Here is a 213,913-nt window from a genome sequence, read left to right as displayed (position 1 = left end):
TGGAGCATAGCTTTAACGCCTTCTATTTGTTTATAGAGCTTCACGTAGTATAGTTATAGGAGAGAAATGAGAAGCTACATAAGGATCACTACACGAAAGTCAAGATTGTATTATATATAATGCATTGCTTGATGGACAATCATCAGACAATTTAGTTCCAATTCTTACATAGTTGGTGATGCTTCTCTCTAGGAATTTTGGTTGGGTGATTCAAAGGATAAAAATAATTTATAACAGGTTTTTATCACATATAGTTGGAAGCGCAATTTGTTTGATAGGATAACCACCACATATGCATTTTCTGTTTTAGCATTTTTTTTTCCGTTCCCTTTTTTATTTTCTAATTTTCTGCGTACCCTGATGGTTGGGTTTGGTGGTCTATTCCGTGTCTAAGCATGTTCTAGGAATATTTGTGATTCGTTTCCTTCTTTTTTGGTCAAATGATTTGTTTCCATTGAATTGACCTCCGGTAGCAAAATAGAGTTTTCTTTTTCTTTTTTGTCTTGCTGGGAGAAAGAGTTTTTTTTTTAATTATTATTTTAAATATATTGGCCTCGTAGTTTAACACGTGCATTCATGTTCGCCAATATTGTCATATAAAAGCTTAAATATGAATATAACATGATGCTCGCTGCTTACTTTTCAATCTGATAATTACTGGGAAGGTGTTTCGGAATTTGTTTGTTGATGCTTTTCGTAATTTTTAAAATTTGAATGAAACCCGTGGAAACTTCAAATGTAATTTCTAGATATGGATCCTTTCCTTTCCTAGAGAGATGGATGCACAAATTTTCTACTATCTAAAAATCCAGTGAAACTCGTTTCTTTTGTCTCTCTCTAATAAATCTGTTCAATTGTTAAGAAACCACATCCATAGTGTCCACCTTTGCTTACCTTATGCAGTGTTGGATGCAGTTATTCCAATGCTCAGGCATTTCGGTTTCAACTTTTTTATTTGGGAATTGGGATAATATTGAGGACTGGCAAAGTGGAATATTAATGATCAACAAGATCTTGAATGTAGAATTAGTTTAGGCCTTTAAGTTTTTCCTTTGATGGAGTGCTAAGGAGTTTTCGTGTGAAACCTGGTCAAGGTTGATTTTGTGGTGGGGTTGCGGGATGGGAGAAATGAAGAAAACAAGGCTAGCAAGTATGCGTTCTTAATCAATGGAGTGAGTTACAACCCCGGCACGCCATCTTATTTTAGATTTACAAGCATCTTATTATCTTTGGAATTGGATTCCACGTCGCTGCTAAGCATGGCTCTCTTTCTTCAAAGGCCATAAAACTGCAATTACGTGTCTAGAACAGTTTCTAAAGTGCAGGTGAATTTTTTCAAGTCCTAAAAATGTATCACAAGTCATACTTTGTTCCATTACTAACGAACCGCATATTTGTTATGAGGCATATATGACACAGGTTAAAAAAACGAAAACCCTCCACAATGACAAGCAAGCATTTAGTCATTTACAGAATTGCTGAACAATTGGTTATTCCTTTCACCCTATAGCTATACTCTCAGCCTAACTTGGTCCCCCCAAAACATACAAAAAAGAAAGAAAAAGCTAAACCCATTATCATTATGGTTCTTGTCTATTTGAATACTGGACAGCCCTCAACCTCAATTCCTGGTGCAGTTGGGCAAGTGGCCAATGGGCAATGGTCCAATTCACTTCCCCACCATTTGAGATTATGGCCAGCATTTTGCAGGGCAAAGAATATTAAAACACCCATAAAAGCTGTGCCTGCATCCAGTGCTGCTGATAGTACATAATTGTACTTCTGCCACCAGCGTTTGTTGTAGCGGAACACAAAGTAATTGAAGATCATTCCAGTCACTAGCCAGCTTGCAATATTGGCTGGAGTTGCTGGTGGCATTCCAGCAAAGCCGTAGGTTATAACTGGTATGTTGATCAGTGGTATCCATTTCTTCTCAGGGAAGATTTTGCTCAACACCCAAATGGGAACTGGCAGCACTGCTCCAATCAGGAATAACCACACAAGGTTCCTGTACAGCCCACCAGGTCCAAATAGCCTCTTTGGTCCAATCAGACCCCATATAACTGATGCATCAAAGGTCACTCTGTACTTAGGGCATGTCCAAGGACTGTCATGGTGAAGTTTATCATCCATGCAGATATCCTTAATGCTATCCAACATCCACCAAGCCACTGCCAGGTTCACTACACCAGCAACTAGAGTTCCCACCAGCTGTTTCGAAATTACAAAACAAAATCAAATAAGTAATGAGAAAATTAAAAAAAAAAAAGACTTGGATTAGGAGAATTGAAGCTGAAATACCTGAGCGGTGTACATGCACCGTGGAGGAATTTTCATGTAGTGGCCTAGCTTGAGATCTGACAAGAAAGAGAGAGCATGGACGGTGCTGATTCTCCCATAAATCTTGAAGAGCAAGTTTGCAATTGGTTTTCCAGGAAGGACATACCCAATCATGAACTGTGCTATAATGTCATATCCAGGTTGCTGCAAGGTGACCACAAAAAAAAAAAAAAGTGTTAAAATGTTAAACCTCTATTGCTTCCCACTTTGCATCAAAATAATAGTGGAGGGGACAGGAATATTGGAGATAGTACCTGGTTGGTAGTTGCTTGAATGACACCAATAGGGAGGGTTACAATAAAAGCCAAACCAAAAGCAAAGAGCATACCCCACCATGGCAGTTGCACATCCATTTTCCACACAAAAGCCATTAGCAGGGATAGCGCCATGCTCCCAAACAATATACTGAGGAACCACCATTCAGGTACTTGCTTATAAGCTTTCATCAGTCTACCATGGATATCCAATTTCGCGTTACTCATTGCCGATCTACTCTGTCTCCAAATGTCTCTGTGGGAAAAGGAAATTATATCAGTGCCAACCGAAAAAAATCCCATTGTACTAGAGCAATTAATTTATAGGAAACTCTATTCTATTTGACTGATTTAACTTCATGCACTTCATGTCTGCTGGTTATAAATATGATCATATATATATCCAAAGTGATTTCATGCAAGCATATAAGAGATAAATTTATGTTAAAAGCTTTGATAGTAACTTTACCTTCCATAAAACAGTGCTACATGAGTGAGGGTTGCCGTAAATCTTGCAAAACCTGATCCAATAGATAATGCAAACAGAGGGCTGAGGTATAACTTGCTGTATTTGTTGTATGCATCAACATTAAGGTCATACTCTGGGGTTAAGATCTTGGTGGTGTCATATTTATGTCCACTGGCCGTGAACAACTGGTTAGAGAATATAGGAAACTTGTGGGCATCAAAAGTGTTGAACTTCCAGTAACACACAGGTACAATGATGTAGATGAACATGATAAATCCAATTCCCACATTAACAATGGAAGACCATGGTGAAACAAGGGGACTGCCATGATAAGCTGAAATCCCTGCCCAATCAAGTGTGAAGGCACCAATCCCGAGTCCATGATAACCTGATCCAATTTGCTGTGCAGTGATGTTATGTGGCCATGCCCAGCAGATCCATGAGAAGAATGTTAAGACCATGAAGAGATAGCCGGGGAGTGCATAATACAAGAAGCTTGCACCCATGGCAATAAGGAAAAACTGCATCCTCGTTAAACCTTTTGATTTCGGCTCCTTTTCATGGAGTGCCCTGTAGCATAAGGTTACTGATGTAATCAAAACAACATTAGAGGGTATAATAATAAACGAGCAAATAAATTAATTGGTTACTGCTGTTGAGTAAGCTCTTTTGGAGAAGATACTGATTATTTGCCTATATGTCAATTCTACAGTATCCAATGAAACATTGATACCATATATTAATATTAATGTTAATATACTATCTTCCGCTTGACCTTTTCACTTTCAAGTTATGCTCTCTTGCAAAGAGAATATTGCAACAATCGGACAAGACCACTCATTATATGATCCTTTCAAAGGTAAAGTGGCATGGTTGCACCATATTTACTTACAACTGTCAATTTGGGTATATTGCTTGGTTGTGCGCCCTGATGTTACCAATTACTAGTCAACGACAAACTTGATTCGCTTTATTTTTGTTGATTTAACTCGGTATAAATTCTTTTGCAGTAAATGCAACACCATAGAAGTAAAATTCCGCATCTTTTATGCCTTCATTTGGTTGAAGTCAGACAATATATATGTATATGCGCAGTAATAGTTCATTGGAAAGTTCCAATTGTTTAATTACCACTAGGTCTAACCAGACAGACAGAAAGAAATAACACTGTATAATTATGCAGAGATACTAAACTTAAATATAAGAATAAAGCATTTTTACACTGACATTTAATTATAAATTCTTAAATAGGATAAATTTGTTAATTTATACAATAATTATTTTAAAAGTCATATTTATTATTTTTCTGTTTGGTTGATTATGTAATTTTTTTATGAAGATAATAATACATAAAATTAAACTCTAAAAGATTACTTTGATTGTTTTCATATCATTTCCTCTTGCTGTTCACTATTGTAAAGTTTTTCCTTTATTAATCGTTTTTCTTGGTTATATGAATTGATGAAAGTTTATTGAAAAAATGTCAATAATTATCAAAGATAATGTAAATAATTTTACACTCTGTTTAATCACACGTAACTGTTTGTATGACGTATGATAATTGAATGAATGATTGTGTAAAGTTATTTTACAATACATCACCATTTTTTCTTACATAATTCAATTTCAAATTAATAAAGCGTAATATTGAAGCAAAAGAGCGAGAATGAACCTAAAGAGCGACACTTGAGCAAGGTTTGCTGGCCACCACATTTCAACGGGATCAACCAGATACCTCCTCAGAATCCCAGCCCATCCATACCCCAGCATCTGCGACTCAATAATTTTGAATGATAAGTTTTAATTTCACGCGCAACTAGTAAGCAGATATTATATGGCAAATTCAACTAATCTTCCACACTTTTTTGTCTTTTAGAAAGAAAAGAATCCATCAAATTAAATATATGTGTAGATAATAACAAACAATAAAACAAAAATCCAGACGAAACGGATTTGAATATTAGAAAAAGAGAGCATAGCATGAGAGAACCTTCAATCTTCACAGATCTCAAAGCTAGGCTTCATTTTGATTTTATATATATATATATATATATATACATGCAGAATTGTTTATTTCCTAGCAACCCCATCTCCCAAAAATCTTTGTCCGAGCACAAATTAACTGTTTGGCAGGCGCTTTTCCTCAAGAGAAAAAAAAAACCATCTTTTAAAAAGTTCCGTTAAGAAATAAATAAAAAATATTACCAACCAAACACTTTCTAAAAGCCTCACCTCGTATATTTTTTTAAGTCATAATTACAAGAAAAAAAAAGTGAAAAAAATATTGCAAGAACCAAAAGGCAACAAAGATGTAAAATTTGAAGCAGAGGAAAGGAAACCTGCGTAGTTAAGACGATGAAGAGGGCACAGAGAAAGCTCAAACTCTGTTTGTAGTAAGCCTTCATGACAGTAATGGCACCAATGGAGTAAGCATCGCCTCCTCCAAAGGAGACACCACAGTTAGCGAAGATGGTGATGATGACATGCTCCTTCATGTTGAAGGGTCCAGGGTTGAAGGTGAAGCGCCACCCGAGAAAGCCGTACTCTTTGGTGGGAAGAGTGGCGGCCATGAACCTTCCTATGGGAAGAACCGCGATTTGCATGAGAATGGCAGAGATGGTGAGTGGCTGAGTCCTGAAGGTGAAGAAAGTGTTGAGGAAAATCAGGAGTACGCATGAGGCTATTCCCAGAAACCATGCTCGGAAAGTCATCACCGGAAGTGATGGGTCGTCGGTCTCAGGCACCACCAGAGCCACCTCCTCCACTGGACACCGCTCCGGCGGAGATTCTCCGTTCGCCGCCTTCTCGGCGTCTGTGCTGCTGCTCTTTGCCGCCGCCGCCATTGGGTGTGGAAAGAGATAAATGAGCTCAGAGAAAGAAAACAGAGTGTTCTGTTTCTCTGAGAGTGAGAGTTGCTCTGTTTTTGTTTGTCTCTCCTGCTTCGTCGCTAACACATGGACAAAATGTCCCTCCGCGGTGCTTATAAAGGAATGTAGGATTTTCTGTGAGATCCCCAAAATGTCCCCTATAGAGAGGCTTTTTATCTACATTTTAATTCAAAAATTCAGTAACCTACATTGATCTCTAAGAAAAAATAAATAATTCTTTAAATTAAAAAAATGTGTGTGACGTAAATAATAATGTTAATATATGTTTTGGATCGAATTGAACTTAAATGATAACTAAAACTATTAGAGACTTATTTTAAAAAATTGAGATTTTAAACTTTTTAATTCCAAAAGGTTAATATAACAGTACATTATACTTTCAAGGGCAAAATAGTAGTTTGCCCTAAAAATATTAAGTTAATAAAATGGTAACACTGTTTATACTTTATACTGTTGAATATATTTAATATTTCTCGAATTGAACTTTTTTACCAGAATTTCTAGAAATGCAGTTTTTATATTTGCGTTTCCCAATTCTGCTTGACCCCTGCAACGCTGCAGATTTCCTTGGCAGGCAAACGATGACTATTTTATCCTCTTATCTTAAAAATAAAGATTAAAACTAGCCCACGAGACTAGGAGTTGTTATTTATTTGTTTTAGTTAAATGTAAAAAATCTATCATAAATTAAATATTTGTGAGTTTAATTATCGTATTACATAAAAAAATTATATTATCAATTAATATGAAATTATTCTTAAGATAATTTTGAAGATACAATAAATATTAATAAACTTAACATAAAAGTACAAATTTTTTAAACAATAATCGTGAATAACGTACGAATTTGGTCAATAAAAGAGTATATTTATTTAATCGTTGTAAAAATATTTTCAAAATTAAAAAGTGCTTTAAAATAAGGAATTTTTGTAATTAAATTGCTGATATTTTTCATAAATAAAAATTATGTTCATGGTTAAACAAAATCTAAGGAATAATTAAAATGTCTTATTGAATACTTAAAAATGTTAACAAGCGGCAAATCAAATTAGTACATGTCTAATTTTAATTTTATGTAAAATCTCAAGTTTAAATTATACGTATGAAAAAAAACTCATGAGATGATTTTTTTTTTAACAAAGTCAGGAGATAACTGATTTCACCATATTGTATATATGCTCAACTCAAATAAAAACATCATAAAAAAATACTTTACATTAATTGCAGAAATAGTGCATATTAATTTTAGAGCATTTATTATTTTTTTTTTTAAGGAATGCATTTATTAATTGTACAAGTAGTGGATATTAATTTTAATAATAGATCTAATATTTTTTTCTAGTTAATTAGAGGGGCTAAATAAATGCATTGATGTAGTAAAGATTTCAACGTGTATGATTTCATGCACGTTCCGGCGTGTGAATGACAGGTGCAGAGAAGAGTGTGACATGCTTACCTTCTAATCCAGGTCAGGCGAGTAGGGCCCACATTTCAACATTGGCGCCAAATCAGACAACAGTTGGAAGTCCACGTTGGCAGAATGGACCTAAGCTCGTGCTGGCCTCATGCTCTGCGCATGAAACGTTAGTGGGTGGAGTTCATGCTATTGTTTTATTTATTAAAGAATTCCCTAAATCAAAGCCTCACTTGAAATATAGTATTATGATCAGCACGTAGGATTTACAAGTACAGATGTTTAAAAGTTTTATTTTCTTTATTATACTGTTCCATTTATATACCCTCACTTTTATCTTTTTTGGGTTATTTTAGCTACTGAGGCATGTTATAATAGTCTAATGATAAGGATTTTGGAACAAAGGACTTTTGCTTAGTTCCTCGTTGCTAATAATTAAAAAATTTCTAGGAGGAAAGTTTTCAAATCGTTGTTTCTTTTTTTTTGCTCGTAACAATTACAAGTGTATGGTGATGAAACATAAAGCAGATCATGTTCCAATCATTTGCGATATATGTGCGCTACTCTCAAATCTCTTGATTTAGTCAAAAAGGTTATAATTATTATAATAAATTAAATTTTATCATATGTAATAATGTAATTTCACGATACATGTCTCTCTAAAAACAATTAAGTTTTTTTTTAGTATGATTATTAGAAGTGTTTGTTAGCTTGCACAAACTCGATGAACTTAATAAACCAAACCCGTACTATTTAACTTAGTTTTTCTGGAAAAAAAAAACATAGTTTTTTCTTTAAAAAAATAGTGTTACTAAATCATATGCGGGACGAATCCAAAAAGAAGAATTGAAATTTATTATTTTTATAATTATTTAAATGTCTAACTTTTAATAAATAATAATTTTAAAAAAACTACTTTTACACATAAAATTGAAATTATTTTTTATATATTAAATGATGATAATCTTAATTATTATCATAATAATAATAAAAACACAATTAATTTTACATTAATTATCATTTTAATCATTATAATAAAACAATAAATATAACTAAATTTACTTTTTTTTTATTAATTAACATTAATCATTATCTTAATAACATATAAAATTAATTTTATATTAATTAAAATATTATATATCTCTGTGTGTCTGGGAAAGTTAATATATATATTAGTTTGAGATCCGGTGACTTGATGGCTTTTTTCTTGATATATTTTAAAAGTTACAGCATTATATTTTATATCAACAATATATAAAATCGTTTGCTTTAAAAATCATATTCACTTTTTTTTTTTATCTCTTTGAATATTTTATGATTTGGTGTTTGCATACATCACTTGATCTTGTATTGTCCTACTTTTAAATTGAATAATGTTTCTCTCGCACTTATTAGTGTGGAGAAAAAATAAATAAAAATAAAATATAAAACATGTGATGTTAACAAAAATAGATAAACAAAATATTATGTATAATAAATACGAAGCGTGTGTGAAAAAATTAAAGTTATTTAAAATTATGAGTTTAATAAGCATGTGCTTTTAGCGTATATTTTTTTTACACGGTCAATTAATAAAAAAAATATCTTTAGTACAACTTTTAAAATACTCATTCCATTGTAAAATAAATGATTTAATGAATGAAACAATTTTACTAAATCATTCTTATTGGTTGTTATAAAGTTATGCAATACTAAAAAATAATCATAATTATTTATTGTAGGTATAATTGGAATAAAAATTTTAATATTTTATTGAATGTTATGTAATATTAATTTTTATTCATTAAAATGTCATTTATTTCAAACAAATAAAAAATTATTAAAAAAATAAATAAAATTATATATATATACATATGATAGTGAATTACTACATTATATATATTAAGATAAATGTTAGCTGCACTATTTCTAATACTTATTGTCTTTTCATCCCAAATGTTCATCTCCATCTTTAGTCTCATTTATTCACTTAATTAATTAGCATGTCATAGCCAAGGCGAATTCACTATGTGAAGGAAGCAGCAAAAATAATTAAATTTGAAAGCACATTAACATATTAACTAGTACAATTTTATGAATATTACTTTAATATTTTTTATATTTAGGCATAATTTTAAAATATAAATTACTATAAATAATTATGAAAATAGATGTTTTAAAGAGGATAAGAATGAAGATTTTACAATTTTTTTATAATTATATTATTGGAACAAATGATTTACCAACTTTATAAATAACTAATCACCGCTGAAAAACTTCACTAATCCCAACCAATTAATGAATCAATATGTATACTCGGCTTAATGATTATTGCAAGAAATTATCGCTAAACTTCCATTCACTTACAATATGTATACTCGGCGTAATGATTATTAAAAGAAATTATTGCTAAACTTCCATTCACTTACTAGAAAAAATAATATATAAATGCTAAATGTAAAAAGTGGATATCAGTCGAAGGTCATCAAAGAATCACTGATTCTGCTTCCAAGGAGTGATATGAAATGGTGTGAGTAATGGTGGAGATAAAGGTACATACAAACTTATTTTCTTGCCTTTAATGAAAGAAATTAAAAAATAATCAATAAAACATTATTTTTAAATAATTAAAAACTTGTAACATGCTATTTGAGTAATTTAGAAGAAATTGATGGCGTAATTAAGAAAGAGAGAAAACGAGTTGATCACGAATTATTGTTTCTTAGATTATTTTTTTTATGTCATTGTAATTTGAAAAAATATCCAACGGCAGCAACAATGATTTCCAATGACAGCAATGGTGGAGATTTGTTTGTAAGGATCAGAAAAATAGTAGAGTCAAATATGAGAAATCAAAATAAATACATATCTCACAGTATTGCATTCAAAGTTTATATTATTTTTTTGTATCTGAACGTCATTCAAAGTTTATACACCTCAACTAATGTATCATTTGATGGAAAATGCAATTACAATTGTAACACACCAACACCTTCACTGTCTTCACAAGTCACAACGTTCAAAGATATGTTAAAAAAAAAACATTAAATGGTTTAAATAGTAGTTGAGAAACAAGTGTCTAATATTCACCGGTATACTTAAAAGGCATGCCATAATATATAAAATACTATATGATAAAATTTAAACTCAATTTGTTAATTAACTATTTTTTATATAATTTCCTAATCTCAATTATAGTTTGACCTGAATAATTTATGCTGACTTTTAATGTAAATTTTATTGTGCAAAGATAAAATGCCATTTTTAATTCAAAAACACTTAAATAACTTACGAAATTGCATGTAATTTTTTTACTAAAATATATTAAGATGTTTAAGTACTTATTTAAAAAATGATGAAAAATGTAATTTGGACGACTATCAAGTATCTAGCGTGTCAGCGTGTGAGTTTCACCTGCTTGAACCTTTATATTATACATGTCATTGCCACGTATGTTAAAAGGCTTGTGTGATGCCCGCAAATCTCACTAAAAATTGTTACTTCTTCATGCTTTGATCAAATACAATAAAATACTACTTATATGTACGTTGTGAGACACTGAGATTGTGGTTGATGATTGCATCATCTTTACATTGTAAGATTTAATTTTGACTTTTTTTTTTGTAAACTTTAATATATAATAATAATTAAATTGAGATGGTGGGTCAATATGTGAAGTAGCAACATCATTTGTACAAGTGAGTGCTACCATAGGAAAAAAAATTGAAAATTGTAACTGAAACACTAATTTTTTAAAATAATTAACAATTGGTAAGTGAATCAAATTGTGTAAATAGTAAATAAATGATAAAACCAAATATAGTATGCACAAGGATATTGTTTGTGTCAAGTAATTCATGTGACCCAAATGTAGAAATGTTGAATGTTTGGCCTACCAAATTAGTTCTTGATGTAACAACAATAATTTTTCACCAATCAATGTTATTCCAACTATTAACTTAACCAATTAATTTACTCTAACAATTATCTCTCATGTAAAAGAGCCTAAATTACTTGATTATACTTCTAATCTCTTAGCAAGTTAAACTAGTTGATTTGATTAAGAGCAAAGGTTTATAAAAGGTCAATCAATATCATTTCATTCCTAGACATAAGTTAACTAGAAATCCTTTTCAGTTCTTAATATAAATACATTTTCTAATGATCATTACACATTACACTACAACATACATGCACATGGATGATCAAATCATAACAAGACAATAAGTATAGAAAGGAAGTAATAATAGTGAGATAACAATAAATATATAGTAAGAATAATTACATCATATAATTTTTGGTATCCAAGTCATCAGCGATGGTAAAGTTAATTTCTCATAGTCATAAGAGGCCCTAAATAAGAAAAGGACAATAGAGAATAAGGAAAAACAAGGGCACCCAATATGTTATTGTTTTGTAAAACCCTCTAAATTCCAAACCCTAAGAAAATTCCTCATTTTTTAAGTTTTTTCCTCCAAAATGTTGCACTATCTTGTTAAGGCTTGCACGTTAAGGGCACACACACAAAAGTAGAACTTAGGTTAAATGATTGTGCGCATCTCATGCTAAGCACACATCAAACTTCATATCTCCTCCATGCAGCCTCTAGATACTTGTCACTATGGCCTCACGTTAAGCTCACTTTGTGTGCTAAGCATGCTTCTTCATCGATCCAAAAATCCTTCCTTATTGGTGCATCAACTAGAATCGATGAATTCACTAAAATTTACTTCAATAATCTGAAAATTTAAAAGAATAGTAAAATATAAATTTTTGAGATCAAACTAAATAATAAATAAAAAAGTTAAGATAATTATTGTGCAAATTAAGTATAAAAATAAAACAGGCACAACAATTATCTGGTGGGTCAATAACCGAAGTAGCATCATCATTTGTACAAGTAAATGCTACCATAAGATAAAAAAGACTGAAAATTGTAATTGAAAGACTTATTTTCTCTAAATAATTAAAATCTTTGCATTGCAAACTTGAGTTTTGAGATTTTGCTTCATTACAAGAAGGGTAATTAACAACATATAGGATTCTTTTTATTCATCAATATTTTTTTATTCACGTAATAGATAAGAGTTTGAAGTCAACAATCAAAATAGTCTTAAAATATTTACAGGTTCGCTGCTAAAAAACAATATTTACAGGGTTTGAAGTAAAAAAAAAATATATTCAAAACTTTTTAATAGATTTTGTTTCACAAATAAAACATTTGCTTACTTTTTTTAGTAATACTGTAAGATTATTTTTCTTAATAATATGTTATAACTAAAAAGGTTAAATATAATTTTGGTCAATATAAAATAAACAAAATTTGATTTTGGTCTTTTAAATATACATTTTTTTCATCTCTCCAAGATTTAAAATTATTTATAGTCCATGTAAAATAAGTAAATTATAATTTTAGTCTTGTTAAGATTTTTTCTTTAGCTTTCATCTCTAATTTCTGAAATCATTATTTTAATCTCTAGTATTCATTTTAGAGCAAATAAATAACATGTATTCTCTGTAAAAAAAACTTGTATTTTATTGCTTAGTTTTTTTAGAGAAATATGTTTGCATGCAATCACATGCACATTATTTGGTGTCTCCTGAGAAAACCGTGTAACTTTTTTTTTTTAACCATGTTTTGGACATGGACGGCTTTATTGATGAATAAATTACTAATAACCGTCTAACCTTTCTTTAAACAAATAACTAATTAAATGATATCATGCAAGAGCAAAAGATATTAATTTTATATTTTAAAAAGATTAGAAAAAACAAATAAAAACTTTTATAAAGATCAAAATCATTTTTTTATAATAAAAACATATTCGACTCAAATTAAAAATATTATCAAATACATACATATGCGCTGTGTATATTATCAAATAAGTTAAGTTGAACATATTTTTTTGTTTATTTCGTCTCCTCACCTTTGGTTATGCAACAAACTAATAATCAATTCATTCTCTGTCATTTTTCACAGGAAAAGATTCATATTAAGTAATAATAATAAGGATGCTATAGATATGCATTTAAAAATAAGCTATGGAGGGATCATTCTTGAATTTTTTGTGGACTAATTATTGGGTCAAGTTGTAGATTATTAATATTAACTGTGAAAATAAAATTTATAATATCTCAATTAATTGATAAATATTAATTATTTAGCTAGGTTTATTATTATATGAATGAGTTTATAATGTGTCAAACAACTTTCGTTTGATATCTAAAACCAGGGATCTGTGTTTTCGTTTGATAGCTATAAAACTATTGTTATAGTTTTATATAACCTAATATTGTGTTAAAAAACAAAGTAGCAAAGAAAGAGAAATTCAGTCATTTCGTTGTTTACGAATATGATAAAAGTGAAAGACATATATAGATTTGGGCTACCATCCAAATATACATTTTTTCTAGCCTAATCATCTATTTTGTCTTTTTTATTTTATTTTTTTTATCTTTTTAAAAATTTAATTTGGTTATTTATTTTATTTGTTTCAGTATGTTATCTTTTTAGTTTGATCTTTCATTTTATTTGAAATTGACATCATTAATTATTTAAAAAAGATTTTTTGTTTAGTTTTATTTCCTTTCCTTTCACTCCATTTTTTTTTTAAAAAAATCATTGTTAAACGATTAACACATCATTTATAAATGGATCGACCAACTGAATAAGAATCAGATAAATAATCAAAATAATTTTTTAAAAATAAAGAATTAAATTGAATAAAAATAACGAACCAAATTAAACTTAATAAAAAATAAGATATATTCAAATATTTCATTTGGCCAAACTTCTAAACTCTATTTTATTGTATTATACTGTATATTGTCATCCTAGCTAGGAGTGGCCATTGAATTGTTGATAGTAACATGATCTACAAGTGATGTGACAATTTCGGAAATTAAGAAAGACGAATTCTAAAGTTGATTTCAAAACATTACAAAATAAATAAGTTCTGTAATTCTACGTAAATTTTCTTCTTGATCGTGAGACCTTTGGCTCGGACATGCAGCAGGCTGCAAGCATGCATTTTCTCTCACTCTTTGTTCTTCTTTGCACAAATCGTTATTTTTCACCAAATTAAAGTGGGTTTGCCGTCAACAGAACTGATGAGGATCGAGGAGCAACGGCGACTTAGTGGAGGACACTGGAGGAGTTTTATAATTAAGAATGAATTTTAATAAAAAAAAAGGAATTGCTTTATCAATTAAAATAATATTTAACGCATAGTCTAAGGATTATTTAGCAAATTACAATCTTATCTATTAGTTTTTTTTTTTATATTTTTTAACTTGGCCCTAAACATAGTGGAGTATAAATATTTCAATTTTCACTCGGAATATAGAAACAAACAACTACGAAGAAAGAGGTATGCTTGTTTATTTTGGAGCAAAAAATTCCATTCCACATTTCCACGTGAAATGACAAAAAAAAATATTTCCGGAAAGACAAAAATACCACATTGGAAAAGTCTTTTCTCATTTGTTTTCTTGGTTTTTACATAAATAAATATGGAGTGGAATGTGGAGAAAGTGATGATATATATTTAATATTCCACTAAATGAACAGAAAGAGAAGACAAAATTTTCAAGAAATAGCTGGGGCTAAAAGAAAAAAATGAAAGGAACGTTTTAGAAAAGGGGGAAATTTGAGGAGAGCTGGCTGAAGGAGACTAAGGACTGCGTTAGAACCGAACGTTGATGTCTTCAATGTGAAGTGGTGGGTCCCAGGAAAGTCCAAACTAGATAGATAGGATAGAGATTGAAGACGCCAAGTGCTTCACCATTTGATTCGGCTTCCTCACCCTACACTTGGCTGGATTGTCTTTTCCATCTTTAAATTAATTAACACATCTCATTTATAACTTTCTCTCTATTTTTTTAAGCATGAAACATAATAAATAATTTCTTACTTTTTCGAAAGATTTTAATTATGAAAATATATTAATTTCAGAAAAAGAAAAAAGAAATACCATAACCTTTAAATTGAAGCTTCTAGGGCAATGGAACCCACTTCCACTCCCTCCATCTCAACTCAAGTTTGAACAACACCCAATAGTGAAGAGATTGCGTTGACATATTCTGATGCCTAGGCCATCCAATGTGGCTAAGGTTTGGAATTGGTCACGCTTCTTCTTGTACCTCCACATAATGCATCCATCGTTTTTGCCTCCAAACCAAATTGGACAGACACCATCCTCTTCCTTTCACAACTAAAACCTATATGTTATTTTTATTATAGTCCGCTTACGTCATTTTCTAATAATATGATGGCATAAATATTAATATTTTTTTTTAAAAACATACCCATTATTAAATCAATAATACCCTGTCACAATATATAAATATAGACTTAATTGCGCCTTCTACCTCCAACATATCACTTATCTACTTTTTTGCAAATTTTGTTCCCAATTATTTTATTTGCGCATTTTGTCCAACTTTTAAAAATGTTGTGAATTTGTCCTTCCGCCATATGTTTGTTAAATCCCAAAAGACGTTAACATTTTTTTTACGCTTTTGAATAGCTACTAAGCGTATGTATTTTAAAAAATTGTTTGACATAATAATCATTTTTAATCGTCACTATTTATAAATTTTATTTTCTTTTTGCTTGTCACATGGACACTTACCTTTACGTTTAGATTTTGAGCAAGAGTTTAATGATCTTTTGATCAGTAAGGTTGTCGTCGACGACTAGGACATGAATCTTGGGAGATTCTTCAGGCAATAGATGATCAAGGAAACGAGGTTTCAATGTTTTTATTAAGTCTAGATTCAATTAGATCAAAATAAATAAATAAATCACGCAAAAATTACAAATTGAATTTAAATTATATATATATATATATATATATATTAAAAAAAGGATTAAGATTGAAAAAAACCAAAATTATGGATTAAAAATTAAAAAATATCAAAATTGTAATTTAACCAAAATAAAAAAATTGTGAAAATGAAACTAGAACACAAGTCCATAATATATATATATATATATATATATATATATATATATATATATATATTTTGTTTGCATTATAATATTTGAATGTAAATAACATATTTTATAGACTAGATTGCATTTTCAATCCCACTATAATTTTCAGCTCACAATTTTTATCTCCCAAACTTTTAATTCCACAATTTTAATCCCCAATTGTGTAAAATTTCTAGTTTTGTTCCAATCATTAAATGCCCGGATATTGACCTGTAAAATTGTAACAGTTCAAATTTGTCTTCAATCACTTTTACCTTCTTTTTTTAAACCATAGATTTTGTTGCAGATTAGCCTTAAATTGTATTAAATACTAATCTTCATGTCATCTACTTAATGACGGGTCGTCATCACTGTTTTGATTTTAATAGTCAACAAAAAAAACATTTAACCATTGAATCAAAAGTGTAATTTAGTGTATCATATATATTGATAGAAGTTGGGTTTTAGTCACATCTCTGTTACTATTTTCTTAATTTTAAATCACATTGTCATGTTAGTACTCTGTCACTAGTTCACATAAGCGCTGAATTATTTATCCACATCAACATTAAAATGCTATGTTAAAGTTAACATTTTATATCTTAATCAACTAACGATCAACATTATTTTGTTCAATACTGGATTATTCATAATACTATTATACCATCTCTATTCATTGTAGGTTTTTTTCAAGACAGGTCTAACTTACATAAAGATTAAAATTGAGAATTTTTCAAAATTAAAGGACTAAAATCTTAAATGAGAAATTATAAGGGAGATAAAAATACAGTTTAGTATGTTATTTTATAATGTCAATAAATATATATGTGCACTTTTTAATCTTTACATATTATCATTGTAATTAAATAATATATTATTTCTATGCATACATGGGAAACACACAAAATAAGACTAGCTTCGGATGTACGGCCGAGAACGGAATCTTCTTCTTATGCTCCTTTTCAACGCAAATAATAATTATTGAGCTACGAACATTAATCTAACGACAAGATATGGAAATAAAAATAAACTACATTAGGGGATTTAGGGCACAACTGTGCAAGTTATTAAATGGAGTTCACTATGTTCCTTCGATGATTTGATACTCACGCTATATAACGTTAATTTCCTAAACCAAGGAAGAAATAAAGGCTAAAATATTTTCCCCAAACGACAGACTCCAATTTAACTCAATTACTGAATCAAATCAAACTATTTAAAAGAGATATCTTAGTATTCGTGAAAGAAGAAATATACTTGTTATCAATTATTTAATGTATATTACTTGAAAAAAAATACTGTCTCATGTGATTGAAGAATTCAAAATTCAATCATTGAAGTCATTATTTGAGTAATTTGTTTTTAGTATTTGTTATTCATTTGTAAATTATAAAAAAAGGTAAAATAAACATAATGTTATTATGTTTTAAATAGTGTCATGTGTTCTCATCTTATCAACAATTTCATGTGTTATTTGTTCTCAAAATACAATAATTCTTCACATATTATTTTTTGTTTTCCACATATTGTTATATGTCCAAAAAACTAATAATTTTTTTTTACAATACTAGTAAGTTACAATAATGCTTGATTTTAGTTACACTTTTAACATTATAATTAATGTGCAATAAATTGATAGGATAAAATAAACAATCTTAACGAAAAGGTGCTATATTGATATCAAAATATATACAAAACAGGTGCTGATAAAAAAACATATAAAAGTTTTTGTAACCCTAAATCCTAATGTTGATCATTATTTTCTTTGAACGAGATTATAAAATTGATTCAATGATAAAGAGAAGAGAAAGGTATCGTGGATTTGAATTTTTCCACCAACAAAAATACTAACCAATCAATAACATTTATTGATAAAAAATTATTTTCTTCCAATGATATTAAAACATGTTTTTCTAATTAGTTTCTCTTATACTCAACATATCAAATGAAACATTGAATTTAATTAAGGGACTTTTATATATGTGCTGAATCTTCTGACAATTCGTTATATAATTAACTTAATTAATTTCTCTTTTGGCAGATATATATAGACAAACATCATGAATTTGTTTTCATTAAAGGAACTTTTTATTCGTTTTAGTAATTTAATGAATCTAAGAGAAGAGTGTCAAATTGAATCACTATCCCATGACTCACGAGTTGACTGGGGGTTGGATTGTTGAAAAAATAGCTTACCTAAGACCTCATATTAACTTAGTTCAACTCACTTACGTGGATTCAAGTCCGTTTATTAAATCAAGGGATTTTTTAAAATAGCTTAAAATAATTTCACTCTCTAACTTTCTTATCACGTGTGAAATAATTTTTTTTAAAACTTCTTAAAAAAAAGTTGAAACAAAAAATCTTTAATTCATTTTTTTCACTTTTATTTTTCTTAATTTTTTGAGTTTGGTGAGCCAACTTGTTTAGCCATTAATTTGAGTGGATTTCCATAGGTTAACTTATTTTATCAGCGAGACAGCGACCAACTCAAATGAATGGTATTGTCTCACTTTGAGAAAATTACCGTCATTATTTGTAACGACTTTTTTTTTATGAGGATTATTTTTAACGAGTTGTAAATATATGCCTTACAAAATTTCATTCTATGTGGGAAAAAAATAAGAGGTCATATTCGATTCTTCTCTACTTTTCTGTCAAGATCAAAGTAATGCCTTCGCAACATAATTAATAGCCAAGTGGGGTTAAAGAAATTTTTTAATTTTCTTTTATACATGTCAAACATTGGAATAGTTTCAACACGTAGAGGACCAATTGATGATGGACATCAATATATCTTCCACAAATTGCACTTCCAATAATTTGATTTGGGTACTTTTGGTTCGCGGGATTTTTTTTGGTAGAATCCGATCTTCGAATTGTTGTCATTAAATAATAATGTTTAATTATTTTTATAAAAAACCTATGAAGTTCTTGTAATGTATTTGACTTAGACAGGATATTCATTAGAATATTTGTCATTTTCCCCCTCCTAGATATCTATATATAGCCAATTTAGTTAGATGGGAAAAGGTTGCGGAGATTAGATTTACATAGCATCTATTAGTGGTGTGATTTGGTAGCAGCACTGATAACAGCAATAACAGTAATGAATATTATTGTGAGCATGAAAATACATTTTTATGAAAACAATTAACATTATAATAAATAAATGATCAAAACTAAATTTAAGTAAATAAGTTACAAATAATACTGAACTTATTATAAAATTCCAAAAATCTAAATTGTTTATCAAGTGCTAAAAGTTTTCCAATAACCAAACGGGTTAAAGGATACATATATTCACCAAAGAAAATGATAAAACGAAGACGAATGTGTGGAACTCGATACTAGTGTAATGTGGCATGTAATTGACTCAAACCTCCCTGGAAATTTGATTGTGTCTCGTATGTGAATTAAGATTCTTAGGCTCAATGATTGAAATGAAAAATTTCCATGGTTTCACACCAATGGCCAAAAACTGTCCTAATCCCGAAAGCATGTGACCTTGCACCAACCATACCAAAGGAGAACTTGTGGGTTCATTCACGGGTTCCCCTTTTAGACTTTTCTAAATTCATTATAATAAGTATGATTGTTATGTGTCCATGAAGTACATGTTACTATTAAATTAATTTTAAATACATCATAAGAAATATTTTAAATTATTTTTTAAATATTTTTTTAACTTGTTATCATATATTTAAGAAATGATAGTAAAAGTTCCGTCGTATTATCGGAGAACAATATAATAATTTAAAGTTGTTTTCAAGTGAAGCAAAACAAAGTTTGTTATTGTTATCTTAGAAGCAAATCTTGGCATACATAGGTAAGATAAATAGATTCGCAAAATTGTATTTTTAGTTTTTCTAATATTCTCTAATTTCAATTTTAGTCTCTTTTTAAATTTATTTACCGATTTAATTCTTTACTCTAATAAATATGATTTTCAAGTTTAAATTTAAATGTTAACGGTTATAAAATGAACATTATCACATGATGTTTACTGTCACGTGTCACGTTTTGATTGGACGTTGACAATAACAATACATTTTCATCATCTAATCAGGACATGAGATCGTCAACGTTCATTTGTAATAGTTAATGTTTAAATCTGAACTTAAAAATCATATTTATAGGATTACACGTAATTAAAAGATTAAATTAATAAATAAATTTAAAAAAGACTAAAATCGAAATTAGATATGAGGCCAAAAATATAATTTTATCCAAATAGATTTCATAAAAAAACCCGTTCCAAAGTAAGTCATGAATGTTACGGATGTGGGTATCCACGCTAAGATGCCTATTCTTTTCAAAATGAAACCTGTGGTTGTTTTGGTGACCTTGCACGTATGGACAGACGCACAACTTACAAGACTAAACAGTTGTTAATTATGTCCAGCTGTTCGACTACATCTTACTCCCCATATATGTGTTTTAAATTCCTCAAGTTGAGTTATTATTCTTTCACTAATGTTGTGACCCTAAAGTGTCAAGTGCTTGAATTAATTGACACAAGCTGTTTTAACTTAATTAGTTGTTTTGATTTTGAACTTACCCAATTCTTTATTGTTTACCGTAATTCTATCTAGTTTGAACAAGATTAATTCTTATAAAAATATCTCTATCAAAAAGTAAAAAATATTACAAATTTACAACTCTAGGGGTCATTTATGAGAGTCACCTATAGTCTACGAGGGACGATGTAGTATTTGCCAAGGGACAAAAGAACAAACTAGTTATTACTAGATGCATTTCCACCAGAATAGATTATTGAAGGTTGAAGGTTGAAGGCCTATTAGGGCATCCTGGCTTTGGCCCATTTCTAAGATACGATCCACAACTTTATGATCAGCACTGGCCTACACTTATAATATTTTTAAAATTTTGGTCTCACATTCACATGGGAAGAGAGATTTTAGAGTTCGCACCTACGAATTGAAGAGACCCACATCTTAAAATCAACACGCAAGCGCAATTCTACATCAGTTTTGCCCCTTCCTTTTCTATTTACTATGCCTGATATCAAGTTGATATTCCTACTATTCTGTTAGTTGTAGAAGTGGGCTCGACAACAAGGGTTACATGCATTAAGAATGAAGCTAAATAACCTTTTTAAGTGCATGGATTCGAAACGTTCTGCAAACACTTTTAGCCACAACAAGCAAAGCTCATGCAAGTATTAGGCTTTGTTTGGTACAAGAAAAATACGGAGGAGGAGGGGGAGAGATTAAAATAAGTTGGTTTGTTTATTAGATATGATGAAGGTGGAAACATTTATAAAAATTGTGTAACTCACCTTTATTATTTCTCATATATTTCCACTCATCTCTACGCCTCTCTCTTTATCTCTTCTCTATTTTTTTTCAACTAAACATTTTTCATTTATACTTTATTTCTCACTTATTTTCCCTCTTCTATTTCATTTTCATCTATCCTATTTATCTCATGTGTACCAAACATGACATTAGTTTTCTATCTAGGAAGTATAAAAACTTCTTTATTTCTCTGTATATCACATCCAAAAAGTGTGTTGGGAAATATGAATCCCAAAAGGAGGCGAGATACACATTCTAAAAATTTTTGTTAGTATTTTTTTCTTCTTTCATTTATTTGTAAAATTTTCAGCAAATTTTAAAGATTTTTGAATCCAAAGTACTGAGATATATTTCATATCATATAAATCTAGTTTTTATTTAAAATATTTTTTGTCTTTTTTGCATAGATAACTAGTTCATTTTCTTTTATTATTCCTATAAATTTATTTATGTATAGGATATGTTGATTTATTTATTTAGAAAAATGAGTACATAATCTAAATATACTATGGAAGTTTTCATGTATTGGCAAAAGACATCATTCATTCATAATGTTTTGAAACTCACTTGGTAGATAAATTTGATAAATTGATCGAACTAAAGTAATATAAGAATTAGCTTAATACAAGGATGCTTGAGAATATTGATTTTTTTTACTATGTTAAAAACTAAATTATATAAAAAAATAATTAAATTTGTTTCTCCAACTATAGTAAAAAAGATAAAGTTCAATTTTGATTTTTCATCCCCCATCTCTTTCTAAACCAACCCCTCCCCCTTCTTGATGAAAGTAATATTGACCTCTGTAGTTTTTGATTGGGCCATCACAATTTTGTTCATAAAAGAAATTTTGATAAAAGAGAAGAGTGTTTATAAATATCTTTAGTCTCAATTTTTAAGCAATGTAAGATTTTTTAGCATAGCAAAACACATAAAAAAAAGTATATAAACATGATAGGATGGATAGATTATCTTGATCTCGGATTACCCCCAATGACCATTGAGCATTTTGATTGATAACTTCTGCACAATGTTGAGTGAGTATACAGAGAGGGAAAAGGATTGCACGTATCATGCAGACAACTGCTTCATTAAAATGTGTGGTTAATGGTTAGATCTAATGAACCCAAATATATGTCATCCCCAGAGCACTAGGAATTGGAAAAGGATTGTGGGGGAATTTCTTTTGGAAAAGGAAAATCTTCAAGTGAGAGAATGCTTCAAGTCGGAACACAAAGTAAAGCCCATTAAGATGTGCATAGCACCTAGTCTGCCTTTGGCATTATTCTGTTCTGTCGCGTTTGGCATTATTCTGTTCTGTCACGGTACCACAACTCCAATATCTGTGATTAGGACCTCAACCGAACCGAACCAGTCTCCTTCACCTTTTTCCTTTTGTATGCCTGTGCTTGTCTCAGACTTCATTGTCTACTGTGTAAAATGTAAATGTAGTTCAACAATTGCCCTGTGGTCCAAGTATACATGTACATGTACTGCCATAACCATTTACCCAAAACCAAGAGATAAGGTTGCATTATTTCCTCTGATGTTATCAGCCTATCTATTCCTTTGTAGGCACTACACAAGGCTCTGCACTGTATCTTAAGTAAGCTAAGCAGTCTAGCATATGAAATCTGAAATGAGGCAGGTCACAAATTGTGATCACAGGATCACCACTTGTACTGAGTACTTAGGTTTAGCTACAGGGGTGGTGTTAGTGTTGCCTATAAGGACTGAAAAAGTCAGTTCCTGAGATTATCTCAATCTAGAGCAGGACTTAAGTTGCTAGGTCAACATGCAAGAACCTCATTTCTTTAGGTGAGATAGTGGATTTGGAATCTCAGGCTACAGACAGAAACAAGGCAAGCCATTTAACATATTGTGTCAAGTCTTAACATGTAATGGTATGAGTTAATGGGCCACAACGAGAAGGGAATGTGATGATTAGGAAATTGGGACTAAGCCAAGCCACATGTTGTAAGCCTACTAAATTCTGCCAATTATGTGTCAACATTTTGAACGTCTATAGCTCAAGTGTCTAGTCAAATCTCACCCAAACCAACTTGGCAGAAGTCAACTTAGAAAATTATGTGAAGAAGCCATGTCTTGCCTTTGGATAGCCTACCTAACCTTCCCTTTTGATCCCCCGTGTGGTCCTTATTTAATGAAGACACAAATCACACAATACCCTTCACTTTGCAATATTCACTAATGAGTGAACCCTATTCAACCAATGAAAGAGTTATTGTGATTGAAAAGAGTTCTGAGATGAGAAGGTGATTCCAATTCCAACGAAGCCTATGATTTGAAGACTGAAATTTTGTATTGTAAACACAGGTACTCGCTAGAGGGAACCATGACTATTTCAGAAAATTCTTAAAGAGAGACCATTGCATGCAAATTTCAACGTCAACATTCATGGGCAAAGAGATTTTAGGCCAAAATTCAGTGAAGCATGTTAACACTTACACAAACTGAAGCAACTCTACCTACCCTTTGGCAACGGATATACACTACTTGAAACCTCAAAAGCACAAGAAATAAGACATCTATCTTTGAGGGACGCTATGGAAAGGAACGAATATACCCTTAACATACTCACACTGCTAGATATAATTAGAAAAGCATTGAAATGAAAACTACTTCAGCTAATTACCGTTCCAACTGAAATACGGAATTACTTGCTGGTTTACATAACAGAGCAGGCATTCGGGTTCTCGTCGCTGAAAATCTCGGGGTCATAAGCATAGTCGATGTAGTTCTTGGATGGCCAGTATTCACTTCGTTTGATTTCAGTTTTGTTATCTTCTTCACCTTCTTTTTTCTCTTCTTCTTTCTCTTCCCTTTTCTCTTCTTCTTTCTTTTCTTCTTCCTTCTTTTCTTCGTCCTTCACAATAGAGGCTTGCTTTTTGGTCCTCTTGTAGACATGATCAACAAGCTTGGCAGGGTCGACAACACCTTTTACTATAACTTGATCATTTGCCAAGTCTGTTTCCACTGATTCTACTCCTGCACATACAATTATTACTACACATAATTTTTTTGGGTGAATCTACACAATATTATTAGTATGACTCGTATTACGTAGCAATGATTGATTTATCATTTACGGATTATGAATGTCAGTTTTTCGAGTGTTAAAAGAGTAGGGCATGGAATGTATTAATCATTAAGTATTTCTAACAAAGTTCAGAAACTTTTCCATGAAGAAGTTATCTTTCAAAAAGAATCCTCTATTCATGGAATCAATCAAGGGTGGAAGGGAAGGGAAGTTATCTTTGAAATACCTCTAACCAGAAGAGTGCTATTCACATGACAACCCAACAAACCATAGAGGCCATCAACCCGGAGAAAGGTGCCAAAATTAAAATACAAGGCAAAATAACTAGCTAGTTGAAAGTTGAAACATTAAAAACAATTTTCTTTCAATTAACATTATATTTGGTAAACTATTTTGTTTTCCCTAGATGAATAATTTAATACCGGGTATGCAATGCACGAATAAAATAAAATAAAATAGTCATAAGATTAATCACGCTTTGATTATGCCTAGCGTCCACCACAGGAACACGTCTTATATAAATGTCCAAAGATGTCTTTTCCCCCCACTTTTTCTAGGATGAAGTACCATATAAGCTGCAAGGGCATTTTAAAATACAATATGCGGCTGAAACCATACCGGTTAAGTACAATGTTTCAGCATCGAGATAGAATACTAGAAAAATGACAATAAACTACAGAGTATATATGTTAATAAATGTTTTCTTTAAGAGAGAAGAAAAAAGTCGAAGAAAAGATAATATATATTACATCAGACAGATAATTTAAAATAAAAAATTATTAAATAAAGTGACACTTATTTGAGAATGGAGGGAATATTAATTTTATGTATAATTTTTTGTGAGCTAAAAATACTAATTTTATATAGTAGTTAAAATATACTAATTCGGCTGAGATTGACATAATTATTGATATCCTGATAATAACAAGATCACGAATTCCTTTTGAATGAGTCAAAAACCTTCTAAGCTTCCTCGTTTGCAAAAGGAACGTGATTAGCGCCACAGGATAAGATTCTTATGCCCTAGGAAAAGAAAAACAGAACATCAGATGCACGTGAACCTATCATTAAAAAAATATTCCGTTTGTGTATCACATCCCTAAGAGGGCTGTAATGGCTTCGATGCAGTTTGAAAACATGCATGAAAAAATATAAATATAAACTAAGCATAAACTTCATAATTATACATAACATCGACAACACTTTTTTTTCAATACTTTATTTTTGGATAAGATTATTGCAGCCTTACTAAATAACGTGGGCTCACTCTGTATTAAGGCAGTATCATGAGATTCTATCAAATAAAAAATAAAGTATCGAAAAGTATATTGTCAGCATTTTCTTGTGATTATAAGATTCCATGGTAAACTTGAGCAGAGAAAAGGTGTAAATCAAATAAAGGGCGATTAAACGCTGTTTTTTGGGATTCTCGTTAGTCATTAGTAATTAGTAGTCATGATAATAAATAATGATTGGAGGACACAAACTCATGTAGGGCCTGGGATTTAGCAGAATTGATCCAAACCGGGTTTGTTGTACTTGTAAGTGCCGGAGTGAAATAGAGAAAGAAGATGAATGGGCGTATGGGATGAATATGTTTAAATTTTATTTTTTTTAAATAAACATTTTTTATATAAGTGTTGTTTTAATGAGCAGATAGTATTTGTTTCTTAAATTAAGCAACAAATTATTTTTTGAAGTAGAAATAATTTAGATAAACAAGCTGAAAAAATAAAAAATTATTTTATTAAAATAAATACTTATTTCAATAAATAAATTTAAACAGACTTACCCTTAATCTTGCGGATTCGCTTCTGGATAACTTGAGCACATGGTTCACAATGCATTCGAACTTTAAGGACAACTGTTACCACAGGAGGAGGCTGACGAGCAGCATTTCAAACAACCACAAGATAGGAATTAGATTACTATCAACATAACTTTGGTTTCAAATTGATTATTTTACTTAATGGTCGAGAATATCTTAAGCAGTGTAAAATTAGAAGCAGGAAAACACAACACAACAAACATCCAGTACAAAAAAATTAATAGATCTTCCCTTGAATTTTATGTCTGAGCCATGTTGTCACACAATAGAATAGACTATGAAAGAGGCACCTGTATGAGCCCACTATCTTATAATTTGTCGATTCAGAAAACGGCCATGGCATGGGGTTTCCCACTTCCATTTCAAGTGTTAATTAAAAAACCTAAAAGCAAATATTAGCAACCTATGGGCTATGTATGGCCATTCTCCCGACCAACCCCAATATGAAAATTCTCGCATAATATTGATCTTGATATATTATTAAGAATGTGTGAATTATTTATTACTTTAATGCACGAGTATTTGAAATTCTTTTCCCACGCCATCACCACTTATTATCATTGGCAGAGTAGTATTAATTGGATCAGACAAGTTAGTGTTACCTTGTGAATCTCATCCATTGTAATAATAAATAATAAATGAAATGAAGAGCGCCTGTAGTTTTAACTTTTAACCTCCTTAGCAAACATGAGTACATCACATGGTTTACCGATGTGTCATGTGTGTGGAAGTGAATGTCATGAAAGTGGGACATGGTAAAACCAGGTGTACTGCACCCGTGACCCCATTTTTGCAGTGTCAAGTTGCAGTTTGCAAATGGGGGTGGGGTCAAACCCCCTCTCATTTGTCACCGCCGTTCCCCTCGTTACGTGTGCCTTTCGGAGGGACATCACTTTGTTTCGTTACTTTCATTTCAGCACTCTCACCCTGAAATTGGATTGCAAAACTGCACCGCACAATACAATACACCAAAATTGCAAAAATCTCTCACCATGGAAATTGGACATTACACTCACTGCAAGCAGGCAACGTGCCTCTTAATCTCCAAGTTAAATTAAATAATTACCCAAACTTTTTTGGTATTTGTAACTTTAAGACTATGTTCTTATTTCTTTGGCCGAGAGGTTTGAAAGTTTTTTTAACGAACGTTAGTCAATGAGAATGATTGACTGCAGTATCTTATCGTGCTTGCTGAATATTCATTGCATCTGCACAGCAACAGATAGAAGCAAGCAAGAAGAGAATGATTTACCTCATCTTTTTTCTCCTCTTTGGGTGGTTCTTCTTTGGTTTCTTCTTTTTTCTCCTCTGGAGGTTTTGGCAAGGGTGAAATTAGCTCCACTTTCTTACCACTTTTCTTTTGTAGCCTCTCACACACCTTTATGGGGTCAGCTGCCTTTCCTTTCACTACCACTTTGCTTGTCCTGCTATCCGCACTCACCTCTTCCACTCCTATTTTACAAAAAGACAGATTAGATTAGAAACATTAATACCTCTTTATCAATCTTTTCCACCTCCTAAACACACACCTTTACCTTATGGATGCAATGATGATCATTTGTCTCTACATGAATAATGGACATCTAAAACAAATTTATTTCATCATTATTGTTTTGTGAAATCCAAAAGCAAGTCATGTGGATAACTAATTGATCCCTCTAACAAGGGGGAAAAAGAGAGGGAAGCTAAAAGTTGTAGTACTAGCTGAAGCTAAACCAGAAAACTAGCTATAGTATCTATCAACATAAGATTTCTCGGATTCATAGTTAGAAATGAAGTAATTAAGAAACAGAATGCATGAAAGGTGACCTTGGAATCCTTTCAATGCTTTTGCAACTTTCCTTGCACAGGCCTCACAATGCATATCAACTTTGAGCACTATCTCCGGTGGTGGCTCCTCCTTCTTCTCTTCTTCCTTCTTTTCCTCCTTGGCTTCTTCTTTGTTTCCTTCGTCTTTCTTTTCCTTTGCAAAAAACATAATATTTAAATAAGAAGAAAACTCAACACAATCATAGAGTACTTAAGAAAGAAAAAAAACTTGGAAGCAGCAGAGTTGAGAAGATGGGCGTAATAGCTGGTAAGAGGGGAGAGAGAGAGAGAAGTCTTACTTCACCCATGCCTGTGACAGTAGACAATGCCCTCTGCTTCAGAGATCTTAGTGGTTAACGCAGATCTTAACTAAAGATGTTTGTGGGAGATAGCAATTGAAACGCTCTTTGTTTTTGTTTTGTTTATGCACACACAACACAACAGAAGGCAACACGCACACACTCCCCCGGAGGAGAAAATTTAACGTGTAGGGATTCTGCAAATCTGACGTGGACACTTTCCTGCACAATCTACCGGAAAGTTTTTTTATAAAAAAAAAACATATTTTTACTTATTAACTCATTTTTCGGTTTGGCCAGGGTGAACTACCATGCAGATGCAGGTAGCGCACCGATAAAACATGATTGAATACATTATACTCACATCATGTATGTTTATTACTGAATTGTGTCCACAAGCTTTGTTTTTTTTTCCATAATCTCATGTGTGTTATTAACTTATGTGTTGCATATAATAACATAAATTAAGACCATTATCTTTAAACGTTCTTGTAAGAGTAGTTTTTTTCATAAAAATTGAATTAAAAAAATTTATAACAACTGGTCATGCATGTCCAATGGATGATGACAAAATGATAGAGATGAGACTAGAACTCAAGTCTTTTTATTTCTCTCCTTCACCCATAGAACCGCTAAAAAAACTACTAACATTAATCGGAAATAGTAAAAAAAACCATCCTTTTTTTATCATATTTATTAAATATAATATACTTTTTGAATTTAATAAATGTAACGATAAGAGATGCATATTAAACGTATATTTTTTAATTGAATTTACATATATTAAGAATTTATTATTAAATAATAAAAGTAATTATAACAAAATTTAATGTGTATATATATAATTTTTTTATTATTTCTTGAAAATTAATTTATAAAACATATTTAAAATAAAAAACTTAAATGTATATATAAATTAGGAATTTGTTTAGATAAACTATTTTTTTTAGTTGAAATACATTATAACTTGATATTATCTTAAAATATACTTACAGTGTAATTTTGCTAACGTAATCAAAATAAAGAAAACAAGTGTATGTGTAGTGTGGTGTGTAAATTAACAAAGCTCGTGAGATTTGTTAACATCATACTTAGAGTACCTTATAGGTTATAACTAAAAAATTATAATTTTATATTTTAATTGTGAAAAATTAAAATACAAAAATTATAATAAGAATAAGTTGAATTTTAATTTTAATGAGAGGAGTGATAACACAAGTATTAAGATAGTATTTTAATTAATTTTATTAGTATAGTGTTTATATAAATGTACTGATATTTTTTTATATAGCATATTGAAATTTTGTAATTTTTTTCCTTCCTTATTCACGAGACTTTTTTAATAAATTTTTACTTAATTCAATTGAAATAAATATATTAAAATTTTTGTAGAAAATGAATCCCAGACCATGTAATTTAAGACATATTCACTAGGAATGCCAGTAACATATTAATTTAAACATACTCTTCTTAATTGATTAAAATTTATTAAAATTAAAAAAATCAAGAGAATATTAAATATAATGTAAGATCCACAAAATTTTATCCTTTTTAACAAATTTTAACTGTGTTCAAAAAGGTGTATAAAAAAAATGTTACTACTTGCTAGCATTTATGATTCTATCATATGACTTACAAAAGTAGTCAATTAGTAGAACTTTAACAAATAATTTGTCTTATATTTTCATACACTACAAAAACTAAAGATACATGTGCTACGGATGGTTCTTTGGGAGTTCTTTTACATATGTTTTTGGTATTGGGTTATAGACTTTACATTGTTGTGTATCTTTTCATATGCACCATTTCGGATGTATACGTTAAGATACATGGAATTCATTTCTTTCTGTTGGTTGGGGTTGAATACCTTCATGTGCATTTGAGGAATTTGAGCTTCTGTTGGTCTTCATGGAAGCTCTACTTGTTTCTTTGTAATTTTCTGCACGTCTTGTGCTTATTTGAATTAAATGTTTTTTCGTTTGTTGATAAAAAAAAAACTAAAAGGTAATTACATCGTTAAATGTAATTTTTGTTTGTTAATAAATGATTGCTTAGCTGAATTTAATTGTATTGTTCGTTTGTTTGTATGGTAATTTCATGCCCACACACCAATTATGGCATTGTTCTAATATCAAATGATATGGTAATGCCTGCAAGCCAAAAAGCATGTTGGGGGCTGCTAAAATGTTTGGCATGGACTCCAAACTATAAAATACCTTGAAGATTTAATTTCAGGTTGACTTCAGTTAAGGATTCAATAAAAGTGTTGAATTGATGTAGACTATAGAGTGAAAGCTTGCAAGGCATGCCAGTGACTGTAAAATGTAAATGCAGAGTTTTTTTTTTTTCTTTAACCTTTTGATTCTTTAGGAAAAATAAGTTTGACTAATTTAAATTTCCATGTGTGAGGATAAAAAATTATTTTTTATTAAAAATGAAACTCAAATATTATCAAACGATTCCACCTTTAACTTTAACGCATTAAATGATTTGCTTTGTAAATGTATAGTATACCCTGCTGTACGTAATGGGTATTTAACTTTCTTCCTTTTGGTCCTCTTTGGACCCATCCTATCTGATTGTGATTTGTGACCAGAGAGAGATAAATATTAGTATTTTGCTGTTAAATCTAACTGTGCACGCTAATAACGCTATTGAGCAACTCAACACTCGGTTGCTAACGGAGTTGCTTAAGTAACTTTTTAATGAGTCATACCAACCAACCACTTCACACTTGAGAACTTTTGGTAGTTTTTTCTCCAACAGTGATAGGTTGCTTAAATGTTAATTTGGTTTTACATTATATATATATATATTTCATCATAATCTAAATGAAACATTAAATTTTTTAATAAACGATTACGCCACTAAACATGTAAAAAAACAAGAAAGATTTAATGTAACATACGCCATACGGAATGGTGCATGTTGAGTTGGTTGTGTATGATTGCGATTTGCTAGTAAGGATTTTTATTAAGAAAGATAATGCAGGGCACAGTTTGAGATGTGAGGTGATGATTTTCCGCGAATGCAAAGGATGCTGACGCTTGCCTTAAGTTAAATATATGATCATGACAAAAGGTTATAGAATGTCGAGTGGCAGCCAATACCATTCACTCAACAGACTCTCCATTAATATCAGTATAGGATTGTTTAGGTAAACTTCTACAGAAACGCAATTAAAATAAAATTAAATGATTTTTTATAAGGTAAAATTAATTCTTTTGTAGATGATTTTTTATTTTTATTTTTTAGAGAAGTTATACTAATTTTTTTATAGATTAATTAATGAAGAATTAATTTTAGTTTAAAGAAAATCTCATTGCATTTTTTTTTATATTTTTTTTCATACAAGTATTTCTAGATAAGCTTGTACCCAAAGAACCCATAAAACTACCTATTGTGGAAAATAAAATCGTTTACATACATGATGAGCTAATGGTATGGCATGGTTATGGTACGAGAAAAATAAAAATAAAGTTTCTGTCCTTAACGTAAACTAGGTGAAGCCCCCTCCTAGTCCCACTTAAAGAATCCGAATGAAGCCATACACGTAGGTACAAAATGAAATATTAATGTACAAATGCACTCGCTGCGCCAATCTATTGTCAGTGTCACTCACGTAGCCACCTTTTATATATACTACCATCTTCTCTTTTGTATTTTTTGATTCGCAAGCATCTGATGACAATCAATGTGACATTATATCCCTATGGCTATGGGAACTCAAGTATTTATCTCTTTCAAATATTAGACATGTATTATATTTGAAAGAGAGAAACATAACTTTAAAGAATAAGATAATTTCTTGTTACTTTTATATGGTATGTGATTTAACTGTTGTTTACATTTCATCTGAGTTAATAATGCATACATATTTTATATTTTTTAAAATATATTTTATTGTTGTTAAATTAAAATACACGTGTAATGCATAAATACTTGATAATTATTGTAAAACTCCTGCTGCATTTCTTCGGTCATGAAAAATCTTCATGCCCAGATGAAGCAAAGTTGGAAACTCATGGGCTCGATTTTCTATTTCGGTCCATTAAAATTGAATTGAGAAGCATATAGGAAATTGCTAAATACACGTCTACTCTTTACTTTTTATGCTCCCAGTTTTTTAAAATTTATTTCAAAAGTACCCTTTTCTTCTTCAATTCTTTTCATCTCTCTAAATATCAGTCATCACGTCACCCTCCCTCCTCTCACGCCTTCACACGCACTCACTTGACAATATATAGTCTTGCCTTCAATACTAATGTCAACACCTATAAATCCTCAGGCTTACAACCAGTGATGGATTTAAAAAATTCTTTTAATGGGGGCATAAAAATGTCTATGATATTCTTACAAACGAAAAATATTATAAAATTTTGTAAAATATACAATTTCATGATAAAAAACTAAAATACTTAAAATTTTACAAATTTAATGAGATAATGCTGGTAAAATTAATATCAAATTATTTTATTTTTTTTTAATTATTTTATTTTTACATTTTTTCTTTTGAAAAATCATTTTATGGGGGCAGCTCTCATTTTTTATGGGCATAAACAATAATTATTTAATATAAACAAGTACAAATATTTTTTCTTTGTGGGGATAATTATTCCCATAGTCACCAATGTGCATCCTCCCCTACTTACAACCTACCCCAATTGATACACCAAGCATTTGAACCCGCACCAATTTAAAATCTTCCATAAAGTCATCACAAATTACAAATGTATGTGTACATATAACCCAATTTACACCCTAATAAATTAATATTAATGAATTCATAAATAATCAAAATCAAACCAGTACCTAATGATCAATATGAACAATCTTCTAGTTCCTTTGCCACAAAAACTCGAAGTTCACTTGTGAATTAGAACCTAATGATCACGACGAACAATACTCCAACCATTTGATCTAACTTGATAAAAATATAGAAAATGGAGTAGTTGAAGGAAGTGATGACTTGACAAGGAAGAACCCAATACATCTTTTTCTAGAAATTTTATACTACTGATTTTTTCCAGAATGTGAACTAAATCTGAAAAAAGGTTTTTAGATAAAAAGATTTAGGAATTAGGGTAGGTATGAAATGAAAATATCCTAATCAATTTGTTGTCGAATAACATCCAAAATGTTTTACACTAATTGTAACGTTTTTAGAAGATGAAGAAAAGGGAGTGTGAGTGAAGGTGTATGAAGGACGAAGGGGGAGTGCATGTTACTGATGTTTAGGAAGAAAAAATAATTTGAAGATGAATAGGGTATTTTTGGAATAATCATGAATAAAAAGGAAAAGGGGAGTGTAAAAAGTCAAGTAGAAAGTGCCAATATTTATCTCTTTTTTGGTTCGGAAATAGATAACCGTACATCTTAGTAGTCATGTTCAGCTTATCCTATCTTGGGTTCACTAAGTGTGAGCCCAATCTAGTCTCGGCTGGCGTGTTGTACAACCAATGAATTGTCTTAAACCAAGCCATCGAATTGATGTAAAAATATACGTTTACCTAAAAACTTGTCTGAAAAAATAAAATTGATGTAAAAAATCAGCACATTTTTTTCGCACTAAACACGAATCCTCTCTAAGAAACAATTTCTATCTTGAAAACCATTCCTTAACCGGTTGTTCTCGTTAGAGACCAAAAAAGAACGGACTACGATAGTCAATAAAGAAAAATCAGCTATCATAGTCCTTTCTTTTTTGTCTCTAACGAGGACAAACGGTTAAGGAATGGTTTCCAAGCTTTCATGGCGAATGAATGAAAAAACACATACACGTTCTCGAGCCCACAGATTTGGACTATTCTCTGTTGCTACGTATGAGATAAATCCATACATATTGTTAGGTCGTGCCCTCGTGGAAGTGATTAATAATCAATCTCATCCGCTAAACTTAAAACAACTTTAAATTTGGTCCATACTCCTGAATGAGAAGTGGAACTTGATCACTTTAATTCTTGTGTAATAATCTTAAAGCAAATTGACCAGATACACTTTCTCTGACGTTTTCATCTCTACCTCAGATCTGAGCTCTCGTATATTCCCCAGCCATGGCCAAAAAGGTACCAGCTAGGATCCGTTGATTCTTAATCATCATATTCTCGTCTCCAAATTAATTCACTTTCATAAATATTTATTTTTTGTGGTCATTATATTATGTGCTGCTGCTTCTATCACATGCAATTGAATTCGATGATCAGTTTGATATATATGCACAATCTTGAAATTTTGATCATCGATCACGTTGATTGATCAGGTCAACATAATGAGGCTCAAGGTTGATCTGGGGTGCCACAAATGCTACAAGAAGGTAAAGAAGATTCTCTGCAAATTCCCACGTGAGTTCTCAATCAATTCTATCTTTTTTCAATTGCAACTTTAGTTTTATCAATTGCTCTGGTGCCGGAAACTTAATTGCATGCGATATATATATAACATATAACTTCACAAAAATTAAACTACTAATATAATATATGTAAGTATAGTGCTAAATGAAAAGAGAATCAAATTGAGTTGATTTTGTTGGGGTGTTGAAATCTTTGTGAACAAGAAAAATCCGAGACCAGGTGTACGACGAGAAGAATAACATCGTGACCATCGCGGTGGTTTGCTGTAACCCTGAGAAGCTCAGGGACAAAATTTGCTGCAAAGGTTACGGTACTATCAAAAGCATTGAAATTTGTTGAACCTCCCAAGCTCAAACCACGTCTGAAGCCCAAGCCGCCGCCGCCGCCACCGGTTTCGGTTCCGATTGGGTTGTGCTGTGTTCCATGCTTTGATGGGTACGGTGCCCTCCCCCCTGTTATGACGCTTATTATGATAGTTACGGCGGTGGGAGCAGGCCTTGTTACGTGAAGAAAACACCTCTGCTTGCACAATTATGTGATCGATCACATCACATTATTAATACCTTCAGTCATCGAATCTATCACTTGTGCCGGCCATGCATGCAAGTTGTGTCAACGGCGCGTTCTTCCATCATCACCCTCAACCTCATCAATTGACCGTGTCTTTAATAATCCAAGGAATAATAGTCTTTGTTTTTTGTGAGTACAAATTAATTACAATGTTTCGTACGTGGAATAATATGATGATATGATGCCAGAAAGTAGCTAAAGCATAAATGTTTTACTATAATGCACGCAACTAATACTATATACCGTGATATCTTACACTTTTCACAAGTTAATAAAGTTTCTTAATTTGTGTACGAATTAGTTACGAGCGACCTCTAACTAATTTTTTGCGCACTGCAATATTTGCTTCTAAGTAAAGTGGATTTGTTTGCTTTGGAGCGGGTGGGGACTTGAAGTGGGCAGTTAGTCCCTATATAACAACGACTCCTCGTTGAATTATTTTGTTGGCAAAACTAATAACTTTTCTAATTAACTTCAATCACACCACCAATTAATATTGTTTAATTAGGTCAGTGTCATGATAAGGACTCCCAATTTTTTGTTTCTACAAAGTTCCTTTCCGTATATGATTACTTGATTTAATTGGGTGTAGAAATTTTGCACTTAATGAATAAAAGATGGATAGACACTAATTTATTCACTTGTAAGTATTTTGCTGAGGGAATTTTCGGTTAGGAAGGTGACAATTAAATGACCCTTATTGCGTACTTTCCTTTGGACAAAGTTGAATATTTGTGTTTGAATAGGCTTCGTTTGAAAAGAAAGATTCGGTTGCTGTCTATCAGAATTCAGAACTGCATATATATATATATGATCGAGTTTTTATTACGTTCATTAATATACATGAAGTTACAAGAGAATATTATAGCCGGAAAGATCCAGCCGACATTCACTTTAATTTTGCCTCTTCAAACAGAGACGAAGAAAAGTAAAACTTGAAGAAATGGTTTCTTATGGCAGAAGTGAAAATGACTTGCCAATCTCCATCCAGAGATAGAAGTTGTTTCATTTGATGATAATGTTTAGTTTTTGTTATTCACTACGTAGTTCATATAATTCAAAGGAAATCAATCGGCATTAAGTTATTAGCTACCAAAATGCATATCATTTCCTTTCCCCGTTCTTCTGTCCTAATTGGTGCCAACTTTCAACGTTTCAAGTAATGTCGTTAGATCAATACATTAGAATATCTTTACAAAATATGATTATTTAGTGTTGAAGGTAAAAGGAAACAAATGTGTTTTTTTCAAATAATTTTATTATTTAAACATCAAATAATTAAACTAGTAGTGGGTGTTTGAATCTAGTAAAAATGGATAGTTTCACACAATGTAACAAACTAACGTTCAAATATCTATCAAGAAAAATGTTTACATTGAAAAATATTTACATTTAATATTCAATAGTACAAGGTTGTTTCTGACAAAAAAAAATATATGAAAGAAACAAAAAAAATTCAAATAATTAAGATCATATACAATACTATATATAAATTTTCTATTACTTATTTTTATGAATTTTATATCCATAAAAGAAACAACTCTAATATCTTATTTTAATGTAGGCAAAAGCCTTTTTTTTTCCTTTCCAAAAGCATTCTTTGTAAGTGAAAGTCTTTTTCCTTTTGTAGTTTTATTTCTCCCTTTTTTAAAACACTGATAAAATATTCCACATAACGATAGCTTTTTGGCTTTTGGACCTTCGCCAAAAAGCAAAGCAGAAGAATTATAAAAGCTTTTTAATTGGTACGGTTTATCCTGTGCAGCATGATTAATAATTTTACACAATTGTGAGGTAACCTGCTCGATCTTCTTCTTCCTTAAGGGTGAAGACTTAACCTCCCTGAAGGAAATAAAATGAAAAAGAAAAGAAAATTTTCAAATTTGAATTGAAAAAAAAAAAGAAAAGTTTAAATTTTTGTCTCTACAAAATATTTTCTCTTCTATTTCTTTTTTTTTTTTCTTCAATCAAATAAAATAAAATATATTGCTACTCTATTTTTTTTCTTTATTTTCTTTCCTTCCATCCAAACTTACCATAAATCTAATAATTTCTCATTAAATTATTAAAGGAGACAGCAAATTGGCAAACGACAAGCATGCACGTGAAATGTGGAGCGCTAGTATTTAGCACAGGCCCAACGGCAATGAAAAAAATATTTTCTTTTATCAATAAGAAAAATAGATATCTTAATTAATTAATGCTACATACCAACAAAATTGATAAAGAGTGTTTTTCGAATATATTTTTTTAAAATTTTAAATAGTAAATAGAGATTTAATTTTTAGTTTCTCATTTAATATATTAAATATTATTTATCAGTATTTTATTTTTACTTGTTAATGCGTATCTTAGAAAACTTATTAACATATTTTAAAAGGTTGTCATTATTTAATTATAAATTATCTAAAATTAATAATAATATCAACTCATTCTGAAAAGAACTAAAAAAAACTCAGTTGATAATATATAATTAATTATTAATGTATGCAGCCGTGGGAAGGAAACGAACCTTATAAGGTGAAGATGATGATGACCACAGCAATGACAGCACAATCATCTTAAAATTATTTGCAATTTACTATGATTCCATTGCAATTTTTGTCACCTTCGTGAACATACACTATAATTATAATTACCTACCATTACCAAAAATCCAAAATGCATGTAATTTTGGTTGTATTTGATAAAAAAGAAAGAAATGATATATTAAATAAAAGTTGTATTTTATTACGTGAGATTTTCATCTCTTAAACTTTATTTTAATTTAATTTTTTTCTTCTAATTTTTCCTTTAAACAAACACATCCTTAATGTCAACTTTGACCTTATCAAGCAATAAGGTCAGATAAATTATAATATCTTTATAAACCTCAATATGAACTTCAAAATCTCATTTCAATCTCAATAACCCAAAATATAATTATTTACGTTAGTGTTGAATGTCAAAGGTAATAAAATGTCCTTTTGCTAAAATAAGTTTATTATTTAAGCACCAAATAATTAACATTTATTAATTTTATCATTTCTATGTAAAAAAAATACTTCATAAGATTAAAAGAAACAACTTATGATCTTATCGTCCTTTTTTGTTTCCCGGATTTATTTTAAAAATTCAATAAATATTATTTGAAACATTTTGTCTGCGATATCTCTGTCCTTTGGATATTTGTTGATGTGCGCGATAAGGCGAGGCTGAGCAGAGAGTGGTAAAGTAAAATGGCTTACAATCTTTGCTCTTCCCCTTCCTCTCTCTTCCATGACCTTCCCTCCATTTCTTCTTCTTCTTCTTCCCGCAAATTCAAACTTCGAAACTTGTCCTCTTCTTCTCTCACTCCTCATTCCAAAACCCTTCTCCATGTCTCCTTGCACGAACACGAACCCATTCCCGAACACCTACCACCCGACGCAAAATCCTCGTCTTCGTCGAAAAGTAATTACATCTGGGTCAACCCCCGAAGCCCCAGGGCCAAACAACTCGAGAGTAGATCCTACGATGCCAGGTACACTTCTCTTGTAAATCTCGCCCACTCCTTGGACTCTTGCAATCCCTCTCAAGAGGACGTCTCTCTAGTTTTGAAGGACTTAGGGGATAGGGTTATAGAGCAAGACGCTGTAATTGTCATCAACAACATGTCCAATTCCCGTGTTGTACCCTTTGTTCTCAATTACTTTCAGCGTAGGATTAGACCCACCAGAGAGGTCATTCTCTACAACGTCACCCTCAAGGTGTTTAGGAAGAGCAAGGATTTGGATGCAATGGAGAAGCTGTTTGATGAAATGCTCCAGAGAGGGGTGAGGCCTGACAATGTCACTTTCTCCACTATAATTAGCTGTGCTAGGATTTGTTCTTTACCCAATAAGGCCGTGGAGTGGTTTGAAAAGATGTCATCATTCGGGTGTGAGCCTGATGATGTTACCTACTCGGCTATGATTGATGCTTATGGCAGGGCTGGTAATATTGACATGGCTTTGCGCCTGTATGATCGTGCCAGGACCGAGAAGTGGCGACTTGATACCGTTACCTTCTCCACCCTGATTAAGATGTATGGTTTGGCGGGTAATTATGATGGATGCTTGAATGTCTACCAAGAGATGAAGGTTCTTGGTGTTAAGCCTAACATGGTTATTTATAACACTCTGTTGGATGCCATGGGGAGAGCTAAGAGGCCCTGGCAGGCCAAGAGCATATATACGGAGATGACTAATAATGGATTTTCACCGAATTGGGTGACTTACGCGTCTCTCTTAAGGGCCTATGGTAGAGGACGCTACAGCGAAGATGCTCTCTTTGTTTATAAGGAAATGAAGGAAAAGGGAATGGAGATGAACACTCATCTTTATAATACTCTTCTGGCCATGTGTGCAGATCTAGGCCTAGCCAATGAAGCATTTGAGATTTTTGAAGACATGAAAACTTCCGCAACTTGCCTCTGTGACAGTTGGACGTTCTCATCCTTGATTACCATATATTCCTGCACTGGGAATGTTTCGGAAGCTGAAAGAATGTTGAATGAAATGATTGAGTCTGGCTCTCAGCCTACTATTTTTGTTCTGACATCACTTGTCCAGTGCTATGGGAAGGTTGGGCGTACTGATGATGTTGTGAAAACATTTAATCAACTCTTGGATTTGGGCATCAGTCCAGACGACCGTTTCTGTGGTTGTCTTCTGAATGTTATGACCCAAACACCAAAAGAAGAGCTTGGTAAGCTAAACGATTGTGTGAAGAAGGCTAATCCAAAGCTTGGGTCCGTGGTAAGATATTTGGTGGAAGGGCTGGAGGAGGGTGGTGGGGAGTTTAAGAAAGAAGCATCTGAACTCTTTAATTCAATTGCTGATGAAGTAAAGAAGCCCTTTTGCAATTCTCTGATTGATCTTTGTGTCAACCTGAATTTGTTGGACAAAGCATGTGAGCTTCTAGACCTGGGGTTGACCCTTGAAATATATACGGATGTACAGTCCAAGTCTCAAACTCAGTGGTCTCTACATCTAAAGAGTCTCTCGCTTGGAGCTTCGCTGACTGCATTACATGCTTGGATAAATGACTTGTCCAAGACTTTGGAATCAGGAGAGGATCTTCCACCGCTGCTTGGAATTAATACTGGTCATGGGAAACACAGGTATTCGGACAAAGGTTTGGCAAGTGTAGTTGAATCACATTTGAACGAACTCAATGCTCCATTCCATGAGGCTCCGGATAAGGCTGGCTGGTTTTTGACTACACAGGTAGCAGCCAAGTCATGGCTGGAGTCTCGGGAATTGGTAACAGCATAATTTCTTATCTCTTTATGGTTTTAGGTATTCCAACAGCTTTTCTCCATTGATAATGTAATTTCAGGGAATGATATGCCATGCAGTTTTTATGCATTTTCCTTTGTCTTTTGAGGATTTTTTTGTAATAGATCATATATATAACTATTTTTTTGGATATCTTATAGAGTAAATGAAGGTTATCTAGTATGTGGCTACTGGCTAGGTTCTTTGTTTGAGTGATGTAGGAAATTGTGAATTTCTTCTAAATATATATATATATGTCCACGACTCTTTCCAAATCTTAACTTTTTAAGGTATGATACAAGCCACATCGGGCGTCCGCTCTTTAGAAGTTGCCGCATGCGTTAGGAAAATAAAGGCTATTGATGGGTTTAACTTTATTATGCAAAATGTGTGAAAGTGAATGTCCACAGAAATGGATAAATGTAAAAAACTTGTTGGCACGGCAGAATTGTCAAATTCCTATTGAAGGCAATTAGAAGCGTTGATTGGGTAAACAGGCAAGTGGAAGTGTCAAATTCTGTGTTCAACTTGGGCAAACTCTTTCTTCTTTTCTTTAGAAAATTGATTTCTATTTTCAAAAACTGTTTTTAGTTTTCAAAATGTAACTAAATAAAGGTCCTTAGATAACTTGTGGAAGATGATGCAAGGCACAAAGTAGAGTGTGGAATTACGGGAGAGGTAGAATAAGATGAAAACAAAAGAAAATGAGAATTTATAAATAAAAAAAGAGAATATTTTTCAGTTGTTTATGTTTTTTGGTTTTTAAAATACTTGTTTTGGAAATAATTTTAAAATTTAATGGATTTTGAATGAGAAATAGATTGCTTTTTTTTTTAGAGAGAAAAAGGACTAAATATATTGCTACGTACTGTGAGATTGTTTTGGAAAACAATTTTTAATATTTATAACCAAAAAATGAGAAGGGAATCAAATAAGCACTAAATCTTTTACTACTTAATGAGGACTATACCACTAGTTTCACAAGTGTTCCTCATGTTTCATGTCCCTGAAGCATGTGACAAACTTGGCTAGTGTGTAAAACTCACATCACAAAACATGTCATTTATCCAAATATAGAGGAAGATGTTGAACACTAATGATTGTACGGAAACTGATTCTCAAACTTCCTTTCCCCAATGGAAATTTATTTCAGGATATTACCTCACCAAATGTTTTGTATTTACAAAGAAAAATCACACAAGATGCCATTGATAAATAAATTGTCTTCAACTATCTCCAAATAAAGAATTCACAGCGCTCTTTCACCGCCATGTAATAAATTTATATCGCCCTGTAGTAATTTTTTATGAAATTGTTACGTTAGTCTTAAAACGGACTGAAGAAACTTGACAATTGACAGTTATTAGCCGCACTACAGAAAGTGAAGCTAAAGAACCTTTTAGAGGAGTTTGCGCTTCTGTTTTTCCTGTTATCATCTGACTTTGTTGATGAAGCCTCCTTCTCTCTAGCAGCTGCCTCTCTTTTCATTTTCTTCCACTCTACTTCCATGGCCTTTGTCAGTACACCGACTTTCTTTATAAGCATCTGAAAAAACAAATTCATCTTTACTTTAATGTGAGAAGGGGTAGGGTAGGGAATAGTTGTTACTTGTTACTATTACCTTAATTTCTTCATCTTTAGCTTGTAAACTACTGTCTTTAATTTCACAAGACTTCCTCAAATTGATGACCTCTTTTTGCAGCTTATCATATAGAAAACCTGAGACCACATCATCCCTGCTTGAACCTTTTGGTTTCTTGCTTTCAGGAGGGTCTTCTTCCACATCAACAATGGTTTTAATTTCTGTTGCTTCACTTTCATCATTGCATCTGTTTAAAGTCATGTCTCTGTTCACCTGCATTTCATTTTCCTTTTCACCATTATCAGCAACTTTACTTCTTGATGCCCATATCCCTTTCGTTAACATATTTTCTGTAGAACCATATTTTTTTGTAGGGCTCCCCAGCTTCAAATTCCCAGCTACGATGTCTCCTCTGTTGTTTTTTATATTTGGTGTCTGGAACAATGAGCTTCCAACCGTACATGCCCTTGGTTGTGATGTGGATCTCTTTCTCAGTCCAGCACTGGTTGTTAGGAAACCTAGTATGTTAGACTTTTCTGCTTTTTGAGATGCATAAGACACATTCGAAGTGATTGGGTTATTGGAGAAATGCTTTAAGCCTTCCTCCAGTGTTTTAAGCCTCAGCTTCAGTTTATCCTGGAATAAACACCAGGTAACATTAGTAATAAGTTAAAAATTGATTTAGATGCTTACACGGAGGACAAAAAAGTAGGATGAATACCTTCAATTGGGACTCTGCCTTAGCTGTTCTCTCTGATATAGCTTGCTTGTCTTTCAACCGTTGAATCTCTGCCTACATATGCAAGGACGTACACTTGATGATAGAAAGTTCTTGCTCAATATTTTAAATAAGTATAAGGAGAGAAAAGGTATTTGAATTGTTTTTGTGAATTTTTCTCACAACAGTAAGGACAAGAGTAATAGCTTCTCTTGATTGGACTCCTAAAATAGGATAAGTATCAGTTTACACCCTCTTAAACTGAGATTTCCTCTTCGAATACATGGTTATTGTAGTTATCTGGTGTAAAACTATATATGACTAATAGAATAGAATAGTAGTATTTTGGGCGTGAAAAAAGGACCATATGATCTCCAAAGATTTTCAAAGGAAGATATACCTGCATAATCCTTCTTTCTTCCAGCCATTGCCTGACAGGCATGACCTTATGATTTTCGTCCTTCCACTCATTAGCCACGGCATTTGCAATTCTGTTGGTTGAAACTTTTACCCTTGCTAGCTCCCTCTCTAATGTCCTCTTCTCTTCCTGAAAAATTATGCAAAATCAGATAACAATAATCAACAAGTCATTATGGATAACAATAACTTCAGAATGCCAATAACTCATTAAGATATGCCTACTTGCAATTCAGAAATCTGTTGCTGATAATCACGAACAGCATTAGCAGTAGCTCCACTAGCTAAGATGACTTCCTCAAGTTCTTGAATGGTTTGACTAAGCTTTTCAACTTCCAAAATCTTTTGACGATGGTTTTTCTCTAAGAGTTTGTTCTCCTCCTGTTTATGGTAGTTGTAAATTGGCTGAACAACTTACACTTCACTATCGAAACCAATTATGAAATAGCAAACATAGAAAGTCATGCCTGGCAGATCTCAATCTGTCTCTTCAAGTCAATGTTCTGATTTCGAACCTCCTCAACAACTAGAGCCCTATCTAGAGCACTTCTCAGAATCCTCTCTGCTTCTAGCAATGCTGACTCTTTCAATTTTGTGAGTCGTTCCAAAGCTTTCTTATCTTCTTGAAGTGCAGTGATCTATGAAGCCAAATTGGAATGTTATTTGTTAGTATTGTCAGTATGCAAAATTCACTTAGATTTTGTTATTTCCTTGTAAATACATCCTTGTTGGAAATCGAACCATTTGTACCTCATTCTTATACATTTTGATCTCAGCTTCAAGAGGAGCAATGGCTCTCTCAATTGGAACAAAATCTTCATCCTTTTGATTTGCATGTACCCTTCTAAGTGTTGCTTCTGCAGCATATTGCGAAGCCAATGCATTTTTCTTTTCATCTGTCAGTTTCTTGATTTCTAGATTCTGCATATGAATAGATTTTTTAAAAAAAGGCATTTAGAGTCAAGCATTGTTGGACATGGTTGCAACTTTCAACTTCTAAGAAATACTAGTACCAGAACAGTGCACCTTTTGTTTAAGATGATCCTCTGTAATTCTAAGTCTTTCGTCCAGTTTACTGACTCCATTTCTCAACTGAAAGTGGAGAAAGAGAATTACAGCTAATGTTAGTACCGACTATGGAGAAATTTATATACTTTGTCATTTAAGGCAACTAAATATATAATTGCATAATTTTCTATGGTGACATGAATGGCAAAATGGTCGTAAGGCATCATCAAGCTTCTTATGATATTATGCCATATGCATTATTTTAGATAATCAGTTTTCCATTTTGAATTCCAAGCACAGTACTAGGTGGGTGGTGTGTATCGTATGAGAAATTACTAATGGTCCAAGACTATATGATTCCTATTAATTTTTATAGGACACCTAGTTGAGTGTTATTAACTTTGTCTCATACATTGAAAAACTTAAATGTGTCACATAGATATTGGTGAGGAACATGAACAAGTGGTAGTCCTGAACTACCTAATGATTTCTCGTATCATAGGGAGAGTTTGTATAACTGCATTCAAAAGAATTACCTCTTCTATGGCCTTATCCTTTAGAGCTTCAGTTGACCTTAAAGCTTTGATTTCACCCTGACAAGTCGCTAGTTCCTTTTCTTTTTCTGCAATGATGATCAAGTTGAGTTATTACAAGGTCTAAAGACGAAGCACTGATATGAAGAATTGAAGATACTAAAATTGGACGCTCTCAAACTGTATTCAACTTATTCATTTTGGTGTGCAAGAAGAAACCTATGGTTTCTTGAGAACGAGGTATTACATGCAAACTATGAAAAAAAAAAACATATCAATATGACACAGAAACAATTGAAATCAAACACGGACACCACCTGTTACAAACTAACCAAAACTTCAAACCACTTGCTAACCAAATATATAGCACAATTCATTTAAGAGGTCCCCACAAAATTTCAGTTTCTATAGAACTAAGAACATCAATGCCATTGGTATAGTGTTTCACACCTGATCAACACTCCGGAAAGAAAGAAAGGAACTAAAAGCCAAGGGAGTAAGATGAGACAGGAACATATAGAAGAACAAAATAGAATAAGAACCTTTTAGTTGGTTTTGCAAACGATTAATCTCCAACACCACCGGGTCTGGTTGGACAAGTGGAAGCTTTTCTCCATATTGGTCTTCACAGCTCACCATTTCTCCTTTGGCGTTGGGAAATGCAAACAGATGGGAGGAGGACCCAGTGGCTTATATCTCTACACGACGCTTTGGAATTGGTTCGGTTCCTTTCCTTTTTAGGTGCTACTACATGACAAAGTAGGATGAGTCCAAAAGCATCAACAACAAATGGAGGCTCTCATGAAAGCATATATAATAATTAGAGAGATATTCAAAGGCAGAGAATGAAAGATTGTATTCGTTTCGTATAAGGAATTGACCCTTCTCCTTTGGTGAAGCAAATGAAATGAAATGCGTAACAGTAACAGGCCCTCTTAGCCGGCTACTCTTTTAAGTTCTACCTTGTACTGGACTAAAACGGTCACTTTCTCCCTGTTATTTTCTTTTTTCCAAAATCTTTAAATTCCAGTCTTAGCTGTTATGATAATGAAATAATGACCTTTGTTTTTTATTAGATTAGATCCTGTAATGTAGGCCGATATAAGGGAAACAGATAAAGGATGTTACGTGCCGTTGAACCCTTATAGGAAACTACTTCCAAACAAATGTCCCAAACTAATGGGACTCACAATGACTTCATTGGTCGGTTAAACCCGTAACCACCCCAGAACTGTTTCCTTCCCTCTCGAGGCAAAACAAACAAAGTATAATTTGTACTTTTTTTTTTTTTTTTTTGAAGAATGCCATAATTTGTACTTGATTTAACACAATAAGGTTAATTTTAAAGTTACTTTAATTTGGTTTCTGAAAACAATAATAACAATAATTTTGCCCTACCTAATACATCTTTCCATTGCGCCGGGGAACAATAAAGTTCAGCATCAATCATATTGCTCTTGCAAAGTAACCAAATAATGCATTACTGCATTAGCTGATGATGACAGAGGTTGCAAAACTTCCTTTGAATCTGTTGACACCGTTTGCTTCAATGTTCAACATTAATCAGTGTTGAGATACACAACATCCTTACTTACCAATCAGGTTTTAGGATAAATGTAAATTGAACATAATTCCAAGGTGATAGGTGCTACTACTGTGCTTTTAGAAACTAAATGATAGGATAATAATTCTCTGATTCATTTCATTCATAATACAGCTGAGGAATATGGCTGCCAATCATTGGCCAGCTGTACATGCACTATATTCAGAGAATAAAAGTAATGGAATTGATAAATAAATCCTAGGTTGTCATAACAAAAATTGCGAACAAGGCATGAGGGAATCTTCAGCAACTCGTGTCCTTATCTTTAGCTTGTGTCACACAAAGTCCTTAAGATGGGTAGGCCTCCCTAGTGTCCTCTTGGGCCTGTTGGGTTAAGGATAGATATCATTTAACTCTTGAAAGGACAAAATTATTATTTACGTTCATGATTTGATGTGATTTTTTTTTTAACAAGCTCACTATTCAGTAATTCATTCATCATTTTTTTTTATGGGGAAACTAAACTATTCACCAACTTTAGTGGCAAATATATCACTTTGGTCTAGTGAATTGCTTAATTGCAATAACAGTTCTGGGATAATTTGTCTTTTTACTTGATGGAAGTCAATCGGATAAGATTGCGACTATAACAAACGAAACAAGTGTCCTCACGATCGTTATCAAATTTGAAAACGACAAACTAAAGTGACTTTGAAGAACAAATAAATTTGGATCAATATTTAGACAACTTATCATCATTGCTTAAAACTTAAAAGTAATATATATATTAAATGTTCATTGTTCAGAGCTCCAGCTGTTTGTGTACACAGCAGAAGGCCAAAGCCAAATGGCAATCCTTGGTATGTAGGCCCTGTTTTTTACCAATTGGAAGGCTTTACCAATGTGCAAAGCCATCAAAAGAGTTTTCCGATGAAGTATGATTAAGCCTGATGATTTCATAATAGAATTTTGCTATTACTAACCGCTGTTTGATAGTGATGTAATGAAAGTGGGATCAAGCTAAGCTTCAGGTGGTCCTCTTTGTGGTCTATATTTTATGTTGGTTCGAGTTGGTAGTTTTTTTTTTTTAAATATAATGTTCCAATCTAACTCAGAAAAGAAAAAGAAAAAAACAGAAATGAAATTATTCATGACATATGAGATACAGTATTTTATAGATGGTGGTGGCGTGAGCCTGGGTCCTCTACGTGTTGGTCAATCAGGAGGTTGAAATGCACGCGTATATAGATCGTATTTATAGAATATATTCTGGCCTAATTGCTTAGACTAATTATTATCAAATACAACAAACACTATTTTATGTATATAATTTATTCTTTTACTAGTACATATATGTATTTTTCTTTCATATATATGTCCATGCGACTACAGATATTTAATGATTATAAAAAAAATCCCTGTAAATGTTTACTTATTTGACGACGTTTCACCCAATTTGATTACAATCTTTCTATATTGCCTTTTAAAATGCGTGTCCAATGTACGATGGACTAAATTAATAAGTAGCGAATTCATAATTTTATGAATGAACATAATAATTTTACATACTCAATACAGAAAAGGATAAGGATGTAATACTATATAACACAACAAAGATAATTTAATAGGATTGATTCAAGATGATAAATAATAGAAGCTTCTTGGTGATGCCTTCTGTCCTTTTACATTAAATGTTATGCCTAGAATACCTTCCACTACCCTATTGTGGTAATATGGTAATTAGTAATAACTACTTCACATTTCCCTTTCAATACTTGTTTATTGTTAGCTAAACTGGCATGTTATTGGTCCAATATCAAGAAAGTGAAACAAAAAAAAAAAAGATGATTTTACAGACTGTTTAGTAAAAAAGAAAAGAAATATAACATTTTTCTTTTGTTTTGTTAATGTGAGGAGAAAGAAAAAAATGAGTATAAAATGACATAAATAATTTAAATAAAAAATACTGGGTGGGTGCATTAATAATTCTCTATATATAGATATATAGTCACGTAAATTACACAAAGGACTGAAAAGTAATTTTTGAAACATTTACGACTTGTTATATGTTGTTCTCAACCTTACTTACCAAGTCTCTGCATCCAGCTGATCGACTCGTGAGGATGGAAATAGATTCCTGTATTAATGCATTCATGAGTTAGAATCATTACATTGAACATATTACTATTTGTCTAGAGTATTAATGCATTCATGAGTTAGAATCATTACATGGAAGCAAATTCCTTTTTTCTCCAACAAACCGTATTTATCTAGAGTAAAACACCTTAATTATGACTACATTGAACATATTACTATTTGGCTTGATTGTATTTTTTTTTATCCACAACTTTTAGTTTTTGGTAAATTTTATTCCTAATAAATTAATTTGACATATTTTATTCTTATTTTTTAAAAAAACTTACAACTTTTACCCATTTTAATCATCCCAACATAATTGTATTTTTTATCCTCGACTTTTTTTGACAAATTTTACATCCAACTTTTTTATTTTTGACAGATTTTGCCTCCACCTTTTGTGTTTATTAATGGACAAATAATGGAGAATAATATTCACAAGTTTTTAAAAAATATAGGGTACAATGCACTAAATTAATTTGTTGAAGGTAAAATTTTCTAAAAATTTAAAAGTTGGAGGTAAAAAATATAATTAAGACTAAAATTTACTCCTTCCATTTCATTATAATTGTTACCCAAGGTTGTTCTACAAATAATAAGAAAAATTAATAAATAGATAAAAAAATTATATTAAATTAATCTAATCACCATTAATTCATTTTTATTTTTTGTTGTCTATCATTAATCTTATAAGAGATATAAACATAAAATAAATAATTCATGTTATATTAAAATAAAAAATATTTTAAGATTTATTTTTTTACACAAGATTATTATGAGAAGGAAATAACATATAAATACTAATGTCAAATGACTGTTTTTCTAAGAACATGGAGCAACAAGACATGGACTTATTATTAAGCCTTGGGCCGACCCTGTTTCTTTCATTAAAAAACGATGTCAAGGCTAGAGTTGGCCACGTGGAGGAAGAAAGTATCCGTGTGTGGTTTAAAGAAACCTTAATTCCAAAGGAAGAATAAGTTTAGCCCATAACAAATCTCAAACGGTCATTGATTAATTCGTGTTTTTCTTGTCTTGTTGATGATACTCATCACCACAAAGAAGAATAAGAATCTGTTCGTTTCCTGTGCATTTAGTCTTCATTCCATATTTCCAATAAGCCGACATTTCCGATTTCAAAATAGCATCACCAATCGACCTTTCAAGGAAGTAGACAAAGAATCTATACCAGAAACTTTATGTCAGTTTGTTTTAATTACTAACATGCTCCTCATCATAGGTGTTAAAAGCTTAATATTGTTATAAGTATCACATTTGAGGTAAATATTGTGGTGGAATTATGGTCATCGAAGGAAGAATTTTTCAATTACACTGGTTCTATATTTAGGTAACTTTGAATGTCTAAAATTATATTCTGTAACTCAAATGTATTTTATTTAAACTGTGCCAAAAATAAATATTTATCATGACCACCTATTTTATCTTGGGGATAAATATCTATGTCTAAAGTTCAATTCATCATGTTATCATTGTTAGTAAAAAATTGTTCATTATTTTATTATCATCTTTATTATTTTATTAAATTGTTAATTTGATAAGTCCTTGATTAAAATTAGAGACTTGTTATCATGATAGAAATTATGATAATGAGAAATAAGTCCTTTATAATTTTAATCTAGATTGTTATTGATTGTAGGATTATTATTGTGGATATGACATCAATAATCAAGATAAATTAATATATATTTATGTCTTTATTGGATAAAGATTAATAAATCTTATTTATTAAGTTGCATATATAGATTATGTATGTTGGACATTTTAGTGTAATTGATATCTTTATTATGTTAAAATAAGAGTGCACGCTTGTTTTAATGTAATAACGAGATGTTCGGTTTAGGCAAAGGTTGGAAGTTACATGGAAGTTACTAAAACTTCCATCAACGGTTGGAAGTTACATGGAAGTTACTAAAACTTCCATCAACGATAATTTTTAAAAATAAATAACTTCCATCAACCGCCAATAACCACCTGTTCTTTGATTATAAATAATCATCCTGGTTCAGAAAGCATAACATGTGAAAAACTCACAAGACCAAAACAAAACTCTTGAATTATAATCTTCTGATTTTATCCGATTGAACAATTTTGGTTGAACCCCGAAATTTGATTCAATCTGAAAGTGTTTATACACGACTTTAGATTTATCCAGGATTATCTCGATTTTCAAATTTAACCAACAAAAGATTGAATCAAATTTTTCGAGATGACGAACGATAGTTCGAAGATGATAAGCAAGTTTGCGAAGTTGGACAAGTTTGAAGGGCAGGATTTCAGAAGATGGCAGAAGAAGATGCACTTTCTCTTGACAACATTGAATGTGGTGTATGTGCTGAGTACACCGATGCCGGTGTATATGGAAGGCGAAACTCTGGATCAAACAAGGAAGCGTTCGAAATGGGAGAACGACGATTACATTTGTCGTGGACACATTCTGAACGGTATGTCTGACTCTCTCTTTGATATTTATCAAAATGTTGAGTCTGCTAAGGAATTATGGGACTCTCTTGAATCCAAGTATATGGCAGAAGATGTCTCAAGTAACAAATTCTTAGTTAGTAATTTCTTTAATTACAAAATGATTGATTCGAGGCCTGTTATGGAGCAATATAATGAACTGCTGCGGATTTTGGGTCAGTTTACTCAACATGATTTGAAAATGGATGAATCCATTGCAGTTTCATCTATAATTGATAAACTGCCTTCTTCTTGGAAAGACTTCAAGCATACCTTGAAACATAAGAAGGAAGAGTTGACTCTGGTTCAACTCGGTAGTAATTTCATGATTGAGGAGTCGCTGAGGGCTCAGGAAATTGACAAAGTCAATGATAAAACCATAGCAGGTTCCTCTTCCGTTAATATGGTAGAGGAAAGTGGAACAGTTAAGCAAAATTACAATGCTAAAGGTAACAAACGAAAATTTCAAGGAAATAAGAACAAAGGTCCAAACAAACAGACAAAATTATCATGTTGGAAGTGTGGGAAACCTGGTCATTTAAAGAGGGATTGCCGGGTGTTCAAAGGAAAGAACAAGGCTGGTCCAAGTGGGTCTAGTGATCCTGAAAAGCAACAAGGTCAGATTGTAGTGAATAATTTTAATTCGAATACGAATTCAAATTATGTATCACTAATATCTGATGCATTCTATGTGCAGGATGATGACGTTGCTTGGTGGTTTGATTCGGGAGCAACAAGCCATGTGTGCAAAGATCGTCGTTGGTTCAAGGAATTTAGACCAATCGATGATGGCTCTATTGTGAAGATGGGCAATGTTGCAACTGAACCAATCCTAGGATTAGGTTGTGTGAATTTAGTTTTTACTTCCGGAAAAAGTTTGTATTTGGATAATGTCTTATTTGTACCTGGTATTCGTAAGAACTTATTGTCTGGTATGGTTTTAAATAATTGTGGTTTCAAGCAAGTACTTGAAAGTGACAAGTACATCTTGTCAAGACATGGTTCGTTTGTTGGATTTGGTTATCGTTGTAATGGAATGTTTAAATTAAACATTGATGTTCCTTTTGTTCATGAATCTGTTTGTATGGCCTCGTGTAGTTCTATAACTAATATGACAAAATCAGAAATTTGGCATGCTAGATTAGGACATGTTCATTACAAAAGATTAAAAGATATGTCAAAAACAAATATGATTCCTCCTTTTGATATGAACATTGAAAAATGCAAAACTTGCATGTTGACCAAGATCACTAGGAAACCTTTTAAGGATGTTAAAAGTGAGACAAAAGTCTTAGACCTTATTCATAGTGATTTGTGTGATTTGCATGCTACTCCATCATTAGGTCATAAAAAATATCTTGTTACTTTTATTGATGATGCATCAAGGTATTGTTATGTATATTTATTAAATACAAAAGATGAAGCTCTTGATAAATTTAAAATTTATAAGAAAGAGGTAGAACTTCATCAAAATGGGCTAATCAAAACTCTTCGTACAGATAGGGGAGGTGAGTATTATGATCCGGTTTATTTTCAATCTACTAGAATAATACATCAAACTACAGCTCCCTATACACCACAACAGAATGGTGTAGCTGAAAGGAAGAATAGAACCTTGAAAGAAATGGTGAATTCCATGTTATCCTATTCGGGTTTAAGTGAAGGATTTTGGGGTGAGGCTATGTTGACAGCCTGTTACTTGTTGAACCGAATTCCTAACAAAAGGAATAAGGTTACCCCATATGAACTTTGGCACAAAAAGACACCAAATTTGAGTTATCTCAAAATTTGGGGATGTAGGGCTGTGAGAACTCAGCATAATTTGGCCGATCATTTAACCAAAGGGTTAAGTAGAGATCTCATGAAAAGGTCGGCTGTGGGATTAGGATTAAAGTCCATCTGAAATCTCTTATGTTAAGATACCCAATTCACATCTAATATGACATTAGGTGCTGAATTCAATGTGGAAAGCTTAACATGTAGAGATTGGAACACATCATCGAAAGTATCCCAAAAGGTATGTGTTCGGTTCTGCAAGTTAAGGAGGTTGAAGTATAACTTCTCAATGGTTCTTTTGAAAAATTGCATTTGCAGGTGCAAGAAAGAAAAGGACTACCTATATAAGCATGAAGTTTAGCCGCTTCAAGAAGCTGGGACTTGGCTTTGATATGCTTATGAAGGATAGGGACACAGGCTAGTAAAACTAGTGTCGAGCAAGAGTAATGTTATAAACTATTGTGCAGATTATCTTCATGTATTCATTATGAATAGAAAGGGTTCAATCCTTAGTGACACCCTGATATTCGAATATTTGAAACGTGTAATTTGCTAAGATGAAATTCAATCGTCACGATATTTCATCTATGCAGTAGTTTGTGGTATGTTATGACTTTGGTGATTTGATCGGTAATTACACTAAAATGGGGGAGGTTTGTTGGACATTTTAGTGTAATTGATCTCTTTATTATGTTAAAATAAGAGTGCACGCTTGTTTTAATGTAATAACGAGATGTTCGGTTTAGGCAAAGGTTGGAAGTTACATGGAAGTTACTAAAACTTCCATCAACGACAATTTTTAAAAATAAATAACTTCCATCAACCGCCAATAACCACCTGTTCTTTGATTATAAATAATCATCCTGGTTCAGAAAGCATAACATGTGAAAAACTCACAAGACCAAAACAAAACTCTTGAATTATAATCTTCTGATTTTATCCGATTGAACAATTTTGGTTGAACCCCGAAATTTGATTCAATCTGAAAGTGTTTATACACGACTTTAGATTTATCCAGGATTATCTCGATTTTCAAATTTAACCAACAATGTATACGTGAATGTCATCATTGAACTGACTTAATTGAGAATTTCTAATGATTAATATTACATTGATATGTAGGAAGCTCTAAAAAGAAATATAATAATTTCCTTTAATTTGAGATTATTATAATAATTAACAAGTTATTTGTTATATTTTAATTTTGAACACCTAATGCATTAAGACAATAGTTGAATGAATATTTGATATGATTAAATATTATCAAGAATGAATCTATCAAACTCTAGGTAATGAGTTCAAGTTCTATGATATAATTAAAAACTTGGCGAGAACAATTAAATGAGAGAAGAAAAGAGTTTCTTAAGTCATTCATTGATTAAATGTGTTAGCTTGTTAGAATTTGATAATAATATTATACTCTAGAGTTAACCTTCCACTATTAAAAAAGGGAGTATTATTTTATAAATGTGTACATAAAATAAGAATAATATTTTATTGTTCGTGATTAATGATCGTAATTAATCATATGATTAATCATGAATTATCTTTGTCTTATGAGATAATTTTTATTTTAACAAAAAAATTATTTTAATAAAATCTTTTTTTTAGAAAAGACCCAAACCATATTATCTTTAATGGTGTAAATAGAAGTATCTACCTTAGACAAACTAGAAAAATAAGTTTAATTTTAGACTTAAAAAGTAGGCAAGAGAATTTATTATTTAGAATTTCACTCATCAAAGAGTTAATAATATATATCTCCATCTTTTTATTCTTAAAGAAAAATCTTGTTGCTTAAACAATGCATATCTGGATACATAAATCTATTTTTTTTTCTACCTATTATTGTTATATAGTTTGAATGTAAAATAGATTCTAATGTATCAGTTGCAAGTGTTGAGAGAACACTTCCATATAATTATCATTTTATTCGTCAGAGGACACTTTAAGAAACATCTTGGCTTTTAGAAGAATAAGTGGCAGATGGGACAAGCAAGCTCTCAGAATCATTTCCCGTAGAGAATCTCTTCAGAATATAAACAGCAAACTCGTTAATGGATTGAAGATATAACCATACTTTTGTTCCCTCTCTCTCTTTCTACCCTGCTTCCTCCATCCCTCAATTCTCTCTCCCTTTGATTCATAGCATTCATTCAAGGGGTCATGGATGTACCAAAAATGCTTGAGCAGTATAGATACCATATCACAATAGCAATGGCATTTTCACTGTCCCTTTCCTTGCTGTTATATGCAGCACCACGAATTATGACCATTCTGACGTATTTTTGGCCTTTGTTAGCTTCCACTACAGTGTTTTTAGTTGCAATAATAGCTTTTGGAGGGGTATCCAAATTCTCTACTGAAGGTCATGGACATGGTGAAAAAGCTGGTGAAGGGCTCTTGGATTATGTAACAGGCATGCCAGAACATACTGAGGAGGCTCGAAACTTCTAAGTGCATGAAGGGTGTTCAAATTTCAAGCTTTGTTTTCATAAGGTAGAATCCTTTTATGTCCAAAACAACGATCAATGATATCTAGATTAATGCCCAAATGACAATTGTATCAATTCTGTATAATGAATCAGCAGTATGAACGTAAATAAAAGTATAAACATCCGGAAATGATTAGTGTCTTTATTTGATATTTATCTGCATATCTTATGCCTGCTTTGGCAGAAATAGTGAAATGTATACGATTATGAACTAAAATTAACTTTGATCAACTTAGAAAACAGCTTCTTGTTGCCCTTAGTTTTTTTTCTTGGAATCTATTATATCGTCATCTTTATTTGTATTTGAAAATGGGAAATGTTGTTTTGCTCGAGGAATTTTCCTTTGAAACGATTTTTGGATTTTAAATTTTTATTCCATTTCAAGTATAAGAAATTCTTTTATTCAAAATGTGGCACTCCGGTGCTTTTTAAGCCGGGCTATATATATCATCACTCTTACAAGATGCACCTTCCAATGCTTTCCTAGATTTTAATTAGGTCATAAATTTCATCCACTTAAGAATTTAAGTTGATATTGATATATAATGACAATTGAGTAATGTAGCCATTCTTTTAGAAACAAGGTATAGCAGGGAAAAAAGTTGTCTGAATTAGTTTTAAGAATTATGAACTTGCAAATTGAATGAATTTTCTTAAACACAAGTTGAGAGAAGAGGCTAATATTAAATACAGCTATATTCTAAGATGAAAATTGAGACAGAGTGGATAGGATAAGTCATAAGACACGGACTTCATAATAGTTACGTGGCTGAGGTTCGTTCCTCTCTCACGCTTTCATCTCTCACGTGATATGCTCCGTAATGTGTGTACGCGGCTAACATCATATATCCTTGTAGCTTACACAGAGTATAGTTCCTACAGGAACACTTTGAAATACCTCAAACAGTGTATAAAAGATGATACAGATGACAAGGTTTAAAATGTATATTGAAAATCATGACGTACTAGGTAAGTTTATGGTTAAGATGGTTCATAATATTTTAGATCAGCTTCTGTCAGGGTTCCTGATTTATCAAAAATCTAGTTTTCTAAAAATATCCATCACAACTAAAATATCTTCTTGGTTCAGTTATCAAATAATGTTGTTGCTATGAAAACATAATCGGGACTCTTTCCTTTTATTGTAATAGCATTCTTTTCTAAATCAAATTACTGGTTACTCTTTCATATCTACTTAGCAATGGAACATTTAGTAATTCTTTCGTGAATATAGTATTTACATGCATAACTGTTCTTTAATTTTGTTATGATTGTAATCTATTTTGGAATTTCCAGTTTCCGTTAAAACACATGAAAATAGTAAAAACTACAAAGATTATGACGTAACTGTACACAAATGACACGTGCGTGATTCCTACTTCATTTCGTAGTTTTTTCTCTCTTTATTTTTATTGAAGAACCAATACAAAATTTACCCGCCTAATTTTGCTTCGTGCACAAACCGCATAGGATTGGTCTTTAAATAAATCATGTTTCTTGTATCTATATTTTATAATAAGAAGTTACTGATCAAAAGAGCAATTGTATTTAGCATGAAAGTTTTAGATACAAATGCATACGAATTCACGGTTCTGATTTTTTAATCCATGAGAAAATTTTGGTTTGGCATTAACAAAACTAGGCATGACAACGGATGGGACGGGTGGGATCAGTTTTTGCCCGCCCCCGAGATTACAGATTTACTCCATGCCCTCTCCCAACATATTTATAAAATTTTGTTAACAATGTAATTTTTCATGACAACATAAACTAAACAGTACTAAGAAAAGATTTAAAAACAAAAACACAAAAACCCCAACCAAATAGGATTGACAAATTGAAGAAATCAATCCAAATCCAAGTGCATAACAAGAATCATCACAACTTAAATTAACAAAATTTGAAAGAAAATACCAACAATCCTACACCCCCAAATTCGAAATCAATCCCAACCCTAAAGAAAAAATAACAGAAGGAGAAACTAAGCTATGAGCGTGAAACGGGAAAAAAATGTGAGATCGAGGCTGACGATGTTCATTGGAGGAGTGAAAAGTACGAGAAGGTTGTTGTTGTTGGTCGTGGAGGTGCGATAATGTTGGCCTGGGAGGTGCGAGAGGGTTCTGGCTTGAGGTCTTGGGGAGTGAGAACGGAGAAGCGGCGGAGTAGTATTGGTGAGTGAGAGTGAAAATTGAGAAATCCGTTTCAGGGCTTCAATATATATGGGTGGATTTGAGAGTGACTCCTGATCGGACTTCGAACACCGTGGGAAAAACCCAAACTCGACCCTTCGGATTTTCTGTTAAAATGGGGACATTGAGCTCCACGGGTTCAAGCCCGTTGCCATGCTTAAACAGCCTAAACAAAACATGTAAAAGAAAGTTTCTAATCCCTACTATTTTGGGTTTTACCGACTAGCCGGAAGCAGTGGAGCAAGCGGTAATAATAAGATGAGAACGTATAAATAAAGGGGTTTATTTTGCATATAATATAATTGGAGGTAGTCTAGTATCCAAAGTCGTAAGAAAATTCAGAAACACCAACCATGGCAGAGAGGACTTGAGAAACAATGAAGATTGAACCCCCGAAAAGAGCAAGGATGAAAATTGCGGAAATGGGATTCTTGAGAAGTTCTGCTATAGGGCGGAAGATGGTGTAAAGGGCACCTGTGCTGACGGTGAGAGCGTAGAGTCCATATCTCCTCACGTTGTCCCAAAACTCTTCCACAAGTGGGCCTTCTGGGCCCAAAGCCAAGGCCTTTTCCTCGCTCAGAACCACCGCCAATATCCCCACCACACACACCGCTCCCATTACCACAATACCGGAATCATGTTTCAGTAATGGCAACCTCGCCGCATGCTCCAAAGTTGTTCTGTGCTCTCTAAGAGTGATTGCAAATTTGGAAGGTGGATTTTTCAAATTTTTCCCATACGATGATGCTACCACTAATTTGATGGGTTTGACACATGATGGAGGGTTTGAAGAACAAATTGGAATGTGAAGCTCTGGTCTCAGGCTCACACTTCTCATCTTCCCACACTCAACTAAGTCTATTCGATGCGATACCAATACGACTCTATATATCTTCATTTTTTGATATTTTGATTTGATACCTTATCTTCCAAGCGTGTGGTGTTTACATGCCCCAGTCCACCGTGGGACCCTCGCAAGTCTCCAACTTTGAATGGTTAAAAAGAAAGAAAATTTGGTAGATTTAACCATTAATATTTGTCAAGTCACAAAGTTGTTTATTTTTTTTTATTAAGATACACGCATACATGATGTTCTTTCTTTCAAATTTTAAAATGTATTTAAGAAAATTTCATTTTTTATTTTTAATATTATTAATTTCTTGCATGGATAAATTAATGACACATATTATTAATAACGACCACACCAATATTTTCTGTCTAACTTTGAATGACCGACTAATATTGGACTAAAATTATTCAATTTTAAAAACATCGAGAACCAATTGAGTAATTGAATTTTTATAAGAACCAAAATTCCATATTTATAAAGTTATAGGAACTAAAAGTAAATTTAAGTATTTTTTAAACTATAATTTTTTTAATTCTTAATTTATGATATTATTTTTTTTCCTGCAATTTTAGTCTTCAGTTCTTAGAAAAATGTATTTTTTTGTCTAATTCTTGATTTCGTATAAGGTTGACATTTTAACTTAACAGTTGATTAATCATGTGCTAGTATTATGATAAGGTAGAAATTAACATTTAATTATTAATCATAATTGAATTAACTAAAACATATAAAAAATAAAAAAACATATATAATGATAAAAATTTGATTAAAATTGTAGACTTTTAAAATTTAGGGACTAAATCACATGAAAAATTTAAAAATAAAATTGCAGATAAGAATTAAAGAGGAGTTAAAATTATAATTTAACCTTTTTTTTCTTCTAAATTACACTTTTGTACTCCTATAATTCACAATTCATACTTTTGATCTTCCAAATTTTAATTTCATGATTTTAGTATTTCAATTGTATAAAATTTGTAATTTAGTTCAAACATTTAATGTTTGTTGCCCGCTAAAATTGTAACTATGATTATCATCTTCCATTAAGTAGATAATGTGATAATTAATATTTAAGCTAAAAGACCTAACTAAAAATTCTCAAATACTTCATGAAACTACAAATTAATTTAACCAAAGTTTTATTGAAGATAGTACCTCTACACCTATATATAAGGACTTAGATTCTCGATCTATATAGTCTGTAGCCCCTGCAGCAGCATCTCAACCCTTCATAATTAAATATTAAGTATATTTTTTATACTCTTAATTTTAATAACCATTAATTTAAATCCAATGGCTGAGATAGTTGTTGCAGAGGCAGCACGACTGCAGAGGATCTATACACCTATAAGCAGAATTTCAACGTCAACATTGTCCTGTATGAGAAAATCATACTTTATTTTCTTTCTATTTCGATTATATTATAATGAACTAATAGCAATTGTAATTTATAACTTACTTTGATATAACATAAGACCAACTCATTATATCATGTTGATGTTGATCAAGTCATCACGTGTTCATTTAAAAAATCGTCATCATAGTGGTTCAGTGTAAGCATTAATTGTCCAACCCACTAGGATTTTGTTTCTAATGTTGAGGTATCTTGGATAGAAAAATTGAAAGCATCTCATTATTATATAATTATTAAGTTTACTGCATGGCAACTTTTTTTTTTTTTTTTAATGTAACTAATCAATTACTTTCCCGATCTTCTTGATCTCTTTTTATATCGATGATATATTCCTGGAAGCTGTGGGAGCAGACTGGAATACAGAAACATGAGTTTCAAACTCTACTCTTTCATTCATACCATGGAACTCAGACCTTCCTTCCTGGTTCTTACTTCATTCCTCTTGTTGCTGCTTTGGCTTGCAAGAATTTACAAGCAGAAAATCAAAGTAAGGAGTGTGGTTCATAAGCTTCCCCCAGGGCCATGGAAGTTGCCTCTAATAGGGAACCTGCATCAACTGGCAGGGGCAGGCACACTTCCACACCACACCCTTCAAAATCTATCACGCAAATATGGGCCTCTGATGCACCTTCAACTTGGTGAAATTTCTGCAGTGGTTGTGTCATCCTCTGACATGGCCAAGGAGATAATGAAGACTCATGATCTTAATTTTGTGCAGAGGCCAGAACTCCTTTGTCCTAAAATCATGGCCTATGATTCAACGGATATTGCCTTTGCTCCATACGGTGATTACTGGAGACAGATGAGGAAAATATGTACGCTAGAGCTTCTCAGTGCCAAGAGGGTTCAGTCTTTCTCCTTCATTCGCGAAGAAGAGGTGGCTAAGCTCATACAATCCATTCAATTATGTGCATGTGCAGGTTCACCAGTCAATGTTTCTAAAAGTGTTTTCTTTTTGCTAAGTACCCTTATTTCAAGGGCGGCCTTTGGTAAAAAATCTGAGTATGAAGATAAACTTTTGGCCTTGCTCAAGAAAGCAGTGGAACTCACCGGAGGGTTTGATCTTGCTGATTTGTTCCCTTCTATGAAACCTATTCATCTCATTACTCGGATGAAAGCTAAATTGGAGGACATGCAAAAAGAGCTGGACAAGATTCTAGAAAACATTATCAACCAGCATCAATCAAACCATGGCAAGGGTGAAGCAGAAGAAAATCTTGTTGATGTTCTTTTGCGAGTGCAAAAAAGTGGAAGCCTCGAGATCCAAGTCACAATAAACAACATCAAAGCCGTGATATGGGTTAGCAAATCACTAAACCTATTATAAAATTCTTAGTTATATCATTATTAATTCTAAAAACACATGGGCATGAACTGTGTTATATACTTATATGATTTATGTGATAAAACTGATAACATATGGTATGACTAGTCATTTATTATAATTTACTACATATATTGCAGGACATATTCGGGGCTGGGACTGATACTTCAGCAACAGTACTAGAATGGGCTATGTCAGAGCTGATGAAAAACCCAAGAGTGATGAAAAAGGCACAGGCCGAAATAAGAGAAGCCTTTAGGGGAAAGAAAACAATTCGGGAGAGTGATGTATATGAACTTAGCTACTTGAAGTCGGTGATCAAAGAAACAATGAGGTTACATCCTCCTGTTCCCTTGTTGCTTCCAAGAGAGTGCAGGGAACCATGCAAAATAGGTGGATATGAAATACCAATCAAGACTAAAGTGATTGTAAATGCATGGGCACTTGGAAGAGATCCCAAGCATTGGTATGATGCGGAGAAGTTTATACCCGAGAGGTTTGATGGCACAAGTAATGATTTTAAAGGGAGTAATTTTGAGTACATTCCTTTTGGGGCAGGGAGGAGAATGTGTCCTGGCATTTTACTTGGCATAGCTAATGTTGAGCTTCCTCTTGTTGCATTGCTCTATCACTTTGACTGGGAACTCCCCAATGGAATGAAACCAGAGGACTTGGATATGACTGAAGGCTTTGGAGCTGCAGTGGGAAGGAAAAACAACCTGTATTTGATGCCTTCTCCATATGATCATTCCCTTAATCATTTCATTGTCAATTGACTCTCTTAATTCTCCTCATTATATCTATCTTCTTTCTTCTTCTTTTTTTATTTTCTTCCAGTCAGTTTGTCGAATTAATAACTCATAATGTAGAAAATGGTGACCCAAAAGGCTCGGCCACATTTGTGCTCAATGAACTCATGGATCTTGCTTGAACAGCTTAATTAGTTGCTCATGGTAAATTTGTAGTAGTGTACACACTCATAACTCATAAGTCGTTTTATGAAAATATCAAATGAATTTATACCCTTATCCACATATATATGTACTGTTTCTGAAGTTTCTATTTATAATTATAAAAATAAAAGTGATTTAAGCATAGATTAAGAACAAAAATTGAAATTGCAGATAAATAATTTAGTTTTATGTCATGGAGATCTACAATATAATTATAAGTTTACATCAAGATTCATTATCGGGTCTTTACTAGTTAGTCTTGAGTGTGCTATTCAGGAACGTACAAGAGATTATTCCTAAATGTATATTATTTGTGGATGATATAGTTTTGATTGGGAACAAGAAAGGAATTAATTAACTCTAAAGTTGAGTTTTAGAAACATTTAAAAATTAAAGTTCTTTTTAGTTTAAGTAAGATTAAGACAAAATATATACGTTGTAATTTTAACAACAAATAAGAGCAAAATGCTTTAGAGTTAAAAATGAGAGAAGGTACCGCAATACAAGTTGTTTGGTTGATGTGGAGAAAGGTATTAAAAGGTTATTTATAACCACAAAGTATTGACCAAACTCTACAAAATGTCTTAGCATAATGCTACATTACCTGTTGTGAATAGTATGACCAAACACCAGGGAGTATTTTGACAGTAAATTTTAGATGTTAAAAGTTGTCACTCTTGATAAAACTTAACTTCATGCACTAATCACTAAAATAACTAATTAATGATGTGGAAATCATTTCACATGTCAATTTTTTTTTAAAATAGATGTTAAAATATTTTTTTAAAAAAATTAAATCCATATTAGAATCTACGTATTTTAATATACTAGAATCACGTGTTATTTTTTAAAAAATATTTTGATATGTTAAATGTTTTATAAGTCGTTGGTTACATATATACATCAGTTTGGCAGCCAAGTAAAAGATGACTAATGTCGATAATTTTGATTGCCAAACCAACAGAAGAAGAAGGACCCCAATTTAACATATAATAAAATTTAAAAACTAAATTACTCAATTAGAAAGTAACCAAACATGAATATAAAAATTATTAGATTAAAATTATATTTAAGTCTAAAAATCGTTATATAAATAATGTAAGTCGTTTTTATTGTTTTCGTTTGTTAACAAACAAAACAAAACTCACCGCAAACAAAACTCACCGCTCCAGTATTTTTTGCCGGTCGGTGAGGATCTTTGTATATACCATTGGTAAGGCAACGTAGTTGAGAAATTCTTAAAATTAAGCCAGCTGTTCGTTGTCTGTGTATAGCTTAATCAACGTAGCACAACAAACACGCATACACACAAATCACAACTATGTATGGTAGAGTCAATGGATTGGTTGAATTGGGTGTGTGTGAGTTATTATAAATTTTTTTATTTCTATGGATAAAAAAAATATTAGTAAATTTTTTTATCGTGTTAGCTAAGTTCGTCCTTATATGGATCGATCGATTCCTTGCACAAGAAAACTGGTTCTGTCAAGCATTGAACAGAGTCAGTTTTCTTTTTGTATTTAATTATATTCAAGTAGATGATGTCAAGAACGAGGGTCGGTTGTATGCCCAAACAATTGGATTTGGATATGCCCTTCACACCATGGAAGCCCAATTTTTCTTGGCAGTCATAAAGTTCTTCCTTTCACTCTTAGTGCTTTTGCTTGCAAAGAACTACAAGCAAAAGGGTCTCCATAAACTGCCACCAGGGCCATGGAAGTTACCTATCATAGGGAACCTGCTTCAAGTAGAAGCAGCAAGTTCACTTCCTCATCGTGCTTTCAGAGAATTAGCCCAAAAATATGGACCCTTGATGCACCTACAACTAGGTGAGATTTCTGCAGTGATTGTATCATCCCCATTGCTATGGAAATAATGAAAACACATGATCTAGCTTTTGCTCAGAGGCCAAAATTTCTTGCTTCTGATATTATTGGCTATGGATTAGTAGACATTTTTGCTCCATATGGTGATTACTAGAGACAAATGAAGAAAATATGTACGTTGGAAGTGCAACGAAGGTTCAGTCTTTTTCCCCCAATAGAGAAGAGGTAGCTAAACTCAGAAAGAATTCAGTCATCTGCAGGTGCACCAATCAATCTCACCGGCATGATTAACTCTTTCATAAGTACTTTTGTTTGTAGAAGTGTTTGGTAACATAACTACTGAAAATTGTGAAGGATTTTTGTCGATTGTAAAGGAAACAATAGAAGTGGCAGATGGCTTCGATCTTGCGGATATGTTTCCTTCTTTCAAACCTATGCATTTCATAACCGGGTTGAAAGCCAAATTGGATAAGATGCATAACAAGGTTGACAAGATCTTAGATAAGATCATAAAGGAGAATCAAGCAAATAAAGGCATGGGAGAAGAAAAGAACGAAAATCTTGTTGAATCCACATGTATTATTCAAACAAGTATGCTAATGGATCAATGTCATTTTTCTGTCCTTGTTATAATGTGAAATATATATGAAACTACATTCAACATTAATTATGCAGGACATATTTGCAGCTGGAACCGATACTTCAGCAAAAGTAATAGAGTGGGCAATGTCAGAAATGATGAGAAATCCAGGAGGAAGGGAGAAGGCACAAGCTGAGATCAGACAAACGTTCTGAGGAAAAGAAGCAATCAGTGAGAGCAACATGGGAGAACTTAACTACCTGAAGGATTAATAAGAGAGACCTTAAGGTTACACCCACCAGCTCCTTTGTTGCTTCCAAGAGAATGCAGAGAAGCATGCAGGATCTATGGATACGATATACCCATCAAGACTAAAGTCATAGTGAACGCATGGGCAATTGGAAGAGATCCTGAGCACTAGCATGATGCAGAGAGTTTTATACCAGAAAGGTTTCATGGTGCATCTATTGATTTCAAAGGAACAGACTTTGAGTACATTCCTTTTGGGGCAGGAAGGAGAATGTGTCCGGGTATTTCATTCGGTATGGCCAGCGTTGAGTTTGCTCTAGCCAAATTGCTCTACCACTGGAAACTCCCCCACAAGGAATGAAACCAGAGGAGCTTGACATGGAGGAAGCATTTGGAGCTGAGGCTGGAAGGAAAAATAACCTTCACTTGATTCCCATTCCTTACAACCCTTCAATTCATCATGATAATTGCAAATGAGGCACCTTCATTTAAATCAGTGCTTGCAAAGTCAGTGCTTTTAATTTCATGTGAGCCCGTATTATTATTATTATTATTATTGAGGAAATGCTTTTCTGCCTTTCGGAGACCGAACGTTTGACATCTTTTTTACTCAACAATTATTATGAAGTTTGCTGGCATTGAGGAGTTTCAATTAAAATATTTGTTGGGTTTTGGATTTTGAAGTGGTATAACCTCTTACCAGATAAATACTTTTGCATCCTTGTTTAAGAAATTCTATACTGAAAGCATATACAGCTAGTTTAATTTTCCACAAATCAGTAAAAGAATCTTGTAAGTACAACAGCGCTTTAGTATCTAGACTTCAGTCAAAGATGGAAAGAAGAAAAGAACTCGGATGGTGAGTTTTAATCTCCAAGTTAATGGATTTTAGCTCTTGCGATCTATAGTTATCCAGAAATTCTGACGGTTGCCAAAACGGAGCAACAGCAATGAATCGTATGAACAAAACCAGATAAAGTTCTGATGCAGCGAAATCAGTAAATGATGGAAGAATAAAACATCAACTTGCGTAAATAACATCAATGATTTGTTCCTTGTTCAAATTTTTTATCTCAGCTAGTTGTTACCATCGCTCAATTTAGCCGCATACCATGCATTAACCACAACAAAGGAAATCAGAGAAATATTTGTTGCTTCATTCAAATTTAAGAGTACATAAATGTAAAGCATACAATTTGTGCTCCGACAACTGCACTGTCACTCTAGTCCTCTCGTCTAATCAGTCACTCACACCAACACGTAATCAAGGAATATTTTATTGAGAACCTAGATCCTAAAAATAATAGAGGACCCGCAGGAACAACAAAGCCGAGGTCCAGATGGTAAATTACAAAATGCATAATTCTTTCTATCTAAATGGGTGCAGATCAAGGATCTATATACATCAAAAAAATCTGTTCAATACCAAAATTGGACGACTCCAATATGCAAACATATCCACAAGGAGCCATAGCAAAAGGATTAAAGTACTCTTCCGCCTAATAGTAATACCACAAAATGACCTTGAGAATAAACAATATGAAAAGTTCAGTTTCAACACCTCACCAATTATGCAACTGAGAAGTAATGCTTTTTTCAACAGGATGATATTGTGTGTGCATGTATCTCCTAGCTTTCACAGAACCAGGCTGTTCAAGCCACTTGTCATATAAGCCTTTAATGATGGGATTGTCAAATGGTGATGCTACCAAAACCTATCATATATAGAAGAAACATAATCAGTCCCTAATTAAAATTTTGATAGCAGAAAAGAGCAAAACAGTACAACAAACTCCACTGACGCTACTCACAAACTAACATGTTTGACGCAAGAAATAATTAATTACTAATACAGTTAAACAGGAAAAAAAGTTTTCAATATTCAAAAGCTGTTCCACAATTAACAAAAAAAAAAGGGTCAAATCACCGATGACAAATTATTTGTAGCGCCTAGAGACAATGAAGCAAATATGGTAGAGCATCAATAGGGATACAGACTAACAATTGTTCGTAATTTTGTCCTACAAGAATCCATGCAATGTTCAGACTTTCGATGCTCCCACTAATGCAGATGCAGACAAACACTTATGCATCCTTATGCAAGTCAAACTTTTAAAGAAGAGTCCAAATTAAAATACTAGCTTCTCTGAGATAATACTACTTACATTTTCCATGTAAACTGATTCTAACAACTGACTTAGTTCTTTAGGAGATTGCCCTGAATTTGGTTTAATTTGACCTCCCCCATTTAAGCAACCTGCACCAATGAACATTCTCTTTCAGTTCAATACCTACCAATTTTATGGGCCTCGTGAAAAAATATTGATAACAAACAAAAACCAACAAATAAATAAAATTTATGATGAAGGAAAAACACGGTACCTGAAGGGCATGCCATAATTTCTAGGAAATGATAATCACATTTCCCATTTTTAAGTTTTCGTACAATGTTCTGCAGGTTCCGGAAACCATAACAGAGAGCAAATTTCAACACTGTTTTTCCCTCCACCTGCACAGACAGATGTAAAACGGTAAGCAAGAGTACTCTTCTAAGTCCTCTTAGCTTTGGCAGGGTACTCTAGAACAGTAAGCAAGAGTACTCCTCCAAGTCCTCTTGGCTTTGGCAGGGTACTCCCTTTAATTAGGATTCACAAACTCTCCAAAGGAAACAAAATATCAAGACTAAGCAAAAAGTGAATAAACTGTTTATACTATGGTTTATTTATAGACCTAACATTGTGATACATCCTAATCAAATAATCCTATTTTGAGCCAGAATGAGATAATCCAAAATAACAAATAACAATAAATAATCCCAAATCAAAAAACCCAATTTGAAAAATAAATCTAGATGACATATCGAAAACTAATAGCCTATTCTATCTACAACATGATATAGCATGGCATTATATCATATATACCCAGATAAACAAGCTCTAGCTATACAAGGCACAACAAACCCCCAAATTATCTTCAAGTTAATACATAATTTTGTCAAAAAGTGATAATTTATGTTGGTTTGTTCCTTGAAGAGGCTCTATACTTGCTAAAAGTCTATCTTACAAAATTGTCAACTTGTAAATAATTTCATCCCTCAGAGAACTAATTTGTGCAAATGAAAACATTCATTCAGGGACCAAAGCAACATAAATTGCAACTGCAGGATGAAAAAATGATAGCAGCAAAGGTTGCTGGTGAAGGAATAATCATGGACTCTTATTATGAAAGAATGATGATATTTCAAAGAAATAATGAGAGAAATTAAATAAAACACATCACAGCCAGAAACTGCGTTGGAAATTTATATCATCAAGAAATGGCTCTTAAAAACTACTTATTGTCCAATTTGTTATAATGCATGAATACTCAATATTTTATAGTTAGATACCGCACACAAAAGATACTGATAACCACCTTCCGGATAACAACCTTCTTCACGAGCATAATAATAATATTATAAAGTTCAAAAGAACTTGCCTCCAGAGTAACTTCCTGAAAATCTGAATTCCTGATGTTTCTGAAGGTCAAAGGGTCATCAATCTGTCTTCCAAAAAGTGTTTTAGCAGCATATCGGAATATTGTTTCCGCATAACCTCCAGAGCTTCCATGGACCCCATAAAGGTATCCTTCTTCATTAATATTTGTTAGTCTGCAAGCACCATACTACATCTGAACACCATTGTTCGATAAACACATGAAATTAAATAATGGAAGCAAAAGTTAGTTTCATACATTTTGTCCAGAGGAGTCTCTTCTAGGCTTTTAAAATCAACTTCTTTTGACTGTAAGATTGAACCAAATGTGCATTAGTATCATAAGTTACGTTAAAAGAAAAAAAAATCACAAAAAAAGATGGAATGCAGCAAATTTATATAACCTGAATCAATTCCAAAACTTCTCCAGTTGTCAATACTGAATCTACCTCTGAAATCATGTTAATTTCACTCTCAAGCCCTTCAACATGGGACTCAAATTGGAAAACAAAGTCATCCCTAGCAGCCTCAAGCTTTTTGTCATAACAAGGCATCACGGTGACATGGTAAACTTCTTCTGGCCTGCTAAAACAATCATTCAAGTGTTTTACTATGCATATAACTCTGGAAATTGCATCATGGCAAAATATGTCATGAGTATATGAATAACGACTGAGGCATCATAATCATCAAAAGATTAAGTGGCCTCCCTCATCTTCAAGGTAAATGCATGTTGCTTTCCATCTCAAATTATAATTTGGAACTAATATGCAACCTGAGTCCTAATTCTTGGCACACATAGTTCTTTATGATAGCTCCAACTGTTTGCTGTGGACTCTTTACTGATGAAATATAAGGTAGAACAAAGGATCCAAGTTGCTTTTCAGCATAGCATATCCAACCTGCACATAGATGTTCATATCAACAACCATTATTATGCACATTGAAAAGTAGTTCTGGCCCACAACCCTATATTTCTAACACAATGAAATAGTATGAGGCAATCACAAGTCACAACAGAAACAAGGAGAAACACAGACCATAGTCAACACAACATCCTTAAATTTCAGCTTACATTTCTACTTCAAAAGTCAGAATTAAAAAACTTCATCTAACATTTTTTCAAGATCTTCTACACAAGTTCATTTAACACGTCATATATAACCCCTAAACATGTGTGCTTATTGACAACTTAATATATTATATAATTTTTAATACACTTAACTTTGTTGTGTTCTTATATTTTGGATTTTGCCGAGTCATTATTCATGTGTCAAGTCATGTCCAGCATCCAAGTCTATGTGCTTCACAGACACAATTTGCCAAATTTGCCAATACTATGATCTTGATATGTTTAACTTCTATACCTGGGCAAGCTGATGCAATCATAGGTAGGCTTGATTTACTCCTCTCATCATCAACCAACTGATTCTGTCTATACCTTGTGATGAACTCCACACAAGATTCGACAAGGGTCAAATCTCTACTACAACTTGTATCAAAAACTGCCTTCACTCCCAAGGATTTAAAAAATCTTGTCAGCTTTTTGAAAGCCTGCAATGGCAAGAGTTTGACTTTCAGCCAGGGGAAACAAGAAGAAAGTTGGATTTTTCTTCCAAGATGTATTTCAAGTGAGAACCTTGTAAAAATATTTTGAAAGGGTTAAATATAATTTTAGTCTCTGTTAAATTAACACATATTGGTTTTGGTCCCTATAATTTCTTTGAAGGTTTTCATCCCTCTCGAATTTGAAATCACCATATTTAGTCCCTACCATTAACAAGATTCTATTAAATGTTGGCATGGCTAATGGAAATCCAGAGACATCCCAATTGGCAATTGGCATGTGTCCACTCACTTTCCACCTCAAATTGACTTTTCCAAAATTTTCCTCAAATCATGAAAACAAATGCATAGACTTTGTAAATTAGCCAGAAAACATTATCTCATCAGACAACGGCCAGTCGGCCAAGATAGAAGGGGAGAATGAGATGGTGACATTGGTTTTTAGGTAATGGCAACAGAGGTGAGACGGTGGCGCAGAGCAGAGACGGTGGCAACTATGGTTAGCATGACACTATAGAAGGTGAGACATGGGGAGGCTTTCTTATGATTAAAACTTGGAGTGCAAATGGAGAAGGAAAGCCCACCGTTGTGTGTGGAATAATTTTTTGGTTCAGAAAAAAATTTGGTGAAGTGGCAAGCGCGTTATATGTGCGCATTACTATATGCCAAGTGAAATGCCTATGTGGACTTCTGTTAGCCACATCAGGGCTTAATATTAGCAACAAGGACTAAATGAGGTGATTTTAGATTTAGGAGGGATTATAAAAAAACACTAATGTACCCCAGTACCAGAAAGCTCCTTGCTATGCAAAGGTATGAGGGAAGGTCACTGTATGCAGCCTTACCCTTGCATATGCAAAGACACTGTTTCTGAATTCGAACCAATGACCAATTAGTCACCAGTGCGCAACTTTACTGCTGCACCAGAGATTGCCCTCTCAATTTTTATTTTTTTCATTTTAGAGGTACCAAAAACAAAAACATATTTAACCCAAAAAATTATAATGAGCAAAGCAACATCTAAAGTGTCACCTGAATTGGAGAAATGCCAAAATGAACAGCAATAGAAGCCCTTGACTGGGGAGAAAGAGACACAATCACGGCCTTTCCTGAATTAATATTGTTCAGAAACTCATCCAAACTTTGCTTCTCCAGCATAACTGTCTCTGCTGATGTGACGCATCCACTGCATTACCAGACAAATAAATTATGATTCCAAATAAAAGTTGCACTTTGACATTATCAACAACACCATAGACTTAAGAAACACAATCAATGTAAAATTTTTAATGTGATGTCATTAAGCATTTACTAAACACAGAAACAAGTACAGCAGCAAAATACATCCGTTGACTTGTTAATAGAGCTTACCCCAAAAACTAGGGGTACTAAGCAGAGAGAGAGAGAGAGAGACTAACCTGCATGCCAAACAATCCTTAAGCGAAATTTTAACAGGTTCAAAGTTGACCTGCTTGTTAGCAATTGATACCTAGAGAGAAATTACATGTGAGCAAGAAGGGTTTGACAAAGATATTGTGATTATTCCGAAGAATAGAAGGAAATGAAAATACCTCCGGTTTATCATTCTTTTTTAATCCTTTGAGGGAGACTATGCATGCCTGCGATGGTGCGATGTAATCGTTGAGATCTCCAATACGAAGTGCTGCCGAGAATTTCTCCGACATCTCTGACTCTCACAATTTAATAGCTAGCAGTAGCAGCAGTACACTAGTAAATGAATGAACAAAGAATCAATCGAAGGATTAATTTAGGGTTTTTGATTGGGGGAAGGGAAGGAAATTAGGCCACAGCCATAGCCACAAATACAAATAGTGTTTGTTCGGTTCCGTCGTTAAGTCAAAGGAAGGAAGAGCACAGAAGAGAGATCAATGAAGCAACAAAACAAACAACGGAAAATGCTACTCTGTGAACAGTGAATCTGTGTTTAGGGTGTATTGCGAATTGCGATTACGAACGGAGGTCGTGTTCTGAATATTTGCCCTGTCTAAATTCTATCTCTTTTTTTTTTGTTGTTGTTGAATTTCCAAAATCTATCTATATTCTACTAGTACTCTCTAGGTCTAGTTCTAGAATAAATTTTATAATTTATTTTTTTAAATTTTTTTTATATATGACAATAAAAAACAGATACAAAGAGATTTACAAACATTCATATATTCATTCTGCTCTAGCTAGACCTCCTCGGTTTATCGACCATATAAAGTATAAAATATGTACTCTCAAAAAAATATGTACTTTGTTTGTCTCTAATATAAAACATTGTTAATTATTCATGCATATTAAGAAAATAATTAATTTAATTATTATTATTAATTTATTTATAATTGTATTTTTTTCAAAACTGCCCCTAAATATTTTATTATGGAGAGAGAATAACAGGAGTAGAATAGTGGAGTTCTAATTTTTAAAACTAAACTCTTTCATTTTTCAATATGAGAAAAATGCAATTCATAGCATTTAATTTTTATTGAATAAAATAATTAAGAATATTTTATCAATACAAAAGACAGTTAAAAAGCAAACTTATAATAAAGGACAAAGAAATTTTAAAACAATGTCTTATTGAAAGGATGAAATGTATAATTTAAATAAGTTAAAATACACTTTTTAGTATTTTTTATTATATTTAATTTGGCAATTCAATTAAATATTTTATATTTTGAAAACTGTCTCATTAGAGTAAATCTAATGAGCAATCGAAAAAAGTCATAAACATGACAAAAATAAGTAAAAAGCAAATCAAACATGTGTAAAAAAATAAAAATTTAATATCAAATTCTTTTTGTTTATTTTTTATACTTATTTTTTACATGATTTTCACTGATAGTCTATTTTTGATTTAAACATCAATTGAGTTTCATGATTGATAATGAATCTGAACAAACAAGTTTCACCTTTTGAATTGGTTTAAAAGGTTCAAAATGGTAGCCCAAAATCAATAATATTTCAAAAAAAATTATTTTGACAGACTTTAAAACCATAAATAATTAAATTGAATTTTTGGATGAACCACATTATTCATCAAATGAAAATTAAAAACTAATCCATCAAGATATTGAAATTTATTTAAAAGTTTGATCTCTTTTCAAAAAAAAATTTCATATGCAGCTAGAAATTTTGATTGAATCTTTCATTATATGCTTAAGTGATAAGATAATGTGCCAATTATATTACACAATGATAGTAAGAAAGAGTATAGGATACCAAATATACATAAAAATATAAATGATTAAAAGTATATTTAAGCTATTTAATTATTGTACCCTAATTTTCACAGTGGACTTTTTATTTTTATTTAATTTGTACAACAAAGTGTATAGCGATATTTTTTTAAAATCCTTTTCCATCATATTAATAATTACATATTGAGATGTAATACATGTATAATAATTTATATAACAATTTTTTATATTATTTATACAACAATTTATATGATATTATTTTTGTGTTTATTGCTTTCTACCCCATCCTTTATCATTTATCATCTATTTATTTATTACATTTCAAAGCCTTTTCTTTTTCGCTTCATTTGATAGAACCGAAACGCCCCAAAAGAGAAATGAAAAGCAAAATAAGAAAAAAAAATGTACAAATTTGATTCATTTGGTAGCTTGGCAATAGTAGATAATTTTTTTTATAAAAAAAAAATACATAATTATGAATATTTTATATAAAATTTATTATTTATATATTTATAAAATAAAATCTATTTATATTTGTTGGCTGCTCCTAAATTTTAACCTTAATTTTGTGTATATCTAACTCAAGTAGTGATCAGTTTGTGAATTATTTTAAATTTCTTAATATCCAAAGTTTGACTCCCTTTAAATTAAAGAAAAGAAAGGAAATAAATCTGATTGTCCAGGAGAAAGGCACGATGTCTCACTATAAAATCTTCTAGTATTTAGTATCTACAAGCATCGAAAAGGTAAATCAGCGACAGTCGAAATTCACATATTGCCATCATAATTCATAATTCACTATAACATTGTTTGATCATTAACAAAAAGCCTTACAAATTAGAAAACTACTATATTGACCAAGAAAGAGTGGTAAGTGGAGTAGGTTGGTCGTTAACTTGAAGAAACCATGGTGATGGTAGCTCCCAATAGTACCTACCAACCTGCATATTTATTTTTGTTGGTGCCATACAAACGGAAGAGACTAAAAGCAGAAATACATGACAGGACCACCATACTAAGGCTAACAACAAAAGCACTAGCTATCCCTTCTCCCATTTGGTTGCAGAATTTCCCATACATGTTGCACACCTTCATCCACTGAAGTTCTGCTTGCCCTGTCCTTCCAAGCACCCCAGATTGCAATGCAGCCACCACTGCAGCCACAGTCACATATGCCATCACCTGTACAAATAGATGGTAGCAACGTTCAACTACACCTGTAGTGTGTTTACATTCACTGTGAAGCACAGTGACACCATGAAAAACTGGAAACAACTCAGTATTGTTTTTCCTTCAACATGAAAAGCCATAATTGACTTTGGTAAAAGTGAAGGCAAACCAAACATGTTATTGTTATCATGTTGTGTAGTAAAAGTACTCCTTATTAAACTTATCAACTATGATTTTTTTTTTTTTTAATGTTTCTTTAGGATCCAGAATTCATTTCTTTAAACTGAAATAAATAAATAAAACTGTCTTTAAGGAAGGTCTGTTTGTGTCCCCCCCAAAGAACAGAAGAAGGTCAATACAAGTTTTTTCCAATAATACTATAACGCGTGGTCCTATAAGTGCTTGGATGATTTCAGACAAAAAATTAATTCTCAACAACTACATATGGGATCCCAAAGGGGATTAAGTAAGAATCTATGATATATGTGGTGAGTGTCTCCCCTGTACGACGGTTTCCATGGGATCCCGCAGTAGTGTACCAGTTTCTCATGCTTCATGGGGCAAAATTGAGATAATTATGAATTGCTATACAAATTTGGCTATTTGAACCCCGACTTCAACAAAACAAAAACCCGACCCCACTCTCAGATTCTGACACAGGTATTTATGTGAAGAGCAAAATGCTTAGGACAGGATCAAATGTTTGAATGGAAAGTCGATGACTCCCTCCTTTGGTGGATTTGCCTAATTAGTTTTATATCCATTCATTGATCAATTTGATGCATTAATTTAAAAAAGTTTGGAACTTGGGATGAACTCATTGAAAAAAAAATGAGAAGTACCACATGGTCGAGGTTCAGCTTTGGGCAGTTGCTAAATTAGCTACCAAGAACAAGAACCCAAAAAGCAAAAAGTATTCATTCTTGGCTTTTGGGCATGGTGCAGTGCCGAGGAAATATATACACTTAGTGTGTACTTGAGTGAACGTTTATGTGTATGGTTTCACGTTGAAACCACAAAAATAAATGTGACAAAGTTAAAGCTATACAGACTTGTTTCATTGATTTTCAAGAGCTGTTCCATTATTAATGTAGAAAAGTGAATCAATTTTCTTTAAACGACAGCACAATTAAACATACTGAATAAAATTGATTATGAATTGAAATTATTTATGCTTATATGCTTTTATCTTGAGAGTAACTTTGATGTAAAACTTTTCAATCTAATGCAAAATCAATTTTACCTCCAATAACGAAACATTTGCATTTTTATGAAGTTTAAGATTACATATGACGGAATAGGCTTACCCAAAAAAAAAATGATGGAATAGAAAATCAATTCTGATACTTTTAGCCGTGAAACCAACCACACACTTATTCTATGGCAGAGAGAAGAGTGAGATTATATAGGTACCTGATCACCAGAGAAAATGAGCCAAGCAAAGGGCTTGTTGAAGAGTACATTTCCTCTAATCATACTCACAACACAGCGCAATCCTTGGATTAAGGAGTACCCAACAGTTAGTCCGTTGGCAACTACCAGGAACCTGCAAAGTTTAGGATTAGGATTAGGATTAGGAGAGAAGAAAACCATTTTCAGACTGAAAGAGAAAAAAGAAGAGCTCACACTAAAGCCTTCATGTCTGTAAATTTAGCTTTCTTCTGAAAGGAGAAAAATTCCTTGACTTGGGAATCAGTCACCACAAGAACAATTGCAACAGCTCCTAGACCAAGGCTCACACACCTTAACACCAGCTCTGTTATCCTCACCCTCCTATCCAACACTTTGAGTTTTGTTCCATGGTACACTGGAACTGTACCAGGACTAACACCCAAACCCAAGTAACTCATTTTCCCCCTTTAAGATCAACACTTAGATAGGACAAAACAGAACAAGAAAGCCTAAAAAACACCAAGAAATATGAGGAAACAAACAAGTGAGAAAAAGAGATGAACAACCCTGAGGTCTCCACTATTATATACAACACAAAATCTGGCCTTAAATTTCCAAAAGAGTGATGATGGAAAGAAAAAAAAAAAAACAAAACAAAACGCAACGTAGCGTAGCGTGCGTGCCAACTGGTCAAAGCTGAGAAGACAGAGAACACGTATTCACAAACACAAAGGAAACTCAGCTATCCTATCATACAAAAGATGGGGTCATTTATTAAGGAGTCTGTCATTTCTAGTTCTTGCATTTATTTATAGACTACTACATGTCAAGAAAAATGTGGTTTTTAGAGCTCTTTTCTCCTTTCTAGAAATGAGCAACAGTTTCTCGTCCCAATATTTGTGTCTGACAAGGTAAGGTAAGGAGTGCCTTTAATTCTGGTCATTTAAGGACCGTATGGTTGAGTTTTATGGTGTCCATTGTCCCATTTCTTTTGCCTAGCCCTTAACAAACACATGGTTAGCGAATACCGAATCAAACATAATTTGTGGACACCACGAATCAATTTAATTTAATACTAGTAAACTAGTAAAAGTAAGGGATAGAAAAGAAAAAAAATGGAAATATAATAATTACTAAGTGATATGATATGATAAAAAAAAATAATGAATGTTAATGAAGTATTTGAAATAGATGAATGTTTATGTATCATTATTGTAATAACATGCCTCCCAATACTTTGTATACTTTAATGAGTTATGTATCATAACTACAATTTAATTTACTTTAAAGTTTGTTTTGGAGGTTGCAAATAATGGTGTCAAGCCAAATATAATTCTCCTTTCGTGGAAATGGCTGAAGTAAAAGTGAGTGAGTGTAAACTTGATTGTTGAAATTTTAAGAGCATAAAAAGGCACGAAGTTGAAGAAACAATCATTAACGATATCTAGATGATTGATTTATTTGTATGTATGTTATGGTGGACCATGTGCTGGCAAGTATGTGTTTGTGGTTTTTTTGAGTTCACATGTTCACATATCACCAAAATTTGTACATTATCATTAGGCTCATAAAATGAGAGTCCACACGCGCATTGCCAAGTGTATTAAAGGAGGATAAATCATGTGTGTCCAATGAGATGACCCACTAGGTAGCAACACTTCATTCCACTAAGCACAGCACTCTCTAGCCTAACTTTTAAAAGTGGTTGGTTTGCTCTCCTATGTGTGAACAGGAGTTATTTCAAGTCTTTTATAATTTCAATCCAAAATGCATAATTTTTCCTCTTATGTTTCTTCTGATGTCAGTCAGTCTATCAGCATGATTTAATCAATATAAGCGATCAAATTATAATTCTTAAGAACTTAATGGCTGGTTCTTTGCCCTAGTACAATGGTATCGGTAGTAATCTCAGATCATGTTTGGTTAAGCTCCATTTTTGTTTTAAGAATAAATTTAGCTATAATGACTAAAAAAAACAGAAGACTCTTTAAGTAACATCTTTTTATAATCTCTTTCACCAAAATTTTCATTATTAAATTTTGTTTACTCAATATCTATCTACCTATGCATTACTCTTATGGGAATTTAAAACATATGAATGATGAGTGTGCCTCTCGGCAGTGGGGTCATACAGCCTTCGGGGATATAATTCATAAAGAGATATTTGTCTGTGAAAAAAAAAAACTTCTTTTGTAAATTGTAACAAAGCAAAGGACCACAGAATTTGACTATTTACCAATTTGCTAATTTGTGTTAAAAAAAAAAAAAAACTGGTTACTCCATCCACTTAGGTCCAACTAATTAAACACAAGTCATTAGTGTTTGAAGTTAAAATTGAATTTATATATAATATCCAAATTCGATCCTCGACGAAAATAACTTTTAATCAAATTTTATTTATTTCTCGATTAAACTCTACTTACTTCTTGATCAAACTCTAGATTAATTGAATCTATTTTCCTTATAAACAAGAAGGTTAAGACAAAACAAAAAATAAAAAAAGAACTTGTAGTAAAGTAACTCGCTGTTGCAAAGTGATTAAAAAAAAAAACCCAAACACAAATAAAATATGGGCAACGATCAAGTAAGAACACTCTTCTAAAAGAAGGTAAGTCTTGACAGATTAGTTAGTTAACTTGACTCATTAGTTAGTTGTTAGTTTCAACATAGCTGTAACTTGACTGTCATTTTTCTGTTATTACAGTTACTTCTCAACATTGTAAATATCTTGTAATAACACCCTTGTACATCATCATGAACAAGTGTGATTTCATTAGTAACAACACTGTTTATCTTTATTATGAGACATAAAATGAGTAAATTTTAATAATTTAATTTTATGTGAATGATGAAAAATGTAAAATTAAAAAAATCTCATTATTATAAAAAGAGAGAAATTATAATTTGATCATTTAAACTACAGAAATAGAAGAATTCAACGTCATTTCGCCACGGTACAGTTTTACTTTGACATCAAGAGATGGAACAATAAGAATTTAAGAAACGTGGACAGAAAAAAGCACCGACTCCTTTACTCCCTCCAAAGTTCAACCGCAAAATATGGTCTTACTGTCTTTGATGTAAGAAAATATGTTACTTCAAACTTTATTCAAGGAACAATCTCATACTTGCATGAGCCATGACCTGCCATTGGACAAAAATACGATAATATCATTTACCATTGGTACTACAAAATGCAAATAAGATTCTGTAAAATCAATTGATATGGTCCAATAATCAAATTCAAGCTACTTATGCCCCATTGGGCATTGGGTATTCAATGTCTTAGTAGTTGTTACTATGAATGAAAGGATAAAGCATTCAGACAATTTTTTTTTTTTGACATTCAGACAATTGTATATACTAAATAACTGTTATATCGACATGAGTTATGAGAGGTTATTTAGAGATCTTACTTGGGTCAAGATCAGTGGTGATTGCAGCAGAATTGAAATAGCAAGAGCCTCCTTTGTTTTTGAACCTTTGATAGTAGTTGTTGAAAGCATAAGAGGCATGGTCCTTCAAGGTATTTGGAAGGTAACAGGGTTGATTCACTTGTATCTTGCTGCAATCTGCTCCACCCTTTCCACAAGCCCACTCCATGGCCCTCTGTAACTCGTCATCTGGGGTCTGCTCATCTGCTATGCACCATTCCTCAAATTGTCCTGAAATTTTCCAATAACTCAATAAGACACTACACTAGTCTTTGGCTTCTAACAAAAAAATAAATTAGTGGTTTTAGTTTAGTTTCCATAACAATGGCCACATATAAGGCACAATGAATTCTTTCCTTTTAATAAGGCAAAAATCAATAAACTTAGCAGAACTCATGTAGAGGTAATGCTGATTTTACCATATGCTTGAAAAGATAGAGACAAAAGGAGCAGAGCCATCAAAATTTTGAGCATTGTTGAAGTCATTGCTCTTCAGGAGCTTCTTATCTAACCTTGATTTATGTTTCATGTAATGGCTGAAAAATATTCTTATAAGTGCTACTCTCTTTATAAAGTTTCATTCTGAAGAGGGAAAGGCTCAGAGTCTCAGAATATAATATAGATACACTCTCTTTCTTCAACGACAGAGACACCAAGCTATATGGTCCTACTTCCATGTCTTCGTTGTCACGATATCTTCAAACTTTTCTTTTCTTTAGAATGTCTCTATCACCGTCATACAAAATTTTCCCTTTTCTTATAGCCGGGATGTTAGATATGGACATTCCAAATATGGTATTTTGATATATTTTAAATCCCCTGATAACTTGCCTTATAAGAGTAGACAAATGTAGATGCTAGAGAAAGTATACTAAGAGGACCTTCACAGCAGTACTTATAGGGATCAATAATTCTGGGGTGTAGGACAAAAATTATCTTATGCAATTCTAGTTTTGGTTAAGATACTGTTCTCAGCTTTCATTGTACAAAATATGAAGAACAAACAGTTCAGTAGGTCCATTCCAAGCATATTTTCTTTTGCAATGAGGAATCTAGATGACCAATTTTCCAAGCAAGCTATCAGGCCATAAAGCAGAAGTCAGGATCCCTAAAGGCATTGTAAATAAAGAACTGGTTTCTTTTCATTATTTATGCCTTCTCAATAGACCCAATAGAGTTCTTACCAAGCCACTCCATCTAGTTCAATTATTTGTCTCATTTCCATCCTGGGACCCTTGTTGCCTAAAGGATTAACAATAACTCCAAAATGATTAGGATTAGGAATAAAGTTCCACGAGGAGGGATTTCTTTTTTGAATAATGCACAAACCGTTGCAGCAAATGTTTGCTCTTGTTTTGTGATAAAATGCCATGGAATTAATGCAATAATAAAATATAATACTAGATGGATAACAGCAAGAAAGAATTTTCAATAGTTGAAACTTGATAATACATCACATAACATGAATATATATTAGCATTCTTCATGTCAGAAAGGATTTTCAATTTCTTAATACCTATTTCAATCCATTATGTTTTAACACAGGAACTTTTTGCTTACCAATATCAACTTTTTGTTAATTACTTCATTTTTATTTTTTGGTTTGAATTTCTTTCGAATTTTTCTGGAGCAGAACTCTGCATTTTTTGCAGTAAATCCTGGCATCAGTATTGGAGATTGGATTAATAGTACACCACATCCTGTCTAAAATAATAAAATGAATTTATATATGTTAATATGCAAAAAAGAAAGACCATCTATCTCATAAGTTAGTATATGCTAATGATAATTATGATACTATACAAACAAATAATCAATTTCATCTCTCAAATATTATTCTTTCTCCTAAGTAGTCCCTAAAATAATAAAATCATAAAACTAGTCTTCAAAGTATTGAATATTCATTAGTTTAGTCTCTGAGTTGACATATTTTATTAATATATGATAGACTAATTTTAAAAAAATCAACATTTAAGTGACTACTTAGCGTGATTTCTCATTTAATATACATATTTACTTTATGAATTATTTAGGAGAAAAGGTAAAGCTTTAAGGATGAATTTCATGGTTTATTCGATTCTGTTATATAGTGTATTCAGTTCAATATCGTGAGTTTGTCTCATACGGTACACAAAGTCACAAACATACAGAAAAGACAATTTCGATTGGTTCAACTTTGAAGTTATCTTCTGTTGTTATAATTTGGTAAACCTGGTTGCATGAAAACCGTTTACTAGTTCAGCGTGATACATTCTTGTATGTATTTATTATATTCACTCACAAGCACTATTTTTCTTCTCGTTCCTTCAGTATTTTCCCGAGGCATGACAAATTCACAATAATCAGCGACTAATTTCCTCCTTTGAGCCAAGTACATGATCATTTAGCTCTAGTGCAAAAATTTCCACTTTCCTGGAGTTAAGCATATTTTTGTTACATTAAACATATATTGATTCCCTGTAAAAAAAGGTTACTAAGCTGATTGATAACACATGTTAAGGACTGATGCTAACTAAAAGGTGCACTAAACTGGATTATAGATATTCAAGGATGCTTCATAGATTGATAACATGTCAATGACCGAATCAAAGAAACCTATAACCAACATAGCAAACGAGACAGATGGTTCATAGATATTCAAGGACTCACTACCAAGTACCATGTTATTTGAAACCTAACCGTGGAATCTACTAGCTAGTCATAGTTAGTGTTGGAATATAAGTGTGAGTTAAAGTATGAATGAAAAGGTTGAGTATCGTATAAGTGAAGACAAGATCCATAAAACTAATTAAGACTTAAAGTTTTGGGTTAATGTATGATGTTAGGTGTACTTATATGTTACTCATGGCTCATTGATATAAATTTATCTGGTATTTATCTCCTTCAGAACAACAATTAAAAATAGTGATAATATGCTTTATTAATTAATAACTAAGTGCCAAGAAAAGAGAAGTATATATATATATATATATGTTAATGTTACAGGTGAAGGGAAGTATCAACAATAGAGTCAGTGCCCGAATCCCAATCATAGATGTTCTTGCATGAAACCTGGTTGTGTGTAGAATCTATGGAGAGCATGTTGTTTGCGACTGGGGCATCAATAGTGCTTTTGGTGTACTCTTGCATGGGCTGTGAAGTAGGCCCTAGAGAAAGAGAAACATGAGGAGGAGATGACCTAGATGGGATGATCAACTCAGGGTGGAAAAACTGCCTCATAGTGGGGTTAGAATTGAAAGGTTTAGGTTCACTAGTAGTGAGCATTTTCAGCAGTTCTTTCTTCTTCCTCATTTCTTTCACTCTATGCAACTGTCTAAATCTCTCTTGTAGCAAAACAATGGAAGAGCGGAACACAGTGGGGTTATGGATTTTCCTTCTCATTATGGGTTGCTATGTAGAAGTATGTGGTTGTGGCAACACTTTTATTCGGCAATAGGAAGGAGCTCTGAAGAGTGAGGAGGAATGAATTGCTTTACGTGTGTACTATTTATAGAGTGATGGCATGGTTAGGATTTTCTAATGCAATAAAAGTATTCAATTTTATTCCCTCAATAAAATTCTTAATGATTAAATAAGAAATGAGAATCGGCAACTAAGCTGCAAAATCCAAAAAGAAGATGTTGATTGGCCAATATAACCGTTTTTGTAGCCTGTGAATGTGCCTAAGTAGGGGAATTGCATAAGCATATCTTTTTCTTCTTTTTGTTTTCAGTACAAAGAGGCAAAAGCATTGGTAAAGCAGAAAATGACTCACAGATAGTCCAAGAGAATGTCGAAACTAGCACATGGAAGGGTGTGTTTGGAGGAATAATAAGTCGGTTGATGCTTTGTCAGTTTGTCAATATGTCCAAAAGCCCTATTCTTCAGGTTTGTGCTTTGGGGTTAGTGGAGTCTTTTTGGTGGGCTTTGTTGGTATATAATGTATATTTTATTTCTTTCTTTGTAATACTCTAGTAACTCTACTAACCTTTTCCTTTTGTTGGGAGAAGGGGAAATTGAACAATTGGGCAATAAGGACAAGGGCTATTAGCTAGGAGGGAGGAATTAATGATCTTGTCTGGTCATAGCATGCTTTGATCAAACAATTGTACATGACAAGGACAAACATACCAACATTCTTCTCTCAACCATCTCTATGCAACTTCTTTGTCTTCAAGTGGTTGGATGCGAATGGCATGCAGAAATGAAAGCTGCAGATGCTACTATTGCTCGGATTGATGCTTCTTTTATGCAGCATAACCCCCCGCCCCGTATCATATTTTTCGTCTTTAAGTCCTTGAAGTTTGAAACATGTATTGGCCAATTGAGATTATATTAGGCTCAAATATACTAGTATTAGGCAAGGCGTGCACTATAAATCCTATTATATTTCTTTGCCCATTAAGTTAAATATAACAGTTTTTGTTTGGAGAAAGGAATCACGCCAAATTAACAACAAACAAGGATAAAAAAGCTATGAGCCATAACGATAACAATAAGTGCTGGCTAGTCAGTACTAGTGTGTTACTGTAACTAGTGCCGCGCTGTGGTCACTGGCCAATAAAGCAAAAGGCACTTGGGTCTCAGTTTGAATGGACGTAACGTAACGGCTTCAGAAGAGGTTAAATGACTTCAAAATTTGTCAGAAAAATGTGATAAGTTTAACAAAAGCATGCTACACTTGCAGTCAAACAACCAGTTATTCAAAGTTTCCACAGCTCATGATGCACATTTTAGTGCATCATTGGAATGTGTCTCTTTTAGTTCATGTCCACACATGCAGTCAAATGTGTTACCGCCAGTTCACTGTTCTGAATCCAATGATTAGTTACATTGTCAGATATGTGTGTTTCATTTCAAATGATAATGATCATAGAAAAGTGTTGTCATTCTTTGCAGCTGTCTTTTTTATTTACATCAATTTTTACATTGTTTTAATTATAGCAGACTCATTTTCATGTCATAAATGCACATTAGTAAATAAAATTTTGCTGTATTTATCACTTGGTGAAACAACCAATACTGACTATTCGAAATAATTAACAAAGAACAAATATTTACTTGACTCAGTTTGATTGTTTCCCACTAGTTTACGAATGTGACCTCGTATACTAGTCTTACAAAATCTTCTCAATACAATCATAATTAAACTATTAAACCTAACACTTCAATGTTCATGGCTTCAATAACATGCCAGATTTTAAAATTATTGATAATGGGATAAATCGCCCAGAGAACTTGCTTGAATGAGTTTTGGTCAAGGTGCCAAACTTTGTCATTTTGATATTAAAGATGGTTTGAGGAAATGGGATGAGTTGTAAAGACATACTTGTGCCAACATAATGTGCAGTCACACAACACAAGCATGAGACCGACATTAAGGGCGTGTTTTTTTTTCATTTCTAAAATTAATTCTTCTCACGTATACATAGATTCAAATACAAAAATTATGACTAAAATTGAGTAGAACTTGAACATTCATTTCAATACAAAATTGATCTTTCTCAACTTTTTCAAAAATTAATTCTATCTATTATATCTGTTAGGAATTAGGAACACAAGCAAACTAGTTTACCTTAGGGACGCGGGGTAGAAGAATATCAGTCTGTTAATAGTGCTTTTAAGTTTCACTAAATGCCAAAGTTTGTTAGTAGTGGTCTTAGCTGTTAGTAGTGGTCTTAGCTGTTAGTAGTGTCACTTGCAATTCTGTTAGTGGTAATGTGTGAAGGTAATAGCCTATATAAGGATGCAACAATAAGGCAATAGGGGAATGAATTTGAGTCTGAATGCTTTAGAGTAGAAGGAGGTCCCTTGTCCTCGAAACAAGACTCACAAGGTCCTTTATTCGTAACAATATCCAACTCTGCTACACCCAAATTCCAACGTGCTTAGGACGAGGATGTGTGCCTAACAACGCATCAAAATGGCAACTACTAAAATTACTGTGTTCATGATGCCAATCGAAATTCATATAATGTATAGTCAGATTTTAATTATTTTATTAGAAAGAGTTAATTAAACTCAATTATATGTCACGTTAATATTGACAGATTATTATTATTATCCTGAACTATATAATAATTTTTCACAAGCTTGGGATACTCCTCGACTTTTATATCAAAATTTGTTTGACATAACAAGTTCCTCCAAGCCAAGCTATTAGGCACGTTAACGTTCATGTCCACCAATCCATTGATCCACTCTATATATACTTGGTAGTTTTTCATTCCCTGCCCGACACGTTCACGCAAATGCTCAAAAGCCACGAGGATCCGTCACCCTTTTCTTCCGTAATGATAACGTTTCGGCCTCTCATTGGTTTTTCAGGCACGCGGGAAAGAGATTTTTGGATTTGGGAAAATGACAGAAAGATACATACCCATGTGCTGATGGTTGAGTTGAGTGTGTTTGAATGTTCAACAGTAGTATGCCTGAGAGAGAATTGTTTTTCTGGGAACACCATTGGTCATGTCATGGCTATATATGAATGATTTATATAAGTACTGCATGTATGCAGCCATATTGGATTTTTGGTTGACATGGGATGCCAATGCTTCGAATGATCATTAATCATATCAATTAGTAGTCTTTATGTTTACGAAGTTACTTCAAAGATTGAACACTACGAGAATATGGTTGACATATTGCCATATTGGCACCAGCAGGGCATCATCAAGAGCTTATTAGGACTATGCCCTTCGCACCGGATGCTCTTACAAGTGAGAAATTATTACATTGTTCATGATTATGTGGTTCGTTCTATCAACCTCCATGTGACATATAACCATATTTTTTAATTTATAAAAAAAAATTTAATAACTGCCACATGTAATAATTTTTAAAAACTAAAAACAGATTTTGAAAATCTTGATACTTCTCTTTGTTGTGTCATTAGCTCATCTAAATTTCCAAGCTCAATTTCACTCTTTGAAAATTCAGAATTATCAATCACATTGGAGGATGCGAACGTTGCAATTTTGGAGGGTACAAAATGAATCCTGTATTCGTGGAGAGGAATGCATCATAGTTCGTTAAGATAAAAGCACTTCTGAATTCTGTTTGTTTAAAAAATACAGTCGCATAAAAAAGAGATCAGTTTTTAGGAAATTTTGATTAAAGAATTCTACAGTTGAGACCTCGTTCAGCTCTGGCCTAGCTTATTGAGGAATGAGGATCTGCTTCTTGCTAGTAAAAGCAATTGATTATTAATTAGCTTCTCTCTCTGCTCATAATGTCTTATGGTATTTTCTAATACCTATAATTGTACCTTTGGTTGGATCTCGCTTCTCTTTTTATCTGACAATGGCATTTGAAAACCATTATAAATTCATTTTTCTGCAATAAGGCTTCTAGCATAATTTTAAGTTGGTTCTGCTGAGTGGTTTATCCTAGTTACCAATGCTCATTTTTTAATGGGTAACTTGACACTTCAGTTACAAATATTTCTCTCTGCAAGTTGAAACATTGTTTGTGTTTAATTTCTCCCCTTTATTTAGGATAGAAGACATGTCTAGTTCAAAATTGTAGCAGGTATTATTGCTTTAGGTTCTATTAGAAGATTGATAAGTGTACTAATTCGTTCAAGTAGTAATTAAAACGGTAAGACCAAGTATCTTATCCACAAGAAATGTTTTGTACTTCAATGATGCATATTCAATTTGTAAACAATGTTTAATGGCAGTAAAGTGAAATGAAGCCACTCATTCATGTCATCAAGTAAATTGTAACAATTTTTCTCAACTTAAGAACAAATGCTAGAAATATACGCTGAGTTGTGAGATGAAACAAATATCAAGGTGAATATGTCGAGGAGTATTCTATTGAACTTTCTCTTGATGTGATTAATGAAGTTTTTCTCTATTTAACATTATCCTAATGTTCTTTGCATTGTCAAATTAACTCTAACTGCAATCCCTCACATGAAAGAGCCTAGCTCTCCTAGTTTCATTCTTGATCCCTCAACAAAATTAGTCTAAGTGAGCCGCATTACGAATTAGATATTATTTCTACTAGATTACTTCACACTATTCCTAGAAATGAAGGCTTCTACCTGCTCTATCAAGTTATAAGGACTAAAAGCATTTCCCAACACTTAAATCCTAACAAAGCATATAAATGGAAGATCAAGCCACAAATATGAAAAATAACCACAGATAAAAGCAGAGAACACTAACAAATAATATTAAATAGATAGTTAGATTTTTTACATCAAGAGTGCTCAGTGGAAAAACTCCCCAACAATGAAGTGTTTAGCCCTCCATTAGCATGGAGAGCTCATTACAAGGCTAGAAACAAGATAGAAATGGAATGATGAAGTGAAAGTATGAAGAAAGCAACTTCCTTTCTTTCCTTCAGCTTTGATGCTCTGTTTTTCTTCTCACCCCCATGCTACATGTCTCTTGGTTTCCCTTTTTCTTCCAACTTTAAAGACTTTTGGGCTTCTCAGATTACGAATGCACACTCAGCGAGCATGTTTCGCTGAGTGAGAGTTAGTGACTGAGCGCTTAGCAGATGTGGATGCACTAAGCGCAAGAAGCAACAAAGGCTTCCCTGGGCGGGTTAGTTGCACGCTTAGCGCGCTGCTCTTTGACTTTACATTCTCTAGGGTTCTTCTCTCGCTGGGGGAGTTGGCTTCCTCGCTAAGCGTATTAGCCTCACTTGGCTAATCTGACTCGCTGAGCGAGCTCTTCAGTAGCACTTCCAAATCTTCCTTTCTTAAACCTGAAAATCCAAATAATAACAATATCAATCATCAAAATGAAGTCTCTACTATGTAAAACTCAAACAAAATCAGTTATTTATAACTCTCACACAAGAAACCATAAAATTAGAGACACATTTCTACTTTTTATCTACTTTTTAATGCATTTTGTACTCTTGAATAGCAATTATCAGGTTCAACATAACATTGACCTGTTTTGGAATGGGATGGTGAGAGTATATCTATAGTTGTGCATTAATTCTCTTAATTATTAGGCTTTCTTCTGTTTGGGGAAATGTCCTTATTAATTCATTAACTACATTTAATATCCAACAAAGAGTTTGTAGAAATCCACTTGAACTGCCACCAATGGATGAACCTCATTATTAGAGATAAAGATTAGTTTAGTTGGTTACAAGTTAATTATTAGTTTAGTTAGTTACAAGTTAGTTTAGTTAGTTACCATTTAGTTTAGTTAGTCACAAGTTTAGCTATATAAGACTCAATGTATTCATGTAAAAATTGATTTGCTCATTTTGAGCATTATCCAAAATAATATTCAATCTCTCTTTTCTCTTCTTTCCATCTCTCTACCTTGAACTTTATCATGGTATCAGAGCAATATCGACCTCCACCCATATCTTTTTTCCGCTGCTTCATTCATTTTTTTTTAACGATGGATCTAATCAAATTGTATCCATAGTTGAACATGGACTTTCCCTTGTGTGAAAGGAGGATTGCTCCTTTGTGTGTTCCCTATCCTTTCAATAAAACATATCCATCTTTTTTTCTATTTTACTTTTCTTTTCTTCCTAAACTGAAGATTCCTACCAGATAGCCTACTTAGAAATTTGTTTCAGGCTTTATTTTGATCTGCTCTACTGCTTTAGAAGGCAGTTAGTGTTGGATGTTAACTTTTGGAGACTTTAAAGCATCCTTGAACTTTATCATGGAAGGTCCAGTTCTCAAAAGCAAAGGTAAAGTTAACAATGCCACTCGGATAGCAGTTTTGACATGGAGATCATTATTAGTTGTGTCAAGGGAATGGAAATATTACTGGCTGCATCTTATTCTTTACATGCTTCTCACACTGTGATTTGGTATTGTATTTTCTGGTATGGGGAATTCTCTGTCTTTTGTTGTGACAAGAGTTGGAGCAATTTTTGTATTTGTATTAGTCTGTTCCCTTCTAAACATTGTCAGGGTGTTTGCACTTATGAAAGAAATCAAAATATATGTCTGTGAAGAATCAAACCAGCACTTCATCACATTAGTTTTTTTTTTACTCGTGCAACACCTATCCAGCATCCCATTTCTTTTTCTCATCTCCATTTCTTTGAGTCTAGTCTTCTACTTCCTTGTTGGGCTGGAAGATCAATTCAACTTGTTAATGTACTTTGTGTTGAATTCTTTCATGACTTTGTTGGTCAATTGGGATTGGAAAATGCTAGGTGGATAGCATTGGTTGGTTCTTACAAATGGTATTGAAGTGCAGCTACAAAGGAATGCTCTTAGCGTGATTGAAGCACCCACCGGTAATAAGGAAGATGATGGCCTTGAATTTGAAAATATGTCATGGAATGGATCAAATACGAATTCTTTCAGTTTTCCTACAAGGTGTTTGATTAAATGTTTATGAAGATTTTGGCTTATGGTTTTTAGCTTTTTAGGCTTGTTTTGATGATTTTAGTTGTGTCATGTGTGATGGTTAAACATTGAATTATTATTTTGTTTCTGTCTTGAGTGGTTAAGCATTGATTTAGTTTCTTCTCTTGATAGTTAAGCCTTGTTGCTTTTGCCAAGTAGTTAAACTTTGAGGTATAGTTTTTGGTTGGTGGTTAAGCTTTGATAATTTTCTAGATTGATGATTTAAGCTTTTGTCAAATGTCCTTGCTGTTGATTTCGTTTGATGGTTAAACTTTGATACTTTCTTTGGATTCTTGGAAAAAGATTGAGAAAGTGGATGATGGTCGAAGATTTCTAGAAGATATGCACTTTGGCCGCACTTACATTTTGATTTGTTTTTAAATTTTTGTTTTGGCCGATGTATTTCCGTCATGTTTAGCTATATTCCAATTTTCCAGACTTTATTTTCATTTTCTTTGATATAGATGTATTGTCTTCTTCAAGCTAAAAATGTTTTTCACACCTTCTAGCTTGCGGGCGTATTAGAGATAAAAATTAATTTAATTGGTTACAAATTAGTTATTAGTTTAGTTAGTTATAAGTTAGTTTAGTTAGTTACCATTTAGTTTAGTTAGATAAAACTCAATGTACTCGTGTAAAAATTGATTTACTTATTTTGAGTATTATCTAAAATAATATTCAATCTCTATTTTCTTTTATTTTCATCTCTCTATCTTAAACTTTATCACTCATCTTACATGAAAGGGTAAAACTAAGGAAATATCGACCCGACTCCTTACATTTTTCAACTATGTATCTATATGCCCGTCTCCCTGGATGAAACTGTAGAATGTAGAAACCACTCTTTCCCCGGGGTGTGGACTCAAGTGGACGACCTCAACAAATACATTATTCTTTCAATTTCATATTCGTATGGTCCAACAATTGCAACTAAAGAGTGATCCATGTGAGGTTTAATTAATTAGTAGCTTGAGTTGCACGATTGACAGCAACAATTTTTCCATTTTAAACTTACTTTATCTATACTATATTTACACGCCATGTCACGAATCCAGAGGATTAATTAATCTCAACTAAAATAAATAAATTTTCAATTTAAATGTATTTTTTCCTTCTTTGGATGATTTAAACTATTGACCGGCCCTTGTAACTTGCAATCCTAAAATGTAAAATGAGAGGAGATCAAAATCAGAACTACAATTCCTTGGCAAATTAATGTAAACAGAAGTAGAATCACATTCATTTTAATTATGTCAAGCTTTTGTACACTCATGACTCATGTCAACGTGCAAGCGACTTGAATTGAGGGATAAAACTAAAATAATTAAATAAAAATGTCCTTCCTTCTCAGCCATTACCGTAACTTCTGCTTTTCCTTTTTGTCTCACACAAGATAGAGAGAATTGCTTAGTGCGTTCTGCTGTTTGAAAACTTTCTGATAAACTACATTCATTTTCACTGGAATCAGTGCGTCTAAGACCTTTCCAATCCAGTCATAAAAAGAGGTTAGTGCGGAATTAAAATAAGAAATCATTTATTGTAAAATTATAATTTTAAAACATTTTTTTAAGTAATTTTACATGATTAACTAATCATAATTTATTATTAATATAAACTTTTAACATAAATATTATAAAAATCAATAGATTTAATTATCATATTATACATAATAATTCATTATCAAATCACCGTCTAAATTCTGAAACTATAAACTTTTAGGACAATACTTCTTGTATCACTATAAACTTTTATTATTAAATGACCGTGTAAATTCAGTACCCAACCATAATTTTACACCGTTACTTTTAGGACAACTCTTCTTGTATCACTATAAACTTTTTCTAATCAACTATATATTCTGAAACAATGTTAAGGTCTTTCACAAAACATTGCATCCCAGTAATTGAGGCAGACAATATGTGAGATTTTTCAGCAATATGATTCAATATTATATTGTGTAACTGCATTGCACAGAAATACAATACGTACACCTCTAATATATACTTTTACACTACTAAATTTATTCGTAGAAAAAATAGTTTTGGTGAGAAAAGCGAATTGAAGAATGTTTCGTAGAAATAGGAAAGAAGAAAGAAAGCAGGGAAGAGATAGCCACACCAATATCAGCTTGTCCGAGTTGGAATTGGAATAGAATGTGTTTCATTCGATGAAAGAAAAAGGGAAAGGTGATTCCACAAAGCACTGAAGGTACAGGGAAAGATCAAAGTCGGTGAAGCCGGAGATTGAGAGTGAGACAAATACTAATATTTTGCAACCACGGGCCCAATAGAAAAGTCTCTTTTGTTTAGTTGGGAAGGATAAGATCACCACAAATCTTTCTTTTTACCACAAATCTTTTTTTATCAATGTATTGTCCCACTCTCTGTCCTTTAATAAATCACTCCCAACTTTTTTTTTTTTTTTATAAATATAGAGTATTTATTTTCTCTTTATATCTTATTTTTATTTTATTTTCATATTTTTTTCTCTTTTATCATGTCACTTATTATAACAATTTTTCTTTCCATTTGACTATACTATATATTTTTCCATGTCTGGTTAACGATCATTATGATTAGGGTAAAAAATGCTACATAAAGAAAGAAATGTTGATTTGGTCTCCCCCACGTGATGTCCCAGTCCTTGCTGACGTTGTTTGGCCCGACCCACCTTTTGTGTGACGTGCGATAATATTTTCTTTTTCTTTTTCTGTTCATTTTAGATTGGTGGATGTAACGTGCAATAGAATCGCACAATTCTACTGCCTACGCTGCTTCTGTTTGATGGTTGTAGCCTGTGTTTGGATCGTCGGTGAGAAAATCCGAAATGGAGGTTGGAAAGACAACAACATTTTAATACTTTTGCAGCCAAGTAGTCTTGGGATTCATGCTGTTGTAATTTGTAAGTAAAAAAAAAAACACACACACACACATACATAATGATATGTAAATGACAGAACGACTTGATCGGTTGGAGTAGTGTTGGTCTAGATTTTTTTTTCATGTAATCTCACTTTTAATGTTCATCTAGATTTAGATATACTATAATCAACTTTTCTTTCATAGAGAACACATGTATTATCCACAACAATTGATTCAATCATTCCATGAGTTTTGTTTTAGTGATAGTAATTACTAATTACTAATTGGGTGGCATTATTAAGGATACATTTATTTTATATTTAAACAAAATCTATTCTAATAAATTTGTATTCAGAATAATATGTATAATTTAAATATATGCTCAAGTTAATTTCAAGGGTAAACTATGTTTGGTTTTTTGTAAAATTTAAAAATTATTAATTTTGTTCATATAAAAAAATTGTGTTAATTTGATCCTATACAAATAAAATAAAGTAAAATATATTTTTATTGGTTATTAGTGGTTATTCTATTAAATAATTTTTTGACATAGCTAAAACTTAATTATTATCTTTCTATATCTTTTTAAGTATACTTAGAAAATATTAAAATTTATTGTTGCCTGATCTTTCTCCAAATCTCACCAAAATGAGAAAATCATATAAAAAGTGACAAAAAATTATAATTTTTTGGGTGAAAATTTTAAATTCATTTTGAAAAATTTTAACCACCACAAATTATTTGATTAATTTATGATCAAAGTCAGTTAACCACTTTAGATTACTGGCTAGTGAAAACAAACAAAGATATATTTTATTTTCACACAAACCAAACAAATTTTATCATAATTTTAATTATAAATTTTATATTATATTATGGGTCATAATATATATAAGAGGAATTATTTAAATTTTTTGTTAAACGAACACTAATTTTCCAAAGAAAAAAAACTAACACTAATTAAGGGGTGATGATGGATTTGATTATTAAAAAAAAAAAAAGTGACATAACTAGTTCTTTCTTGGAAGCATGAAAGAAGGTACCAAGATTCGCTACTTTCCCCACATTCTTTTCATGAACATCCTTGTTAATCTCTGAATCTATATAGTAGTGATTAAGTGGGCCATTGTTTCATTACTATATATTAAAGTTTGCACCTGCAGAGATAAGGTGAGGTGACTAAAAGCAGTTTTATAAATTTATCAATTTTAAAAATTGAATTAGTTATTGGACGGGTGAAATGTTAATTTACGTTTGTTGATTTATAAATAAATTGTAAAATTAACCATAATATGTTTGGGTGAGTCTTATTTTAATGTGATCTCCAATAATGATCAAATAATGTATATCAAGAAAAATAATATGTTCGTTGATAATGTGTTCTTAAGCTTTTCTAAATAGTGTTTATAGTGTAGATAAATAAAGAAAAATAAAATGAAGGAGAAGATTTGAATGAAAATAAAGGTAAAAAATAATGAAAGATTGTAAATGAAAGCTTATAAATGAAAATAATAAAGTAATGTAAAGACATAAAAGACAAAAAGATAAAATATTAAGTAAAATAGATTTGTATTGGACTGATTTATTTAAAATTTAAAATGCAATACTTATTTATAAACTAATAAATCTTATTACATCTTAAAGTTAATGAACATTTTATAAAGTTGTGATACATCCTCCTATCAAATTATGATTTAATCATGATTTTTTTCTTTTAATACTTATGATGTCGTTACTCATTGATATAGACTTTTATCATAATCTTAACCAACTTATTCGCATTTTCTCCATCAAAATATTTTTTTTTATTTCCATTACCAACAAAACCTTATCAAGTTCAAACAAATAATCTTATCAAAATTTTAGATCTTAAGACATAAGTAAACATTTCCCAACCCATTCCACAAACGCCCATCCTTGCTTAGCACAATGTCAGCACCTTTTAAGTCAGCTTAAACAATTTATATAGATTGTTGTTGAATCATTTATGTGGATTGAAGCAATAAAGTGCCATACAAGATAATGTGAAGTTGGAGCACAATTGGTACCACACATGGGTTTGGATTCTCTTGGATTAATGGATTTTCTAGTACAAGAGAGAAACAAACAAAGGACTTTCCCACAAGTTCTTTGTGTTTTTTTCTCTTCTACCGTAAAATTCCAGTAAATGAATAGGAATTTTTTCTGCAACCTCAGAGGTATTTGTAGATAGGTTATACTAGAAAATTGGTGAAAACCTCCCATAGTACTACAATTTTCCAACTTTCAACAGAATCCTCACACCCAATCTCCCCGAGGCATCCCTTAAAACACTAGCACAACTAGCATGTTGCCCTCCATGTCTAATTGAACCATTGCATTTAACCCAATTGTGTGGAGGGAATCTCCATTGCTATTTTTTTTTGTTAATGATACCTTGTTCTTCATGCAATTCCAATTCAATCCGTTTCAAATGGATTGCTATTACATTTCAGATTGGATTGAAGGCTCAGGACACTCTTGACATATCAAAATTGTTGAGAATTAAGATAAATAAATAGTTGAGATCGTTTTATCATTATTTATTAATATTATGTTAATAGGAGTTATAAAATTGATTTGATTATTAAGAAGAAAAAAAATCAATTATATTTTCGGTCCTACAGCTTAACTGAACCATCCTATATCGAGTGGGAATTCAACCAGTATAACTAACTGGTCTGATCCGTTTTTATGTCGGTGAATAAAAGAGATAAATTGAAATTCAAGATTTTTTTAAAATAATAGTAACCTTAAAATGTTTGAGTGCTCGTTTCCCTATTCCTTATATTTGTATTTTTTATTTTATATGTTTTTCTTTTCACTATATTTCTAACCAAACAATTAAAGAATTAGTGAGTAAAGAAAATGCTTTACGTGTCAAAGGCATATTGGTTAAGAGAACCCCTGAGGTGGCAATGAAGGAGTAAATAATAATTTCTGGTTTGTCAGAGGGCACATGGATGAGAGAGAGAGGTTGGTTTAAACTTTAACGGTGGAGAAGAAGATTCTATATGTTGAATTGTACCGTACATTGCACTACTCGGTATTCCCAGCAAAGCTGACTTTCCTAGTTCCTTCCTTAGCAGTGTTCAACTCAACCCGACCGAGTGATAGGATAGTGAATCAATCTACAAACAACGTGTAATTTTCACTTCTTAATAAATACTAGTATTCACTACCCAACTTTTAATTATAAAATCATAACTCAGTGGCTACAAATCCATAGTTTTTTAGGTTAGTTGCTGGCATTGGCAAGCAATCTGGTTTCTCTCTCCTCTCTGCACTGCACCCCACAACTCAAACTGAGCAGTCACAGACACAGGTATGCTCTCGCTGGACACTTCCTAGTTTTCAACTACATGTGTTCATGCCTTGTGGGGAATGCCTCTAATTGCTGTCTCATCTGTTGGATCATTCAGCTCAAACTCCCACTTCTGTCTCATTTTCAATTTTCCGGTTTTATCGACAATCCCCACATAGAATACCCGTTGGCCAACCGACCTCCTTACCATTCAATTTCGTCGGGTTTCAGCAACGACTTCCACTTTTTTTATTAGTTAAGAGAACCCCCCCCCCAAAAAAATGAAGAAAACTACTTTCTTTTTTACGTCTAAGTCTCTCTTCTGTTACTAGTCAGTCTTGTGGTGATCTCAAAGCCTCTAACTTTCCTCAGAGGTTGACGATTTTCGGTTTTGGCACCCAAGGGGTTGAATTTCCTGGCATGTATGGTTGATTTTATTTATTTTTTCCTTCCTCGAGTGTCAGCAGTGGTCTTTCCTTGTGCATTTATTCTTCTTCCCTTGTTGAATCGTTGAGTCAAATGCTTTCTATTTTTACAGAACAGAGCCTTTCGGTTATGTATAATTTGTGTGTATGTTTCCGCAATTTTAAATTACGCGCTACTGCTAGCGTATCCGATCAAAAGTTCTTTTCCTCGGGAACATGACACGAGTAAATATATACTTTTTTTTTCTGTGGTTTCTGGTTGCCTTATTATTGTCAGGATTTCTTCTATGATCTTTTATTATTTGATGAAGTCTCAGTTGGGAAATTTAACTAAATACTAGTGGATGGTAATTTAAAGTGTATTGAATCTATTGATGCCTATCTATAAGTATTGGGAGATTTATTTAAGCTCCTTGATTGATCAGTCAGATTCTAAAAATTAACACCACCTCCTTCCACCTTAAAAGAAATCCTATTTCCATATGAGAGTGAGTTTGCATCTCATGACTCTGGAGAAGGTGTATAGCTCTCAGGATTCGTACTAATCAAATATTTTTAATTACATGGATTCATGCGAGAATCTCTTCAGTAGCCTTTTTTTTTCCTTTGATAGACATTTGAAGTTTGAATTTACTTTTGTTTAGCTCATCTTAATTATTTTTAGATCTTCATCTGTCAACCCGTTTGAACGTATTTCTTTGCTTTGTTTAATCAACGTTAACTGTTCTTAATAATTCTATCTTATTTTAATATGCAGGTTGTGTGTCTTTAAAACATCTATGAACTGTTGTTGGCACTTGGCAGATAATTATTGCATCTAGCAACCCATAAAGACGGTGACTATGAGTAATCTGCAAAATTTTAATGCTATACTCTGTGTCTCTGAATGACCATCAAGTGATCCGGTGCGGTTGGAAAGAACCTTCCGAATTACAAAGATTGACTACTTGTTATTCTCATTGGTGGAGTTAATAGTTATTTTGTAGATGCAAACGTCTCAGAAACACCCAAGTTCAGCTGGTGTCCATTTCTATCACCAGCCTGTGCAAGGCATTTACCAAATGTTGCAAAGCAATCTATGCCATGATAGCAGCAGCCAGGGAACAAGTGTTTCTTTTGAAACCTGCAAGGAGCAATACTTTACTCTAGAATCATGCCCAGCACCCACTACTTGTTTCGTGGATTGTGATGATTCTCCTTCCTATGCCAGTGTATCATCTAAAAGGACTCCATTTTCTCCACAGGGTTCTCAGTCATGCTATTCAGATCACCAGCAGTCCTCTGACAACACCTACGGTTCGCCAATAAGCGGCTTGTCCAGTGTTGATGACGGGCATGAACTGAAGCACAAGCTTAGAGAACTGGAGATTTCATTGTTGGGGCCTGAACAATCAGACAGTTGCGGCTGCTGCGTCGTCAAGGGTGGCCTCCAGGGATCATCTCAGTTGGCTAAACATAACTGGGATCAGATTGCAGAGAACGTTGCACAATTTGACTTGAAAGGAGTCCTCAGGGTATGTGCACAGGCTGTGTCTGATGATGATGTTCCAACAGCAAGAGGCTGGATGGATAATGTATTGGGGAAAATGGTATCAGTCTCTGGTGATCCAATCCAGAGGCTGGGTGCTTACTTATTGGAGGGGCTTAGAGCAAGGTTGGAATCATCAGGGAATCTCATCTACAAATCCTTGAATTGTGAACAACCAACAAGCAAAGAACTAATGAGTTACATGCACATTTTGTACCAGATTTGCCCGTACTGGAAGTTTGCATACATATCTGCAAATGCTGTCATTGAAGAAGCAATGGCAAATGAGTCCAGGATTCACATAATTGATTTCCAAATTGCGCAGGGCACGCAGTGGCATTTACTTATCCAGGCTCTTGCACATAGGCCTGGGGGACCCCCCTCCCTTCGTGTGACAGGTGTTGATGATTCGCAGTCGATTCATGCACGTGGTGGAGGACTTCAGATTGTAGGAGAAAGGCTTTCAGATTTTGCCAGGTCTTGTGGAGTTCCATTTGAATTCCGCAGTGCTGCAATATCTGGCTGTGAGGTTGTACGAGGAAATATTGAAGTTCTACCCGGAGAAGCTCTGGCTGTAAGTTTTCCCTATGTTTTGCACCACATGCCTGATGAGAGTGTGAGCACTGAGAATCACAGAGATAGATTGCTGAGGTTGGTTAAGAGGTTGTCTCCCAAGGTTGTTACCATTGTTGAGCAAGAATCCAACACCAACACGTCCCCATTCTTTCACAGGTTTGTTGAGACCCTGGATTATTATACTGCAATGTTTGAATCTATAGATGTGGCTTGCCCCAGAGATGACAAGAAGCGGATTAGCGCAGAGCAGCATTGCGTGGCACGAGACATCGTCAACATGATAGCTTGTGAGGGGGTTGAGAGGGTGGAGAGGCATGAACTTTTGGGAAAGTGGAGGTCAAGACTTTCCATGGCTGGATTTAAACAGTGTCAATTGAGTTCTTCAGTGATGGTTGCTATACAAAATCTCCTAAAGGAGTTCAGTCAAAATTATAGGCTTGAACATAGAGATGGTGCTCTTTATCTTGGTTGGATGAACAGACATATGGCCACCTCTTCTGCTTGGAGGTGAAACTCACTGATTCGAGAGTTTGCCTCCTTTTTGACCTTTAATTGAGCATAATTCACCATATATCCGTAGTAGTCTCTCCATAGGACTTGAGATTTACCTCTGTTCTAAAATGCTTTCTGTAGAATCTCAAAGCTCGTTGTAAATGCTAATACTGAAACGAAAGAAAAGAAACGTCTGTTATGACTCTAGCATTATTTTCCTGCCCTCTTCCGCTGGCTGTAGTGTTATTTTAACTAATGTGATATGAGTTGGATACTCGTTTAGTTCCTTGTACTGACTCAAATGAGAAACCTTACACTACAGATTTACATTAAGCTCAAGGTTTTGTTGGTCTACTACTCTACTATATATCACCCTGTAGTCATAATAGATACATAATTCTACGCATGCATAATGAATTTACTTCTTCTTGAGTTTATTTGCTTTGTAGAAGTAACATTTACCTGAACGTATTGTGTAAGTCGTGAATTCGAAAGACTGTTCATATAATTAAGCATGAAGTAGTTACAGCGGCAAAGGAAATTGCTTAACTCTAACATAGTTCAAAACTTAGAGTTAATTAATCTCCTTCACCAAGCGACAAGTTTTGAAGTCCTGACTTGTCTATTTAATTTAGTCTCTTGAAATGCGCTTACTTAGATACCCCTAAAGTTGGACTTTAAAGTCACGTAGCAGACACGTTGTTCAACTGTGACAGTGGGAAGAAACCGAAAACACGATTTTATGGATCTGATGGCTGAAATCAACCCTCTCATGCTGACCATTCAATTAAGGCATTTATATTCTGCACCTTCTATTTTACATTCTGTACCTCCCCCAAGACTTCAGCGAACAAAAATACCCCTTTATCAGGCTCCCCCATTAAATGACTGTTTGAGGATAGGATACCCTTCCGAAATAACTATTCCAGAATATAATTTTTCATATTCCAAAATACCTATTCTAGGATAGGTTTTCGAAGTGATTCTATTTTGGAATAACTATTCCATAATAAGATATATTTCTAGAATAGTTCTTTCGGAATATAGTTTTCATATTTTGAAATAACTATTTTTGAATGTAGATTTCCATATTTTAGAATAGTTATTTTGGAAACATATATTCCAGAATAATCGTTCTAGAATAGGCACCAAACCCTCTTTGTCTTTTTCAAACTCGAACTTATGTCGCTAAGTCATTGTGTCATCATGCACTACCTTCTCACATCAACCTGGGGTCGCCACGTGGAATGGTAGGGAAGCCCGATGATGATTTGGCAGCCATTGAGGAGGAGGTGGTTGGTGGAGTACCAACGGTGGGCGAAGGGGAGTTTGAGCCAGTCGCATGTGGCCGCGGTGGTGGGGTAGGGGAAGAAGGTGCAGATTTCCTTTTAGTTGTTGTTGAAGTTGCTGATTTGGATGAGGGTGCCATCAGATACTTGGGCGGCACATGGAAGAGGGAGAGGAAGTGTTAAGGCTTAAGATAATTTTTTACCATTAAGGCTTTTTGGGAGGTGTGGAATTCATATTTGGAAGGTGCAGAATGCAAATGCCTTCTATTAATAAATACAATGTTCCGTTGGCCCAACCAAGTGTCCAAAATCCTAAAAGCTAAAAATCAACACAAACGCTAAAAAAAGCATGCAATACATTATTTATTTTTCTTTCATTTTACTTGGTTTATCTTTTTGTTGTTAACCTCTTTCGTTCTAATGTCCTTATTCAATTCATTTTTTTGTTACAGTGCCAAACTAATAAATCAGAGATTATCTTAAAATATACACGTGAGCAAATATCAAGTGACATTATTTCATTTATTTTTGTTTTGCCAAAATGTAAATGCTTTTATTTATTTATTTTATTAAAATATAAAAAGTTGGTAATTAATTATGATGATCAGTGTGATTTTCAAGATTTGAATATTCAAATTAGTTTAAATTTATAGCAAATTCAAATTAAAAAATCTGGCAATATTTATACTGATTTGATGAATATTCAAATTAGTTTTAAAACTGTATCTGTGGTTACTAGTTAGAATTCCACAAAGGCAACTAGCTATGTGATGCCTTAGCGAGTTAATTGTGTCCCAAACGCAACCAATTAATTATATTTATTAAAGAATGGAAGCGGAGAAAAAATAATGAGTTTTGGGAAGTAAACCCAAGTCAATTCAAGCATCAGCGGTGAGAAGAGGAAACAAAAAACATAATTAACTACATAAGAAAGTTCCGCTTCTCCTCCTTAATTAGTAAGAAATTCAATATCTGATTTCATAACCTTTTTGCTCCTTCTCATCATCATCACATTAGTATTACATACATCATTACACGTATATATATATGAAAGAAGGTAGGTTAATTGCATTCATCTGGTAATGCCTTCATATATATGAAAGTGCAGAGCATAGCAGGAAATGTGATTCATGATTTTTTTACACGTGTTTTCATGAGGACTCTGAATTAGTAAAATTATAGATAAAAGTATTATTTATTTTTCTCTTTGTTTAATTATATTATGTGAGCGTTAATATAAAAGATATTACATTATACGTACATTATAATTAAACTAGCTTAGTTACCCGGTTTTGCAAAAATATTAAATTCAGTTTATAGGAGTAATTTTTTTATATTATTTGAATTTTTAATATATTTTATTCAGTTTAAATTTTAATAAACATGTTAGTAATAGTAGATAGCAAATAAATATTTAAATATATTTTATTCACATACATCTCAGAATTGATTTAAAATTTCACAATTAATTTAAGATTTTATTAGAAATAAAATAAACATAAAATTTAGATTAATTAAATTATTTGAAAAGAATGATTATGAGATATCAGGTGATATCATCTCATAAAATAAAATATTATTTTATATGTATTACCTTAATAAAGTCCTGCAATGATATTAAATTTATAATTTTTATAATATTATACTTTATATTGCATTTTTAATTATTTTTTAATTTAAAAAATATTATTACTATAATTTATACTTTTTTTTAAAACACATTATATGCATTATTATAGTTTTTTGCCTCATTAGAAATAGAAAGAACAAAAGTTATACAGGACTAATTTAATTTGTTTAAACTTACAATTAATTGTGGATTATTTATCTAGAATTTACAAAATCAACCCAAATTCATTCTGTTTTTTTTAATGCTGTTACAATAATAAAATAACAAAACGAATTGTTTGCTGTAAAAAAAAAACAGAATGAATTTTTAATTTATTAGCATGCAATCATAAACATAAATCATAGTAATATATAGCAGTTAATATATATATATATATATATATATATATATATATATATATATATATATATATATATATATTATCAATTAATTTAAGATTTAATGGAATAATTAAATCAACCTAATAAAATAAAATACAATAAATATAAAATATACATTAATTAATTAAATTATTTTAAAAAAATGAATATAGAATTATCACTTAACATCGTCCCGTAGAATCAAACTTTTTTCTTAAGTATATTAATAAGAGTTCGAATTTTTTATAGTGTGTAAAGAAGATTTTGTTGAAAAATACAAAACTTACTTTCCTACTATCTGTGTATTGAGGGTTAGTCCTATCTATAACTTCCGATTATGGAAATACCTTGTTTCTAGTGAAAAAAAGACACAATAGATTAATGTTTTTTTACCTAACATTTTAAAATTAACATGTTCTTAATATCTTAAAAGGAATTATTCTCCCACTATCAATTGAGTGATATCTTTAGTTCACATAAACACAAACAAAAAATATTTAATTTGTGTATATTGTGTAAATATATTTGTTAATTGTTTTAGAAAATATATGAGTATATGACTATAAATATATTGTATCAAATTGATACTTATATATTTGTTTGATAAACTTTAGTTTTTATAATTAGCTTTTTATATAATGTAACTTTAGTTTTGTCCCTGATTGAAAGAAAAAAAAATTATTAAGAAAATAAATATATAAAAATGGTAATTTGAGATAATTGTTATAGGAGTTACAAGCAACCCAACGATGCAGCCTCATAATATAAGCTAATGTTGGGCGTTACATCTTTATACAAAATGGAAAATTATCTCGTAGCTTACAATAGTTTTTCTTAGGGGGGATATTGCAGCTTAGAATATAAACATTGATTGTAAACTCCATTTTGTATAAAGATATTATAAACTAATGTTTATAAATCATGGATGGATTGGATGACATCAATTCAATTTACGCTTACATTTGAAATCTCAATGGATAGAATCTGTGTCTAGTGGAATTAACAGCTGTCACTTATGTCACGTTACTCAATGCAATGCATGCATACATACATTCTGCAACTTACACAACATATTCCTCAATGATAATTTATTTTTCTCAAGCAAAACTGTGGTGAAATCAAACATATAAAAATTGATCTAAAATCATTTTAGATCTAAAATCAATTTTTTAACATAAAATCAAACAACATATTTAATGCATGGTATTAGTAAGCAGGACACCCTCGGTTTTGGTGGAGGTATAGCTGATCTCATTCTTAAGCATGACAGAGTCTTTAGGCGCGGCTGGCACATTCCTCCTCTTTGCTGGCACTCGTAACAATCTTTTTATTAGTGAACCAAAGGCCTTCTGACCTTTCCCATTTAACAAGAAGAATAAGGACGATGACACCAAGTAAGAAGATCAAGAATAGCATTAATGCTACAGGCTTTTTTCTTCTTCTTCAAGAAAAAACATCATTTCTTCTCTTCTTCTCTGCTGCACATAATAAATGAAACTACATTATTATATTTATTTTAATTATATTTTTTATGGTACTGTAAATGGTTTAGTTTCTCTGTTTATGATATTGTGAAATGCCGCTGAAAAAGGAAAAGAAAGTTATTAAGGGAAAAAGAAACCAAAAGGAAATGACCAAAAAAAGGATGAAGAAAAAAATGGAAAGCAAAAGAATGAAAAAGGAAAATAAAAAGAATAGAAAAAAACAAAAGAGAGAAGTGAATTTGTCTATTTTGTTATAAACTTCACTTTTCCATTAATGCTTTAAAATGACATTCTAAATTGTTCGTCCAATAGAAAAGACCTTGTAGGTATTCAATAAATAGTATAAATTATGTTACCTTTCAAGTTTATGGTAAGACGTTTGCTAACAAAAAATTGGGAGTTTCTCAAATTTAACCCTTAAATACTTTGAGAGAAAAGAAAGATGAGTATCTAATTGGTAATGAAATTAATTTTTAAGGGACTTAAATCTCTAATTAGATTAACTGTTATACTAACCCTTGAAATTCACAGCTTGACTATACTTTTGACTAGGATTCACTTCATATTTGAAAATTCTTATTAGATGATTTTTTTCTATCCTTTTCAAATTATTTCTACCTGTGTGCCCCATCTGAAAATCACTCACATTAGAATAATCATTCTTAAGTAATCATGTTTTTAGGGAATTTGCATTTAGGTTGCATTGGTATAATTAATTCATCAACAAAAAATCCTACGTTTTTTTCTAAAATAAAGGTTAAAAAACTTGGTTGAATTTCTTGCTAACACGGTTTATGGCCCAACATTGCACAATAATTATGACTTAAATATTTTCATATTTATCACATCCTTCATTGATCATATATTGTGGTTTGGTAAATTAAGATTATTTGATCGTACTGCTTGGTTGGTTGATTGTGCTGCTTGGCTACTTAATTGTAATGTGTCAAATTAAGATTTTTTTTACAGGACAAATTAAGATTATTTAACAATATCATGATCATGCAATAATTAAATTAGATAAATATTGCCCATTATTCTCTCTTTATTCCATGTAAATAATAATATGTTAAAATTCTTGATATTGATTGCTGTGATCAATAAAAAATAAATATTATGCATAATTGGTTGATCATGCCACGTAAATTGATAAATCTTGGCAAATACTAGATTATTCTAGGACATGATTGATTATCTGTGTTGTTTTCGTATTTAATGAGCATTAGGGAATGCAATAAAATTGCCTTTGCCTTTAAAAAAATGAGCATTAGGGATTGTAATAAAAAAAAACAATTGATTTTTGAGATAAACTATATAAAAAAAAACATAGCAGAGTTCTTGTGTAACTTTAAATGCATTTAATTTACTAAAAATATACTGTGGTGATAAGATAATCACACATCGTATTTGATCAAATCTATATATCATACAATAAAAGTTAAACCAAATTTAAACCGCTGCCCCTCTTTCCTTCTGATCGTGTATATTAAAAAAGAAAAAGAAAAATCAGTTTGAATGTTTAGTAGAAATTTGTTTAATCGCACAGCCTAGTACATGGAAGAAGAGAAAATTCAACCACTAGCTTTTGTAGGTTTCTGTACATCTCAGCAACTCATACTTTTGTGTGAGAGAAAGCACTGTCCCTCACACCAAACAGCTCTTCACCTTTGGATTCAAGAATCAACCTAATGTGTACAAAACCTTTGGTTAATGGTTATGAGTGAACTTAAGATGAGAACACCGACAGCTGATTATTCCAAACTTCAAATTATCCAAATAAACAGAGACACGGAAAATACCTGCTGTGCCAGCTAATTGGCGATTATTAATTTATTATAGGCAACAAGATGATTTGAAAAGGAAGAAAAAATAAAAATGAAGATATTTGAGGAAAATTGGTACCACAGAGATGTAGGAGCCTGTGGCTGTGGGGCACACTGATGCAACTTGATACCGCACATGAAAGCATGAGACCGGCGAGCCGCTTTGCAACAAGGAGAAGCAGCTTCACGGGCCCACACCATCATCACATTTTATTCAAATGAACCAACCCCCTTCTAACTCATCCTAATTCCTATGCACATAAATTCACACCCACCCAACATTCCTCTATATCTGCCATTTTATGCCTTAAGAACAATCTAAACAGCCATTAAACAACTGGGGAAAAATATAAAGATAAATGCATCTTACAAATTACAATGCCTATCTTAATTTAATTTATCGAGATACGTGCTCTACTCTTCTCAGGAAAAAGGTATGGGGGATCAGATCAGTTTTCTAGCATACTGTATCCGTTTGATTTAAAACAATCAAAGAGGTCTCAGTGAACTGAAGTAAAAAAAAAAAGTGAAATATTTGAATTAAAATAAAGTGTAAAGACATAAAACTCACGTATATTTTTTAAGCTTCCATTTTAAATGGACCCAATTATAATTAAACCAAACATTATATTTTAGAAAGAAAAAAAAAATCTTCCAATTTTCTGCTACATCTGATAATTTCTTTGAATATTACCAATGATCACCACCTTGGTCTTTACACAGAATTATCAATGGTATACAATACACATCTATTTTAATAGTGTCTTTGGTTTCCCAAAACTGCGTACTGCTTATCTGTTATGTATAATTTTGCACAAAACTTGAATCCCAAACGAATAACCAACATGCATCAAATCTTAGCAAGAACGGATATTATATCTTTTCCGCAACTTCATTCCAGCCAATAGCATGTCTTAGAAAGAAAAGATACAATATGTACTTTCAGGATTTGCCGGTAAGCAAGCAATATATAAAAAATTCCACGGAAATAACATGTCAATCTTAGAACGAAAAGATACTTCTTTTTTTTAGCTAAGACAATGTACTTTTTAAGATTTGCTGGTAAAGAACAAGAAGTAATCTAAGAATTCTAAGGTACAAAAGTTATGTGAAAGTCATCTCGGTCGACAGTTATGTCCCGGTTGGCGGGTGCTAGACTCCGAAAGGGTATTTCAATGGAAACAGATGAAGTGGTTTAACGGCCTATGGCCAATGCAATACATTTAACAGTATCAAAGTAACCAAATCAAAATTCCAAGACCAAAATAAAAAATTATGACCTAACATATTCCGAGTGGTAGTGCAGTACAACCTCTACTTTCACAGTCACTACAAGAGAGGCAAAACCACAAAAAACTCAGCAAGGCTTTTCTACAAAAACTGGAAGTTTTCAAAACAAATAGATTAAGAGAAAGAAAAAAAAAAAAAAAGACAAATAAACAGAAACTAACACTACAACACAACTCCTGGAAACATAACACATTGAACAAGGAAAAGCAAAATCGCTGAACCTAGCTTAAAAAGACTAATCATCAAGGGTCAGACTACAGCTGTGCTGGCTAGCTTCTAATTTAAAAAATCCACACTGTACAAAGTTACAAACCAAAAAAACACTATATGTACAACAACCAATTACATTATATAATTACCTAGTTAAGTATAAATTACTTATCTAAGGACTTGAACATGATGCTTCATGTCTTGATTCTCTCAAATATCCAAGGAGTGTCTCGGCCTGCAAAACCAACAAGAAACTTCAATAAAAGGTAGTCAACCAAGAAAATACTACAGTGTTTGAGGAAAAAAAACAGCAGAGAATGCAATCTTGTAAACAGCAAATGTTTGAGCTTCCTGGAGTTGCTAGAATTAAAATTGATTTTCCTTAATCCAACAGCATGTCTACTGTCGATGAATGTAAAACCTACATTTGAAGCAAACAAAGGCATCTATAAATAGATAAAAAAAAAACATGTATAATAATGCCTAATAGTCTGTTTATTGTACTTTGTTTTGGGTGAAAATAAAAGGAACGGGAAAAGGACTGCATTCATCATCCCTTGGAAGAGTTGGAAGGTAGGATACATTTTCTGTGGAAAGCACATATTTTGCATGACTCCCTTATAGGAAGTATCGGGAGGGGATAAAATGGTTCATGCGTCCTACATTTCCCCCCAATTTACATACCCATAATGTAAATATTTCAGATAAATCTACTCTACTAGATAAAGGGCAATCAGATCATTTTAATGGTAGATCAAACCAAACAAAAAAAGGGGAGGGAGCGACACTTCTTAAGCAATGCATGTCGCCAAACAAAGGAAGTGATGACTCCCTCAATCCCCTCTTCTTCTTCTTTTTATGACACCAAGCAGCCCCTCCGAAATGTTCTCCTAGACCTTTGCCAATTTGCATTCTAAAAGCATTTAACCATTATGTATATACAACAATAAGCATTGAGATTTAGGAAGCAAGATATATAGATATACCTTGAGCTTAGCTCGAACAGAGGCGTTCTGGGAAAGAGCAACGAGAGGCGGAATCCCTCCCTCCCTGACAAGCAAGGCTCTGTTGGCAACGCTGTGAGCACAGAGCTGAACAAGAGTCAAAACAGCGAACTCCTTCCCCTTCACCGACCCATCCTCAATCGCCTCCAGAAGCGCACCAATCCCACCTTCTTCCACAATGGCCTCCTTCCCCTCCTCAATGCCCGCCAAGCTGTTCAGCACCACCATCGCCTTCTCCGCCATTCCGCTCCCCTCCTCCGCCACCAGCTCCACCAGCGGCCTCACCGCCCCGGCACTCACCGCCCTCTCCTTGTTCTGCCTCACCGAACACAGCTTGTACAGCGTCGTCAGCGCGTCCTTCTTCCCTCTCTGGGACCCACTCAGCAGCAGCGCTACCAGCGGCGGTATTGCCCCGCAAGCCCCGATTGAGCTCTTGTTCTCCTCCACCAACGCCAAACTCATTAGCGCGCACGCCGCGTTCTGCTTTGAAGTCTCTGTGCCTGTTTTCAGCACGTAAATCAGCGCCTTCACCGCACCGGCATTCGTTATAAGCGCCTTGTTCTCTTCCAGAAGAGACAGGTTCAGCAACGCCGTCACCGCGTGTTCTTGCGTCCACGGATCGCTGCACCGGAGCAGCGGAACCAGAGCAGCCACCGCGCCGGACTCGCCGATCAGAGCGCGGTTGTCGGCTCGGTTCTTCGCCAACAGCCTCAGCTTGGCCGCCGCCGATCGCTTCACGGCCACAGACGGCGAGTGCAGTCCGTCGACGCAGATCTTGACCGTCGGCTGAAGATCCTCCGGCGAGATGCTCTCTATGATCTCGGTGGAGAAGCTCTCCCTCTGGAGAAACCCTAGGCAGGGCTCGTGCTCAGGTTGGGGTTGGCCGTCGACGTGAGGAGCAGCAGGAGGAGGTTGGGAGGAGGAAACGGTGGCGAGCCTCTGGAGCTCGCCGGAGATATCGCTACTACAGGCGGAGAAATCGCTCAGAGCTTGAGAGAGCTCGAGGAGTTGCTCCTCCGTAATGGAAGATTTAACGGATTTGTTGTTTCGCGAGGCGAGCTCCATTAGCGAACCGGTTAAGTTGTCGGAGACGCACGCAGCGCGGTCGTGTTGGAATAGTTTGGAGCGCACCGTTCGCATGGACTTCCCGATGATGGTTGGATGAGTATTGGTTGTTTCATTGGAATCTTTCTCCGCAGAAACCATTCTCACGGATGAGAGAGTAGATTTTATGGATGAGCCTCTTTAATACTTGAACTGATATTTGATATGTGCAGGCACGCACGCAGAGAAAGAGAAAGAGGGTGAAGAAGAAGAAGAGCGAATGGTTTTATAGAAGCCAATAATTTAATTCAAAATGAATGAATAAAGTCTGGTTCAGATTTGAGTGAGAGCCACGTGTTGCCGTACCCTATCTATCTCTATTATTTTTTATTATAGAAAGTCAAAATAGCGTTTATGAATCACACAGGTCGAAAATGACCCGTCGTCCACTATCCCGTTACCTTTCTCACCCAAAACATCTACTACATTACTTTGTAGTTGGAGTAGTTCTATTATTTTTAAGGTAATAAGATTTAAAGCGTAATTAATTATGACTAATAATTCTTTTTATAAATTTTCTTCAAGTCAGTAGCACACCATGCATGTGCATCACTGCGTAGCGAGTTCTGTCTATGCAAAACTTAATGCCAAGGAATACTAGTTGAAATAATTGGTTGTAAATTTTAGCGGTTTGCTAGATATTTTTGTTTCATTTCCTATTTAATAAATTTCATACATAGTTCACTTAATTATAAAAAATACAGTAAGTAGAAAGAATGTAGCTTTGCATTAACAGTTAATGGATTATTATTAAGTGCAGTAAGTTTCGAAACGTGCTCAACAAAAGAATGCAGAAATATTAAATTGAATTTGTTGTGTCTGGGTGCTCTTATAGCTAACGGATTTTACTTGGTCGGGTTAGGCGGAGGTTGGTATTTATTATTATATGAAAGTAGTAGGTAGTTTTCTAGACAAACATATTTTACATTAAAAGTCTAAAATAAAAAGGTTGAATCAATTAATCTTCTGGTCTTTATAATATTTATACCATTTTTTTGGTCTTTATAATTAAAAAGTTTAAGTTTTAATTCGTATACGAATAATTTTTTATATTCTGGTGTATGAAACTGCTATAAATTGAAGAAATAATGATAAAAATACAAAATAAATGTTTATGTAAAGAATAAAAGGTAAAAAAATTATACTTGGAAACTAAAACAAGAAATTTACAAAAGATACAAAGACCAAAAGATTAATTAAAAAAAAGGCCATAGAGTACTGCTTTCGCATTACGTAGTTGATCGAGTTACAACGTTGATGATTTGCATGTACAATTAATATATACTACCATCAAAATAAATATATAATAATATTATAGAGTCTAATTTTAGTGGATAAGAAAGATCTTGCACCATATACAAACTTATTTGTAATGTGTAATTGACATTTCTGTTGACTAAAATGCAATAATTTAATTATTATGTTGTGTAACGATATAACAGTCTATAACATTATGAGCTGTACACAGCCCCAACAGCACCGCTATTAGCTATATAATTATATATAGGTCTCTTAAAGATTGGGTATGTTCCTACTTGCATGTATCTTGTCTCTTCTCACTTTTTTTTTAAAAAAAGATTTATATCTATACTCTCTTCTTTTTTTATTGGGTGAATAGATTTATATCTTTACGTTACAGATTAAAGAAATTAATATCTAATTAGATGTCAATTTGAACACAAAAGAATAACATTTGACGAAAAGGAAATTATGATTAAATCAAGTGCGGAGCATTGGGAGTGCGAGACAAGACTAACAACATCTTGTCAAGGAATGCGGTATATGTTCTGTTAATCGGGATGTGCATAGCTGATTCCAGTTTTATCATTAAACCATGTTTAGACTCTAGATTGGATATTTAATTTCAGCTTATTATGGTTTGAATCCCAACCTTTGATAGAGTGTTTAACATTTGGGTTAATCTCAACTCTCAAGTCTAATGCCAATAATTAAGTAAGCAAATCACAACAACAACAACAACGCCTTATTCCACTAGGTGGGGTCGGCTACATGGATCAACTTCCGCCATAATGTTCTATCAAGTACCATACTTCTATCCAAACCATTAATTTCGAGATCCTTTTTGATAACCTCTCTTATAGTCTTTTTGGGTCTTCCTCTGCCTCGAATTGTTTGTCTTCTCTCCATCTGGTCTACTCTCCTTACTACAGAGTCTACCGGTCTTCTCTCTACATGCCCAAACCACCTAAGTCTATTTTCCACCATCTTCTCTACAATAGGCGCTACTCCAACCCTCTCTCTAATAGCTTCGTTTCTAATTTTATCCTGTCGAGTCTTACCACATATCCACCGCAACATCCTCATCTCCGCTACACCTACTTTATTCTCATGTTGGCTCTTGACCGCCCAACATTCTGTTCCGTACAAAATCGTCGGTCTTACCGCAGTCCGATAAAACTTTCCCTTTAGCTTGATCGGTACCTTTGCATCACATAACACCCCCGATGCTTTTCTCCATTTCATCCATCCTGCTTGAATGCGATGATTCACATCCCCTTCAATTTCCCCATCATCCTGTATTACAGACCCAAGATATTTAAACCGTGTGACTTGAGGGATAATATGGTCTCCTATTTTCACCTCTGAGTTAGAAACCCTCCTTCTTTTGTTGAACTTACATTCCATATACTCCGATTTGCTTCTGCTTAGGCGAAAGCCATGTGTTTCTAGAGCTCGTCTCCAAGTTTCCAACCTCTCATTCAACTCCTCCCTCGACTCTCCAAGGAGGACTATGTCATCTGCAAAAAGCATGCATCTCGGCGCTATCTCTTGGATTTGTTCCGTGAGGACATCCAGAATTAAGGTAAAAAGGTATGGGCTAAGGGTTGACCCTTGATGTAAACCAATTGTGATGGAAAAATCGTCTGACTCTCCACCCTGTGTCCTAACACTAGTCGATACCCTATCATACATATCTTGGATAGCTCGAATATATGCAACCCTAACCCCTTTCTTCTCTAGAGCTTTCCACAAAATCTCTCTAGGCACTCTATCATACGCTTTCTCCAAGTCAATAAAAATCAAGTGCAAGTCTTGTTGGGCCATGCGATATTGCTCCATCACCCGCCGTAATAAATAAATCGCTTCCATGGTCGACCTTCCCGGCATGAAACCAAATTGATTCTCAGTAACTTGAGTCTCCTTTCTTAATCTCCGTTCGATCACTCTTTCCCATAATTTCATGGTATGACTCATGAGCTTGATTCCCCTATAATTTGCACAATTTTGTATATCCCCCTTGTTCTTATAGATTGGCACTAACGTGCTTCTCCTCCATTCCTCCGGCATGCGTTTTGACTTCATAATTTCGTTAAAGAGTTCGGTGAGCCACTCAAGACCTCTATCTCCAAGAGTTTTCCACACTTCAATAGGTATGTTGTCTGGCCCCACCGCCTTACCATTACTCATTCTTTTCAACGCTTCCTTTACTTCCTGTTTCTGAATCCGACGATAGTACTTATAGTTCCGGTCCTCTTCTCTTGTGTCTAGATTGCTAGAGTCATATCCATATCCATCATTAAATAAGTTGTGGAAATACGCCTTCCACCTTTCCTTGATATCTTTTTCATGCACTAAGACTTTGCCTTCTTCATCCTTAACACACTTTACTTGATCCAAATCTCTAGTCTTCCTCTCTCTACCCTTAGCAAGCCTATATATAGATCTTTCTCCGTCCCTGGTTCCTAGAGCTTGGTATAGTCCGTCAAAAGCTTGGGTTCTTGCCTCACTCACCGCCTTTTTGGTTTCATTTCTAGCTATCCTATACTTATCCCAAGTTTCAGAATTTCTACACCTAGACCACTCCTTGAAACACTCATTTTTTACTCTAATTTTGCTCTGAACATTTTCATTCCACCACCACGATTCTTTACCCCTAGGTCCAAAACCTCTAGATTCACCCAACGTCTCTTTAGCCACTTTAATAATCTCTTGGGACATCTTGTTCCACATATCATTTGCACTTCCTTGTGATTGTCCACACCAACTCTCCCATATCTTTTGTTGGAAGATTCCTTGTTTCTCACCCTTCAAGTGCCACCATTTGATCCTTGGTGCTACCAGAGGACTTCTTCTCTTTGCCCTATCTCTAATTCTTACATCCATAACCAAAACTCTATGTTGGATAGTCAAGCTCTCTCCCGGGATAACTTTACAGTTCAAGCAATACTTCCTATCAGACTTCCTGATAAGGAAGAAATCTATCTGAGAACATGTCCCTCCACTTTTGTAAGTGATAAGATGTTCCTCTCTTTTCTTAAACCATGTATTGGCTATAGAAAGATCCAAAGCCTCCGAAAACTCCAAGATGGATTTACCCTCCCCATTCATCTCCCCTAGGCCAAAACCCCCATGCACCCCCTCAAAACCTCTAGCCACGCTACCTACATGTCCATTGAGATCCCCTCCTAGGAAAACTTTCTCTCCTTGGGGTATATCCTGAAGTACCCCTTCTAGATCCTCCCAAAATTTTACCTTAAAGTGTTCTGCTAACCCAACCTGAGGTGCGTACCCACTAATAACATTAAAGGTGTCCTGTCCCACTACCAATTTTAAGACTATGATACGATCTCCTACTCTTCTTACATCCACGACATCCTTCTTCCACTCCTTGTCCACAATAATCCCTACCCCATTTCTTGATCTGATTTTTCCCGTATACCACAGCTTAAATCCCGAGTTGTCTAATTCTTTCGCTTTTTCACCTGTCCACTTAGTTTCTTGTAGACACATAAAATTGATCTTCCTCCTCACCATAACATCCACTATTTCCATAGATTTTCCAGTAAGTGTGCCTATATTCCATGTACCAAAGCGAATCCTCCTGTCATGAACTAGCTTCTTTACCCACACCCGTTCACGAAAATGTGGGAACCCTTGCTTACTTTTCACTACATCCGGGCGGCGATGCAGCGGCCCTTACTCTTTTAACACTGTACTCGAGCCATACAGCGCGTTGCTTCCGGGCAACGACCTAGCATTCACATTATTACGTAATTGATCCATGTCATAGAGATTCGACAAAGTTTAACGTTGGCTGTCGAAAGCCTAACACAACCCTCTCCTTTTATCCGGGCTTGGGACCGGCTAAGAATAGCAAAGCTACCCTAGGCAGGATTTAAGTAAGCAAATCACATTTTAGGAAAATCTCCAGGTCGGGCTGTTATGGACCATCTTGAGCTCTTAAGCCATGGATCAGGGTAACATCATGGATGAGAGGAAGCAGAGGAAGAAGTACAAAAAGAGAAATCAATCAAGCTGGACTAAGTTAGGGTCGAGAGTACTACTAGTAAAGTACTAATCATTATACAAAATATAAATACATGGTTTGAAAAACACACACACACGCATCAGAGAGCAAAATTATTTAAAATAAGTCTAACACAAACACAAATATATAACAAATATATATATATATATATATATATATATATATATATATATATATATATATATATATATATATCAGAGAGCAAGATTATTTAAAATAAGTCTAACACAAATTATTTATTACAATATTGACAAAGTCTATAAAAAAGTAATATTTTGTTAATTAATCATTTATTTCATCAGCAATCAATGTTAATTGAGTTTTTATTAAAATGTGTTCTAACCACTTTTCAGGTGGTTTTGATTTGACCGATGTCTTCCTCGCCCTAGTGTAAGCTTATTTTCTTATGGTGAGAGTGAATATCTGAAAAATGACTTTAACGTTCAAGTTAGTGTATATTTTATGAGTTCTAGTGAGATAATGAATGTAACTTACTTGTCTTTGTTGCCATGCACCTATTAATAGTTCAGGACCATTACCAAGTTGATAGTTATCCACATAACCCACTAAGGCCAATATTAGATATTGGTGGTCGATTGCCACGATGACAGTGATGATCGGGGGTCTACTTGTAACTGACTTGTAGTAGGACCTTTACAATACACAAGCCCTTCAAGTACTAAGTCAAAAATGGACAAAAGAGCTTCACATCAAACATAAGTTATGGATAAGCTCTTGAGAGGTGTTCCAATTTGTCTCATTGAAGCGCGTTTTGTTGTAGTTGACTTGATTTTATTACTGATGTGATTTTATAGAAATGAGTGTCATGATCAACTTGTCTTTATGAACAAGGTGTGCGAAAAGTTAGACCTTAGGGTTACGATTTCAATCAATTAATGTAATGCATGTGGTCAGACGAGGTCATTGTTTTTTCCACAAGATGAAATATGACTTTTCATTTAGGTTGTGGGATCCTAAAAAGAAAAATTTGGACAATGCCTCATGGTAAGTCATGTGTGGAGGGAATACACGTGTCTTTTCATGTCTGGTCATAAAACCCCAAAGAGTGGCAGAGTTAAACCCCAAGGGCAATGTTTCGTTCTTCACATCATTTCGGTGTTTGCGACTCTCATGATGGGTTCATAACCTTCAAGGTCATAGCTCATGGTGGGAAATCAATAGATTTTGCTTGGATTTTTCGAGAATTATAAAACCTAGTTGTCTCTTTGTCTTCTCACTTCTTCTACTTGCCTCTCGTTTTTCTTCTTTTTTGAGTTGTTGCAAGATTTAGTGAGGTTGTCCAACTATTATCCATAATTGAAATATAATTTTTGTGAATCAGCTGGTATAACTTATGAAACAAGATTATTTAAAACAAATCTCACACAAAAAATTTGCATCCTATAATATCGACAAAGCCTATAAATAATATTATTTTTAATAAATTATTTTTTAATCAATAGTCAACATTAATTGTTAGTTTTTATTAGAATGTTAATGTGAAATTCTCTCCAACTTTTCCTTTCAACCCTTAGATCTCCTTGACACTTTTGAATCATCAAACAAATCTTATAACTTTTAATTAATCATGTATATATCCCAGTTTTAACAAAACAAAATGAAGTCAGCATTGTCTGTGTACTGATAAAAGAATGCGAAGCTTTCGTTGCTTACACGATCGATTGAAGTAATAAGCCGAAAAGCTTGCTTGTAAGTTGTGAATGTTGTGTTTATCAGACCTCTTTGAAAACTTCATGCAGAGTGCCTCTCATGCCAAGTCTTAGCGTGAACGAGTCCAAATCACAATGGTGTTGCGTTTTTTTTTATCATGCTAATTACTTGTTTTATATTTTTTTTTTAGGATACTTGTTTTCTTTTTATTGACTTAGCCCGTAATGTAAATTGTAACCCATATGCACCTACATATAGGCCCAATAATGTTTTAACAATAAAAATTGTTAATAAATTGAATAGGAAACGTAAATCAAGTTCTTATAAAAGTATAATGCATTTTTCTAAATTGTGGATTGAAACCTCTAGGAAACAAGGATACTGATTAAAACTAAAACTTATATAGGAAAAAGAGGGGAGGGGAATTTATTTATAAAAATAAACAAAATATTGGAATGTTAAATTTATATTGATCTATTATTTTATTTTTATAAGTAAAAGAATAATCAAATTAGTAAATATTAGTTTAAAACAAAAATTCTACCCTTCTTTATCTTTCCCTTACAAAACTCTTTTAACAGAAAAAAACTATTAGTGATTAAAAAAAAGGCCTTGACTGTTTCAAATATGATTAGCAATCGGGCAACAACTATGGAAATGGATAGATGAAGATGTTAGGCGAACCTTGAACCCATACGATACTTTGCAACGGAACACCTGATTTGAAATTCGCAGTTCAAACGAAAAAAAAGAGAGGAGAGTATGAGATTTTTATTTGGGTTTGATATTATTTTATAATTCAAGTTTATATTATATAAACATATTTTAATATATAAATTTAATTTAGGATGGAGATAAAACATGGTACATTCAAAGAAAATAATTAAGAAGATCAAATATGTAGATTTTTTTATGTAGATTTTTTTTTTGGTACAAATCATATATGTAGATAAAAAAGAGTAGTTTGAGGAGAATGAAACAATAACATAAATTTTACTAGTGGTGGAGATAATATGTGATTCGTACTAGAAAGGGGAAAATATTAAAAACATTTGATTAAGAAAGTGAAAATTTAAAAGTATGAAAACCTCACTTTTCAAATTATATATCTAATTATTATTTAAATATATATATATATATATATTTATTATAAATTTTAATTATATAAAAATAAAACTTAAGAAAATGAATTAGTCTTCCATATATTACGATGAATTAAGGTTTAAATTTTTACTAAAAAGAGATTTTCACATTTAATATTCAATAATAACTTGAATAGAATTATCTCGGAATAAAAATACATGTGAAAAAAAAAAACTGGTGACTTGACTGCAACGAGGGCTTTTAATTGTTTGTATTATTTATAAAAGAATATTACTAGTATGCTGTAAGCATATTATTTTAAAAGATTTTCCTCAGACTTGTACTATCCTACCACCAGTGTCGAGCGAGTACAAAACCTTCTTAAGCAGTCAAACTTGTACACTACCCTACATGGCTGCACCTGCCAAAGCCTCAAGTACTAATGGCATGTTTGATTTTGGTTTGTAATTGAAACTATTACAAAGCATATTAAACACAAATCTAATGAATAGAAATAAAATAAAAATAGAAACAAGAATTTTGATTCTTTTATAAAAGTATTTTTTTTTCAAAGGTCATTTTTCACATGATTTTTAAACATATTATAAATTTTTAACCTTTAAATGTGCTACATCAATAAATGTGGGTGATGAGAGTGAGATATCAATTTACACTAATATGTGTGTGATGAAAGATTAATGATTAATCTACAAATATAAAAAATTACAATGCGTTATAACTATTTTTACACTATTGGGTTTTGAGATAAAAATTTGTTCACTGAAGAATTAATAAATAGTGTAAAATTGAATATAACTTAAACTAGCATAATTCGATATTTATTTTTTCTTTGTATAAATCATTGTTTTATTTTAATTTGATCCTTGAAATTGTGACACAATATCTTATATTTTTTCTTCCGCCTTTGATTGTTTTGCAATCCCTTCTATAGCTTGTCCTGTTATCTAGTAGTTTTTAAAATATAAAAAAATGACCAACAAATTCTTAAATCTGAACTTCATTAATAAGTTAGTTTTTGTCGTTAACAATTCACTTTTTCCATTAGCAACTGTATCATATGTCTTGAGCTCTGCAACTTTGGCAGCAACATGGTTGCCCAGTATAAACATGTTTTTTTTATTTTTTATTTTTAAAAAAACAAAACTCCGGTAGACATATTCACAATAATCAAAATGAAGATTTCAGGATGCTTTCACAATGATTTTCGGTAATTGTACCATTGTATTTTTAGGAACCAAAGTAACTGATTCAGTAACCAATTTGCGGACTAAAAATAATGTTAAATTAATAGTCTAATGATGTAAGTATGCAACTTCATCTTTCTCTTCTTGCCATTGCTCTTCCCTCACTTTCTTTTTCTCTCCTCTATCTTTTCTTTCTAAAAACAATATGTTCATAAGTCATGATTTTAATTTTCTTAAAATACACTTCGGTATAAGTTGTTAAAGTAATCTTAAGAAAAAAAAGGGGATATACACTAACAAATTCTGCATAAGTGTGTGCCTGGGAGAGAGAATCAAATGATACTAAGTATCAAACTTAGTAAAATCACACACATTCAATAAATTTTTATTAAAAGGAAGTTTTCTCAATCTATTGAATTCGAAATTGCATGAAACAAATTAAGTTCACAAAATTTCACATAAATAAAAAAATAATCGATATGCTATTATTTCATTTTGTTTAAAAGTATTACATGTGATTTAAAATATAGCTGTTTTTATTCAATTGCATATTTACAAACATTTAAATTATTTTATTGATAAATTTACTTTTAATAAAAAATATTGAAAATACTATTTTACTAAATTTAACATATGATGTTACTTGATCTTGTATATATTAACACGTTATAAATATATAATAAGATTATAAGATGCCCCGTCACATCTTTATTAAACCGTACATTTCTCATTTGGTGTGAATTGTTTTTTTATTTTAAAAAACATAAATATGTTTCTTCTTCATTCTGCATTGCATTTATATTTCTTCAGCATCTCTTTATGAAGGCATTGCATTTTTTCTATTGAAGACCACACCGTGTGTTTACACTTCATATAATAATAAAAAAAATCAATTGAGTTACTATAACTTTTTATTATTACTTGTTTAAAATTCTTATAGTAATTATATTTAAAAATAACACCAGCAAGGAGCATTTTTTTATAATTTTTTTTTGTAAGTTTAGTTATTTTAAGACATATTCACCGATTTATACATATTTGCTGTCATTTTGTTTTCTTTACTAACTAACATGCGTTGTTGTATATTAATATAAATGTAATTCGTGTTGTTGGGATTGGAAATTTGGAATGAGGTGCAATAAATTATATTTTATGATTAATATAATATTTATTTTATACGGTGTTCATCAAATAATAAAAATATATTTAAAAATGTATCAAAACTGTACACCACAAATGACTTCTTCATAATTTAAGCTCACGTGTGAAATATAAGTAGTAATGAAAAAATAAGAAGAAACGGCAGCGTAACGACTGGTGGCGAGTGTGTACCTGGGTCCCACAACGAAAAGATCAACCAGTTTGACTCAGGGTGGATCCTATTCCACACGTACGCCAGCGTGTTTCGAGTTTTGACCCTCTCTTTAACGATTAATAAACATTTCATATAAAATAATGATTTTTAAGAGAAATAATCACTAACTAAACTAACTAATTACTTGAAAATATTTAATCTATATTATTTATAATTAACCGTGATATTTATCAAGAAAGAAATAGAATTTAGCTTCTTTATTTTTATAAAAACGTGATTGAGATCTAGGAGGGTCCTTACTTGAATTTTTCATGTACAACTAATTTATTAGTTCACAAAATAAATTGAGACCGCATTTTTTATTCATAAAAGTAGCTTAATTATTTATAATAATTATTCTAATACATTTGTATTCTCATTCTTCCATTTTTTTGGAGATATTCTTCCATGTTTATTACTTAGAAAACAAAATAATTTACTAACATGTTCCCACACACGTCGCACGCACACCCAACATGCATCAAACACACCTCGTTTCGTCTTTTATTCCTCGTGTTCTTGCATGTTCATCTTAACATTCATTTATATTAGGCATTTGGTCCTCCCAACATCAAACTACCAATATTTCATGCTACTCAAGTCTACCCATTAAAAAAAAAATCATATGTTACTTAAGTTTTGGCAGCAACATAATAACACTAAAATAACAGGAATACAACATGTGGATCAAATAGAAAAATTTTAGGTGTAAGGATGGTATAGCATTGGATGATTCTTGACACTCTCTGAGCGACCAAAATACCAAATTCAAATAGAGTAATATTTTAGGAAAGTTATAAATGTCCACCCCACTTTAGGGTGGGTTAACTTTAAGGTGAATTGGGATAGAGGAATAAAAAAAAAATAGGAAGAAAAAAAAAAGATAGATATAACATGTGACGTGATAAAAAAATATAAAAAAAAATGAGATAGAAGTGAATTACAAGAAAACGAGATGTATGGATATAACTATCCATTTTTTAAAACCATGTAATCATTGGTTATTTGCCATTGTTCCGCAGACTTATTCTTAAGAGATTACTTTTATTGAGGTCCACTTCACTTTTATCGTGGTTGTTCATTTGAAAAATACAAGCATTACCTCCCATAAACTGTATATGATTTGAACTGAGACTTGAAACTGAAGCATAAGCTAATAAGTAATAATGCTCCTACTTTTCAACAAAATAATCATATATATTAGATCACTGATTTTTAACATAAGTGATAAACTTCCACTACCACACCGTATATGACATCAATGATCGAAAGAAAAAATTTCAATCCCTTGGTCTCTAAGCATACCGATACGCGACTGGAGTCTTTTGCATCGGGGTACCTAGCCAGCTATGCTGGCTATATCATAAAGCCAATAACGCATACAATAATTACATCATCTAAAAAAATATAAAATGTATATTTGAAAACTCAAAATAATGATTGAGATATTTATATATCATCTAACAAGCATTTTAGCTTATATATAAGATAAATATTTATTTTATATATAATTAGAATTTATAATATATCAATATTTTTAAATACATAAGTTATGTTATAATTAAATTTCATAATAAATAAATATTCTTAAATATATAAATTATATTTTAAATTTCCAATAAAAAATTTATATTTTGATACAATATTTTTTTAATCATTGCATTTTATTTTAAAAATTATTGAAATTCAATTTATAAAAAAATGAAAAGGTAGATTCAAACATATAAGCAATTGAGAAAATCAAGTATGCCATAAAAATATTACAACAGAGTGGTTTAAGATAATTGAAAAATATTTTTGACTAATTATTAAATCAAATTAAATCTAAAATCAAAATTAATAAATATTTAAAAATAAATAAATAACTAAATGTTCAATATATAAAATTAGGATACAACATGTTGTCGAATACAACAATAATGTTTTAAAAAGAGTTATTCTTACTTTCATTAAATATTGAAACATTATTTAAGAAAGTAAGAATAACTCTTTAAAATGTTGTTGTTTAGGAATAACTAACTAAAATCCACTCATTCAAGAATAATTTCTAAAAATGTTCTTAAGAAAAATGAGTTAATTTAAATTCACAACATAAGACTAAACTTTGAGGAAAACACTACCGAACTTTTCCACGTCATTTTTAGTTTACTTATTCTTGTTAATTGTTCACTAATTATCTTATTTTGCATTAAAACATGTTAACAATTAAATTTATTCCTATATTATAAATCTGGATTCGATCTCATTACTGAATAAGAGAATCTTTAGAATTTATTTTTGAATGAGTGTTAGTAAAATCACAACAAATTATTATTCTTGTGGCAGTTTCAAGCTATCATAAATAATTTCAAGGACCTAACTAAAATATTGTAAAAAATCAATGACTCAATTACAATTTTTTAATTTAAGAACTTAATTTAAAAAGTCAGTGACCTACTAATGTATTAAACCTTTATATTATTGGTGTTTTTATTATTTTTATTTTATTTTTCATTATTTGTCAATTTTTACAAATTTATTTATCCACCATTGCTTTCATTTCCCATTAACCAAAGATAATATGTATTCATTGAACAATACTAACAGTTATCTACTTTTATATTATTGATCAAAAGATTTTTTATTTATGGTTTAAAAAAAATTAGAGGAAGGAAAGGAAGTCCCAGTTTAAAGTAGGAAAAACTCTTGAACTCAAAAAGAGTAATTACAAAATCATAGACCTTATCTCTAATCCACTAAGTTTTCAAAAGTTTTAACTAAGGGGTTGTTTGATACAAGGAAAACATTTATTTTTCCAAAATTTTGATGTTGGGAAATAAAGAGTTTCTCATGCTTTGGTTGCTTTGTAAAAGATAACATTTCCATTAAATAATATTTATTATGAATTTTTTTATCTATTTTTTTACAAAATTATTTTCATGAAAATTTGAGAATTTATCTTTCACGAGTTTGAAAAAAAAAGTTATTATAATAAAATATTACATTATTCTTTTATTAGATTATTGAATGGGATAAATAAGTACTCTTTGACTTCCTAGACTTATCTAAATATCTTGAGAATATTTTTTTCAAACTAAACAGATTTTAGTTATTTCTAAAATATATGAAATGATTTCCAGAAATACAATTTTCAACCATGAAAATTGTAACAAACGTCCCTAAGAGTTGACTATAAGAAGAAAAATTTAATTAAGAGTAGACTATAAGAGGAAAGTTTAATATTTTGCAAGCAAATTTTCTAATGAAATTCAATGAAGAGAAATAAAAGGCATTAATTCGTATTTGTCTTGAGGTTCAGATTATGGAGGCACGTCGTGCACTTTACGCTCAAACGTTTGGGTAAAGCGGCTAAAAACTCTGGTCGTCAAAAGGCTCCACTCATAAAAATCAAGCATGTTAAAATGACGTAAAAGTTGCATAATACTCCATTTACTTTGCCAAATCAATTATTATTTATTTAGAAGCACTGGTTGGTTTTAAAAAATGATAGACAAACGTTGTCAACCAGGGGAAGTAGGAATACAGATTCTCCTTGGAAAAAATCAAACCAAACGGAAGCTTCCGCACGCTGGGCGGGGATAGTTAATTCTTATGATTGGCGTCCAAGATTTCATAACTCATTAAATTTATTAAGTGTTTAATCGGTTAACAACTGATTATATTTTAGCAAAAAAAATTATTTTTTCATTACACTAAGTCATCGATCAAATTAATTATTTATTATTATTTTCTTCCTTTCTCGCACTCACGATGGTTGTTTAATAAACATTTTCTTTGTGAATTAAAAGCTATAAAAAAGAAATTGGAAGAATTTTCTAATCTCATCCTTTCACATCAACAACTCGCCCACCAAAACCCACCAACTCTTATCTTCTTATAAGTAAACTAATCCTCCCTTCTCCGTCCCTCTCAATCCCTCTCATTCCCTCTACCACCTGCTCCATTCTTCAACTAAAAGCTATTGTTTACATCACAAGAAACAAGGCTACGCTAAACTATTCTTTTGAGTTTTGAAATCCCAAGCCAATACAGATTCTCAAGCACAGCAGCAGCAAGGGATATGATGGGCAGCAGCAGCATGTTGAGGGTAGTGTTGGGCTTGTCTGTTTTGAGTTGTGTGCTAGTGACATCCTCAGCTCAAACGTGCAGAAACCAAACATTCTCAAACAGGGTGTTTGCCACATGTCGTGATCTTCCACAGTTGACAGCTTACCTGCACTGGACGTACGACCAGGCGAGTGGCAGGTTGGACATAGCATTCAAACACGCCGGAATCACCTCGACCAACAGGTGGGTTGCATGGGCCATCAATCCCAGAAACACCCTCGACCCAGCCATGATCGGTGCCCAGGCCCTGGTGGCTATTCCTCAGTCAAATGGAAGCCCACGGGCTTATACCTCGTCCATAGCCAGCACCAGCACAACGTTGGAAGAGGGAGCTATCAGTTATCCGGTGTCCGGGTTGAGTGCCACGTTTGAGAGCAACCAGGTCACCATTTTCGCCACTCTCACACTTCCAAACGGGACCTCCTCCTTGGTCCACGTCTGGCAAGATGGTCCTCTCTCTGGCACTACCCCTCAAGAGCATAGCCACGAGACTTCCCACCAAAACTCCAAAGAAATCTTGGACCTTCTCTCTGGTTCCTCCACTCAGGCAACCGGAAATTCACGCCAGAAAAGAAGAAACGTAAGCACCAATTAATCTTTTCTTATGCTTTCCTTCAACGTCAATATCTATAACTATGCCTCTCTTTGCTTCATGCTTTCCATCATAACATACATGGCACCTTTCTGTTTTTTAAATTTTAAAAGTAAACGTCTTCTGGGCACATTCTGTTTTCTAAAATTTTGCTCATGAGCATTTTAACAGAACGCTTAAAGAAATCAGAAGAAGAGGTTGATGAAAGCATCTTTCAATTTTGGAAACAATTTACAATTTGTAATAGATTGTTAGAAAGCACTTTTTTTTGTGCGAGGGAATCAAACAAGCTCCTATAGTATTGTATTTTGTTGTTTAAGTTAAGATTGAAGAGATAGATTGAGTGTGGAGATTATTAATTTCAGACCCATGGAGTGCTAAATGCGGTGAGCTGGGGCATATTGATGCCAACGGGTGCCATAATCGCAAGGTACTTGAAGGTGTTCAAATCTGCAGACCCTGCTTGGTTTTATCTTCACATCACCTGCCAAGCCTCTGCCTACATAGTTGGTGTTTCTGGATTCGGCACCGGTCTCAAACTCGGCAGTGACTCCGAGGGTGTTGAGTATGACACTCACAGAGCACTTGGTATTGTCCTCGTCTGCCTTGGAACTCTTCAGGTACGAGGTTTTCGTGTTTTGTTTAGTTATGCCATTTTCTGTTTTCTTAATTAATGTTATGCTCTACTAGTGTGATGGTACTGACAGAAACCTATGTATGTGATTGGGTTCATTCAGGTGTTTGCGCTGTTCTTGAGGCCCAACAAGGACCACAGATACAGAGTGTACTGGAATGTGTACCACCACTTGGTCGGATACGCCACCATAATCATCAGTGTCGTCAACGTTTTCAAAGGGTTCGACACCATAGAAATTTACGTAGGGGATCGCTACAATAGCTGGAAGCATGCGTACATTGGCATTATTGGAGCATTGGGTGGCATTGCTGTCTTTTTGGAAGCTTTCACATGGATCATTGTCTTCAAGAGGAGGAAGTCAGAGAACAAAATTCCACACGGAGCAAATGGTGTTAATGGCTACGGTTCTAGGCCACAACAGGTGTAGGATATGAATATATGACGTGTAGCCAGATAGATATATTGGTTTCTTTTGTAATTTTATGCATTTTTACTCCTATACGTGTGCATTTTATTGTTGCTCTCCTTTGTATAATGTTGAGGGTATTTAATTTAAGGATACTCCAGCTGCTCAGAGTCTCAGTTTTGAGGCAATTCTTTCTTAGGGAAGTGACTCAGAGTCTGGTTTAATCCATACTGTTACTTCAGGTTCAGGTTATACATTGTATTGGTTTCTGTTTGAAGAATATTTGTATTTATTATTAATTATTTTTTTACTTATATATTACTTTTTCTAGATATCTTGAGTTTCAAATATCTTTTACGTTCTACTAGGGGAACAACCTTTCTCTTTCTTTTTTCAGCTTGTGGCTAAGCAAATGAAGGAAATCTGACCATGAATTTGGTATTAAAGTATTTCTGCAAACTACTAATAAATTGCAGTAATTTAAAATTATTTCCCCCGGAACATGGACTCGAATATTAAAAACTAAGTCAGGGACTCATCAAATCATAAAAACTCAGGCTATAAATTTATTGGTTCAACTCACTTTGATAAAGCGTCAGAAATAACCGAACAACATAATAAGAAATGGCCGAAGCAAAAAATATAAAGATGTAACTAACTGATTGAAACAACTCTTCTGACCCAATTTTACTAAAAGTTGCTTAAGCTTTAAATTTAATTATAGCTGTAAAAAAAAGTTCAAACGTTATAGCATACAGCTCAGATTCCTTGAACATGGCACATTTAGGGGCACAATGATTGACCCATCCTCAATTAGAATAGACTTGGTCAGACTAAAGCAGAGCATTGAGTTCTTTTATCCTATTTCCCCTCCCCGTCCATCAAGAAAACTGGATTTTTGTAATTCTTTCTTCTCTCAACATAATTCTCTTCAAACTTGTCTTTTCTCTGTACCAAACCAATTATTTTGTATTATATAATCATCGGTGTTCATATATTATGAAATTGTAAACCAAACACGGTCCACCGGGAAGCAGACACGCACGCCAACTCCCTTTATAATAGTTTATAATTTATCGCTTGTAATATTCTCATATTTCTGACAATTTTTTTTATTTGTAAGATCATACCAAGTACCAACTACCCAAAAAATACCAACCACAAAAGACTCAGCCATCTAATAATTAAATAACATGAAATTCAAAAAGGAGTTACGGATGAGAATAAACAGAGCATTGACAAGTTGAAGCAGCAGCTCATAGGCTATGCGATGGAATTATTTTAAAGCAAGTTGCATCGTTACCTATGTGAGATTTTTGGAGAAAAAAAATAAAGAATAAATACTAATATTTTGGTAAGGTCACAAGAGAATTAGAAAAATAATTGACGCCATGAATCCCACAATTCAAAGCATTTTAACAAAAGGGAAATGAATTAACATAAGGCTGACTCAATTTCTCCTTGTCATTGATTAATAGTAAGCTTCTCACACGATTTGGTGCAGAACATCAACAAGGGCATCCTTCAAGAAAGGGTTGGAAGCTGCCACCCGCTGAGATGTGATGTCAAAATCTGCACCAGACCTGAAGCAGACGAACAAACATTAGATTTTGACGTATAAATCTTTGAAGCATATGCATAATGAATAAAAAGGACTGCCAATAGGGCATAAATTTCTTCCCACATTGCATGTTTATACAACGATATCTACATAAATGCCCACAAGATGAAGATCCATGCAGGTAAAAAAATAGCATACCTACTACCTAACAATTCAAACACTCTAGAACAGCATAACATATTATCTTGTAGAGCATCTAATTCAAGTCACTTACGGATCAAATATAACACCTCCGGCTTCTCTAACAATGACAGCACCGCCTGCCACATCCCTGATAAAAAGGAAGAGACTGTGTCAAATGTCAATCTAGGAACGTATCATATTATCATAATGCCCACCATTTAGAGGGATGTTAAATTCCTACCAAGGACCTCCAAAGCCAAGTTCAAAGCATACATCCAGCCTTCCACATGCAATTCCGCAAAGGTTTAAAGCACAGGAGCCAGTCATTCGAAGGGATCTCACCTAATCATATTAAAGGCATGGTTATGGCACAACCATATCAAACTTTAGTCCGATTGATTCCAATAGGAAGAAGACCTAGTTTTACCTTGAAAAGCAAGCTATTGATCCTATTTGTACAGGCATCTATTGTTAACTTGTCACGTTTTGTTCCAACCTGCTCTTTCAGAAATTAAAAATGAAAAGCCTTGATGAATTTCAAATCAATCTTTATTTAAAACATTTACAGTGAAACTGACCCAAGTACTCATGAATGTGAATTGATGAGTTTGGGTCATCCCATCTCAAGTTAGTATTCCAGAAAATACAATAGTGCAGGAACAAAAGAGGCAAGTCATTGGGCATGCAATTTTTTATTTATTTTTGTACAATAGGCAGCAATGAAATTTGAATTTAACACATCATGCAAACTACCTGTACCCCTACGCCCATCCCACTAGGCCTACACTAGTGGATTACCGGGGATACAATTTAAAGCAAACTTAGCAATGACATTGGCGTCACAATCTGTTAAGTGATCATATTTGCAATTAAGGTATAATCTGTCTCCCAGAAAAGACAAACTTTAATTCATTTATTACTTTCTTATATTTTCTTCAACATGTCACAGTTATTACCTGAAGAAAAGGAAAATGTTTAGATTTTGTACCTTCTAAGTTTGCACAAGCTCATGAATACAAAGGTTTCAAATATATCAGGCATGTGTTTAGAAGTTGGAATCCTTGAGAGGCAAGTAGCAAAATAAAACATAACCAGAGCATGCTTCCAAAGCATATAAAAAAAAACTGAGCATACAAAATTTATAAATCCAAAATGATCAAGTTACAAATGTACAAGATTTGAGCATCTTTGCCGTGTGAATTTTATGAGTATACTAATTATTTTTTAAATCAGGAACTCTTCACATAGGTCAGAGGGTTGCTACTTCACCATTACATTGATATTTGTCATTGATACTCTGGAGCAACTTATTCTCGCAACTTAATGCTTCACTAATGCACAATAAGAGGAGGGGACATACCTCAGTCACAAGAAGAGCGCTCATTAGTTCAGTTTGTGATGATACTGCAAAATTTCAAGGCATATCCATGAGGTGACCAAACTCAATTAACAATAACAATCAAAAGACAGAGAACAAAAGACCCACCTTTTATAGGGTTCCCATTTAGAAAAGCACCTTTCCCACGAATTCCAGTGAAAAGCTACACATGGCAATCTAAAATTTCAGTTTGCATACTAAGATAAGCAAGGGAGGAAAATAAATCAAAACAATCCACGTCTTCATACCAATATTGCTAATAGAAAATTAAATTATAGACTGTCATAGTCCTAAATTAATTACTTCAATGTCTGTATGTAGTCCTCAACAAACCATTACAAATACTCAAGGTCACTGAAAATAATGTTGATAAAAGAAGAGAATAAATCAATTGACCGCTTTCACAAACAATCTGAATTTGCATGGTAACCAAAAATAATTAAAACGTCAGGGAATTTGGAATAGTTTGGGGGTCACCCAGTCATGCAAAAGGAAAGATTCTCACCTCATTAATTATTGGATTGTAAACAACGCCAACTGTAGGAACTTTCCCAATTGTAAGACCGATGGAGACACAAACAAAGGGGAACCTAAGAAGGCAGACCAATAGTCAATCCATATGATATGAAAATATGAATGTATCAATGAAAACATTAGATGGATATTTGATTTACCCATGCACAAAATTAGTAGTTCCATCGAGAGGATCAACTATCCACGTGGGTTCATCTGTAAGTTCTGCATTGCCACCAGCAGCTGTGGTTTCCTCCCCAATGAACTAAAAAGAAAACCAACATAAAATGACCTTACAATGGCCAACCAACTCAATATTAATTGTGTGTAAAGTTAAGGGAGAGGTGAATGAACCTTATGAGTGGAGTAAAGTTGCTTGAGATGAGTAAATATGAGATCTTCACATGCTTGATCAGTTTCAGTGACCAAATCAACCTGTGCATGTATGTGCATACCAATGAAGGTGAAGAGAGTTATTGGAAAGAAATGAAGCAGAAAAGAGGAGAGAAAGAATGAATGGATACCAGTCCTTTGTGCTGCACGTTCTTGGTCTGATAGAAACCTTTCCGAATAATCTGCAATGAAAAAATATATTTTACGTTCAAAACAAAAGAAAAGAGAGAGAGAGAGAGAGTGGAGTGGGGACACAACCTCACCAGCCTTGCAAGCAGCGTCGACTGCAGATGCGAGGAATTCGGAGAGCGAATCTGTGTTTGTGATCAAAACCAAAAACAAGTAGAATACCATTTAACAATAGCAAAAACATTATTGAAATGAAATGATTGGATCCTACTCCTACCATTATCACCCATTTTCTCCTTTGCAATCAGATTGAGAACTTCAACTTGAAGCGCACCCTGCTCTCACTCTCAAATCAGGGTTCAGAAGTCAACTTATATACCGTGTAACACGAGTTGAATAGAATACAAGTCCTTGGGTTTGTGCATGGAATTGGAATATGCGGAGACAAAGATGCTTGTGCAATGTGCATTACTAGTACAAGTCCTTCCCGAACCCCATTCTCTCTTATGTAATTTCTACTCTACTCCACATTTGGCTGGGTTCGTTCAGGAATAATGCTTCCAGCATATACCAACTTTCTCTCTAACGAAGCTTCCTGTCAGCAACACAACATAAATCAAGAAGGAAATCCCTTTTTTAATTACAAAAATGCCTCCTCAATTAGGAAACAAGAGTTTCGGGGAAATTAGAGACAAATGTTGAAACTCATTTTTCTACATAATAATCAAATGAATACGAGAAAATTGGAAATTTATTTTTCTCCATTTTCTTTTCTTTATCTCTTGCACTAAATAACATAAAAACTACTTACTTTTTTTTTATTTTCTTTCTCATTTTATTGTCCATTACCAGACAAAAACAGTTTTAGTTGAGTGAAAGACTATAAGTTTTTTAAAATAGTTAAAGACAAAAAATGAAATTGCCGCTTTATTTTCTCTCTCAATCCAAATGTTAGTAGAACCGGAAGTCCAAAGCCTACTGTTTCAAACGAACGAAACAAAAAAGTTATCCATTTAGGGGCCCATAGTCAGGAATTCCATCTTAACAAGGGTGTGTAAAAAGAAGATTTGAATTCTGTCAATGTTAGGTAAGAATAAGAAAAGCATGTCACAATAGAAAAACACAAAACTAATTAATTAGAGTTTAATTTCTATATATTATATCATAATTATAAAAAAAATTATACTAACAAAAAATCATCATTAATATATATCTTAATTTAATAATTATAAAAATTAATAAACTTATCATATATAATAATTTGTTATTAAATAACAATGTAAATACTTTTTCATTTTCAGTATATAAATTATTTACTCAACTAATTATAACAAGACTCACTCACTTTTACCAAAAACAAAAAAGACTCACTATTATTTGTATAAGACTCATTAATGTTATTTTTGTATTTTTCTTTTATAGCGTGAAATGTCTGTTTGATTATACGTTGCAAAGGAGAAGAGGCGTGCCACCTTGAAGAATTCTTGTGCAAATTGTAGCGAAGGAGTCTTTATGTATGGGTTCAAAATTAGTCCGTTTTTTTATTTATAATAGTGAAAATAGTAAAAATCAATGTTTTTAAGACCAAATGACCGATCAAGGCAACTGTTCGAAATTCAATAGTTCAGCCGTTTTCGAACCAATAATAATAATAATACATATCATAACTTTGTGATACTAAAAATCATGACTTTGTAACACTAAAAACTAAAAATAAAACATAAGTTTATAAGCTTTTAACATTCAAAGTATTTACACAAGTTTAAATCAAATATCATAATACTTAGGTCTAAGTTTTAATAATACACAACAATATTCATTAACAGTAAAACATTCGTTTTCCTAACAAAAAAAATTCAAAATGACGTATTAAGCGTTTTTCATTGTTTCGCTATAGATTGATATGTTGCCGGTTTTTACCAATTTTCCAGGTCTTTGTCCAGTTCTTCTCCGGGTTGATTATGTGGTTTATTTGAACCGAACATTTGATTAGTTTACTGATTTTCTAGTCCAACTGGCGAATTTAGTTAATTTTTCAGAACACGGGTAAAAATTAAAACACACCAGTCATGTTAGCCATCATGAAGAAGTAATAGAAAAAAAATTGACATACAAATTCTAGACAGTAAGAATATAACATGGCATCGTATAATTTATAAACTAGCTGCTAGGCAAGCAAAGCTTTCTAACACAAGGAAAGCCGAATACTGCCACTGCATGTTATAGCTCTTTTCAGCAATTTATTCATCTGGGAATTACAGAACCGAAATGAAATTTCAGTAAGGAAACATTGGAATTTGTGTTGAAGGTTAGTCTCATTTTGATTAAGACTAAAAGAACTATAACAATAGACAATTAAATAATGTAAAATACCACAATGCAACTTGCTACCTGACAGAGTCTGAAGAAGCTCAAGCGATGTCCCTAGGTTCAAGAGCAGCAATTTCTTTTATAACTTGAGCTTTATCAGCTTCGAACTGTTCATCCTCTGCACGATCCCAACAAAATGAGATCATGGGAACATAATACCAGGAAAAAAAAAAAAAACCAAGTACAAATTCTTAAGAAATAGCATCACCTCCCTACCTTTATCGATTTTTAAGTCACCCAAAAGTCTAAGAAGCTTGCTTCTGTTTGCAACAAATATGCTGATGATATCAGCTGCTTTCTTTTGGTTAGCAGCAAACGGCTGCATGACAAGATAAAATCAATATAAAGAAGCAAAGTTTGGGATGTATAAGGTTAAGAATAACATTTTAAAATGTGGGCCATTATGTAACTATAATACCTCGAAAACATGAAATGCTTCTATCTGTATGCTCTTGCTTGACTCCTGCAGAAAAATATCAGCAATGACCCATCAAATGCTTGTATCAACATAACTCTAACTTCTGAGTTTTCTGTTCAACATTAAAATGTATGCTCATCAGAAACTCAACATTGAACATATCAGTGTTCAGCAATTCCGTATGTTTAAACGGGTGGGGAACAATAACAAGGCGCTTAAGTATTTTAGCAAAGCTAATACATTTTCCAGCACAAAAACAACAACTGAATAGTTCAACATTATCAAAGTTCATATCATTTCCCACCCCCCCTCCCCCCATTTTTAGTTTTTGTGTGGGGGAGGACACGAGAAAGGCAGGTGAGAAAACATGCCATTAAGTTTTACAGAAAGGACCATACTCGTAGAAGATTCATTAAAATCCTTAAGTTGTCTCATGAGCTGACATATTTGTCATTACGGCTGAATTTGAGATCAAGTAACATATCTCCCAGCAACTGTAAAAAAGGGACCAAAAACCACTCAACAAATATGCATGCATTAATTCAACTATAGAACTATAATAAAAGTAGCAATAATAGCGCATGGACATATTATTGCAAAGACTGCTTGGGATGGCTTGTTTATTTTTAAGTCAAATAAATCCAAATCTACTTTAAACAAACAAGCAAAGATTTATGAAAACATTTTCAAGAGGACAATCTCAGAAGCCCAGACTTCTCCATTTTTGCATCATCCAATAATCTTACAGTTAAGATAAATACCAAAACTTAAATCATACCTTGACAGCTTGGCGCCTTGTAATATAGTTGGAAGATTCCAACAGTTTAGAGTTATATTCATCAAAAAACTGAAAAGACAAAGACAATGAGTAATGGATGGTAACCAACTATAATGAGATAAACCCAATAAAAAATAACGTACGACAAGATAAATTGATAGGCTCACTAATAAAATATATGCAACACAAAGTACCCCCCCCCCCCCAAAAAAAAAAAACCGTAAAAAAGCGATTGTCTTAAATGGGTAAACACACTTAGGTTAATAATCACTAAAAAATGTGATTATGCAACTACAGCTGTACTAAACAGAAAATGTGCCCATCCACATTATCCTGGAAAAAAATTTTATTCCACCATATTTTAAGAATTATTTTTTCTAAAATTGAGTTTGGTACAACTTAAATTTGAAGAAATAATCACTTTTTTTCAAAATCCCTCTAAGAAAACTAACAAAAATAAGTCATTATTTCTACAAAATAAGTTGAATCAAACAAGCACTAAGTGCAATGTTTTAATCTATGAAAGCAAAGAAACAAAAAGAGATATATCTATTTATAAAATATCAACTAATAAGAATGGAAACATTAAGCATTATTATCAGGCATAAAGGAAATGAGGTTCTTGAAATTCCGCCACCCCTGATACTATTTTTCCCTGAATGTCACCCCTTATCACCTTTTGCAACTTGAACAGTTTAACCCCTCACCGGCTTCCTTATTAAACTCTGTCACAGCAAAATTCGCGATCTCTATCACGTGGGGATCATTCATTTTAACTTCACCCTGATCAATCGCAAAACCAAATAGAACAAAGACCAGAAGAATGCACTCCAATTTCATTTTGCTTGTAACCACTAATTTACCTCTTTTTTCTTATTCTAACTTGTGACAAGATATGAGTTATGTTTCTATTGTTGGCTTTCAATTTATAGTTTAAGTTGGAGTGAAATTATTTTTTGGATAAAGATGCATAGATACGACATGTTATTTAACCCTTTGAGCAACAAAGGGAGAGAAAAGAGATAATTGCAATACGTAGATATGATAATGTGTTTGTGTATTATTGTTTTTAACTTTTTGAAAAAGGGTCCTAATAAACGAGCTTATGAAAAAAATGGGCCTAAAGCATGCGTAATAGATCGACATTACTAAGTGCTAAAAGGAATAGGTATTAATTAGTTAATCCGTAAGCCTCCTATACAATCCTGCCTAGGGTAGCTTTGCTATTCTTAGCCGGTCCCAAGCCCGGATAAAAGGAGAGGGTTGTGTTAGGCTTTCGACAGCCAACGTTAAACTTTGTCGAATCTCTATGACATGGATCAATTACGTAATAATGTGAATGCTAGGTCGTTGCCCGGAAGCAACGCGCTGTATGGCTCGAGTACAGTGTCAAAAGAGCAAGAGCCGCTGCATCGCCGCCCGGATGTAGTGAAAAGTAAGCAAGGGTTCCCACATTTTCGTGAACGGGTGTGGGTAAAGAAGCTAGTTCATGACAGGAGGATTCGCTTTGGTACATGGAATATAGGCACACTTACTGGAAAATCTATGGAAATAGTGGATGTTATGGTGAGGAGGAAGATCAATTTTATGTGCCTACAAGAAACTAAGTGGACAGGAGAAAATGCGAAAGAATTAGACAACTCGGGATTTAAGCTGTGGTATACGGGAAAAATCAGATCAAGAAATGGGGTAGGGATTATTGTGGACAAGGAGTGGAAGAAGGATGTCGTGGATGTAAGAAGAGTAGGAGATCGTATCATAGTCTTAAAATTGGTAGTGGGACAGGACACCTTTAATGTTATTAGTGGGTACGCACCTCAGGTTGGGTTAGCAGAACACTTTAAGGTAAAATTTTGGGAGGATCTAGAAGGGGTACTTCAGGATATACCCCAAGGAGAGAAAGTTTTCCTAGGAGGGGATCTCAATGGACATGTAGGTAGCGTGGCTAGAGGTTTTGAGGGGGTGCATGAGGGTTTTGGCCTAGGGGAGATGAATGGGGAGGGTAAATCCATCTTGGAGTTTTCGGAGGCTTTGGATCTTTCTATAGCCAATACATGGTTTAAGAAAAGAGAGGAACATCTTATCACTTACAAAAGTGGAGGGACATGTTCTCAGATAGATTTCTTCCTTATCAGGAAGTCTGATAGGAAGTATTGCTTGAACTGTAAAGTTATCCCGGGAGAGAGCTTGACTACCCAACATAGAGTTTTGGTTATGGATGTAAGAATTAGAGATAGGACAAAAAGAAGAAGTCCTCTGGTAGCACCAAGGATCAAATGGTGGCACTTGAAGGGTGAGAAACAAGGAATCTTCCAACAAAAGATATGGGAGGGTTGGTGTGGACAATCACAAGGAAGTGCAAATGATATGTGGAACAAGATGTCCCAAGAGATTATTAAAGTGGCTAAAGAGACGTTGGGTGAATCTAGAGGTTTTGGACCTAGGGGTAAAGAATCGTGGTGGTGGAATGAAAATGTTCAGAGCAAAGTTAGAGTAAAAAAGGAGTGTTTCAAGGAGTGGTCTAGGTGTAGAAATTCTGAAACTTGGGATAAGTATAAGATAGCTAGAAATGAAACCAAAAAGGCGGTGAGTGAGGCAAGAGCCCAAGCTTTTGACGGACTATACCAAGCTCTAGGAACCAGGGACGGAGAAAGATCTATATATAGGCTTGCTAAGGGTAGAGAGAGGAAGACTAGAGATTTGGATCAAGTAAAGTGTGTTAAGGATGAAGAAGGCAAAGTCTTAGTGCATGAAAAAGATATCAAGGAAAGGTGGAAGGCGTATTTCCACAACTTATTTAATGATGGATATGGATATGACTCTAGCAGTCTAGACACAAGAGAAGAGGACCGGAACTATAAGTACTATCGTCGGATTCAGAAACAGGAAGTAAAGGAAGCGTTGAAAAGAATGAGTAATGGTAAGGCGGTGGGGCCAGACAACATACCTATTGAAGTGTGGAAAACTCTTGGAGATAGAGGTCTTGAGTGGCTCACCGAACTCTTTAACGAAATTATGAGGTCAAAACGCATGCCGGAGGAATGGAGGAGAAGCACGTTAGTGCCAATCTATAAGAACAAGGGGGATATACAAAATTGTGCAAATTATAGGGGAATCAAGCTCATGAGTCATACCATGAAATTATGGGAAAGAGTGATCGAACGGAGATTAAGAAAGGAGACTCAAGTTACTGAGAATCAATTTGGTTTCATGCCGGGAAGGTCGACCATGGAAGTGATTTATTTATTACGGCGGGTGATGGAGCAATATCGCATGGCCCAACAAGACTTGCACTTGATTTTTATTGACTTGGAGAAAGCGTATGATAGAGTGCCTAGAGAGATTTTGTGGAAAGCTCTAGAGAAGAAAGGGGTTAGGGTTGCATATATTCGAGCTATCCAAGATATGTATGATAGGGTATCGACTAGTGTTAGGACACAGGATGGAGAGTCAGATGATTTTCCCATCACAATTGGATTACATCAAGGGTCAACCCTTAGCCCCTACCTTTTTACCTTAATTCTGGATGTCCTCACGGAACAAATCCAAGAGATAGTGCCGAGATGCATGCTTTTTGCAGATGACATAGTCCTCCTTGGAGAGTCGAGGGAGGAGTTGAATGAGAGGTTGGAAACTTGGAGACGAGCTCTAGAAACACATGGCTTTCGCCTAAGCAGAAGCAAATCGGAGTATATGGAATGTAAGTTCAACAAAAGAAGGAGGGTTTCTAACTCAGAGGTGAAAATAGGAGACCATATTATCCCTCAAGTCACACGGTTTAAATATCTTGGGTCTGTAATACAGGATGATGGGGAAATTGAAGGGGATGTGAATCATCGCATTCAAGCAGGATGGATGAAATGGAGAAAAGCATCGGGGGTGTTATGTGATGCAAAGGTACCGATCAAGCTAAAGGGAAAGTTTTATCGGACTGCGGTAAGACCGGCGATTTTGTACGGAACAGAATGTTGGGCGGTCAAGAGCCAACATGAGAATAAAGTCGGTGTAGCGGAGATAAGGATGTTGCGGTGGATGTGTGGTAAGACTCGACAGGATAAAATTAGAAACGAAGCTATTAGAGAGAGGGTTGGAGTAGCGCCTATTGTAGAGAAGATGGTGGAAAATAGACTTAGGTGGTTTGGGCATGTAGAGAGAAGACCGGTAGACTCTGTAGTGAGGAGAGTAGACCAGATGGAGAGAAGACAAACAATTCGAGGCAGAGGAAGACCCAAAAAGACTATAAGAGAGGTTATAAAAAAGGATCTCGAAATTAATGGTTTGGATAGAAGTATGGTACTTGATAGAACATTATGGCGGAAGTTGATCCATGTAGCCGACCCCACCTAGTGGGATAAGGCGTTGTTGTTGTTGTTGTTGTTGTTGTAAGCCTCCTATACTTAGGAGTAGAGTCGAATCTATGAAGTTAATTATGTTATAAAATAAATAATATTGTTATATTTAATACTAATTTTTTTAATGTATATTTAATGCTTATGTAAATTTAAATAACAAATTTTGTAATAATTAATTTTAATATAACTCATATGATTACCTAATTCATATGATTTTTTAATTTATTAATTTTTTAATAGTAAATGTTTTTTATTTATAAAAAAAAATATACAAATTAAATAATCCGTATGAGTTATATCAAAATTAATTATTACAAAATTTATTATTTTAATTTACATGTGCATTAAATATATATTAAAAAATTTAGTGTTATATATAGTAACATTATTTATTTTATAACATAATTAACCTATTAACTCATTGGTTAGAGTATCGTGTTAATAACCTAAAAGTCACATGTTTAACTCTTGTTTGGCCATTAATTTTAAATTAATTCATAAAGTATATTTTTGAAAAAAAAAAACACGGATGGAATTGATAAGGACCAAATCTTATGGGAGTTCAAGAATTATATAAGAAAATAAATAAATAAAAGTAACTAAAAATACAATAGAAAAGTCCTAATTTTAAAAAAAATCAAACTTGATTAATCTTTTAACCAGAACTTTGACTGATTCAATGAACAAAAAATTATTTAAACACAATGGTTTGTTATATATACATTTTTATCAATGTATATATAATATTAATATAAAGTAAAATAATTGTATGTTAAAACAAATTTTATAAACAAATTTTTCAAACTATATATATATGGATATTCAGGTATTAAAATTTATAATAATTTCATAAGGTTAACTAAATTTTTAGTTTCTCTTAAACTTTAGATTTTTATTTTTAGTAATTATAAATTTTTTCAATATTTTTAATCCTTCATTTAATTTTATTCATCGATATTAGTTTTTAAGAGATTAAATTTTGTGAACTGATATTGATGGAGAAATAAAAAACTTAAAATAGTCAAAACAGGAACAAAAAGTATAATTAACTCATAAACATACCGCATTATAAAATATTAAGACACGAATTATTGTGTACTTATATATTTATGAATTTATCTATATATAATCTTAAAATAAAATATTTTGAAACATATTTTATATGTCATTTTTAAATTAAAAAATTAATGTATATTTTAATACATATATAAATTTAATTATTAAATTTAATAACAATTAAGTTTATTTAATAATTATTTTAACATATAAAAAACATTAAAAATCAAACATTTAATAATTATATACTGTACTTACTTTAGAAATTAAAATTTCCGCAGTCCACACTCCACACAATAATCGTAAATAATTTGGGATGATAATGCTAATTGACACGCGCACAGTAATACCTTTTTTATTTTATTTTTGTGGTATAAACGTTTTTAATAATTTATTTAGTCTCAAATATCATACTGTATATGATATGACCCTTTTTTAAGATTATTTTTTATAAAATATACAGCTGTACAAGTAGTACAGGTAATGCTTACATTCAAAAAGAGATTGAGTCTGGCCACAGAAATCTCAGGCTAGATACCTTTCAAAAAATGTGAAACAATGAACTATCACTACGAATAAAAGGTTGATCTTTAAAGACAATGTTGTTCCTCCAAAGCCACATACTACCGCAGGCATTTCCATCTACGAGACTTGGTTCCTCTGCGGCAAAACCACCATCCACCTAAAGACATAATACCAGATCTGCGATGTTTTTGACCATGAAAGTCGGGAGTGAGTCTTCATCTGTGAGACCCAGAATGTGGTTTGTTGACCTCCTCTGACTTTCCTTGTTACAAGATCCTCGAACCAGCCGTATCTTGCACTGTAGTAGTTTGAGATATGTTGTATATCTCTCCACCATTGGGATGGGTGACAATACATCTTGACAAGAGACTAATGTTAATGCCAAACCCCCATCATTCCTAGGCAAAGAGCTTTTATGGAAATGAACGGACAAACCAGAACATGGTTCAAAGGAGCCAAAATTTGATTTGACCTTTTGATGCTATCAATTAATTACAAGACTGTTGGTCATTCACTTGCAAAATGGGGTAAATATTTACTCCCAGAAATAAAAACAAAACGAAATTCGCGGCCACTCTCAGAGGTGAAATGCACACGTTACGATGGACAAGAGAAAAAAACAAACAAAAACAAAACCGATTAAATGCATTACGCCTTGTTGCTTATTTGACATCTTCAAGTTTGATCGTTTTCTCGTTCAGTCAATCAACCATCCTTTCTGCCTACTATTGGTACACGCATAATTAATAAAAATAAATTAAGATAAAGAGGCCATTCTCATTCACTTAACCTTTTTATTGGTTAAAATAATACAGTAGAGAAGATAAGACAAAAGAGGTTAAGCATGAAGAGGGGTAAAGGAGGTAAGGTTTCTGTAATGCTCCCGGGCCCACGCCTTCTCATAGACAATTGCTTGGTAATTGTTGGAGTCGCTGGCGGTGAGGCTGAGGCGGTAGTTGAGGCCTGCTACTACCTGAAGGTCGCCTTTGATAACCTTCACCAACTTTAGCTTCTCACCGGATTGCTTATCGTATTCCGTCACGGCGAAATTCGCGATCTCCGTCACGTGAGGATCGTTAATGTTCTTGATGGGGTTCCATCCGCCGGGTATACCCTCATCCCAACCAACCGCACAAGCCAAGAGAACAACAAAGACCAGAACAACAAGACACTTCTGTTTCATCGTCAACCGCTGGTCTTTTTTCCTCCTCAGTTATGACTTGTGCATGCTACTGCTTCTAATTTATAGTTCAGTGGATGGGCTTGGGCCACAAACATATAAACGCATGTTAGAGTATTCATTATTCACTGTCGGTGGGAAGTTTTTTTCTTTTTTATTCTTTCTCCCCCTAAGGAAATAAAAAAAAAAGTAACTATTTATTTAAAATAATATATATATATATATATCAACATCATTCTTCTTTTCTAATATAATAATTAGGCATAATTTTTGTTTTTGTTAATCCACATTTAGAAAAGAAGTACCATGCAACAAATATAGTAATAAAACAAATAAATAATTTATTTATACCAATTTACAACTTTTTTAGATAATTATTAGATCTGCTACTAAAATTAAGAAGATTACAATGATCATTCGAAAAAGTAATCAAGATTGAAAAACGTGAAAGCGTGAGCGCTTGCAAAACTGTAGCTAAAACGTAAAAACTAATAAATTATAGACAATTTCGCACGGAAACTAACTAATTAGCAACAAAATCTCCAATCCATTTTTCCTTCAATAATTGGTGGAAGAAAAGATTACAACAGAAAATTGATAAAATCTTTTCCGCCAGTAAACAGGGAGATATTTCTATCTCCTCCTCCTTTGCCTGTTGATATCCATATATTATTGATAAAATTGTATTTTTATCTTTTATTTTGTTTTCAATTACGGATTGTCCCAGTGTACAAGCGGACGTTGATCGTTACAAAAGAAGGTGGTTGATCGGAAGATAAAATCTGAAATTAAAGATAAGATGACTGATGAAATTTACAATTTTGCTTATATTATTATATATATTATGGGTTTCCACAATTGCCATGTATTGATCTACATAGTAATAAGGGAGGTCGTGTGGATTGTCAATGATAGAGAACACCAGGAATTTGTAAAGCAGGGTGGAATTTGGAGAAGAAATCAATTTCTCAACCAAGGAGAGTTTATGTTTGGCATCCATTGAATATAGTCATCTGTTCCAAAAACAATAGCTCCTGCAACACCAAAACTTAATACGTTAGGACCCTTTTTCAATCAGATTGATTTTCTCTAAACAAATATCTGCCAGATTATAGACACTAAATTAATTACCTAGAGTTGGCATGAAAATTGAGAGCACAGCTATCCCTGCAACCTTAAGTGGCACGCCAATTTTGAGCATGTCTAGGATTTCAATATGGCCAGTGGCAAATCCCACTACATTTGATGGAGTTGAAGTTGGAAGTAAGAAAGCAGTTGCCACTGCTCCAGGTACCATAAGAAGAAGAGGATGCACATGCATAGTCTTGGCTATGTTATATAGAAGTGGGATTAGAAGTGTGGCAGTGGCAGTGGCATCGTTAGATGTGATGAACTCTGTAATAATGCTACTCATAAGACTAACAGCAGGAGCAATGGCCCAGTATGGTGTATCTTCCAAGAAATCCAAGGCTCTGGAAAGCACGTCTGCTAGGCCACTAGATTGGACTCCATCAGCTAAAGCAAACCCTGCTCCAAGAAGCAAAATAAGGTTCCAAGGTAACTTCTTGCGTTCATTCCAATCCATTAGCTTCTCCCCCTCTTGTTTCTTGTTTGGGATTATGAACAATAACACAGCCACCATAACCTACATCATATAAAAGGATTAATTCTTGCTCTGATTGGAGACAGTAATAACCATAAAACCTCAAAGGGGATGCAATACTCACACTAACACTTCCATCACCAACAAGACCATGGAAGCAAGCTCCCCATCCGGGAATGTCAAATGATAAAGAAGACAAGGCCCGAGAGGAGTCCTTTGGAACATAGAGGAAACAGACGATGCACCAAAAGAGAAGAGGAAGAGAATGGCAACAGGAAAACCGAAGAAGAACCATGTTGAGAAAAACCCAAGTCACATCCGCTAAAAGTAAAGCCAAGTTAGAATACTTAGAGCTAGCTTTTGGGTTGAATTAGGCCTAAACTTACATTCTAAAAATTGTATCAGAGCAAATTGTGAAGTGCTGATCCCTCCAATGGGGGTGGCGTACACCACCGTCAGAACCACCGCTCTGTTGAACTTGGGACACATGGAGGTCACCGGAAGAGGCACGGCGGCGGTGACCCACCAAGAATAGACCCAAGCAATCACGGCAAGCATCGAGGTTGACAAAGAGACATATTACGAGGGACAAGAAGGGTCCTATGATCACATACAAAAGGGATTTCAGGGTGAAGGGGGAGGAGCTCTGTGTTTGTTGGTGAATTGGAAGAAGGGGGGACTTTAGGCTGGAAGAAGTAAAGACTGAGTGCTGCCCTTTTATCGATGATTTTTTTTCCATAAACTAAAACACCAGAAGGAGTGCCCAAACTTGCTTCTTTATATATATTCATTTGTTTCTATCAAATCGACAAAATCTAGCAATTCACTCTCTCACTTCACTACTACCAAACAGAGCACGAGGGTCTGTTTGATTGGATGAAAGAAGAAAATTAAATTTTGAGTTAAAAAAATAAAATTAAAAACTTTAAAATTTTTAGTTTAAGTAATAATTTGTCTTTTTTTTCCATTTTCTCTCTAACCAAGGAAGAAAAATTATATCATCGTCCGTAAATTCTTTCTTCTTTATTTTGTTCCTCCCTAACCAGATATATCACCAAAATCTACACTCAAAAAGTGTCTACTAATATTTTCTTCTTTGAATTTTTTTTTATAATGATTACGTATCCAGCAATATATATATATATATATATAGGGGGTGAACGTATAGTGAAAATGGCTCTTCAAAACCGCAAAGACTGTTTTTCGCAGGCAAATAGAAAAACTGAACAAGTTTGCAATTGGCCAACAAAAAATGCGCAATCAAAGACAACGACAAAAATTGACGATAAGTTTGAGTCTGAACTGGCTCGGCTCCTAAAAGGAAATTCCCAACACAAAATTGAACACACTATTCAGATTATCATATTAGTTTTTCTTACTATTAGCTAAGATATAGGATGTTCAATGTCATTAGTTATCAATCATACGGCGAGGGTTTACTAAAATCTAACAAATAGTTGGTGCATGATATATATATATATATATATATATATATATATATATATATATATATATATATATATATATATATATACTTTTAAATTCAAGAACTAATTTTTGAAGGATTTTTCTTTGTTTATATAAAAGCTGAACAAAGGAGCATGATCAGGAAAAAAACTGAATAAAGTATACGTAAAATAAAATGAAAAATACATGTAATCATATACATTAAGAGAGTATTCCACATCACTTAAATGTATTATACATAAATAAATTTAAGAAACAATTAACAACACAACAAAAAACATTAACATAACGAACTCAAAATTCAAATATACATATTTGAAGAAACATCCCTCGTTACAAGAAAATATTCCCTTATGCAAATCAATAATGTAGAAATTGAACTGAAAAATCATGATGTTTTTGTCTTTGGCAAATTACCATGAAATGGCATCGTATTCGCTTTGCTAAGTTCTTTTTAAAAACTAATTGTGGTTATTCCACCTAACTGTTTGTAATTTGGAGGCATGCAGGGTCGGTGTCACCTTGGATAAGGTTTGCATACCTGATTACTCAGCATTTTCTTATCCGTGACTGGTTCGTATCTAGTGATCTTGTAAGCAAATAAACTTTGTCTAACCCACAAAAGTGCAGGTCTGCGTCATAATGATAAAAAGTGCAGGTCTGCCAAAACACAAATGCTACTTGCAATATTGTTATGCTGATAATAAGAGGAACAAATTAAATTGTTTATGCGGTGGACAAAAAATATGTTTTCTTATAAATTATTTTGATGAATTGGGGACCATGAAGTAAATTGAAAATACTCTTGCTCATGTTTGCGTAACTATTGTTATGTGCAAATGGATACGGTGAAGAGACAATCGTTTATTGCACTTTTGATTCGTTCAAAATATAATCATCCACTTGGAGACAGAAAATGAAAAATGGTGAGGTGGCCTCTAGGTTAATTTCATGTTGGTTTTAAAGTACTACCCAGTGGACAGCGGTGGTCCTCAAATCAGGAAACAAGAATAGAAAATGACTAATTATTTTGTAGCAACCATGCAAACAACATCACTACAACTGCCACTAGCATGCCTTCTCAAAAGTAATCAAATGGATTTCCGATTCAATTATAAGAATATGGGATTTCATTACAACAAATACATAAGAGATAAGCTGTTGTTTTTGTTGTTTACTTTTTGTGACTCAGTAGGTAATTAATAGCTTGATTTTTGTACCATTTTGCCATTCCTAAGCATTGTCCAGAACTTCTAGGGTGTGCTTTATTTTATTTTGAGCGAGAGAATCTGGGGTCCAAAGAGCTTTAGCATTTTTTGCAGGCCCAGGTTGATAAAGAGCTCAAGCTTAGCAGCTCAACTGAATTGAGCCTTAGACTGACCTCTTCGAGCCCACATGAGTCTCTGTAAAGGGACATGCTATGGGTGCAGGTGCACCCAGCAGAATAAGTAAAATTGCTCTCTTGTATTAAAAAAAAATAATTTCTTCTTTCTATCAGAAGAATCTTTTTTTGAAAAAATTAGGGGAAGAAAATTCTTCTGATAGAACAAATTTCTCTGATAATATAAATTGTTCTATCAAAAAAACCTTCTTTTAAAAAAAAATTATTTTTTTAACATAAGAGCAATTTTACTCATTTACCTAATTATTAAATGCATTTGCTAGGTGCACCTACCATGTTCTCTTTGTAAACTGCTTTTGCTGATCCAGTCCAAATACCTTTTAGAAAAATGGAAAATGTAAAACCTAGGAATCAGAACCCAAACTTTTACACCAGAAACAGAAAGATACGTTCTTCTGCCCCGTGAAGATTTCTTCAACAAGTGGAAAAAGCCTTTCGATGATTTCGAGGAGTTGATTTTGCATGTCTTCACTAGTTTTACTTGCATGATTCCCACCGTCGAGTCTAGTTAATTAAACTACACGCAATTGGCATGCAAAAATAAAATACCCTCCTTTTAAGATATGATTGGTTTAGAGAGAGCGAAAAAAAAGTTGAAAGAAAAGAAAAAAAAGCTGATTTTATCTAATTTCTCAAGTGATTTTGTAGAAGAGAAAATCAAATAAAAATATTAATTTTTTTTTCTAATTTAGTTATATAGAAAGTAAAAAGTAAGAAAAAATTACTTGAAATGAACATAGGTTATATCTTTCACAGCGTATTGCAGGTAATTTTTAACTTTATTTAATACCTGAAAAAATTATTTGATTATTAAGTTAATAAGATTTTTTTAATGTTAATTTCTAATTCTTAATTTTTATATTTTTATATTTTTATATTTCTTAAGTGATTTGTATAAGAGAAAATCAAATAAAAATATTCAAATTTCTTTTTTCTAATTTAGTTACATAAAAAGCAAAAAGTAAGAAAAAATTATATATAAAATAATTAATGTTGGAATAAAATATATAATTAAAATATAAACTGGGAAAATTCATCGGGGAGAGAATAACAATTTGGTAAACAAAACTTTCTTGGAATTAACATAGGTTATTTTTTTCCGTTAGTTTTAACTTTTTTATATTAACCAAAAAATTTGTTTTATTATTAGATTAATAATTTTTTAAAAAATATTAAATTTTTCTTTTTCTTTTTATATTTATTTAATTTTTTATTATTATTTTAAATAAATTATAATTTTATTATTTTTATCATTTAATATTTTTTAATAACTAATATTACCATATACTTATAATTTAATAAATTATGGTCTGAAGAGTGGTCTAATATAGAGATAATTCAATAAAAAAAAGTTAAAGAAATTAAAAGTAAAAAATGTGGTACCAGTTTGTCGAAAGGCGAGTTGCAGTTGGTAATACTCACAATCTGGATTTCTCCGGAAGCAAACCCTAGCAGAAAAAAAAAACGAAATCAATGGGAATCTGCAGGAGGAAGTGGGAGGAATAGAATCAATCAGAAATCGAATCACAGTAGTGATGATGGCAAACCTTCCGGTGGAAGTAGTGACCGAAATCCTGTCCCGTCTACCGGTGAAGTCGGTGATCCGGCTGCGGTCTACCTGCAAGTGGTGGCGGTCCATCATCGACAGCAGGCACTTCGTCCTCTTCCACCTCAACAAATCCCACTCCAGCCTCATTCTCCGCCACCGCTCCCACCTCTACTCCTTGGACCTCAAATCTCCGGAACAGAATCCCGTGGAACTGAGCCACCCCCTGATGTGCTACAGCAACAGCATCAAGGTCCTCGGCTCCTCCAACGGCCTCCTCTGCATCTCCAACGTTGCTGACGACATCGCCCTCTGGAACCCTTTCCTCCGCAAGCACCGTATTCTCCCCGCCGACCGCTTCCACCGCCCCCAATCCTCCCTCTTCGCCGCCCGCGTCTACGGCTTCGGCCACCACTCCCCCTCCAACGACTACAAGCTCCTGAGCATTACCTACTTCGTGGATCTCCAGAAACGCACCTTCGATTCCCAGGTCCAGCTCTACACCCTCAAATCCGACTCCTGGAAGAACCTCCCCAGCATGCCCTACGCCCTCTGCTGCGCCCGCACCATGGGCGTCTTCGTCTCCGGCTCCCTCCACTGGCTCGTCACCAGAAAACTCCAACCCCACGAACCCGATCTCATCGTCTCCTTTGACCTCACGCGCGAGACATTCCATGAAGTGCCTCTCCCTGTAACCGTCAACGGAGATTTCGACATGCAAGTTGCTTTATTAGGAGGATGTCTCTGCGTGGTGGAGCATAGGGGAACTGGATTTGATGTTTGGGTCATGAGAGTGTACGGATCTAGAAATTCATGGGAGAAACTGTTTACGCTATTAGAGAACAACGACCATCATGAGATGATGGGATCAGGGAAATTGAAATATGTGAGGCCTTTGGCTTTGGATGGGGACAGGGTTTTGTTCGAACACAACCGTAGCAAGCTCTGTTGGTATAACCTCAAAACTGGTGACGTGAGTTGCGTTAAAATAACTGCTGCAATTGGAAACACGATTGAAGGCACGGTTTGTGTAGAAAGCCTTGTTCCGCCAACTTTACTGAATCTGCGTGATGAGAGCCAGAGCCAGGAGAAAAATGGGAAGAAAAGGTACCAATTATGCAATGTTGATTGTTTCTCTTCTCTCTTGTCACCTTAAATAAATGAGGGACGATGGAGTTTCATGGTCGTACTCGAATTTTTCTAATTTTGATTTTAGTATACCGTGTGGCTCTGGCTCTGTCTAGTTGTGAGTTGACCATAAACTTGAACCAAGTCCACCCCTCTCTACTGGCAAGTGAAATGATTGATAAAGTAAAGGGTTAGCGGCAGATTTTATGTTAATGACAAGTCAATGTCAAGTCAATGTAGGCTGTGTCACTGTGTTGTTCAATTTTAATTAAATCCCAGCATGCATGCTAGTGTTGTGTTCTCTTTGTTAGAATTAATTTTTCTAAGGTAAGCATTTTTTGGTTGGTATTTTATCTTCTTAATTAATATAAAGTAAGTAAAATACCCAGTCTCTTGAGCTCTTTTACTTTAATAATTACCCCAAATTTAATCTAATTCCTATTTGGATTAGTGGGCCAATCTTGATTGTTCAACGCTCCTTATCTTTGTGTGATGTTGTTGTGCTTACTCTAGCTTTTTTGGCAGGGATGACTTCCTCTCTCAGGGGTTCAAATTGACCTTGTAAAGCGAGCAAAACAAGAGGAAATGGTATATAAGCTGAAACTGGTTTATCCTGTGAATTGAGTTGTGATCTTGTTCTGAAATTGGACGCCCTGGTTCATGGGAAACAGTTGGAATTGGAATCATCAGTTACAAAACCACTCTTTTTATTGTTAAATTTTGGGGACTTTCAATTACCCCACCCTTTACTGGCTTGAGTTTGCTCATGTTTTTCTCAGGATTGAATTTGAAGGGGAACCAAAGTGCTACAGTTCACAATTTTCAATACCAAGAAAACGATGATAAAAGATCCCGGGTGGATGCTGCTTGATTCTTTTCCTTACGTTAGAAGCTGTTCATCCCAACAAGGAGAAAACTAATGCGCCATCTCCCGTTTTGTTTGTAATAAATTTGTATTTATATTTTATACTCCTATAGGCTGCTACAAACTTGAGTTCTTTGCCCCATCGGGGTGGTTTATGCATCTTTATATTTTATGGTTGTAGCCACCCTTATACAAGCCATTGGAATAGGTGAATCTATACAGTTTTACATGAATGGTTATCTGTTGAAAGAAAGTAAGTTCTATTCGCTCTCGATTGATAAATGGAAGAAAGTATATCGTCTGCGGACACACCACCGTGATAGACTTCAAATTTAGTTTCTTCGCAAATCACCCTTTGGCATATCAAGAACTGTTAACAGCAGACGTGTGCATGATGTTAAGGATATTTTGAATTGGATGAGAGTCATAGGTGGAGGGATGGGAAATGAATAAAAGTGATTTGAGTTCGTTCTAGTGGAGCGTTGAATTGGGTGATCGTTGATCAATAACGGAGTATTCAATATTCTGTTGTACGCATAACTTTGTCATTACTTTCAATTTTGAAGATTAGAAGTTGCAACAATTAATGTTGTTATATTGTTGTTGGTATACACTAGTGAAAATTTCTAGTTTACAACAATTAATATCGTGAAATATAACACGATATAAGTTTACATAATTAATTTTGATTTAATAATATATTTTATATATATATATATATAATTTTTTCTTAAACTTATGATTTTTATTTAAAATTTATATATGTAAAACAAAATATATTAGAAAATCACAGGTTATATATGTATTAATTGTTACAAAATTTATTATGTAAATTTATATGTGTATTAAGTATCATTAGAAAATTTATTGTTACATATAATGATATTATTTATTGTTTAACATAATTTACCTATTAGTATAATTGGTTAGGATGATGTGCTAATAACAAAATAGGTAAGGACAATGTTGGAATTATAAAAAATATGTTAGGTGTAGAAGGAAATGACATGTGCATAGGTTAAGGAAGAAAAATATTGACTTTTAAATGACATAAATAGAATTTATTATATTGAAGAGTTGAATTACATAGAGTAAAAAAAATGTTACATGACTCATTTATTTATTTTTCATGGAAAAATTAAGTTATTAAAGGTTCATAAGTTTTTTTTAGAGTGAAAGAAGAATTTGCATATGAATAATTATTTTATTTATAAATTCTTATAATTTTAAAGTTTAATTATCCATTTAGTCTTTAATTTTTTTATAAACTAAAAAATTCATGTATTAAATATAAGAAATAAAAGAGATAAGTTTAAAAATCAGAAAAACTAAATAAATAATTAAACCTAATTTTAAATATATTTTAAAAATTTATGAAGTCATTTAAAATTTTGTAAGTCCATACGATCATTTTAAATCTCAAAAATTTATGTTTTATAAATCTATTAAAATCTAAATTACAAAATTTAAATCAATTTTTTTAAAAAAATAAATTAAAAGTTGTTATACTTTCAAAAAATATTTTAAAAATCCATAATTTTATATGTTAAAAAAATCTTTTAAAATTTTCATCTAATACATATGTTTCATTTTATTCCAAAAACATTAATAGACGATAAATAGTCTTGTGAGTTGTGTATGCATCGCCCCGATCGTGCAACTAATTTTCATATTTATTTTCTTCCCTTCTTCCTCCAATCGATAAGTTTGTTTAGTGTAATTGCCCTGAACCAAAACCCAAACAGTTTCTCACACAGCGGAGGTTTAAGCGTAAATTCGACGAGAATGCGTAAGGACGAAGCCAAGGCCCCCGGCGCCATGCCGCAGCAGCAGCGATCGCACATCCAGTTCTTCGTGCGAATGATGTCTGCCGGAAACACGATTGTGATGCAAGCCTTCCCCGAAGACACGGTCAAATCGATTCACGAGCGTATCCAAAGCATGAAGGGAATCCCATTGTTCGAGCAGAGGTTAATTTATCGCGGGAAACAGCTCCAGTGGGAACAGACTCTTGCCGAGTGTTTCATTCAAAACGACGCCAACCTTCAATTAGTTGGCCGTATGCGCAGTACCGAACACCCTCAAGCCTGGCAAGTTATCAACGACATGGTTTCTCTCGTTTACCGTCTTTGCCGCGGCGAGACGGTTCACGATGCCTTGAAAACCGTCAAGGGTTTGATGACCAGTTACTTGAACATGACTCCCAGAATTGACAACGACTCTGCCTCTGGCTACTTTCAGATTTTCATGTCTTCTTCTGCCCCCGCTGTGCTTGTTATGCTCTATGTGTCCCCTTACGCAGGTAACAAGGACTGTGCTGATTCCTCTGTTAGACACTTTTTGAGTTCCTGTCGCAATATTTTGTCCAAGGCATTGCACGGCCAGTGTGCGCGTGTGGTGTTGGAGTTTTGTAAATTGCTTAGGAGAGTGGGGTCTCACGACCCTTTGTATCTCTTTTGTCGTAGTACTTTTGGGTCCTTGTTGGAAACTGCTGGAGTTTCCTATGGTTCCGGTTCGGATAATGTTAAGGGGCTGGTTTTGATTCAGGATATTTTCCCCTTTGTTTGTGAGCTTGCTAACAGCTTGTTGAGGGATCTGGACTTGAGTATTGTGTCCCCCTCGGCCGCAGGGCCTTTGTCAAACGATGTTGGGGATTTTTCTGCATTCTTACTGCCTTTGAGGACTGGAATTAAGGAGCAACAGGCTGTCAAGGATTCTATGGCTCAAGACAAACACCACAAGCTCGCAGAAGAGATTGAATATCTTCATGGTTTGTACGTTCAGTTGTTGAACAAAATTGATCAGTGCCTTCAAAAAATGGACCAGAGTTTGGCTGGCCAGGAAATGATGGAGGGGGATAATCTTTATCCTGCCTGGTCTCATTATCTTTCCATCTTGAAGGAGTTGTATCAAATTTCAAAGCTTTATGATGGTGCTGAAGAAAAGCTTTGGGGTGTTTTGACGCGGCAAAGAAGTGTGCTATGTCTGCTGATAGTTCGATATGCGAAGAGAACTGATGAGCATCAGTGGATTCTGGAGCATAGGTATGTAACCAATTTTGAGTCTAGAAGGCATTTGGCCATGATGATGTTCCCAGAGGTAAAAGAGGACTATGAGGAGTTACATGAGATGCTTATTGACAGGTCTCAGTTATTGACTGAGTCTTTTGAATACATCGCACGTGCTGAGCCTGACTCCCTGCATGCTGGCCTGTTTATGGAATTCAAAAACGAGGAAGCTACTGGCCCAGGTGTATTAAGGGAGTGGTTTCTTCTGGTATGCCAAGCAATATTCAATCCACAAAATGCTCTTTTCGTAGCTTGCCCAAATGATCGAAGGAGATTTTTCCCTAATCCTGGTAAGTTTCTCCTGGAATTCTGATTGATTTTTTTTTTTTCAATACCTCTGCTGTTTGCTATGTATTTGGAATGCTATTGAGTGGAAAATGTTTGACCAAGGCTTGCATTTTTCTTATATGAAAATACTTGTACAATATTTACAAAATAATCTTCATTAGGATTATAAAACATGTTGAGGCTTAATATGATCTTGTTTTTCCAAAATGATCCTAGTGTTAACACCCACACAGTTTAGATTAAGTTCATGTTATTTATTTATGAATCTTATTAGTTTTTCATAAATTAAATATTCTGCTATTTTCAAAATCCTTGGATGATTTCCATTGGCTTGTAATGTAGGCCCACTATGCTTCAATTTATTTGGCTTTGCAGGGGACTATACTTTAGTGTGGACATTGACGTAGACACTAAACATGACACAACATAGCTAATGTCTTAAAAAAATATAGGACAGGACAGCACACATACAACACAGACAAAGGTACTGAAGCAAAGAAAGAAACTTTACATATATTGACTTGGAAAAATCTTATGATTGAGTGCCAACACAAGTGTTGTGGAAGACTTTGGAAAACAAGGTGTTCACATGAATTATATTTGGGCTATACAAGACATGTATTATGGGGTAACTACTAGTGTGAGTCTAAGAGGCAAGACTAATGATTTTCCTTTAGGGATAGAACTACATCAAGGCTTAGCCTTAAGTCTTTAATTGTTTAATCTGGTCTTGCATGTGCTTTTACTAGGGACATAAAAAAGACTATCCCTAATTGCATGTTTTTTGTGGATGATATAGTTTTTCTTGAGGAATCAAGGGGAGTAGTCAATCTTAAACTTTGGAGACAGACATTGAAAACAAAGGGTTTTCACTTAAGTAGGAGTAAGATGGAGTATATGCATTCAATTATAGTAAGAGATGAGAAATATGACTTGGAGGTATAAATGAGAGAAGATGTCATGTGTTTCTAAGTTTAAGTATTTGGGATAATACTACAAAATGATGGAGAAATTAATGAGAATGCCACACGTAGGATACAAGCAAGATGGTTAAAATGTAGAAATGCATTGGGGGTTAAACTTAAAGGCAAATTTTATCATACATCTATACAATTAACTTGGTAGTGAATGTTAGACTTTATGGCAAAAATGAGAATGTTAAGATGAATGTGTGGTCATACACGAAAAGACAACCTATGAAATGATTATGTACGAAGTTAGAGCTTGGTGTAGCCCCAATTGAAGGAAAAATGACAAAAAATTGATTAAGGTGGTTTGGACATGTAGAAAGGAGGCATCGGAGGAACATTGGAACTTGGAAGTAGATTGCATGAGTCTTAGTCCTATGAAGAGGAGAAGGAGACCAAGAAGAACATTGGAACTCGGAAGTTTTTGAGAGGGATCTTATGGTAAATAATATCTTTGAAACCTTGGTCTTTAACCAAACTAGATGATGTTGTGTGATCCATGTAATCGATCTCATCTAGTGCAATAAGGTGTTGCTATTGTTGTAGTATCTATGCTTCCTTTTATCACCTTTGGGAGTATGATGCAATCGCTCTTTGCTTGCCTATTACTCAAAAATTCACATATTTGATTATCACATGTAAATACATAGGTCAAAGGGTTTTCAAACTAACATATTCAAATTTACATTATGTAACCTGTCCAACCATGAATGCTTTAGTTCTAAACCTGTGTTCCCAGCTAGTTGCATGGTTGGTGTTAAATATTTTTTTATGTTTCTGTATATCCTGTATTAGTTGCAATCATTATTATAGCATGTCTGGATAATTGATTTTAGCTTATACTTTGTGTACTTGTTTGTAGCATCTAAGGTACATCCTCTGCACCTTGAGTACTTCAGCTTCGCTGGTCGAGTTATTGCATTAGCTTTGATGCATAAGGTGCAAGTTGGTATTGCTTTTGATCGTGCGTTTTTCTTGCAATTGGCGGGAAACTATATTGCTATAAAAGATATAAGGGATGCAGATCCTTATCTGTATACTAGCTGCAAGCAAATATTGGATATGGATGCTGATTTGATTGATTCAGATGCATTAGGACTGACATTTGTTAGGGAGGTGGAGGAATTAGGACAGAGGAAAGTGGTTGAGCTCTGCCCTGGTGGAAAAAATCTTGCAGTTAATAGTAAGAACAGGGACAAGTATGTTGATCTTCTTATACAGGATCACTTCGTAACATCCATATCTGAGCAGGTATCACATTTTGCGAAAGGTTTTGCAGATATTCTCTCAAACTCAAAGCTCCAGCAGTACTTCTTCCAAAGTTTAGACCTTGAAGACCTTGATACGATGTTGCATGGGAGTGTTGCCATGTTTTCGTTGTAGGATATTTCTCGATCTTCTTTTTTGCTTCACACGTGTTCTCTTTCTTTTTAATGCTGATTTATTAACTATTGGACCGTTAGAAGACCTTAAGCCGTTACCTAACTTAAGGGGTTTGAGAATAACAATAATTTTAGCTTATAGGTTAGGAAATGGTAGATTTTTTGAGTTTTGTTGCCAGTGTTAGCAATAACTTAAAAATTTATGAATGACCCACTTGCAGGTGAGTATAGGAACCAATTAAATTCAATCACAATTGGCAAATGATTCAGTATCTTAGGTATATTAATCGAGATTTGATTCTTACACATATGAACAAAAGTTTTCTAGATGCGTAAACTCTTAACATAGTCATCAAAATTGTATAAGCCAAACATTTTGATCCCTAAATATTTCAAAGCATCCCAATATTTCTTCTCAACTATACAAAATCTTTTTGTTTAGTCATTTTTGGTTGTATTTATTGTCATTCCTTACTAAGAATTTAACATGATGTAAAATGAATAAAGATTTCAACCTTTAGAAACAGAATTTATAAATTTAATCTTTAGGCTTTAAAATATTAAATTAAAAATAATTTAGGAAAATAATATATCAATTTTTAATATTTTTTATCATCAATGTGAAATATTCACTATTGATGATTAATTTTCATGGAAAATCTAATTTTAGTGGCATGTTAATGCTTAGTATATGATCCATGAGTTTTATAAAATAATATATGAAAAATGTTATATGGAAGATAATTATATAGAAGTGTATGAGAAAATAAGTTGAAATTAAATAGAGAAAAAGAAACAAAGGAGAAAAGTAGAATTTTACTTATATATGTAGTTGATGATATAAAAGAAAGAGAGAGAAAAAGTTTATCTATTTTTTTTGTTTTTGTATTCTCTGATTTTAATTTAATGTAATTTATCCTTATTTTACTTTTTCTTTGGTCAAGCAAATGATAAATGATGATTATTTATAACAACAAACAAGGGACCGTCATTCAAACAACAATACATGAGTCGATATAAACTACTGACATTTCTCTTTGATTCAGACGTATAAAAAAAAATTACAATTATACAGCTATGAATAAAGGCTATTATTAGGTGAGATGAGATGAGAGTGTGAACGCGTAACCACTGGGACCGAACCGGAAGGTGGCGTACGCGCGTTGGAGAAAAAAAGTGCAGAACCGAGTTTATGAAGAAACACCGACGGAATGAATGTGCTCTCGATCTGACAAGTGATAAGTGAGAAGAATTCGAATTCCTCATCATTTTTTTTTCTTCAAAATTCAATCCATTCTTTTCTTCATAATATTACCGACACTGCTTTCCTTTCCGAATAATGCTCCTTGTCGTTGGAGTGTGCACCCATTACACATCCTTTCCTTTTTTAAACCTAGTAACCAACCTATACATACTGCACATCTTATATTTTCAGTGGCAGCAAACTTCAAATATAGAAATATTAAAGGGTATAATACACAATATTAGATGTAAATGAATACTAAAAATTTAAGCAGAGCAGAGTTGTTTGCTTCAGTGTGTTCCTTCATTGCACATTCTTTTTTTTTTTCAAGCCAGGGCCAAACAATGAGTCATTGAGCACCCTACATAATTATCTCTCTTTATTGGAATCAAGGATTAAGGAATTTTCTCTTCTTACGAAACATTTGTGTCCAGATTCTAAGACGGGGTTGTGTGTTTGCTCCAAGACAAACAACGATTTTAAGTTTGGGATAAATATACGACAAAATATAAATTTGTGTTTCAAATACTGGAAAAAAAAAACAAGTAAAAATAATACTGAAAAAATAGAAAAGATAATAAAAAAGCAAAAGAGTTAAAAAAGAAAGATGCATTGTTTCATGTTTTATTTGTCAAAGATTGCTGTGGATAAGTGCGTGCGAGAAGCAGTCAAGGAATGATAATAGTGTTTTGATCTAACATGCCCATAATTTCAGGTACTTGGCCTAGTTCCAAAGACTTTCTCGCTTAAGTCCCTAACCCCATAATCATCCTAAGTGTTATCCTAGGTGTTATACGAAAATTTCATTAGAAGAGAAAAAAGATACCATTCATATTCACTTTGTGTACCTGACTCGATTCTTTCAAGGTAAGATCTCAAATTAAAATTTATATATATAATGAAATGCAAAAACGAGCTTAAAATAAATATAAACATGTAAGTTATGTTGATTTGAAGGACATAAGTGCGACAAAATAACTTAATGCCTATAATTATGTGAAATTCTTTTTATAAGTTTTTTTACATATAATGTAAAAAATTAAAAGTCATATACTCGTATATCATGTATCATGTACAATTTTATTATTTCTTAATCGATCATTCTTTTTTAAAAAAATTATTATTATTTATTTTCATTTGGTTGTGCCAATAAATAAAAAAGTGTAAAATTTACACTTTTTTATTTCTTTCCTCTATTATTCTTCTTTTAACAGCATATTTCATTTTATTTTTTCACTTTTTTCATCTCTTTTCGCTATATTTTCTTGAGATTTCACTGCTTTAATATTGTGTTTGATTACCAGGGATAAAAAGAAATGAATGAAAAAGTGAAATAAAGTACAAGAGAATAAAAAAAGTTATTTAGTTGAAGTGAAATAAAATATAAAATAAAAAAATATTTATATTAAAGTTGGTTGATAGATAAAAATAATAAAAGTTGACTTTTATCCAAAAATTACTTCATTGTTATTTCTTTATGTACATTTCATCTCATTTGTACTATATTTATTGTTTTGTAAAATTATAATTTTTTAGGATAAATAATTCTTTTTTATCTCTAAATATGCAATTTGTAGATAAGTTTATCCTTAAAAGATTAAAATCAAAATTTAATCCATGAAATATACAAATGCGATAAATTGATTTGACTGTTAATGTTTGTCTAGCCTAAGTAGAATAGAAAGACGAATTTGTCACATAACTGATTGTCAACATGACTATACTGAATATATTAGACGAAAGTGTCAGTAAGTTACCATTATTAAACCTAAATGTCAATAATTTTTTATTGCACGAAAATGACAGTAATTTTTTTGGAGAAAAATGCCAGTAACTTTTTTTTGGATCAAAATGTCAATGCGTTTACATTAGATCAAAATGTTAATAAATTACTATTATTGGACCAAAATATCAGTAATTTTCCATTTCATTTCAAATCTAAATATCAGTATGTTTCTATCGAAATAATTTGTCAGACTCCAAAATTTGTTTCATTTAAGAGTAAAATATAATTTTAAGATAAATTTTCATTATTTTTTATCGTTACATGCATAACATTACAATAATAACTTAAAAAAATATTTTGACAAACATAATAATAAACATAATATTGATTAACAACCATAATTTGTGTGTCACAATAGAAATTATCTAAGATAAATATTCTACCAATTTACCAAAATAAACATGATAACATTGTACTAATTATTACAAATTTATACAAATTATAATAATTAATTACAATCTACTACAAATAAAAAATAAACATGTATCATATTTTACTTTTTCATATCTTGACGACTCAATAGTCCTAATATATATGAGATATACTTATTTTTATTTATAATAAATTATAATTAATTATTATAATTTAAATAAAATTGTAATAATTGATACATTTATATTTTTATATTTAAAAAAACTTTTAAATCGATTTTATTTTCATCAAATAATTTTACTTTTATATTTTTACTTGTATTTGAGTTTCTTTTCACATATTTAATTTTTTTTTCTCACCCTTACACCGCAACCAAATATAGTATAAAAGAAGTGTTAAGATAGAAAAAAGTGAAAGGAAACGTTTGAACGGCTTTAGTAAAAAGATTATTTGTTTATTTTATTCTTTTAACCTAAGAATAAAATAAAATAGAGAAAGTCTGACAGCTTCTATGCTAAGAATACTGTATGGAGCATAGGCATTCTCTCTCCTCGAGTGAATAAATATAATATATTAATGTTATAATCTTTATGATATAACCTTTTTCCTGCAAAAATTCCAAATAAGCATCCGCTGCTTCCGAAAGGCAGAAGGCCCCACCATCACCTTATTCGTGAAAGGAGAAGCGTGAGACTCACCGTTGGATAGTTCCAACCATTTGCGCCTCGGCACAGCGGAACACGACACCGTTTCGCAGGGAATTAAAAAAACACACACACTCGTATGTAATAAAGCAACAACTACAAGGGAATTAGAACACGCCTAAACAAAAACCCAAACTCTCTCTCGGGGCTCGCCTCAGCTTCACAGCACCACGCGCACACCCTTCCGATGCCTTCTTCGCCTCTTCTCTGATCCACTCGCCGCGCCCACGGCGCCTCCTAAATGTCTGTCATCGACACCCCCGCCGTTCACCACCGCAGCGGGGGCGCCACCGATCACCGTCACCCGTCCAAGCGCAAATTCGACGATGAAGACGACGAGGATTTCTCGGACTTAGTCTGCGTGAGGATGCGGAAAGACGAGGCCAAGGCGGTGAATTCCTGGTCCGCCTCCTCCTCCTCCTCCTCCTCCGACGCCGGCGGCTGCTCCTCCTTGCAGCAGCAGCAGCGATCGCACATCCAGTTCTTCGTGCGAATGATGTCTGCCGGAAACACGATTGTGATGCAAGCCTTCCCCGAAGACACGGTCAAATCGATTCACGAGCGTATCCAAAGCATGAAGGGAATCCCATTGTTCGAGCAGAGGTTAATTTATCGCGGGAAACAGCTCCAGTGGGAACAGACTCTTGCCGAGTGTTTCATTCAAAACGACGCCAACCTTCAATTAGTTGGCCGTATGCGCAGTACCGAACACCCTCAAGCCTGGCAAGTTATCAACGACATGGTTTCTCTCGTTTACCGTCTTTGCCGCGGCGAGACGGTTCACGATGCCTTGAAAACCGTCAAGGGTTTGATGACCAGTTACTTGAACATGACTCCCAGAATTGACAACGACTCTGCCTCTGGCTACTTTCAGATTTTCATGTCTTCTTCTGCCCCCGCTGTGCTTGTTATGCTCTATGTGTCCCCTTACGCAGGTAACAAGGACTGTGCTGATTCCTCTGTTAGACACTTTTTGAGTTCCTGTCGCAATATTTTGTCCAAGGCATTGCACGGCCAGTGTGCGCGTGTGGTGTTGGAGTTTTGTAAATTGCTTAGGAGAGTGGGGTCTCACGACCCTTTGTATCTCTTTTGTCGTAGTACTTTTGGGTCCTTGTTGGAAACTGCTGGAGTTTCCTATGGTTCCGGTTCGGATAATGTTAAGGGGCTGGTTTTGATTCAGGATATTTTCCCCTTTGTTTGTGAGCTTGCTAACAGCTTGTTGAGGGATCTGGACTTGAGTATTGTGTCCCCCTCGGCCGCAGGGCCTTTGTCAAACGATGTTGGGGATTTTTCTGCATTCTTACTGCCTTTGAGGACTGGAATTAAGGAGCAACAGGCTGTCAAGGATTCTATGGCTCAAGACAAACACCACAAGCTCACAGAAGAGATTGAATATCTTCATGGTTTGTACGTTCAGTTGTTGAACAAAATTGATCAGTGCCTTCAAAAAATGGACCAGAGTTTGGCTGGCCAGGAAATGATGGAGGGGGATAATCTTTATCCTGCTTGGTCTCATTATCTTTCCATCTTGAAGGAGTTGTATCAAATTTCAAAGCTTTATGATGGTGCTGAAGAAAAGCTTTGGGGTGTTTTGACGCGGCAAAGAAGTGTGCTATGTCTGCTGATAGTTCGATATGCGAAGAGAACTGATGAGCATCAGTGGATTCTGGAGCATAGGTATGTAACCAATTTTGAGTCTAGAAGGCATTTGGCCATGATGATGTTCCCAGAGGTAAAAGAGGACTATGAGGAGTTACATGAGATGCTTATTGACAGGTCTCAGTTATTGACTGAGTCTTTTGAATACATCGCACGTGCTGAGCCTGACTCCCTGCATGCTGGCCTGTTTATGGAATTCAAAAATGAGGAAGCTACTGGCCCAGGTGTATTAAGGGAGTGGTTTCTTCTGGTATGCCAAGCAATATTCAATCCACAAAATGCTCTTTTCGTCGCTTGCCCAAATGATCGAAGGAGATTTTTCCCTAATCCTGGTAAGTTTCTCCTGGAATTCTGATTGATTTTTTTTTTTTTCAATACCTCTGCTGTTTGCTATGTATTTGGAATGCTATTGAGTGGAAAATGTTTGACCAAGGCTTGCATTTTTCTTATATGAAAATACTTGTACAATATTTACAAAATAATCTTCATTAGGATTATAAAACATGTTGAGGCTTAATATGATCTTGTTTTTCCAAAATGATCCTAGTGTTAACACCCACACAGTTTAGATTAAGTTCATGTTATTTATTTATGAATCTTATTAGTTTTTCATAAATTAAATATTCTGCTATTTTCAAAATCCTTGGATGATTTCCATTGGCTTGTAATGTAGGCCCACTATGCTTCAATTTATTTGGCTGTGCAGGGGACTATACTTTAGTGTGGACATTGACGTAGACACTAAACGTGACACAACATAGCTAATGTCTTAATAAAATATAGGACAGGACAGCACACATACAACACAGACAAAGGTACTGAAGCAAAGAAAGAAACTTTACATATATTGACTTGGAAAAATCTTATGATTGAGTGCCAACACAAGTGTTGTGGAAGACTTTGGAAAACAAGGTGTTCACATGAATTATATTTGGCTATACAAGACATGTATTATGGGGTAACTACTAGTGTGAGTCTAAGAGGCAAGACTAATGATTTTCCTTTAGGGATAGAACTACATCAAGGCTTAGCCTTAAGTCTTTAATTGTTTAATCTGGTCTTGGATGTGCTTTTACTAGGGACATAAAAAAGACTATCCCTAATTGCATGTTTTTTGTGGATGATATAGTTTTTCTTGAGGAATCAAGGGGAGTAGTCAATCTTAAACTTTGGAGACAGACATTGAAAACAAAGGGTTTTCACTTGAGTAGGAGTAAGATGGAGTATATGCATTGCAATTATAGTAAGAGATGAGAAATATGACTTGGAGGTAAAAATGAGAGAAGATGTCATGTGTTTCTAAGTTTAAGTATTTGGGATAATACTACAAAATGATGGAGAAATTAATGAGATGGAGAAATTAATGAGAATGCCACACGTAGGATACAAGCAAGATGGTTAAAATGTAGAAATGCATTGGGGGTTAAACTTAAAGGCAAATTTTATCATACATCTATACAATTAACTTGGTAGTGAATGTTAGACTTTATGGCAAAAATGAGAATGTTAAGATGAATGTGTGGTCATACACGAAAAGACAACCTATGAAATGATTATATACAAAGAGAGCTTGGTGTAGCCCCAATTGAAGGAAAAATGACAAAAAATTGATTAAGGTGGTTTGGACATGTAGAAAGGAGGCATCGGAGGAACATTGGAACTTGGAAGTAGATTGCATGAGTCTTAGTCCTATGAAGAGGAGGAGAAGGAGACCAAGAAGAACATTGGAACTCGGAAGTTTTTGAGAGGGATCTTATGGTAAATAATATCTTTGAAACCTTGGTCTTTAACCAAACTAGATGATGTTGTGTGATCCATGTAGTCAATCTCATCTAGTGCAATAAGGCGTTGCTATTGTTGTAGTATCTATGCTTCCTTTTATCACCTTTGGGAGTATGATGCAATCGCTCTTTGCTTGCCTATTACTCAAAAATTCACATATTTGATTATCACATGTAAATACATAGGTCAAAGGGTTTTCAAACTAACATATTCAAATTTACATTATGTAACCTGTCCAACCATGAATGCTTTAGTTCTAAACCTGTGTTCCCAGCTAGTTGCATGGTTGGTGTTAAATATTTTTTTATGTTTCTGTATATCCTGTATTAGTTGCAATCATTATTATAGCATGTCTGGATAATTGATTTTAGCTTATACTTTGTGTACTTGTTTGTAGCATCTAAGGTACATCCTCTGCACCTTGAGTACTTCAGCTTCGCTGGTCGAGTTATTGCATTAGCTTTGATGCATAGGGTGCAAGTGGGTATTGTTTTTGATCGTGTGTTTTTCTTGCAATTGGCGGGAAACTATATTGCTATAGAAGATATAAGGGATGCAGATCCTTATCTGTATACTAGCTGCAAGCAAATATTGGATATGGATGCTGATTTCATTGATTCAGACTCATTAGGACTGACATTTGTTAGAGAGGTGGAAGAATTGGGACAGAGGAAAGTGGTTGAGCTCTGCCCTGGTGGAAAAAACCTTGTAGTTAATAGTAAGAACAGGGACAAGTATGTTGATCTTCTTATACAGGATCGCTTCGTAACATCCATATCTGAGCAGGTATCACATTTTGTCAAAGGTTTTGCAGATATTCTTTCAAACTCAAAGCTCCAGCAGTACTTCTTCCAAAGTTTAGACCTTGAAGATCTTGATTGGATGCTGCATGGGAGTGAAGATACCATTTCTGTTGAAGATTGGAAAGCGCACACTGAGTATAATGGCTATAAAGAGACAGATATTCAGATATCTTGGTTTTGGGAGGTATGTGCATACTGCTATTATTGAATCAAAAAGTCTGTCTCTCTATGTTTTATCTTCTTTTTTCCCCCCTCTTTTACCAAGTACCTGCTACATGATGTTGATGTTCTTTATGGCAGTCTCTGTTTCCATTTTATCAACTAAACAGAATGGGTTTTATTGCCTTATTGCTTCATAGAAAACATCACTGTGGTGGCTACTTATAATGTTTCCCATCTGCCCAAGGGAATTGTTTTCTATTTGCACTGCTCTTGGAATCCACTTCTTTCCTGACCTGGTCAGCAATCGTGCTGGTATGCCAGAGTCCTCAACTGTGTTAGTGTAAATTATTCCTTTCCTTTAGCCCTGATAGGCTCAACCTGTGATGTGCTTCATATTATTTATCAACACCTCTCTTCTGTTGTACATTATCTCTCAAAATTTTTGTTGCTGAAGCCTGAATCGTAATTGTGATGCCTTGTTTGCAAGGAGACTGGTCAGTTCTGCAGCCATATTTTCCTTCTTTGTAACCGAACTAACAAAATTGTTCTGGTGATGATTGTCAGTTTTGGCCCTTATTGTGATAGCATCTAGCTTTTATACATTTTGAATATATGTTTTTTTATGCTGACTAGTAATATCATACCAAAATATATTTATGTTGTGGATTGCCAAGTGCTAGCATATAATTTCGTCTTTTGTTGAGAAGTCTGAATAAGTTAATATTAACTTCCCTGTCTCTTTTTAATTTATCAATGATCTCTTTAAAACTAAAGCTGGGTGGATTTTAATTAGTTCTTGAATGCTTTTCAAATAATCAGTATTTTAAGTTTTGTTAAGAGATGCTGCTCACTTTGTTCTTTTTTTATGTTATTTCTGTTGAAAAACACTTGACAGATTGTTGGAAGAATGACAGCAGATCAAAGGAAGGTTCTTTTATTCTTTTGGACATCTGTAAAATATTTACCAGTTGAAGGTTTCCGTGGTTTGGCTTCCCGACTCTACATATACAGATCCCTTGAACCTGGTGATCGCCTGCCTTCATCTCACACATGCTTTTTCCGGCTGTGTTTCCCAGCTTATTCATCTATGGCTGTCATGAAAGATCGTCTTGAAGTCATCACTCAAGAACACATTGGCTGCAGTTTTGGTACTTGGTGAATGAACACACCTGCAATCTGAATAGAAGTGGTTTTGACTGCACATAAAATTATCGTTGTACATATTATAGGAGTATTCCATCTGTCCTCTAATTTGATAATGTGACAAAATTCACTAGTCTATTTTCCAAAGTAGTCAAGGGTTGCAGTGGCATCGGTCTTTGTCAAATGTTTATAGGGACAAATTATAAATAAAACAGGGTTTAAAGAAAGAAAAATCGATCTCTTTTGTGATCTAGCTTTGATGTGCTAGTAAGTAGCTTATTTTGTCATGTCATGGACATGGGGATTATAGTTTGGATTTGGGATAATTCTGGTCTCTATTTAAGCCAATTACGGCTTGCTTAGTAAAAAAATTATGGCTTGCTGCTTACTTGCTCCCTCCCCCAGTAGAAACAACAAAATTTAAGCCAACTGTCTTCATCTATAACTATATTCAGGTCTAACGACTATTTGTTTTTGTGGTTACTATTTTGTTATGATTAGTACTTGTTTAGCTATACAAATAATAGATAATGACTAGTTTGTCATAAGTTTTGGATTGATATGAAGGAGGTTTAACTCAATTGGTTGAAAGTTATTGTAAATTCTCCAATGTCTATGTCTTCGATTCTATATGTAAAAAAAACTTGTCATTGATTGTGTTGTAGTATAATCAATGACAAGTAACGGAGATTTTTGGGCTTTTAGTTGCTCTATAATTATGTTGTCTCTTATCATAACCTGCTTCCAGAAATTGTTTTCAGATCATCATATGGGCGAACTCTTCTTTCCTTGATAAATTCGAAGGGTAAAAAAATATTGTTTCCTACTTTTTCTCCATTTTTTCACAGGTATCTTTCATAGAACATAATCTTTTTTAAGTAGAATTGAACACTTAATATAAAGTTAAGTACAATTGAATGTTTTATTAAAGACGAGTCTCTTCTGTTATACTTAATTCCATTACTTATTTGTTTCCATTAAGAATAAAAGAATGTGACACTAGTGTCACGTAACCAGATACAGTTCACACCATATTTATTAATCTTTTATTTTTCGGCCTCGCCCCCAAACTTTTTCTTTCAGCTCCCTGGAATGTTTTATAATCACATAAACCTCAAGCATCAGGAAAGTACTAATTCTTACAATTTTTCTTAATACCTAGTAGTCTGCTAGTTCACATTTATTTAGCAATATAACATAAGATATATAAATTGTGATGAAATTACTTAACGACATCATAAACTTTACGTGTGGAACTGAAAGAAAGGCTAAAAAAATTATAGAGCTTTTCACATAAGAATAGAAAACCATAGAAGTAAATATAATTTATTCAAACCAAGAGGAACAGGCAAATGACCATAGTAATTTGAACCCTCCTGGAACCATCATCCTCAATACATACATAACATAACCCATAGAATTCTCGTATCCTCCGCTTGGCATGCATGCATGCTGACATGGAGCCAAATCAGCAGTGCTTATATATATATATATATATATATATATATATATATATATATATATATATATATATATATATATATATATCGTAAAGCCATACCCAAAGACTTACCATTACAATAATAACATTAATAATAAATAAAATAAAAATGCAAGAAACTTCATCTACTTCAATAATACCGTATCCATGGGCTTAAGCTTCAGTCTTCTCAACAGAAACTTGTTCTGTTTTGGTTTCCTCAACGGTTTCAGCTGGTTTGTTCTCCTCTTGCTTCTGTTCCTCCACTGGTGCTGATTCGGTTTCTTTAGTTTCCTCTTTCACTTCTTCTTCTTCTGTTCTCTCAGGTGCTGGGTTCTCTTCTACCTCAGGCTTCACTTCCTCTGTCACTTCTGTTGCCTCATTAGTCTCAACTGGGGCTTCTTCTTCCTCTTTTGCTTCTTTGGTGGTTTCTTCCTTTGGTTCTTCGGTGGTAGTAACCTGGGTAGCTGGTTGTTCTGGGGTAGTTTCCTCAATCTTGGTTACCTCGGTTGCTTCATTTTCTGTCACAGTTGTTGGTGTTTGTTGTGCAACCTGCAAGATCCATTTTCATTTAACTAAGCATTCGAAACTTCTAAATCCAAGCTTAAGATCGCATATTCTTGTGAATAACAAACTAATTAAGAGGTCGATGGCATGGGAGCATCACCAAAACTAATATGTTACAAGACAAAAAAAAAAGTGAATGAATAGTCTTCATTTTAGTATGTTCTAGAATGTAGTGCTAACAATACGATGTAACATTGTTCATTAATTTCCTTTTTTTATAACTGAACAAGTGATTCAGCGTGGCTGTTACTGTTAGTTAGCGTTTCTTCTTTAATCGAAAACAAGAAGTGGAGAAGGCGTTAGTTTGAAGGCACAACAAGCTTGATAAAAGTAATAGACTTGCCATTTATTTGATGCATGATGAATGATCTTTACTTAAGGTTATAATTTAAATGAAAAACGCCAAGTTATTGATCAGAATCTATTCCAAATGTAAAATTAACCCACTGGAAACTGTTGCGTGAATTTCTATGTCCTGGTTATAATTACCATGGCTATCGGGTATATATATCAGTTTATAATATATGAGCAAGATAGAAACCCGGAAAAGAGAAAAGAGAAACCAAAACAAGAAAAATAAATGAGAGTTGATTTTTATGTTGATGATTAGGAGTAAATGTGCCGTGCTTGAAACTCGTGTATTACCATCCCAAATGCTATGTAGATCGCACATCAGAAAACATCAAACACGTTTTGATTTGATGAACGAGAATGAATCGCAGCAAATAAAATAAAGAAACGCAGAAAAAACTGTGAACATTCTTCAGAAATGGTTGATTGGATAGAGGAGGACAAACAAAACTATAGAGATGGACAAATAACCCAGTGTACCAAACTAGCTATAGACTAGTGTATCTTTGAATTACCTCAACAGTGGCCATTTGGAATGCAAAGAGGAAAAGTAATAAAAGAAATGAAATTGAAGAAACAAGTATGAACAGGAAAGGAAAGCTAAGAGAGTGCTTGTGAGTTGATCAAAGTAAGAGAAGTTTATATAGTGATAGAGTCTTCAAGAGCAATACCTTCCCAGAGAATGTGTGAGTGAGGAGTGGCCACTTCCAAGAATCTTTTTCAAGAAGACACCTCATACCACTATGTAACAAAAAAATAATAATAACAAAGAGATCAGCATATCCAGTTGTAAACGATTTTGTTTCCTTTAATTTATTTTTCAAAAATATTATTGCACATCTTCACTTATTTCACAAAAAGAGAGTAAAAAAAATTAGATATATAATACAACATTATTATTTACATTGATATATTACTTTATAATTTATGCTAACATATAAATAATAACGACAAATTATTATTATTATTAATTTATAATTTTGTAGAAGAATTTGATCCACCTTTTACGTTATACTTATTAATAATATATGTACTTATTAATAATTTAAAGATACTTATAATAATAAATAATTTATAATAATAAATAAAACTGTATAATTTAAACTTAATAATAAATTAAAAATAATATATTTATACTATTAGTAATTATATATTAGTGTATATATAGTAATAGTTGTTGAATTATTAATAAGTATATATTTTTAATAAAGAAAAATTATATTATTTTATATATTTAATTATTAATATAAAGTATGTATAATATTTAATAGTTATGAATTTATGTGCAATTTTGGTTACTCTTTTAAGGTGTATATATATAATAAACATAAATTATTTTTTAAAAAAATAATTAATGATATTAGAGTAGTCGATGAAAGGTTTAAAAATGCAGTTTAGAAAAGAAAATTGGTAAAATTGTAAAATTGGTCCCCCACTTTATCTCCAATTACGGATTTGGTCTCCTTATAATTTAATTCACAAATTTGGTTTTCTAATTTTATAAATCTCTGCAAAATTGGTTCTGAAAATCCGATTTGGACGTTGACCGTTAATCTCAGACGTTGACTGCCACGTGTCAATGTCACGTGTCAACGTCTGAGTGGTTCCATGTAAAGACTTTATTTTTTGTAGGTAAAATTGTACTTTTGGTCCCTCAGTTTTACTTCAATTTTGATTTTGGTCTCCTTATAATTTAATTCACACATTTGGTCTCCCAGTTTTATAAATCCCTTTATAAATTGTTCCTGTAAAATTGGTCTTTTGAATGGTTTAATCACTGGTGCTAGAGACATGGTAGGTCTTGATAAATCTCGCACTTTTTTTTTTCATCGCAAGTTTTTCACTGACTTGGAACCCAGAGAAAAATCACTCTTTGTCTCTCTCCCACTTTCGGGGTTGTTCAACTTGGAAAAGTGACACATGAACCCCAATCTGGGTCTGAAATTTTTAGATCTCTTACTTTAACCGGTTCTGTAATAATTCCCTTTTTTTTTTCTTTTTTTGCTCCCCCATGCGGTATTATATGTATATGACTGTTTAAGTGGCCTATGTATGACAATGATATTTTTGTTTGAAATTTGAAATACAATTTCTCCAGTAATAAAATTTGACTGAATTTATAAAGAGATTTATAAAACTGGGGGACCAAATCTATGAATTAAATTATAAGGGGACCAAAATCGAAATTGGAGTAAGATTGGGGGACCCAAAGTGTAATTTTACCTAAAAAAATGAAGCATTTACAGGGAATCACTCAGACGTTGACACGTGATATTAACATGTGGCATTGACACGTGACAGTCAACGTCTGAGGTTAACGGTCAAGGTCCAAATCGGACTTCCAGGACTAATTTTGTAGGGATTTATAAAACTGAGAGACCAAATTTATGAATTAAATTATAAGGAGACCAAATCCAAAATTGAAGATAGACTGGGAAACCAAAAGTGTAATTTTGCCAAAAAAAATTATATGTTAATGCCGTGTTAAATACTTATTGGTGACGGGTATAGTGAGACAATGAACTCTTTATTAATGTAATCTCATTATTCATACCTAATGAATTGGTATAGTATATTCAAATTATAATATATGAATAATAAAAATTAATATTTTAATTGAGACTATAACTCATAGAAAGAAAATAGATTTATGAATGAAATAAAATATATAGTTATTGAAAAAAATCAATATATTTTTAATGTCAAATTGATTAACTAAGACAAAAATAAAACATTAGGTCTAACTCTTTTTTATGTTAAAGTAATAATTATGAATAGTCATCAATTAAATAACATCATTAAGACTAGCTTATACTAAACCAAAAAAAATATTTCTGAAAAATCATTCGTCAAAAAATAACCTATTTTATAGGGACCACGAGATTATTTATGCCTTAAAAATATTAACTAATTTTTTAATTAACATAAATTAATCATTATTTTGACTTAATTATAATTTTTGTCATTCTATCCTATTCAATTAACAATTTTAGATCCTTTAAAATTTTTTAGATATTTGATCCTAAATTAAAGATTCTAGTTCAAGCGTCAATTTCAGGAGGTTGACCGTTATTTAAAATAATTAAATTACTCATTTTTAATCGTATTATAAATACAAAATATCTATTAATTTTAAATATAATTAATATTTGACAGAAAATTTGTGAAACTTGTTTAACTTTTTTTAATAATTTTTCTTTCAATTATTTATTTTTTTGTCACAGAAAAAAATAAAAAAATATTATTTAAATAAATTAAAGTGAATTTACATGAATGAACTTTAAGGTTGGTACATAAATTATTATATACAGTTTCACATAATATGATTAAAAATTTAGAGTCCATGTCAGCAAATGAAAAGGCAACAAAGGAGGCAGGGGCGGTGCTGATGTGGGACCGTAGGAAGTAGGGATCATGGCAAGTGGCGATCACTACCGTCCAAACGAAGCCCACACCATTTGATTTGAGCACCGCCCCTTTCAAACCCACACGCTCGATGCTTTCCACGTCTTACGCTCACCCCTCATTATTTCTCTCCCATGAAAGCTACTCTTAAATCATTTTAATTTCATAGCACTTTTAAAATATATCCTAATATAAATAAACACAATCCCCAATCTAATTAACATGAATATTAACTCCAATTTTGGACACAAGCTAATTGCGAGTCACAATTTTGTCTGCTTTGTTAGACTTCATTTTTTCAAGAAATTGTTAAAATATTCTTTTATATTTTACATAACTCACGCAGTTTTATATTATTTTGACACGAAAATTCTATAAAAAAAAATAATGAGTTCGACAACATACTCAATAATTCTATATTGATGAAATAACTTAAAAAATTTATGTTTAAAAATAAAATGAAACTCTAAAAAACAAGGTGCGGTTGCTCTGGCTTACAATTTTTTTATTGGAATATGCTTTCCAATAAGAATCGATTGCTTTGTGAGTTGTCTTGAGAGATGTTATTTTAAAAGTTGAGAGTTCAAAAAAGAAATTATTCTAAATATATCATTTTTTTCCTTCTTCATTGATGCATTGAAATTTATTATTAAGCATTAGAATTTGTAAAGTAGTTTCTAAACTTTAATTCAAACATAACCTTAATCCTGATTTCACATCTTTCGCAAATGAGACGTGCCATATTTCAAAACTTACCAGAGATTCTTTCTTTGTCGTATGTATTTTCATTTCCACTTATCGTAATGTGATTTTTTCTTGCCGTATTGTGCTTAAACTCTGATTCTAGTCGATATATTTATTATTTTATTGAAAATGTGATGAATGTAATCTTTATAAAATCAACATTTAAATTTTTCATTCATAAGAAATCTAGTCTAGTTGCATTAATTTGGATCGTACTTGAATTATAATTCCAAGCGGTTTTGCATGGTTAGAATAAATGAATTACTTTAGAGAAAACGATGTAATCGATGTGATGTGAGTTAGGCCATTCACAAAATTTACATTGTTTCATCATTCTAACGTTGATCATATGGACCAATAATTGTGTAGCACATGTATGCCCGTAAATCATGGTTGGACACAGATTTGAGTGATGTGTTGTGACTTGTGATTCTAAGCTTATAATCCCAGCCTGAGCCTCTGGATCCAGGGAATCTAGGATTCAATCCAACAACGGTCTCTCTCCTTTACATTTTAACTTCTGTTTGGTAAAGTGAAAAAAATTGAGGGGATAAAAAAATGATGTAAAAATAATGAAAATTTAATGTTTATATAATAATATAAAATAATTTTATATTATAATTTAATTATAATTATTATTTAAATTATTTTAAAATCAACATATTTATCATATATAATAAGTTATTATATATATATATATATATTTTATATTATCCCTATGTAACTCTTTTTTTTTCAATTAATTATACAATAAAGCGAGTGAACCGGAAGGACAAGGCAGTTTTGACAAGAAAATTTTGGGCGTGTTTGTTTTATGTTTTTAAAAAACTATTTTTTCTTAAAAAGAAAAAAATTTAATAAGAATATTTTTTTTAAAATATTTTTAAAATGAATATTTTCAACTTTTTTCTGAACCAGAATATTTTTACAAAGATTAATTTGACTATACAAAATTATAAATGCAAGCTTAGTCACAAAAATATTTTTAACCAGAATATTTGTAAGAATAAGATTAACTATGCTATTCCATACAAATTTGTAAGAATCAGAGGGATTTATTGAAGAAGAAATTGTTATTCTAACACAGCACAAAGAGCGGGGATCAAAGGTGCTTTTGAGAGACATGCTCGCAAATAATATCGTTTTCCCTTGGATCTTTCTTTTTTGGAACTTTACTTTTTATTTGGGCAATGTTTTTGCCTTTTGCTAGTTCATTTGTGTCCAAAATCAGCAACAACTTAGCGAAAGTTGAGATCAAAGAGGGACTTGTGGTTTCAATCTATGTCTCTAAACACCATACCATAAATTTCAGCTGATTAAGGATCGTCATTTAAATCTTATCTTGACATTGCAGATGAGAAGAGAGGTTCCAATCCGAACGTGTACTATTATTATGTTCTTTCCGTTTAGAAGGTTTTCATTACGAGAAACAAACAACCAAAAAGAGCCTTAGACCTTAGTTGGAATGGGGAAATATAATTTGGTTTAGAAATATGCCATCCATGTATTCTAATCTTTGCGCCAATGATTGTTGCGGGAACTTGTAATTCGAGATTTGTTAATCTTTTGAGGATTGGAATGCCAAGCCGTCCACGTATAACAAATAATTGAATCTTCCAAAGGCTAGTCTTTCCTAATAGGGACCAAACCTATCACAATGGCAGATTACATATAAGCTTTAGCTTTACCTAATAGTTTACCCTGAAAAAATATATATTTAAATAATCCAGAATTATTCCGAATTCAGGTTTTGATCAATTTTTTTTGCAATACTATTTAATTTTTATTATTTACAAGAAAAATTAATAACATTATAATATATAGATAGGTTAGTAAAATATATTGTGCTCTAAATCACTTAATAATTTCTCGAGCAAAAGAGTCAAGTAGATTTTTCGGTATAATAAAAAAATATTTGGATTTTTTTATACCCAACTAACCCTCTCCTATCAAGTTAAACCATTTTAAAATAAAATGTTTGACTGTAAATTTTTCGGTACAATAAAAAAATATTTGGATTTTTTTAATACCCAACTAACCCTCTCCTATCAAATTAAACCATTTTAAAATAAAATGTTTAACTGTAGTTCCATGTCCAAACCAAAAATCAAATCTTAAACATTGATTAAAGATTTAAGTGTCAAAATACTTGTCTTAACAACATAATAAAATCCAAGCACTATCTCACCTTATTAGATGGAAAGAATTGAATCAAGAATAACTTCTATACTTGTAATTCTGGGGTAAAGAATTGATCTTTAAAATATGGAAATCCACAACAAACCCCACTGATAGTCGTAATTTTGAATCTTCAAATCGAAATGTTCTGTTGCGTTTCCACATTCCACAGCTGTTTCAAAAACATCACTTGATAAACTCTAATTATATGCTAATCATTTACTTCTCCCTGTAGTATAAACTAGCTCAATGGCATTCCAATTATGAAAATAATAAATATAGAGAGAAGACTTAAAATATAAGTTCATACATTACAAACTTCAGATTAGCTGCAATTCTGCAAACTACTCATGTATGTACCCAAGAGATTTTTCACAAAATTTGGTAAAACAAGGTGAGCAGTTTAGAGTAGCTGGTGTATCTCAATGTACAAAAGTTTCAGAAATTCGAGTTCAGATTCCTTCAGTCAGTTGAGGTTAGACATTTAGAACTGATAAAAATAAAATGCACGAGTAACCTCAAGGGCAAATCTTAAATACAATATACTTCTCGCCTAGCTCAAGGTATACATTCTCATTCTAAACAACGAACCTAATAACTGTCAGACAACATACAGTTTACACATATCAGTGAACAAAAAGATAAATGAAGTTACATGAATAAGTAAAAAGTTCCTATACGATCTAGCGAGCAGAAACATATAACCAGCATTCCGGGCTGACCATGCCCTGCATCATAATAAAAGAAAAATTGAAGAACTATTTATTAGTCAAATTTCATGTGCAGGCCATAACAGGAGACTCGTTAAAAAGTACAATGAAAGAAAATAACTCGTGAATATTAACTATGGAGTGGTAACAGAGAACACGGAGCCCTGGAAAGGAAAATGAAGCAGGGAAACATACATAGCTATATTGCAAAAGTGGGGAACACAGTTTCAAACATAAAAAAATAAGTAGGGACATAAAGAGGATTTAGTGATCAAGCTAATATAGAAATGGTTGGACTCTTGAATAATAGAAGAAACATTCAAGTTTCAAGTTATTCAGTATTGTATAAAGAAAAAACATATAATTTGAAAGGGGAGATTCATTTCCACCATGACAAGATTATTGACAAAATGCTTTAGAAGAAAAAAGTAAAAACAATCTCATGTGGACAATAGTCAATAGATGAACATAAGATGAAAGAAAAAGTTAACCTTATATGGCAACAATTGATCAGCACTAACAGGTGTCAGACTGTTTAAATAGATGATGGCGTGCTAACATCTCTGGTATTCCTAAAGCAGAAATGCTTTCACATCCAAGTAGCTCTTGAAGCTTTGCATCACATAATATCACCATTGCATTTAAAGGATCCTACAAATAACATGCAGCAATTGTAGATCAAATAATTTATGGATGCCATGAAAATATCAATGAAAAGAACTTCCTTAATGAGAAGGGCAAATATTCCCTAATCTTTGTCCATTACTCAAAAGAAAAAGATAACAGCTATAAAGGTAATTTTGAAACAAATATCATAGAATATAAGATTTTTCTTTAATTTCTTTGTTTTTGGCTTTCAATCATGATTTGATTTCAAGAATGTTTAATTGTTTGCACAACTGTTTAAACTCCACGAGAAAAAACCATGATCTTCTTAATACTTGGTTAAGTGTTGGAACTGTGAACTGAAGGTTGGAGCATGTTTGAGTATGTGGGTGCACAAGACATAGTGGACATATGGCTACACACCTCCAAATGGTGAAGCTTGATGTACTCCCAAACAAGTCTTATGGCTTCAGCTTGTTGCATCTCTCTTCCCTCAGTGCCCAAAAATTTAGCAAGTGCTTCAGATATTACCACAGTAGATGAAGCAGGTTCAGCACTTTCAATTTTAATTTCAGCATCCAGCTTCACTCGTTTAGCCTGTGACTCCTCTGGAGTGACAAAATTGAAAACTATCAAGATTAAAGAACCAATGAAATCCCAGGTAGAAAAAATGGTAACACAGCATCCTCATTTATGTGGCCTTTGGATAAACTTCTCAATAAGAAAGTAAATGGAATTTTTTTTCCATGTTAAAATAAACTTAGACAATTTAAATAAGAAAACTTTTATCAAAGTTGAAGTACATAAGTTATTTTTAATTTATGGGAGAATCTTAATTTATTTTACCTTCTTATTTTATTTTCCTATAAATACTTATTGAGAAGTTTATCCAAACAGAGCATTGGGTATTTACTACTTACTTGTAGGTCCAAGTGGGATAATGTGTTTAGCTAGCAACTGATTCATCTTGAACATGTCGGTGCAGTCTGTCTCAAATACCAAACGCAGTGCATCATCACAAATTATCTTTCTTTTGTTACCAGGATCTTGGAGGTTGTTTTTCTTTATGTATGCCCACAGCTGCCTCACAATCTGAATTGAGCATATAAAAGTGTTCCAAAAGAATTTGTTTCTTAATCAGTGGTTCATTTCAGAAAAATGAAAATTCATGCTTTTACAATGAAATTAAGAGAGGATCTAAGTTAGTTAGGGAAAATAAAACTACCTCAGTTCTTGGCATTGCCGGCTCACCAACAACTGCCTGAAGTTCAGGAGAAACACCACAAACTTTGTTTAGACCACCAGCGCCACCTCTTCTTTTGGCTCCAGTTTGAACACTGGTAAATCATTCATAAAAAATACCAACACACCATCTCATACGTTAATTCCATAACGTCACTCTTATTAGAATTAGAATAGAGACAGATTGGAGAAAAAATCATGCATATTCAAAGCTAATCAGAAGATGACATCTGGCACAGATATTGAACCTCTGCCTTCAAATTAATTTAATATCCAATACTGTAGAAATATGCTAGAAGCATAGAATCTATTGTGTGCATTACATCTCAAGAGTGAAGAAAGTCACAATATAACATGGGCTAGCAAAACGCTAATTATGTTCATGTACATATGAAAAATGTATAAATATAAGCTGTTTTTGAACAGTATATTAAAACAATGCATTTTAAATTTTGAAAAACGACAAATAACATTAAGCAAACAATATTGCCGCACGTCCTGGTCAATGGAATGGGAATAAATACACAAATAGGGGCAGGAGAAGGCTAGCAAACAAGAAGACTACAAGAGGACAATAGTTTTAAAGAAAGATATTTGGGAACCGGGGGTATTCTCTTCCAATAAATAAAATTATTATTATTATTATAGTGTAATAAAATCATCAAACGAAAAATGACATGAACAAATTTACAACTATTTTTACAAAAAAAAAGAAGTTAAAGCTATGAAATTTCAACGAGAAAATAGAAAAAAAAAACTACGGTTTCCAATAATAATAAAAATGATAATAACAACAACAACCAACCAAGCCTTGAGAGTTTCCAGAAATGGAACCGTACTCGAACTACACACAATAGAAGATCAACCCAAGATTGTAACGGTACTTTGGACGAAAGCGAAAGCGGACAACTCTAACCCTAAACTAAATCGAAACAAACAAAAAACATCGGAGCTAAGATCTCAATTAATTAACGGGACAACGACAAACGCCACGAAGACTCACCCACCCAGTTAAGAACTTGAAGAGCAAAATAAAAGGACATACGAAAAATCGCACCTTTCTTTGGGCACTTGAGGAGGGGCAACAGTGTGAGCATTTTGAGGAGGAAAGGTCTCAACTTTGCACGGTGGAGGAGCGCGGGGGTGCTGCTGGAAGTTGATCTCGTCATGGAGGGCAAAATGGGAAGGAAAGTGGGTGGTCGGAAAGTGCGGTTGGGGGTGAGGGGCAAAATAGTCTTTGTGAAGTGGAGGAGGGTGAGGAACAAATGCCTGTGGCTGTGACCGGAGAAGATGGTCGATCTGGTCTCTGATGAAACTGGCCTTGTGAGAGAGGTCTAACCCTAGTTTGGCCTCCAGCTGCTGAACGACACCGTTAACCGTAGTTATGGAGTTTGGGTCAGAGTGACGCAGTAGAGACTCCACCCCTTTCGCTATATCCTGGTCCGTCACCATTCTCCTTCTTCTTCTCTCTTCACCACCTTCATATACCAACAGAAAAAACGGCTGCTTATACCTTCTCTCTTCTTCTTCTGTCTCTATCTTTGAGTTTCTCTCTCTTTATAACACCGAAATCACAAAAATGCCCTTTGTTCCGATTTCGAAATGTTGGAAATGACAACTGTGTTGTGTCGTGAGGTTATTAATGTGTAAAAGTGTAATTTCGTGGGAGTGGATAAGAGGGAGTAGTGGTTGAGGGGTAGAAACGTAAAAAAAGTTGCGGTGGGAAGGAAGGGGCTTGCTTCTTTTTGACGTTAAAAATGAATGAAATGTGCAAGACAAATTGACTACGGTATTTACGAGTAGAGTCGTGAATACAAATTGATTAAATCGATTCAAATAGTTTCAATTGAATTATTTATCTATTTAGATTAAAATTGAACCGATTAAAATTATTTATGTATGAATTATGTTATAGATTTAAATTTATAGATCCAATCAAAATTGAATCGAATTGATCAAAACTTATTAAAAAAATTTAAGTTATCGAATTTGGCTTTAAATACTAATATTAAGACTTCAAATATTGGAACGGCATGTGTTGAGACTATTAATGTTGAAATTTTTTAAAATATTACTTTAAGATACATTGTTATTTGTTTCACCTTTTTTATATTTATTTTTTTTGCCATGTTTATAATATTAATATATCATATATTGTTCATTTATTTTAACAAATCTAGTTGCAATAAATCTGGTTATAATTATTATAATAAATTAATTTGTAAGAAATAGTTGTGATTTAGACTATTATTATAGTAAGTCTAGTTGAAGGATATTTTATTTTAATTTGTATTATTATATTTTATAATAGTGTGTTGATGATGTTAAATGAATCAATTTTATTACTTTGAAATATTTGATAATGTTGTGGCAATTGTATTGGATATTTGGATGAATCATATATAAAATAATAGTTCTAAGAAAGAAAAAAATCAAATTTAAATAGATAATCTATTGATCTAAATCGAACAAAATCGTTAATGAATGAGTTACATTAAGTTAGGTTGAGTTTCAAAAAAAATTTATAAAACCAATCAAATCTAATTAAATTAAATCTTAAATTTTACCAAAAACAACCCGAAACAACCACAAACACCATAGACAAATGGATAAAGTGGAAACCGTCTCCATCTCTTTAGACTTTTGGCAACGAGGAATGAGGTAAAACGGAAGCAATGTGGAAGTACAAAAATGCCATTTATCTTCTTAAACAGAAGATCGTGAGTGTGGGGTACAGAAAAGTTTTGAAAATACTAGTATGGTGGGATCTGTACGGGAAATCCATCGGTTTCAGTGGTTAGGGATTAGGGGAGTTTGGTCAACTAATTAAGATTGTGTAATTGGTGGGGCTTCATCTACTACTCAGCTAACACAGTCAACGTACAAGAATGGAGAATTTCACCCCTAGTCCTAGGCAACAACCATGGTCCATGCCCCACTTTAACCATGTTTTAAGATAGCGAAATATAGAAATCTAACCTCTTTCTCTTTGTTTCGTTTTTAATAATTCGGATACGTGTCTCAATGCATGAATTTACTACACTGTTTGACAGGTTTTCACGCAAAGATATTATAGATCGGGGCAAATTAGACGTTACCAAACTCGGTGTTCATTGGTAAAAATACCTTTTTAGGATATGTTGTGTTTGTTTTACTTGATTTACTGCGCGCGTGTTTGGATTGATGGTCCCGTATATACGTTCACGCAAAGAGAAAAAAATAAACTAAATATATTAAAAGAACGAGGCTATAAACTGTTAAATCTTAAGTACATGCAAATCTACGTAAAAACTAAAAATAGTCATCACAAAATCTCATATAGATCTCAATATACTTAACTGTATACAAATAGCAAGAGTAAGGAAAGGTACCTGTGCTGATATTTCTATATTCTTGTCTTCAAGTAGAGATGCTTTATTTTACATAAATACACTGTTAGGGCGAGACACCAAATATATTCGAAAATCAAACCTGTTCGTGCGAAACATATCAATAAAAATTAGATTTTAATGATATAAAACACTTTTACACTGGCTAATTATAATTCATCATTAATATAAATTTTATCATTAAAGTCAATAAATTTATCATATATAATGAATTATGATTAGATAATTATGTAAACCTTCACTATATAATTATTTTTGTCTAAAAAAATATATTTTATGGAGTTAAGTTTAAATTAAAACTTAAAAAAAATTCTTTAATGTATTTTTTATATTTTAAGTCGTATAAATAATTAGGAAAGGAAATAAATTGAGTTAAGTTAGACTTCATGAACTTAATTTTTATAGATTATGTCTGTCTTGTTTAGGCGGAAGTATTAAAAAGGGTATTTTTTTTTTTAATTTATCAAATGGGGATAAATTTTGAATTATTTTACAAATAAAAATAAGTCATAGGATGGTTCAAGATACTTGATAATGAAATTGTAAAAAACTTGATAATTTTGATTTTTTTTAAATTTTTACTTGAAGTCATAAAATAATTAACGACTTCAAAGTCACTTAATTTTTTTAATTAATTATTTGAAGTCGTAAAAGATTATATGACTTCAAAGTCGTTTAAATTTTTTATTTTAAAATTAATTTTTAAACTTAAATTAGTTTTAATTTATAGTTTTATTTAATATTTTATACATTTTTGTATATTATTTTATTTATTATATTTTCTATATTTTTTATATTTAATATTTTTATATTTTTTTATTAATGTTAAAGATTATTATTTATTTTGTAAATTAGAAAAATAAAGTAAACATAAGACTTGAATTTAAATAAAAAAAATAAAAAGTACTACCCAGGAGACCGAGGCAAGTGACTTTGAAGTTGTGAGGCTGAGACAAAAATAAAATATTAAATAAAATTATAAATTAAAACTAATATCAAGTCTAAAAATTAATTTAAAAATAATTATTTTTATGACTTTGAAGTGATATAATCTTTTATGACTTCAAATAATTAATTTTAAAAAATAAACGACCTGAAATATTAATTATTTTATGACTTCAACTAAAAAAATTAAAAAAGTCATTCACTTTTTACAATTTGAGTGAAAAGAAAATTAAGTCATCCATCTTTTTATGACTTTATTATCAGAAGTCCTAAATAATCCTATTTAAATATTAATTTTAAAATTTTCCCCATTTAGTAAATTTTAAAAAATTATTGCCTTTTGATACTTTTGCCGTCTTGTTTATTTTAACATAAACATTTTTTGCAACTTAATAGACACAATTGTTTAAAAGTTTTGACTTAGTACCACAAGAAAAGTTTTGACTTGATCTTAAAGCATATTTTGAAATTTTGTTTTGCAATAAGTATTTTTAAATACCTTTTTTTATGGAAAAGTCTTTTTAAACAGATTAAGAAATATATATTTCTAAATAAGTTAATAGGATTACATTTATATATAGATTAGCGATCTTAATTCCTGTAATAAGCTAAAAATTATATAAACAAAAAATATTAAGATAAAATGCTTTTTGTCTAAAAAATACATAAACAAAGACATTGACGAACTTAGTCTCCTATTAAAATTATATATAATATATGATTTTTAATTTATATACTAATTAAACAAATACTTTTGTCTAATAGTAATTTTATTGTTGGCGTGTAGGAGTGGGAGTTCAAACTCCACCACCAATATTATGGCAATTTCTTCTCCAATTTTGGAATGCTAAATAAGTCGCCACATTATTGCCATGTTAGCATCTTATTACCAGATTAGCGAATGTGTTGAATTATCACGTAGGACATTATGTCAACAAAATTATAAAAAGCTAAGGAATCTAATTTACAGAATTAAAATTTAGAAAATCAATAATATAATTAATCGTAAAAGAAATTTTAAATAGAAGCGATAAAATTGTAAAAGTGAAATATCATGATTTACAAAATAAAAAGGTCTAATCCATACGATAAAAGATAGGAAAATAAATATATTTAAAGCGTACAGTAAATATTTGTACCTTTGATTTAGATGTGTATTAAAAAAAATATATAGAAATTCACGGATGAACCACCAGGTTTTTAATTTGTTTTAAAGTAAGAAGTAAGTTAAAAAAAAAAAAAGGATAAATCTGTAAGTTAATTTTAAAATCTTATTTTTCATTATATTAAATTGTCACATGTTTAAAATCTGATCCATCAAGTAGAGTAATTAGTTAAAATGATGTTATATTATTTAAGGATCTAAAAAATAAGCATAAAGGATTGAATTAATTTAGGGTAGAAAGGATAATGGTGAAGTGACATAGAGAGGGAAGGATGGCAGTGGCAGAGATTCTAAACCTTGGAGGCCCGCCAAGCTTAAGTGGGAGGAAACTGCCGCCATGCCGTTCGAATTCCCAAAACTGGACTTGTTTGCAGCACAAGCTCAAGTGCAACGGCAGATTCCTTTGCCTTTTCTCCGACAACAGAAAGGAGGTAATTCTCTTTCTCGCCATTCCAATTTTAATCCTTCTACTGTTTGATTTTCCTTATCCTTGCGTCTATGCCTATGCACCTTTCCATCAACTCCCTTTATCAAATAAGCTGCTTTTGTTGTAGAACTTCCTAGCATAAATCCAAATTCACTCCCTAGTTCTTATGTATGGCTACACTGATCTAACATCACATTTCTTAATGAGCTAAATGGTACATTCTTCTCCGACACATTTCCAAACTTCAATAGGAATACTATTCGGACCAATAACTTTACCATTATCCATCATTGCAAGGACTTCTTTTACTTCTCAAATTCTATGATAATAAGTTCAATTTTGTTCCACCCTCTTGAATTTTTAATTCTTCCATATTACAAGTCAATCCTTGCTCATCATTGGAAAATCTTAGAATTTGGACTTATGACCTCAAAAATCGACTTGTAAAGTGAAGATTGCCCAAACTTTATAAGCTCTATTTTAGTCATATCTCTAGTTGATATGGGCCAAAACATCACTTGAGGCGGGCAATTAAGGCAATACGACTTTCCAACACATCTCCTCATGCCTAGGGATATCATCCTGGAGAGTGGCAAATGCAGGTGGCTCGTGGCCAACAATGGATCTGGAACAGAGTTTGATACCATCCTAGAATTTGGACTTAGTAGGGTCTAACTCAACCCTAAAAATTAGCTTGTAATGTGAGAATTGCCCAAGCTTTATAAGCTCTATTTAAATCATATCTCTAGTTGATGTGAGATTTAACACCACCCTTGAGGCTACGATTAAGGGAAGCCCAAAGAAGTCACAATTAAGGTGACTTTCAAATAGAAAACTTATATAAATAGGTTTCCCATCTCTATTTGATATCTTGAGGGGGAGTGTTGAAAGTCAGGATAGAATATTCTGCATTTACTGTATAGCAGTTTATTGGCAAGAAATCTCTGATTTAGAGGAAACAATATATCCTTTAATTATTTGTATTTAATATAACAAACACACTGTTTCTGCAAATATGCTCTCTCTCTCTATTCACTTGATGACTCCTAATCGTGATAGATGCTTCTTCAAACTGTGCCTCTGTGGATGTTGGATCTTCATCCACTGTCTCAGTCTCTCTTGTCATTTTCAGCCATGGAATCATTGCTCTCTCCGTGAGAGAGCTTTGATACCATATCAAATTTTGGATGGGGATGCAAAGTTGGCAAGGTCAAAGATCACAGATCTCAAAGAATAACAGAGGAGTTCCATAGAAGTAACTCTTTGTATTGAATGAATAAAAAATGCTGATATAAGAAGGACTTACAACTTACAAGTATTTATAAGAATGCAATGGAAGCTAAACTAAACTATAGCAAAATGATGCATGCAGGTAGAACTAATTGACTGATCTCTTAATTGAATGATTTGAGCATATGCAAATTAATTTCTATTACTTGTCACATGACTATTAGATGTCAAGGCGATCCCATAATGCAATGCTGTGTTTCAATTCCTTTTCCTTTAGGTAACATTTAGAAGATGCCTTTGTTTATAGAACTGGTTTGGTTTGTTATTTAGCGTAAATATTCTGCTGCCTTCATCATGTTGTGCAAGTACAGTTTTCATGAAAATTATAAAAATTGAATTATACTCTCTTGTTTGTGAAAGAGAATGATTGATGTTTTCACTATCAGTTTATGCTGATATAATTATAAAATTTTGGCCTCATGATTGGTTTCCATGGAAATAGTTTATCACTAAAATAAGTAAAATCTATTTTGAATCATGAGATGATGGACTTTGTATAGTTCTTGATGCCTCACAAAGCTGGTGTGAAGGGGACTAAAAATCTGAAAGTGAATTTGAATTGTAGGAACAAGCCAGAAAAGCATTAGAAGGTGCACTAAGTGGGAAGAAAAATGAATTTGACAAATGGGACAAGGAAATTAAAAGAAGAGAAGAGCTGGGAGGTGGAGGTGACACTGGTGGAGGTGGTTGGTTTGGGTGGGGTAGATGGTTTGGCTGGTCTAATGATGATAATTTTTGGCAAGAAGCAAAACAAGCTATTCTTACTATACTTGGTCTCGTTGTAGTAGTAAGAACTTTCCTGATTCCTCTTTTGACTTACTAATAGTCATGAATTAATAATAAGTACCATGCAATGAGAATTATATTTTTCCTTCCCTCTCTGTATTTTCAGTATCTCCTAATTGCAAAAGGCGATATGCTCCTTGCTGTCATCTTCAATCCATTGCTATATGCACTTCGGGGAGTGAGAAATGGATTTGGTTTCATTTCATCAAAAGTCTTGAAAAATACTTCTACCAGCAATCAGCCTGATTTTGATGGACTTTCAAAGAAGAAAGCTTATCAGCATACTTCTGCCAAGGAGAATGTTGTAAGAAAATGGGGTAGTGACTAGTGAGTAAATCGTCATGTAAAGGTTTGGCATTACCCCTTTGATGCAGACTGCTATTTATATTACCCCTCTTAATTTGTTCAAAATCACCTTTGCTCCATGCAAATCTTAGTGCAGGGGATTTTTGTTGTAACTCAAAGTTTGTTTATTTCCATCACACCTGAACAATGGTTAATTTTTGTTTCGTCTTTTGTTATCCTGAGATGATAGTTAAGATTACAAAATGCTCCTTTACAAGCCTGTAATTGATAAGGAAAATTTGTTTATGTGAAACTGGGTTTTAACTTTCAACTGTGGTTACTTCTAAACTTTATTATCAACTGCCTCTTGATTGGTTTCACCTTGTTGTTTTGTCATATTTTATAAAAATGTCATGTAAGTACAAGATCAGGTACCGAAACAAATATTCTCATTGGCTTGAGCTTGAATACTAGTTTAGTGTACAAACAACCGAAAAATGCTCCCCAAAAGATGCCTGGTGCATCTTGAGTTCTCTGTAAACCTGCAAGGTCTTTATTATTATTATTGTTGTTGTTGTTCTTGATTATCAGGAATACAATCCTTACATGGTATGGCCTGTCATTGAATTATTTGCTCATTTCATTTTCATCTGAGCTGTGTCTCATAATTTAAACACTTAAGACCACCCTCTGCCTTTGTGGTTTAAGGCTGTTTCTATAACAGGGATATATATACCAAATCTTGCAGGATTGGGTTGGGTATTTGCATTAAATTAAATAGAAATTATGTAAACCCACACTAACCGCACTAATTTAGCCGGCTTAAAATTGAGATTTGAGATTTGAATGTTTTGGGGCATATCAGTGGCACGAGCTTTCAGATTTTTTAGCTGTTGTACTTGTATTGAAGGTCGATAAATTAATTTTGTTTTGTTGTTGCCGTGAACCAATTCTCTCGTATGCTTAAGTTGGCAAGGAAAGAAACAGAACGATTTTATACTTCGTAACACCCCTCTAACATGCTATTTTTTCTCACATGATCGTAGATACTCTAATATCGTGTCATGAACGAATTTTAACAAAGTTTTAAGTTACTACAGGTGCTTTAAAAAAAAAAGTTAGTCATAGGTAAAATTATATGAATAGTTTTATACTTTTATCTTTTAAGACTGTTGATGCTAGAATTAATTGTCTGCATCATAGTATCTATTACTTTCATAATTTTATCTCATGTATATTGTATAATAGTGTATCCGCACGTCATATATTTAGGCATGTAAATATGCTGGCCGATTCTGAAGTCGTGAACGAAACCACCTCTCCAATATCTGACCAGTTAGGCTGCAGAAGACTTTTCACTGTTATGACCAGCCAGATTGGCAAATAGAATGTTTTTTTTTGTTAGATATTTTTATTAAAACATATTGACCCCAAAAATGCTCTAGTAATTAATGTAATAAACTTGAAAGCAATTTGTCTACGGTCGCATTAAATCCTAGAATACCAAAATACTTAATGAACAGTTGAGATCGTATTTGATTTTCTCATAATTTTCAACTGTTGATTTTCTAATCATAATTTTAAAGTGTATCTGCATACTTTAGTGAGGAGCCGACTTTAAATAATTTCAACCTCAAAATTTGGAGCAAACCAATGATTTTAAGATTATAGAAAGAAAAATTCAGAGCCGGATTGTAGCTAACCAACTCTCACACTAGGTAGCTGAACGTCAACAAGCTCCCGAACAGCATGATACTCATTAAGGTGAGAAATTCTACTTATCAGAAAAGTGAGAAGAGAGGCAAGTAATACTTAATTGATGTTGTCACACATCATTGAACTCAAAAACAAAGGAACACTAACAAAGCAACTCATTATATTTGATTAAAATTTGATACATAGTAAAAGATATATTGACGATAGGTAAATACTCTATATACTAATATTATTCTTAGGATCTTGTTTATAGTATCTTTAGGATATTAATTAAGGAACCGAAAGAAAAAAATATTTATTATGAACATTATAGAAGAATGTAAAAAAAATTATAAATAACACAATTTTACGATATTTTATTTTAGTTCCTTAACATTAAGGACATTGTTTAGTATTTTTCTTATTCTTAACAGTACTTTCTAACTAATCAGAATAAGTTTCATTGTATTTGGATGTTCGTCCCAAAAGATTAGATACACCACATGATACATGGAAGCAAGAATATGTAGCTTCTACCTTCCCCCCTTAATATTTAACGTGAAAATCAGCGTGAATGTGTGTAACTAACACATTTCCAGACGCGCTTAGGCACTTGGTTTGTCTTATCGGTTTTAGGAGAAAAAGTGACCACGACCACCTATTAATTTGTGGGAAGATTGTGAAATGAACGTGCTTTCCTCGTTATTTTTTCGACGAACGTGATAGACTTGATTTTTAGATGTTCATGTTCCGGAATCTCAATAACGTAGTTCAATAATTTCTAGGACAGTTAAGTAAATCTGTTCAAAATTAATTATTGATTTTTTTTATTCCTTAAAATAGTTGGCAATACATTGTTTAATTTTTGTTTCAGCAAAATGTACGTGAGACCGCAAGGAATCATCTGAAATGATGAGAATAGCTTGCATTTAAAATGTTTTGGTTCCACCCGAATATAATGACTGTTATGTGTGTTATATTTTTAAAAAAATTGTACATATTTCAAAAAATTATTATGGACCTAAAATCTAGGGGTTCAGTTTTTGGTTGGAAGAAACTTCATCATGAAGATGAAAAAACTAGCGTGGCAACATGCACTAACTGATATATTTGGTGGGGGAAATAAAAAGAGTTTTTTTTTGTTTTTTTTTTTAACATTCTAAGACCCATCAATATTTAAAAGTCACGCTAAATATTTATATTTTATTCACAAAATTTAAAGTTGAAACTCTTTAAATGAAACCAAACTTTTCAATTAGTTCTTACACCACGGTAGGCGTGGGATGTATATATATAATATTGAATTTTTTGTTTAGGTAACCAGCTTATGGTTTATTGTCAGATTTTAACGTTTTTCTTGATAGTAATGGTATTACCCATAAAAAGGACTGAAGGAGTCAAACTGCATGTTTAGTTCCACCCAACTCAAACCTCAATCTTTTTAATTGTTTTAATTAGGTCAAGACTATCAATTTTTTTTATCGTTTGTTTTATATATATATCTTGGGTTTAAATGTTAGTATATTTTAAAATTTATTTGCAGTTAGTGCTACAAGAGTGAGCTTCACGATGACGAGGAGTCTCTCCCATATTTGTCGTTGAATATTTGTGAATTGCGGATCACCACACGACCATTTCCTTCTCGCTTTGTTGCCTTCTTGGCATCTTTTCTTGCTACAATCATTTTTTCAATCAACCTTCTCTTCCTCAACGCACTTCAATTCTTCCTTTTTCGCGTACGTTGGAGTCTTGGAGCGAACCTTCAATTCAATTCTTCCTAGCGGGTTTTCTAACTAGGTGGTGGTTCTTGTTAAAAGCTGCCATCTGGGTTCTGCTACCGTTGATGTCTTTGGACATTGGGGTGGTCTCCAATTGCAAAAGCATGGGTTTTGATGACGACAAAGGCAAAGACGTTCCTGAAACGCAGCACGCGGCCGGGAAAACGGTTCATGCTCATGATGATGAAAGTGGCGATGAACGAGGCACGAGTCTCAGTAGACACATGAGTGAAGGCTCCATTGCTGTCACCGAGGATGAAGATGAGGACGTGGAGAGGAGGATTGACTTGGGTCCCCAGTGCACCTTGAAAGAACAGCTTGAAAAGGATAAGGTTTAATTTACTCTTTTATTCCCATTTATTCTGAAAGATCTATATATGTTATGGTTTATTCTTCAGATGCAATTCTATACATTTTTTCTTTAGAGTTTTATCTCGATAATTTGATTAATAAAGATTGGCATTAAAAGTCAACATACGTTAACTCTATTTCCGATTAAGTTTTTTCCTTATTCTTCTGTGTATCATTTATGCCTATGTTGTGTTTTCTGCTTGGGATATTAGGATGATGAGAGCTTGAGGAGGTGGAAGGAACAACTTCTTGGCAGTGTTGACATGACTTCTGTTGGTGGTAATTACTTGTTCAATTGCTGCCCTTTAAAGTTAAATTGGTGATTCGGTTTCTTTTGATTTCTGTTAGTCCAGATTATCTTGATCTCAAACACGTGTCTGGTTGTAAGCTTTTCAACAGTCAAATATGATCTAAAACAGAATGTTGCTCAATTTGAATTAATTATACTGTGAAATGTGAATTGATAATAGATTAAAGAAAACATCTGTAACATCTTTAGAGACACATGAATAATTAGTTTCAATTGTTATTATTACAATAAAAAATATTTTAAACGGTTCTTTATATTTTTCTGCCCCTAATATTGCTGCGGGCTTTTCCTTTTGATTATACTGTTTTGATGAATTACTGCATGTTAAGTGATGATTTTTTTTAATTAGGTTTTTTTCTTTTGTAAGTTGTAAGTTGTTTTATTTTGAGAATAGCAACGAGCAATTATATATCCCTTTGTGGTTGCATGCTTTGTTGCTTCCCCTAATGACAATAATTTTATATATTTATCAGTTCTTGACTTAACTTTTGACTTTTTTTTGTGAATAATTAAGAATCTCTGGAGCCAGAAGTGAAGATACTGAGCCTTGCAATCAAGGCGGCTGGTAGAGAAGACATTGTTCTTCCAATACCAGAATCAGGAAATCCCAGTGGCTTATGGTTTACTTTGAAAGAAGGTAGCCGTTACAGTCTGATGTTCACTTTCCAGGTCAGCCATAATATTGTTTCAGGTCTCAAATACACCAATACTGTATGGAAAACTGGTCTCAAGGGTAAGTAGTCTCTTTCAAATCATGCCAAACAAATTATTCAATTTGAATCAACCCTCAATTTCATTCCTTAAATATTACTCTCTCGAAAATACTAGTTTTCAAGTAAAAAAAATTATATAAGTAATCTCTTAAACATTAGAAATTATGGCTCAAATCGGTTCCTGAACATTATTAGTAAAATATACCACCTTAAGAATCCAATTGATAAAAATTCAATACTTATATAAGATTATTTATATAGTTTTATTACTTTAGAAACTGAGAGTAGTACTTGAAGAACTAAATTAAGCAGACTTGTACGTATATCTCATTATGGGGCCTTGTTCAGTTGACAGCACTAAAGAGATGATTGGAACATTCAGCCCTCAGGCAGAGCCTTACACGCATGAGATGCCCGAAGAGACAACACCATCTGGGTTATTTGCTAGAGGGCAATATTCGGCTAGATCCAAGGTACGTAGTTAATATTTAATGCATGCTTCCTTAACACTAAACAACTGGTTAATATTCCTACATATTGTTTGATAAAGAGGGTTTTAAAAATGCTTTTTCGTGACTTTATTATCGGGTAAAAAAAGTGGATATAAGCCTGCAATCGTCACGAAATCCAGCACTAGTGCATTAAATAAGAAAAAACTTAGCCGATCCTAAATTCTTGTCTATGTCCAACTGTCCGTATTGATGTTGTGACTTGTTTTGGAATGAAGTGAGCACAACTTAATGTCTCTTTTGCTTCAATCATCCCACCAATAAATGTTCTAATAAATTTGTTGCCAGACTTCATGTGATTTAATTTAAGAACTTCCTGTTAAAAATTCAAATTCATTCTGTCAAAAAAAAAAAAATCAAATTCACGGGAGTGCATTTCAAATTAATTAGTCCTCTAAATTACAATATGAATGAGACATTTTAGCTTCTGTGATTTAATTTAAAAACTTCCTGTTAATTCTTAAATTTACAAAACATCACTGACTTTAGTTTTTAATTAGTACGAAAACAACAATTAAAAAATAAAGTAGAAAAAGATTAGAATGGATGGTTTTTTGTGCGAAGTTATAAGGAACTAAAGATTAAAAAGACTTTTTATATCATCTTTAGTTACAGTTTTTCTTATTTGGATTAATGCATTACTTGACCTCGTATTTTTGTGTCACGTTTTTTCAGTTTGTTGACGATGACAACAAGTTGTATTTGGAGATAAACTACACTTTTGATATTCGGAAGGACTGGCTTTAGGAGTCAACTCACCTCTCCATGAGTGATGTTTAATCCGTAGTCATTGCTATTTGAGCTGAAATCGCCTTCAATGTTTACTTGTTTCTTTCTTCATTGTTTATTTATCTCTAATCGTGTCTGAAACCAGTAATCTTAGCAATAACAAAAGGATTTAGTTTGGAGGAAGAAATTGATATTCATTTATTGGCGGATAATTTTGTCAACAACATAATCTCGCTTGCCTCTTTCTTTGGGTGCATTATTATGCTCTGTTTATTTTTCAGTCTCGCTCTTTGTAATTACTAAGCTAATAAGGAGCATTTTTCTGAATTTGTTTGTGCTGTCTTACTATGCTCTTTGAGTTTTTTTATTTATTTATATTTTATTTTTAGAAACATTAGGAAGACTGTGATTACTTGAACTTAAGCAAGCTTGAGGTGTTGCTCTCATTTGGGCTTGCTAATTAAGTGCCTCTCAGAGAGATTGGAACTTGAAAAGATTACCTTGGAGCTTTGTATTATATAAGTCATAATCATACCTTAAAGATCAATCGCAGTGACTGAAAATGAACATGAAAGCAATGAAATCATTGACTTGCGTTGTTGAGTCTGCATATATATGAAAAAAGAATCAAAAATGAAATTTTCCAAAAATAGATAAATAAATAAGTTTGCGTTCCCTTCCTCGATCTGTCCATTCAAAATAGTGAAAGGAAAGTAAAAGCTGGAACTCACTGAAGAGTAGAATAAACGGCAGAAAAATAAATCATCGATAAGTAAAAGTTAATAGCGGACTAAACAGGCTATGAACACATTTTAGACTTTGCATCAAACATATTATGAACATGACTTCATTAAATAGTAGGACACGTGTGGATATACAAAGAAAATGTATAAGGTTCAGATGAATTTTGGGAACACTTAAAATATCAGTTAGATGAAGAGGAGTGGATTTAGTATTAATGGTAGATGTACCAGTGTGACTGAGACAAACCTGTGCCATCACCTAAATGCTACTTTACACATGGAGTGGAAGAAATAAAAATGGAATATGAGTGATATGATTTCACAAGAAGAAATAGACAAGGAGAAGGAGTTAATGAGGTGTTTGTTTGCAGGGTTTGAATGTTCAAAAGAATTACTCTATTAGTAAAAAGAAAAGGGGTCAAACTAGACGTAATCACTAATTAGCATTAATATTTGATGGATGGAAAATTGTTTAGCTTTGACAAACCATAGAATATTAAGACATGTTACAGTTAAAAATGTCAATCCAAAAAGACTGGTTGTAAAAAAGACACGACATAAACATATTTATCATTCTAAAAACTTATCTTATAGCAATATCCCAATTTAATAATATTTTATTTAAATATTTAAAATTATAATTTAACTCTTTTAATAAGGACATTTTTAACCAAGAAAATTCATTTTACCATAAAGTTTGTGTAGTTAATGATTGTTTTTAAAATATGTATTTCAATTAAAATAAATAATGAGATGGAGGGAAAAAAAAGAATTTAATTAGAATGTATTACTTTATAAATATTTTTATACTATTATTTAATCATAATTTATATGAAATTTTTTTATAATAATTATTTAAAGGCTAGTTCGGTTTGTGATATTAAATTTTTTATATTAATAGTATATAAAAAAATAAATTCATTGTAAATTTAAGTCTCAAATTTTTTACTTAAAATTAATAATACTCCATTTATTTTTCGCACTTTTAGCTTCGCTGTGAAATGATATAAAGGTGTAGCACGTTGGAAAAGAACCATACTCCATTTATTTTTCACACTTTTATCCTACGTACATTGTTTACCATTAATTACACGTGCAAACTTTATTCTTTAATTATCATTTTTTCGTGTTCCATATATATGCATTTTCCATGACAAACTTTGAGCAATTTTTGCAAGTTACAGATTCTTTTAATGTCTTGAGGTTGTTACTTAAAATGTTGGTATGAAATAACTGACGAATTCGAATCCTCTTTCGCTTCTCATGAAACTTTTCCAGATCCGAAATCCCAACCCTCTATCGTATTTTCTTTCTTCCTTAGCTACCGTGCAGTATCAAATTTAACGGTTCATATCTTTATCAGATATTGGTTAGGCGAAATCCAACAAGATGAGTTGATAACAGAAAGGTCACGTTGGAATGAACCATGCTCTGGTTATATATCTCACATTCTTTTCTCATGTTGCACATCATTAACTACATGATCATGCTCTATTCACGCACAAACATTGAGCAACATTGCACGTTAATTTGACTTAAGCTTAATGTTTTGGTTAAAAAAACACGATTCCAAGCCATATCAAGTTAATATTACACTTAAATTGATTATGTTGATCGTTTTGGATTGCATTGGTGTCATGATATCCTTCAGGGTGTGATGAATTTGAAACACAAAAACGCACATAAGTTGCAAACCACACAACAGTACATCCAACTTGTGAAGGTTATATACACATATATACATGTATGCTGGCCAACTCCAAACTCATTCTCTTTGCCTTTAGCAAGGGTCCTCTATCCGACCCATCATTTTCACTCAAACAGTTCCTAGTTGTTGCCTCGCTCCTTCCACATCAAGATCCACTCTCAATTCCATATTGAAATCACTAATATTTGCAGGGGTGCTAAGAATCTACTGTTTCAGTGACTACATGCCTCCTATGATACTATACTGCCTTCATTGCTTGTACTTGTATCTGAGCCTTGAGATCATTCTAGCCATGGTTTCGGTCTTGGTTCAAACCATACTAGGGATTCATCCTATATGCCTTACTTCGATCAGCCATAATCACGCGCTTCTTCCTCCTTCACGGCTTCTGCGTGCTCACACCTTGAGGTCACCTAAGGATTAAGATAAATGGCTTTTAAAGACTGTTTTGCCATGCTCTGCCAAGGTTGAATATCACATCTGTGCTTTGCAATGTGCAGGATAAAAAAGCTTTTGCAGAGATCCTTAAGAGAATCTCCAAGATACACAAGACAAGTGGTGGAGCCAGTTATGTTATATTGAGAGATAGGTGACGATGCTGCAATACAAAGAGAAGCTAATGGTTAGCACCATATCTAAGAAGGGGTGGCATGTGTTTTATGGCACTCTCCCGGGTTCTAACTTTTGTTAGTTGTTAAATACGAGCAGCATCATATGACAATAGATAAATATATGCAACAACATTTTTATAACTTGCTACTTTCTTTCCATTTCTTTTGATATTAAAGATTATTGTAAATGAATTAAGAAATATTTAATAGAACAAAAAATTATTATATTTAAATTAAAATATCTTTATTTAATATCTTAAGTTTTTATACTTACACCACTAGGACATCAATTAGACTTCAAAATTTTAAAACATTGATCGGTTGGAGAATCTCTCTCCTTCTATTATGTTCCGAAGAGTAATAGGATCAATTCTATATGTTTTAAAAGAAATAGAAAATTAAAACATCAAAAGAAATAGAAAAGAGGTAATACATGTCAGTATTGTACTCATAAATAACCTTTACTCTTGAAATATTAAAATAAATAAATTGACATATATAGACTGAATAACTAATAATTGTAATATCACTAACAAAAATCTTACTCTTGAAACAATGGTTACATGTTGGCTATTTCGCAGTCGTCCGTATTGTAGATAAATTCATCACTGGGTGGGGGCAGAATCCAGTCTCTAAACTAAGATCTAGCCATATAAGATTGCAAATCCTCATCGAATTATTCTCCTACAGATGCTATTTAGTGGAAAAACTAATAATTTATAATATTGTATAGAAAAAAATTATTATTCTTTTAAAAATACATAATGTCATGTGACAAAAAAGATTTAAAATACCTATCTTTTGACAAATTATAATTGTTTTTTTACATTTTTTTAAAAAAAATATGATTTTTTTTCACCGTCAATACTCTCAAAAACTAAATAAAGTTATAAAATTAATATTCAATATTTTTTTATCTCTTATTACTTTTTAAATTTATTTAAAAAGGAATTGTTTTATGGGAACAACACTAACTTTTTTATGGAGACAAAAATAAAAATTATTAGACATATTCATGTAAAAAAATTGTGGGCACAATTGTCTCCATACTCATCAATGTGAATCTTTTAGTTGTAATACATTATTAATAATTATGTCAATCATTTATCTATTATTTTTTATTATCCTTTTTTAGGTGTCTATATCCTTTGAATGCTTATTTCAATTTTTTTAAATGATATAGATTATGATAATTTGTACAAATATTTTTATCTTTTTTTCAAATAAGATAAATCATTATATATAGCAAGTCATGTTATCACATTTGTGGTGTCATAAGGATTGATTTTAGCTCCATAATTAATTTATTTTAAGTAATTTTGGTGTTAGATAAAAATAAATTATACGAACTTTTACCACTAATATGTTTTTAAAATAAAACATGTAAATACACATCACATTATTTCAAAATTACTTTTAACTAAATTTAATTCAAAATAATTTTGTAAACTCAAACACAGTATATTCTTATAGTCAATACATTACAAGTCACAGTTCACAGAACTTCAATCAACGGATAGCACTCTGAGGAAGAAGAAGAAAAAAGTAGTAGTAGAAGAAGAAGCAGCAATTGGGCCATTAGTTTATCCCCTTGTGAGAATGTAGACAATGCATCTGTGGTGGTTAACTTGTAAAACGTGCAGTTGTGGAAGACACAAACGTTAACTGATTGAACAGTCACTATCCTTGGAATTATGGCACCAATGTGCTTCAAATTTTGGAAGAGACAGAGACATGAGGAAGAACATCCACTGCGAGTTTGATCAATGTTTCGTCTGCAGAAGGGTCAAATGAATATTCTCTGCAGATTGATGAGTAGAATGAGCCTTCACTTTCACTGCTATTATAATAATAAGGCTCTGGCGAACAAGGCTCATCAGGTGAGTAAAATATGACATTATGAGAGAGTTTAAAGCTCACTTTCTTCTGTGATTTCCCAATCGATGTGGAACTTAACAATTCTTCAGCTTCTTCATTACGGTTCATGTTCATGGGTCTGTCCAAGCATAAACTGTCTTTGGCTTCAGCTATCAATGATCCGGGGACTTGAACTTTACTCACACAAGGGTGCACCTTTTTCTGAGACTTAGATGAACATGAAGATGAGAATTCGCCTGGTCTTATAACGTAGTCTGGCTTCAAACCAGGAGAAGGTAATATCCAATCTTCTAGAGTCTGATTTGGAACCTTCTTTTCTGTCTCCATCTCCTTCTTTCTTTTCAATATCTTGCAAAACCTTCCTTGCATCTTCTCTCTCTTCAAGTTGTTGTCATCTGGTATTTGGTAACACAGCAGAACGCAGAGCCTATTACCCATTGAGATTAGTGAACTGATTCAGCATATCTTTGAGAGTTTATAAAGGGATAATGAGACGGAGAGGCCTAAAGCAAGAAATGGATCTTCACGATCATAATTGCTTCCTGGTTATTATCGGCGTTGTATTTTTCTAAGTACTTCATAGGTTGGGTTATTGGCCAATTACTTCATTCTTGGAATCTGACTTCTTTTTTTTATGGATTTGAATTTTATTTTGGGGCTTAGTATAGCCATATGAGGACAGCAGAAACGTTAGTTCCTATTATTTATATCCAGGATTACAAGAAGACAATTTCTAGGTTCATCCCCCCATCTAAGAAGATAGATGAATTCTAATTTTGACAAAATTTGGTGGTAAAAATGATGGTGCTAAACACAAAAAAGGACAGAATTACCAATAAGAAATGGGTGATTCATTTATGTTGTTGTTCTGTGGCATTGCTGGATAACCTAGATTTTAATCCCTTTCTTATGGGCAGATTAATTCAATTATTATGACATATTGCTGTTAAAAAAATTATTATAATGACATTGTTCATTGCAACGTGCAAACATTATGCGTTCACATTGTTCTGTAACAAATCACTAAACTTCTTTGCTCGAGTGAAAGAAACTTCTTTTCATAACTAAAGTTTACATGGTTCATCAAAATTAAAAGAGACAAATTAGTTTACTTGCTTTTTGAAATATGTATTAATGAATATTAAATAATTATGTTAACAGATTCTTATATCTGATAGAGATAAATTACGAATTATTATTATCTATACTTTGTACCACCATATATATCATAAAATTATATAACAATCGATTAGAAATTACAGCTAATTTTCTAAGAGATAGATGCCCAGTGAGAAGCAACAGCAAACTGTGCATGACATTTAAAAGCGCTTCAAAACAAGTTAGTAATATACTCAAATGAACGTGAAGAGGTTACACAAGACATTACAAGTAGAATGTGGGGACTGATTCAACTAGGAGCCTAACAACAAGCAGGACGGCAAAATTATGTTTTTGGGTTGTCATAACAATTTTAGAGCTAAGGTCTAGGCTCAAGAAAGTAACCAACGGGATAATTATGGTACATGTCCTACTTCTACATCGAAATACATAAATAATCAATCATCATTTTCAAGCCAATAATCTAAACAACAAAACTGAAAAAGAAAAAGAGAAAAAAAAAAAAACCTAAGAGGGACACATGGTTTTCTAACAACTTATCTTGCCAAAATGTATCATCAAAGAGAAGCTTCCTTCTTTCCCCAAGAATTTCAGTCACTGGCTTTTTGGTTTCTCAATCTTGACGTAAGGTACACCCATTAAATGAACAACTTTTGGAGACCACCCACGCTGTTGAGCCCGGCAAAACATCAAGAATGTGTTGGCAAAGTAGGAATTGAAACCCATGAACACATGCCACAAGGCATGACCCTGAGGGTTAATAGGCCAACGGGAAATCTCCTTGCAGAAAACACGATCACAGAACCCAAACAAACTGCCTAATACAAAAGTACCTAAAAATAGCTTTGCAAGCCGCTTGGCAGAAACATCTTGTGTGTAAATGTAATACTTGTACATTCTCGGAACGCAGAGAAGAATGAGAATGATATAATGCACTTTGAAGCCAATACCAAAATGAAACACTGAATGGGCAACTGCAAAAAGAGCACCATACACGAAGAGGAAGATGGGCATTGTACTGCGGTAATGCCAATCTGGAGAGTAGAGGATGTACATGTACAGCAGCACCTCCCATACCATAGGAGTTTCATCGCTTTGCTGTTGCCTGAATTAAAGTGCAACGTCTGAACAATAAATAGTCATCCAAAACAGAAAGACATGGAATTATTGACAAACAAAATAAGCAATTAAACAACCCATTTTTACAAGAGACACAAACTCAAACCTAGTAGCACTTATTTAACAGAAGAAAAATGTTACCAAAGATTAACTCCTAGGGAAAACTGATGCATTTATCAGCAAAACCGTCATTTTTTAATTACTAGGCAACTGGTCCCTGGAATTATTAATTATCTAGTCCTTGAATTATTTAAGTATTAAGTTAGCCCTTAATTTCATAAGATTTGTGTTGCATTAGCCTTTCTTGTATCTCACTTTAGTTCTTAAGAATGAATTAATTGACATTAGTTTTGTGAATTTAGGAACTAACTCAAATACATTAATAAATTAAAAACTAAAGTGCAACTGAAAGATAATTTCAGGACTAAGTCGGGGGGTTGACAACCCAACTTAAATCCCGTTATAAACCCTACCCTTGTTGTATCTAAACCAAATTAAGAAACTAATTATCCAATCTGAATGTCCCAGAATTCAACACCTTATGTATAAGGAAACCTGACAATCTCACTGACGGTAACTAGCTTAGTAGTACTAAAATAAAATGGTTCAACATTCAACATAGCCATCAGCTATTTTATAGCACAGCTTCATATTTATTATTCAAGAACCCCATTGGAAAGTATAGACTTTCTCCAAGCAACAGAAAGGGTATAAAATCTCATCCACATATGCAATCACACAAATATGTGAGAAAAAAAACTATCTCATGCTAGAAAACAATTGTTTCTGAGGAAATAATTTTTTCTCCCTCAAAAGCTCAAGTTAGTTGTGTGTGTGTATTTGACTCCAAAGTTAACCTAATCCAAACATGCAGTCAGTGCATGAGCGGAGTATTTTCTTTCGGTTTAAATTTTGTTAATTATGTTTCACCCTCTCCTGTATCTTCGTATCCCACTTTCTATGTTATCTCTTTACATTCGTAAAATAGAAGGCCAAAAAACCTTCAAGGATTGGATTTGCGTGCTAACAATATTTGTTATATCATACATTTCTTTAAAATTAATTAATAAAGAAAAGGGAGATAGAGTGGGCTGTTGAGTGTTCTAGTATTGTCAAATAGCTGCCATGGCGGCAGCACCAACCTTGGTGTGGATGAAATTGAGCAAACCACTGTCAGACATGCATTTATAAGACCAATCTGTTTGTGTTGTCATAGCATAGGTTCTGAATCTGAACCTGTTATGACACTATTCCTAGAATATGTTTCAAAGTTGTTCTTCTTAATATGTGTCTTTAGAATATTTTTGTTAATGTATTGTTTTATTATAGTTACCATGCTTCCACCTTAGGCCAGAATCAGAATGTCATTCACCATAATTATATTGGTGAACTTTTGGCTTTCAGCCATCTACCATTAGTAACAGTGGGGTGTTCAAGTTCCCTTTATGGTAGTATGGAATATAGATAAGATTTAGTTGCAAGAAAAGGGATTAAATAAATAAAAAAGTGATTTTTGTGAGGTCGGACTGTGGGAGAAAGCAACACTAGTTGGTCAAAAATATGAAAAACAATTGAACCATATGCAAATGAAAAGATTTTGATGTATGTCCATATCAATGGTGATAAACAAAAAAAACACCAAAACAAAACACATTCACTTCTGGTTCAATATCTCCAAATGCTGTTAAAACCATGGCAGAAAGGCGTGGCGGATTTCTTGCCAACCACCATAGGCAATTTGTGAAAGGAGACCCACTATGGCAGAATTTTGGCCTTTCACCATTGATAACACTGATATTTCCTCATGACAATGTGTGGCTAGAGTGAGGGGATATATCCCTTGCAAACAGTTCTATAAAATGCCAACCACATTTTGTTTTGTATCATGCAAAATAAACTTGAAACAAAATGAAACCTATCATAAAAGCAAACATTAATTTATGTAAACTACTGCAAAAAGAAAATGATGGAGATACTTACACATGTTGCAGCGTAGCATGGTACAACATGCTTCCAATGGCAAGTGTCATATTTGAAACATGAAGAACACTAAATCTTTTCTCAAACCGTTGTCTTAATGCATTTATAAGACCAATCAGAGCCAAAAGTATTGTTGGAATGTTGGATATTGTATTAAAAAATTCAGCAATGTAAGACGAATAAGCATAATTTATTTCACAACACTCTTTGGTGGACGTGACTGGACCCCAGAAGCTAGATATAGATTCTGCCATTCTCCTCTACAGCCTGATGATTGGTTTATCTATATTTCGGAGCTGCAGAATTAAAAAAATCCTGCAAAGCCATGTAACAACATAAGACAAGCAGTTTTCAAATATCACGTATATGAACATGTTAATTCACGATGAAAGATGAAAGCCAGATAGATCAGCATTAGTGTTATCAATTGCGGATTGTGGAAAATGGCAGAAAGCTAATAATCTGCTATATCATATATCAGAAGTTGCATTACGATTGAAATAGAAGTATGAGTGTAAAATTAGTTCCAAGTGAAGATACGGATGCCATTCTATGACAAAATATCAATAGAAAACCTACAAGGATCTACAGTTAGGTCACTGAATTTACTTGATAACAGTAACTGTGTAGATAAAAAAACAAGAGAGAAACCTCAAAACCGCTATCGAAATATGGAAATGCGATTTATATTACAAACACACACACCGGAAGTCTGAATCTGAAGAGATATTCAGTTTTTAATTAAGGCGTGCACCCTTGACTATAGATCACGCATTAAAATGTTTTTAATTCTAATAGACAACGACGGTGGAGAAAAATAAAAACTCTTAAATGCCAATGCCGAATCCGATTCTCTAGAGATGAACACGGAATCAACAGGAAGCAAGATTAGCTCCTCGGGCAATAAGCAGAGCGAATCTCCTATCGTAAGCGTTCAGAGAGGGAAATGGAATATTAATTGGGGAAAAGCGGCGAAAAGATAATTAGAGTGTATCAAGTGACAAAAGTGAAGAGAGTAATTAGGTCTAGGGTTAGGGAAATTGAGCGAGACAGAGAGAAAAACCAGAAATAGAAGCAAGAGTGATTAATTATGTTATGGTGATAGTTTAGAATGAAAATGAAGCGAGAAATGGTACCTGAAGCCACGAACAGAAAAGAGGCAATGACCGCGAAAGAAACACAGTAAGGATTTTGATAATGCGTGTGCCGTCAAATCTCCACCAATCACAAATCCATACAACCCATCGGAAAGGAACGACACCAACCCAAACCTTACCCTATGCGATGCAATGCTCTACGGATTTTGATAGTTTAGTTATTTTCTCTGCCATGCCGTATTTAATAGTTAGTATCATATAATATATCATATATGTATGTATGTATGTTATATTCTAGCTCCTATGGCCCATTCTATCAGGCCTCCAAATTTCAAAACGGGCCCAAAATAGTCCAACTCGTCTAACACGCTCTGCCGACGACGCATGCTCTCACGTTTCAAACCGCGTTGCCTGAACAGATTCTGGATCTTCTCAATAGTGTGAGTAATCGTATATGTTTTTTACTCTTTTTTTTTTAAAATAAAATAATAAGGAGTATATTTATTGTTAATTTAAATTAGAATATTTTATAATTTGAATTAACATTCAATCAGTAATGATTATATTCATTATTTTTTCACCCTATTTATTTCCAGAAATCCAATTGAAGGAATCGATAAATACTAGAATAGTAATGCTCACTTTTTTTCTAAAATGGAGCAAGACAACATACACCCAAAATCAAATTTAATTGCAAGTTTTCGAATAATATTGTGTAATAAAAATAATTTTATAATATTTATTATCTAAACAAAAATCTCATTACTACATACTCATGTATATGTAAACACACGACATAATCTTCTCAAAATGTTTTACTTGAAATCTTTATTATCTTCATTGCTTTGACCTCAATAATTTTCTTCACTTATATTGGTTATTTGATCTTCATCTTCAACTCCCATAATTGGCCTTCCTTGAATACTTGGTATCTTGAACATAACTTAGAAACTTGGTGATTTTCAACATCATGACTTCTACGAATAATTGAAATTTGACCAACTCAAAAGTTATGTTTCCAAGACTTAGAAAAATCATAAGTGGTTACCAATAATGTGATAGGTGATAAGATGCAATGAGAAGAGAGGGAAAGAGAAATTTTTCTTTAAGACAAGAGTGTAAATTTCATCACAAGTTAACCATGGGCCTTAAGCCTTCTCTCACTTATTAACAAGTGGTGTTTTTTTAATTGATTGTTGACTTTGTAGAGGTTGAGATTAAGTTTAGGTAAGAGAGAATTTTTGTTAAAAGGGTTGTAATTTTTTTTCTTTTTATACTACTATTTAATTTAATTTGATGTGTTTAAGCTATGATTTTAGTTATTTGGGTTTATGGGTTTAGATGTGTTTCCTCGGACAACTAAATCAGTGCAGAAGTTTGTTTAATTTATTTAGGTTGAAACATTCTAACTTGCATTTGTATATCAAAATGTGATCCACTAAATAAAGTAGCTAATGATGTACTATCTAGTAAATTGAATCTAGTCAACAATGCATGTTGATTTTAATATATTCATGACAAAACCTTTTTGTTGTAGATTATTTAATTTTGATATTGGGTCATCATATGACTCTCCGAACTGATTATTTACAATTTCTGCATACTCTTTCTAACTAGATAAAGAATTAGTCAATTGTGACTTAGCAAAAGCATGGCACCATTGTGAGAATTTGCCTTCAAGCCTCAAGCTATTTTTTTTATCAATTAATATTAGTTATTAATTTTTTATTCTTTATTAATGAGAGAAATTTGAACCCACAACTTCTTCTTTCTCTTTTTCTTTCAACCACCAAACAATCTTATAAGTTAGTCTATCCTTATTATTATTAGAGTATAGTCAATGAAAATGAGTCAGTCGCATTTATAAGTTCATTCCTTTACATTCTTACCTCAAATTTTGGAAAAATCTAAGCTTACGAAATAAGAGGCTGAGGCACCAAAGTTTGAATGGTTGCCATTATCCCCATTGCAAAGATTAGATGAATTGATTGAATTGTCACCTTATATACATATGTTGTTCAACAATAATGCTTCATACATGTCTGGCATCTTTTCACCCATAGCTAATATATATATATATATATATATATATATATTCTTGTTAAAGAGTTTTTCCAATTCTTTGAGAACTGCAGGTTGTCGTGTACCTTCTATATATAATCTTTCTTCAAGAACTTGCAACTAGAAGAAGAAAGAACAATAAGGACCCTGGTTCAAGAATAGTAGCAATTAAACTCTAGCTAGTTGTATCAGTTAATAATTCCAAAAATCCTGATATAAGGGGTTGGGTTTTGTAAATTGGTTTGGGTCTTAACAGCATTTTTCGCTGTGTCTCTTCTGTATGTAGCTTGCATCATTAACGAATTTCATTTTTTATTTTTAAAAAAAATCCAATTAAAAGAATTAAGGAACAACAATGGCAAATATAGGAAATTATATATGAGAGAAAAAGAAAGACCTTCGAATATTTTGTATATTCGGGTTCATAAAAAAGAAAATAAAATGGTGAAATTACGAAGAAAAATAAAGTCATGGCTAAAGCTACTTATTATTTAATCTCGTCAACAATTTATATTTGTATATTCATGTCATCGCAATCTAGCTGTAATGATTATTTTAACTATTTTTTCGTAGTTATCCAATCCTATTTATGTATCCCATGCGCCTTTTATGTGGTATATTTTATGAGTTTAATAGATAAACGTGATTGATGCAAAAGAGTTGAAACAATCTTGTCTCAATTGAACACAATAGTGATAATTATAATATATTCATATCATATATCATATACTTTTTTTCTATGTATATAATTTAAAATAAAATATAATACTATATGCTATTACTTGAAGGATTCAAACTCCTTTAAACTAACATATGTAGGCTATTGCTTCAATATTGTTTTAATTTGATGCTTTTAATTTTGAATAATACTATTTCAATTAATTAATTTTACTGGAGAACAAAAAATAATCACTGAGAGGATGTTGCACACATCATCTGTAGTTCCAAGCCGGAAAAATCACACACACACACAAAAAGAAAGAATGTGGATTCTTATGACAACGCTTTAATTAATGTATTTTCAAAGATTGACAGTAGTATTACAAATTGTTTGTGTAAATTTGTTCGTATCCCAGTCAACCAAATTAAAGTAATCAAGGTTGAAGTACATATGTGACATTACTTGTACATGAAGGTTCTACCAACCAATTATGTTATACATACGAGTGCCACAAAAGTTTTACCAAATCTAAGATTCAATGCATGGGGACACCAATTTGAGATTCATTGAACCTAGTCTCATTTCCATATAACAAAACTGGATCGGTACTTAGTAGTAGTAGCTCTCGGGTTTTATGTGAAGTCACCCACAGCCGCCAATTTTCTGCATCCCATGAGAGAAAGAAACACGCGATGAACATGGATTTGGATGTAAAGTAGTATGAGACGTCCCAATTTGGGTTTCTCTTTTCTCTTGTGATAATTAGGAAGGTTGCCAATTCGATAGCCAGGGGCCAATCATTTTCATTTTTTAATTATTTAAATTTTGGTTTAATGACATATTTTATCATTTAATTTTCTTTGTTTTATAAATTTTATCATCTAAGTTTTTTCTCTCCAAATTTTACCACAATTTTTTTTTTAATTTTTGTATATTTACCAATGTTAACATATCACTAATTAAGTTACCAATTTTTGCAATATATGATATGGTTTTGTTATCAATATAGTGATAAAATGCATAAAAAAGTTTAAAACTTGATGATAAAATTTGCGAAAAATAATCTTAAGTAGTAAAATTGAAAAAATGTAAACTTGAGTGATAATAATTTTTTTAAAAAAAATGGATGATAAATTTTGTAAAATAGCCGGATGGTAAAATATGCAATATTTAAGCCTTAAATTTTAAATGCTTTGATTTAAAGTTAAAATTGAGTTAATCCAATTGAACTTATTTTAATTTGTTTTCAGTTTTTAGATAAGAGTATACAAATATTAAAAAGGTCGTTTTTCTATAATGCTTATACATGATGATGGCTAGTGATTATATATGACATTGAAAAGAGAAAAAAAAAAAAAAAAAACTTTACACTCTCGGTGTATATTATGTTTTCTATAACTTTTTTTTTCCTTACAAGATACTTATATCTCACGTATACTCTTATACTATATATTAGAATCTCTAATTTGTAGAGTGAAGTTATCACTTTTTTCTGTCTCTTAATTAGAAATTATCAACACTTTTTTAACACACTTCCACAACTAGTCAAAAAATACCTCTTTCAATTATCTTATATTACCCTATTTTATTTTTATATGTATAATTGATTTTCTTATCGTCTATCTTTATCAATTTAAAATTAATCTCATATGTTAATACCAAACATAAAATAAAAATAAAACTTATATATATATATATATATATATATATATATATATATATATATATATATATATATATACTTTTACATTATATATAAATTTCAATTCTCATTTTTAAATAAAAACATATTTAGGAGTTATTCTGTTATCATTATTGAGCCACATGTTTTATTATAGTACTAAATATTGAGAGTGTAATTTTATTTTTTAATCTTTTTATTGTTTCAATTTTTTAAAATTTAGTTTCAAATGTAATTTGATCTAACAACCAGCCTAAAAAAGTCCTTTATCAATCATCTCAGACCACTCTTCTTTTATTTCTATTTGTATACTTAATTTTTTTTATCTCATTCAATATATCATTTTCATCTTTATTTTTAATTTAAATTTTAATATATTTTTTGGAAAAAAATTCGCAATAACTAAAATAATTTTACATCACATTATAAGTTATTTTTCATAAATCCAATAAGTGGTATGTTCAAAAGTATTTTTTTATTCCAGCAAAAAATATTTTTTATTACTAATATTAATTGTAATACAATTTATGTATATATTTATTCTAAAGTTTAATTATTAAATAATTATTTACATATTCATTTTCCATATATATAATAAAAGAAGTAACATATTTTCATATTTTGTACAATAAATTTACACTCCTCACAATTCACCATACATCAAAGGGGTTCGTGATCTAGTTATAAAAATGACTGCACAGTAGCAAATATTCGTAAGATTTATTAACATATATCTATTTTTTCTTTTTATAAAAAAGTATTTTAATGGGACATAGCTCTAATTTTTTAAAATACAAGTAATTTTGCCAATAAAATTGTTCTAAAATAAATGAAAATACGTTACCAAATTAACCAAATAACTTATTTGATTTTTTATCTTTTTTTGTATTTTGGTTATTTATCTTTTAGAAAAGGCATATTAGTCTTTTATCTCTTTAAACTTATTCAAAAGGCTCCTTTTGTTAGTTTAAGAATAACACTTTAATAATAATTAGATACGAATTTTTAGCTATCACAAAATGAAAAATTCAGAAATTGAAAACCTCAAACCCTAATTTTCTTTTTTCCAATTTTGAAACTCAAATCTCAATCAATCTGGACACTTCTTCTCTTACTCTCACTCATTTAATTCAATTATCTTCTATGATACGAGTTTATTTTAGGAATTGAGACAATGTGAAGAAGATCAAAGAGAGAAAAGATGGTTTTGTACATGAACATCTTGTTGTATGTTGTGGAGGTGATGATGTTCAAAACGCATAGGTGGTGGAGGTGAGGATGCTCACAATGCATAGGTGATAATGGTGATGTTTGCAACAATGGAAGAAATCAACACAAAGAAGATCAAGATGAAGATTTGAGAAATTTGAGATTAAAAAGTTTGGAATCATGATTAAAGGTGATGGCGACAAATTTTTTAATAACCAGACAAATGTGTAGAGGGAACTAGAAAGATTGAGACAAGGAGGTTGGGGACAAATGATGCATGTCATAATTGTCAAGAAATATATTGATTTAATTCATGAAAGATGAAGAAGAGACAAACCAAAAAATATATATTTTGTGATATTGTCTAGACGCTCATATTTTTATATTTCTAACGTTTAGTTTTAAATGAACTGGAAGATTATTTTGAATCAAATATAAAAGATAAATGATTAAAGTAAAAATTTTAAAAATAGTATGAAATTAAAATAAAAAATGAAATAAGTCATTTTAGCAAACAAATTTGGAATATATATGTGAGGAAATAAACTATTTTTATGCGGCGAGAATAAGATTAGAATGACAGGTAGTTACGTTGAACAGATTGACAGCGCTTAAGCTTATTGCTGTACGTAACTTGGTGAATAGAAGCCAATGAATGAAACGCCGCCATGTGGCAAAAATGAAAATGAACTTGGACGCTTTGGCCGTTGGGTTCAGCCAATAATGTCGTCATTTGGACTACATTCATGCTGCAATTTGAGACTGGTAGGCACGTGTATAAATAGCGCGTCGTTTCCCTCTTGTCATTCTTACTCCATTCGTCCTTTTCCTTTTATTTACACCACATAGCCCCACCCTCACCCTCTTACAGAATGGGAAGGACTCCGGTCAGGTTTGAGAGGGTAGCGGCGGCCTTTGACGCTGACGTGGCGCGTGTGAGGCTCTGCAATAGCAGCGAGAATGAGCAGCACTCGCCGGAGGACTCGGCTGATTTGTCAGATCTGGTGAAATCGTTCATGGAGAGAGGGGGAGAGGGAGAAGATGCGGTTGGTGTTCGTTCGGATGATGGGGTTGAGAATTTTGATTCTGAGAAGAGGGAGATTTTGGAGGGAATATTTGATGATGACGACGGGGATGCCAAAGAAAAGATTAGAAGAGAAGTTCAACTTGCATGGGGGCTTGTTGCCGAAAAGGATAACTCATCACCCCAATTCAAACAACAGTTGATGTCTCTCCTACGGTACAGAGGTTTTGATGCTGGTCAGTACTATACAATATATCTTAATTACTCGTACCAATTATCATATTCAATTTTTCATTTTGTCTGTTTCATATGCCAAACCACTAATTCTATGGTTTCGTTAAAGCTTTTGTATGCCAAATTACTAACATTTCCTAGTTATTGATTTTTTTTTTTTACATAGGGCTCTGCAAATGCAAGTGGGAAAAAAATACAAGATTCCCAGCTGGTGACTATGAGTACATCGACGTAAATTTTGCAGGAAATCGCTACATTGTTGAAATTTCCCTTGTCACAGAATTCGAAATAGCTCGTTCCACAGACCAATATGCCGCGTTACTTGATGTTTTCCCTCTAATATTTGTTGGTAAAATGGAAGAACTCAAGCAGGTTGTGAGGCTAATGTGCACTGCTATTAAGGGTTCTATGAAAAGCATGAATATGTATATACCTCCGTGGAGAAGAATTGGGTACATGCAAGCTAAGTGGTTTAGTTCTTACAAAAGAATAACGGACGAGGTTGCAACTAACAGGGCATCATCAGCTTTTTTCACTACAAGGTCCATTGGATTTGATGCAAGGCCAGTGAAATCCTACAATTGCAGGGATGATTATGGGACTAAACCTGCATTCAGAGTTTGCCATTTGACTACTGCATTTTATGTGGACAGCCCTGGGATGCAATTATAGTCAAATGCTGCGGCATGTGCATTCATCTAATTGCTTTTTGGTGAATTAATGGTGTTGATAAATGAGTGAGTGGAAGTGCCTTAGCTCGGGCATAAAAAGCGCTTAAGCAAAGATTTTGGTGCAGTGTTCTGGCGGAATTTTGTTTTTATTACTAGGGATAGTATCATAGCAAGGATGATTGGTAGGAGATAATAATTAGTGAAATCAATGTAAAGTAGATAATTGGTTGGTTGGTTGCTCCAAAATGTAATTTCTCTTCAAATTATATATATTAGTGATGGTTGTGTTTCATACATGCAAAGCGGTATGTGGCAAACTAATCTGATTGCGAGAGTTTGTAAAATGTCTGTCTCAAATTAAACTTGCCAAAGCCACCGTGAAAATTTGCCTAGGTATTGCATCTCATGCAAAATAAAAATGTATCTTTAGGATAAAAGGAATATGAGATAACTCTATATCTTAAAACAATAAAAATTTAGATGGTGCGATTTGACAAATCAAATTGTTCGTCCCGATGCCAGTGAATGAACAATTTCAATGTTATAGTTGTGCCATCAATTTGAACTACCTTTACGAAAAAAACTATTTGAAATACCTTTAATTCTGCCATTGTTGAATAAGGTGAGAACTGAGAATACAAGCCACACATTATTTCACTTTCACTTTACATCAGGTAAAACTTGATCTGGTTGCACCAATATGTAGCTTAGCAAATAATTGAGTGTTTGGTATTTTTGTTTGGAGGAAGCTTTCCCGAACCAAGATTTTGACACCCTGTCCTATATATATATATACAAAAAAAATGTTAAGATATGTAATCAAATATTATGTTAGCTGTATTACAGTTTAGGTAATTTGTGTAGCTGTTATTCCTTTAATAGATGAGGAATTATAAAATCCTTATATATATATAACATTATTCTATGAATAAAATACATTAGACTTATTTTTTAAACCTTTCTATATGATATCAGAGTCGAACACTGACATCCTCTTTAATATAGAAATCGGTGCTTCTTTATTTCTTTGAATATTTCTGATGGCTCTTTTTGATAAAAATCAATCAGTTTATGCAACTGTATGTGTCGAGGCAAACCGCCAAGAAGTTATGCTTGATAGTGAGTCTACTATGGGAACTGCTTTTGCTGTTAAGAAGTATTCTAAGAAAGGAATCTGCAAGTGTACCCATTGCAATAGGGATAATCATGTCGTGGAGACATGTTTTAAACTCCATGGTTATCCGGATTGGCATCCAAAAGGCAAAACTACTCCAAGTACCAAGGTAGACGCTACTTCCAAGAGCCATATTTCTACTGCTGTTGGATTTGTGACCAAGTCAGGTATATCCAACTATGCTTTTAATCTTTCTGTTGTTACTAGGGGTAGTGAGTGGATAATTGATTTAGGTGCTACTGATGATATGACTTGTGATCCTCACAAATTTACTAGTTTTTCTCCTAATTGTTCTAAAACTTTTATTATTAATGCCAATGGGGTCTCATTACCTAATGAAGGTGTAGGTAAAATATGCCTCTCACCCTCCTTATTGATTCCTGATGTTTTATTTGTTCTTACATTAAACTGTAATCTTCTCTTTGTTAGCAAATTAACCAAATCACATTCTTGTGTTGCCTCATTTTATCCAACCCATTGTCTTTTTCAGATCATCCATTCCAAGGAGAAGATTGGCAGTGGTAGAGGGAGTGAAGGACTGTATTATCCAGAAAATGTCTCACAACAAACCCATAAAGGAGCATTGGCTTGTCTTGCGAATGAACACATACAAGCTAAAAACAAAAAGGAAATATGGCTATGGCATAAACGATTGGGACATCCCTCTTTTGGTTATCTAAAAAAATTGTTTCCATCGCTATTTCATAAATGCAATATTTCTGATTTTCTTTGTGAAACTTGTGTAAAGGCAAAAAGTCATCATGTTGTGTTTCCTTTAAGCAATAAAAAAAATGATTTTCTTTTGTCATTAATTCACACAGATGTTTGGGGCCCTACCCCACAATCTACGCATAATGGGAAAAAATGGTTTATCATTTTTGTTGATGATTGTACTCGGGTAACCTGGGTGTATTTGCTTAAACATAAAAGTGATGTGTGTGATGTGTTTCGTTCCTTTCATCAGATGATAGCTAAACAATTTAACACATATATTAAGGTCATTAGATCAGACAGTGGAGGGAAATATTTTAAGACTAAATTAATAGACTTAATGAACTCTAATGGAATCTTGCATCAAACCACATGTCCTTATTCACTACAACAAAATGGAGTGACTGAGAGGAAAAATAGACATATATTAGAGGTGACAAGATCACTTTTGATAGATGGTAATGTCTCATCTCATTTATGAGGTGAGGCTATGAGATTTGCAGTTTATTTGATTAATCGAACCTCTTCTAGTGTGCTTAACTTTAGAAGGCCTCTAGATGTGCTGTCTGATCATTGTATCCTTCCTTCCATGCTTTATTTACCACCTCATGTTTTTGGATGTGTTATATTTGTTCACTTACACCCACATCAACGTACAAAGCTTGAAGAATGAGCTATCAAATGTGTTTTTGTTGGGTATGGATCAACTCAAAAAGGTTATCGTGCTTACCATCCACCATCAAAGAAATTTTTATATCTATATGGATGTGACATTTAATGAGCATAATTTTTTTTATGTTGATTCTACACTTCAGGGAGGAAATGAAAGTGAAGTGCACAATCATGATATTAGTATGTTTGATATCTCAGATATAAAATTATATTGTAAAAATAAATTATCGTATGAGGATCATTCCGCAGGAAGTAAGCCAATCCCAAAGATGGACAATTCTTTTTTGGATAATACAGTGTCTTCTGATCATAACCAATTGGCCCAATCTTCTCCACAAGTTCGGCTTGACTCTTCAGAGGTACCTTCTGATCCTATCCTTGATAATACTAATTTAGATGAAATCGATCATGAAATTGATCCTTGTCTGTGTGAGACCACAAACACACCAAACACTAAGTCTACTATTGTCCAATATAATCTTCCGCCCCGCTCTAATCGTGACCAACCTCCAACTAAATATGAACCAAGCCTCCAAGCCAAAGTTAAATATCCCATTAGTAAATATGTGTCATATCACAAGTTATCCCAGTCATATGCATCATTTGTATCTCAATTATCTTCAATTTCTATTCCTAGTAATATACAGGAAACTTTGGCAAATCCTATATGGACCGAAGCAATGGTTGATGAGATGGCAGCTTTAGAAAAAAAACAACACTTGGAATCTTGTGTCCTTACTAAGAGGGAAGAAAATTGTGGACTACAAATGGATATTTTCAATCAAACACAAAGCTGATGGAACTATTGAAAGGTATAAAGCACGACTTATGGCTAAAGGTTACACAGTCTTATGATGTAGATTACCAAGAGATGTTTGCACCGGTAGCCAAGCTCAACACTCTTTGAGAATACTTTTGTCGCTAGCAGCAAACCAAGATTGGTCTCTTCTACAATTTGATGTGAAAAATGCTTTCCTACATGGAGAAATTTTAGAAGAAATTTATATGGATTCCCCCGGCATGACAAAATTCAAATGGAATGAAGGTTTGTAAATTAAAGAAGGCTCTATATGGATTAAAACAATCCCCAAGAGCATGGTTTGAAAGGTTTAACAAGTCTATGGAGGCTTTTGGCTATAGAGCAAGTAACTCTGATCACACCTTATTTTTTAAGAGAGGAAAAGGAAAAAATTACAGCTTTGATTATATATGTAAATGACATGATTGTTATAGGAAATGACCCAGCTGAGATTTCTAGTCTGCAACAATACCTTGCATTTGAATTTGAGATGAAACAACTTGGAAAAACCAGTTAATACACCAATTGAACAAAATCATAAATTCTTTCAATGCTCAAATTCAGCAAGCATAGATAGAGGGAGATACCAAAGGCCGGTAGGAAAACTAATTTATTTGTCCCATACACATCCATATATTACCTATGCAATGTCGTTAGTCAATTTATACATGACCCACGAAAGCTTCATATGAGGATTTTGAGATATTTGAAGTCCATTCCTGTAAAAGGAATTTTGTTCTCAAATCATGGAAACTTAGAGGGAGAAGGGTACACGGATACTTTACTTTTGTAGGAAGGAACCTTGTAACTTCGAGGAGTAAAAAACAGACCGTAGTAGCAAGATCTAGTGCTGAAGCAGAATTCAGATCAGATTTGGGCTTTAAATCAAATGAAACTATTAGTTTGTACCGTGACAATATGTCCGCTACAACACTTGCTCACAATCCCTGTCCAACATGATAGAACAAAACATGTGGATATTGATAGACATTTCACCAAAGAGAAGCTTGAAGCTGGAATAATTTTCTTTCCCTTTGTAAAATCTGAATTGTAGTTGTCTATAATGTTCTCACCAAATGAGTGTCAAGCAGAGTGTTTAATGAATCTCTATTCAAGTTAGGAATGTGTCATATGTCAAATATTCTATTAGCTAATATCAGGCTTCTTGAATTTGAGATTTAAAAATAAATGTAAAAATTGAGGAAATTGAGAAAAGAGGTGGTGAACGGCAGTGTTGTGTTAACAATGACGTTAAGTAGCGCCATTCTGTATCTGTGGCTTCAAGGCCTGGGTGACTCTGGCCCCGCCAACGAACCCATCAAAAGCTTATTCACTTCTTCCCAATTCAAAGACACCAAATGGTCCTTCCCTTCCGCCCCTTCCTCCCCGTCACTTGCAACTGTATGTCTCTACATCCTTCCCTCTCTATAATCATCTTTATTCCCCGCTACCCTTTCCATGTTTAACATTACTCAATTTCTCTATAGTTTCAAATTAATTTTCATTTTGCATCCCGGTTCGTAGATCGGCAATGCTGTGCACAAAATTGAGCTTCTGATTTACTCAATTGTTATTTTCACTCTTGCTCTAATTTTATTTTCTAGTTCCATACCAATTTAAATTTATATGATCACCACTCAAATCTCAACCACCAAATGTTTACCTAATTCCACAGTATTTTTTTTTTTTTTTGGACTTTTGCTCTTTATTCTCAGGTCCATCCCTATGTAATTGAGGTGTTTGGGAGATCATAGCGTACGTAAGTTTAAGGAAATCATTAGGAACTGTTAATTAGAATTTCCGTTCTGACTGATGGTCCTTGCTTAATATTGAATCCGTTTTCTGCTCGGTATCTTTTATTGTACATGCATTCAAATTTTCTATAGCATATTATCATCATCTAAGATGGCATTTGTTGACATCATTACAATCCTGTTTTCTTTTAGATACAATGCTATGAAAATGCCTTAAAGCTTTCCCACTTTAAAAGATAATTAACATATTATTCTGATTTGCTATTTTTGTAGATGGTTCTGTAATGCCTTCAAGGTTTGACATTCTTGAGATTCCTGTGACAGCTGTAAGCATAGCTTTCTATTCTCTCTTGGATTATTTCTTGGATAAGCACTCTTTTTTTGTTTGTTTTTGTTTAATATTAATGTTGTATCATGAACAATCTTGTAGGGAAAATAATAAACGCTATAACAAGCTATAGCTTTTCCTATTTTTTAGAATGCTAGGGGCTTCTATATCTCCTTTTTTTCTCGTTTCCTGTGTTGCAAACTGTTGTCAGAATGTAATTTGGAGTACATATATTACGTTTGAAGCAAATTATAATTTTTTCATTTACAAAATGTGAGACAGTGAGCATAATTCGGTTGAAAGCTTCGCTCTGTTTTTATCATGGCAGTGTTAACTGTTCACCAATTAAAAAAATCATGAAATCTGTAGACTGTTCTTCTGTGTTGCCTCAATAATACAATAACTTAAGTTCTCATTGTGCTCAAATGAAATATATGACTTAAATTGATAAGAATCTTCTAGACTTGGCAGCACAATATTGGTCCAAACTTGAAGCTGCCTTCTTTGTCATATGTACATTTAGAATTTTACATTGATATGTCAGAACTTTTTACATCTGGTCATAGTTATTCTTACAGTCTTTAATTTTATCAATTGTAATGTTCTTTTTGAAAAAAAATCTCCTTATTTGTGGTCCTAATTTAATTGTCAATTTCTGCATTATGCTAGCTACACCCTTCTCTTAACCATGTAATTTTCAGGTCAACTGTCAACAATTGGGTGATTATGAGCATGACCAATTTTTATAATGAATTTTGTTGAAACCATATGTCACTGCATCTTGTAAATGTCATGTAACAAGCTTAAAGAGTGTCTCTTTTCTTTTTTCATTTTTTACTTCAACTGCTTTGGTTACTAAAAAGCTTAGTGCACTAGCTGAGCAACTTGAGTTAGGAAGTTACTCTTATCCTGTTCAGGATGATGTTGATATAATCAATCTATGCTGAAAAACGTTTTGCTTATTTTTGTCAGGATTCTCCAAATGACGAGAGTAGTTTACTTAAAGCTGTTCAAAATGTGCATGCTACTATAGACAAGGAAATAGCTGCTGGCATAAACCCTAACAATATATTTATCTGTGGATTCAGTCAAGGAGGTCTCTCTTTTATTTCCTAACAAACTACACCAGAGGCAAAGCAGGTACTTATCTTCTATAGTAGTAGTATATGTGCCACCTTAATATTTTTTCTCTCGTGTTTCTTTTTTTGTCAAGCTTAGCTATTTTCCGTCCATTTTCTTCAAGAGTAATTAATAATTATTATCATTTTGGATGGGAAAATAAAAGGGTTGCTGCAACCAATTTGGTTCCATACTAACCACCCTTTGGATCCAAGGTTTTCATGGAAATATTGAATTTGACTTTATCTTTGTTCTTTGGGTTTTGGAACAAGATATTTGATGTATGTCCCAACAAAAGTGCACCGACCCAACTTAGGAAACAACATGCATGGCCTTAAATACACTAAACAATTTAGGGGATGTTTGGTTTGACTGTTTTTTATTTTCATTTTCACTGAAAACAGGAAATGGTAATAAAAATATGTTTGGTTGGATTTTTGAAAACATTTTCAGTGAAAATGAAAATAGAAAACAACCAGAAA

General features: G+C 32.8%; 24 protein-coding genes, 2 long non-coding RNA genes and 3 pseudogenes across 41 annotated transcripts; 13 read left to right on the top strand and 16 right to left on the bottom strand.

Moving 5' to 3' along the window:
* Positions 1–1,349: 1,349 nt before the first annotated feature.
* Positions 1,350–6,030, bottom strand: LOC114420238 (oligopeptide transporter 3). Its single transcript, XM_028386142.1, has 6 exons — positions 5,403–6,030; positions 4,736–4,833; positions 3,064–3,633; positions 2,595–2,850; positions 2,302–2,484; positions 1,350–2,211 (listed from the first exon to the last, which is right to left on the bottom strand). The coding sequence occupies exons 1-6, from the start codon at positions 5,904–5,906 to the stop codon at positions 1,594–1,596; spliced, it is 2,229 nt and encodes a 742-aa protein (XP_028241943.1). The 5' UTR covers positions 5,907–6,030; the 3' UTR covers positions 1,350–1,593.
* Positions 6,031–22,711: 16,681 nt separating this feature from the next.
* LOC114420237 (heavy metal-associated isoprenylated plant protein 7-like) lies at positions 22,712–28,894 on the bottom strand. Of its 5 annotated transcripts, none has more exons than XM_028386137.1 (6): positions 28,640–28,894; positions 28,341–28,494; positions 27,784–27,983; positions 26,496–26,586; positions 24,299–24,651; positions 22,712–23,073 (listed from the first exon to the last, which is right to left on the bottom strand). In XM_028386137.1, exons 1-5 carry the CDS (start codon positions 28,646–28,648, stop codon positions 24,332–24,334), a joined length of 774 nt encoding a protein of 257 aa, XP_028241938.1. In that variant the 5' UTR covers positions 28,649–28,894; the 3' UTR covers positions 22,712–23,073; positions 24,299–24,331. The 5 variants fall into 5 exon arrangements, with proteins under 5 accessions (XP_028241938.1, XP_028241939.1, XP_028241937.1 ...); XM_028386138.1 differs by having other exon boundaries at positions 22,712–23,070; XM_028386136.1 differs by lacking the exon at positions 22,712–23,073 and having other exon boundaries at positions 24,006–24,651.
* Positions 28,895–34,437: 5,543 nt separating this feature from the next.
* On the top strand, positions 34,438–35,863 carry LOC114420235 (protein PYRICULARIA ORYZAE RESISTANCE 21-like). The gene is made up of 3 exons (XM_028386135.1): positions 34,438–34,704; positions 34,899–34,984; positions 35,193–35,863. Exons 1-3 carry the CDS (start codon positions 34,693–34,695, stop codon positions 35,326–35,328), a joined length of 234 nt encoding a protein of 77 aa, XP_028241936.1. The 5' UTR covers positions 34,438–34,692; the 3' UTR covers positions 35,329–35,863.
* A 2,840-nt stretch (positions 35,864–38,703) lies between these two features.
* LOC114420234 (pentatricopeptide repeat-containing protein At4g16390, chloroplastic-like) lies at positions 38,704–41,021 on the top strand. The gene has a single exon (XM_028386134.1). It carries the CDS (start codon positions 38,778–38,780, stop codon positions 40,833–40,835), a length of 2,058 nt encoding a protein of 685 aa, XP_028241935.1. The 5' UTR covers positions 38,704–38,777; the 3' UTR covers positions 40,836–41,021.
* An 879-nt stretch (positions 41,022–41,900) lies between these two features.
* On the bottom strand, positions 41,901–46,692 carry LOC114420233 (microtubule-associated protein 70-5-like). Of its 5 annotated transcripts, none has more exons than XM_028386130.1 (11): positions 46,495–46,692; positions 45,639–45,843; positions 45,100–45,185; positions 44,582–44,647; positions 44,306–44,476; positions 44,023–44,193; positions 43,781–43,936; positions 43,539–43,685; positions 43,142–43,213; positions 42,460–43,056; positions 41,901–42,383 (listed from the first exon to the last, which is right to left on the bottom strand). In XM_028386130.1, the coding sequence occupies exons 2-11, from the start codon at positions 45,733–45,735 to the stop codon at positions 42,165–42,167; spliced, it is 1,782 nt and encodes a 593-aa protein (XP_028241931.1). In that variant the 5' UTR covers positions 45,736–45,843; positions 46,495–46,692; the 3' UTR covers positions 41,901–42,164. The 5 variants fall into 5 exon arrangements, with proteins under 5 accessions (XP_028241931.1, XP_028241932.1, XP_028241933.1 ...); XM_028386131.1 differs by having other exon boundaries at positions 45,639–45,840; XM_028386132.1 differs by lacking the exon at positions 46,495–46,692 and having other exon boundaries at positions 41,901–42,129; positions 42,235–42,383; positions 45,639–46,028.
* Positions 46,693–57,315: 10,623 nt separating this feature from the next.
* LOC114420232 lies at positions 57,316–58,602 on the bottom strand. Its single transcript, XM_028386128.1, has one exon. It carries the CDS (start codon positions 58,549–58,551, stop codon positions 58,027–58,029), a length of 525 nt encoding a protein of 174 aa, XP_028241929.1. The 5' UTR covers positions 58,552–58,602; the 3' UTR covers positions 57,316–58,026.
* Positions 58,603–60,292: 1,690 nt separating this feature from the next.
* Positions 60,293–62,259, top strand: LOC114420231 (cytochrome P450 71D8-like). The gene is made up of 2 exons (XM_028386127.1): positions 60,293–61,277; positions 61,442–62,259. The coding sequence occupies exons 1-2, from the start codon at positions 60,345–60,347 to the stop codon at positions 62,075–62,077; spliced, it is 1,569 nt and encodes a 522-aa protein (XP_028241928.1). The 5' UTR covers positions 60,293–60,344; the 3' UTR covers positions 62,078–62,259.
* A 1,442-nt stretch (positions 62,260–63,701) lies between these two features.
* Positions 63,702–65,624, top strand: LOC114420230 (annotated as a pseudogene).
* Positions 65,625–66,045: 421 nt separating this feature from the next.
* Positions 66,046–71,996, bottom strand: LOC114420229 (protein NAR1-like). Of its 2 annotated transcripts, none has more exons than XM_028386124.1 (11): positions 71,520–71,996; positions 71,367–71,437; positions 70,981–71,134; positions 69,750–69,936; positions 69,158–69,284; positions 68,787–68,967; positions 68,642–68,691; positions 68,387–68,558; positions 67,292–67,418; positions 67,075–67,166; positions 66,046–66,624 (listed from the first exon to the last, which is right to left on the bottom strand). In XM_028386124.1, exons 1-11 carry the CDS (start codon positions 71,631–71,633, stop codon positions 66,472–66,474), a joined length of 1,428 nt encoding a protein of 475 aa, XP_028241925.1. In that variant the 5' UTR covers positions 71,634–71,996; the 3' UTR covers positions 66,046–66,471. The 2 variants fall into 2 exon arrangements, with proteins under 2 accessions (XP_028241925.1, XP_028241926.1); XM_028386125.1 differs by having other exon boundaries at positions 68,787–68,964.
* A 1,855-nt stretch (positions 71,997–73,851) lies between these two features.
* Positions 73,852–76,592, bottom strand: LOC114420228 (CASP-like protein 2B1). The gene is made up of 3 exons (XM_028386123.1): positions 75,948–76,592; positions 75,735–75,867; positions 73,852–74,333 (listed from the first exon to the last, which is right to left on the bottom strand). The coding sequence occupies exons 1-3, from the start codon at positions 76,169–76,171 to the stop codon at positions 74,085–74,087; spliced, it is 606 nt and encodes a 201-aa protein (XP_028241924.1). The 5' UTR covers positions 76,172–76,592; the 3' UTR covers positions 73,852–74,084.
* A 1,977-nt stretch (positions 76,593–78,569) lies between these two features.
* Positions 78,570–79,724, bottom strand: LOC114417669 (PLASMODESMATA CALLOSE-BINDING PROTEIN 5-like). Its single transcript, XM_028382770.1, has 3 exons — positions 79,567–79,724; positions 79,130–79,378; positions 78,570–78,857 (listed from the first exon to the last, which is right to left on the bottom strand). The coding sequence occupies exons 1-3, from the start codon at positions 79,631–79,633 to the stop codon at positions 78,823–78,825; spliced, it is 351 nt and encodes a 116-aa protein (XP_028238571.1). The 5' UTR covers positions 79,634–79,724; the 3' UTR covers positions 78,570–78,822.
* Positions 79,725–95,429: 15,705 nt separating this feature from the next.
* On the top strand, positions 95,430–99,030 carry LOC114420227 (scarecrow-like protein 13). 2 transcript variants are annotated; one of them, XM_028386121.1, is made up of 2 exons: positions 95,430–95,678; positions 96,840–99,030. In XM_028386121.1, exon 2 carries the CDS (start codon positions 97,069–97,071, stop codon positions 98,695–98,697), a length of 1,629 nt encoding a protein of 542 aa, XP_028241922.1. In that variant the 5' UTR covers positions 95,430–95,678; positions 96,840–97,068; the 3' UTR covers positions 98,698–99,030. The 2 variants fall into 2 exon arrangements, with proteins under 2 accessions (XP_028241922.1, XP_028241923.1); XM_028386122.1 differs by having other exon boundaries at positions 95,430–96,079.
* A 7,424-nt stretch (positions 99,031–106,454) lies between these two features.
* On the bottom strand, positions 106,455–109,108 carry LOC114420226 (U-box domain-containing protein 4-like). 2 transcript variants are annotated; one of them, XM_028386117.1, is made up of 2 exons: positions 107,750–109,104; positions 106,455–106,998 (listed from the first exon to the last, which is right to left on the bottom strand). In XM_028386117.1, exons 1-2 carry the CDS (start codon positions 108,971–108,973, stop codon positions 106,936–106,938), a joined length of 1,287 nt encoding a protein of 428 aa, XP_028241918.1. In that variant the 5' UTR covers positions 108,974–109,104; the 3' UTR covers positions 106,455–106,935. The 2 variants fall into 2 exon arrangements, with proteins under 2 accessions (XP_028241918.1, XP_028241921.1); XM_028386120.1 differs by lacking the exon at positions 106,455–106,998 and adding an exon at positions 107,005–107,184 and having other exon boundaries at positions 107,750–109,108.
* A 14,256-nt stretch (positions 109,109–123,364) lies between these two features.
* LOC114420224 (cytochrome b561 and DOMON domain-containing protein At5g47530-like) lies at positions 123,365–125,548 on the top strand. Its single transcript, XM_028386114.1, has 3 exons — positions 123,365–124,161; positions 124,539–124,793; positions 124,911–125,548. Exons 1-3 carry the CDS (start codon positions 123,535–123,537, stop codon positions 125,235–125,237), a joined length of 1,209 nt encoding a protein of 402 aa, XP_028241915.1. The 5' UTR covers positions 123,365–123,534; the 3' UTR covers positions 125,238–125,548.
* Positions 125,549–126,451: 903 nt separating this feature from the next.
* On the bottom strand, positions 126,452–129,973 carry LOC114420225 (inositol-phosphate phosphatase-like). 2 transcript variants are annotated; one of them, XM_028386116.1, is made up of 12 exons: positions 129,651–129,973; positions 129,508–129,558; positions 129,376–129,426; positions 129,206–129,286; positions 129,013–129,116; positions 128,844–128,928; positions 128,447–128,501; positions 128,321–128,364; positions 127,388–127,456; positions 127,202–127,302; positions 127,052–127,108; positions 126,452–126,799 (listed from the first exon to the last, which is right to left on the bottom strand). In XM_028386116.1, the coding sequence occupies exons 1-12, from the start codon at positions 129,651–129,653 to the stop codon at positions 126,703–126,705; spliced, it is 798 nt and encodes a 265-aa protein (XP_028241917.1). In that variant the 5' UTR covers positions 129,654–129,973; the 3' UTR covers positions 126,452–126,702. The 2 variants fall into 2 exon arrangements, with proteins under 2 accessions (XP_028241917.1, XP_028241916.1); XM_028386115.1 differs by having other exon boundaries at positions 129,503–129,558; positions 129,651–129,971.
* Positions 129,974–131,596: 1,623 nt separating this feature from the next.
* LOC114417848 lies at positions 131,597–132,058 on the bottom strand. Its single transcript, XR_003667948.1, has 2 exons — positions 131,960–132,058; positions 131,597–131,861 (listed from the first exon to the last, which is right to left on the bottom strand). It is a non-coding gene; the product is annotated as an uncharacterized LOC114417848 (long non-coding RNA).
* Positions 132,059–139,615: 7,557 nt separating this feature from the next.
* On the bottom strand, positions 139,616–140,115 carry LOC114420223 (cysteine proteinase inhibitor 5-like). Its single transcript, XM_028386113.1, has one exon. The coding sequence runs from the start codon at positions 140,053–140,055 to the stop codon at positions 139,711–139,713; it is 345 nt and encodes a 114-aa protein (XP_028241914.1). The 5' UTR covers positions 140,056–140,115; the 3' UTR covers positions 139,616–139,710.
* Positions 140,116–140,724: 609 nt separating this feature from the next.
* On the bottom strand, positions 140,725–142,213 carry LOC114420753 (annotated as a pseudogene).
* Positions 142,214–143,381: 1,168 nt separating this feature from the next.
* LOC114420222 lies at positions 143,382–146,209 on the bottom strand. 2 transcript variants are annotated; one of them, XR_003668361.1, is made up of 3 exons: positions 146,072–146,209; positions 145,908–145,972; positions 143,382–144,525 (listed from the first exon to the last, which is right to left on the bottom strand). It is a non-coding gene; the product is annotated as an uncharacterized LOC114420222 (long non-coding RNA). The 2 variants fall into 2 exon arrangements; XR_003668362.1 differs by having other exon boundaries at positions 143,382–143,782.
* LOC114420221 (F-box protein CPR1-like) lies at positions 145,968–148,372 on the top strand. Of its 2 annotated transcripts, XM_028386112.1 has the most exons (3): positions 145,968–147,177; positions 147,724–147,786; positions 147,978–148,372. In XM_028386112.1, the coding sequence occupies exons 1-2, from the start codon at positions 146,060–146,062 to the stop codon at positions 147,761–147,763; spliced, it is 1,158 nt and encodes a 385-aa protein (XP_028241913.1). In that variant the 5' UTR covers positions 145,968–146,059; the 3' UTR covers positions 147,764–147,786; positions 147,978–148,372. The 2 variants fall into 2 exon arrangements, with proteins under 2 accessions (XP_028241913.1, XP_028241912.1); XM_028386111.1 differs by having other exon boundaries at positions 147,724–148,372.
* A 1,336-nt stretch (positions 148,373–149,708) lies between these two features.
* Positions 149,709–154,075, top strand: LOC114420220 (E3 ubiquitin-protein ligase UPL5-like). The gene is made up of 2 exons (XM_028386109.1): positions 149,709–151,421; positions 153,250–154,075. The coding sequence occupies exons 1-2, from the start codon at positions 149,849–149,851 to the stop codon at positions 153,768–153,770; spliced, it is 2,094 nt and encodes a 697-aa protein (XP_028241910.1). The 5' UTR covers positions 149,709–149,848; the 3' UTR covers positions 153,771–154,075.
* Positions 154,076–157,874: 3,799 nt separating this feature from the next.
* On the top strand, positions 157,875–163,811 carry LOC114420219 (E3 ubiquitin-protein ligase UPL5-like). 2 transcript variants are annotated; one of them, XM_028386108.1, is made up of 4 exons: positions 157,875–159,865; positions 161,713–162,302; positions 162,478–162,592; positions 163,176–163,393. In XM_028386108.1, the coding sequence occupies exons 1-4, from the start codon at positions 158,116–158,118 to the stop codon at positions 163,250–163,252; spliced, it is 2,532 nt and encodes an 843-aa protein (XP_028241909.1). In that variant the 5' UTR covers positions 157,875–158,115; the 3' UTR covers positions 163,253–163,393. The 2 variants fall into 2 exon arrangements, with proteins under 2 accessions (XP_028241909.1, XP_028241908.1); XM_028386107.1 differs by lacking the exon at positions 162,478–162,592 and having other exon boundaries at positions 157,887–159,865; positions 163,176–163,811.
* Positions 163,812–164,992: 1,181 nt separating this feature from the next.
* On the bottom strand, positions 164,993–166,468 carry LOC114420218 (major latex allergen Hev b 5-like). Its single transcript, XM_028386106.1, has 2 exons — positions 166,337–166,468; positions 164,993–165,455 (listed from the first exon to the last, which is right to left on the bottom strand). Exons 1-2 carry the CDS (start codon positions 166,349–166,351, stop codon positions 165,078–165,080), a joined length of 393 nt encoding a protein of 130 aa, XP_028241907.1. The 5' UTR covers positions 166,352–166,468; the 3' UTR covers positions 164,993–165,077.
* Positions 166,469–172,528: 6,060 nt separating this feature from the next.
* Positions 172,529–176,308, bottom strand: LOC114420217. The gene is made up of 6 exons (XM_028386105.1): positions 175,764–176,308; positions 174,690–174,801; positions 174,385–174,556; positions 173,888–174,072; positions 173,350–173,509; positions 172,529–172,876 (listed from the first exon to the last, which is right to left on the bottom strand). Exons 1-5 carry the CDS (start codon positions 176,156–176,158, stop codon positions 173,375–173,377), a joined length of 999 nt encoding a protein of 332 aa, XP_028241906.1. The 5' UTR covers positions 176,159–176,308; the 3' UTR covers positions 172,529–172,876; positions 173,350–173,374.
* Positions 176,309–180,424: 4,116 nt separating this feature from the next.
* On the top strand, positions 180,425–183,353 carry LOC114420216. The gene is made up of 3 exons (XM_028386104.1): positions 180,425–180,636; positions 182,488–182,709; positions 182,815–183,353. The coding sequence occupies exons 1-3, from the start codon at positions 180,478–180,480 to the stop codon at positions 183,034–183,036; spliced, it is 603 nt and encodes a 200-aa protein (XP_028241905.1). The 5' UTR covers positions 180,425–180,477; the 3' UTR covers positions 183,037–183,353.
* A 2,847-nt stretch (positions 183,354–186,200) lies between these two features.
* On the top strand, positions 186,201–189,261 carry LOC114420215 (rho GDP-dissociation inhibitor 1-like). Its single transcript, XM_028386103.1, has 5 exons — positions 186,201–186,798; positions 187,030–187,096; positions 187,642–187,860; positions 188,189–188,313; positions 189,025–189,261. Exons 1-5 carry the CDS (start codon positions 186,532–186,534, stop codon positions 189,094–189,096), a joined length of 750 nt encoding a protein of 249 aa, XP_028241904.1. The 5' UTR covers positions 186,201–186,531; the 3' UTR covers positions 189,097–189,261.
* Positions 189,262–195,307: 6,046 nt separating this feature from the next.
* LOC114420214 (alkaline ceramidase-like) lies at positions 195,308–199,596 on the bottom strand. Its single transcript, XM_028386101.1, has 3 exons — positions 199,373–199,596; positions 198,237–198,551; positions 195,308–196,242 (listed from the first exon to the last, which is right to left on the bottom strand). Exons 2-3 carry the CDS (start codon positions 198,488–198,490, stop codon positions 195,732–195,734), a joined length of 765 nt encoding a protein of 254 aa, XP_028241902.1. The 5' UTR covers positions 198,491–198,551; positions 199,373–199,596; the 3' UTR covers positions 195,308–195,731.
* A 6,162-nt stretch (positions 199,597–205,758) lies between these two features.
* Positions 205,759–207,172, top strand: LOC114420213. Its single transcript, XM_028386100.1, has 2 exons — positions 205,759–206,205; positions 206,370–207,172. The coding sequence occupies exons 1-2, from the start codon at positions 205,818–205,820 to the stop codon at positions 206,873–206,875; spliced, it is 894 nt and encodes a 297-aa protein (XP_028241901.1). The 5' UTR covers positions 205,759–205,817; the 3' UTR covers positions 206,876–207,172.
* A 4,338-nt stretch (positions 207,173–211,510) lies between these two features.
* LOC114417765 overlaps positions 211,511–213,913 on the top strand; it is a 3,495-nt pseudogene continuing 1,092 nt past the window's right edge.

Source organism: Glycine soja, chromosome 7 (assembly GCF_004193775.1).
Source record: "Glycine soja cultivar W05 chromosome 7, ASM419377v2, whole genome shotgun sequence".
Taxonomy (NCBI): domain Eukaryota; kingdom Viridiplantae; phylum Streptophyta; class Magnoliopsida; order Fabales; family Fabaceae; genus Glycine; species Glycine soja.
The sequence above is the reverse complement of the archived record's forward strand: the minus strand, read 5'-3'. Positions and strand labels throughout refer to the sequence as shown.

Coding starts and splice junctions, on each gene's coding strand:
- LOC114420221 (XM_028386112.1), top strand. CDS start 146,060: ATGATGGCAAACCTTCCGGTGGAAGTAGTGACCGAAATCCTGTCCCGT. Junction 147,178..147,723: donor GAGAAAAATGGGAAGAAAAG/GTACCAATTATG, acceptor CTTTTTTGGCAG/GGATGACTTCCTCTCTCAGG.
- LOC114420214 (XM_028386101.1), bottom strand. CDS start 198,490: ATGGCAGAATCTATATCTAGCTTCTGGGGTCCAGTCACGTCCACCAAA. Junction 196,243..198,236: donor CATGCTACGCTGCAACATGT/GTAAGTATCTCC, acceptor ACTTTAATTCAG/GCAACAGCAAAGCGATGAAA.
- LOC114420217 (XM_028386105.1), bottom strand. CDS start 176,158: ATGGTGACGGACCAGGATATAGCGAAAGGGGTGGAGTCTCTACTGCGT. Junction 174,802..175,763: donor CCTCAAGTGCCCAAAGAAAG/GTGCGATTTTTC, acceptor ATGATTTACCAG/TGTTCAAACTGGAGCCAAAA. Junction 174,557..174,689: donor CGGCAATGCCAAGAACTGAG/GTAGTTTTATTT, acceptor TGCTCAATTCAG/ATTGTGAGGCAGCTGTGGGC.
- LOC114420229 (XM_028386124.1), bottom strand. CDS start 71,633: ATGTCGGAGAAATTCTCGGCAGCACTTCGTATTGGAGATCTCAACGAT. Junction 68,968..69,157: donor TGCCAAGAATTAGGACTCAG/GTTGCATATTAG, acceptor TGATTGTTTTAG/CAGGCCAGAAGAAGTTTACC. Junction 67,167..67,291: donor AATTATGGCATGCCCTTCAG/GTACCGTGTTTT, acceptor TCATTGGTGCAG/GTTGCTTAAATGGGGGAGGT.
- LOC114420227 (XM_028386121.1), top strand. CDS start 97,069: ATGCAAACGTCTCAGAAACACCCAAGTTCAGCTGGTGTCCATTTCTAT.
- LOC114420232 (XM_028386128.1), bottom strand. CDS start 58,551: ATGAGAAGTGTGAGCCTGAGACCAGAGCTTCACATTCCAATTTGTTCT.
- LOC114417669 (XM_028382770.1), bottom strand. CDS start 79,633: ATGACTTCAACAATGCTCAAAATTTTGATGGCTCTGCTCCTTTTGTCT. Junction 79,379..79,566: donor TCTATCTTTTCAAGCATATG/GTAAAATCAGCA, acceptor GGAAAATTTCAG/GACAATTTGAGGAATGGTGC. Junction 78,858..79,129: donor CACCACTGATCTTGACCCAA/GTAAGATCTCTA, acceptor GTCCAATGGCAG/GTCATGGCTCATGCAAGTAT.
- LOC114420228 (XM_028386123.1), bottom strand. CDS start 76,171: ATGAGTTACTTGGGTTTGGGTGTTAGTCCTGGTACAGTTCCAGTGTAC. Junction 75,868..75,947: donor ACAGACATGAAGGCTTTAGT/GTGAGCTCTTCT, acceptor TAAACTTTGCAG/GTTCCTGGTAGTTGCCAACG. Junction 74,334..75,734: donor TCATTTTCTCTGGTGATCAG/GTACCTATATAA, acceptor CTATTTGTACAG/GTGATGGCATATGTGACTGT.
- LOC114420237 (XM_028386137.1), bottom strand. Junction 27,984..28,340: donor AGCATTGAAAGGATTCCAAG/GTCACCTTTCAT, acceptor TTTGTAAAATAG/GAGTGGAAGAGGTGAGTGCG. Junction 26,587..27,783: donor AAGAGGAGAAAAAAGATGAG/GTAAATCATTCT, acceptor GCTGCTCGTCAG/CCTCCTCCTGTGGTAACAGT.
- LOC114420233 (XM_028386130.1), bottom strand. CDS start 45,735: ATGGTGAGCTGTGAAGACCAATATGGAGAAAAGCTTCCACTTGTCCAA. Junction 44,477..44,581: donor AGGATCATCTTAAACAAAAG/GTGCACTGTTCT, acceptor ATTCATATGCAG/AATCTAGAAATCAAGAAACT. Junction 43,686..43,780: donor AACAGATTTCTGAATTGCAA/GTAGGCATATCT, acceptor ATAATTTTTCAG/GAAGAGAAGAGGACATTAGA.
- LOC114420223 (XM_028386113.1), bottom strand. CDS start 140,055: ATGAAACAGAAGTGTCTTGTTGTTCTGGTCTTTGTTGTTCTCTTGGCT.
- LOC114420225 (XM_028386115.1), bottom strand. Junction 128,502..128,843: donor ACAATCCAATAATTAATGAG/GTGAGAATCTTT, acceptor TGCCATGTGTAG/CTTTTCACTGGAATTCGTGG. Junction 127,457..128,320: donor GCGCTCTTCTTGTGACTGAG/GTATGTCCCCTC, acceptor CTGAAAGAGCAG/GTTGGAACAAAACGTGACAA.
- LOC114420224 (XM_028386114.1), top strand. CDS start 123,535: ATGATGGGCAGCAGCAGCATGTTGAGGGTAGTGTTGGGCTTGTCTGTT. Junction 124,162..124,538: donor CACGCCAGAAAAGAAGAAAC/GTAAGCACCAAT, acceptor TATTAATTTCAG/ACCCATGGAGTGCTAAATGC. Junction 124,794..124,910: donor TCTGCCTTGGAACTCTTCAG/GTACGAGGTTTT, acceptor GGGTTCATTCAG/GTGTTTGCGCTGTTCTTGAG.
- LOC114420226 (XM_028386117.1), bottom strand. CDS start 108,973: ATGGTTTCTGCGGAGAAAGATTCCAATGAAACAACCAATACTCATCCA. Junction 106,999..107,749: donor CTGTTCGAGCTAAGCTCAAG/GTATATCTATAT, acceptor TTGGTTTTGCAG/GCCGAGACACTCCTTGGATA.
- LOC114420216 (XM_028386104.1), top strand. CDS start 180,478: ATGGCAGTGGCAGAGATTCTAAACCTTGGAGGCCCGCCAAGCTTAAGT. Junction 180,637..182,487: donor TCTCCGACAACAGAAAGGAG/GTAATTCTCTTT, acceptor TTTGAATTGTAG/GAACAAGCCAGAAAAGCATT. Junction 182,710..182,814: donor TACTTGGTCTCGTTGTAGTA/GTAAGAACTTTC, acceptor CTGTATTTTCAG/TATCTCCTAATTGCAAAAGG.
- LOC114420235 (XM_028386135.1), top strand. Junction 34,985..35,192: donor CTCTGCAAATTCCCACGTGA/GTTCTCAATCAA, acceptor TTTGTGAACAAG/AAAAATCCGAGACCAGGTGT.
- LOC114420238 (XM_028386142.1), bottom strand. CDS start 5,906: ATGGCGGCGGCGGCAAAGAGCAGCAGCACAGACGCCGAGAAGGCGGCG. Junction 4,834..5,402: donor TCATCGTCTTAACTACGCAG/GTTTCCTTTCCT, acceptor ATTGAGTCGCAG/ATGCTGGGGTATGGATGGGC. Junction 3,634..4,735: donor GCTCAAGTGTCGCTCTTTAG/GTTCATTCTCGC, acceptor CTTATGCTACAG/GGCACTCCATGAAAAGGAGC.
- LOC114420231 (XM_028386127.1), top strand. CDS start 60,345: ATGAGTTTCAAACTCTACTCTTTCATTCATACCATGGAACTCAGACCT. Junction 61,278..61,441: donor ACATCAAAGCCGTGATATGG/GTTAGCAAATCA, acceptor CATATATTGCAG/GACATATTCGGGGCTGGGAC.
- LOC114420220 (XM_028386109.1), top strand. CDS start 149,849: ATGCGTAAGGACGAAGCCAAGGCCCCCGGCGCCATGCCGCAGCAGCAG. Junction 151,422..153,249: donor GAGATTTTTCCCTAATCCTG/GTAAGTTTCTCC, acceptor ACTTGTTTGTAG/CATCTAAGGTACATCCTCTG.
- LOC114420215 (XM_028386103.1), top strand. CDS start 186,532: ATGTCTTTGGACATTGGGGTGGTCTCCAATTGCAAAAGCATGGGTTTT. Junction 186,799..187,029: donor AACAGCTTGAAAAGGATAAG/GTTTAATTTACT, acceptor TTGGGATATTAG/GATGATGAGAGCTTGAGGAG. Junction 187,097..187,641: donor TGACATGACTTCTGTTGGTG/GTAATTACTTGT, acceptor TGAATAATTAAG/AATCTCTGGAGCCAGAAGTG.
- LOC114420213 (XM_028386100.1), top strand. CDS start 205,818: ATGGGAAGGACTCCGGTCAGGTTTGAGAGGGTAGCGGCGGCCTTTGAC. Junction 206,206..206,369: donor GTACAGAGGTTTTGATGCTG/GTCAGTACTATA, acceptor TTTTTTACATAG/GGCTCTGCAAATGCAAGTGG.
- LOC114420219 (XM_028386107.1), top strand. CDS start 158,116: ATGTCTGTCATCGACACCCCCGCCGTTCACCACCGCAGCGGGGGCGCC. Junction 159,866..161,712: donor GAGATTTTTCCCTAATCCTG/GTAAGTTTCTCC, acceptor ACTTGTTTGTAG/CATCTAAGGTACATCCTCTG. Junction 162,303..163,175: donor AGATATCTTGGTTTTGGGAG/GTATGTGCATAC, acceptor AACACTTGACAG/ATTGTTGGAAGAATGACAGC.
- LOC114420234 (XM_028386134.1), top strand. CDS start 38,778: ATGGCTTACAATCTTTGCTCTTCCCCTTCCTCTCTCTTCCATGACCTT.